We start from the raw sequence: 243,793 nt of genomic DNA, 5'->3' as shown, positions 1-243,793 counted from the left end.
GACTGCGTATCAGCAGCACGTGCTGGACTCGTCGTGTGTGTGCTCGCCTAGGTCCACTCAGCTTTAAATGAGTACCTGGTGGTGTGTATGGGTACAGATCTCAGCATTGGGGAGACAAATTACGGTCGGTCGTGGTGCTGACCACCCACCCCCTCGTGCGCCTTTGTTGCCCTTTTATAGGTGCTGTACTACTCGCTAACAGCACTTGCCCCAACAGTCTGTTGGCCCTTTATAGGTGTTGTACTATTCGCTAACAGCACTTGCCCCAACAGTCTGTTGGTCCTTTATAGGTGCTGTACTACTCGCTAACATCACTTGCCCCAACAGTCTGTTGGCCCTTTATAGGTGCTGTACTACTCGCTTACAGCACTTGCCCCAAGTCTTTTGGCGGCTATCCGGGGGATCTGCGTCTTGACTCTTCCCGTGTGAATGGCGCCTCTCGCGGAGAGGATGGAGGCAGCAGCTGGGTCCCGGGTTCGGGCGATTTGAATTCAACGCAAGAGTCGGCATAGTCTCTCTGTCGTCTATCTGCCCCTACGTTGTACCATTGGGACGCGCTCAAATGTAAAGGGTTATTACTAAAAATATATATAAAGAGTAATTCTTACAAAGTAACTATTGTCATCCGGCCATTGGTGTTATTTGACAGCGGCATTTGGGGGAGCCGGTGGCTGTGGCGTTTATCGAGGTGAAACGCAGCGAAATAATGTCACCTCCCACCACCTCCAACACCTGTGATGCCGCCGCCACGAAGCCGTTCGGCAGGCGCCCCATCCCCGACCTCGCCACCACCAAGCAACGGAGCCAACCCCTCGTCCCCCTCACCTCACCTCACATGAACACACCCGCACGCATTTCCCCCCCCCCCCCATAGAGCTGGAAGGGAAGGTCACCTGATCGACCGGTTTTTATCCGAGAAACCCTTATCGGGATTAACTCTCACGGTTTCCGGCGATCAGGGAATTGGACGGCCTCCCCCGACGCTACGTTGCACCGCGGCGCTGCGACCTGCCTTAAGATGGTATGGCTGCGGCGAGGGGCATTCGGCCACCGCGGTTGAAGCGCATCCCCCACACACACCACCCACGTGTCGACGGGGCAAGCAGGGGAGGGACGGGACAGCATGAGTAGCGGGACCGCAGGGGCTCTTGCGCATAGTCACGGATGGTTGGGATAATTACGCTTGAGCGCGCAGGCACCATTGTTAGGGAGGGAAAGGGATTAATTAGAATTTACGCCGCGCAACGCCGCACATTGATTAGCATATCACAGGCGCCCGGAACCGCGGTGCGCGTGCCAGAGGGGCGCGAGCCCATTGTTCAGAGCCACATCCCTTTGAGGTAGGGAGGATAAATAGTGGGCGCAAAGGGGAAATTGGGCTCTCTCTTGACTCCAGCGCCAGAGGACCAGCAGCAGCTCCAGCCAGCGACCCGGACGTCCGTGCGACGCACCGAGGTACGCTGTTAGCACAAGGATCAGCGGACCGCCGTGGACACTTGACGGGGAGTAAGGAGGTAAAAGTAGGATCATAGCCGATAAATAGAGAATAGATTCAGGGGTGGTAGAATAGGCCAGCCTCGTCGACTCAAACTGATTTAACATCAATTACCAGGTAGCAGATAATAAATCATTAATAGCGAAGCGTGGCCTCGCGTGATCTTGTCGAGCAGTGTGAGCGTGTGGGTGCGCGTGTGTACACAGTGGTTCGCCACGTGAGTGAGCGATGCGCGGAGCTGAGCGCGTGGGTGAGCGTGTGTACACAGTGGTTCTGTAGCGCTGCGGCTCGCCTCGGGGGAGCGCTGCGCAGAGCGGTGCGAGAGTGGGTGTCGCGTGTGTTCACTCCGTGTGTGATACAGGTGCGCGATCATAACGCGAGTATTCAGTGGTGAGTGAGTGCCGCGGAAAGCTGTGTGCATGAGTGCGCATACGTTCGTTACGTTTCGGATATGGATGCGCATTGGTAACGTGGTTATTCGACGTGGAGGCGAGTGCCGCACAGGGCTATAGACGGGCACACGCTCGCAGTGTGCGAGAGCTGTACGTAGCGGTGTAAAGAGGGGGAGTGTGGCGTTTGATTGATGATGCTGTGCGCACGTATGCTCGCAGCGTGGGAGCGCGGCGCGAGGCTGCAACAGTAGGGGCGTCGCGTTAGAATGCCGGCGAAACCCTAGCGGGTATTAGGGAGGTGGGGTAACATAAGCGGAATAGGGGATGATGGCGGGGGGGAACCCGGGGGCCAACGGCCCCCACATATTGGTGTCAGAAGTGGGATTCGAACCCACGCCTCCAAGGGAGAGAGGCCCCCTAACCCAAGTTAAAGTAAAATGAACATTTACGGGCAAAGGAATTCCATCATGGAAATCGTTTGCCCGCAGCATCAGGGGGGCTAAAAAGGTTAATGGGTGGTCAGATGAGGAGGCGTTGCAGCAGTTAGAGCTACATTTAGATGGGCGGGCAGCTGACTTTGTGGAAGCTTTGCCCGCAAGCGCACAACTCAGTGGGAAGAATTAATGTGCGAACTCGAACGACGCTTCGGCGCCTATGACGAGGAGGAGGCGCAGGCAGCATTAGAGGCACGCCGTCGCCAACCCGGCGAGGATTTGCGAGATTACGCTGAGGACGTGCGCACGCTGACCCAGCTCGCGTACCCGGAGTACGAGTCAAAAATAATTGAGGGCCTCGCCGCCGGGAAGGTCCAGCGATATTTGGCACAAACCCCGTGGTGGCAGCCAAATGTCGACGGTGCACGCCTCTCCTTTAACACCCTCGTCGAGCGGGCGCGCAAATGCGAGAAACTCTCGGGTGAGCGCGCGCAGCCTCGAGGGAGGGGACGAGAGTGCGCCGTAGCGAGCCTACTCTCCGACGAGGAGGAAGAGCTCGACATCGCAGGAAGGGGACGGGAAAGGGAGCCCCAGAGACCCAGCGAGACAACCCCGGGTTGGGTAGCCGGGCTAGAGACCGGCATAGGAGATATACGCGAGGAAGCGAATAGAAATGTGAAGACCATCCAGTCTGAGATGGGTGAGCTACACTCCACAGTAGGGGGGCTGGCCGGGAAGGTATCCCAATTAGAGTCCGAGTTGGAACAACTGCGTACAGGGAGAGGGAGCGAGCAGGGGACCCACTACGGAGCCGCCACCCCTCCCCGGACGTGTTATGTTTGCGATCGGCGAGGGCATCTCAGGAGGGACTGTCCGCAGGTCGCCCGAGCTAGACAAGAGCTAAGGTCAAACACTAAGGCCCCCCTAGAGAGGGGACCACCGGGGGGTGAAATCGACGTAGCCCTGACACGAACAAGCTGTAGTGATAATGGCGAGCGAGTGATCTCCACACAGGTTCCAGCAACAACGCCCCCGGAAACGGTGACTCCTGGCGACTGGCTACGGGAGCTGGTGGCGGGGATCACGGGGGCCACGTCGCTGGTGGAAGGGGAGGTAAATGGAGTGCGTACCCGAATCCTGCTGGACACGGGGGCGGTGGCCTCGCTCGTGAGTGCAGCGCACTGCAGCGCGATCGGGGTCGACGTGCGTCACCTGCAGGCCCCGGACCGCGCGCTGCACACGGCGAGCGGAGCCGGAATGGGGTTGCTGGGGAGAGCAACCCTAGAGGTCCGCATAGGCAGTCAGGTGTGCACCCAGGAGTTCTACGTGTCGAGTGCGTTGTGTCACGAGTGTATCGCAGGTACCGACCTCTTAGAACAACTGGGACTCAACGTGCAACCCCGCCAGCGATGCGCCACCATGGAGAGCAACGGCGAGCGGATACCGTTCCTGGGACGAGAACCAACGCGCCCCCGCTTCGCACCTGTGGCCGCTATCCTGGCGACGGCAGTCACCATCGGCCCGCTCACCGAGATGCTGGTGCTGGTGGCAACATCTCCCACCGACCCCGCGCTGCGACCATCAGGGGAGGTAATGCTAACTCCTCACCCGGAGTTGGCAAAACGGTATGGGGTCGTGGGATCTGCCACGTTGGTAAACGCAGATGGGGACCGATTGTTTATGCGGATGTTTAACCCCCACAATACCCCAGCGATACTGCGACGGCGCACCCCGATAGCCACCGTACACCCCCTGCACGCACGCCACTCTAACGACTCGGTGTTCGCACTCTGGGCTGAAGACCCCGGTCGTCCTGAGGGTGACCAGGACCTGGCCTGGCGAGTCGGCCCGACTCCCCGAGCCGAGGTCGTTCCCCTGCTCGACGCGTTACATGTACCATGGGCGGATTTACCTAAGGGAGAGGCCGATCGGCTGCGCGAGTTACTGCGGGAGTATGCCGACGTGTTCAGCGAACATGACTCGGACGTGGGTCGGACCGACCTTGTTAAGCACCAAATTGACACCGGTGCAGCCCGACCCATCAAACTCCCTGCGTACCGAGTGGGCGCACCCGAACGCACCCAGATCAAAGAGGCGGTTGGGGACATGCTTCGCGATAACATAATTCAGCCCTCGGCGAGCCCCTGGTCAGCCCCGGTGGTACTAGTAACGAAAAAGGATGGGTCAACCCGGTTCTGCGTCGATTACCGTAAATTGAACGCAGTCACGCTCGGCGACGCCTTCCCCATACCTCGCATCGACGACACTTTTGACAGCCTCGCCGGAGCGTGATATTTTTCTACCCTCGATCTCGCGTCCGGGTACTGGCAGGTGGAGATGGCGGAGGAGGATCGGCCGAAAACCGCATTCACCACCCCGATGGGACTATTCGAGTTTCGAGTACTCCCGTTCGGACTCACCAATGCGCCCGCGACGTTCCAGCGGCTGATGGAGTTGGTGATGCGGGGTTTGCAATGGGAACAGTGCCTGATTTACTTGGACGATGTGATCGTGTTCAGTAGATCTTTGTCTGAGCATTGGTCCAGGCTACAAGAGGTGTTCCAGCGACTGCGAGCGGCTCATCTCAAGCTCAAGCCATGTAAGTGTTACATCGCACAACGCGAGGTGGGGTACCTCAGGCATCGCGTCAGCGAGGCAGGCGTGCGTACCGATCCGGAGAAGGTACGCGCCGTAGTGGAGTGGCCATGGCCAAGGAATCTGACGGAGATCAGATCATTTTTGGGGCTCGCCACCTATTATCGTCGATTTGTAAAGGGATTCAGCGAGATTGCACGCCCCCTCACCCAACTCACCTCCCCTAAGCACCCCTATCAGTGGACGGGGGCCTGCCAGACGGCCTTCACCACTCTCAAAGACCACCTCACCCACGCCCCCACCCTCGCTTTCCCCGATTTTACCACCGATTTTATTTTGGACACCGACGCCTGCAGCAGCGGGCTGGGCGCGGTGTTGTCATAGGTACAGGATGGAACGGAACGAGTCATCGCGTACGCCAGCCGGACCTTGAGTGGGGCCGAGCTGAACTATTGCGTGACCCGCCAAGAGTTGTACGCCGTGATTTTCGCATGTAAGCAGTTCCGGCCGTATTTGTACGGCAGGAAATGTCGCGTACGCACTGACCATTATGCTCTGCAGTTCCTTCTTACATTCAAGGAGCCGCGGGGGCAGATGGCCCGGTGGTTGGCGCAGTTGCAGGAGTACAACCTGCAAATCGAGTATCGGGCTGGCCGGACGCATGCAAACGCGGACGCCTTGTCGAGGCGGCCCACGGTGTACGCCGAGACAAGGGCGGAGGAGGCCTGCCCGTGTTTCACGGGGGGACGCTGCCGGCAGCGAGAGAGAGTGCAGTGTGCGCCACAGAGACCCTCACAGGTGGCACCAAGGATCCCGTCGACCGCCCGGCAAGCGCGGGACCCGCGGCTCGGGACCCGATCGGACGGATCCAGGAGGACGTCGGCTGCGCCTTCCCGGGCCTGAACGACGAGCAGCTGAGACAGACCCAGCAGCGAGATCCCGATCTGGCGGCAGTGGAGGCGGCACTGCGGGAGGAAAAGAGCGCCCTACCAGGACCCTGGAGCGGTTTGTATGCCCGGTTGTGTGTGCAGAACGGAGTAGTACGGGAGTTAACCGAGGCCGGCCAGCCGGGGTGCATCTGTGTTCCTGCCCAGGTTCGACCCCAGCTGCTACGGCTGGTGCATGACCACCCACTCGGGGGCCACGATGGGGAACGACGCACTCGAGAGACCCTGCGTCGCCAGTATCTCTGGCCCAAATTGGCACAAGACGTGGCGGCCTGGGTACAGGGCTGCCGCGCCTGTCAGCAGTGCGGGCCGAAACCGGCACGATACCAGGTACCCCTAAGGCCGTTCCGCGTCAGCCGCACGAATCAGCTGGTCGGGATCGATCTACAGGGGCCATTCCCGCGATCCCATCGAGGCAACCGGTATATCCTAGTCGCAGTAGAGTATTTCACCCGCTACCCCGTGGCAGTGGCCATCCCTGATAAAACGGCCTTGGTGGTGGCCCGGGCATTCGTGGAACATTACGTACTCAAGCACGGGATCCCAGAACGAGTCCTCACCGACCAGGGTAGCGAGTTCGAGGCCGAGCTGTTCCAGGCACTGTGCCGAGAATTCGGAATCCAGAAGGACCGAACCACAGCGTACCACCCCCAAGCGAACGGTATGGTAGAGCGCATGAATCAGACCCTAGCGGGGAAACTCAAACGTATGGCGGCCGCAAATCAACGGGATTGGGACGAACACCTCCCATACGCCCTTTTCGCCTACGCCACCACCGTACACACGTCGACGGGACAAACCCCGTTTTTAATGATGTTCGGCCGTGAGTCTCGTTTACCCGCAGATCTGCTATTCGGCGTCCATTCCCCCCAGCCGGAGGAGGGAAGCCGCCCCGTGGAACACCTGTTGGAGACCCTGCGAGAAGCCCGAGGCCGAGCATACCCGCAAGGGGAAGCCACGCATCGGCGGCAGGAACAGGGCACCCGACCCCGCATGGAACCCCCCTTATTCCTGACAGGCGCTAAGGTGTGGCTACACACCCCTCGCGTCGGGGCCGGGCAGGTGGGGAAACTGACGACCTACTGGCGGGGACCCTGGACCGTGGTGCGGCAGATCTCCCCCTGGACGGTACTAATTTATGGCGGGGAGAGGGGTCGAGAGACGGTGGTCAACGTCCGCCGCTTAAAACCGTGGAAAGCGGCCCCGGCGAGAGAGAACCCCGTCACCCGAAGGCCCAGAAATCCCGGAGTACCCGCACCCCTCGTGTTGGGGGGCCTCGCACACTACATGGGCCCCGCCGCGCCCCCGAGACGCCCCGATCCAGTCCGGAGACGGCGCGGACGACGGCCCCTAAACCCTTCCGCTGCTGAGTTTGTGCCCCAGCCCACAGGTGCCGGAGGACGGGGAGAGCCGCTGGAGTGGAGGAGGAGGCCGCTGCAGGAGCAACAGAGGACGGAACCACCCGCCCCGAGACCAGCCACCAGGTCCGGACGGATCCCCCGGACCCCGCAACGTTTCCTCGTGGGCGCGGCCCAAGCGAGGTGCTCCAGTCAACCCGGGACGGGGACTGGCACCTCGGGGGGCTATGTGATGCCGCCGCCACGAAGCCGTTCGGCAGACGCCCCATCCCCGACCTCGCCACCACCAAGCAACGGAGCCAACCCCTCGTCCCCCTCACCTCACCTCACATGAACACACCCGCACGCATTTCCCCCCCCCCCCCCATAGAGCTGGAAGGGAAGGTCACTTGATCGACCGGTTTTTATCCGAGAAACCCTTATCGGGATTAACTCTTACGGTTTCCGGCGATCAGGGAATTGGACGGCCTCCCCCGACGCTACGTTGCACCGCGGCGCTGCGACCTGCTTTAAGATGGTATGGCCGCGGCGAGGGGCATTCGGCCACCGCGGTTGAAGCGCATCCCCCACACACACCACCCACGTGTCGACGGGCGCAAGCAGGGGAGGGACGGGACAGCATGAGTAGCGGGACCGCAGGGGCTTTTGCGCATAGTCACGGATGGTTGGGATAATTACGCTTGAGCGCGCAGGCACCATTGTTAGGGAAGGAAAGGGATTAATTAGAATTTACGCCGCGCAACGCCGCACATTGATTAGCATATCACAGGCGCCCGGAACCGCGGTGCGCATGCCAGAGGGGCACGAGCCCATTGTTCAGAGCCACATCCCTTTGAGGTAGGGAGGATAAATAGTGGGCGCAAAGGGGAAATCGGGCTCTCTCTTGACTCCAGCGCCAGAGGACCAGCAGCAGCTCCAGCCAGCGACCCGGACGTCCGTGCGACGCACCGAGGTACGCTGTTAGCACAAGGATCAGCGGACCGCCGTGGACACTTGACGGGGAGTAAGGAGGTAAAAGTAGGATCATAGCCGATAAATAGAGAATAGATTAAGGGGTGGTAGAATAGGCCAGCCTCGTCGACTCAAACTGATTTAACATCAATTACCAGGTAGCAGATAATAAATCATTAATAGCGAAGCGTGGCCTCGCGTGATCTTGTCGAGCAGTGTGAGCGTGTGGGTGCGCGTGTGTACACAGTGGTTCGCCACGTGAGTGAGCGATGCGCGGAGCTGAGCGCGTGGGTGAGCGTGTGTACACAGTGGTTCTGTAGCGCTGCGGCTCGCCTCGGGGGAGCGCTGCACAGAGCGGTGCGAGAGTGGGTGTCGCATGTGTTCACTCCGTGTGTGATACAGGTGCGCGATCATAACGCGAGTATTCAGTGGTGAGTGAGTGCCGCGGAAAGCTGTGTGCGTGAGTGCGCATACGTTCGTTACGTTTCGGATACGGATGCGCATTGGTAACGTGGTTATTCGACGTGGAGGCGAGTGCCGCACAGGGCTATAGACGGGCACACGCTCGCAGTGTGCGAGAGCTGTACGTAGCGGTGTAAAGAGGGGGAGTGTGGCGTTTGATTGATGATGCTGTGCGCACGTATGCTCGCAGCGTGGGAGCGCGGCGCGAGGCTGCAACAGTAGGGGCGTCGCGTTAGAATGCCGGCGAAACCCTAGCGGGTATTAGGGAGGTGGGGTAACATAAGCGGAATAGGGGATGATGGCGGGGGGGAACCCGGGGGCCAACGGCCCCCACACACCCACCACCCACAATGTGCCCCAAGGCCGCTTGATCCGGGGGTTGAAATCCCCCTCGGCTAATCCCCTCGCTCGGCTCACCAGCCCCCCCCCCCCCCCGCTGCTGCCGCTGCTGCTGCGGCAGGGCCACGCGGCGTGGTGGTGTTGGTGGTGGCGGCGTGGTGGTGGTGTGGTGGTGGCGGTGTGGTGGTGGTGTCGACAGCCCGGGCATTCATTCCTCACACGGGGCCCCCCCCTCTCACAGAGTGGCGAAGGAACGAAATTAATCGGCAGACACGCACCGCCTCCTTCCCCGTTGTGCGACCTTCCACATTGAAATCGACGGCGATTTGTCCTGTTGGGTGATCGGAGTCGCCCCGTCAAAGGGACGAGGCACGATCAACCGCTGGCCCGGGACTGGAAAACGCGTGAGGGCACCGCCTCTTCGATGCTTTAGGGGCCGTCCATAAATGACGTCACGCGATTTTGGACGATTTTTGACCCCCCCCCCCCATCGTCACACGGCGTCACAAAAAGTCAGACCCCCCTCAAATATGACATCACAAAGCTTTGCCCCCCCCCAAATAAAACATGCTTCAAATCTCTTTAAACTATTGTCATTATAGTGCGTATTTAACGTGGCGCTGCACTCTGATGTTGTAGGAGAAAACATTTATATAAAAAAAGTATATTTAATTAAGTAGAACGTGTTTTCTATATTTATTTAAAGTTGGGCATTTTGATGTGACGTCAAATTTCTCATAGCCCCCCCCCCCCTCATCACACATAGTCACAAATGTCTGACACCCCCCCCCCTAGGTGCGTGACGTCATTTATGGAAGGCCCCTTATTTGAACAACGCAATCGCTCGTTCCTTTGACGTAAATATACACGAGTTTTCTTTATTGTCCTTTACACATCCACCCGAGTGTGTACATAACGAAGCGTTGCTTCAACAAAGCTGACTCTGGGCCGATTTCGTCCTGCAGAGGAGTCTCATTTTTAGCGCTTAAATAAATCAGTCGACAATTAAGGTGGCTGATATAATCATTCATAAGTAGTAGTAGCAACATCGCCGAGCGGGAGCGTGATTCCCGCTTGCTGCAGAGGTTAAGGGTTCGATTGCAGCGACCGCCCTAAGTGATGATGATTGTGTGCGTAGGAGTCGTGACGACGCAGTGCTGCCACGTGGCCTCCACAGCGGCTCTTCAAGGCCCTCCTCCTCGCCTCAATGCGGTCCACATTTGCCAAATTCGAAACTCGCCCACAATAGAGGTTTGTGTCGGGTTAGATCGCCTCAATGTGTGTCGTTAAGCCCGCCACCAGCCGACACAGCCAATTTGTAAGGTGTGTCAACGTAAGCGGAACGTGCCAATTCGTTACGAGGACAGCACGCCAGTGTGTTGGTGAGCAAATCCGCGACGTTTACAATCTTGAGTCCGACGTTTCGCCAGTAATTACAACTAGCTTCATCAGGTGGACAGCCAGATTTGTGAAAATCACCTTGGCAAGCATCGCCACATGCTGACAGACGAATTCAGGCGGGTAAACCTTGGTGCCCACAGGGACAGCTGCCACTGGGGATGCCCCTTCACGGTCTGAGATGAGATACCGTGCGCTCTATATAGGAGGGAGCTCTCTCATGATGTTTGTTAAGGGGCCGTCCATAAATGACGTCACACACCTAGGGGGGGGGAGTCAGACATCTGTGACGATGTGTGACGAGGGGGGGGTGAGAAATGTGACGTCACATAAAAATGCGCAACTTTAAATAAATATAGACAACACGTTCTACTTAATTAAATAGACTTTTGAATAAATGTTTTCTCCTACAACATCAGATTGCAGCGTCACATTAAATATGCACTACAATGACAATAGTTTAAAGCGATTTAAAGCATGTTTTATATTTTTTAGGGGGGGGCAGAGCTTTGTGATGTCATATTTGAGGGGGGGTCTGACTTTTTGTGACGCCGTGTGACGAGGGGGCGGGGGGGTCAAAAATCGTCCCAAATCGCGTGGCGTCATTTATGGACGTTCCCCTAAATCAGTCGCACACCGAACTTGTGACCCAGCGGTCGCCGGTTTCATTCGATCTCCCGGAGCGGCAGTGGACATGTGAAGAATGTCTGACATCGTCCCGGCTTGTGTTAACCCAAGCGTGTATATAAGTGCACCAGTTTGCTTATTAGCATTCACGTGTGGTGGAGGTAAAGTGTAAGTGCCATGTCCACCTCTATCACCACGCCTGGTCAGTGTGGAAGAGGAGATCAAATGCCCTCCAGAGATGCCTCTGGCGGGTGCCCTTCTGCTGTATGATTGAGTGCGAGACAAACCTGTATCACCTCTTAGGGCCGTATACGGTGTAACCTCCGTTGGAACACACGTCTGTTTATATTACACGTTTCAGGTAAAATACGCTGAAATTAAATGGAATGCCACTTTAAATACAAATTGCTGTATTCCGGTAATGATGATATATATCGACGGATTTTGCCTTCTTACTCGGTCCTGTGGGTGTGAAGTCTCCAACTCCTATTATCCATTATCGCTCTGGCTTCTTTATTCTTGTGCGGTGAAGCAGAGCCATTGCCCGAAACGTCGCTGAACATAAAGTATATATTTATATAGTTTCCTTTTAAGGCAGTGCTATTGACGTATGTGTGTTGATTCTGACAACGGTTACCGGTTCACGGCCATCGGTTATCGGTTCGTCGGTTATTAAGGCCGGCCCCATAGTCACCCTAATTCGAACTGGGGGGGGAAGGGCGACGAGGGGGGACGAGGGGGAGGGGGGACAAGGGGGGCGACGAGGGGGGGCGAGGGGGACGAGGGAGAGGGTGGGCGATGGGGGGGGTACGAGGGGGAGGGGAAACGAGCAGGGGGGGACGAGAGGGGGGGGCGTGAGGGGGGGAACGTGAGGGAGTTCGAGGGGGTGAGGGGGCGGAACGAGAGGGGGAGGGGGGGGACGAGGGGGGGGGCGAGAGGGGGGGAAGGGGGCGAGGGGGGGAAGGGGGCGGTACGAGGGAGGGAGGAGGCGGGACGAGGGGGGGGCTGTGGGCAGAGCGAACTCGCGACGCAAAATGACCGCTGCCCCTTGGTGAGCTCCGCCGCCGCCGCTGCCCCGGGACTCGCAGCAGCAGCAGCCGCCGCCGTGACGTCACGCGCCGCGCTGCGGAGCTCGCCGCAGCCGCCGCCGCCGCTGCAGCTGCTGCAGCAGCAGCAGGGGAAGATGATGATGGCCGCGGACGGGCAGATTCTCTTCAACCACAGCTTCCAGATCCGCGTGGGCATCCTCACGGGTGAGCGAGACGGCGCGTTCCTCATCATCATCCTCCTCCTCCTCGCCCCGGCTCCTCTCCCCCTCTCTCTCGGCAGCGGCGGCAGCGCTCTCATCCTTTAGCCGACACCGCTGCTGCTGCTGGATGGAGGAGGCGGAGGGGTGCGGGGATTATTTAATTCATCGGCGCCGCGCATTAACAGCGGGTGCACGGCCAGTCGGGCCGTGCGGTCCGGCACGGCCGGTGCGGCCAATGCAGCAGAGGCGGCGGTGGGGGGGGGATGAGGGGGTCCCCCCCCGCTTTCTCGAGGATGGACCCCGAGTTTGGAGCACGGCGCTCGCTGTGGCTGCAGCTGTAGGACACGAGGACAGACGTGTGTGGGGGGGGGGGTGATAGGCGGCTGCTGCTGCCGCTAATGATTTATGATGCTCAGCCTCCTTGCTGCTGGCTGCTGAGAGGGAGAGAGAGAAGCAGGCCCGTGGTGGAGAGCACACACGTACACTCACACACGCGCACACACGCGCACCCACACACCCACTCACTCACACGCACACTCACGCACACACACGCACACACACTCACACGCACACACACTCACACCCACTCATACGCACATACACGCACTCACACACACGCGCACACACGCACTCACACGCACACACACGCGCACACTCACGCGCACACTCACGCACACACACTCACCCACTCACACACACGCACTCACTCACACTCACACACACTCACACACGCACACATACGCACTCACACACGCACACACTCACGCGCACACACACTCACACACACGCACACACGCACGCGCACACACACTCACACACACACGCACTCATACTCACGCACACACACTCGCACACGCGCGCAGGGCGCATTGCGCGCACGTCCGCGCAGGTGCCGTGATCTGTAATCAGGTGAGGACCCCCCCCATCCCCAGCCTGGCGGCTGTGGGGGGCAGTGAGGCGAGCAGCGAGGAGGGAAGGGGGGAGACACGGGGGGGGGGGGGCTGTGAGGTCGCGATCGCCGCCTGCTCCCGGCACGAGAAGCCGCGGTGTGGAGGCCTATTTTGTGTGCGCATATTCAGAGACACCGTCGTGGTACCCGGCCGTAGGCAGATTTATTCTCTCCTCCACAACCCAACCCCTCTCATGTTACGTCGTTTCGCAAATACGCCGTCACTTTGATCAACACCGCCACGACCTCATTTGCGTTCGCCTCAACCCGCGCTTACGTCGCTGGCAGCATCGTCCCGACCTCTTCTCGTTATACGTCGCCTCTCACCCCCCTTCGCCACCACCACCACCACCGTCACCAACAACAACCCACGACTACCGCGACCCCGTAAACCGCTTGCCATTTACGTCGTTTCGATATACGCCGTCGCACCTTTCGGGAGTCTGGCTCCGGAGGGAGGGGGGGACATTTCGTGGGCACGGCGTGTGTCCAGGGGTGTCGATCGGCACGAACGCGGAGTAATCAATCAATCAAGTCTGTATTTCTATTTCACTATCTCGTGCAAAGGATGCCATTCATCATCTCGACGTTGTCCGTGTAGACAACGGGGACACCGCGTCAACCCGCACGGTTTAACTTCATATTCTTGTACAGGGAGATTGAGTGTGCAGGTCCACACGGCGTACAGCCGTTTCAATTCTGGCAAAAAAACATTGTTCTCGTCTGTGTTTCTCCCTTGTGATGGGACTTTGTGGGATGAACGTTGAGATTCATAAGGGGCACGGGGTGACCAGTAAGGTCTGAATTGGTCTGTCATGAGGTAGGGCACTGATAAGGTGCTGACAGCTGTGGTTACAGGAATCGCGGAGTGCAACCCGAGTCCGCCTCTTACCGCCTCTCCAGCGATGAGAATCGGACATCGCACCACCACCACCACCACGCATCGTGTTCACGACGAGGGCGTCTGTTGTCAAACGGGCGCGGGATCGGTGCAATTCCCAAAAGGCCTTGGCGAGAGGAGGACATTCCGCATGGCCGGGCCAGGTTCTCTGTGGGATCCCCGCTGTTGATTTTCCACTAAGTGGTAGCTGGTTTAACGACCCCGGCATGGTGATGGATTGGCAATCTTGAGACTGCGAGTGGTGTTGCCCCAGCACAGCGCCACCGGCAACGCAGTCCGGTACAACACGTACTCTCACACTGCACACACACACACACGTGCCTGCTCAACACGTACCCTCACACTGCACACCAGTGACGTGCGGTGAGGTCAATGGCTGGGGAGGCACTGGCTAGTGTCAGAGCCAGATTCGCACACGGAGGGGGGCGTGGCCTCACTGAGAGGGCGTGGCCTCACTGAGGGGGGCGTGTTAGACACGCCCCCCTCAGTGAGGCAGATGTGATAGCTGCCTCCCCTGGTGCTTTTTCATTGCAGTTTCATGACGAGACCAGCGAGTATAAAATATATTTATACACATACAGTATGTGAAATTAGTTACTTGGAGTATGGAAATGAGGACATGAAATGCAGGGGTCTACAAACATTACATTGGTGACATACTGAGATAGTAACAGGCACGCGCTTATTGCCCGCGCTCCATCCAGTTCCTGAGGGGAGGCTGAGCTCGTTGCTGCCTCACCTCTCATCTCTTCCTGTATTTGCAGCGGAGCTCTGCAAATTTGGCGATTTTGACTATAAAAATGATTGGAATCGTACAGAAATTACATTTATAAAACAGATCAGTGGAAAATCTTAATATTTATTTTATTTGATTATTCTTTTTTTTACTTTTCGTTACAGATATTTTCATTGGAGTATGACAGGTGAGGCTCTGCCTCCCCTGCCTCACCTGCCTCCCCTGACCACACGTCCCTACACGTGCCTGCACAACACGTACCCTCACGCTGCACACATACACGTGCCTGCACAGGATCGTGTTAAATCGGTGCATGTTACCCACTCTGAGACATACACAAAATAATCTTTATCTTTTCACCAGCATCGGTTCAAGCAAGCCCAACTTCTGACAAGACACTGCGTGTTGAAACCGGTCTAGAGTTTGCTTGCGTTTAACCAATGATGCTGAATTTAGGCACTCAGCAAAAGAAGGCCGTGAGGCTGACGGGATTTGTCGACACACACTTTGTCTTTTTACGAGGACGTACAGATTTGCCAAGGAGGGGATTTGTCTGCTCTTCTGGATGAATGTGTGAGAACTGGATTTTTTTTACTTTTGTTTGGAACGTGGTTTTTTGTTCCCGATGCTTTTCAGGTTGTTTTTCCCTCGAGTTCTAATTGGCCTAATCGTCGTACGCTGTCGTGATGTCGTCGTTGCTGCTATCGTTATGGTGCTGACGCAGGTCATTCTTGCAAATTGGACTCTCCTGGTCTCTTGAGCTCTCCCCTGGTTCAAGTAAACGCACTTGGGGTTTGGACATTTCAAGTGAAAATGCTTTTGCTTGTTTTGATGAGGTTGGACAGTTGCGCGAAGGAGACATTGTCTGCTTACCTATCTTGTTGCTTGCCATATGGATCATTGGTTGATGAGACATTGGTTGATGAGGCTGGTTGTTGTAATTACCGGCGAAACGTCGTACTCGAATTATAAATATTGTGGAATCGCACGGAAGAGCAACGCGTGCATTAGAGAACACGCGCACGTTAAAGACATATTTACCGTTCATGAATTGGGCTCGGGCAGGACGCGTCACTGGTTGGGAAGATGCTCGGTGGTGGAGATGGAGCGGTGAATTTGTGCGCAGCAGCCCGATAGATGTCTGCATCATCGCGAGACCGTGAGAGATGACGAGGGAGGCCTTCTTCTCTGCATACGATTGCCAGTCATTCATCCTCCTGAGCTCGAATGAACGGTGACAGCCAATTAAGCACACTGAAATGTTTAAAGTGTTTCGGTTTGTAAATCTCATGAAGGCAGCAGTAACGCCAAATTGACAATCGCTGCAATGGTTGCAGAGCAGTCTGACGATGTTTATATCTTTACTCGAACATGAAAGTTCATATAACTTTAGCACAACTTGATTTAAATTACTTAAAGAAAATTGACATGAATGGAACAAGCTAGACTAAGATGGCATAAAGAAACAAAATTCACATCACAAGAGAAGTCATGCAAGGATTTATGCTTTAAACCAAGTCATTCACAGGCATATTAGAAGACATTTTCAGAAAATTAATATAAAGCCACGAATATAAATGCAGATATTAATAAAATAACATATCAGATGTTTCACTGTGCAAACCATTGGGAATGAGGTACTGGAAGATAAATGCGAGCAGAGGAAAAAGTCACGTGCACGTGAGCGCTGAACGTGAGCAACTGTGCTGAGAGACGACCGGAGAACACCACCAGGGTTTGTCTGCTGCGACAATTGGTTAACATCGCGCCGCGGTGGCTAGGAGATGTTAACTACCTCGCCTGGTATACAGGAGGTTGTGGGTTCGATCTCGACCCTGACGCCTGCTGCTGAATATTTGGAATTTGCGTGTTCTCTCTCACGGTGGTCGTGTGGATTTTTCTATGGGTCATCCGTTTTTTCCCCACACATTTAGAAACATGTTTTTAAAGCATATGGCTGCTTTAAATGTGCACATGATAAGCCACTTCATTTGAGCTATCATTTGTAGCTAAGTCGCCTCTGAAAAAGAGCTCTATAGCACAGTCGGGTTTACCTGGTAAAATAAAAAAATGTTAAGTTTTGATTGAAGGTGACGCTAAATCAAAATGTTGATATAAAGAGGTGGATGAGAGTGGGTTCGAGCGCTTTTCGAAATCTGAACTTGAGTTTGAGAGTAACACGGCAATGCACCTCGTGGAGACCGTTTTCAATCACACGACTTGCCATGACGTGGATCCAAAGCAACGTGGTCACTGTCAAATGGAATGGAGCACAAGCCGAGTAATGTAGAGACGCACAGAAAGGCTCATGCTGCGGTGACGCTGAGAGAAAGAGGAACACTCGGTTCGGGCACAGACGCAGTGCCCCTACTGAGGATGGGTTGAAACCCATTCGAGATGTTTTGTTTGTGTTTTTTTTTTAACATTATCGGTTTAAGCAGAAATGCTGAACAAATGAGTGAGACACAGGGACCTGAGTAGAAAGGCAATTGCAGCATCATCGCAGTGGACCTACTTGTGTCTGCATCTCTATCCCTCTGTGGCTCTATCCATCTCTTCCTCAATCTCTCCGTGTCTCCTTGTCTCAATGCGTCTCTCCACAGTCTCTCACTTTATTACTTGCTGTGTCTGTGTCTCTCTTTCTATGCTGCCACGGTGGCGAGATGTTAACTACCTCGCCTAAAATACAGGAGGTTGTGGGTTCGATCCCGACCCTAACGCCTGTTGTATATTTGAAGTTTGCATGTTCTCCCTGTGGTTGCGTGGATTTATCTCTGGGTCCTCCGGTTTTTCCCTCCACATTAAGAAACAAGCGTTTAGAGTATTTGGCTGCTGTAAATGTCCACATGATAAGCCACTTCGTTGAGGGCTATCATTTGTGGCCAAGTCACTTCTGAGAAAAGAGCTATACATCACAGTGTATCTTACCTGGTAAAATAAAATATAGAGTTTGCTATCGACATTCACATATCGTTATCATCGCCCATCATCATCCAGGAGGACTTCACTGAGATTCTCTTTCAGAAGGCTCTTTAAAATTGGATATTCAGCCTGGGAGGGAACACACATACCTGTAGGAAAGAAAACACGGAGAAGAGAGAATAACTCCCAGCGGCCCACACAGGCGGACGAGTTCACGAGCCCAGTTGCCCGACTGCCTTCTCCTGGCCACTTCACAGCCCATCAGGGGTTGGAGTTTCAAAAATCTCTATGATCCATTAACCCTCACTCTCCACTAACAACTTTCAGTCACTCCCATACCTGCACTCACTCTCCCATGCCTACTCTCACTCTCCTATTATCAGGAGAAGCACGCAGAGCAGATGGAGACGCTAACAGTAAGAGACAGAGCAAGGCGTTTCTTTTGAAGGCCAATAAAGTACATGGTGAGAGTGTCTCTGGGCGAGGGCCTTGAGGGATAGCAGGGGGGCAGGCAAGCGGGAGGAGGAGTGGCTGCGTTCCAGCATGAGCTTGTGTGGGTGTCTTTTATTTAGTATTTTTTTACACATCCCAAAAGTCACACGACCTTCTTGGAGCGATTAAGCAAGTCTGATTCGACTGATGCGATGTTGAATATCTGAATTCACTCACCAAAAGGGAATGGTGGCTGATGGAATGTGTAAAAAAAAAACGAAGTTTAATGTGCAGGGATAGATATGTGAAGGAGGCAAATTGTCTCCTCTTTTCTTTATTTTGTGACTCGTGTTCTCCGCAACACCTGCCAATGGTAGTCATTTAGTGTGATGCGGGAGGGAAATGAGAGATACACCAGGGTGTGTGTGGGGATGGTGGTAGTGGAGAGACGCCACGCAGAACGGTGGCACGCACAGTCACGAGGGTGTCTCGCAGTGCCCCTGGGTGAAGAGAGCAGGACGTTCACAGTCACAGCACCTCCCGTGCCTCATCACCATTCCCGACGCGTGCAGCGTAACTCGGTGTGTGATGTCACACCACGTGTGCATGACATCAAGCCGTGTGCGTGCGACGTCACAACGTGTGCGTGCTGTCATAAATAATAACCCTCGTAAAAGAAAAAAAATACCGTGTAATATGAAAAATATTTGATCTAATTAAATTTTTTTTTTGCAAAGCGCAATATACATGTATTTATTGAACTGTTTTAAATTGGTAACTACATCTCAAATTTGTATACGGTCATTCCGGATAAAAAAAAATCGTTTCAGTTTGGGAAAAATGAACGCTTCAAACCTTTTTTTTGGTTAGAGGTTTTTGTTTGGTTCGACTGCCTGGTTTACACAAGCACAGAATATTTTTTTATATGGCAGCGCTTAGAGGATTTCCCGTGACCCCCTGGTCGACGGCTCGTCCCTCTGCAGGAGCACCCTTTATCGTTTGCTGAAAACCTAAATAAATTGTGATGCATACAACCCAGAGCTCTTCTCTCACCCGTGCAGCTGATCGTGTAAATCCTCTGGGGGTCGTTAAATACATTGGAACCTCGCCCAAGCGCAGGCTCGCCGGTGGTTGGACGACGCTGGGTAGGCAGCGTTGGAGACCTTGCCGTTGCTCCAGACTTTGCTCACATCCTGCTGTAGACTTGACACATTTGCCGTCGGTGATGGGGGTTGCGCGATGCCTTAAGAATATTGAGGAAAATAGTTTGAAAGATGGTTTGTTATGCAGGAAAAAGTGTCCCTTAGGAAATACCGTTCTTAATACAATAACCAGGCCTTGCACAGTCGCAACAACAATGTAGCTGGTCTCAAGTGAGTGATGTACAATGTATGATGCTCCAGGGGGGCTCGAGAGCTGCATTTTGGTATAAAGAGTCGACTTGATGCCTAACTGTAAACGTGCGCATCATTATTGAGCACTTTGAAATGAGGTGCAAAATTGATACACTTGTTGTTTTTGAAGCTAGGCCGAGGAGTTGATTGATTCATTGCAAAAGGAATCAATTGATTCCTTGCAAAATGTTTATATCTGGTGTTTTAACATCTTAACACCTGTTTTATTGCCAGAAAGGGTGAAACCTATTCTTACTTTGCAAGGCTTATCAGTGTTTGTTTTCAGGCATGGAATACAAATATGATATGACATTATTAATCAAGCATTTTTGGTTACTTTTGGAAGAGTGCGATACTAACGCAGCGCAGTCTTCCAAGTAAATGCATCGGCAGTCACTTGTCTGGTGGAGGAAATGATCGGTGTGTATGCAAAGTACTAAAAAACGAATGAATATGCCTTCATTATGCACTCATGGCATATCATCTTATTAATAACGTGCATGGATGTAAAATAAAGTTGCGTGCAGTTACTTCTTTACGTAGCTTCATGTGTTATCCAGTTTTGGTCAGAGACCAGACTAAGAGGTTTCTACAGCATGTCCATCGCACAGTGGGCACAGAGAAACCACACGCAATTGGTGACATCAATGCCCTGAAATGTTTCTATATGAATTCTGCTCCGTTTAAAAAAAAAATTTACTTGACAGGCACGTCCTGGGGTTCTGACTTGCACTATAAGTTCTATAAGATACATGCATATATTCTGGTATTACGATTTTAAAATGCGTGCATCCTTTCATCAGAAGCCAACAACATCTTTCAAGATGTGCTTTTATTTACTTACTCTGTAGCAGGGGTATCAAACATGTGGCCCTCGGCCACGGCAAGCTCGTGGGGCCCTGTGAGAGAAGAGCACGGGCGAGCACAAAGGCACTGTGCGTAGCCCATGTTGGGGAGGTTGCGGGTGCAAGTCGTGACCCGCGTGCAGTTTCAAGTCAAGAGTCAAAGTGATTTCCTCGATTGCGAGCCACTCGCCGTACCACTGCGCCACGTGGACAAGCCATCGGGTGATGCGTTGGGCATGCTTTGTGCCGAACAGAGCCTCATTAAAGCTGCCAGCAATTCCCACTGCTGTGAAACCTTCACGTGGTGACAGTTGCGATGTCAGCAAGTTTGAATACAACAGCGATCCTTAATGATGTCCCAAAGGAGGACGGGACACACAAGTAAACCGCTGTTGGTCTTCTTGGTTGTGCCTAGGCCGTGCATTCTGAACTGCTGATGCGACTCTAAAGCGTCACGACTTAGAAGAAACGAATTTAAAATCATAGTCACACTCTGCTTGGTGCTTCACATCTCCTATAATATCAAAGTGCCCAGCCAAGGTGGCTCATTGGTAGAGGGAGCAGCTCGCAAGCGGAAGGTTGTGAGTTCAAATCCTGATTTTGGGGGTTGACTTGTCCCGTCATTCATTAAATGAGTACAACTTTGTGGGCTTGTCAGCAGTGGTTGTCCTATGGATAAAGTCGCCCCCCACCATAGGATTGTGGGATTTCCACCTCTGGCTTGGGGCTGTGAACCACGGGATGAGTGCCACATCAATGCTTATATCAGCAGGAAATCACTTTGACTCTGGCTATTGAAACTATTCTTCTTATTGGAGTGGCCCGAGGTGCCACCGTGGCCTGCTCTGGCAGAGTGGAAGTGTGGCACACCGTCGCTGTGAAGGCTCCCTTAGTCTCAACGATGTTGGTTAGTATCATTACATTGAATGCAATCCATGAGTTTTAAAATCGCCCTCATTATTAGCAAAGTCATGATCAAGTTAATCGTCACAATCGGCGTAATTTTCATTCACATTGCCACAATCACCACACTAAAAAAAAACTATGATTGGAACACATTTTAGTTGTACTGGCACTTCAAGCCTCCCTTGGAAAAAGAGATAATTAATCTCAATTAGCTGTCATTGGGTTAAATAACAGACGGAATTATAAGGAGATGACCCTAATGGGATCTAACCTGGTTAATTGATGTCAATCACAACATGCAAAAAACATTGTCTAACAAAGAGTGCTGAGCGGTGGGTGCCTTATTGTGGCTCTGACTCAGCTTAGAGTCGTCACCTGTCCAGGCTTGAACCTGGGCTTCACTTGGGCTTCACCCAGGCCGTCTGGGAATTGGGTGGCAGGAATTGATTTTGTTCCAAGATCTGGCGCTGTTGAACTTTAATGCACTTGACTACACAGTTCCAATAGATGATGGTTGACTGAGAAATGTGCCCGGGTTTGGTCTGTGGAAAATGTGGTGACCCTGAGCCACTGAACCTTGAACAAAAAAAAATATACTTAATGTTTTTTGACTTGGTGAGACATATGTGTGTCGGCGATGTTAATATCTGCTGATTTATTTTGGTACTATATTTTCCACAGTGACGCTAACGATTGTGCCGTGTAATTGGTGCTTGTGGTGTGGTGTTGTTGCAGTGAGTGACAGTTGCTTTAAGAACCTGGTTGAGGACAGAACGGGACTGAATCTGAAGGATCTGGTGGAAGATGAGTCAAGGTGGGTCCCTACCCTTTTGTCATGAATTGTCGTAACTGTAGCCTAGGCCATTATTATTACGCGGCGCTTGTGGCTGTTCTGCTCATGATCCAGGACTGTGGAGGCCAGGTTTGGTGGATCACATTTGTGAAACGCCCTTCCTACCCGAGTTTGTCGAGGTCGCCATCTCCTCGCTTGCCAGAGTGTGTCAGTACAGCGAGTGGGTTGATTTCTGTCTGGAATCCATCTGTATGGGGATTGAGTATTACCTCTCCCCTGACACGCGCATGTTTTCTCCGGGTGCTCCGGTTTTCCTCCAACATTATTACAAACGAATGGAGTTGGCAAAACATCACAATTTAGGACCACAGAGCTGAGGGCAATTGTTGGTGCGGATTCTGGCTGCCTTCTTTGCTGCCTGCCTGTGGTTTCTCGCGCCTCCGTGCATAACATCCGTGCACGTTGCACGTTCCAGTAATTTAAACTTGCAGTGCGCTCCCCGCGAACAGTTATTCGCTCACCCTCGCAGAGCGAGAACGACTGGAGGTGCAGGGAACCACAGACGATCCATAATAATACAGAAGGCAGCACCCACACGGTGAGTCAGAACCAACCCCCCCTCCAAGCTCTGGAGTCCTGTCTATATTCTTTTTCAGCTGATTCATGTTTACGCATGCAGTAGGAAACCTGAGCACCGGAAGCAAACCCACGCAAGCGAGAGGGGCAACACTCTATTTCATATACAGACAGAGCAGGTGAAATTATTGAGCATGTTTGCTGTACCGCCTTCTCCTGGCAGGCTGTGATGTATGCCATGTGGTGACGTCTATCTTCTAGATACGGTAATCTATCTTCGAGCCTCCTCACCAACTTCAACACACCTGGGGGGGGGGGATTATACAGATGGCCCGAGCTCCCTTTTGGCATAAAGTCAGACCCATATTAGACGTGCAGCTTCTACTCCCGAGAGACCCAGTCCACATGGCACCATTGCCCAGAGACAAGCATTGGACGTGGAGAATAGTGGCAGGGCAGCATGATTCTCCAAGGTCCTATGTCAAGGGCACGTGACGAACAAAAGTTTTTAGCCCGAAATAGACAGACGGGGCGTGCCCATTATCCACTGACAAGGCTCACAAGTTCTTAAATTTGTGCCACTGGCTTCCTGGGTAGCACTAAGCTCCCATGTGACTGCACCTGACAGCAACGCCTGCACCAAACCCCATCAGTGCAACTGAAGGCATGGTAGAGGACACTGGTCCCCTCATTGCAAGCCCAGGGAAGTGTTTACTGCGACGGGCGTCCTTGCAAGGCAGGCCCGGTCCTGTTGGTCAGCAGCTGTCCAGCACTTTAGCAGAGGTGATGCCAGCAGGAATGCCTCGGCCACACACCAATGAGGCACCCATAACCAGCACGAGAGCTGGGTGGCCGGTGAATGGACTGTGCCTCCTTGATAAGTATGGGGGCATCTCAAAGTACCATCAGCATTAGAGCGAGGGTAGTTCCACCCCTGTTCTGTTACAGTGCCATTCGCGTGGTGCTTACACCATACATTCACACTCCCTCAAGCACTCGATTATTCCTGTGAATGTGTTTAAGTTTTAAATATAAAGTTACATTTAATAAATGAAAGCACTGCGATGGTGCTCCCTCATATTACTTAGTTACTTAGGGTTGCTTATATTTAACGTTGATGTTTTTTATGATTATGTATGTATGGTGAACTTCTGTCAGATCGTACGGAGCCAATCGTGCTAATTGGAGTTGCGGAGGAAGGATAACAAACTAAACACAAAAAACTATTATAAAATAAAGAGTTTGTCAATCTAGATTTGAAAGTGCATAGCTCCCGTAGCTTCCTAATATCAGAAGGAAGAGTGTTCCAGATGGCTGTAGAAGCGCATCTGAAAGCGCACGATGCAGTGACCGTTGTTGTTTGATGTCAAAAAGAGAGATGTAATGAATGTCATGCAACAACGTGACGACGAGGGAGTGGAGTCAGACGGGAGAGCAGAGCATGGGAGAGGTATCAGTAGAGTTTGGAACCAATGAGTTGTGTGTGCCTTTATTCCTCAAGCTTCGTTTAACACGTAGCCTTTTGCGACCAATATTATCCATAAGAGGTTTTTGGGTTAGATTGCGTAAATATAAATGTGTCGTTAAACCTGTCACCACCCGACACAGCCAATTCGTTACTAGTATAGTGGTATAGTGCTGGCTGCTGGCGAAAAAGGTGAACTGCAGTGTACGGCAGTATTGAAGTCAGCAGGCCACGATAGACACGAGAGGGGGACATCTCGGGGAAAGGTCACAGAGGGGGGCCCATTGGGATGCCTTGGGAACTCTAGTATGTTCCAGAAAGGGGGCGTGGCCAGGGCGGAGCGGGGCCATGCTGAGAGTATAAGAATGGCCCCTGTGAGGGACCTCGTGGCTGTTGCAGGAGTGGGATGCCCGTCGTGCTGTTCAAGATCGTCGCCATCGTCGCTGTCGGCTCGTCGCCATCGTCGCTGTCGTCTCCACTCGATATTGCGCTGCTAGATCGTTGTTGGCTGTCTCGGTTCAGCGCCGTCAGTGTTAGGGGGTTAGTGTTGTGTATAGGCTAGCAACCCACGTAGAGTTGTGTATAGGCGAGTGACTGTAGTGTCTGTACCCACATAGGCTGTGTATAATCCGATGGTGCTCGTTAAATAAAAGAATTGCCTCAAAGTCTTATCGTCTCCGAGTTAGTTACTACACTAGTGTAATAAAAGACTCCGTCAGGCACTGCTGGTCTCTGCTTGTCTTTTATTTAGGTTCTTCTCCGCACCCCCCACTGGCCTCCTCTTGGACCAGTGTCGTCTCGCGCGCGCCCCGCGCACACTCCCTCTCGCGTGCCACGCACGCTCTCTCCCTCTCTCTCGCGTGCTCTGCACGCTCCTCCGTTAGCTCCTCTATTCCCGCACTCCGCACACCGCTGGCCGACGGCGTGCTGAGGTCCTTCGGCTACTTGGCCGATGGTGCAGATCTTTCCTCACCACACAACGTGGCTCAGCCTCTTAACTTCCCCGACTGGCCTGATCTCTTCCGGGCTCCCACTTATATACATTCCCCCCATGTGACCCTGACTCCTCCCTTTCCGGATCCTCAGATCCGGCCTTCCCATACTACCCCGCTGGCTCCGCCCCCATTCACCTCGCCTCCCATTGGAGCCGAGGTGAACGGTGGCCCCTCCCACACACCCCGCAGACCAGGCTCCGCCCCCCAATACCCCGGGCCGTGTGATTGGACCCGAGCCCAGCAACAACCCCATTTACGCTCGCATTACACTAGTACAGTACACCGGTGTATTGGAGAGTAAACTCACAACAGTTATAATTTTGTAAATGTTGTGGGTTTACTCTCCAACTGGTGTGCTGTACGAGTAATGAATTGGCATGTTTTGTTTATGTGACAAACCATACGTTACTTAAACTAAACTACACAATGTGTATTTTAGCAGGTAAGGCCCACCAAGCTATATAGCTCTTTTCCAGAAGTGACCTGGCCACAAATGATAGCTCAAGGAAGTGGCTTATCGCATGGAAATTTATAGGAGCCAAATACTCCGAATGCACGTTGATTCTAAATATGGAGGAATGACCCTGAAAAAAATCCACGCGACCACGGGGACAGAGACATGCAAACTCCAAATATACAAAAGGCGTCAGGGTTGGGATTGAACCCACGACCTCCTGTATAACAGGCGAGGTAGTTAACATCTTCTAGAAACCGTGGCGCCCGTTTACAGCCACGGGAAAGGAGTTTCACAGCATTCGTGCAATGATCCCCAACCCACGCTGTCTCCACGGTGCTGCATTACAGGCTGCGGCGCCACCACTGCAACGATTGTGAGATAAAATATGCACAAATAACCACGTAAAAATAAAACATGATCACGTAACACGTAACACAAGGATTCCATTGCCATACACATTAATTATTCATGATAATTCATACTTGTAAAATATGTGCGTTTATCTTTAGCATAGACTATATGAAAAAATACAAACATACGTTTGTAATTGGTATTTAACATGGCATTTTGGAAAGATATTAAAAACAAATTACGAATGAGCCACCTCATTAGGTGTTGTCAATGTGGTACCTGCTGGCAGTGACAGGTCACTGTAGATAGGCTTCAATCGACCTTGGTTACCAGCGTGACTTTGTGACTTCCAAATTGGGCAGCAATGCTATGAGTAATTTTCCTTCAACTGGAAACCCACAGGACCTGATTCATCACAAAATAAACATAAAATTGCGTGCACACGTGTCCCTGACTTGTTTGCTATGCGTGCATCAACCCGCATCCACTGCACCTCTTGCATACAACACGTTCCCTCTCAAGGGATTTTCCAGGTGAAATATTTTAATAAGTTAAATTTAATCAACGCGCACCTTGGCTGGTGGATGACAGTTTACATTCTCACAGAGAATATTACTTTGTTTCTGCCTTACTGCAATGCGTACGCAAGTCATCTGAAAGGTAGATTACACGAGGCTGATGCATGCGATCCCAGTGCACTCTGTGAATAAATTAGTAATTATGCATCGTGTTTCTTCACGTCAGAATGCAAATTGTGTCCAATAATGTTGTTGAGTGAAGGGTATTCAATAACGACATCGGAGGGATTGTGTGGGATGCAATCTCAAACTGTCATGTGTTCCATCCCTCTCTATGCGCTATGAGGAATGGCCTTTTCTTAAAACATCACCTGTACACCCAGTATATGTGTAATAACAGCTATAGTGGGTTCACGTGGGGGATTGGCTTGCCGGTCCTGCTTGTAGCCAATAAGGGTCGAGATAGGGAGCGTGGGGCCGGCGTGATCACGGCATGTCATCAGGGGTGATTGGCCCAGCCATTGGGGCCCCAGCTAATGGGGATCCGGATAAGAGGCGTGGTCCCGGGAGTGACAGGGAACCATCGAGAACGGTCGAGATTGCCCATGGAGGATTGGCTGGGGGGACCACGTGACGAAGGGATTAAGAGGGAGGAGAGAGGGATGATCGAGAGGAGACGGGGAACTGAACGGGGTGAGAGCCACGCGCGAACGGGGCTCCGGGTGCCACGTGCACGGTGGGAGTTGTGGGAGTCTGCCGCTCTCCGTTGTCTGCCAGCAACGGAGCGTGTGGGAACAAGTGTACCGTGAAGTGAAAATAAAGAAGACCGATTCCGAATCCGTCTCCGGAGAATTATTACATTGGTGTCAGAAGTACTTCTGCGACTGTTTGGACGATCGTCAAGATGTCCAAGCACCCCAGAAAAAAGAACCTACAGCCCCTATGCCGCCTGCTGAAAATGTACTTCTCGACGTCTCTCAGCGTCGACCGACGGAAGATGCGACCGCTGCAGGAACAAAAGGCGAGTGGCGGCTGATGGCGGAGCATTACGCGCCATTCTGCTTAGTCTGGTGACCGCGGTGGCATCCTCACCAGCCGCGGGCCGCCAGATTGCCGATCAACTGGACGCCGCGGGAAGGAGTCCGGTGAAATAAAACCTGCGTCCGCCATTCCTTCTGCTACGCGGGAGGACGCCGTCATTCTGGGTGGAGCGGCTGCGCCGGAGCCGTCGGCCGCCATTTTGGGCGCGCCTACCGCCACGCGGCCGCCGGCCGCCATTTTGCCTGATACGGGTGGAGAGCGGGAACGTCAGTCGGAGACGCCCGCGGCGCGCGCTTGCCACCGCGGGCATCGCCTTCCACAAATCAAAGAATTCATCGCCGGGGGTGATTGGAGTGCTTTCACATGGCGCTTTGAATCGGCTTTTAGATCCGTCAATTGGACGGAGGATGAAGCGCTGGGAGCGCTACCTACACTGCTCGACGATGTTTCTCTGGGGGTCTTCCGTTCCATCCCGGCGGCCAAGAAGAAGACACTGCGGGACGCGTTCGCGGAGATGGCGGAATTCTATGACCCACCGACGTCGGCCACCATAAAATTTATGTTACGTCGCCGAGCATCGGAGGAATCGCCGTTGGCCTATCGTGGGGCGTTGATGGCGCTGGCCATGGCTGCCTACCCCGACGCGACGGCCGACCATTTGGATCCTCTCATCCTCTCCCGTATGCTGGAGTTGGCTCAGGAACTCAAGATTTCGCTGCCAGTTTGCGGCCACGAACCACTTACATCGCGATGGGTGGCGCGCTGCCTGGATGCAAAATTTAATATCAGGCGTTGGGACCAGATGGCGGCGTGGACGGGGAAACCAGAGATCGACGGGCCACCTTTGGGGTGGTCTCCACGACTGGTGGTCCACTGCTCCGACGACTCGGGCGACGACGACATGCTGGCTGCTGCTGTTTCGCACGGGATTCCGGGACGGCGGCTGCGCGACCAGCGTGGCAACTACATGGGCCGTCCGCGTGCAAGGGCCGGGTCGTCCGACCGCCGGCCGACGTCGGCGGCGTGCTTCAAGTGCGGCAGACGGGGCCATTTCGCCCGTGACTGCCGCTGTCGACCTCTACTGTCGCCTCCTCCGACGAGGGGACCTCCATCTCCTCCACCTACTGCGGAGTCGCAACAACCTCGGGCGAGTCGGCACACATCGGACACCCGGCAGGTCCTGTCACATCACCCATCCATTCGCACTCATTCTCACACTCCTCAGGAAAAATTTACTTCCCCCGCTACAGTTACGCGCTCTGCTACGCAGTGGAAAAAATTGGCTCGCAGGGTTGTAGCTGCGGCTTCGGGCTCGTCGACGGTACGCGGTACCATCGACGGCGTTGATGTGCGCATCTTGGTGGACACGGGCGCGTCGGCCACCATCATTTCTGATGTTATTTTTCATTTGTTGTCCATCCCTGCGTCGCAGATACGTAAGGTTAATGATGCGTGTGTCGCCGCGAATGGGGGAAGCATGGGTATCTGTGGCCAGACAGATGTGAGCATCACTATCGGGAATATTACCGCCGCAGGACCTGTATTGATCTCTCGCTCGCTAGCTGTTCCATGCTTACTCGGTACTGATTTCCTGCGTCGGATGCCGCTGAAAATACGAGTCGACCAGGACTGTTTGGAAATGCCGGGGGGTCGTCGAATGGCGTTCCTGCCTTCCTTGCTGGCCAGCGCGCCTGCAAGTGACGCAGTTACTGCCGTTGTTGCTGCTACGGTAGAAGTACCACCGGGAGCACAGATGCTAATACCGTTGCGTTATCGTAAACCCCTTCGAATGGGGAAGGGTGCAGAAGGCGTGCTGCTATCCCCATCGAATTCGGCATCTAAATCCTTTTCTTTAGCGGCGGCACAAACGATCGTGCGACCGGGTCAAGCACCTTTTATACAGGTGTTAAATGGGGGACCTGACCACGTTATTGTTCCGGAGGGGTCGGTGTTGGCTCACGCCACTACCGACTTCGCCTCTTGCAATGCAGCCCCCACACGATCGCTCTCAAGAACGTTGGATCGCTGATTTGTGCGGAGAAAATTCTTCCTTGTCGAACGAACAAAGGAACGCCCTGCGTTCATTATTGATACAGTACACTGATGTTTTCAGTAAAAATGATTTGGACCTCGGCCGCACGTCGCTTTTGTCGCACCATATTGACACCGGTGCGACGCCTCCCATCTGTATGCACCCTCATCGCATGAGCCCGGCGGAAAGGGATCACGTGCGCGGAGCGGTAAATGAATTGTTGGCGGCGGACATCATTTCGCCGTCCAACAGCCCTTGGGCCGCGCCCGTCGTTCTGGTAAAGAAGAAAGATGGTGGTACAAGATTTTCTGTTGATTTCCGCCGGTTAAACAAAGTTTCGGTGGCAGATGCATACCCCTTACCGAGGATGGATGATTCGTTGGACGCTTTATCGGGTGCTAAGTTTTTTTCCACCCTTGACCTGTCCTCGGGGTTCTGGCAGCTTCCCCTCGACGATGAGTCGAAGGCGAAAACGGCGTTCCGCACGCCGCAAGGTCTCTTTGAATTTAATCGGTTGCCTATGGGCTTGAATGCGGCACCGGCGACGTTTCAGCGGCTCATGGAATTGGTGTTGACGGGACTGCAGTGGGAAACGTGCCTCATATATCTTGACGATATAATTGTTTTCAGCCGCACGTTCGAAGAACACCTCCAACGTCTAGAGGCGGTTTTTCAAAGAATGCGTACGGCTGACCTTAAATTTAAACCTAAAAAATGCCACCTTCTGCAACACTCTGTCCGTTACTTGGGTCATATTGTCAGTTCGGACGGCGTATCCACTGACCCTCTGAAAACGAAATGTGTACGAGAGTGGCCCACACCCACTTCGGTGGGAGATGTTCGGCGGTTTATTGGGTTCGCTTCCTATTATCGCCGCTTCGTTAAAAATGTTGCGACGTTGGCAAAGCCATTACACGTTTTGACTGGCAAAAATCAAAGGTTTAAATGGGGAGCGGAAGAGGAAAAATCTTTTATGGCACTTCGGGACCACCTCGCCACGGCGCCAACGCTGGATTACCCAGATTTCTCACAGCCGTTCATCCTCGATACGGATGCTAGTGATATCGGCATTGGGGCCGTTTTGTCGCAACGTAAGGACGGGGTAGAGCGAGTAGTGGCGTACGGCAGCCGGGTTTTGTCCCCTGCGGAAACACGCTATTGTGTGACAAGACGGGAACTTTTGGCAATTGTTCACTTTGTCCGATTGTACCGGCCGTACCTGTATGGACGGAAATTCCTAGTTCGCTCAGATCATGCGGCTTTACAATACTCCTTGAAATTAGATCAACCGTCAGGCCAATTGGCTAGGTGGTTGGAATCGCTACAGGAATTTTCCTTTGATATTACATACAGGAAGGGGACCCGTCACACGAACGCTGACGCGCTCTCACGGCTGCCGCCCCTTCCTCAGTGCACTTGCCTGACGGGCACGCACCGCTGTGCGGCACCAGCCACCTCGCCTTGTCCGGTTATGGGGGCGATAGCGGATGAGGATGCAGGGGCGAAAGCGAAGGAGGACGACCAGCAAGGGTCGGTGGACACGGATGATATCTTACGGCTACCACACGCGGTCTGGCTATGTGAGCAGGAGGCTGATGCCTCGCTGTCTCCGCTACGGAAATTGATAGGGAAACAAAAATCTCAATTGGCGGGTTGGAAATGGCAGATGTTCCGAGGCAAGTCGGGATTGTTAATGTGTACTGACGGGTTGTCTGACCGACCACGCTTGGTGGTGCCTACTTCGCTTCGCTACGACCTGCTTCGTGCTCTGCACGCTGATAAGTTGATGCACCTCGGTGTCCAAAAGACTTTGGCCGCGCTGCAGAAGGATTTCTTTTGGGCCGGTATGACGGCAGACGTCAAGGACTTTATTCGCTCATGCCAGGACTGTGCAAAGAGGAAGCCGCCTCGGAACCCCTATGTACCACCGTTACGTTCCATTGAGGTGTCCCGCATTAACGAATTGGTTGCTCTCGATATTCTGGGCCCGTTTCCCCCGTCGGCGAGGGGCAATAAATACCTTCTCGTCGGGGTGGAATATTTTTCTCGATGGCCGATGGCCTGGCCTCTGCCCGACCAGACGGCAGCATCCATTACCGACGCTTTCTTGAACGGGTATGTCATGGATAAGGGGGCACCTGAGAGGCTGCTCACAGATCAAGGGCGGAATTTCTCTTCCAAATTGCTTAAGGAAGTTTGTGACGCGTTGGGTACGAAGAAAATTCGCACTTCTCCTTACCACCCACAAACAGATGGTATGGTGGAACGATTCAACCGCACCCTCTCGGCTATGCTTTGTCACACGGTCAGTGAAAAGCAAACCGATTGGGACCTGCACATACCAGGCGTCTTAGCGGCTTACCGCATGGTTCCACACACGTCCACGGGATACTCGCCATTCTTTTTGATGTATGGCCGTGAAAATGTTCCACCCATCGATGTGCAATTGGGTGAGCCGAGTAAGTGACCGTCCCGTTCCTTGCCTGACCACGTGCGTGACTCGCTTGAACGAGTGACGGAGGCGCGAGAGGCTGCCCGGTGTGCGACGGCCCGTGCTCAGGCAAGGAACGAACGTTATGCGCGTCAATCGCATACTCACATGTCTTGGTCAGTGGGGGACCGGGCGTGGCTCCACTGCCCCCAGGTACCGGCGGGCACATCCCCCAAGCTGCACAGGCCGTGGCGAGGGCCTGTGACACTAGTGGATGTTCGGAACTTGCAGAGTATCCGTGTTCAGTACGAAAATCGGCGGTGGTATGTCCACTCCTCACGGCTTAAACCCTATGTTGACGCGCGTGTCGGCCCTTCATCCCCACTAGTTGACCTGCCGGGTTCCGTCGAGCCGACCACGCCGATTGTCACATCCATTGATCCCAAGGGGGACTGTGTTGTGCCTCCTGCAGATGAACAGGTTCTGTTCATCTGCAGCCGCCCCCCCTCCAATGAGACCTGCCCTGGACGTGACCGAGCATCAACAACCTACTTCTTCTTCGAGCCTACCACCTCCTGTCCATCCGGAAGCAAGGGGATCATGCGCTGGAAGCGGAGGGGGTCCCGCGTCGCGTACGCGGTCGAAATCTCTTCCGTTTCGTTAACGTTTGATCGTTCGTTTATTTCCCTGTTGTTACTGCGCTGCAGGGGCGCCCTAATGTATGTGGTGATTCTTGTTGTATGGGTGACTTTTTTAAATGTTGTTGGGCGCAGGGACGCCGGTTCACCCTCGTATCGTTAAATGCACCTTGGTGCCCTAATAATGTGTTCGGAATTGGTTTATCACCCTTTCCCAGCCGAGACGGCTACTTTTTTTCACCGGGGGGGGGGTGATGTAATAACAGCTATAGTGGGTTCACGTGGGGGATTGGCTTGCCGGTCCTGCTTGTAGCCAATAAGAGTCGAGATAGGGAGCGTGGGGCCGGCGTGATCACGGCATGTCATCAGGGGTGATTGGCCCAGCCATTGGGGCCCCAGCTAATGGGGATCCGGATAAGAGGCGTGGTCCCGGGAGTGACAGGGAACCATCGAGAACGGTCGAGATTGCCCATGGAGGATTGGCTGGGGGGACCACGTGACGAAGGGATTAAGAGGGAGGAGAGAGGGATGATCGAGAGGAGACGGGGAACTGAACGGGGTGAGAGCCACGCGCGAACGGGGCTCCGGGTGCCACGTGCGCGGTGGGAGTTGTGGGAGTCTGCCGCTCTCCGTTGTCTGCCAGCAACGGAGCGTGTGGGAACAAGTGTACCGTGAAGTGAAAATAAAGAAGACCGATTCCGAATCCGTCTCCGGAGAATTATTACATATGGATGCACTGGCGGTACACAGGTGCAGCATCACAACACAACGGTCCTCAAAAACCAGTCTGACGATGTCGCTTTGTTGCCCTCGAGTGAGCTGCAGACTCTCCCTCAGAAGTTGCCCTGAGATGCAGCAGCCGCTTTCCCATTCAAATGTGCGGTGGTGGTGACACCACGACGAGTCGTTATCTTTTGATGCCACCGTCCGCCAAGAAACGATTCAGAAAATGAATCGAGGAATCGTCCGACCAAGTCTGGGCATGAGGAGTCAAATCTTGCTGCCTTTGCAACACGGAGCCAGCCAATTATCAGGCTGGGTGCCGCTGTAGTGACATAAGAGGGGAGGGGCTGCTGGGGGCTCTGGGACCCTAGGCAACCCAGACGCTTAAGCCCCTTGGCGCCAGGCGCTAGGTTCCCAGGCAACCCAGACGCTTAAGCCCCTTGGCGCCACCATCGGGGGGGGGGCTGTGTGTGCTCTGTGGCATATCTGGGGGCGCACACAACCCCACCCCTCGTTGGGGACGAGGCATAAAAGGGCAGCTCCCTGGACGATCGGGGCCAGTTGTAGCTCAAGACCCAAGACCAGCCATCTCAGGACCCTGGGACGATGTGAGGGCCAGTGGTGGGACTCTGGAACTCCCGGCTTTACGACCTTGTGAGGGCGAGTTCCAGAGCGTAGCCAGAGTAGTGTATCTAGGCTGTGTACCTAGGCTGTGTACCTAGGCTGTAACAGAGTATCAGGACTGTTGGAGTGTTGGATTATAATAAAGAAGTTACCTCTACAAGTGTCTCCGGAACCCATTACACCGCTATACGCTAACAGACTGTGCAGCTTCGTTTTCAGCTGCTCCTGTAACGTTCGTATTCTGACCGCTTCGGCATCACGAGAACTGATTTTGACGCACCAGCAAGATTTTTTTACTGGGGCTGAAAATCACGGAAAATAAATAATTATCGCGAACATTTAAATGTTTTGTACTGCGCACCACCGGTGTACCAACCATACGTTGATATATTCTCTTTAAGGTCACAGTGTTCATGTTGGTGAATGAATTGAGTCTTTGTCACGTCGGGACAGAGGCAGATGTTCGTCGTCGTGGCAGTTCGAGTACCGAGCTGCGAGTAGCTGTGTGGGCACGCGCCCGGTGTGCTGGTGCTTGTGTTCACTCTTCCTCACGTTCACTCTTTCTCGCGTTCACTCATCCTCGTGTTCACACGTGCTCGTGTTCATGCGTACGTGTGTTCGCCGCAGGCTCGGGGGAATTGTGTCGGCCTACAAGATTGTTCCTGAGGAGATGGAGGACATCAAGGTGAGGGTTCACATTTGCCCCGTCACTCCGAAACCGCTCCCACTGTGCTACACCGTTGCGATGTTGTGAGTGAATGCTAATGCTGTCATTGCGCTTGTTCACCCAGGAAAGCCTCACTGAGTCTCAAGACCTCTTTTCCAGGAGGATTTTGGCAGGTTTTTGCAACAGAGAGCGACGATTGCGTTGCGACATTTTTTTTAATGTTACAAATTTGGACCGTGGCATCTGGGGATTTTTAATGTCCACTTTGAAGCAGATGGTGCATTGGTGTAGGCCAGGGGTCGGCAACCTACGGCTCCGGAGCCGCATGCGGCTCTTTACGGGCTGCTTCTTGACAATATGTACGTATGTACAGTATGTACTCAGATGCATTGCGGCTCTTGAAATACTGAATTTTGTACCGAATTGGAAAGAAATGGCTCTTCTTGTTATTTTGGTTGCCGACCCCTGGTGTAGGCAATGGATTTTCAGGTAGGGGGGGCAACCCCTCCAGCAATGAAAATGATAGCAGTTGTTCGTAAGGACTTGTCCCTTGCTTTTTATTCGACGCGTGTGCGGCGATGGCACAGCCATCGATCGAGGGTCGAATTCGAACCGTATGAGATTGGCATCGCGCTCGCTGAAGGTATGCCTTCAGGGAAGTCGTGTACTGTATACGCAACTGCGCACAATTCTGTGAGTCACCTATAACTGCCAATTATAGACTCAGACTATTGTCCTATCATCTCATAGAGTCCCCGGATCATTGGGGGGGGCACGTACCACCCCCCCCCCAATCAGTTTCAAAGACAATATATTATTATCAGAGCATGTTTGTTTGGAGTGTTTTGCCACAAGTATGTGTGGGTATCTGTTTGGTGTGTTTTATTGCCAGGAAGGGTAAAGCCAATTATTTTTATTTTTTCATCATTTTTATACTGGCAAAATGGTGTCATAGATAGATGGCACACACATTACGGTTGTTACACCACCGAAGTATTAACCGGAGAAGCCTGCCGATTTCACACCGCGAACCTCTGCAACAAGCGGCAAACGCACTACCGCTGGGCCGTATCACCGCCCCGCAAACGGCTTATATTTGTAAACGTCCACGCTGCTGCTCGGTGAACTCGACAACAATTAAAATAATATCAAAAGAATTGTAGAACTGGCGCACCGACTAACGCGAGCGATCGAGTTTGCCGGTGGGCGGGCACTGTGGCTCCGGGCCGAGTGACCGCTCTCTCTCCGTCGTGAGCTGTGGCCGGATAGCTCTCTCCTTCCTCTCCCTTCCCCCTCTCTCCATCTCGCCTGGTGCTGCAGGAGAGCCTGCTGGAGTGGTGCGACGACAAGGAGCTCAACCTCGTGCTCACGTCCGGAGGCACGGGGTTCGCTCCCCGCGACGTCACGCCAGAGGTGACGCCTCCATTCCACTTCGCCGGTGCTGCACATGCCCCGAGAGGCCGCGGAGGCTACACAGGGATCTTTTCTTTTTGTATGTTTCCCCCGCACAGGCAACAAGGGACGTGATAGAACGGGAGGCCCCGGGAATGGCCTTGGCGATGCTGATGGGATCTCTCAATGTCACCCCGCTGGCAATGCTCTCACGGTAACGCATGCCTGAGATGCATTCTCGTTGTCATCGCTGCTGAGATTGACGGAGGAAAATTCTCGAATTGTGCAGTAAATTAAACATTGAGACTTTCGTAAACAAGATATTTTTCGCAAAAATATGTGTCCATTCGAAGCACGTGTCATGTTTTTTGCACTGCAAACCTCTTAAACTTGCTGGCGAGTATGGACAAGAGGATTCAAAAAGATCAATCCTTAATATTAAGCGTTTTTAATTATGAACTTAACGTGTAGGTCTTCACAGTGATATGATTCACAGTTGATGTTTTGGGTAAGGCCACTTTGATCTGGCAAATTCTGGGTTGTCAGACCCCTCCGACCTGGTGTAGGCAAACAAATAAAAATGTGCCGCTTGTGCAATCGCTCAGCCCCACACGACTTTCATTGCTTCAGCTCACTGCTGAGTTGCAGGGCAAATGTCACAATCAAAGTCAGCAATCAGATCCGACGTTTCGTTTGGAACTGTGCCAAGTATCTTAAGAACAACATCCATGAAGTCCAAATAAAAGTTAGAATAACCGTGTCACCTGACTCAGCTTTTGTTTAATTATTAATCAGTATAAGGAATGAAGCAACAACGTTATACCTCACAGACTGTTCATGTGCGTACTATGCATTGGGTTGGCTTATTTTTGAAATATTCCTGTGTTTTTTTTACATTTTAGCCCTGTTTGTGGAATTCGAGGAAAGACCTTGATTATTAACCTGCCAGGAAGCAAGAAAGGGTCTCAGGTGAGCCGTCTTTATTTTGGCAGAGTTCACGTGGACCTGGCGACGGGTTCATTCTGCTCACATGAAGTGGCGATTCACACGAGCGCTCGGGCTGTGCACATTTATAATGGTGGACCCAACCCATACTGCGTTACCATCGATGTGGAGCGTATTTCGATGAGGCTCGTCGTGCGATCACTGTGCGTGTGTCAATCGAAGTCCCGGAGCACCATGCTTGCAAACGAGATGTTCCATCTCGAGGCGTTTTCTAGGTTAAATAAATTAATGGCTAAAAATAGAAAAATAAACATTTGAACAATGATGGTCACCAATATAAATGCATCACCCATTGCAATGTAGCACCCACAACACACTCACAGTTATGATCGGTATTGTTTTTGGGTGTCAAGCCACTCAGTAGCTTTACGACATTTACCGCTTCAAGTGTACGCAAATGTTTAATGAATAATAGAGGTACATGGCCAAGATGTTAATAAGCAAACTACCAAACATTTACAACTATATATATAATATATGGTTAATTAATGCTGCCAAGAGAAGACTCACAAAATAAATTACATATCAAGGATGACAGGTGCCTCTCTGATGTAAACACTGGGAGAGAGTGTAAACCGTGAACCGGGGAGGTGAAGGGTTTAAATTATGAGGGCAGCTGAATCGAACCAGCAACTGCCCCGTTGTGCAAAGATTTATGAGAGAGGACAGGGAGCTGGACTCCTCCTTTGGGCAGATAAATTATGAAGGTGGATATGGGGACATTAAGGTCAGATTAGTGGGCGCGGGTTAGGTGGTAGCGAGGAACGTGGTCAGATCACACGTGGACACATCTGAAATTGCACATGGGCGTGATGAAATCGTACGTGGGCATGGTGAAATCGCATGTGGGTACGGTGAAACACTGAAATCGCACATGGGCGCGGTGAAATTGCACATGGGCACGTTGCGCATCGCATCGGTCGGCCGCACGATTTGTTCAGTCAGCTTTTGTCGTTGGAAATGGATTTAATATCAATAATGTTTGTGCATTTTTTTTTTTTGGAACACGTTTTTTTACTGTAATTTCTAATGTACTCGATTGTTTTTTTTGCTCTGATTTCTGTGTTTGTTTCGTTTCTGTGTTTACATCATTTGATTTTGTCGTTTTGGTAAGCCAGGCCACTCTTGAAAATGGGAATATCTTTGTCTCTTGAGTTCTCACCTGGTTAAACTAAATACATTTCACTCTTGAACTTTAATATTTTTGGCTGCATGAAAGCCCCACAAGAAGGGGTGCTGGGTACACAGGTGCCCTGATGTGTAGCGTGGGCTGAAAAGATAAAACATGGATATTTTATGAGCGTGATGCTGACGCTGATGAAAGGCAGGCAAACCCCGATGAGAATGCCAGTTGGATCCGAGCTCCACCGTCGGCTCTGCCCAGTGCCCCCACCTCTGAAGAGCCCTCTGAATGCCGATTGAGTTGTGAAAAGATTGATTTGAGCAGCGTTTTCACCGGAATAATTTGTCCCCACAAATTCAATCCACACCGTGAGTGGGGCGGACCCCTCAGGTGATGAGCTGGTCTGTGACGGAAGCATTGATTGACAAGTTGCTCAAGGTTTTTTCGCTTTGACACTTCCATTTTCTCAAACCCGCTACACCACAGGCAGCCACGTACGATTTGAGAATATGTTGCATACAGTAGAACATTTGAATTGCTTAAACATGGAACACTCTCCCAGACTTAACTTATTCCCATCTTTAGTTTAGACTTGCACAACATTTGCAACCACTACAGCGAGGGAACATTCTATATTTACCGTTGGTGTGTATCATCTAATTATGTATTAATTAATGTTTTTGGGTGTGGTTTTCGTTACATTATATCACTCGTATATTACTTCTAGGCATCTGTGAAAGGAGATTTGAAGCTCACCGGCCTTCTCCAGGATAAATAAAGATTCTGATTCTGTACGAATGCACACCATATGAGGGAGATGTAATGCACGTAAACGTGTCGTGACGCGTTTGCAATGTGCGTGTCTATCGGCACCCTGGACTCCCTTGCAAATGAGATGCGTCCATCTCGAGGGATTGTCCGGTGGAATTTTTTATTTATTAAATAAAAACAGCTGGTCATGTCTTTCAAAATAATACAAATAAAACTCAAAATGAGACCTTTTGAAACTAACCACAAAACCACAAAATGGCAAGACGCATTTTCCTCATCGTCGTATGAATACAATTTTTACTTGGCGTGTGATGTGACCCTTTCCTGTTCTGAGACGAGTTTCAGGGTGGGTGTCCCGTTCACCTCTGGAACGAGCAAGTGGCTCGGCGTAAATTTTATCTGGAGAGGCGTAGCGCCGTTGTTTTTATAAGACATTGTACTCACCGCAAAGAACTGTGGCGACACGACCGCACTCTAAGATAGCTGGTGCAAAACTGTGCCACACTCCCTCCCCGCATGGCCTTGTGGGAGCCTCAGTACCGATACAATTATTTTATTTTTTCTTCTGATTTTATTCTGATGACGGACGCATACACAGACGTCATCGGAAAGGAACCGGAAGAAAAACTGATGCCCTAAACGTGCGTTATCGGAACGGGAAACGGGTTAACGGTGGTTGTTTGAGCCGTGCGATTTACTCGCCGGATGTGCCCCCCCCCCCCCGTGATGTTGTTCGACGACGCGCTCGACAGGAGTGCTTCCAGTTCATCCTGCCGGCTCTGCCGCACGCCGTCGACCTGCTGCGCGACGCGATGGTGAAGGGCAAGGGGTCGCATCCCGAGCTGGACAACCTGCCGTCACCGCCTCCTCCTCCCACCCCACCTCCCGGCCTCCCCGGCCAGCGCTTCACCGTGGACCGGGGCATCCAGTGCGAGGACGAGGAGGAGGGGAAGAAGGACAGCGGTGTCTCCTCGACCGAGGACAGCTCTTCCTCGCAGAACACCTCGTCAGTCATCACCGGCAAGGTTCGCTCCGTGCGATCGTACAATGCACGTGTTTTGAACTTCTTCCGCGCCGTACGGAGCCAACCGTGCGAATCAGTGGTGCGGAGGAAGGACAACAAACTGAACACAAAAAGCAGTTCTGAAGAAATTAGTTTTCGATATAGATTTAAAAGTGCATGTTTCCAGTGGCTTCCTAACATAGGATGGAAGAGCGTTCCAGATGGCTGCAGAAGCGCATCTGAAATCGCGCAATGCGGTGGCCGTCTTTATTCGACAGCCAGCCAAAAGCTGCCAGAGTTCACGTGATGGTTTGTGCTCCTTAACGAGATCAGCAAGCTGTTTGCTTCATTTGTGGCGAGCACTTGTCATGTATTCGTTCGGAAACACGAACACCGATTGTGAAGAGGCTGGGTGGCACGTGAGCGGGGTGGGTGAGGGCCAATTTTGTCAAACGACGAGCATCGGAGCGGTCTTCACGAGTGCGGAGACCAAGGGAAAGGCCAAACGAGTAGATGGCGGGAGACTATCGGGGCATATCTTGGAGATGGCGGCGTGTCTCCCGTGCGGCAGCCGCAGTGTCTTGCAGAGGGTATAAAGCCTTGGTGAGGTGATGGTGGCGTTATGATGACATCATGATCTTGAGATCTTGGCCATCCAGAGCTCAAAAGGACGTACAAACAATGGTTTTGATCTTACAATGCCAAAATAGTTCAACTCTTCTTGGGGCACATTAAATATGCTCCTTAGTGTGTGGATAAAAAAAGTCATTTGAAAGGGGGGCTTCGAAGTAGTTCTGTGATATCTACTTCCATTGAGCTGTTCTCTAACACACGCGGTGATGCAGTGCTCCGCGAGAGTTCTAAATGGCCGCTATCTAGTGACAAGATGTCAAGAGCCCAATCGGAATAAAATAAAAAACACAGCGCGAAAGAAAAAGCGACCCTAAGCGTATAAACAAACAGGTGGCTTCGGGGTCTACTGCCGTGTTTGGGTGCTCAACCATCACTGCTGAGTGGTGCCAGGGTCCAGCGGAGAAGGTCTGTGGTATGGTGCAGGGCTGCAGCGATCCAACACCACAATTAATCAAGAATGGAATCTTTTTCGTTTCATCTGTTTTGTATAGTTTTGTCACGTGTAGTTTTATTGCCTTCCCTTAGCCTAACGGCACTCCAGGTGAGCGTGTGTGCTCGCCTCTTCCCTGCTGCAGTAGGTGGGTGATAAGCCGCATAATGAATCTACAGCGGTGAGATGTACGACTCACTGTGAGGTGAATATACAGAATTTGCTGTGGTAAGGACCTGTAGAATCTGCTGTGGTTTGAATATGTAGATTTAGCGGCATGCGTCGATTGGAATCCAGTAAGTTAAAATCAGAAAATTAATTGTGGTGTGAAGCTGTGTAATTTTTTTAATTGGTGTGAATATATAGATTCTAACGCACACTCATGAAATGCGTCATTGTGGAGAATATAAGTAACAAATTAAATGAGCAGACCATCCACCTCCTTTACATATCTGATATTATGTGCCCCCAGGATCCTTGGAGAGATAGATATGGAAAGAATGCGTATTGCTTGCATACTTAATTCGTTAATCACCAGCAGTCTTGACAAACCTTTACTGTCATATAAAACTGCCTGCTTCAAATGTGAGAAATGATATCACTCATATTACAGCATAACTGCGACCTCTCCATTTGTTAGCGTGTTTACTTGACCCTGACGGTGAGTAGGTTGGGTAGAACGTGGATATTTCTTGTCGATGTGTTCAGTGTCCCATTGGTGTTTTACCCGGTGTCCTCTTCTGCCCATTTCCCCCTAATGCTCTGAAGGTCCCCCTGAAGGCGCGGAGTGACGTTGCCCCGTTCTTCTGGGGCGTCGAACAGCCGTCGGGTTGTGCCGTCCGCAAACAGGTCCACGTCGTTCGTTAAAAACATCATTCCTCAGCCAAAGCAACGCGAGCACTGACGACGCAACTACAGTACAAAACTCCTCCACGCAGTGTACACGTCATATTTAAGATATCTCGGTCAACTATATAGTCACCAGATCTCGGCACAAATCGATTTCTGCCACCAAAACGCAGATGTCAGTTCCCGGACTTGAACGGGTCAAAGCCGGACGGGTGGTAAACGGGAGCTCGGTGGCGCGGGGAGGTCAGGGTCTGCGCGTCTCTCTGTGCGGTTCCCTTGGAGTTGCCCAGCGGTCGAGTTTAGCGGAGGGGTTGTGCGTGACGGGGAAGCGGCGAAGATTGCGGTGCGCTGCTCACCGTGCCGTGCGATACGCGCAGTCTGCTCGTAAGGGGCATTAATTTTGCAGGGAATGTCGGCAGCGGGACGGGACGCCATCTCAAACCAGCCAAACGGCTTAGCAAGCAGAGCGAGCAGCTCGAAATCAGAAAGGCTGCGAGTTCAAATCCTGGTTGATGATTCACTCAGCCCCTCATCCCTCCAGTGTCGATAAAATCAGTACCGATTTGTGGGGAAGTCAAAAGTGGTTGTCCGTTGGATAGACTCGCCCCTGCCACTGCAATCAGGAATTTCCCCCACCTATTGGATCGAAGCTATGATTTCCTCATTAGAGTACCTTGCTTGTTGCTTAACAACAACAGTCATTGGCGCCTTGAAGGCTTTTACTCATGACAATTTAATTTGTTTGGCTATTTCGGATGGTGGAGGGATTTACGACAAAGGAGATTGTGCCCATGTCACTATGTGGCCTAACCAGAAAAAAAATCTATTACGAATGATATTGGACGCTAAAACTCCCTGTTAAAGGAGATGGATTTTCTTCAGTTTGTCTTTGATAGTGACCATTTCTGTGTGTGGCGCCGTGCACAGATCCCCGAGTCCATCATCTCAAGAGGGGTCCAGGTGTTTCCCAGGGACAGTGCGTCGCTGAGCACAACCCCGTCTGAGTCCCCGCGCGCTCACTCCACCTCGCGCCTCTCCACCGCTTCCTGTCCCACCCCCAAAGTAAGCCTGGTAATGTCCATTACTCTTCATTTCCGCATGCAGCATACACGACGGTGGAATTTGTCCCTGTAGCGGTGCGGTATCGCCACCTCGTAGTGCTGCAGCGGAGACCCATGCTCACCGCCGCGTCCTATCTACGGAACGAGCGTCACTTTGAGCTTCTGACGTCCCGGGGAGTGGCGCCGGTTTGTGCGCGAGTGGGGAGTGTTGGGAGACGAGCCGGCACGGTGTACCGTCGTGCGTCGGCACATTTAAAATTTATGGGAAATCAGGAGATGACTTAAGCGGAAACTAAGGGCCAGTGCACGTGTCTCTGCATTGACACCGAGATCTTGGCGATAGATGGATGGGGAGTGACTTGCATTGCTAAATGCAGAGCTGAGTTTAACACCAGGTGCTGCAGCCTGTGAAAAGGTGTTTGTACGGTGTCCACGGTGCATCGTAGCGCTCCCTCATCCCTCCTCACACGCTCACCGCGACACGTCGCCACTCTCTCCACAATGTATGTCCCCCCTGCTTCCAAACGGTATCTTGAGATATGTTCGCAGTTTGATATTTTATAGGTTGGAATATCATGTTGTACGTGCTGGCGAATACCACTTACATGTGTGTACACATCGGGTAATATATCAACGTGCGCGGATGTACGTATTGTGCGTACATGCATGTATGTTGTGTGTACATGTTCTCATGTGTGTGCAATATAAGTGTCGTCTGTAACGGAGGCATTGGAATTGCATCTCAGAACGCTGTAGAATTTGTAACGCGCGCAGTTTACGCGCGGAGGTGCGGGTAACCTGGAGGCAGATGGGACGTAGGGCAGACGCCGAAGATCTGCGGTCCTATATCGGGCTTGTTTGGCCAACTCCGCGAATCAGTATTTATACATGTGGGGAGAAAACCGGAGTACCCAGAGAAAACCATGTGTGGTGGGAGGGATGTGGGAGGTGGAGGTAATATTCAACCCACGTACAGATGGAAATTAACCCACTTGCTGTACTGCCTTAACCCGGAAATCCAGTAGATGGCGACCTTGACACGCGTGGGTAGTTTTTACAAACGTACGTGACCCACCAACCCTCGGCTCCACAGTGCTGGATCACAGCCGTGGAGCACAGCAATGAGCGCACGAGATGGGGCAAGGCACCTCCCTGCCACACGCAGCACCAAGCAGAGCGCTCCTCTTAACTTGGCCATAAAGCAGAGCAGACAGGGATTAGAGCGCGAGTGGTGGAAGCATTAATTATTGAAGTCAAAGTGAGCAACGTGTGCACTTTTTAGTTTTAAGTGTTTGGTTATTTTGGGGTTCTTCCGTGGTTTTAGTTCGTGGTCAGGTGCGCTTGGCTAGGGACCTTTTGGCTTCCAGTTGCATGCAGCAGAGCCAAGATGCAGTGCAGATGTCCAGATGCTGTTGCTTCCATGGCCAAGTTAAACCTCTTCCTCATGTCCATCACCCGTTTTTAACAGATTATTATTTGGAATTCACGAAAAAAATGAAAGCCATTAAAATCCATAAAACTTATTATGGGTAAGGAAAGATCTCACCAAAGGGATGCTTCTCCTGCCCTCGGGAGGAGGATCTAAAATAGCTCTAGAGTCACGCAATCAGACAGCAGGGAAGAGAGTGAGGGGTCGGGGAAAGCGGTTCAACCCCTGCAAGCAGGCTCGCTCTCTGTGCAGAACAGGTCAGCGTGGGCATCGTTGGGGCCTCCTGAGCAGCTAACCCAGGGGTCGGTGGCAAGCAGAATAACAAGAAGAGGCATTTATTTTCGAATTCAGTAAAACAAAAAGACTCAATACTTCAAAAGCCGCAGTGCGTGTAAATAAGAGACGCTGGGTCCGTAATAAATAACTGTCACGAAGCAGTCGTTTTAAAGAGCTGCTTAGCGGCTCCGGTGCCGCAGGGTGCCGTCCCCCTGGGTCTAACCCAAGGGAACTGGCACGTGGACCTGGCAGCGACTTAGAAGGCCTCAGGATTTGCCGTCGAAATGCCCGGAGGTGAAATCACTGGTTGGAGAGGCATCACCTTGGCGAGATCTTTCTTTACCCATAATTGTTTCGTTATTGAGTCTAAATGCCAACTCCCGCAGTGAGTGTTTTTTTAAAGGAAGGGTGTTGCAGAATAATATAGAAGGGAATTCATGGCTTGCTTTTTTTTTTAAAAACCTGAGGTAACAGCTTCTGATGCTGTTATGAACAACGTTGATTCAAGCATTTCTCTCTGCTTGACCCCTTCTAAAAAGAAAACCCGGGAACTATCAAAATAAAAATGTAGGTTGCATTTCCTTATTCTGTATGATTTTTTTTTTGTAAAAGGATTGCGGACGTATTCTCCGCTTTGATCAAAGAAAATCATTCAAATTTTTCATATTATGTACAGTGCTTTTTTAACACTTGAGCATCTCAAAGCGCCCTTTCATCACCATCTCATCTCACACGTTCGATGGGCACCCCCGCGGCAGCCGTCCCTGTGCATCATAAAGTGACTCGGCACAAGTCTGCAAGGATGGGGCAAATGATTACGAGGTGTCATTCCAGGTGAGTTAATTAAGAAGCGACGTTCGTCGAGTGAAGATGTCAAACCTGCCGCCATTGTTGCTGCACAGCTGCCGTTCTCCTGTCGTGTCTCTGCAGGTCTAATGGAAGCGTTCCCTACGTAGCTCTCCCCTTGCTGGCTCTTCACCATGTGTCCGATGATCAACCCACTCCATCCTCCATGATGCCCAGCGCACAGGGCGTGTTTCCAAGTGTGTCTTCCCCTTCTCGTGTGCTCTCGCTTCTTGTTGTTGTTCATCCGCCTGTTGGGGACGGTGTAATTGTTTCCATTCCCCAGGTCATCGTGTAACATTTTCCACAGCCATCCCCTCTATCGCCTTCATCACCTTCGTGTGCAGACAGTGGTTGAAATAGATAGGTAGAAGTGCCAGAATGGAATCCATTCGTCCGGCTGTCCGGGTTCACCGCCGTTTCCCCTCCGTGGAAACGTCGTAGTGAAGGAATCGGAACCATTATCAGAAGTGTGGGGTGTGTGGAGAAGTGCCGGTGTCGTGTACCCTTGTATTGTATACTGGGACATTTACACCACTCTGTACGGTAAAACCTCTAAGTTGGACTCATTGAGGGGACACCCTTTCTGATTATAGGCGATATCCGGCATATTGCAAATCATACGATAAAATTTGTTTTAATGAAGCTGTTTTTTTTGTATTCGTTTGTGTTTATGTTGAATGTTTATATTATGATGGTGACAATAGCAATGTACTGGAAATATAAAACATTTCTACTAAAAATGCTACATTCGAAACAATGCAACCTCTTCAACCCTGTTCAGTCCGTACCTTGCCCACCTGTGAGTCCTTGCAACCTCTGCAACTCAGCTCAGTCTGTACCTTGCCCACCTGTGAGTCCTTGCAACCTCTGCAACTCGGCTCCGTCTCTGTCCGAGTCCCCGTAAGCCCTGCGAATGTCTGAAACTTTGCCTGGTCCGTGCCTGCTGGTGACCTTGTGAGCTCTGCAACCTCTGCGACGTTGCTCGGCAGCGTGTCCGAGATCATTCACTCGGGTGACCAGAGCAATTGCGCTCGGCACCGTGTCCAATGTCTGCGAGCCTGTGTTCCAGATCACGGATCGGCGAACTGTAGACTTTCTTTCACTTCTCTTGACCTGGTTGGTCGATGGCCAGTGGTAGGAAACCCTATGATAAAAAATAAGAATAGGTTTTCGCCTTTCTTGCAATGAAACAGGTCTTAATATGTTCAAACACCAAATAGATCCATCTTGCAAGGAATCAAGTCTGCATTAACCACACGTACTTGTGGTGAACATGCAAACAAGCATGCTCTGATAAATAATATATGGGCATTGTCTTTGAAGCAGCTTGGCCTACACCAGAGACAGCCTTCGTGCCATGGCCTGGTCTCACCACCAGTGTCAGAGCAGAGAACGCCAAGAGGCAACAAGTATAAAGGTCCCATGATATGTCGGAAACCCGATTGCTCTTATTTTCCTTCTATTAATCTTTTATTCCTGAGACTCGTTTGACCAATAAACTCATAGTCCCATTGTTTCCTCTAGCTTTAGACTGTGGCCAGGGTTAACTGAAACTAAGTATTGGAATTTATCAGAAGGGCCTATCCGTTGTTTAGATTGATCCTTTGAATTTGCCCTGAATGTTTAACTCTGTGCTATGGATCTCATTTAATTTAAATTTATGTTGATGACTCCGAATAGGCGTGTTGATCTGGTTAAACCTTAAATAAAAATGCTTTAGACTGCATCTAGCCTGGAGTTTGCCTATTTGACCTCTGCTTCTAGTAGTTTAAGGATCTTAAGAACCACTTCTCTTTGCGTTGCTTTGTGAACTCAAGCGTTGCGTTGCCTTGTTCCTTCTCGTGCACCTTTTCTTGGGAACCTAAATATTTTAATACATCTGTTACCCCTGAACAAATTCCGTCTAGACTTTGCGAAATTGCTTATATTTTAATCATCGTGGTGGCAATTTATGATTTGAAGTTGGAACTTTAAACATAAGACAAGGTGTCTTATGTATGTTTGTATGTATGTTGAACTTCCTTCACACCGTAGGTAGCCAACCGTGCTAATCGGAGGTGCAGATTCTTAGGTGTAGAGATGCCCACGTGTCTGTCAGCACCCGTGGAACCCCTGTCAGGGAAATTTGAGTTTGGGCCTTTCGGAGGCTCTCCCAAGAGTGCCTTGAAGAGGCGTTAGCCTGAACCAACCCTCACTTATACAAACATTACTTCTCAGTGATTTTATTTATTAATATCGAATGCATATTTACTTTTGTAAAACCGCGGCAATGGTTTATAATGTAATCGTGCGTTTAGAGGTTGTGCATTAAGATGCGCGTTGTCAATTGAGATTTGTAAATAAATATGGTTAGGACTATGACGTATTCCCTTAACTATTTACCATTATTGTTCCTATCGTAAACTCGGCACTATAAAAGCGTGCAAAATAAATCACCTGAATGTTAAACCCCTCATGGTATTTAAAGACAGTTCAAATAAACTGCCTGAATTTTCAGTCACTTTTAGAAAACGATGAACTAGAATTTGCCTTGGCATTTCTCTACTCATCAGGCAACACGATGGCAATGACCACCAGGATGACCAGGGGCAATCACAGTCTTCTCTCTCAGTGTGGGGCGAGTTTATTAGAACCTCCTTGAACAGTAGCGTCAGCAAAATAATAAGTGTATGACGGCCGTCACAGTGAGGAGTTATTCCCTATCCAGAACGTGGACACTCCTCGTAGTTTGTTGTCCACCCAGCCTCCAGGCCTGCTGAATACTCCACCACTCGTCCTCTCCACCACTCGGCGACTCAAATCTCCTTTCTCTTCCCGTGCTCTCTATCCCACGCTCAGTCCCGCCAACCTCCCCCTCCTCTCTCCTTGCCGGCACTCTCTCTGCACGCCGTGGTCGCGGTGGCCTCGCGTCGCTCCCCCCGGGACCCCCACCTCCCGCCTGCGGTCGCTTCTGCCCTTGACCCTGCCGTCTCCTGCGTGACCCCACCCGTCGTTATCCAACCCGCGTTGACCATTGGTCCATTATGCCATACGCCACATGGGCTATCCAGTGCCCTCCCTCTCCATCTCCTGTCAACCATGGCTCATTGCCATGCCAACTTATAAGGTTGCGCTCATTACACACAAAGTGCTCACCACAAACGAACCACAATTACTTGCTGATCTCGTCAAGGAGCATAAAACATCGCCCAAACTTCGGTCATCCTCGCAGCAGCCGCTTTTTGGCTAACTATCGAACAAAGATGGTCACCGCATCGCCGTGCTTTCAGAAGTCCTTCTGCAGCCGTCTGGAATACTCTTCCTTCTAATACCACTGGAGCTATGCACTTTTAACTCGTCTAGATTGACAAAGTCATTTCTTTAGAACTGCTTGTTGTGTTTTAGTTTGTTGTCCTCCTCCCACACGGTTGGCTACGTACGGTGCGAAAGAAGTTCAACGTACGTACATCTCCTGCCAGTTCACCCCTGGCCCGCCTATTCTACCTCTGCCTCCCCGCCCGCCCACGGCTGTCTACAAGGCTGTCCGACTGCTTTGGGTCCTGACTATGCCAATTCATAACACTCCCTGCCCAAACTGAAACGTTAGAATTTAGTAAGATATTTTCCCATTCATACTCAAATGTTAGCAAGGGGCAATTGAAATATTTTGGAAGAGATGTGATCGTGACCCAATACACTTTACAATTCATTGTTAAATGTACTTTAAAAATATGAATTGGTAGCTTAAGTTTTGGAAAATTCACCAATATATTTTCCCACTGCATTTACCCTTTAATCAACTAATGTACGTTTGACTTCTCATCACAGGCATTGTAAATCTATTTTTCATTACTATTGTAATGCTGTGAGAACTGGGTTTTGAGATATTGTAGAAATTTGACATCGTATTAATAATTATATTTTGTGTGTATGTTGAGTTAAACACACGTATGCAATACGATCTACAATCACAGATCAGTGCAAAGTAACATCACAGTCACCAGTGCACCGACAGACACTATTAACTGGATAATGCCTCGAGTAGCCACGAGGCTACTACCGGTACAGGCATTGGTTATTAACACTTTTTTAACACGATCTTGTTTATTGTTTCACAAAAAAAATCCATTTGAATAGGTTTTCATGAACCTTTCAGATATTTCAGTGTAGGGAACATTATGCTGTGTCGTGACAAGGTCAGTTTAGACGTTGGATATGAATGCATTTTAATGAAACGTCACCAATATTTAGCTGTGTTCCGTTTCAGGTCCAGTCACGTTGCAGCAGCAAGGAAAATATTCTGAGGTCAAGTAAGTGTATGTATACTCTCTCTTTCTGGCTTTGCATGATACACAGCCGTAACAATTTCACGTGGCATAAAGGCGACGTGTGTTGAGATTGTGTAATGAAATCGCTTAACACAGCACGGCGTTGACGTGTATCATGTGGAGATTGCTACGCGAGGTATTTATACGTAGTGTTCTATGCTGTGTGAGGTAGGCAGTGTTGTACAATGTGGAGATTGTTGTGTGGGGTAGAGGCAGTGTTGTACAACGTGGAGATTGTTGTGGGGTAGGCAGTGTTGTAGAATGTGGAGATTGTTGTGTGGGCTAGGCAGTGTTGTACAACGTGGAGATTGTTGTGTGGGCTAGGCAGTGTTGTACAACGTGGAGATTGTTGTGTGGGCTAGGCAGTGTTGTACAACGTGGAGATTGTTGTGTGGGCTAGGCAGTGTTGTACAACGTGGAGATTGTTGTGTGAGGGGTAGGCAATGTTGTACAACGTAGAGATTGCTGTGTGGTAGGCAGTGTTGTACAACGTGGAGATTGTTGTGGGGTAGGCAGTGTTGTACAACGTGGAGATTGTTGTGTGAGGGGTAGGCAGTGTTGTACAACGTGGAGATTGTTGTGGGGTAGGCAGTGTTGTACAACGTGGAGATTGTTGTGGGGTAGGCAGTGTTGTACAACGTGGAGATTGCTACATGAGGTATTTATACATAGTGTTCTATGCTGTGTGAGGTAGGCAGTGTTGTAGAATGTGGAGATTGCTATGTGAGGTAGGCAGTGTTGTACAACGTGGAGATTGCTACATGAGGTATTTATACATAGTGTTATATGCTGTGTGAGGTAGGCAGTGTTGTAGAATGTGGAGATTGCTATGTGAGGTAGGCAGTGTTGTACAACGTGGAGATTGCTACGTGAGGTATTTTTACATGGTGTTCTATGCTGTGTGAGGTAGGCAGTGTTGTAGAATGTGGAGATTGTTGTGGGGGGTAGGCAGTGTTGTACAACGTGGAGATTGCTACATGAGGTATTTATACATAGTGTTCTATGTTGTGTGAGGTAGGCAGTGTTGTAAAATGTGGAGATTGCTATGTGAGGTAGGCAGTGTTGTGTGCTGTGCGCAGGCCATAGCGCAGTGGACATCACAAAGATGTCTCGAAGGTCTCGATCGTCCTCCTTCCCACTCACCTCGATGGACAAGGCCTTCATAACCGTGCTGGAGATGACTCCCGTTCTGGGCACTGAGATTGTCAACTACCGAGGTACATCCATCGCTCGCCCTTATAACAGTAGTCATTAAATACACATACACTGTGTACATTGGAGAGAATTTTCCAGCACATGGGTAGAGACTTTAACAGGGTTTTATTAAAGACACGATTCACCACAGAAAATTGAAGCAAAAGTTCAATTTGCTCATCCCGTATATACCCCAGCTGCCACTGTCACCCTTGTTGCCATGTGCCAAGAGCCATTTTAAAACTGCCGCTCATAAAATAGCCAATTAGTGACCGCTTTACAAACACCCAATTAGAGTCTCGCTCCGCACCCAATAAAACATCCACTTCCTCTGTCACGTGCTCAGAATTTGGCTGATGGGAGACTCCACACGCTAATATCGAATGGTAGAGTCACTATCCACTCATGCCCGATGCTAACCAACAGGAGGCTCTGCGCACGACAGCCAAAGGGCTGAACCGCTACGCCTCCCACTTGTCCAGTGCTCAACCAATGGGGACCAGGATGGGCCCGTGGACACTAGCCCGGCCTTGCACCCGGAACTTGAAGCACGGGAAACTCTGGGTCGCGATGAGAACCTCGACGAAGAAGACTGGCCCCCGGGGGACCTCTGGGACGTAGGGGGTGACAAGCCACCCAAAGCTGGAGGTGGAAGAGGTTACAACCATAGCCGGGGGAGACCAATGGAGATGTCGAGGCCGAGAAATCATTGGGAGGACCTGGGGGACTTGACAATCTTCCCGAGGAGATGTCAGATGGGAAGACATCCCCTACCTACGGAGAACAGAAAAAAAACCCTTGGACTCCGCCAGTAATGGCGGAAACTGGAGAGTATCATGCCTGGGGATTTCCTTGCCCTACCAGAACAATGGCCCCATTGAAGGAAACCCAGGGTGGACTACAAGACGCTCGTCAAATTAGGGAGGGGCGACCGCCACAATGTCAGGGCTCCGATGGACGAGACAGGGTCAGCAGACCTGGATGCTTGTGAGGGGTACTATATATGTATGTGTGTGTGGAACTTCTTTCTCACCATACGCAGCCAACCGTGCTAATGAAAAGTTCAGGGGAAGGACAGCAAATGGTGATGTGAGGGTGCTATAGGATTTTGGATTAAGTGGGGTAGGGCGGTCCACTCTGAGTGGCCGCCTGGGCCTCAGGAGATACAGGGACATGGTGACACACAGAGAGACAGAGGGAGACACGAAGGCACGCAGGAAGATACAGGGGTACACAGAGACATACACAGAGACATAGGGAGACAGGGTGACAGTGATCTGGAGAATGATATACAAGCGGTCCCCGACTTACGAACTCCCGACTTCCGAAAACTCGCACTTACGAACCAGCTCCCATTAAATAGATTTTTTTCAACATTGACCTAAAATGCGAACTCGCACTTGTAAACTGAACCGCGGAACTATTTTGTTCAGCGGAGGAATCCTCTAGGAGTGAGTGTTGGTGCGTGTGTGCACGCGCGTCTGTGTGAAAGTAGTGTAGTGGTTAGCACTCTGCGCTACAAACCCGGCGACCCGAGTTCGATTCCCGCTCACGGCTAACACCAGTGACGGTTATCTGAACTGGTCTTGCGCCTCCCCTAGATCGACTCAGCCTCAAATGAGTACCTGGTGCGGTGTGTAAACATCACCACTGGGGAGACAAAGGCGACCAGATGTGGTGTTGGCCAACCACCCCCTTCGTGTGCCGTGCCGGCCTTCATAGGTGATCGCTAACAGCACAGTTTGTGAAGGTTATATGGGGGATCGTTGTCGTTGGTGTGTGTCTGTGTGTGTGTGCCCCCGTGTGTTTGTGTGTGGGGAGCGGTAGTGCAATGGGTAGTGCGCCAGTCAAAAGTGCTGCTGCGCACTCACCTCCTCGTGTGCCGTCCCGGCGACCTTCAGAGGTGCTGCTTGCTAAAAGCACAGTCTGTCACGGCTATGTGTGTGCGTGCGCATGTGCACGCACACACACGGGGGATCTTTGTCTTTGTGTCTCTGTGTGTGTGTGTGTGCGCGCGTGTGCTGTGTTTGTGTGTTATTGTGGTGACTCATTACGCCTCTTCCGACAAGCAAGCCAGCAGCAGGACACAAGGTAGGTGAAAATACAACTAATTTGTTTTCTATTTATGCTACTTTATTTTATTTAAATTACAATACAGTATGTATTATAATGGTGCATGAAAATGTACAATATTTATTTTTATTCATGAGTTTAACAATGATTACCTTTTTGTTGAACCGTAACACATTTCATAACACCGACCGTATGGCATTTAATATAGTACATTGTGTTCTGACTTACGAACCATTCGACTTACAAACGGGTCTTAGGAACTAATTGTGTTCGTAAGTCGAGGACTGCCAGTACTGGTATAACCAAAACAGATAAAAAGAAAGATCCCCCATATAGCCTTAACAGACTGTTGGGGCAAATGCTGTTAGCAAGCACCTATGAAGGCTGGAAACGGTACACGAGGGGGTGGGTGACCAGCATCATGCCCAACCGCCTTTGTCTCCCTAGTAGCGATGTTTACTACACACCGCACTAGGTACTCATTTGAGGCTGAGTCGACCTAGGGGAGGCCCAGGAACTGTTCAAATAATCGTCAGTGGCGTTGGCCATGAGCGGGAATTGAACTCGGGTCGTCAGGTTCATAGCGCAGCGCGCTAACCACTACACTGCCGCTCTCCATAAATGGTATAACAGATACAGGTGGAACAGACATAAAGTTGTAACAGAGAACAGTGACCAATGAGCCGCAGGATTACAAGTCGGACTCGACTTACCTTGTGACAGCGATCCAGAGGACCAGTGAAGAAGTGAGTCACAGGATTATACATCGAACTAGATTTAACTGAATTTTTATTTAAATCTGTTGTGACTGCAGGGATTCATATTCTTGGCTCTTTCGGTAAAAAGAACCAAGAATATAGATTTAACTGGTGACAGTAATCCCGAGCCACAACTCCGATTAGCACGGTTGACTACGTACAGAACAAAATAAGTTCAACATACGTTCATATAGTGAATCCTAGGATTATCAGTCTAACTCTGCGTACCTTGCAACCGTGGTCTAGTGCGACAGAGAGTGGTGAATTCCAGGAATATAAATACAAAGCCATCTATCTCTTGGTTATATTTCAGGCGTAATGGTAGACCCGATGCTGGGATATCTGGTTGTCAGGTGCTCTTCGCTACTGCATGCTTCCGGCGGCACTCCAGGGTCTGTTCTGCATGAGCCGTGCCCTTGCGCCCCAGGCGTCTTCTACTTGTCCTGTGCCCTGGCAACTCGTTATTCTCCAGAGCGAGCAACCACCAGGATCGGAGACTGGAACTCTTGAGGACTACTGGCACAGCGGGTGCACACGACGGTGCGGGCGTGTTGTTAGTGGAATATTGTTTTGTGATTGGTTTACACTGCTGCCCTGGCACTGACGCTCAACAAATGTAGCCGCGGTGTCTTTGGCGTTGTTAAAGAGAGGAACTTCCTGCAGCGGAGCTTCATCTCCGTAATTTCGTCCGGAGCAAGTGCCGGGAAGATCGTGCAGGTGGATGTGGCGGAATTGTACGGGGGGGGGGGTGGGGGCCGGAGGATCTACACCTCCCTCACACTTAACACGCTCGTGTCGTGAAAGCTACTGCAGTTACTTCGCACCTTGCACTACAAAAAAAGCATAGGAGAGGTTATTTGTGATGGGCTGTATACGCGGCTCACTCTAGACCGACTGTGGGATGTAGGAGGCTACTGAGCCCGTTGTAATTTTCCTTCACGCTATCCTTGCCCACAGCCTATGCAAGGATATGTTCATCTTAAAATGTTCCTCTTTAAAAAAAAAAATACTTCATATTTGTCCCAGATGTAATTTTAACGCCACACATATTTCAGTTGTTTCCATTGGGGATGTTTCAGCAGATGGCTTCGGGCGAGTTTTGGCTCAAGACGTCTTTGCCAAGGACAACCTTCCTCCGTTTCCAGCGTCCATGAAGGACGGCTATGCCGTGAGAGGTTTGTGCGCCTCTGTGGCAATGATTGTGACATTTAAGTTGTGAAGAAAATGTTCTGAGAATAAACGTTTAAAAGAAATCCCCTAAAATGTATCTTAAAAGAACATTTAATTTAACATTTTTTTTGGATGAGTGTTACAATTGTGGCAACCCAAGGTTTCCTCGGATGTTGTAGCAAATGGAAATGAGTGAGTACACACCGATTAGCTCACTTTGAGGTAACGGTGTACATTTTTTTGCTGTCCGTGTCCCTTTTTAGCAGCGGATGGGCCAGGTGACCGCTTTGTTATTGGGGAATCGCATGCCGGTGAGCCGGTAAGCCCTCCACACTCACTACTCGTGTCAAAATACGGCGTCATTGATGATCGCATGGTGTGAGACAATAGTGGCCGCTCTATTGTCTAATGAGCATGTACAGTTGTTCAAAAGTTTAATGAGCATTTTAATTTGAATAGTGACAATCTCATGCAAATATCTGAGTAGGTTATAACAATGTTACCGGATTGTTTCTATATTTTGGCCCTTTAAAATACAGGAGACACATTTATATGGAGGGTGCAAAGGTGGTACTTTATTTGGCAATATTCCAGCTCTGAGGATTCATTATTTTGGTTAAATTGTTGCAGACTTTGCAGAACATTTAAAAGGTGGTGCCCTCTTTTGTAGATGGGCAAAGTGGCCCGTTGAAGTGACCTTGGAAGTAATTCTGCGCGTTCATCTTCCAAATGGCCCGGCACTACAAATTAAGCGGTCCTGTTGACAGTGTGTCCGCGTGTGTGTGTCATGCACCCTGGGCAGCCGAGCCAGACGGTGATGCCGGGGCAAGTGATGCGCGTGACGGTGGGGGCGCCCATCCCGTGCGGCGCCGACGCGGTGGTGCCCGTGGAGAACACGGAGCTCCTTAAGGAATCGGACGACGTGAGTGTTGTGAAGCACGCTCAGTCCACGGCTGGATGAAGGTCTCTGCGGGCCATCGCCACCTCCATGGTCTCGCGACGCAACAATCCGGCCAGTGGCCCCGCACGAAGCGACTTTCATCTCTCCGACTCGTAGGCGGACGTCCTCTCGGACGTGTGTTCCATTCCTTGGCTTGCACTGCGTTTTTATCATTCTTATTATTTACCATCATCCCTCCAGAGCATGATGTGTCTAAGGGCACTTTTCCTAATAGTTTGGATGATGTCATTAGCAGCATGTGTTCTCTCGCTGATCCAAGTGCTCCTCTTTTTGTCTCTCAATGTAATTCCAAGCATGATCATCTCCATGCTTCTTTGTGTACCTAACAATATTTGTTTTATAATGCAGCAATAATACAACACGTAATAATAAATGACAAAAATAAAATCCACACCCACTTTGGATGTGATATCTGAAGTTGGTTAGTGTTTATATTTGTATGATGTATAGAACTGTCACACTGTGCTGTTAATTACAGCAGTGTTGTTAATTACAGCACAGTGTCAACAGTGGCGAGATGTTAACTACCTCGCCTGGTATACAGGAGGTTGTGGGTTCGACCCTGGCACCTGTTGTATATTTGAAGTTTGCGGCGAATTGTAATGCAGCACCGTAATCCGAGTTAAGCTTGTTTAAGCGTCTTGACGAAGCAACCCGATATACTACATTGCAGTAGTCAAATAATGTAATGATTGGCGCTTCGGTAATCTGCCTACGAATTTAAATTGGAAGGCATTGCTTGTTTTTGTACAAGAAGATAACCTTACATATAATTGTTTTGATGACTTGATGAATATGCATATTAAAGGATAAGGCAGCATCAGTAATAAACCCTATGTATGTATATACAGTATTAATTCAATGTTTCTGTACATAAAACTTTGTTTTCCCAGTTGAATAGACATAATATACCAGTACCTTTATTTTAAAACATAACTACTTATACAGTGGGAGGAATCAAATTTGCCTATTCTGTTTTGTGTGTGTATATATATAGGTAATTGATTCTGAAACGTTTAGGTCCATTGAAAGAAAAGGCAAACCACTCCATCCTCTAGGATAAAAAATGGTCAAATTGTTGTTAATCTGAACCAATTGGCTAAATGACAGTCATGAGAATTAAAGGATCGGTTTGACTGTCGTGTGCCAATCTCACTCTCATGTGCAGAGCGAGTGGGAAAGTGCTGGACCGGTGTTCACTTGAAGGGATCTCGAAAGTAGCTCTGCAATATCCACTTCTGTGGGCCGATTTCTAAGGCCAAGGGGTTGCACTGCTCTCTTTGAGAGTTCCGAAACGGTACTTTGACTCGTGACGTCACTCCGGTAGCACAATTGGGATAAAATTGTGGAATGACGTAATTATTTATTTTTTAACTGAATCATGACCTTGAATCATGATACTTCATTGAATGGTGGATGGGTTTGGGGGGGGGATAATAATAATAAATGTATATCCACCATGCAGCGGTGTGCCTATGTATCTGATAAGCAGGGCACGGAGGAACTGGAGGTTCGGATATTAATTCAAGCCAGGCCAGGCCAAGATATCCGGTAAGTGAACTTACATTTAGAATTGAGATCGTTCTCCCTACATCTCTACAGCGTTGCTCACTACGATTGTGCACAGCAGAGTTAAACTAAACACTTCTGCCTTCACCCTGTGCGTGAACTGTAAAATTGTATTTGTCTCAGCTTCATCATCATCAGCAGTGGTTATCAGTCGATGCCAGATGAATGCCCCCCAAGCTGTCGCCGTCCCTTAGGGTCCTCGGATGCAACAATTTATTTAGCTCCGGCACATGATCCGATGTCATCGTTTCATCTCCTCGGTCGACGTAACCTCGGGCGTGTTCTCCCCCTTCGCTGCCGCTCTATTATTAGTCTCGACCGCTGGCCATCACCCCGTCTCGCGACGTGTCCAGCCCCAAGCTCTCTTACTTTATCAAACATTTTTATTTGCGTTAGTTTGTGAGTTGCTTACCTAGCGCTGTACTTTGCACTCCTATCGTGTTTGTTTGTACTGTTTGTTGTTGTAACGTTCTGACACTCCCCGACTGGACATCTGTGAAAAAGAGCTTCATAGCTCATCGGATTCCTCCGGCGTAAATAAATATTCTGATAAAATTTGATGTCATTCAACTCGCATGAACTGCCTACGCCAGTAAAATTCCAAGCGTGCACCTCTCCATACCTGCTCGTGCACTTTTCAGCTCTTGCCGTTACATTTTTTGTCCACGTTTTCTGATCCATATGTCTTGTCATGCGAAGGAGGTCCCCCATGCACATGTGTCCGTGCGTGATAAACGATCGACGCGCACACATGTGCAATGCGTGTGTCTCGCACTGCGTCGTAATGCGTAGGTCGATAGGCCACGATATCAAGCGTGGGGAGTGCGTGCTGGCCAAGGGGACCCACATGGGCCCCTCGGAGATCGGACTCCTGGCCACCATGGGCATCACAGAGGTGGAGGTGCACAAGTTCCCCATCGTCGCTGTCATGTCTACGGGAAATGAGGTCACCTGCATTCTCAAATCTTTCTTTTTTGCAAAATATATATTTCAAAAATTATGAATAGTTCCTCTTTGGTTCTTTCGGTAAAGTCACATATAAAGAGAAAATAATAAATAATTTTTTTTATTTTAAATAAGAAATTTAATTTATTATTTTCTCTTTATACGTGACTTTACCGAAATAACCAAAGAGTAATTCCTGTAGTCACGAAAGCTCCAAATTAAGTTTGAATATTAATAGTACCATCTAGCTCTCATTCAAAATGAAGAACAGGCGAGGTTACGGCTCATGAGCAGGCGCAACGTATATGATCGGTATTATAGCCAGCAGCTCCCAGCTCCACCAGAAATCACTTGACTTCACGTTTAAGGAACAGCGGGTCCGAAGAATTAAACTATGAACCTTGAAAATATTTTTTATTTTACAAGGTAAAACCCTCTGGGCTATAGAGCTCTTTTTCAGATGTGACCTGGTCACAAATGATAGTTCAATGAAGTAGCTTATGATGTGGAAACTTATAGCAACCAAATACTCTAATTGCCGGGTATGAACAGGACTCTTACATTTGGCAATCACTATTATACAACAACACGACATTATCCCTTCGGATCAGACCTTTGTAGAATTAGAAGCAGAATTGGTAAAAAATAAAGTGGGACATCGGTGGACTTCGTAAGGTGTGGAGAAAAATAAATAACAATACAGTCTGCTCTCCGAAAACGTGGTAGTTGCATTCCTGAAGAACACCGTATTATGGAAAAATCGCGTTTATAATAAATAATATAGGGTAAAGTGCAGTCTTCAATAACACGTGAGATGCGTATTAAGGCTGAACACGTGGGCAGCATCTAGAAGCATCCAGCAGTATCCTAATGCCTTGTGTGGTGACGCTACGCCGAGGCAGCCGTACGACTGCTTATTCTTACTCGCGCGACGTAGTTTTGATCACTCGATCGCATTATGTCCAATTTGCGTTATGAAAATACGTTATAGGGGAAAGAACTGTACATTTAAATTGTGGGAAAGCAGAGGGAAATCACAGAGGAGTGGGTTTCTCGTCTCAAAGGGCTGCACATGCAGTTGGCGTAATGTGAACAGTAGCTTGAGTAAAACTATTATCACACTACTGCGTCCCACAGACTTGATAATGACACAACTATTTCCTGGTGCTGTTCTCCAAGGGCACGAGTGTAAACTTGCGTCACTGCTGGGTGCCCTTGTGGGTGTGCACAGCTGCTGAATCCGGAAGACAACCTCCTCCCTGGGAAGGTGCGGGACAGCAACCGCTCCACGTTGCTGGCCGTCATCCAGGAGCACGGCTACCCGACCATCGACCTGGGCATCATTGGGGACAAGTGGGTACCGCGCCCGCACTCAACGCCGTGTTCAGCCATCGCTGATAAACTCCCATTGCCATCGTTACTGCGTGCCTCGTCTCTCCCAGTAGGGTTTACCTGTAAAACTAAACTAGTACAACTTTTTTTTATTTTACCAGGTAAGGCCCACTGAGCTGTGAAGCTCTTTTTTCTAGAAGTGACCTGAACGTGGCTTATCGTGGATTATTGTGTGGAAATTGATAGCAGCAAAAAAGAACAGTGGAACAAAAAAATGTTGTCCATGGGTAGTAAGTGTTATTTTCGAATTGCTTATGTCTCAAAGTACAGAAAATGGCTATTATTCCCCACAAACTTTGCTTTTGTGACCAGGATAGTGATATTTTTAAATTTACCTATTTTCAATGAGAATTCCAGATAGATTCAGTGCTGAGTAAACTTGGAGTAACTTCTAGAACATTCCAGAACGTTCAGTTAATATAGTCGTATAAATACAGGGGCCTTAAGCCCACCAGTTCAGTTTAGTTCCAGCTGCCTAAGTGGATACATATCTGCATTTTTCTGAGATGGCATCAAGAGGCTGCAAGCATCCGGCAGATGCATTTTGCTATGTCTGCGGCCAATTTGTTAAGACAAGAGCGAAATAGTACTCTGTGGAAGAATCTGCTAAGATGTGTGAGGCCTACAAGGCATATTTCGGCATGCCTGTTGGGGATCAAGACAAACCCTGGGGACCTCATTTCACCTGCGAGCAATGCAAAAACAACTCTGGAAGGTAAGCTGTCTGAGGCAAAGGTCAAAGCCGGTGTCTTCGTCAGATCACAGATAAAGAAAATCCTGGAGTCCAATTAATTTCCCAAGAAGCTCATTAGTAAGGAAAAAGTGGCTTGGAACAGCTTTGTGGCAGTGGTTTGAGGCTTCCTGGGCAATCACAAGGCCGAAAACTATGTGGAGCTGGTTGACACTGGTGAAGAACTACGGCACAATTGGCTGTAGAATGTCCCTCAAAGTCCATATCTTTGATACTCATCTTGATAATTTCAAGGAGAACATTGGAGCATACTCATAAGAGCAGGGCGAGCGCTTCCACCAGGATATACTGGACTTTGAACGCCGCTACCATGGACAGTATAACGAGAACATGATGGTAGACTACATTTGGTGGCTGATTCGTGAAAGTGTTTTACAGTATCATTGTAAATCTCCAATAATTACTCACTTCTAAATCTTTTGTATTTTTTTTATTACTTTAGTATAAATACATGTTAATTTCGATTAATATGTTGTTTTTTTCTGACTTTATGTGAACGAAAAGACACAAATTCGCCCGTTTTCTCATTGAAAATAGGTACATTTCAAAATGTCACTGTCCTGGTGACAAAAGCAAGGTTTTTGAGGAATAATAGCCAATAAATAATAGCCATTGTCTATACTTTTTAGGCATAAGCAATTAAAAAATAACACTTACTACCCAGGGACAAAAATCGTGTTACAAGTGTAATCACAATAATGTAAACGGTCGGCTCAAGTGAAGCCCGCAGCCACGAGGGGCGCTTTGTTTACCACAACAGCAGAAAAAACAACCCCACCTCAAATCGTGACCAGTCAGTGTAACGCGACGAGCCGACTGCGTAATGGGCCGAGCGGCAGAATACCAAATAATACAAAGGCACGTTGCTAAATGTGGAGGGGAAAAAAACAGAGGACCCGGAGAAAATTCCATGCGACCACGGGGAGAACATGCGAACTCCAAATATACAAGCGTCATGGTCGGGATCAAACCCATGGCCTCCTGCATACCGGGCAAAGGAGATAACATCTCGCCACCCAATGCGGCGCCCAAACGTGCGTGGTGAAGTCTGCTCACACAACCTCGATGACTGGCAACAGCGTGGGGTATAGTCTTTATCCAGCAGAAAATTGGCAAAGGGCTGTAATGTAGTATTTTATTATAATTATTATTGTACAATTGAACCTTATGGCGGGACCCCAGGGTCCCGAATAAACGGAAGTCAAAATCGTCGTAAATTAGTTTTTTTAGACCTACCTGGTGCAGATCATTCTGATGTCATGTAGTCCAAGTGCAGCGAGGACAAATGCGCAGAAGAAACAAAATTTGGAAACTTTGATTAGTGCATCGTGTAGAGCTCATCGAGAGGAATAGATTGCCGTATCGTTCGCTTTCAACAGACATAAAATGACATTGCAACGCAGTTTATGCGAGAGCCGGGGCTTATGGGACCCTGGGGTCCCGCCATAAGGTTCAATTGAACATATGTGCACGTCTGGTAACACTTTTACTGGCGGTGTTGGTCAACTGATTGGTGCAACTACATGACTTTTCAACATGGTTTTTTTTTCTTCCAGTCCTGATGATCTACTGACGGCTCTCAATGAAGGCATCACCCATGCAGACGTCATCATAGCCTCTGGAGGCGTCTCCATGGGCGATAAGGTACGCAGGCCACGGGGTCACCACATCTGACTGTTTATGATTTCTATCGGACATTATGTTCTTGTCTGTTTACATAAAAGTGCAATAATCACCAGAAATCCATATTGATGGTTCTCTATACTCTTTGGTTCTTTCGGTAAATGGTTCTCACTACGAACGTTTTTTTAAAAGTTATTTGCCTGATCGAACTTTTGTTGGAGGAAATGTTAATTGACGTAATCTATTTATTCTGTGATGCGGGGGGGGGGGGGGGCGTTGTCTTTTTTGACATCATTGCTTTTGCCATTGTAGTGAACCAGCAACATGATGCTATCCTTGTCTCCCCACTTGGTTAAACAAAATAAACTTGAATCTTGACGCTGAATTTAATGTACAACTGTAATGTTTTTTTTGTCCGTGCATACTTGCGAGGCAGTCGCCTTGATTGGCTATGTAGAATATTGGCTATATAGTGTGCCGACTCAAGTGATTTCATGAATGTATTATAGATCAATAGTGGGAAGTACCCGGCGTTACCCGGGTGAAAAAGACACAAACACATCGACTTACACACACACACATGGACTAAAACACATCGACTCGCACACACATCGACTCGCACACACATCGACTCGCACACAGACATCGACTCACACACAGATATCGACTTACACGCACACATTTGAACTTTTCTATTTACTTACTCAGTTTGTTAAGATTAGTTTTCTATGTACGTAATGTTAAGGAAAGAACCAATGAAGAGGGAAAATGCAAACAATTGTTAATGCACCTTTGAGGATCAGCACTGTAATCAAAGGTGAAGGTCATACTTAGTTTGTATGATATGCCTTTGTCTTGTATTGAATGCAATGAGTCATGGTGCCTATGTATTATTTTCGAAATATTGCATTGTAGGCAGGCACTGTGATAATATGGCAGAGGAACAAATATTTTTAGATAAATAAAATAATATGATTTTGAAATAAAGTTGTCAAATAAATGTCAGTATCATAAATATGTAAGGAATGCAGTTTAATATGTGAATGCTTAAAAATAGAAAAAAAGAGGAAATGTGCTCGCTCCTTCAGGTGAATGTTGAACGAAAAGCTGCAGTACGCCAAATGTAAAATGGGTGATTTTCCCAACAATGTAACAAAATGATAGACGAAATGTAATGAGCTGTATAGCAAAGAAAGTCCAACGTATTTAGCAGTATAACATAGAAACCAGCATCGGCAGTACTCCATATAAGTGAATAGCGTGACGTGAGCAAACGAAACAATAGAAATGCATTGAAGAAAGAAGCTAGAATAAGTGTATATTATAGAGCAGCAGTACCCACACTTCAGAAGCCGGCGACAGTCTGGATTATAGACTCCCAGTACGCTGACTCAATTACATAAGCATTGTTGCAGTCGACATAATAAGTTGCAAATAGGGTCAGCAGCTTAAAACGCAGGCTACAGTCTACATGAATGACTGTCAGTACACTGATCGTGATTAAAATAAATATTTAGTGTCTAGATAATAGGCTGGCAGTGCACTGACTTTTAATTAATAAGCAGGCAACAGTCTACATAAGAGACTGCCAGTACAACGAGTGCGATCAAGAAGCAGGCTGTAGTGTAGATAAGTGAAAGTGTTGTACTTTAAAAGTGTCATAGTATTTGTATTTATTTAGTAGTAACATAAAATATTTCATGGCAATTGGTCTATGTACGTGACAGTAACGAAAAATGCAATGTGCGTGACGTTAGGGAAAGTTGGAAATAAGAAGTTAAATGAATGCGTTAAAAAAGTGAATTAATAAAGTACGTTGACGACGTTGTTGCTGGCATGTTGGTTTGTAATTTGTCCAGCGAATGCGAAATGGAGATAGTTATTGAAATAATGGTGATGCATTGCAATATAATTTGCAGAAGCGGTAATAAACACTGTGTAAAGAATACATCCATTTGAGTCCCCCGGTGGCGATGTTTGCTGCACATCGCAGCAGGTTATCATTTGAAGCTGAGCCGATCTAGAGGAGGCTCACGACCCTTCAGATAATGGAAAGTTTGTGAGGCTAAAGAGACAATGGCTGTCCTTTGTTGCCCTAGCGAACTTAAATAGAGCAGTTAGTATGCAGGGGAAGAAAGCGTGTTACATAGTGTATATCTTCTGTAATGAAGCATCTTGTTTGAACAATTAGCGGCGAGCGAAAGTGAAAAATAAATGTAAAGAAAGTAATAATACTGTAGTTCGTGACTGAAAGTCGTGCTCACAACAGGAAAGTTTGTGGGCAAAAATACACATTGGCTGGACTGTGTTGTCTTAAGGGAATGACATTTAACTGCTATTAGCCAGGGGGAAAAGCGTGTTACATCGTGTAAATTTACTGTCATGAAACATTGGTTAATGTGTACGCTGTATTATGAAAACACAGTAATATAAATGAGAGAAATAAGATAGATGTATGTTTGAAGGGAGCTCTAAATTAGTGAGTATTACCTCGCTCAGTGTCCACACGAAGGCGTGTGACTTGGTAGGGGCCGCCCCCCCCCACTCCACCGAACGCGCGTGAGTTGGTATGATCGAGCGGACGCTTAGTAATAAGTAATTATACTAAAACAGCTAATTAAACTACTTTAAAGTTGACGGACGGGAAAACAAAATGGCGCTGGCTCATCACGGGGCTTACGGCGTGGCACCTGGCAAAAATTGTTTTTTACGTCAACCCCGCGGTTTGGGAGCCAAATCCTTCGCAAAAGTTTGGGCTGCACACACAGACAAACAATGACATTTCTAGGTTAGAGAAATGTCTCTAATGTGCAATGCTCTGGGGATTGAACACAGTTAAAGCTACCAAACATCCTGGTTTGGCCTGTCAGTTAAATTATCCGTTAATTATAAACTTCATGAAATAATTCTAGATTTGAAGCTTTCGTGACTGCAATGATTCATATTCTCAGGTTTTTTCGGTAAAGTCACGTAGGTAAAAACATTAAAATTAATGAAAGTAAAATAAAACAAAACAAAAATAACATTCACGACGTTTCGGAGGCAACACAAGTCTCCGTCATCAGGTGGGACCGTCACAGCCGAATTAGCTGCATCAAGTGAAGCAATGATTCAAGATGTAATCCCTTATAAGCAAGTTGAAGGGAGGTGGAGAGGGGGAGGGGAGAGCTTATCAGGCTGTGGTAGCCAATGAATGGAAACGTATCGGGAGGGAGGAGGAGCGGTGATCAAAGACTGCACGCAGTGCTCAACACAATGAATGGAGACGTGTCGGGACGGAGGGCGAGCGGCGATCAAAGACTGCACGCAGTGCTCAACACAATGAATGGAGACGCGCCGGGACGGAGGGCGAGCGGTGATCAAAGACATCACGTAGTGCTCAACACAATGAATGGAAACGTGGCGAGCGGTGATCAAAGAACAATGAAGAGATTACTGTTAAACACTGTGGATGTTAACACTCGGTGAAGTAAATTAAAATAGTGCCTGTCAGATAAGATGGTCCAAAAAGTGTAATTAAGTCTTTTTTGCGTGGTTAATAACATCTTTCCAGTGATTACTGAGTTTGTACCCATCATCACGGTTGAAATTATGTCTGTGTTTGTATATTTGTATGGCTTCGTGTACAAACCTTTGATGGTAGCCCGGAGGTTTGCAGAGAACCTTGGTCTCGGAAAAGACAATTTCATGAGAGCCCGCCGAGTTGTAGCAATGATCGGCAACGGCCGAAGAATCAGTTCTGCCGTGTTTCAGATCTGACTTGTGCTCGCGGACACGATCAGCAACATGACGTTTTGTTTCTCCAATGTAGCAATCACCACAAATGCAACTCAATTTGTAGACTCCAGGATACTGTAAGTCAGGAACGACATCCTTCACAGATGGAATCAGATCACGGATTTTATGCACTGTACTGAATCGGACTTGGATCTTATGTTTGTTTAGAATTTTGGAGATCTTTTTGGTCACGCCTGCTATGTATGGTAACGTGATAGTTTTGGTCGGAGTTTCATGTGGTTGTGTCTGTGTGGTGGGAGAGACAGCTTGGCGGATAGTGCGGTCAGAGTATCCGTTCATCCTGAGGGCCCGATGTACATGTCTTAATTCATCAGTCAGGTGGTGTTGGTCAGAAATGCCATGGGCTCTGTGGTATAGCGTTTTTATGAGAGAATTCTTTTGAGATGGGTGGTGGTGGGAATCCGGTTTCAAGTAGGAATTTGTGTGGGTGGCTTTCCTGTAGACAGAATGTCCCAAGGATCCGTCAAGCCTCCTCTTAAACAGAATATCCAAGAATGGTAGTTTACGTCTTTCTCCACTTCCATGGTGAATCTGATAGATGGGTGTCTAGAATTGATGTGGTCCAAGAAGTGGTTCAATGCTGGGAGGCCATGTGGCCAGATGACGAAAGTGTCATCCACATATCTCTTCCACAGGGAAGGACGCAGGGTGGATGTCCGGATGGCGTCTGATTCAAACTTTTCCATGAACATGTTGGCTATAACTGGTGACAAGGGGGAGCCCATAGGGGTACCCTCATTCTGTTTGTAGAAGGTGCCATTCCAGGTAAAATAGGTGTTGGTGAGGCAATGCCTAACCAGCGCAGGTACATCAGAATTCAATCCATGTTGGACTAAGTCCTCAATTATTGTTAGGGTGTCCGGTACTGGGACTTTGGTAAACAAAGATACTACATCAAAGCTGACGAGGATGTCATCAGGAGATAGTACCATGTCCTTAACCATAGAGACTAATTGGGTTGAGTTGAGTACTGCCGAAGAGGTCTTGCCTGTGAAGGGGAGCAGAGTATCTGATAGAAAACGGGCTAGTTTGTACGTCGGAGAGTTTATCGTCGACACGATGGGTCGTAGCGGGGTGCCTTCTTTATGGATTTTGGGAAGACCATAGAGTCTGGGAGGTCTTGCCGCCGATGGTTTTAGAGAGGGACGTTTGCTTGGTTCGATTAGGGAAGTCGAACTCGTGATGATACTGTTGGTTTTTGTCGTTAGGCTTTTAGTGGGATCGTTTTTAATTTTGGAGTAACTCCCATCATTAAGCAGGTCCAGGATTTTGTTGTTGTATGAATCTTTATCCATGATGACCGTGGCATTGCCCTTGTCTGCCGAGAGGATGACTATATCATCTCTCTTTTTTAAATTCGCGAGTTCAGAGCGTTCGTTTTTGCTGATGTTACTAGTGGGTTTCTTAGCATTCTTAAGAATAGTAGCTATTTCAGCTCTTGCTACATCCGCATGGATGTGTCCTATGCCTCTGAGGGCTACATCAATCTGAGAAATCATATCCTCTACTGGTATATATTTAGGGTTGACGGCGAAATTTAGTCCTTTGGCCAGTACCGTTTTTAGATTGTCAGAAATTGGAATGTTACTCTGATTAATCACGGTCTTGTTAACATCCAGCTTTGCGATGTGTGGCTCTGGTTTCTTTTTAGATAGGAGGTTGAATTTAGAAATCAGGTTAGCTTGGCATTTGGCTGACATTGAGTCAGCAGAAGTAGAAGTCATATTATCAACGTGGTTCCAATCAGAAGGTGACATTTTTTGTCTTAACAAACACATCTAATGTTAACACAAAACATGTCACCTTCTGATTGGAACCACGTTGATAACATGACTTCTACTTCTGCTGACTCAATGTCAGCCAAATGCAAAGCTAACCTGATTTCTAAATTCAACCTCCTATCTAAAAAGAAACCAGAGCCACACATCGCAAAGCTGGATGTTAACAAGACCGTGATTAATCAGAGTAACATTCCAATTTCTGACAATCTAAAAACGGTACTGGCCAAAGGACTAAATTTCGCCGTCACCCCTAAATATATACCAGTAGAGGATATGATTTCTCAGATTGATGTAGCCCTCAGAGGCATAGGACACATCCATGCGGATGTAGCAAGAGCTGAAATAGCTACTATTCTTAAGAATGCTAAGAAACCCACTAGTAACATCAGCAAAAACGAACGCTCTGAACTCGCGAATTTAAAAAAGAGAGATGATATAGTCATCCTCTCGGCAGACAAGGGCAATGCCACGGTCATCATGGATAAAGATTCATACAACAACAAAATCCTGGACCTGCTTAATGATGGGAGTTACTCCAAAATTAAAAACGATCCCACTAAAAGCCTAACGACAAAAACCAACAGTATCATCACGAGTTCGTCTTCCCTAATCGAACCAAGCAAACGTCCCTCTCTAAAACCATCGGCGGCAAGACCTCCCAGACTCTATGGTCTTCCCAAAATCCATAAAGAAGGCACCCCGCTACGACCCATCGTGTCGACGATAAACTCTCCGACGTACAAACTAGCCCGTTTTCTATCAGATACTCTGCTCCCCTTCAGAGGCAAGACCTCTTCGGCAGTACTCAACTCAACCCAATTAGTCTCTATGGTTAAGGACATGGTACTATCTCCTGATGACATCCTCGTCAGCTTTGATGTAGTATCTTTGTTTACCAAAGTCCCAGTACCGGACACCCTAACAATAATTGAGGACTTAGTCCAACATGGATTGAATTCTGATGTACCTGCGCTGGTTAGGCATTGCCTCACCAACACCTATTTTACCTGGAATGGCACCTTCTACAAACAGAATGAGGGTACCCCTATGGGCTCCCCCTTGTCACCAGTTATAGCCAACATGTTCATGGAAAAGTTTGAATCAGACGCCATCCAGACATCCACCCTGCGTCCTTCCCTGTGGAAGAGATATGTGGATGACACTTTCGTCATCTGGCCACATGGCCTCCCAGCATTGAACCACTTCTTGGACCACATCAATTCTAGACACCCATCTATCAGATTCACCATGGAAGTGGAGAAAGACGGTAAACTACCATTCTTGGATATTCTGTTTAAGAGGAGGCTTGACGGATCCTTGGGACATTCTGTCTACAGGAAAGCCACCCACACAAATTCCTACTTGAAACCGGATTCCCACCACCACCCATCTCAAAAGAATTCTCTCATCAAAACGCTATACCACAGAGCCCATGGCATTTCTGACCAACACCACCTGACTGATGAATTAAGACATGTACATCGGGCCCTCAGGATGAACGGATACTCTGACCGCACTATCCGCCAAGCTGTCTCTCCCACCACACAGAAACAACCACATGAAACTCCGACCAAAACTATCACGTTACCATACATAGCAGGCGTGACCAAAAAGATCTCCAAAATTCTAAACAAACATAAGATCCAAGTCCGATTCAGTACAGTGCATAAAATCCGTGATCTGATTCCATCTGTGAAGGATGTCGTTCCTGACTTACAGTATCCTGGAGTCTACAAATTGAGTTGCATTTGTGGTGATTGCTACATTGGAGAAACAAAACGTCATGTTGCTGATCGTGTCCGCGAGCACAAGTCAGATCTGAAACACGGCAGAACTGATTCTTCGGCCGTTGCCGATCATTGCTACAACTCGGCGGGCTCTCATGAAATTGTCTTTTCCGAGACCAAGGTTCTCTGCAAACCTCCGGGCTACCATCAAAGGTTTGTACACGAAGCCATACAAATATACAAACACAGACATAATTTCAACCGTGATGATGGGTACAAACTCAGTAATCACTGGAAAGATGTTATTAACCACGCAAAAAAGACTTAATTACACTTTTTGGACCATCTTATCTGACAGGCACTATTTTAATTTACTTCACCGAGTGTTAACATCCACAGTGTTTAACAGTAATCTCTTCATTGTTCTTTGATCACCGCTCGCCACGTTTCCATTCATTGTGTTGAGCACTACGTGATGTCTTTGATCACCGCTCGCCCTCCGTCCCGGCGCGTCTCCATTCATTGTGTTGAGCACTGCGTGCAGTCTTTGATCGCCGCTCGCCCTCCGTCCCGACACGTCTCCATTCATTGTGTTGAGCACTGCGTGCAGTCTTTGATCACCGCTCCTCCTCCCTCCCGATACGTTTCCATTCATTGGCTACCACAGCCTGATAAGCTCTCCCCTCCCCCTCTCCACCTCCCTTCAACTTGCTTATAAGGGATTACATCTTGAATCATTGCTTCACTTGATGCAGCTAATTCGGCTGTGACGGTCCCACCTGATGACGGAGACTTGTGTTGCCTCCGAAACGTCGTGAATTTTATTTTTGTTTTGTTTTATTTTACTTTCATTATTTTAATGTTTTTACCTTCATGAAATAATCCTGAAAATTATTTAAGGATAAATTATACTGTATTTATGTAACAATACTTTTCAAAGTAAAAAAAAATAGTCTGATCAATTATATATATTTTTTATTCGACGTTGTATCCTGTAACATCATCCAAAAATGTTTTAAATGCAATTTCTGTCTACGTACATGCTTGGTAATTAAGTTTCTCAAACATTCTTCCCGTTAGCCAGCTTGCTCATCGGTAGAGCGAGGGGCTCGCAATCGGAAAGTTCACGAGTTCAACTCCCGGTTGGGGTTTGGCTCAGGCTCTCATCCCTCCACGGTCGTGGGGAAGTCAACAGTGGCTTGTCCTATGGATATACTTGCCCCGACCAGATGAATGTGGAATGAGGGCCGTAAACGGGAGATGAGCACAGCTTCGATGTTCATATGAGCAGGAACTCGCTTAATGACTTTTCCTTGAATTTCCCTTCCCTTTAGGATTATTTCAAACAGGTACTGGACATTGACCTCAATGCCCAGATCCACTTTGGAAGAGTCTTCATGAAGCCAGGGTGAGGAACAATTACATCAGTGCCCTGTGCTCAGTGGTGACACGTTCCAGGGGATGTACACTCGTATATGGTTTGGGAGTAATGTTAGGTATCTGCAGCTGTCTGCTCGATGTGACTCCTGGTCACAAGTTATGCTCGCATATCGTTCCCCAAATTGGAGTGCAGCGTGAAATACATGCCGGTTATGTTTCCTGCCATTCAGCACAGTGATTTTCTATAGCAATATGTTCAAGAGCTGAATGCCACATTCAAGGTCTGATAGCGACGAGGGGGCTTCAAGAGAGAGTTCGTGTATTTTTATATTCTTTAAATGAAGGAGCCCAGACCACAGTGATTTACTGTACAGTTGATCATCGATTATATCCGGCGTGCGATATTATCCTGCTTCCAATATTATCCGGCGGTCCCAGACCGATGCGACGAAACCGGCAAAACCACTGCAAAGGCTGCATCAGTCAGGCGATCTTCAAACACATGTCATTGAAACAAGCGCATAGTACGTACATCACCCCATGCAGAGTCTTCAAGATTGGAGTGGTAAGTACGGTACAATAAATACAGTACCTTTTTACAGTAGGATATTTATTATTGTCTATATGTATGTTTATTTATGCCAAGTTGATATAGTAAACAAATATGAACACAAAAAAACGTTCAAAATAAGCTATTTTAAATATTGATTAGCGATCAATTATCCGGCGTTTTTGAAAATCTGGTGCCCCCTTAACCCCGGAGCCGCTGGATAATCGATGATCTGCTCTATGGTCCCTAGTTTTGATTGCATGGCCACAAGTGCACTCCTGTGTGGCTTGTGTCTTTAATTTTACATTCACGAAGGAGATGTGTGCATCAAGCCTGTCGGTGTTCTGATGCGGTTGATGATGGTTACACACGTGTCTTCTGGGAGGAATGTCGAAGCCAGGAGGTTGTTTTGGGTCTTGAACAAGGTGTTTAATCCGAACGTCCGCGTTGCTCGTCCAGATCTGGGCGGGAATCTAGGATGGTGACGGGATGATACTAGAAGGGGGCATTGGGACTTGAGTCGGTGGTGTGGTGAGGTACATTTTTGAGGTGTTGGTTGGCAAGATATCTCGTAAACTCCCTTACAGTTTGCATGTCTCGGCAGATATTTGGTTGCAGAATGTGTGCGAGAACAGGGAGCGAGGGGATTGGTGTCAGTTTCAGTGGTCTGGTTGCGATGCACATTGCATCATTTAATTGTGCATCTAGCAGTTTTGCGTATGAGCTGCCGGACCAGGCTGGAGCACAAGCGCTTGTGGTGGTTTCTGAGCATCGTGTCGATTGGGTGTACGGTAGAATGACATCTGACGATGTTGACTGACTTCAGCAGTAGGCCATGATGCCAAACAGCGTCATTGATCATTGCCGTGCCACTTTTTTGTTGACACTGGAAACCAGCCTCGGTGATGGTGGCGAAGGCAGCAGCTATGATCAGTTTGAAATCCGGCTCAATCGGGTGGTAGTTGGGGATCAATAATGGGGTGTGTGTCTGCAAGCTCGGCACATCCCATCAGCTTGGGGGTGGAGGACAAGGAGGGACGTTGGCCGGTAGCTGGAGGACGAGTCTTGCGGCTTTGCCGGGTCCAGAATGGCGACGACTCTGGCTTGCCGTCGGGATGTTGGCCATCCTGTGTATGACGGTGAAGAGGTTTTCAAGCCTTTGTTTGTATAGTGCCGTTTTTTTTTAGGAACTCACGACACAGGCAATAATATCCCTGTGCCTCGCTGTACGGTCTCGTTATATCTGTTGCTTGTGGTAGCTGACTTACGGTGATGGCGGTGTTGTTTTCCGACAGCTTACTTGGTGAACTTGTCAATTGGTGCCTTTTGATTGCGACAATGTGTGGGAAGCCACGGCATTCACTGTGGTTGTTGGTGGTCTGTGCTGTGTTGCTTTTGAGGTACTTCGGTTGTGGAGGAACCAAGTCTGCAGTGACATCTTCCCAACGTTTTCAGACTTTGAGCTGCAGGTTCTTCAATTGGGCTTCGGTTTCTTATTCACAGCCAGGCCACTTGGCCTTCCGAGAGTTCCAACGTGGGTGGCCGTGGTTTGGAGGTTAACGGTATCTATAAACCCGATGTGTGTGACAGCCGGTCTGTTTTAGGTGTTTTAAAATTTGCCGAAAATTGTTCGTGGTAATTCGTAGCTGTCTGCTATTGTCCTTTCAAATGAACCATTAGTCGAGGTTGTAGTTTTTTGTTTTCATGTGGCCGAGTGTAACGTGCCCAGCTGTTTGGGGTCGTATGCAAGGGAGGTGTCTCGTGTCGACTACCATTTCTCGAGCTTCGTCATTGTCTGAGTAGCCCCATCATCGTGTGTGGTGGCTGTTGAAGTCACCCACGTCTATAGCCGTGCAAGCGGGTGCTGTCACAGGCGGTGATGGCTATGGCTATTTGGGGTTTATACGCAGTGATGACCATCACGTGGCCAATTGTGATGGTTATTGTCGATGTGCTGTCAATTGTGGCGGTGGACTTAAAATCAGCAGAGACCCTTAGTTTGGCCTTGCCTGATGAAGGCGGTGAGAAGGGCATTGTTACTAACACCTGTTGAGGTTTCGTTAATTGCGGTCCGTATAAGAGGTCTCGGCAGTATTTCTGTGATATCTGCTTGCCCCAGCTGTTGGTGCCGGCGTGCACCGCTGTTATCATTTTCACATTAATTTGCTTTGAGAGGTACAAAATACGCAACATTGTAACGTTACTCTTAACTAAAATTTAAAAAAGTGAATAATTGTTTCTACAGCATGAACCTTAGGGAGTACAAGACCTTGACTCTGATTGTGCTTTGAATTTATTAAAAAATGGTGGTTACTGATTTTCTGACGTTATATGAAGCAGTTAAAGCAGCTGCATTGGTATTGTCGTGTGCCGTTTATTTCTGGCACGGCGATGTTTCTCTTTGCAGATTGCCCACAACGTTTGGTACACTGGACATCCACGGCATGCGCAAACTAATCTTCGCACTACCCGGTAATGTGGTGCGCACAGACATCCACTTGTGTGTGTGTGTGTGCATTACAGTCGTGTAATCAAATTATGGGTAGGCCTGGGTACCCAATTATTTTAAGCTAAATTGGGTCGTACGATGAACACATCGTGAGCTATCCACGTGAAGATTAGATCAGCCTTGGGCGTGTTCAGTCTCCTTACTCAGAAACGTTTGTTGTGCACGTTAATACTTACATGTTAATACATAGTTGTACACATTAATACGTACACGTTAATATGTACAGGGGGTCCCATAAGTCTAGAATCTAGGAAAAATTATACAAAAAAGGCAATTCGAACGTTTTTATTCTACACTTCTGCTAAAATGAGCGAGGATGGCAGTGGCTGTGTGATCATTGTTGGATCTCGTCGAAGCTCCACTGCGTGGGTTAAGTTGTATGGATCCTATTCCCATTAACTTTGCAACAAGTTTGCTAACACTGCTCTGTGTTATGCAGTCTGTTCAATTCAACGGCGACCTCCCTCTGACTCCGATTTCCTACGAGTGGAATTATCTGGACTCGTTCTTCTTTACTACTCAGATAGCTCTTGGGCCTGCACAAACAAAAAAAATACATGAATTCGTTATTTTCCCCTATGATTCCAGACTTGTTGACCACCCTGTAGTTGTACAGTACACGTTGATAATTGTTGTACACTTTAATAATTGTTGTACACGTTAATACAGCGTTTGTTGTACTCCTTTATATGGAGTGTGAACTATGACACGTGTGTCTGCATTTTAATTGTGAATTCCATGTTTTGAAAGTGGATTCAAATTGAATGTATTGTTTAAAGGCACTTTCAAACATGATGATAATGAAAAGTGGATGGAAAGGAGAAGGGAAACCAATGACTGTAACAACGCGAGAGATAAACTTACTATATATTTATCCAGAATATAGAGTGTTCCATCTCGCCATTATTGCCGAATCGGAATAATATAGTGATAATATTCTGTTTTTGTTTTATTTCAAATTTGAAAAAGATTTACCTCACGCATTCCAATTGGCAAGCCATAGCCAGGTACGATTCCACAATAGTCTGTGTGTCTGTTGCCCATAAGTGCGGCCCTCTCATTACAGGAAATCCGGTGTCTGCCATCATCACAAGCAACCTCTTCGTCATCCCGGCGCTGCGTAAGATGCAAGGGATCATTGATCCGCGTCCCACGATCCTCAAAGCAAGGGTAAGGGGGGGGGGCGTGTGATTGAAGTGTGATATCAGCAAAGGTGCACTCCAGTAGTGGGCCAAGGCTCTCGAGACATCTGTTTCACACGCTCAAGTTTTAATTGTTGTGCAATATTTGCCTCTCTCGCAGTTTGTACATCTGTGAGAAGAAATTGTGAAAATGCGGTTATCAATAACTGTGCAAGGGAAGTATTTATATTTAACAGGCGATGTTTTTGGTAACGGCCCTTCCTCATAGCGCTTTGTGTTTTTGTTATTTGTGCTTATTAGAATCAGAATATTTATTTATACTGGAGGAGGAATCCGATGAGCTATAAAGCTCTTTTTCACAGATTCCCAGTAAGCGGGCGGGTCAGAACGTTACAACAACAAACAGTACAAAAAAACACGATAGGAGTGTAAAGTATAGGAAAGGTAAACAAGTCACACAAATCTTGACTTAAAGCTTTCGTGACTACAGGAATTCATATTCTTTGTGTCTTTCGGTAAAGTCACGTAGGTAGCTTCAAGGAAAATCACGAAAAACTACGACGTTCCGATCGCAACACAAGCGGTCGTCATCCTGATGAAGTGACTTTACCGAAAGACCCGAAGAATACGTTACAAAAAATAAAACAAAAAATGTTTATTTTTCCAGGTAAAGCCCACTTAACTATTAGCTTCCTTTTCAGAAAAAATCCTGGCCACAAATGAAAGCTCAACCAAGCGGCGTATCACGCGCTGTTGTCAGCTCGGTATCACTAAAATAAATAGTACAAAAATTTGAGGTTGATTCAGTAGAGTAAATATAACAAGTATCTAAGTTATGCCAAGAGAAGTTCATTAAAAATAGCTAAGAGCATGCTGCTCGTGCACCGTCTCATTCCCAGACTCTCACCAGGCGCAGACGTGTCACATGATCAAGGGTGGGGCAGTGGGCACCTTGCATAACTGCTCCTTAAAAGAGTGACCAGCTGTTATTGTTTATTTTGTGAAGTGAAATTTATGGAAGAAGGAACCTGGAATGTGTTGACAACTGACTTGCGGCAATGTTTAGAAATGGCTGCAATAAGGAAATGCGCATGTTTTATGACGATTATGGAAACAGTCGGCTCAGCTTAATGCTCAATCACTTATTGTCAAGAGGACGATTTCGTATGACAGGTGCATATCAGCAGTCATAGGGATAAGGTAGGAAGAGTACATTTTGTATCTTTTTAACTACTCGTTGTGTGACAGCACAAGGCTTATTGTGGTGCTACTCGTGATGTTCACAGTTGGCTTGTGATGTGAAGTTGGATCCTCGTCCAGAGTACCACCGCTGCATCCTGACCTGGCACCACCAAGAGCCACTACCCTGGGCCCAGAGCACAGGTACATTCGCAACGCATGTCCAGCACAACATACAGTTTATTTAGTAAACTGCGTACTTTTGGGCACTTTAAAGATTTTACACTTGAGGTCACTTATGGTATTTTATTGCAAGATCTGACCATGTCCGTCCAGTGCTCGCTGAGTTGCATTGGCTTCCAGTTGCTGAACGAATATATTATAAGGTCACACTCATTACACACAAAGTGCTTGCCACAAATGAACCACGATTCCTCGCTGATTTCGTCAAGGAGCATAAACCATCACGCGAACTCTGGCCATCCTCGCAGAGGCTTTTGGCTCGTCGTCGAACGAAGATGGTCACCGCATAGCTCGCTTTCAGATCTGCTTCTGTGGCCGACTGGAACGCTCTTCCTTCCGATATTAGGAACCCACTGGAGCTATGCACTTTTAAATATAGATTGAAAACTGTTTTTAAAATTGTTTTTGTGTTTAGTGTATTGTCCTTCCTCCGCTCCTCCGATTAACACGGTTGGCTACGTACGGTGTGAAAGAAGTTCAACATATGTACATACGTACCAGGATTTTAGCAAGACGAATGTTAAAAAGTATGGCCACGGCCTGAACTCTCCACCTGCTTATTTGTTTTCGAACAGCATTGACGTGTGGCGGCCTTGAATGTCCCTGCAGGTAACCAGATGAACTGCCACGTGCTGAGCATGCGGAGCGCCAACGGGCTGCTGATGCTGCCACCCAAGACTGAGCAGTACCTGGAACTGCATAAGGGGGAGGTGGTTGATGTGATGGTCATCGGAAGGTTGTGATCACCCCCCTCCCTGCCTCCTCATCCCCAGCCAGCGCGCTGTGCATGCACTGCATGTCCACCATGTATCTGCAAATACTACATGCTGTACTTTAATTATTTATTACTGTATATCCTTTACTATATAGTTAGTTAGCAACCCCTTGCTTTAAATAATCAGGTAGAAAACAATGAATGTTTCATAGATATATTTACACTTATTACGCTATTATAATCCAAAATAGGTCAATGTTACTAAATTTGGGGTTCCCTATGAAATGTCTGACACGTTCGACAGGGATTATTCATTTAACACATTTAGTTTTCAAGTCAAATAATGAACCTGCGTGAACATGTTAGCGTAGAGAGCTGTTTGTCCCTTGATTAGCGCACACCCAGAGCCGCTTGAATTGGTTTGATGCCTCTAAACGCCTCCAGGGTGCTGATGCGTTCTAACTGATGGAGCCAATCACATGCTCATCGACAGCTTTAGCTCATTTATGCAATGTTTAGGTAAAGGATAATTTTAGCATATATACAGTATATAAATAGAGTACATATTATACTAATCTAGTGTGTGGTAGATCTTTCTCAAGAAGTATGTTCAGAGGAATTTAAATTAAATGATTAGCTTGATTGTACATCATCATCATCATCTGCTGCTGCTGCTGCAGGATTCGTTACCTTTACGGAGTGTAAGTGCATGGCTCTTGGGCCCTCTCAAACTCCGTCTGCATACAGAGTGCTACATCGATGCTCAGCATTATCTGCAGATACTCATATTTTTGTCAAGGGAGTAATATATATGATATAACACGGGGCAACACAAGGACACGATGTTTATGCTGTTTAAATAGTGTTCACTTGAATTTATATATTTATGGTATATGAAATATAATTATTGTACACATATAACTTATAATTAACTTGTACTGAGAGGTTACAAATCTTGTGAATTACTGTAACAGCAAAGGCAATGTGCCGGTTTGTAAGTACACATGCACGCACGTGGATTTTAGTGCAGTATAGTACAACATTGGTGCAGTTTAATTTTGACCCCTCCCACAATGATGATAGTGATCCTGTCAACGCAGAAACCCGACCGTTTTATTGGGGGATTTTCTACATGAACTGAATTCCTGATTTACAAACCTACTACTGCACAAGTACTGCTTCGTAAGGATGTACATTTCCTCATTGCGCAATAGCGACCTCCTCGATCGGCAGCGGTCCCCGTGGCAACCTGTGTTCAGTAGATGCCTGCACAGTGGTCCACTCACCCAGCAGCTCACTGGTTACGTTAGACATGTGTGTGTGTGTGCGCGCGCGTGCGTGTTTATTTGTGGGGGGCCGGTGGCGCAGCGGTTAGCGTGCTGCGCTACGAACCCGGCGACCCGAGTTCGATTCCCGCTCATGGCCACCAACACCAGTGACGATTATCTGAATCGGTCCTGGGCCTCCCCTAGGTCAACTCAGCCTCAAATGAGTGGTGCGACATGTAAACATCGCCACTAGGGAGACAAAGGCGGCCGGGCGTGGTGCTGGCCACCCACCCCTTTGTGTGTCGTGCCGGCCTTCATAGGTGTTCACTAACAGCACTTGCCCCAACTGTCTGTTCAGGCTACACGGGGGGATCTTTGTTCTGTTTATTTAAATATTTATGAATTCCTTTACTTTTGATTTAAAGATGTTGCATTCAATGTTGTACATTTCAAAAACAGCAAAGATTAAATCCCAAACAAGTGAAGATAGTAATGGCTGCATACAATGATGCTGTGTTATATAGCAAGTGCAACTCTTTCAGTGTTGGCCATCAATCACGCAGCGTAAATGTACACATTTCACGGTAACATCTGTAAATGACGACACCATTAAACACATTTATGATCCATACTTGTTTTGAGTACAAGACTGGTTTTACAAATATTGGCTGAGAATGTATTTCAAGCCTATAATTGTCTGCATTGTTCTCTTGTTCGTCTCCATGATTTAGTTTGAACATGTGTCCCTTCATCTCTCAGACGTTTAACAACTCAAGAAAGCCGACTTAACGAAATTGCCAGTTTGTGAATGTTTACATTTTTATTGACATTTAAGCATATATCTATTTGAAAATGATGGTGCTAGCTTAACAAGAAGGGGATCTCATTTTCAGAGAAACTAGTTGTGATCTTGGAGCTGAAATAGTAACATTTACACAGACTCAAAACCTATTTGTGAGGTAAAATTGGTACAGTATTTTTTTGGGGGGGGGGTTATTTTGTGCTTTTCAATTAAAATGGGATTCACGAAGCTTGCCCAAATCATGTACATCTCAGAGGTTCTGCACTGCCCGCGTGTGATAGCCTGCAACACAGTACAAATAGGGGACATAGATTACTCTACACGCGCCATGGATTTAAAAAAAATGGTTCCGTGAAATTGTTCCATCAACATTTTCATTGGGTCCCGTCATATTTGACATTCAGGTATCTTTCAAAGCTCAAGGATTACCCACATGTTGTTGGTTTCAAACACGTCCTGCGCAAAGGACCAATGGAGGATTGCTATTGACTTGTGAAAGGCATCCACAGTCTTTGACCAAAGTTGATTATTTGATTTAGACCCATTCTCAAATCTGTCCCTGTACGATAGACACAAGATCGCAACACAGCGACACTGAACCAGGAGGAAAAGTCACGCGGAAATGTGTTTGTATTTAATGAGCAATGTAACGTGTTACGTTCCAGGCCCCACGAGGAGAGGACGTCGTATGTAGTGACGTCACGAGGGAAGCGTGATGCGCCATGTCGTGGAATGACATCACAATGACGGCATCGCTAACCCCAAAGGCAAATTCTTAAGAGTGGAGGACTCGTGATCGCGCACTCACACTTAGCTGCACGTGTGATTGCAAGTCACTAAATTGTCTGAATGTCAGGATATTTCTGTCAGTGATAAATATATATTTGAAGGCCTGGAATTTCTGAATGTGTATAGATCTGGCCTGAATCACCCAGCACTTAACATTGTGACGTGAGAAATATTTTCCAGCGATCGCTTTTCTGAGGCCGATCACTTTAATTGCTTTTGCAGCATTATACCAGCTTCCGTAATACTGCAATGACTCAAATTAAGCATGTTACTGTGCTATTTTGGGGTAAATGTTAGTGAACAATGCAAAGTTTACATAGTGCTGTATTTATAATAGGTTTTTGGGGGGTTATATCGCATAAGTATAACGTCAAATGACGTGGTATATCCTCCTCCACCCGACAAAGCCAAACATCAAGTTTTTACATGACCATAATACGTCCCATTTGGCATTATTTTCAGCAAATCCGGTCTGTAGAAAGGCAATCACACCAGAGTTTGACTTCGCAATGACACTACGCTGGAAAGATACGTAATTATGAATCGTATTGGTCGTCAGTGTCACACTTCCAGTAGCAGTCCGAATGTTTTTTTTTTCATTTAAGAAACTTAAGCAAATATTGTTGGAAAGGCTCTGGAGACCAAATGAAAATGCCTTCAGTATAAGTTGCAATAAGTTGATATTTTTATTTGTAAGTGTTGTTGACCAATAACAGTATAGCATGCAGCTTTGAAGCTCCAGGTGAAAATGCGTAATCATTAGGTCAATATAAGATAAATCTTCCAGTGTTCCTGGTATTCTTTAGGAAAACCAAAACATAGAAACACTAAATGTACAGATTTGGCAATGTCATATTAAGTTTAATTGCATTCCTTATTGAAACTGCATTATTTGTTGTTCATAATGAAGACATACATGTTATAGTGTACCAGTATTTTAAATTACGTATATATTGTTTAATTTCTACAAACTTATTTTTATACTCCAGTTCTGGTGTGTTACCCACTGTATGAGTTGAACATGTTGTTCTTGTGATTTTCGGAGTGATGCTTGCCCAGTGAAAATTAGCTGAACTCTGAGCCAAACCCGGTAAACTCAGCAAGGTCCTCACTCAGTACGAGATAAACACGAAGTTTGGTTCTGGCATTACAGATGCCATTGAGAGCAAGATTTGGCATCTGGTCTAAATCGGGATAAACCGTGCCCATGCCCTGCGTAAATAACAGTAATGGGTACCATTTCTGTTTTCCTTGAGTAACTTCAACTTATTACACACCGCTTACAAATTAACACTGTATGTGTAATTATATATCAGAGTGCTTTTCTCATTTGAAATAATTAACAGAGTAAACATGGTTTTTGAACTCGGGGTGATTTGTCTTGTAGTGCCACGTTAATGTTTATGGCAGACTATCACGGCGTTACGATGTGTCCCCCTTCCACGTGCATCGTTATCTTCCCCCTGTACAGACCTCAGTGCTACAGGGAAATACGGGTCCACAAGAGTTATCGGGACTTGACGGTTTGCTTTTTGTTGTTCCCGAACTCTTCGTCTCGTCAGCGCCGTGATCACAACCCTGCTTCTTCCCTCGCACCTGCCCCACGGCAGGACTTCCATCGTCTCTTTTCCTTAGCTCGTTATGACATCGCTCAATTCAATAAACGTGTACAACTCCCTACCGTTACAACATTTCATGGAGCTGCTGCTGGTTTGCTGGCCGCTTGACATTTTGGGGCTTCGTGCGCCTCTGCTCAGCAAGTGTGTTTTAAAAAGTATTTGCGTTCAACATGAATGAGTTACTGTCGATGCATTAACACAATGGATTTTCTAAGTTTGTATTGCACCCACATGTAACACAATATTTCTACTGCACTGGCGTCAACCCGATAAGGTTGCTCCTGTGAATGTAGCATAATATTGTATCCACCGTTGTCATGTCAGTTCACTCAACATTGGTGATGCGTTATTTGCATGGTAGCTGGGTGGCTGTAGTTGCTACGAGGCAGCAGACCCTTTCCCAAGTATCGGTTGATCACGCAGTGCCATAATTTGGAAGCTGCCAGACGAAGCCAAGACTCCCCCCTCACCAACCCCGCGTGTGTGGAGTTTTGCCTCGACACCGCTGGCACTCGCGGAGCAAAAACCTCTCCACCTTGCCACCTTGCGTTCATGCGCAGGGACTTCATGGCGTGCCATGGCAGGGATAGCCGGCACCTGAAGTTGAGGAGGCGGGGGGGGACCAGGCGGCCACGCACCGAAGAGGCACGGGGCTACCAGCCCTGGACCGCAGCTTATCTCTGCGACTACCTCGAGTTGAAGGCGCTAGAGCCTACCAGGGATGGAGCCTTGCTCCTGAATGTAATGTCACGACCACGAAGCTGCTCATCCTCTACCACACGCGGGCGTAAGGCCACAGTTGGCACTCGATGGGCCAGCGCTTCCCTCCCTGAAAGTGTTCATCCTCGGCAGCCTAGCCGGCAAACCTTTTCCCAGGTGAGAGAGAGACATGGGGATGTTCCGTGTGACACGGCCCTCGGGCCCTGTAAGGAAAGCGGAGCTCGACCTGAAACCGCCTTCAGATAAATGAACTTCGATTCTGAGTTACGGACCGCGGTGCCGTAAGAACCGTTCGGTGAACAAAGACCCAGCCCCGCGAGGTAACTTACTACCGAAGGTGAATCTGAACTCTTCCGTAACTCAAGGTGCAAAAGCAAACAAACCCCTCCCCACCCGCCTCAGCCTGTGGGGTGCGGAGAGAGATGAACCCATCTCGGGATTACCAGCAGTGCACGGCTGGGGTACACAAGGGCCGGGTACACGACGAGCAGAGGCCATGCTGTCTCTACTGCTGGACTGCGGTGTTGAAAGCCAACCCCGTTGTTCCTGTCCAAGTGATACTGCTAATAATTATAGCTTATGTAGCGCTTTTCAGATTAGTTGAAAACTAATTTCTTTAGAACTGCTTGTTGTGTTTAGTTTGTCCTTCCCCCCGCACCTCAGATTAGCACGGATAGCTACTGTGTACGGTGCGAAAGAAGTTTAACATGCATACGTACAATTACAATGGAGGGGTGTGTGGTTAAGACGTGGTTCTGAGTTAAAATAGGAAAAGATGCCTTCTGAAAGAAGTTTTTTAGGCAGGACTTGAAATACAGGAGCCACGGAGGCCGAAGACCCAGATGATCGACCCTTGGACTGAGCCCTCCCTTTCTGGGGATGCAGAAGAACCTCGCTCAGAGTTCTTGCTGGGCCGTAGGGCGCAGAAATCTCTCAACTACACGGAGGTGCGAGATCATTTAGGGCCCTTGGATGTGAAGAAAAATAGGGATCTTGAATTCAATACGGAATGTCACTGCAAACAGTGAAGTGATGCTAGAACTGGGGTTCTAGTATCTCCTTCAGGGGGTGATGTGTTCTCAAAGATTCAATTTGCGGTGTCTGTAAAAGTTGAGTGTCATCGGCATAACAGTGATAATTGAGATCTAATTGATGAATGGTCATGCATATGCAGAACCCCAGGGCCCTAGGGGACACAAATGGAACTGTTATTTGCGGACTTCAGAGCTGCCCAAGCTATTACATTGCTTGCTATTTAATCTATATGTTATTATCCAGCATAGTGCGGTACCATTCACCCCTATACATTATTTTCTCCAAGCATTCAAGGAAGAACAACGTGGTCGATAGTATCAAAATCAGCACTCGGTTCCCATCAGAACTTGAACCAGTAAATCTAGCTGTAACTGTCCCACCTAATGACGGAGACTTGTGTTGCCTCCGAAACGTCGTGATTTATTGTTTTATTTCTCAATTGGAACCTCATTTGCCAGTAAAAATATGATAATTGGTTTTTTACCCTTCTATCTGGCAACAAAACTGACACCTTTTTACAAGGAGTCATGTTTGCATAGACCACAATACCTGCAGTCATAATGCAAACAAAAAACACAACTCTGATAATGTGCACTGACCTTGAAGTTGATTGGTCCACACCCGAGACAGCTTTCCTTAGAGCCTAGTCTCACATGGGTTGGACCAGATGACGCCAAAAGGCCGCACAACTCAAATACAATGCACCATCAGAGTATGAGAGCTCGGGTAAGAATTTACACCATTGGAACCTCATTTGCCAGTAAAAATATGATAATTGGTTTTTTACCCTTCTATCTGGCAACAAAACTGACACCTTTTTACAAGGAGTCATGTTTGCATAGACCACAATACCTGCAGTCATAATGCAAACAAAAAACACAACTCTGATAATGTGCACTGACCTTGAAGTTGATTGGTCCACACCCGAGACAGCTTTCCTTAGAGCCTAGTCTCACATGGGTTGGACCAGATGACGTCAAAAGGCCGCACAACTCAAAGACAATGCACCATCAGAGTATGAGAGCTCGGGTAAGAATTTACACCATTGGAACCTCATTTGCCAGTAAAAATATGATAATTGGTTTTTTACCCTTCTATCTGGCAACAAAACTGACACCTTTTTACAAGGAGTCATGTTTGCATAGACCACAATACCTGCAGTCATAATGCAAACAAAAAACACAACTCTGATAATGTGCACTGACCTTGAAGTTGATTGGTCCACACCCGAGACAGCTTTCCTTAGAGCCTAGTCTCACATGGGTTGGACCAGATGACACCGAAAAACCTAAGAGTAAGAATGCTGGGTGAGCCCATTGTCAGTGGCAGTCAATACATCATTAAGTATCTTCACCAAGGCCGTCTCAGTGCTGTGCCCAGGCCGAAAACCAGATTGGAAAGGTTCCTGGAAATCGGTAGATCGTTTTGGAAAGGGCGATAGTTGTTAGGTCGTTCAAAATCAAGCCCTGGTTTCTTGACGAGAGGGGTGCCAACAGCGTGTTTGAAGAGAGGGGACTGAGCGAGAGCAGAGTGGTATGTTCAAGAGGTGGGTAACAAATAGACAGAACATGGTGAAATTACAACGAAGTAGTTTGGCTGGAAAAGGGTCCAGAGAGCAGAAGGTGGGTCGAGATTTGGCATCCAGAGCTGTAACATCGGATGTATTGAAGCAAGCCAGGATAGTGCCCTGCAAGGGAGGGCAGAATTGGTGGCGGCTCTGTTTAAGGATAACACACGCAGATTATGACGGGTGGCTTTAATTGTGTCGAGGAATAACTACCCAAGCAGTGTGTTACATTGTTCGATGGAGACAATTGTATTTGCTTGTGGAGGGTGTTTTAACATCTGAGTAATGGTAGAAAAAAAGTATCCTGGATTGTTGGGGCGACTGGGAATGAGTTAAGAAAAACAACTGAGCTGGCTTGAGCCAGGGCATGTCGGTAGCCAGTTTGTTGCGCTCCAAAAGTGCGCCGATCAACACAGCAAGGCCTGATTTTCTCCAAGTGTTGCTCAGCTTTACGCACTGTTGTCCTGATTGAGGGCCATTCGAAATCTTATTTGTTTAAGGGGAGGAGGCCAAGGAATCCAGAATATCACAAAGGGTTGGATTGTACAACCGAGTGAGATCATCCAATAAAATACAAAGATAGCTTGTTGACTAACGCAGGGAATGGAGTAAATTATCAGACACGAGTGTTAGAGTATTGTCCTTTATGTTATGAAATTGATGGAATTATGCAAAGCAGAGATGGCAGGGGTAAAATAAAAATAGAAAAATACAGCAACATGATCTGATAGGCCAGGGTCCGCTATCAGTTGTTATATTACAACACTATTCGTCTTCAGATGTAAATGCTTTAATTGAGATGTAATTCGATGCTTTCTGAATGAAAAGTTACTTTTTTTCCTTCAGAAATCTACTGCAAGGAAGTGAGATAGGTTCGGTGTGTCTGAAACAAAACGTGTGATACATGTCAGACAATCCAAGCTCCAAGTTTATTTTTTTTATCATGTGAGAAGGCAAAATAGTAAGGTCGTCTTATTTGCATGAGGGACCTGGGTAGCACCTTAGGGTCGTGGGTCATGGAAAGGACAAAAGCAAGTACAACAATGAATCAAATAGAAATCAGTGCAAAAACAACCATGGTCGAGAATAAATTAAACCTTACCGCATGAGTTCACAAACCAATATTAAAGTACATTTCTTGGAATTAAAATTAACTTGGACAAATTACTTTTTAAAAACGTGTAATCGTAAAAAAAAGTTAAAGAAACATTAAAATAGATTTGAGTTATTATTGTACTATGATGTAAACAGACAAGGATATGTGCCAAATACAATCACAAGTGAAGTCATGCAGAATCAACAGTTTAGCATCAAGTTGTGATTTAAATAGGAGAATACCCAAGACTATTTGCGAAGTTATGCGATTCCTGGTGTTCGGGTATTTAGCAGAGCATAAATGAGAACCATGTGAGGTTTTTTTGGTCTTTGGTACCAATCAATTTACTTTGTGTGTCTAAGATTTTAGGGGGTTGGTCCTGAATATTAGCTTGGTAAAGGGCTTGAGCGGTGCATTAGATATTAATTTGGCCCAACGAGTCTCCCTCTGGTCTCGGAGTAAAGATCAGTCATTATTGGAGTGGTTTCTAAGACAGAGTAAGGCAGAAAATTTACGATAGGACTTCACTACCATTTATAAAGACTAGAATTCGGGGGGCATTGAGGAGTGGAAAACCCCAACCAACTTGCCTCTACTATCTATGCTCACTAACACTTATTCTTCAACATTTGTTCTGCCTCGCTTGAAAGAGAATGTGGTGCCACGACCGCGAAGCCACTCCGCAAGCGCTGCAACCCCGAACGCACACACACGCTGGGCACACGCACACACGTAGGGTCCCGGTGGGGGATCGCTTGGCACCATGGGTTTTCACCCGAAGAGCCCCTAGCGGAGATGTCCAACGGTTTCCCGGTGCCAGGAGATTGGCCGACCCCCCCCCCCCCAGGCCAAATTACATTGCGGCCCCCCTTAAATTGGCTTAACCTTATCTGGGCGTACATAAGTTCACTGGGCTAACCGCAGTGAAACGCTCACAGCACGGGGGAGTGGCCAGGGTAAAATGTTACGCAGGCAGCGCAGACGAGGAGGTGGGAGAGAAATCCCCGTGGACACCGCGGGTGTCTATTGAGCCGGGCGGCCGCTCAGGGTTTACCGGCTGAGTTCAGGGGTGAGGAATGCGGGTGCGGAGACAATGGACGGGGGGGGGGGGTAGCGTGACGTAATGCCCTAGGTAACGGCTGCGAAACGTTAGAAAATCGAAAGGTAGGTGCCCGATTGGCTGCGCAGGATGACGTGCATTTAAAAGGTGCATTTAAAAAATGTTGATACTCTTACTGATGCTCCTGCTGTTGTGAAGTGACTCATGCAGCCAGCTATGGCTACAGGGTTTGGTAGTACATGTTGTTTATGTCGTTTATTGTGAAATTTCGGTCACAGTTCCTATGATCACTGTTACATTGCTTATGGCTTTATTTTGGTGATTTCGAAAAGTGTTTTGGTTTGGCCATGTTTGTTTGTTGTAGTATGGAGTTAGAATGATGGCTTTAATCTAAGTTGTCTTGTAGTTGTTGTTGTTTGACTCACATCCCACTGGGATTTTTGCACAGCGTTGGTGTACGGTGCTTTTTTTTCTGGAAGACTTTGCAGTTTTTTCCTGGATTTTTCTGTTTGCGCATAGTTACTTTAAGATGTTTTCTTATTCATGTTTTTGTTTGTTGCGGTTGCACCCGATTCAAGAGCCGAATGGCTCACAGGGCTATACCAAATAAATGAAACTGAAACGTCACGTAACCCTACATTTTCGGAATCCCAGGGCATAAAAGGGGGGAGCGGGAAACGGTAAAGGGACTTCTCCAGCCATTCAGCCGTCCGGACCGACTGCCAGCCGTTCACAGTGTCCGTGAGACGCGAGAAAGTGTCGCTACGAGTCGACCCTAGGCAGAGCCCTCTCTGATCGCCGTCCCTCCGACTCCCACCACGTCCGTGCGACACCGTGAGTGCGTCTGTGAGGTAAGTAATAGAGTGGGGGTGCATCTTAGGGATTGGGTAGTAATAGGTTCGGCGCTGCTCGGAGAATATTTGCTGCTAGGCTGCCGAGGATGAACACTTTCAGGGAGAGAAACGCTGGCCCATCAAGTCCCAACTGTGGCCTTATGCCCGCGTGTGCGTGTGGTAGAGGATGAGGCTGCCCTGCTCCTCCGGGCAGCTTCGTGGTCGTGGCATTACACTCAGGAGCAAGGCTCCATCCCTGGCAGGCTCTAGCACCTTCAACTCGTGGTAGTCGCAGAGATGAGCTGCGGTCCAGGGCTGGTAGCCCCGTGCCTCTTCGGTTCGTGGCCCCTGGTCCCCCCGCCTCCTCCACTCCAGGTGCCGGCTATCCCTGCCATGGCGCGCCACAAAGTCCCTGCCATGAACGCAAGGTGGAGAGGTTTTTGCTCCGCGAGTGCCAGCGGTGTCGAGGCTAAACTCCACACACGCGGGGTTGGTGACGGGGGAGTTGAGTCTTGGCTTCTTCTGGCAGCTTCCCGATTGTGGCACTGCGCGATCAACCGTTACTTGGAAAAGGGCTCTGCTGCCTCGTAGCAACTACAGCCACCCAGCTACCATGCAAATAATGCATCACCAATGTTGAGTGAACTGACATGACAACAGTGGATAGAATATTATGTTACATTCACAGGAGCGACCTTATCGGGTTGACCACAGTGCAGTACAAATATTGTGTTAAATGTGGGTGCAATACAGACTTTCTTTAAACGCGCTGTTAATAAACATTAGTACAGAGTATTGGTGGAGTGTGATTTGTGTGTGTGTGGGTGTTGGTAATTTGAGGGTGTGGACGAGGCGCGCGTGTATTAAACCATAAACTGCCGCCGACGCTCACGCGTCCGTGCAGTTTCGCCGCTCGAATATTAGGGCGGGAAGGGGTGAGTGAAACCCGCTCGCCGACGCTCTGTGCGTGTTTGCGCCGCAACAATAGCATTAACGGCGAGGCGCGCGCGCAAATTCGCGCAGCCCTTTAGCGCTCGCCTTTGTGTGAAACAAGCGCCTGCAGGGGCGCGCGCGTGCACGCAGCCGCCTTCGTATTCGTGGTGGTGTACGTGGGCGTGCGCGAGATAACCCCGGGCGGTGGTGAGCCAGCCAATTAGCTTTGTCGCTCAGAGAGTACGCTAGCGCGGGGGGGGGGGGGCTATCACCCGATCGGCGGGGGCCCGGCGAGAGGCGGCCGACGAGGAGGAGGGGGGAGTGGAGGGGGGACGTCGCGCCCCGCCCACTCACAGGGAGCGGGGAGGCGAACGTGTCGTGGCCAGGCTATGCGGTGTGTTCTGGTACGCAAGTGTGGTCGTTGTGGTCATCGTGTACACCCAAATTTGCCCATCCAGGGGTGGGGGGGTTACGTTATTAAAAGTATCCGCAAGTGGCAAATCCGCGATTCGCAAAACTCAAAAGGCAGATGGTAAAACCAGAGGGTTTGGTCCACGGTTCGGAATACGACAAAACCCACCCCTCATTGTGTTTATGTTACCCTACATCAGGGGTCGGCAACCAAAATAACAAGAAGAGCCATTTCTTTCCAATTCGGTACAAAATTCAGTATTTCAAGAGCCGCAATGCATCTATGTACATACGTACATATCGTCAAGTAGCAGCCCGTAAAGAGCCGCATGCGGCTCCGGAGCCGTAGGTTGCCGACCCCTGCCCTACATCAACCCAAACGTGAAACAGAAAGTATTTTTTAAAACGTAAACTATGATTAATATTTTCTACTGTTTTGACTAAAACGCGTATCGTAAATGTATAGAATGCATGTAGTGTAACACTACAATACAGTACTATAGTGTAACACTAAAGTACTGGACACGTGCACGTTAAGAAAATAAGCCTGCAACTTCCACTGGATGCTGAGAGCGCGTGAATTGTTGGGGGGGCGGGGCCGCGATGTTGCTGAGTCGTGGGAGACGAGTGGGGGGGCCCGCGCCATCGGCGAGCTGTAACCTCGGCAAATTCGCGACGAGAAACCCCGCGATGGGCAAAGCTTTGGTGCAGGCTCAGGAGAAGCATGCAGCACCGGGTTCGTGCCATGGCAAGTGCGCAAAGGGGAAATCTGACTTCGGGGTGGGGGGGGGGAGACGTTGTGAGCTTTGTGTAATCAGACGTAGGCAGATTCGCTCGAGTGCGTGCGACTGAAGCGAGGCGTCCGTATTGCATGCTCAAAGTCCTTGTGCCGAATCTCCCAAAACGACGTCTTGCGAGTCCGGACACCCTGCACGGCCCCCTTGATCTTGCGCCAGCCCAGGTGGTTGAGCTCTGCGAGGTTGAGCACCAAGCACAAGCCGCTGACGCCGAACATGAAGAGCAGAAAGACCGTCTTCTCGGTGGGCCGTGACACGTAGCACTCCACCTGCCTGATGCATGGGTGACGCTCGCACGCCACCACGGATGGTACGTAGAGGCCGTACAAGAAGTACTGCCCGATGAGAAATGCGATCTCCAACACGTTGCGCAGGACAACCTGCAGGATGTAAAAGCGAGAGATGCTCTCCTGTCTGTAGAATCTGCCGTATTTCTCCCTCGTGACCACCGACGGAGGATTCGTTTCCCGCGACAGGCCACCACCACCACCGTCGCCTCCTCCTCCTCCGTGTCCACGGCTCTCCGAGCGGCAGCCGAAGACGGCCCTCATCCTCGTTCTGAACGTCCTGCTGTAGTCGCGTTTCTTGGGTCGATAGCGCCGCTCGGCCTCGCCGAGTGCGTGAGGGCGAAGCACGGAGAAGGGCTGCCCAGCCCGCGGCTCCTGCCCCCCCTCCAGGGTCTGGTGCAGCGTGGAGGAGACGCGCCTCTCGCGCGCATCGCTCAGGGGCGGGTTGAGGATCGAGAATCGGTCCCGCTGCTTGGTGGACTGGTGCACCGAGTAGGTGATGAAGCAGAGGCTCGGCGTGCAGACCATGATGATTTGAAACACCCAGTAGCGGAGGTGGGAGATGGGGAAGGTTTTGTCGTAGCAGACCTGGTTGCAGCCGGGTTGCAGAGTGTTACACACGAACATGGTCTGCTCGTCACCGTAGACGGTTTCTCCGACAATGGCCACGATCAAGATGCGGAAAATGACCACCACGGTCAGTAGGATCCTGCAATGAAAGACGGCAGCGGCGTCGAGACGGAACGCTCCACCGTGCCCGCTGCCACGCTTACAGATTTGCCCAACGCGCTTTGCCAAACGGGCTCGACGCAGTGGCAATTACTTTGCTAATCTCACACCGCCCTTCAGTTCAATTAAACCCCATTCATTGGAAGTGACAGTTTCGAATAGAATATTTCATGTTGTACGGAGTTTATTTTATTTGTCTAATGTTGCTGGTGAAAGCACGTCTCCTTGTGTGACTCTCATTATCATTTGAATTTGTTTTTTAATGCAATCTCAAATGTGTATACTCTACATCTGTGTTTCAGTTTGGCCAGTGAGTCAAATGCGTTTGCGTGATCGACAAAGGCTACGCACAATGGTATCTCTTCTTCACTGTTTTTTCCAGACAATTGAAATCATACAATTAAGTTGCACACACATAACAATTGCACATTTGCCGATGACAGAGTCCATGTTAATAACCCTCAGGAATGAACAGGAAATATGATAAATACGCTAAATTAATGAAGCTGAAAAGTTGGGCCCCAAGATGAATATCAAAGCAAATGTCACGTAGAAAAAGTTGACTGAATTATTTACCTAAATTGGTGTGAAGATCATGCTCGGAGTGCACTGAGAGGAGGGAAACGGCGATAAGGCAGAGGAGACACTAAAACCGCTAGAGCTGTTAAGAGGAAGGAGCGAGTGCCGGGGGAAACTGAAGGATAACTATAGAGATTACTATATATGACTATATCGTTCTGAACGATGTTACATCTTGCGGAGGCCGCGTGAAAAGTTTACTTCACGTTTGTGTTCAAATCATGGAATGCTGCCGCCGCTCAAGAGTGCCACCGACTGAGGCAGCCAGCGAACACGATGACCATTTCTTTAGGTGGGCGTCCAAGAACGTATTTATCCGCAACTAACATCATCTGGGTTTCCCACCTTCCAATAATGCGAACAATATGATCACGTACGTTGCAGAGGTTATATCAGTCACCACCAGCTGAGCCTTACCTCCCTATCATCGTCGCGTGTTGTTGAACGGCTGCAGCGAGCAGTCGCTCCAGAATCGTCCACTCCCCCATGGCCGCCTTTGTCTCTCGTCCAGTGATGCGGCCAGCACGGTGCTGCTGTTGTTGCTGCTGTTAGGATCGTAGGAAGCTGGATACTTCACGCGACCCTCATCGTTGCCGTTGTTCAATGTCCATCGTGGTGATGATGATCTGCTGCTGCTCAGCCTCAGTTTATTACAGTGTGCGCCACTCTCTGCTACCCAGATTATCCTAAGCTTGGCTATATATAGCATTGGAATCTGACAAATCGTAGAATGCAATTTAAAAGAGAAATACATGTGTGCGAATGAAAGAAAACGTTATATGTATTTAACACTATCAAATCCGTCTATTTCTGTACAAGGAAATTATTTGTTTACATTTTACAGGAAATGTTCCATTTATAATTGTCATATTCAGCAGAACTGTATCCGATGGACACATTCCCAACCGAAGCCGTTTCTGTCCAAAGCAACGGACGACAGCGAACCATTCTCCCCACACAGGATGAGAGGCATCCAGAGCGCCACGCTCTCCCAAACACTACACGGATCTCAAGCTCACGTCCTCTCCAGCCGATGACAACATTTACAAACGTCCACATCAGCTGTTGTACACATCCACCGCTCTCATTCATGTCCACCGTTCACACACAGACACTCTTTGTTGGTGGAGGTCAAGAGGTCACCACGTCCTGTGGTGACAATGCCACCACACACTTGGCTATTGATTCCTTCCTTCTGTTGGATGCTGCAGGTTGTGAGGTGGACGCCTGCCTTGTGTTGGGCCCAGTCTTGTGGATCCTCTCACTGAACGTCTGATATTGGGGTCAGTACTTCGTACCTGTTGATAGAAATCATCAGCTTGCTAAGCCCCAAGACTTGCACCCCGTTGCTCACGTGAAGAGGAATCACCCACGGGTGACGGTGCGAGGTATAATTGTGGCAAGTCGAGCAAAACCGTTATCAAATAAACCCAAGACTTTGTTGGTAGGTAATCGTGTACAAACAAGCAGAGGCATATTTAACTTGGCGATAGCGTTTCGATGTGCTACTATGTTTGCCATGAAGTGCCAGGGTCACACTGTGTTACGACTTTCCAGAGGTGGGACAAAGTCATTGTTATGCAAGTCCAAGTCGAGTCGCAAGTCATCAAATTCATGACTCGAGTCTGACTCGAGTCCAAGTCACATGACTCGAGTCCACATCTCATAGGTGGGACAAAGTCATTGTTATGCAAGTCCAAGTCGAGTCGCAAGTCATCAAATTCATGACTCGAGTCTGACTCGAGTCCAAGTCACATGACTCGAGTCCACACCTCTGCGACTTTCAAACTTCAACATTATCAAAATCAATTGAGTGTCCTCGTTGGCACGCGTGTTCTGCTACTGCTGATAGTGCAACTGATAATGTGAAGTTTTGTGCAAAACTAGCTACTGCTGGCCAAGACTAATTAGATAATCTAGCGAAATTGGAAGATATCAAAATAACTTTAACCGTTCGGATAGCTACCGTCTTAGTGCTGCGTGGAAGCGAATAATCAAATAATACATTATTCAAATACATGCCTACAAAGGGCAGCGTACTTCAATAGTGATTACCATTGGTAGGGCTATTTTAATAAACACAATAGACAGGAAGAAAAAGTTCAAAGGGCTCGCATAATGTACATGCATAATGTAAGTTGCCTCAGTAATCCCTTCCCCCCCCACATTGTGCAAGAGTGCAGAAGGGTGGTCACCATATCTACGCCTTTATATCAGGAACGAAACAGTAAGATTTTAATATTTGTAATTATTTTATTATTTTTATATCTACGTGGCTTTACCAAAAGACCCAAAGAATATATACACAGTAAGACTTAAATTTCGATTTAAAGCTTTCGTGAATGCAGGGATTCATCTTCTTGGTTCTTTTGGTAAAGTCACGTAGAATGGAAAAAAAAAACATAATAAAGTAATTCTCACGATGTTTCGGCCACAACGCAAGCAGCCGTCCTCAGGTGAAGAACAGGTCTGTCGGGAAGAGTCTGAATGAAACACCCCAGGCTTGGAGCGTATATTTAAGCTGGATTGGAGGGTGAAGAGCGCCTTGACAAAATAATTTGCATATCAAGAGGAATTTAGCATATTTATGGGAAATGCAGATATGGGATTAGTACTACTTGTGAAATGCGTAGGAGGTGGGCGGGGGGTTTTCAAAGTCATATTATGCCCGTGCATTATGCACGATTAGCAGCATCAAAGGGAGGGGATAGGGGTAGCATTAATAAAGGGAAGAAATGTTAATAGTATGTAGCTGCAGTAACTGAACCACCACGTAAAAAACTAAAGTATAAACTACATAGTATCATCAGTATACTAAATATACTCTCCAATAAGCTGAGCTACTAACAGTAAGTAATACATTACAATTCTATGTCGCAAAATATATAATATGCTTCCAGCTAAACTTTATTCTCTTACATCACACGGGTCTACCCCGTACTATATACTGCCATAGACAAACCCAACATTAAATTATATACTGTATTACTATACACCACCCTATACCTTCGACTATACATTGTAATATTACACTATGTATTATTCTACCCACCCTACTGTATATCACACTGCTGTATATTCACTATACAATTACGATACTATATATTACCTTATACATTGTATTAAACATTACAATTGTATACTATTTATTATTATACAATCAGCCTATACACTATACCATTGACCGTCGCGTGAAAGATACTAAGAGGAAGCAACAAACTATGTCAATGGGGGAGTGGTTGTAGGAGACTTGCAGCGGAGCAAAGAATCCATTACCTGCTCTAGACCAATTCCTTGTCCTGTTCTTCACCTGAGGACGGCTGCTTGCGTTGTGGCCGAAACGTCGTGAGAATTACTTTGTAATGTTTTATTTTTTATTATTTTATTATTTCCATTCTACGTGACTTTACCAAAAGAACCAAGAAGACAGTAAGACTTCACAAATCTGGCTGTCACCTGATGAAGCTAGTTGTAATTACTGGCGAAACGTCGTACTCAGTTTGTAAATGTTGTGGCTTGGCTCTCCAACACACCGGTGCGCTGTACTAGTGACGAATTGGCACGTTCTGTTTACGTGACAACCCTGACTAGTTGGCTGTGTCGGGTGGTGGCGGGTTTTGATGACACAGTCATATATTTACGCGATCTAACCCAAAAACCTCTATTATGGATGATATTGGTCGCGAAAGCCTGCTACGTGTTAAAGTGTCATGAGGGGTTGGATAACCCGTGGTTATTACAAAACAGCTTGTAAATTACAATATTTACAAACTGTTTCTTTGATGTCTTGTGACCCACAATCTATTTATGTTCAAATCCGCTGGGGTGAAGCTTCACTTCACGATGGTCGCTCCGTCTCTGCTGCTGCTGGCGTTGTCTGGGATTCCCTCTGCCTGGCCGTCCGTACCGCAGATTCGTTCCGCGTTCACGTTGAGGTTAAAAAGCGTCCCCTTCTCCGCCTTAGATTACATTTATATTTTACCGCAACTCTCATTTTGCTCTTTGCATGAACGAATTCGGTTCCTTCGCTCTCCAGAACAAAAGTCCCCTTTCTTCAAATTCTCTTGATGCGCATGTCCCGAATTTGCACAACATCTCTACATGCAGCTGCACTAGACATTGATGATAAGCTGCGACAATTATAATAAAGTGCTGTGCTTTCAAAAATTGAATAACAATATCCTTGCAGCGGCGGAAGTGGCGGCACAGTGGATAGCGCGTTGTCCTATGAAAACAGCAGACCCCTGTTTGATTCCCGACGTTGGCTCACATCAGTGGCGATTGAGATCTGATTCATGCCCCTGGGTCCCACTGTCAGTCATTCATCGACCTGCATTGACCAGCCACTGACATGGCCTGAGAGGCCTTCATCCAGCAGTGAATTAACACAGGGCTTTACACGTTATAGTATTATTCTAAGATCCTTGCTAAATGGGTATGCAAGATTTTGACAGATGTCCACAATCTTAACAGTAAAGCAATTATCAACACAGTCGAACCAAGTTTTACTATTTGCAAGTTTTTAAATGTGGAATGTGAAAATTGCATTTTAGTTCACTATGGTTGGCACTGAGCAATTATGATTGGTGTTTGCATTTTGACATTCTTTGCATTTCCAGGCGTCCCTTGTGTAATGTGTCCCCCCCACCCCACAGCGCAAATTCGCAGTTGCGCAGTTCATCTTTCAGGGATGCGCTTCACACTTACGCGGTGCATTTCAGTCACGCGCTCAAGCAAAAGACAAAAACACTAACATTTAGTTAAAAAACTAAAACATTTCAATGATATATCATGGGACCTCCTTTGCCAGTACCAAAATATGATAATAGGGGTTTCCCCTTTATTCTGGCAACAAAACAGGTGTTAAGATGATGATTGGTTTTTTACCCTTCTATCTGGCAACAAAATTGACACCTTTTTACAAGGAGTCATGTTTGCATAGACCGCAATACCTGCAGTCATAATACAAACAAAAGACATAACTCTGATAATGTGCACTGTCCTTGAAGTTGATTGGTCCACACCCGAGACAGCTTTCCTTAGAGCCTAGTCTCACATGGGTTGGACCAGATGACAGTGCACATTATCAGAGTTATGTCTTTTGTTTGTATTATGACTGCAGGTATTGCGGTCTATGCAAACATGACTCCTTGTAAAAAGGTGTCAGTTTTGTTGCCAGATAGAAGGGTAAAAAACCAATTATCATATTTTTACTGGCAAATGAGGTTTCCATAGGTGTTAAGATGTTAAAACACCAAACTGAAACCTTTTACAAGGAATCATGTCTGCAAACACATTCCTGCGGAGGGAGCTGGTAGGAACGTTTGGTTGCTCGGTCAATGGCCAGGGTCAACGGCGGCGTGGTGTATTCCGCAAATATGGCCGACTGTGAGGGCGGGCACAAGCCGGCGTGAGTAGGTTAAACGTTGAGTTTTATAAGGGCACCACGGGGTGACCAGCCCCTCCCCACCCAGCCCCACCCCTCCCACCCATCCTCCCCACCCAGCCCCTCCCCACCCAGCCCCTCCCCACCCTCCCCTCTCCACCCAGCCCCACCCCTCCCATTTTTGGATGCACGACGGACGGACACAATAATCCCCTGTGGGCTGGTATAACCAGGTTCCTAACAATATAACCACAATGCTTGTGGTCAGAATGCAAACAAAAAAGATACTCTAATAATATATGCATCGTCATAATTTTTGGAGCTTTCGTGACTGCAGGAATTATTCTTTGTTTTTTTCGGTAAAGTCACGTATATACGTGACTTTACCGAAAAAACCAAAGAATATGCATTGTCCTTGAAACTGATTGGTCCACACCAGAGACAGATTTCTTTTGAGCCTCTTCTCAAACGGTGTTAGACCAGAGGACGCCAAAAGCTCTGGTGTGGACCAATCAGTTTTAAGGACAATGCATACATTTTGATTTGAAGCTTCCGTGACTGCAGGAATCCATACTCTTTGGTTCTGTCGGTAAAGTCACGTAGATAGAAAATTAATAGATCACGTTTCGATCGCAACACAAGCGACCGTCTTCAGGTGAGAGAGAGAAAGCTACTTAAACAAGGTCTTATATAGGCCTGAGATGGGTCTGGATGGCTTCATGAACAAATCTCTGATGATAGCCAGTGGGTTTTCAGAGTACCTTCGTCTTGGAAAAATCAATTTCGTGTGTGCCCACAGCGTTAAAACAATGATCAGAAACAGCAGAGGTATTGGTCCTACCGTGCTGCAGATCTGCCTTGTGTTCGCGAACACGGTCCCGAGATATGTCGTTTCGTTTCCCCAATGTAACTGCTGCCGCAGCCACAACTTAGTTTGTAGACACCAGGATATTGCATGTCAGGAATCACATCCTTTACAGATGGGATTAAATCACAGATTTTGTGTACTGTGTTTAAACGAATCTAGATCTTGTGTTTAAGATTTTAGCAATAATTTTGGGAACCCCTGCTATGTATGGCAAGGTGATGGTTTTGATTGGGTCCTCAGATGGTTGTCTCCCCATGGCTGGGGAGACAGCTTTGCGGATTGTACGGTCAGAATATCCATTCATCCTGAGGGCTTGGTGTACGTGCTCCAGCTCACTGGCTAGGTGGTGCTGGTCGGAGATGGTCGCTTGTGTTGCGATCGAAACGTCGTGATCTATTTATTTTCTATCTACGTGACTTTACCGAAAGAACCAAAGAATGCATATATTATCAGAGTATGTTTTTTGTCTGCATTCTGACCACAAGCATTGTGGTTATTGCAGACATGATTCCTTGTAAAAGGTTTCAATTTGGTGTTTTAACATGTTAACACCTGTTTTGTTGCCAGAAAAAAAGGGAGAAAACCTATTATAATTTCAATGATACAGAAAATAAAAATTCTGACGCCGTCGCCGCGTCACCACGTGCCACGCCCTGGACATAGCCCATGGAATCATTCACTAAGTCCTGAAGTTAATCCTTTTGAAGTAGTAATATTTTTAAAAATCTTAATTATTATTCGTTATTAAACCCATTAAATATTTTTGTAATGTTAATAACATTATTATGAAGTATAACATTTATACGTGTTTGTAAATCCAGGGCTAAAATAATGATTTTAAACGATATATTTTCTTCGGTAACGCAACCCCTCCTTATCTTGTGTCTATGGGAAAAGATGTTTCATAGAACGCGTTACTGCGAGGAACGCCCATATTACATCTTATGAATGCGTAAAAAATTTAACACGTTTCTTATTCATATCTGAAGCACTCATTTCTGAATAACACAAAAGAATGCAAATTTAAAATTATTGGCTTTTATTTTGGTGACATACCACACAAATATTTGTTAGTCTATAGTATTTACTTGCATTTTAATCGACAGTTGATATCATGTAAAAAAACATGTTGTGTTGGATCTATTGCTAACTTACAGCATGTGCTTATAATTATCGGATGTGGGCAGAATTAAAAATTGCCAAAAGAGGTTTTGAGTGTGATGGAAGGAGCTGATGGGGTCGTAACTCTCGACTCCCTCACTGACATCTTTGACTTCACACTGGCCTGGTTCGCTTTAATAGCGGCCTCCAACCTTGCCTTCAACTCGGCTGAAGCGCCCATCACAAGCTTGAATGCACTTGGATACAGTGGACCAATATGCATGAGGTTCTGCAGAGCAAATTCGTGAAGCTGGCAGGAGACCAGTGGAGTCACGGAAAGGGCGTTCTCATCCACAAGATAACGGATCAGGATGGGCACCAGAAGGGCCAGCAGCTGAACTCCTGCGGTGATAGGCAGAAACAACTGTCAGAAATGGTACACCAGCAACATTATATACGTTAATACAGCGTAAACAAGAAACATGAATCGGAGTTATCAGATGAGGGATGTAGTCAAAGTGTGCATGATTTTTCTGCGAATGCTCAAATGTCACCATCAGCTGCTCCCATTGATCTGTAAATAAATAAAAATGAATAATCGGAGCTTGTCCAATATTGTTACGTTTAAAAGATGAAGTGTCCAAGTGTAGGACAGGTTGCCCTTGAAGTACTGCATACGCATCAATGCGCAAATTTCAATCGTGTATTTTATCCAACAAGCAGCACACACTGCATATTGTGATGAGCTGGCAATCATAGGTTTTTATATAAGGTCATACAAAGGTCAAGTTGACTCCCAAAGACCTCTGGATTCATACCGTTACAATGAGCCTCTCCTGGACCATGTGTGATGAAATGTACTCACTTGCAGAGACAGACTGACAACAACAATACCTCCAAGACAATTTTTGTTGAATACGAAGGCAAAAAAAGTTGAACGTACGTTTCTGGTCCTCGGCGACCGCCACCAACGTAGCGAGGACATGCACGCCTTCCTGAACAGCCTGAAACTCGGCTGTAGTCTCTGGCTTGTTGTGTTCCACCTTTTGGAGTTGTTCAACCAGCAGCGGTGCAATTGCGTGGATGTACGGCACTGCTAGTGCCCGATTCTGGTGCTGAAACACTGACACTAGTATTTGGCAGCACTTAAATTGCACCTGATTAAAAGAGAAAATTATTATTAGTAGGACTTCGTTAATAATACTTTCAATTTTAATCAAGGAAAGATTTTGTTGTTGCACTGTATGAATAGTATTTTCAAGATTAATAATTAACCAATTATACCAGAAAACAATTAATGTAAAACTAAATATATAAAAACGTTGATATTCATGACAAGTGCTAGTACAGTCCCAATGTCATTTAGTAAACATAGCAGACACGTTTAGGTAATGACTGATTCTGTGTGTGCAAAGAAAACTGTCACTTTTTATTTTGTGACTATGCCAGAAATGTCTCTCTGTGATTTGGCGCAACATGCATTCATTATAAGTGGCATGGTAATAATAATGAGACGCAAGAATATTGTGGGCATGTTCATAAATGCATTCATATTCAAATCTGTTAAAAAATGGGCCACACATTCGATAGATATGCAAAATAAAAAATGGTTTGCTCTTTTTATATTGCTGTTTTATAATTTTTAATGAAATACAATTTGATAGCATGTGTTTGAACGTGTATAATCACTATAATCTTCAATTTGTATAATTGCCATATGTAACGTTTGAATGTAATTTGGATTATCTTGGAATGGTGCATTTTATAGAAATTATCTCAACAAAATTTAATGAGACTTCCAATAAAACCTAAAAATCACGAAAAATGTGACCAACGTAGCTAAGAGTGTTCATTTTTTACTTTAAGCAGGGGAGAACTGGAGAGGCAAGCATCGTCTCCTTTGCAAGAGTGGCCCGGGTCATTTACCTTGGGGTCCTTAGATTTGACAGCTGCTACGAATCGTTCGATGCACGGTAGCTGTAGGCTGCGCACAGCAAGGACGTCGGGGCTTGCCGACAGCAGGAAGACGGCGAGGGCCGCGAGCACGCTCACCTCATCCACATTTGCACCTGCGCAGCGATAAGTTGCGGTCGAATATCAAAACAGAATTGCAGAGCAATAAACAAATTTGGTTACATCTGGAAGCCAAGGCGACGGAGCGTGTGAGTGGAGAATAAACACTGCAGGCGGTCCTCCGCTTTTACGGTCATTGCAATGCGTTCCTGAAAACCCCGTCATCCGAAATCAAACCCCATTTTTCCATAGACGGTAGACACAGTGGAAGCTTCGCTTTGCGATGTTTTTTTTCCTTTCATCAGCCATAGTTAACCGGCTTTAATAGTACACATCCACAAACACACCTGAGAATAACAAAAGCTCCACGCCACATAACGGACACCAGACTGACTGTTGAAATGTCGGAAGATGTCGGAAATAAAGTTTCTGCAAAGTAAATCGTTATCCATGGTGGTATTATGTAAACGTCGTAAATGTGGATTCATGTAAATCGGACCGTCGTAAATCGGAGACCGCCTGCACTATTAAAAAGAACAGGAAACAAACCGTTTAATATCTCAGGAAAAGCAAATTTAGTATTCAATTGGGATATTTAGTTAATTTCTTAGTGTATTCCCCACAAAATTACATGTCTCATCTACCAATCCTGCCTTCAAAGGGCTGGAATACAAACATGTGACTGAGTGAATGACACCGAGTGATTGACAACAAAAACATGTCTCAATCTATAGCCAAAAAACATTTTTCAGAAGCATTTTTGAGGTGGCCTTATTCAAATAATGATTTTAAATGTTTTCTTACTTTTGACACCATATACAAGCTTGTAAAAAAGAAAAACAATTTTCACGTGAGATCTTTTTTACTTGTTAGGGTCGTGATCACCTCATAAAAATAATTACATTTTGAAATTTGACCCCACATTCATGGTCATAACGTTCCAAGTAAAATATAACATTTGTATTATTATCCAAAAAAAACAATGGTTTTTGGAGGTGACCAAGTAAAAAATATTGCTTTGAATTTTGACCGCAAATTATTTCCTAAAATACTCCAACACCAAATTTAAACCACAATTGTGAACAGTGATATCATGTGCTTTTAGTGCTTATTGACCCAGCAAAAATAGCAGTGCTGCACGCAACTTCAGTTCGTGCAGTTTTGCTATTCCTCTTCCATTAAATGAACGCAAAGTAGTGGTTTACTGTGCGGTCCATACATTGGATTACATGTCCACATTAGCACTGTGGTTTGTGTCTTTAATTTTCCATTCATGAAGGAGATGTGCACATCAGCTTGTTTATGTTCTGACGTAGTTGATGGCTACAGCAGTGTTTTCAAGGTATATCAAAGTGTGTAATTGAATGGACATGTTAAAATGAAAGCGTATCACGTAAATTGCCGACAGACCTGGTTTCGAAAAATCGAGGACTGTTGCCAGAGCACTACGCAAAAGTTTGGTCCACTGAAGGTTGGTCTTCTCCATCTGAGAAAGTGGAGACGTGATGAGCGCTCGCAGTGCCTGCAGAGTTGCACCGACTGGAAGGGAAATCTGTCCATCTGCTGTGCTGTACGCGGTCTCCTGGAGAACTCCGGTGATCAGGAACAGCAGCGTGGGCAACACCGACACACTTCCTGTAACACAAACGAGCCAGTCACACCTGTGTTATGCAGTTACACTTCGCAACTACTCGGAGACCGGGTAATTCCTTAAGTGGCCAGCGCCGGGAACACATCACAACCATTAACATTACCAAACAACAAAAATGCACTTGAATCTTAAACTAACTACCCAACTCAAGAATGTGTGGGGGGTGCCACAATTATACATTATGCACGTCATATATATAACCTGCATGATATCATTTTGTAAAATGTACGATTCACCACACATTACATGCAGCAAACCTTTTCCCATTATGTGTCTGGTTACATTCTTGAAAATAGCTACAATCGGCAAATCCACAATCCACAAACTCAAAGGCAGATGGTAAAATTAGGGTTTGGTTCACGATTCGTAATAAAACACCCACCCACCACCCTCCTTTTGTTTTAAATGTTTTCCCTACGTTGATCCAAACATTAAACAGAAAGTATTTTGAACATAAAATATTAATAATATCTAGCATTAAATATAACTTGTACGGTAAATGAATCGAATGAAAACATTACTGTACATGTATCCGTGTACAGTAATGTACACTACAGAAAGAAAATCGTGTGGCGGAACATCATTGCCTCCTCACTGGAGGCTGGGAACACCGCGTGGTGGCCTGGGTCCCACGATAGGCCGCTTGGCAGACAAGATGCAGGATAAGACAGCGCCGCGTATGTTCTTCCGAGGTAGCAGCATCGTCGCGAGCAGTGCAGTTACGATGCGTACAGGAATCTCGCGATCAATTGCAAATGGTCGAGCCATCTCCTCAGGGAGTGGTGGAGAGGGGGCGCAATTGGCAAACTGGACCTCAATAAATTTCACGCAAAAGTGAAACCCGCGAGTGGGAAGGGTTCGCCGCTTGATTATCAATAACGTTACGGGACATCAATGTCACACTGCATGCATACGATGCATCATAACCAATATGGTGATGGATTATGGTAGCATTGTCCAATTTATAATTCAAGCATTCAGTTAAATCTTTTCATAGTTATAAAATATGATGTAATATAATTGTACCTGCTGGGGAACACAATAATGGAAGCTCTGCTAAGATGTGCAATGCTGCAGACACAAGCTTTGCTCCATGTTGAGACAAGAGTTGGGGCTTGATGACAGCCTCGTTAGTTGCAAGCAGGAGCTTCGGGTTTAGCCTCGGGAGCTGCCGCACCAGAATGCACAAGCACAACTCTAGTGCGGCAAAAACCAACGACTTCCCGGGGACAAGCTCCCCGGTCTCCTCTCCCTCTCCAAACTCTGGGAGGGTCTCCTTCTCTGCGGCTCCATCATCGACTGTAAAACAACAACACCCACCCGACAACGTTAAGAACAAATATATACTTTACTGTTGCACCAACCTCAAATCTATTCCTGAACGCCATCGGCTATCCAAATGTTCTGTCTTAATATCACTTCGTACAACTACTACTACTGGTTTATGTTTAGTTCCACTCAGACACAATGGGATTGCTCTTATCCACATTTATATGGGGCATGCTAATCACGGACTCTGTCTGCGTTTACCAGGAAACAACTCCATTTGCAATGTGACTCATTATTATTATCATCATCATCAAACCATCACCATTAAGTGAAAGGCAACAAATGGCAAACAACATACATTATTGCCAATATAAGAATGCAGTTACTGATGCTATTTAAACTGAAAAAAAAATTCCCGCCAGATTATTTCTTTAAAAACACAGGACAATGTAAATTAACATAATCCACATTTACTTCAATGAGTTCTTTAAAATAAAAACAAACATACACACAGCTCACCTTCAGCACTTCTTCGTTTTTCCTTGATATGCTCAAGGGTGGCGCGGATTGTTTGCGTGACAACGTCAACTACAGCCAACTGCACCACCGGCACGTCGCGTGTGAGCAGTAGTCTGTGCAGCACATTCAGCAGCTCCACAGCCAGCATCTGAATAAAAACAAAAACCCAACACGGTGGGCACAACACGAAGGTTGAGGTGGCAGGGGATTAATGGCCTCATCACCACCACCACCACTACATATCACCTTGGCCCTGCGCTGCGTCTATACAGATCAGATGCCTTGTATCTGACAGTTAACTTTATAGATCAGATAAATGGATTACTTATTTAGGCACTGCAATGATGTTTTGCAAAACTAATTTTTTTTTATAGGAGACCTACATTAATAAGAGATTACCAAACTATTATGGAAGCAATACATTGATTTTGTAAGCTTTGACTGGACCATGAAGGGCAAGTTGTGATGATGCAGGTTTCCAGTGTAGGTTAATATCAGCCTCATTCACGTCTAATGATTTTTGAGAGTGCAGAATGGACTGGGTCAACAATGAGCAGACTGTAACAATTTAATTATGGTGGCAATAGCCAGCAGACCTGTTTCAAACGTTTGCCTGCATGTATATGCCTCTCATCATCATCATCAGCCCTTATCTATCCAATGCCCCAACACTGAAGCCATCCCTTGTCTACGGAAAATCATTACACACAACTTGGTTAAATGAAGAACTCAGCACATTCGTCAATAGCACCACGTTGCGTTTTTTTAAAAATTGTGCTTGTGCATTATTGTCAATGCAGCAGCAGCATCACCAAACAATTTGGTTCAATAAGGGGGGTGGGGGCTATCTGGAATTTAGTCCAGGATCTCAGCGGTGCCAAACTCATTCCTTGGACACAGTATTATCCCGAACCACTTGGTTACAAAGTCAGCCATGTGTAAGAAAACGATCCGATGGCATAGTTGTATGAGAAGATATTACGGGGTGCTACAACATTTATAAGTTCTGAACTAAATTATATAAAACCACCCTCACTGATAAATTACAGTATATTTCATACCCTTTCACTCGGAGGCCAAATTATCTATGAAGAGGCAGTATTCCCAGTGAAAAAGTTGTATTTGATGTAATGACTTTATTGTGCAGACACACTTTTAACACCGCAATTACCTGATCATTGCCAATTTTAGTTCGTGGCCAAGGTGAGTCCAGCAAAGTTTTGAGAGCTTCCAAACATTCTGTGACACATTCAATTGGTTCTTCCACTCTTGGTGAACACAGAAATTCTATGCTTATACCTGAAAAAAGCAGCAATAAAATTAAACTGAAACAATTTTATGATCAGGAATGATTGTAAGAAATGTATTACAATGGATAGGGTTATACAGTCTTTCGTACAATAAACACAAATTTTGCACATCGCGGGTCTGGTTACGTCCACGATTCGCAAACTCAAAGGCACATGGGAAAAATGGACGTATTGGCAGTACACCAGTGTTGCATAACACCCTGGTCCCTCATAAAAAATCTCTTAATAAAAAAAATGTAACTGCCATTCGTCTTCTGACTGCCTCAACATCACGAGACCTTATGTTGACGCACCCACCAAGATTTTAAATGACCGGGGTTGCAGGTAAAATACATTCTTTTACGAAAATTTAGTTTTTTTTATACTGTGCACTGCCAATACGTTCATATATGGTTTGGTTCATTAATCCAAAAATTAAACAGGAAGTATTTTAACATAAAATATATTTAATATTTTCTCTAGTGTTAAACATAACTTGTACGGTAAATGTATAGCATGACAGAAATGTAAGTGGTGTACAGTATCGTACACGTAAAAGTAACCATGAAAATAAAGATAAGGTGAATGGCATATGTACAGTAAATATTATGCAGTGTACAAAAAAATGACTTTTACTATACGTGTGTGTTCTTCCACAGCAGCATCAAAGCGAGCGGTGCGGTTATAGAGTAAAGCACTAGGCACCAGTCTCCCCCAGGCCCTCTGGCGCAGAAGCTTAATTTAGCTATTTTTTAAATTTTGTTTGGCAAATAAATTAATGGTGGAGGGGTTTCCAGCCCCTCACACCCATCCAGAGACCCCCATTGATAAGTGTGGTGGATGTGAGCATGCCATCAGGCTAATGTGCTCCATTAGCCCTCAGCGTCTTAAGGACACTGCTCACAACACACCCGTGTTTGCCACCTGCCAGAGAGGTTACGTTTGTTTTTCCAGATTACATGACCATTAGTTAAAAGGTACATCGACTCGCTGAGACACGCAAAAAAGAGGCATAGAGAGGAGTATAAAAAGAGAGATGAACAAAAGACGAAAATCGAGATAGCATTTTTCCAAGTTGCTGTTCCACATTCCTGGACTCATCCTTGCTACTCCGACAGCCTGGTTTCCTTCCTTCACTCCCCTGCTTTATGTCCCTATTAAGCCACAAACAGAGTGAGCTTACATATGCACCTCACTTTTTCTGGCACCTCTTGCTCTCATAGTGTTTGCAGCTTTTTTTCAATTCTTGTGCATTATGCTTACGACCATTACATACCTTGTTTGTTTGTTGTACAATATGACCATGTATGTATGTAGACCTTCTTACGAACCGTACAATATTGATATCTGTCTCTTATTTGTGTTGCTGCTATGCTCACGCACCACGGATCTCCCTTGTAAAGTAACTCGGAAACTGGCTATACAGCGGGGACATCCGTGCGACAAATAAATTAAACGCAAATTCACAGTTAACAAACGTGAAAATTCCTATCTCCTTTACGGGAAGAGATAACATTACCGATGATGAGGTGAAAGCGATCTGTGTTGAGGTCTTCAGGGGAGCAAACTGGAACCTCAGGGCCTGATGACAGTTCTGTGCCAGGCAGTGCAACTGGAAAATCTTCCAGCTCGCCGACTGCAAAGCCACTGCTGTGAAGCCACAGACACACTGCGCGCAGGATCGTCGCCCATGCTGCCCGGTAGTGCATTCGAGCCGCATCTATAGTCTCCGGGGTATAGAATGCGCCACCTGATAAAAAAAAAATACGCATGGCACAACATGTACGCAACAATAGTTTTTTTGTATACCTGTTATACATATGGCACAAGCTTGCATGCGTTGCGTTTTTACTTTAGCCAGACCGTGTTTCCCAATGTAATTGAGGAAATCTAAACATTAACAGGACATGCCTTTGAACGTCCTTTTTAAGTTAAATTTGAGTGTGTTACAATTTGTATCAGCTTTCGTGGCTGCAGGAATTCATATTGTTTGGGTCTTTCGGTAAAGTCAGTAGATAGGTTCAAATGCATAAAAATTGAATAAACAAAAAACTACGACGTTTCGATCGCAACACAAGCGGTCGTCATCAGGCCTGATGATGGTTCAAATTAATAAATTAATAAAAAGTAAAATTAATTAATAAAAAATCAAATGTGTTGATATAAATAAAATTAAAACTACGACGTTTCGATCGCAACACAAGCGGTCGTCATAATTTTTTTTATTTGCACCTATCTATGTGACTTTACTGAAAGACCCAAAGAATTTGTATCAACGAATGAATGAATCCAGTAATGTTTTTTACAATTACAGTAAAACCTTGGATTGCAAGCATAATTTGTTCCGGAAACGTGCTTGTAATCCTAAGCACTCGTATATCAAAGCGAATTTCCCCATAAGAAATAATGGAAACTCAGATGATTAGTTCCACAACCCAAAAATATTAATATAAAAATTAGTAATACAAAAAAACCTTTGTATATTTTTATTAATTAAATTTAATATAAAGTAATCAAATTTATTAATTACATTTAATTGCGGCTGGTGTGAGGGAGACAAGAGAGGAGAGGAGGATTATTGTGTAGGACGACTTTCACTGTCACTAACGGAATCCCTGCCATCTGTTGGCTCACTGGAATATTTTTCTTTTTGTGCGACTTTAACAAGGAACCTATCCAATGACACTTGCTTTTGCCTCCTTTTGAGGAGGCAAAAAGCATTGTTGCAGTACAGTTACTAAAGAACAGTCACTACACTTGGACACAAAATTAAAAAAATGCTTTACGCACACACACGTGGTCACAACACTGTAGTAAACAGTATACGCTCGCACGGATGTTGACTATATGAGTGAGGCACGTCGCCTGAGACCAAGCATGGGAGACAATTACCCACAATCCCGCAGCGAGAGAGAGAGAAGAACCATTGGCTCAGTTGTGATCACGTGACGCTCGGCAGACAAAGCGTATACTGTACGTACTACTCGTATTGCAAGACCTCGCTCGTTTATCAAGTTGAAATTTATTTTAAAAAAATTGCTCGTCTTGCAAAACACTCGCAGGCCAAGTTACTCGCAATCCAAGGTTTTACTGTATACTCTTTGGTTCTTTCGGTAAAGTCACGTAGGTATAAAATAAAATAAATCACGATGTTTCGATCGCAACACAAGCGACCATCATCAGGTGGAACAGATACAGCAGGAGAACTGCTGACATAGGAGAAAGAGCTGCTGCAACAAGAGTCTATATAGGATGAATTCCTGCAGTCACGAAAGCTTCAAATCAAGATTTTTTTACAATTGTAATAAAAGACTCGGATGCTTCTCTCTGTCCTGTGTCCTTTATTTGGGTTTGATCTCTTTTCCCTCACGGCACTCCCCTATATACTCTCTGCTCTGCAGCCCCAGGCTGCTGTCGCTCACGTAGCCCAACTCCCTCCTAGCAGACCCGCTGCTGTCTCGTCGTGCAGACCCCTGCTGCCCAACTCCTCCCTTGCAGACCCGCTGCTCTCTGCAGCCTCCTCGCTGCTCCTGCTGCCCGGGGGTCGGTCACCGTTGGCCGACGGTGCCGATCCTCGTGGCCCGGGTGTGTGGCGATTTCGCCACTCTCTCTCTCACCCTTCGCCCTGCGTGGCCTCACACTTTCCCAGTCTCCGATCACTCCCGACTGCTTCCGGTTACCCCCCTTATAGACCTCTACCCTCTCCCCCACGTGACGTAACTCCTCCCCCCATGACGTCACTTCCGGGAGGTCGTTTACGCCCGCATTACACAATTGTTAATATTCCAATAGCACAACTTAAAACTTTAATGAAAACACTTGATGGGAAATAACATCAATAAATCATATCTATTAAAATGTTTTTCTGCTCCTATTACCCTCCGCAGGAAGTTGGCTGGAGAACTCCAGCGGTAGAGTGAGCAGTGCGTGGTCCTGCAGGGCTGCTTGCCACAGGCGGCTCAGGGTTGGGATCTCTGGTTGCACCAAGTTGAGCAGAGAATCTGCAGAAAGTTGCTCGGCCTCTCTGCTCCCTTCCTCCTCCTCCTCCGTATCTCTTGATACTTTAGCTGTGGCATCTTGCTGAGTTTTCATTGCGACAATATAAACCTGAGATAAAAAAAAAATAGCAGCGACACATTGGAAAAAAAACGTATTCCACATGCAAACATGAGATGTTAACTACCTCTCCTGGTATACAGGAGGTCGTGGGTTTGATCCCAACTCTGATGCCTGTATATTTGGGATTTGCATGTTCTCCCTGTGGTGGCGTGGAAATTTCTCCGGGTCCTCAGATTTTTCCCTCCACATTTAAAAACACACACTTAAGAGTATTTGGCTGCTAGAAATCTCCACACGATAAGCTACTTTGTTGAGCTATCAATTGTACTTAGGCCACTTCTGCATAACAGCTCAGTGGGCGTTACCTGGTAAAAATATATTTGTTGAAGTTTTTTTTACATTAACATGCTCACAAAATATACTTCCCATAGTATTCCTATAATAAAATGCAAATGTGAATGTAGTCTCACAATACTGTCAGAGTATGTGAAAACCAAAAGGGCTCATCAATATTGTTGCAAATGCTGCCTGTCACACAACTATGCAGTTTTCCCATATCTCCTATCCAGTGTCCTGCACCTCCAATTAGCACGGTTGGCTACGTACGGTGCGAAAAAAGTTCAACATACATATACAAATATGAAGTTTGTTTAAAGGTTGTGTTATCAGGGAGGTGTCTATTTATACATTAAGCAAATATGATGATGATGATTATTATTATTACTACTATGCGTGCTTACCCAGGAAAGTCTCAAGACACTTTTCAGGAGTGTTCTGCCATGTTTTTGCAGCAGGGAGCAAAGTTGCCATCCCTAATCCCAACGGAGTAATTTGCAGGTCATGTTTCAGCATTGGGATGTTTGGCCAAAACCAGTTAACATTGTGTACATTCTAGCTATGGAAGGAATCCGGAGAACCAAGATGAAACCCATGCAAGGACATGGGAAGAACATACAAACTTCACACACAAAGGCACGCCCAAGGCGAGAATCGAATGCAGGACCTTCCAACTGCGAGGCATGAGTGTTATGACTGCGGCCACCCAGTTTAAAGTATTAAGATGAGAGCAGTTCAGAGCATACCTTTGCCCAGGCCTTCAGCACAGCGAGTCTCTCCATGGTTCCAGAGCTCTCGCTGTACAGCTGGCATGCGCCACCCTTGCCAGCCAACACCTTGCTCAGCGAGGACACCAGCAGCGAGTGGACCCTTTGCAGCCCATTCGAGTCATTCACCACTCCACTGCAGATCCAGGAACTACACACCTAAGAAAAAAACAAAACGACGGGCATACAGCAACGTTTCCTCCACGTTAACGCATCACCTACAGCACAACTCCACCAATCTGTGATTCCCCGTAATTTGAGGATTATTGGCGGATTGCAACCCCCGTAATCCGCAGCGCACGGCGGTCGGTTGGAAAACGCTTCGCGGACCGCAAATCGCGACCCATGGATGTCGGCGGGTTATCATGGAACTGCAGGAGCGGAGCTGCAGGGAAACACGGAGGGGGAAGTTTTTTTTTTATTGATCAGAGCGTGGGCAATTGTTGTTGCCGATCCGAGCTGCTGCCTTCCCGCTGCCGGCCTGCGGTTTCCCACCTCTCCACGTGCAGGCTGTGACAGATTCTATGGCATTGAGATTAATTTTGCATGACGCCTTTCCACAGAAATATTACTGGAATATAACCAATGGAAACAGCAGCTCTATTACATTAATTACACCAATATTACTAACAGCATATTATAACTAAGATTTCTGAGTAATTTTTTACACACATTTTTTGCAAAAGGGTTCTCATTTTGTAAAACAAATCCTCTCGTACTAAAGAATACAACAGCAGCTTGGGCATATCATGCACTGGAATTATACGGAGTAACACTTGCACTCATATTGCATCCATAATCTTAACAAAAGAAATCAGAGCACAATATTTTTTTTTAGCTGAGGGAACCCCATGCCTTCAAAGCCCCAGATGACAATGGTGCATCGCTGTGTCAGGCATGCTGCACCCTTCTTAATTATAATACATACTACATTAAGTTCTCATGACATACATGTCACTGCGGCCACAATGAATTAACATATACGGCTATGCAGGTGTGTACATGCCTGTATATATGTGAATGCATCAATACTTGTGTGTACCCTTGCAAGCTATACATGTAGTGTGAAGTGTGTACATTTGCAAACGACACCAAGCTTACCTGACAAGCTTTGGCGGTTATGTCGGAAGGTGTGTCAGCTGAAAATGCTGGTCTTAGGGCTGCACCAACCTACAAAATGCACAGAAATATTTCAGAAACTCATATTACAAGTGCCATTTCTGGGTTAGGCTGTGTGTTGAGCATTTCTTATCTTATTGTTTAATGGTTACATATTAATTGATATAGTAAACCACACTTTTTATATGCATAATTTGTATTTATAATAAGCAACTTAGTTCACAGTGATTAATCAGCAACTTACATTCGCTTGATATTGCTCAAGTATGACATGGCCTGGGAACTCTGGTTCGTCTACTGCTGCAAACTTCTTGATGATGTCTTCCAGAGCTTGCAGGCCAACCATGCGTAGCTGGTTGCTGTGGTCAGTAGCAGCCATAAAAGCCATACGTATGAGGTCCGAAAGGTACAACACCAAATAATCACCTGCAATGAAAAATGCATTCTCTATTTGTCTTTGTGATGCAAAACCATGTCCGTATTGAGACAAATCAGGAGGTTTCAGTCATGTGGAGTGTATGTTAAACCTACAGCCTGTCACTTTCACCTGCGCTGACAGCAATACATCACAAAGCCAGCAGGGGCAATGTTACCCAAGCATGAACAAGCAGGAGAGGACCCAACATCAACACAACCGATGAATAACACCAATAAACGAAACATCTGCAAACTGCATAAAACCTCAGCTAAAACAAGGACCTCCTTTAAGTATGCTGAGGAATCCTCACCAGCACACCCACCGACTCTCCACAAACTGTACAGACTAGAGCTGACATCAACCAGCTGGCAGCTCAAGTGATCCCTCTTGACGCCAAATCTCCTGCACTGCTATTACCATCGCTGGGCAAACCTGGAGACAATGGTGTCAAGTTACCTTTGGCATCCTTAAGCTTCTTGTCTCTTGCTTTGCCCAAGTCAAAATGGGCAGGGTCCCCACTCTCACACTGTGCGATGATCCGACAGAGGCAGTCTGCAGCGAAGACCCGTGTGGCCCAACGAGGGGCGATCTGCGGCCGGGATTTTTCCTCTGTGTGCGAGGACTTGAACATGGTATCATCGTCCATACCATCCCCCTTCTCTCCCTCTTCTTGCTGAGTCGAATCAACTTTAGACCCACCGCCTATTTCTGAAACGCAATTAAAAGTCACATTGAGAGAATTTGGTTATTCAAGGCAAGCGAGAGCTTATTAAGACCGTAATCATTTTGCAGAGGCCTGGAAAAATAAGATTGTAAGCTGACAACACAAGCTAAATACAATGTGATGTGTTTTATATAGCACTCATAATGCAGAGTATTGCAGGGTGCGTTGTGCAAAAAAACTGAGAAAACCATTAATCAATAAACTAACTCAAACACATTTGTTTAAATTTGATAAAATAAAAAAGATTATGCCAGCAGGAATCTGATATGACTTAGCATAAAGTTCTCATTTTAGACGACCTCTAGAAAATACAAAAAGTTCAGCATTCACGGATGTCAGGTGCGACTAGGAACATCACGTGCCAACAGTTAAGGCCCATGAAGGATTGTACAGGGAGTAAGCGTAATTTAAAAATAAATCCTGATGTTAACAGAAAGTCAATACAGTGATTTAAGAACCTGAGTGATGTGCGTGAGTAAGCACTTTAGCTGCAGCAGTTTTAATCAGTGGGAGCAGACGTAATTTAGAACCAAGGAGGCTAGCGAACAACACGTTACAGTGATCTAACAAAAGCATGCACCAACATTTCCACACCTTTAGTAGACAAAACGTATCTCGATTAAGACATATTATTTTTATGAAAAAAATAAGACCTTTCTAATGGAGCAAATTTAAGTATCCAAAGCACTGTGAAATCAGTAATAATTCCCTAGTTAAAATATAACCAGAAAACTAGGACATTCATAAAACATGCAACAAACATATGTCAAATGTTTTCCCCCCAAAAAAATGGATTACAGCTGCATCTCAGATTGTGCGGATTTGCCTGTGGATTAATCAAAATTATTTAAATAACATGCAGATTAAGCGATAATCCACGTGTGCTTGCCTACAAATGACAAACACTGCTATTGCATATCCTAAGGGCAAAATCATAGCCATATGAAAAAATTGAATGCTGAGCACACCATATTCATAGTATGGGAAAGGACATTGCAAACACATTTTTACCAAGTGTATTAATTAGCTCTAGGTTTATAAACTTAGATTATCTACTATTATCCATAAGTGGTTATTTTTTGGTTAGATCGCGTAATTATGAATGTGTCCTTAAAACTGCGACCACCCGACACAGGCAATTAGTAAGGTTTGTCACGTAAAAAAAATCCAATTCGTTATTGTTCAGCATACTGGTGTGTTGGAGAGTAATACAACAAAATGTATCTCTTATGGATATTGTTCGCGAAAGCCTACCTACTATCATGTTGATCGAAAATTTATTATTTTTTGTGGTGTTACCATATTGCACAAATCCACTATATAATTGCCAGCTGTGGCTGGACTGACTGTACCTGTAGATGCTGCAAGCACATCCTTGCAGAGTTTCAGCCAGTGAGAGAGATCCTCGACCGCAAGCGATGACAACATGTGTCCCAAAGTATCACGGATGTCACAGCAGAGCTTACGATCAGTTTCACGGTCCAACATTCCAAACAAAACACCTTCCAGACCGGTCTCACTAATGGCAATATCTGGAAAATGGAGAAAATGTATAATATTTTTGAAATATCCATACCATCAAAACACTGAACAATGCACACACACATTATCACTGATATCAATTTCAGAAGTTAAGTAGTCGTAATGTAGAAACTAATGTGCTGGAGATTCAATTATTTGAAATAAGAAAACTCATGGATATGCAAATGTACGGTAATTCCAACGTGCAATTTGTCATCCAAATAATTCAATGAGTGATAATGATGGGTTCACACCAGATAAACAGGAAGCAGTAGGCCGCGATGACACAATCGAGTCGTGATCACAAACGATGTTTAATAGTTCCAAACATGCATGACAACATGCACAGTCAATTATAAATTAAAAGAAACACGTGGCAATTATAACATACAAAATCTGTTTTCATAAATTCGGTTCGATATTATCAAATGGGACAGAACATGTGAATAACTGGAGACTTACTGTATGCACCAGCTTGGGCTTCCGTGTCCCTGGCCAGGCGGAGGGCGTACTCACAGACTTCCGAAGCCTCCCTCTGAGCCAGTTGGCGTAAGCAAGCGACAGCGGCACGACGCAGCAGCAGGTGTGGACTGCCTAAATTCACCTGCGCAAAGAACATACGTAAAAACATGAATGGCATTCGAACATGAACGGCTTGTTCTAAGTAATACTGTTTATCTTTATATATTTTTTTTCCCACAAGAGGGAGCGGGAGAGTGTCAGCCCAGGGACAGGGTTGCCCCGGGCCATGGCACTCTGGATGACCCCATAGACACGTGATCCGGAGTATCCACAGAGAGGCCCCCAGGTGGGGGGGGCTAGGGGGTGATCACGTGTTCCGGGAGCGCTCTCGAGAGGGATCTAGAACGCTCGCGAAGGCGGGCGGGGCCTTGGGCGGAGCGGCCCCGACCAGGGAGAATATAAGGTGGGTCTCTGAGAGGGACCGGGATCGCTTCGTTCTATAAGCTGAAGCTCAACATCTACAAGCTGGAAGCTCCACGTCTACAAGCTGGAAGCTCTACGTCTGAAGAGGCACCAACACGTGGCCAGGGACCCGAGTGAGGGTCCGACCCTTTCGTAGCTGTAACTCCTACGTATAGAGTAGTTAGCTGGGTGGTCACCACCCGAGGCTGTATCTGGTAAAGGGGAAGTTACCCCTTTGTGTATTACGTGTTGATATAATAGATGTGTTGCCTCTATAGAATAACGTCTGCGACTCAGTTGGACTCACTACACCATTAAAAACGATAGTCCCATATAAGTGTTAACATTTTTTGAAGCACCCTGTATTTTAAATGCATGTTTTTTTTAAAGCTACATTTAAAGTAAGCAGACAATACCCATACTTCCCACATCACTCCCCCTCACATAACATATAAAATACTTTGTACACATCAATCAGCCACACGGCCTTCTGAGAGTGCACTTAACCTTAAGCATTCCTTTGGGTCGAAACTTCATATATTTAACAATTGTAACGTTTTAAAATCTCAGCTGTTGAGCACAGGCCTTAAAGACCTATAGCACAAAGCGGCGAGAAATGAAGAATAATATTAGTGAATACACTAGTGAATGAGGGACAATCTACAAAGGAGGTCGTGGGAACTATTATTTTTCTAATATGGCTTTACTGCACCCAACACGAGCCCGGTACAATACGCTGATCAACATTGAAGGGGAGGGGGGGGAACAGAAAATCCACGATAATTCTGATTTGGCGCGACAGGACTGTACGTAAGGCTGGGGGGGATGTTGGGCCTGTTAGCCCAGCCAAGCGGGGTTTTCCGCGTAGTGCGGGGGGGGGGGTGAACATTTATAATGGGGGAGGGGGGTGGGGGGAAGAAGGGGGATGGGAGAGGAAAGACAACATACTGAGGGAGGACCAAGGACAGAGGGAAGGGGGAGGGGAAGAGGGGGCTAAAGGAAAACCCTACAGCTTATGGGCTGATGCACTAACCTCGCACCGCCGGTAGATCCCGCTCTCGCTCGTTCCCAAGCCGTCGTGGGAACTGTTTGACCATACTTCACCGCGCTAGCCAGTGTGGGTTGGTGAAGTTGAAGATAGATACTGTATTGCCCTCTCCTGCCCAACACAGAGGCCCACAGCCTACAACAACCTATTGCGCATGGCTGTCACCCATACAAGCACTCTTTATAAACCGTCGTACCTTGTGTTAAGAGAGCTTGAATAAGAAAAGAAAATTAAGGATAGGATGTCATCTGCTTGAATGAAAAGGCTACTTACACAGAGATTGGGTACCAGGCTGGAGAGATTGACATGACGTGGGGCAAACATGTGGAGCTGCTGCAGACACGATATGGCCTGGGCCTGCACCAGTGAGTCCGAGTGGTCCTGCATGATCGCGCATCCCACCAAGCAGGAGGACCGCGCCGTGGAAATCAGAAGCCCTGCACCTACAACACACGCAAGTCGCACACAAGTCTTACAAACTGTTCCATTACGCATTGTTATTAAACTGCATCTGGTGCAGCACACTAATTTCTTCTAAATGTCATCCTCTATGCTACAACAATGTGCATCACTGTAAGAATATCGAAGTACGAGCAGGACCCCGCGGAACTTCCATGGTAAAATCATGGCGAATGTGTAGAGATACTGATCATTTCATTAACTGATGATTTCACAAATATAGATTTTTCATAAAAAATTTCCGAAAAGAAATTACTATTATTTACCCCCTCTCATCCGAATCTCATGTGACGTTATCAACCCAGTGTCCTCACCACTCCTGCATCTCTTCCCGTCATCACTCCCTCTTCTTCACATCACCCGTGTGGCGTGACATCATCAACCACTCTCCTCAGCAACCCCTGCGTCGCGTGACGTCACCTCCTCTCCTCACCAACTAACCCCAGTCTTGCGTGACGTCATCACCCGTCCGCTCCAACTCACCAGTGTCGCGTGACATCATCAGTCCTCCCCTCTCCTCAGCACCTTCTACGACTTGTGACATCATCAACCCCTCATCACCCCAATCTTGCATGACGTCATCATCCTCTCCTCGACCTCACTAGTGTCATGACCCCTCTCACCTCCCCAGTGTCGCGTGACGTCATCATACCTCTCCCTCACCTCCCCAGTATCTCGTGACGTCATCACCCCTCTCTCCTCCACCTCACCCCACCACAGGTCTCGTAACGCCATCACCCACTCTTCTCACAACCTCATGCCAATATCTCTCGTGATGTCGACACAGTACTCCTGTACCCAACATCCCAGCGTCTTTTACGTCACCAACTCCTACCCTCCACCTCACCCCAATCTCGCATGACCTCATTCCGGTACGTTACAGACGCACGCACACACAAACACGCGTGTAATGATGGTATATCTGCCACAATGGGGTTAGAGCGCTGTTGCCACCCACATGGGTACGGCACACGAACGGCCCTAGGGAGCGTGTTTTGGGCAGTCAAGGGAGCTGGCCTTCTGGGAGGTGCCAGAAGGAGGGCGTAGCCAGAGGGCGGGGCAAGGCCACGCTGAACAGAATAAAAGGGAAGCGCCGAGATCGTCGAAGGTCGATTCAGTGGGTAACGTTCGGTGGGTCCGGTCACGTCGTCGGGTCGTGGATCTTCAATATCCTTGTGTGTAATGGGTTACCTAGTGATAGATACGTCTACACCAATTATAGAACCAGTTCCGTAAAAGTCCCGATATAAAGAAGTGTTAATAAACGGGTTGCCTCCAACCACGTAGCGTGTCTCCATTTATCAGCACTACAAGCATTTAATATAATGCAGACCAATAAAAAAAAGAACTAGATCAACCCTAACCCTTTTGATTGGGAATGTTAGGTAGGCTAATGATTTGTCAAATGCTGATCACTCTGAGGAGTTGGAGGATTTACTGTCAAACCTGGAAAATTCCACTAAGAAATGGGGCCTTACCATCAGCCCCACCAAAACAAAGCACATTCCTTGGTATTTTATGTCATCAAATACTCCAACCTCTCAACTCCCCATGAGTGACAGGGCAGTGGAAAGAGTGGAGGAGTTTCCATACCTGGGCAGAGTACGAGTGGCATTATTATTTCATAATCTGCATAAGGATGTGTGTGGAAGCTACCTGGCCTATCACTGCATACGAAGCTCCGGGTCTTCTTGGCCACAGTTATGCTCTCATAGCTCATCGGATTCCTCCAATATAGACAAAAAATAATCCAATTATGAAAAGCACAGGCCAACCAAACTGGTTCATTACCTTACCTTGCAATTCTGGTCCAAGTGTAGTGATAAGAGCTCCCAGACAACGTCCCAGGCATTGATGAACCTCTACGTGGGAGGGTGGCACTGTGAGCAGCAGTGTGAGGGCTAGGGAGAGGGTCGGCTCAACATAGCTCCGGTACATGGGTCCACTCGAGTCTACAATCAGCGCTAGAGAGTGGAGGGCCCAGGTCTGTGGAAAGCAAACAAACAATTGTAAATGCAGCCCCATCAACATTGCTTTGGGTCATATTTATCGCCACATTTGTGTTGGTTTTTAATATTATAAACTGTACATGAATACAAGTAACTTCTTACACAATCAAAATTGTGCCCATTCCTTACACATTCCACTTACGTAAATATTTTGCTTGGCTTTGTAAAGGAGCAGTCGCATAGAGAATTTGACAGAACAAATACTGCAATTATTTATCAGCACAGTGCATGGTGGGAAAGAGACATCGTTGATAATTGTTTGTTTTACTTGAAGGAACATAAGATAACATTACAAACACCAAGGTTTATATTGCATGGTGTTGAATACCACCATTGTCTTTTCCTACATTAACATTAGCTGCCCCACCCATGCTGATGACACACTTAAGACTACTCCGCTGGCAGCTCAACTCGTACGTTCATGCGACTCCACGGCTCATGTCCCCCACTCCTTCTGACAGTTGGGCTACGTCCATTTTAAAACTTTATAAACAGTTGCATTTAGAGGCTTACTCCCCTTTTCTCTCCGCCTGATGACGACGGCTTGTGTTGTGATCGAAACGTCGTGAGTATTTTTATTATTATATATTTTTTTCGACGTGACTTTACCGAAAGAACCAAAGAATACTCTTATTATCTGCTATTATTTCAGTAAAGAGGGGTTACCCAGAAGTGGTGCCATGAGCGTTAAAATAATCCCACCGTCAGTTTCATTTGTCTTTACCCCATGAATAATACCGAAGGACAATAATCTCACCTGCACTTCTGGAGAAGTGTTGTCTTGTGCTAGAGCAAGCAGGATGCTCACACTCGTCTTGATATGCTGCCCAGATCCAATTCCACCAACGTAACGATGTAAGCAGCCCAGAGCTAAAGAATGGCCAGTACGTGACACAACATCCCGAGCTGCTTTCAACCTGCACAGTAGAAAAATGCAAGTTAGAAATATACTGCCTTTTGTCTATATTTGCAGTTGAACTCTACATGTTGTAACTGACAGTGTACGGTTAAATGAATCAATATTAGGCACACACGGTGACAAAAATGTATTTTGCATAACATTTAATAACCTCGCTACACATTTTCTTACCAATGTAATTGTGTTACTCTACAGTGATTTATATAATTATCTCTCGAGCAAAGTTTACCTGGGAAGTAGTTGTTCAGTTGCAATCCAACTGAACTAGAGGAGATGGCATAATTTGACAATGCTGACTACATGGCCTTCCTGTCTTCGCCTTCGCTTCCCCCGACAGATACAAAAAACTGGCTTCCTGTCGACTGTCGCCGTCTGTTTACATTTCTCACTCTGGTCTACACATTCTTCTTTGGTTTTGCCCCGCATTATCTTGCTCGTGTCATCTCTTACTATTCTGTCCCATCCCATCCTCTATGCTCCCCGTCTCTACTCTCCCTCTCTCTGCCTCCCTCGCCCTGCGTCGTCTCGCTCTCGTTCCTTTTCCCTTCTTGATCCCCCTTCACTGGAGCAAACTCCCACTGCAGCACATAAAGCAATCATCATCACTAACCTGCTTCCGTGCTTCCCTTAAAAAAACCCCCATCTCTTCTCCCTAGCCCATCCTGCGACTGCTACTCCCTGCTCCCGCTCCCGCTACGACCAGGCCTAGCCCAACCCCTATCACTACCTTAACGCCTATCACTACACCCTACTCCTATCACTATCCCATCACTACCCCAACCCTAATCACTAGCACTAGTGCTACTCCCTACACCTGCCCCCCAGCTATGACCAGGCCTACCCTAACCCTAACACTTACCCCAACCCCTTCTTAACCACTCCCACCTGTTCTCCTGTCACTAAAACTGCACCACCACTTTTAATAACCCCACTATGTATTTCAATCACTATTATCATCTTAGGTACAATTTTATAATTGTTGTAAAGCGCCTTGGAATAAGGCGTCATATATGTCTATATAAAATAATAGACTGGTTAAGCTATCGTACACTGGCTTGTTGACAAGCACACAAGTTGTTAGGTTAGTCATCCCACTGCTGTCCAATATGGCAATTATCAATATAAATGGCAAATATAAAAATATGGACATGAAAACGACAACGTTTGTGACATTTGTGCTGCGTACTTGTCAAAGCTGTTCTGAGCCATCTTGGCGATGAAGCTGGCTTCTCCCACAACCTGCGCCATCCTGCCCAGGGCCTCGCCAGCGGCACAGCGCAGAATCAGGTTCGGATTGTCCAGAGCTCCCAGCACGAGTGCAAGGGCAGATCGTTTTACCTCCTCGAGGCCCAGAGAGCTCTTGTTTTCTGCAAGGCCCTGCAAAGTAACATGTTCGCATACCGATAATACACAAGTTGTATTACCTTTCCGGAAAAAACGTTATCAGAACTGACTGCTAGCCAAGACTCTGATAAGCAATGCATACATGTGTAGTGGTGATACGCGCTGGGTGTATACGTCGTGTGCCAGCGCGTATGTACGGGTGTGTGTGTGGTGACGCGCGCTGACGGGGAGGAGCAGGCGTCAGTGCGCGGGTGGGGGTAGTGCTGCTGATTGGCTGTGTGCCGGTGACGCGCCCAGAGGGAGCGATCGGGTAGCAGCGCGGTGTGATTGGTCAGGGAGTGGAAACACGCGCTGAGCGGAACCGGATCGTAGAGATAGCGCGTGGGGATTGGGTAACTGAGGAGCGGTGCCGACGTTGAGGTCCGCATCCGCTCCGTCTCCCGGGAAGAAGAGGTATATAAGGTGATGCACAGAGGAGCAGGGGGCAGAAGTGGAACCATCTAAGAATGAAGACGAAGGTGCAGAGATAGAGCCCGGAGAGGAGAGTAATGGAGAGTAGAGGAGAGTAAGGTATAAGTGTGTAGCCAGAGAGAGAGAACGGTCTACACGAGCTGAGTAATGTATAGTGTGTAGCCAGAGAGAGAGAACGGTCTACACGAGCTGAGTAATGTATAGTGTGTAGCCAGAGAGAGAGAACGGTCTACACGAGCTGAGTAATGTATAGTGTGTAGCCAGAGAGAGAGAACGGTCTACACGAGCTGAGTAATGTATAGTGTGTAGCCAGAGAGAGAGAACGGTCTACACGAGCTGAGTGATGTATAGTGTGTAGCCAGAGAGAGAGAAAGGTCTACACGAGCCGAGTATGCATACGGTGTAGCCAGAGAGAGAGAAAGGTCTACACGAGCCGAGTATGCATACGGTGTAGCCAGAGAGAGAGATGCAAAGTCTACACGAGGCGAGTGGAGAGTGTAGCAGAGGCGCAGAGTCTACACGAGACGAGAGAAGAGTGTAGCCGAGGCGCGGAGTCTACACGAGGCACAGAGAGCCAGCAGCACAGAATCTAAGAGAGTCAAGAGAAGCGTAGGGTAGAGAGAAGAGGTCACGAGTTGTACCGTTGTATGGTGACCGCATTGTGAAGAAGAGAGGCCACGCGTTGTATCGTTACAAGTCAAGATTTAATAAAAGAAGTGTGTTCCCGTCAAGGAGTTTCCTGCCGTCATTTTCCAATACTTCACATGTTTATTGCAGAATGGTTGCTATGCAGCCTAACATTTGTATGTTTTTAGTTGAAATGAGTCATACACTTGTGCTGCACAAGATAGTGCTATCTTTGCATATTTATGTAATTCGTACTGTTTTTGTCTTGCAGTAATTTGCCACTGGTTCAACTGTTCCATTGTAATTTCGACAGGTCTCCCTTGCACAAGGACAGGGAACAATTGACAAGAACATTGGGACTGGAATGTAATAAAAAGGAGTTTTCTGAATGTCCCTAAGGCTAATACCTAAATCAGTGTAAGCCAAAATAATCATATAAAATAATGTGAATTGCCAAAATTAATTAAAACTAAAGCAACGTGAGCTCCAAAGTGTATTTGCATGTTCATCGTTTGATATCTGTGGAATATATTATTCTGAGATTGTCTCCTCTCCATGTCGAAATGTAGTGCCACGAGAGTGTTGCATCCATTGGAAAGGTGTGAATTAATCGACTGTGAGAACGATTTATTTACCATGTATGTTCTTGTGTGATTGCATGTTTTTTGTGCGTATAATAATGTAGCACTGAACACGCACAACGGTATGTTCGCATATTGCCGCACGCATCGAGTCGTCCATTCGTTGAGGACTCGAGTCATAAAGATGCCTAGATGGTGAATCATTAACGTTCAAGTCAGGGGCGAGCGTCGGGCGTGAGTGCAGCAGTACGGAAAATAATAATGGGGACGGGGGCTTATTGTTGAGGTGAAATTAAAAAATAAAGAGTGTAGACACACACAAGACATTGAGAGCAACTCACCATCATTTAGTACAATAACAAGAGAGGAAATTGTGCAGAACGCAACCCTGTTTTCCCCCTAAGGCCTATTATTTGTCAAACACGTTTTTTCCCAACACGGCATTTTCCAGGAATGTAACCCCCCACGCGTTCTAATAGATCTGCCTGCACACTTATAATGCAAAATGTGCATTTTTATAACTTTGTGTTTAAAATTTGAGAATGAGGTAGTTATTAGTCATTTAAAAGCATAACTCGGTCCATCAGAAAATGTCTCGGCTGAGCGGTGTTTCTGTGTGACTGCTCCACTCATCTGGAACTCTCTCTCCCGGTCCACATACAAAGCATTAAAACTCCCTCTGCCTTCAGGAGTCAGCTAAAGGCACCGCACTTGTTCAAGCATACAAGGTAACACGAGGCTGTGCCCCACGCATTCCAGTTTGCGGTCAGACAATGGCTCGTCTGTTTTGTCAAATATGTACACTCGACAAGTTGTCGTAATATCGTAAATGTAGTACCTTAAGGGCGCTGAGCACAGCTGTGAATATATTTAGTTGTACTGCTTGTTGTCTGATGCCCTTGGCTTGTTTGATGCACTCAGCAAAGTGTTCCAACATTTGCAGCCTGAAACGGAACGGCATTAATGCGTTAATGATTCCAACATCACTGCAGTAATACAAACCCCAAAATGTGACGGCAAGGGTACATCCATAGTAATTGAGAACTGTAGCGTCAATGGCACACAACCAAACACCACATGATTGTGTAATCTGCTAGTTACAACAAGTTATAAAACTTACATGAATCTTTCATCCAGAGACAGCTGTCTCTGGTGTGGACCAATCAGTTTAAAAGACAATGCATATATTATCAGTATGTTTTTTTTGCATTCTGACCACAAGTATTGTGGTTAATGCAGACATGATTCCTTGTAAAAGGTTTCAGTTTGGTGTTTTAATATCTTAACACCTGTTTTGTTGCCAGAAAAAAGGGAAAAACCTATACTCACAGAGCATCTATATTCACAAATTCTACTTTCGTGCAGATTTTCAAGAACCTAACCCACGCGGATGTTGAGGCCTGACCATACATTTTATTTTGAATATAAACAAAACTCTTTAAACCTAAGAAATTTTCGAATTTTACAGGTAAGGCCCACTGAGCTATACAGCTCTTTTTCAGAAGCGACCTGGCCACAAATGATAGCTCAACAAAGTGGCTTATGTGGAAATTTATAACAGCCAGATATTCTTAACGCATGATTATAAATGTGGAAGGAAAAAGCGGAGGATCCGGAGAAAAATCCACACCACCACAGAGAGAGACACACCACAAACTCCGACTATAGAGCAGGCATCAGGGTTGGGATCGAACCAACGACCTGTATACCAGGCGAGGCAGTTAACATCTCACCACCGTGGCGCCCCCTCATCAGCCCTGGCCAGCAAAACTTTTATTCAAATATAGTACGATGCATTGAAGGGTTAAGAGAGAAGGCAGTATACCGGTGCTTGAAGGAAACATGTGGAAAGACGACCCCAAAGAGAGCGACCGAGGCATCGATCACCGACACGCCAAGCGGCAGCGGCCCGGGCACGGCCTCCCCCTCCGCCGCCCGCAGGTAAATGGATGAGGGGTCATGCTCCAACGCACCACTGCCAGAGGCACTGTTTGGCTGCAACTTAACAGAATAAAATTAACAGTATAAATTAAAATACACAACAGATATATAGATACATATTTTATATATATTTACAATATTCATACAATCAGACGTCAAAGTGATTCCAAATCAAATGAGCAGAGGCAGTTATCATCTCCTGTTGTGGAAATTCCTCATTCCGATGGCAGGTTGAGTCTCTCCATAGGATAACTGCTGTAAAAATACCCACAATATGAAACTTCATCTATTAACCTTGGTGGGATGATGGGCTGAGTCAATCCAAAGTAGAATTGAGCTCGCAACCTTCTGATTGCAATCCACTCACTCAACCGCTGAGCCACCTGGCCAGATTAATTGAGCCGAGTTAAAATTGTTAACACTCTGAGCTTGAAACATTCAGTGAAGCAGAAGAAAATGCAAACATCATCAATCAACAAGATTATCCCATGTAAGTACATCATAATAGTTAAACATTAAATATAGTATTATCCAATGTGCTAATGTGTGCTTGTTATATCAAGATACAAACATTTGATATAGTTGTCAAACAACACGGGATAATAAAAACATTATTGCTGATGAGAAAGCGAGTATAGTGAGAGCATTGATGAGCAATAAAGGCACAAATAAGTTAAAATGAATTGAGGGAAGTTATTGGGACATGGAAGAAAGATAAGAGCATGCTCAAAACATGCACGGCTATGACATGTAGATCAGCATTTGTTGCGCATTGTTGTATAAAAGAATGGCATTATTAAAAGCCTTCATAATAATGCCATTTATAACGTGGCACATTTTGCAGACAAAGTCAACAACTCAACGGCATGGAGCCAAGCTCAGGGCTGCTGGAAAGCCTGACCAAACAGATAGGCCTTTAGATGTTTCTTCAAAGTCAGAGTGCGTTTCATGTTGCAGATGTGCAAATGGATACAGTTCCACACTGAGGCGACGACAGCGGAGAACCGACATGAGACTGTAACAGTTTAGTGTAGTGTATAGTATTGTATAGTGTAGTGTATAGTCGTGCAGTGTAGAGTGACGTGAGGCTATAACAGTTCGAGACCCCCTTGGTGTCCAAAGCAGATTTTGAGCGACGCTACTGCTGCTGCGTAGGGTTCTACCGTGAGCCTCAGTGCAAGGGTAGAGTCGTGAGGCTAGGTGTGGTGGTGGGGAACTGGTGAAGGCGCGATGACAAAGGCGATCGGTACTGCCCTCTATGTATTCCTTTACCTGATCCTCAATGAGCTTGTGGTCAGTTTCCTGCAGCCAAGATCCCAGCAGCACACTGTCGTCACAGTGGCAGAGGGAGCGTAGGAGTGATGTCGTTGTGTTGGCAGCATTATCGGTTAGAGTAAACTCTGCTACAAGCTCACGCAGCAAGGCGCTGAAGCTCCCTGCAACAAGAAGATGTTACGTGTAGATTGCACGCTACTGCATTATTTTCAGAGGAGCACGTTCCAAAAATGTCCGCACCTCACGCTCTTGTCGGCTGTAATCGTGCAATTTTTCGTTTGTATGGTCATATACAGCAAATTCTCTGTTATTCGGCTTCCATGGGGAATGGAGGGTGTCGGTTAATCAAATATGCCGGTTATACAAGTTATACTTATGGTTCACCAAATTTTCCAAGTGAATAAAACTATTCAAGAAAGAAACGAAGCCTATATTGTAACTATAAGAAATTACGTACTCTTTTACAGAGGTACTTACCAGCCAGTTGTAGAGCATTCTAAGTTAATTGCAGAGAAGCAGTGGGGCTGTTAGAGTACAGGATACAGTAGTACAGTACTGTATGTACAGACTGCCACTAGCGCCACAACTCGGCAGCATCCTGAAGCTTCCGCAAACAAGAGATCTATAATAAGTGCATGGCAAGATGCTGGATGGCTGTCGGAATTTTTCCAGATTTGTGAGGGAAGATTTGTATTGCCGTCTATGACAGATGCCGGCAAAGAGAGAATTTCGGATGGTCAAGTGCCAGATACCAGAGCTTTTGCGGTAAACAAGTCTATTTACCTTCGTATGTTTTTGGTGGGAGGAGAGCCAGTATATCATACAGCCTGAGCCTGACCATGGCTGCACTGGCCTTGAGGTGTGCACCATGTGTCTTGATGACAGATGGGATGCTGAAAAAAAAGCAGGAAGATAATTTAGCCACGCTGCCGGTACATATATGTTCAGGGACAGCTTTAAATAAAGTTAGTGTCAATATCTTATCAACTAAATGCATTGTCATTAAAATTCTACAAACACAATCATTGTTAAATTTGAGTCGGCACAATATTCATTATGAAGCTGATATTTAAACACCCCATACCAATGTTGGTCATTGCTATAAAATAACTATTATAATCATAGTTGAATTAAAATAAATTTTGCATCCATAACATAAAAACATGTTTCAAAGCGCATAATTTTAGCATAGGGGACCCCCTAATGGAAGCTTAACTCGGTGGACCACGAGACTTGGCACCAGCCTGCAAGTGGGCATGAGTTTGCCAGGAGGGTGAAATATTTGCTGTAACCGCAATTGAATGTCAAATATGGAACATGGCGTTAAGAAATACCAATCTGATATAACCACTCATGCAAAAGACATTCTAAGATGTTACAGCAACAGTCCTAAGACACATTTTAACCGAATCAAAATCTATCTGTCACTTACTGCGTCATCATGAGCATGGCACACTCTATCGGGTTGAGTAGTCTCCTGATGACATCTTCAGTTAGCAGCTCCCCACAATGTGCAACGAAGCTACGCATGGCTGAGAGAGTAAACATCAACAACTTTCAACAATAAATGGTCGAATGTTAATCATAATGTTTAGTTTAATTTAATTTAGTGTTGATCATGCAAATTGCAGTCAAAATTGCTGAGGAACAACAGACAAGCTGGAAGGCACCGAGCCAGCACCAAGCTCTGTGGTCCTCTTCATATGAAGATGTTTCAGCTGATTAATGAGTGTTTATATGTGTGTGCGAGGAAACCGGACCAGGGACAAATCCTGAGCGTGTGAGGCTATCCCACAGAGAAGGAACAAATTAAATTCGTCCAAACTTTTCTGTACTGCCTTCTCCTGGCAAGCCAACATGAATATGCAAAACTGGTATTACGATTCAACATGCTGAGAGATAAAAACAAGTCTAGCGTTTGAATAAATACTGACAAAAAACATTCTTCCGGAGGGCGCATCGGACGTATTATTGAATTAAAATAATAATCTAAAGGACACCCGAAACAAGATCCATTACTTAATATACATTTGGGCTTGCATTAATTAATGAAAGTTAATTGCTAGATGTTATAAACAAGGATGTTCTCTTTAAGATATGGGTCAGAGTTCAAAACAAAACAATGTAATACTTACATAACTCAGAAAATCATTCGTGTCTTTGTGAAGAATATAAATAACATAAGCAGGACATGTCTCATTCATATATTTATAACTCTACATACAAAATGTAAGTATATTTTACACAATTTTCCATGATGCTAATGATTAATTCAAGTCATGCATAACATAATTTTGCAATGCACGAGGATGCATATCTTAAAAGAGGGTCCTTGCTTTTAACATTCAGCAGTTCACCAGCAATGCTTAGAGCAAGCCAGACTCTAATAATGAGACACTATGTTGAAACCGGTCTCGAGATTGCTTGTAGTGAATCAATACTGCTGACATTAACTCCAGGCCATGGGGCTGTTGGTTTGTGTAAAAAATACTTTTCCGTGAGAGGGACAAATGTATTGAGAAATATTGTCCACTCGTCTAATTTTATACACATTTGTTGGCAAATGTGTCGTGGCTTAATATTTTGATATAGTTAGTTAAAATTAGGTTACATATTATCACAAATACTGCAATGAGTTGTTTTCTAGATATACAGGGTAAATATATATATTCACTGAAGGACATGTGACATTTTTTTATCGGCCTCTAAACACAACATATTTGTGTTTCAACCGCCTCTACGGGGAGGGTTTCCACTTACCTATAAGATCTTTTACCCTGATGACGATTGCTTGTGTTGTGATCGAAAAGTCGTAGTTTACCTATCTACGTGACTTTACCGAAAGACCCAAAGAATATGAATTCCTGCAGTCACGAAAGCTCAAAGTGAAGATATTTGCGTTTGTTCGATGTGAGCAATTAGAAAATATTTCCACGTAAATATGGTAAATATTCCCCCTACAGGTTTAAACGAATTTTGAACGGTAAAATGAGACAGAATACAACGCACTATAGCACACGACTGGCCATGTGATTCGTACCACACAGTGCTCCTGCACGGCCTTCTAGGGTGACCTGCCAAGTGAAGGAATCCCCTCTGGTCTTCTCTGCCTCCATCTCTTTTGGAGATCTCGGAAAGACATTGCGCCACAAGAGCAGCATCTTCGGGAGGTGATACCTCACAACTGACGGCCCTGCAAAAGTACATGCATGTTATTTAACAAAATGTAATTGGGACAGCGAACAATCTTAGACGGCAAGGAGTGGTTAGTTCATCAAAGAAAATTACGGAACCACAAATGCAATTTGGAGTTTGGGTAAAATATTGCACTGGTTGAGTGTATACCAGTGGGGAAAACGTATCGCCAAAATTCACACTCAATTTTTATGCCATTCTGCTGAGGAAAACGAACACAGCCGGCATTGGCTACACGAAGGGCTGCCAAATCCCATGTCGGGCGGAGACCAAGGTACATCGGGAGTCTGGTCCTCCCAATGAGAAATGGATAACTGCTTTAGCCACTCATATGATTTTATATCAATGGCAGCTGTTCCATATTTGCAAACAATTTGAATAAAAATTATCAATGTAGAAAGGGCCGTGGCGTGCGTTCAGACCTTGCTTTATTGCAGAAGCCAAGAACAAGACTCTAACACACACTTTACCATCCCTCCTTAGTTTGGCCTATCCACCCTCATCCTAACCCAACTCCTATGTTCCATCCAACCTCCACCCACCAAACAATGAACAGAAAATGATGTTTTAATAATTACCAGGTAACACGTACAATAGTGATGTGCAAATGTGTGCTGCTGATCGATTACCCAATGTCATGAGGGCGCCCAGGAGAAGCCACCCTGCCTGGGTTCTCTGCAGAGACAAGCGGCTGTTCTGCGTTGCTGTGCGAAGCAAATCCTCTGCTATGCTCATTACCATCTGCAAAACACAGAGGTAGGACTTAAACGTTGAAAGCTGACGTAAATGTACAAATATATCTGTGAACAGACAATACATGCTTACATCTCTATGCACACTAACATGAATGCCCTTTATCCAGGAATGTTTGCTTAGTCGCAAGCCTTCAATAAGACTCCTGTACTGGGACTTCATTGTTGAGTGTTTTCGAGACATGTTTCATTTTTATATTTATATTGCTCATAATCTTGAGAAGTGATCACATTCAGAATCTGTAAGACTCTAGTTATAAATGAAAATAATGTTTTCTATATAAAATTTACATACTTGTCTGATGTGTGATCATTATATCTATAAATCCTGTTACAGACAAGGACATGGGATCTGTAATATTGATGTCTAGTTCCCTAATTAACTCTTCTTGTTCATTGATTTACCTCTCCGTTTAGCATATAACAATGCCCTGTAGAACAAATCGTGTCCTATTTCCATAGCACACATGCAAACATGCCAGTAAGAAATTGTCATTTCTTAAACCTGAAAATGTGCAATATGAAGAGTGGAAAAACTAAGTAAAGCTTGCTCACTCTACTAGTTTGCAGGTTTGTTGATTTGACATTAGCCTAAAATGCACCCAATCTCATCAGACCTTGTAAACCTACAAACCAACCACAATAAGACAGCTTTTCCACAGCCAAAAACATAGTAATAGGTTTTACCCTTTCAACTGGTACAAAACTGACACCTTTATACAAGGCATCATGTTTGCAATAACCACAACAAAAGCAGTCAAAATGCAAACAAAAAGAAACAACTCTGATGATGAAACATGATGCCTTGTATAAAGGTGTCAAGTTTTGTACCAGTTGAAAGGGTTAAAACCTATTACTATATTTTGCCACTGGTAAAGGTCTCATAGCCAAAAACATTTTAAACATGTCCTATCTGCCTTGCTAATTATGATTATAAAATGTGATAATTATTGATAATTATCAAATGTTACCAAAATGTTTTATCTGTCTGGCTCAGGTAGACAAGCAGTAAGAGCCAAGTGAGTTGGCCGCATGCTTTGGAAGCAAGGGTTGGCTCACGTAGCTTTGTAGAACTCCCAAGGTATCCAGGAGCTGACAGTACTGCATGTGGGTTGCTCTACCATTCGTGTGAACCACTGTTATTCCCCTCATATGCACAGGTTTTCCAACGTACTCTGAACAGTCCTTAATGAAACTGTCCAAAAAAAACCCCACAATATTATGGGACTGTTGGACAAGAACATCTGTATTCACCAATTTTCAGAGAATATGGAGATATTTAAAATCTTAAAACTTTTAGAATGAATGACATTATTAATATTACAAAAGTGTTACCTTTCCCTTTGTGTGAGGAACTCCCAAAGGACAATGTTGCACACTGCCCAGTAGGGCTGCAATGGAAAAGCTGTATCCTGTAACAGCATCTGGAGAGTTCTTTAAGCTGTTCATAAATTCTGTGCATCGCTCAAGCAGAGGAGTCAGCTGAGATGGTAATGCGATGGACACAGAGCGGAGACACCAGGCTGCTGACAAGCGTGCTGATATACTTGGATGGAGCAGGACAGAAATTACTGTATCCACAACACCTGGAATTGGACAAGGGTTAATTAGATATAGATTTCTTCAAGATATGCCATCAAAAGAACAAGAGAAACGGATTTTAGGTACAATAATCGCACCTCCGATTAGCACGGTTGGCTGCGTATGGTGCAAAAGAAATTCAACATACATAAATATTTCTTTAACATTTTTATGGTAGAGATCAAATATGGTAATATGCTGAATAATGTTGCCTCATTCACTATTCTACTTTACGTAGAGTAATAATAAAAACTGGAAATCCAGGACCATGATTCAAGTTGAGTGAAATTAATTGAAAAAAATTGCCTCTTAAACATGCAAAGTTATTGCATGCACTGTGAGCTTAAGAATAAATATTCTATGAATCACTATTATTTCACCTGGAACTCTGAAATTGCATAAACTTGCCCATAAAACATAGCTAAAGCATGGGATTATCTGCTATGTGATTATTCTTTTTATATTTAATTTCCGACAATATATTTAACTAACGTATTGAATATATTCTAGATTTGAAGTTTTCGTGACTGCAAGGATCCATACTCTTTGGTTTTTTCGGTAAAGTCACGTACGTACGTAAAAATAAAATTAATTAAAAATGAAAACAACTACATTTACTTGTTTTCATTTTTTATTTATTTTATCTTTACCTACGTGACTTTACCGAAAAAAACAAAGAGTATTGAATATATCCTCAATTATCGGCAACATACACACTCGCCAACCAGAATTGAACATGTAAAATAGCTGCGTGTTTTATATTGTCAATTAAATTGGCACCAACAGTAGTTTATCGACAACATATTGCAATGCAGCATAATCATGCTTGATAATTGAACATGTCTAATACCTCTTGATTTGATAATTTAATGTTGTCAATAATGCAGGATACGTTAAATATGTTACTGAATAATTGTCGATAACTGATACTCAATAATTGTGTAGTGGCATTACGGGGCGATGCCACTGCTCCCCGAGTGCAATGCCAGCCCCCAGTCAACAGGGTGCAGAAGAGTGCCCGGAGCAGGCCGGGCCATGGTACTCCGGTTGAACCCAAGGGGGCTTATGGGATGTCGTACGGCCAGCCCAGGACCTTCTCGAAGGATCTAGAAGGTGGGCGTGGCCAGGGGCGGGAACACCGGGAACGGATATAAAAACCGGACCCCTGAACGGGTCCGGAGGCTGTTGAGCATTTGAAGACCTGGAGCTGCCCACTGAAGACCCGAAGACTTGCCCTGAGAAGAGCCAGAGGACCGGACCCGAACCCCTGGCTAGGGTCGGGCTGAAGCTTAACCAGTGTAGGATTGAAACTTAACCAGTGTGAGGGCACGATAGTCCGGAGGAGATACCTCCGTAGTGTATCGGGTGGAAGTGGCCGTTACCCCTTTGTGTTAGGGTCTGTTAACGTTATAAATAAACGTGTTGCCTCCAGTAAGTCTCGCTCTCCTGATTACCCACTACAATTGTATTAAATAGATTTCCGAAAATCAAACATAAATAAAACATAACAAACACAGCAACAGATATCGTACAATATATTTAGCTCCACGTCTCTTCACGAGTTTCCCACATTTAAAAATGCATATTACCTGTGTGTGTCTCCTGCACCAAGGGAGCAGCTGTGGCACTGAGGCCCAGAATGAGGCTGCCCAGCTCTTGCAGTGCACACACGAGCATGTGCTGGGAGGCACACATGTCCACGGAGCCTGCCTTGTTGTCTGTGTTGCTGTCACTCGCCGCTGCATCTTAAAAAAAAACAAAAAGGTCAAAGGTCGAATACGGTTAAACCCTTAATAATCGCGGGTTGTACAATCGCGCTTTTGCGTATTCCACGACAAATTTATTGCGCAGTCGTTGTGATTAGAAATTCGTGGTTGTATTTTAAATATTCGCGGCCAACAAGTAGTAGTGCTCGCGTGAGAGCGGCGAGAGCGCGAACGTTGCCCCCCACCACTCTCCATCAGTCGGTCTTTGTCCGCCGCACTGATTAACAATGCAAGTGCTTTCCTTGTTACAATTTTTGCAATTACATACTCTAATATAATATTGATTTACTAATGTCTTTGTTGATATTAGCACTTTGAAATATGTTTATGATCATTATAATACAAGTACGTAAAATCATATGTATTAATTAATATATACGTACAGTTTATATCTTTAAAAGTAATTCAATACGTTAGTGCCTCCTGACACTATTTTCCTTGTATTAATATTCGCGGATTTAAAATTTGTGCCGTTCTCCACAAACAAATCCCCGTGAATACCAAGGGTTACTGGGAAAAAGTGTACTGCCTGTGTTTTGTTTCACTTGTACGTTAATTACATTTCAGATTCAAGTGGACTTCAAATGGCAGCTTGGGAATTAGTGGGAGATGAGACACGATCAAATGCTTTAGAAATATTCAGGATTATGGTAATTTATTCTCGAAAAATGTTGAAGGCTTGCACTCCAAACACAAGTCACATGAGCTAGCTTTCAGCGATTCCATCGGACAAAGACGGTGACCGCATCGCGCCATTTCAGATGCGCTTCTGTGGCCGTCTGGAACACTCTCCCTTCTGATATTCGGATGCCACTGAAGCTATGTACTTTTAAATCTAGATATAAAACTCATTTCTTTAAAACTGCATTTTGTGTTTAGTTTGTTGTCCTTCTCCCACACCTCCAATGAGCACGGTTGGTTATGTACGACGTGAAAGAAGTTCAACATACATACATACATACTTGTAGACCGTGCTTGACAGAAGCCATTCTGATGACAACTAAGAAATAACTCCAAGTGATTGAGGATCAGATTGTTGAGGATAGATTAAATCACTAAAATGCTAATGAAGTAGACAATAGGCCTCTTCAAAAAGATATACCACTTCAACAAGGTTACCCATAATGCAATGTGCAAGCAAAATTGTATGTTGCTTTGAATACAAATAATTGTGCGTGAATACATTTCTTATTTTGTGAGTGTGTTACTCAATATATCAATTCTAGATTTGAAGCGTTCGTGACTGCAAGGATTCATATTCTTAGGTTTTTTCGGTAAAGTCACATATGTGACTTTACCGAAAAAACCTAAGAATATCAATATATCAATACAGGCAACTATTCATATGCCAATTAAAACTGTTTTAAATTGTTATTCTTATCAGAGCCCCATTGTGTAGATTGCAGTCTCAAATATTATCTACTCTATCTCTGGTCTGTGCTATCTGTGTGCTATAAAGAAGGGACAATACCAAAAACGTTACCTATTATATATTTCCTTTTTATGTAGTGCTATGCACAAATGTGTTAAGTTTTAATGAAGTCAAGGCAAATGATAAAAAGAAAAACATTGTACGGGATTTTAAGAAGCGTATCAGAATGCTCCACAACTACCTACCCAGTGCTTTCATTTGCTTTGTAATGGCCTGGCAGATATCCTTGGCTGCCGCCACCTGAGCCTTTTCTCCGAGGAGGGTCCCCACAGTGGAGCGCAGAATGAAGGACACACAGCGGCGGGAGTAGACGGCCTCCACATGGTTCTGAGTTGCCCTCGGATTGGCCACGAGCCCCAGGATGTGCATCAGAAATGTGGGGAAGCTTCTTTCCAGCCACGGTCCTCCCATCGTCGAGACAAACACAACGTATGCCTGTGAAAACAAAATTAACTTTTTTTGTTTTACTCAATTACGTAAAATCAACCACGTTATTGTAAAGTCTACATCACAAGCATTACACAAGCACTTTAGTGTACATTTATCACGCAATACATTGAAATATCATTGTACCATTACTACCAAGGATGATGTGCAAAAAAGTCATTTAGTTGAATTTAAAATGAGAAACAAGTTAAATAAAACCGTTGAAAAATAGGTTTATTTCCAATATCACATGTCTGATTTTTATTTGAAGTTTTCGTGACTGCAGGAATCCATACTCTTTGGTTCTTTCGGTAAAGTCATGTAGGTATAAAATAAAACAAATCACGACGTGAAATGAGTGTAGCCCAAGGGTCATAAAGAAGTGGCCGGGGCTAGTGATGTTAACTCAACTCTGCTTGAATATAGTTAACTATCCTTTTGCCCGTCCAGGGACGGGTGTATTTCAGTAAATCTGAAACTTAATCTAAAGCAAAAAGCAGACCGCGATGTGATATTCATTGCATCAATTTGTGTGCAATTTGTAAGACCGTGGTGACAGACTTATTTCATTTAAAGGTTATAATCCCTTGTTTATCATGACGTCCTTTTTGTCTCAAGAGTGTTACGGAGATCACGTGACGTGAGGGTTCTGCCTTTGTAGTGAGGGTTGTGGAGTGACGTCACCTACTAATTATTATTATTAATGGCGGGGGGGGGGGGTCCATTTGAAAGACGTCATCTTTTCATGATTATTAATGAAGGGGACTGTTCGATGTGGAGTGACGTCACCTGCTCATGATTATTAATGAGGGGGGGGTGCTACATGTGGAGGACGTCACCTGTTAATGATTATTAATGAGGGGGGGGGGGGTCCATGTGGAGTACGTCATCTGTTCATGATTATTAATGAGGGGGGCTGGCCGACATAGAGTGATGTCACGCGCTGGACACACAGACATTCTTGGCTCATTATAAATGCCACCATCCTGCCCATATTTGATTACTGTAACACCATCTACTGCCTGGCTTACCACATCTACCCTGAAACGTGCTGTTCCGCTACACCACTTTGCTCTCCATTTTGCCCTCGATGCACCCCATTAAACTCATTATTCAAACCCGTACATCAACTGAAATCTGTCTTCCCTGGATATCCAGAGACGGCATCACCGACTGGGCTCTCTTCATCCAAAAGGTCCCCGAAACAAATCCACCAAATACCTAAAAGAACCACCAAGATCCTCCAACTCCCTCCAATAGCCTCATAAGTTTTAGCACTTAAAAATGGTTATGATCATTATTAAAGGTAAGTAAAATCACATGTATAAATTAATATATATATACAGTTTATATGTTTAAAAACATAATTAGATACGTTTATGCCCCCTAACACTATTTTCCTCGGAAGCTTTAAGTATTAATATTCGTGGATTAAATATCTGCGCCGATCTCGAAGGACGTATCCCCACGAACACCAAGGGTTTACTTGTACGTTAATTACATTTCAGATTCGACTTCAAATGGCAGCCTGGAAATTAGTGGCAGATGAGACACAATAAAATACTTGAGAAATGTCCAGGGCTATGGTCATTCACTCTCGAAAAATGTTGAAGGCTCGCAGAAGTGCGCCCCCCCCCGCCCCTGTTTTAAGAGTTACATCATTCATCAATTGTCCAAGTTGAAGTCCCAGCACTAGAACGGTGTTCGTTTGTGTATCGTCAGAGCGCGTTGGTGGCCAACTATGAAAACCGGCATTTACTAAAACCGCTTTTTGTTGCCGCCGTGCTCACGCACCACGCATCTCCTCCTTGTAAAATAGCCGGGCAAAGTGGCTCAACGGATTCATCTGTGTAACAAATCAAATTTAACCACGGTAATCCAGTAGCACACCTGGGTGACACCAACTCGGACTTCTCGAGGGATGGAGCCTCCACCCTTGAGCATCTCTCCGCCACTTCTCAGGAAGCCAGAGCCCCCACGCAAAAACCCCGTGGCCAGGAGTTCAAACACCTCCTCCAGGGTTGCTTTGCGTACATTTTGCCTCATCACTGCAAATGAGAAAAAAAAATTTCAGGTCAAATATACATATTATCCTCATGCAATATCGCATCCTTTGCCACTGCATCACCATTACAAGTAAACTATTAAATCTTGACTTAAAGCTTTTGTGACTGCAGTAATTCATATTCTTTGGGTCTTTTGGTAAAGTCACGTAGATCAGTTCAAAGAAAAATAACAAAAATAACAAAAATCTACGACGTTTCGATCGCAACACAAGCCGTCGTCATAAGGCAAAAAAAAAGAGAGGAAAGCTGTTGAGGCAGACTGGTTTGAAATGGGTGTAGCCCAAGGGTCAAACGAAGCAGGCAGGGCTATTTATGTTAATGTAAGTAGATTGAAGGACGACCTCCACGACGAGCGCGCGGAGGTGGCTATGTTAACGTGAGAGACGTTAGCATGTAATGTAAGATCGCAGAGCCGCAGCCACGTCGGCGCACGAGGTGGCTGAGAAATTTTACCTGTTCATGTAAAATCAGAGCCACAAATAACTAACATCGGTAGGCAAGATGGAAACATCACAGCCAGTTATGACTTAAACTGGTTAATAACGTCCTTCCAATGATTGCTCAGTTTGTACCCATCTTCTCGGTTGAAATTGTGTCTGTGTCTATAAATATGGATGGCTTCATGAACGAATCTTTGTTGATAGCCTGTGGGTTTGCAGAGTACCTTCGTCTTGGAGAAATCAATTTCATGTGAGCCCACTGCATTAAAACAATGATCAGCCACGGCCGAGGTGTTTGGTCCTACCGTGTTTCAGAACTGCCTCATGTTCACGAACACGGTTCGAGACATGTCGCTTAGTTTCCCCAATGTAACTACTGCCGCAGACACAACTTAGCCACCTCCGCGCACAGCTTAGCCACCTCCGCGCGCTCGTCATGGAGGTCATCCTCCGATGTAACATTAACATGCTCATTTCTTACATTAACATCAATAACCCCGCCCACTTCGTTTATGACCCTTGGGCTACACCAATTTCAAACCTTTAAAACAGTCTGCCTCAGCAGCTTTCCTCTCTTTTCTCAGCCTGATGACGACTGCTTGCGTTCCGATCGAAACGTCAGTTTTTTGTAATTTTTCTTTGAACCTATCTACGTGACTTTACCGAAAGACCCAAAGATTAAGTAAACTATTGTGCAACATTTTTTGTGTGGACACAATTAAAAGTGTCATTCTGGTTTGTGTGCCTCCTTCTGCTTCAATCTTCCATCTACTTCTTCACAGCCCCTTTCATTCTTCCTCCCGATTCATTCAAATGTAAATAATTTTATATTTAAAACATTTGTTTATTGCATTGTTCTGATAAACCAGCAGTGGTGGATACATGGATAGTGATCCAAGTATTTTTCGTGGATCTCAGGACAAATCAAAACACCAACTTAAGCAACCAACTATTTTTGTGATGGCTAATTGCAAATAAAATCCCTAAATATCATACTCTAGTAGAAAAACTTTTCTGGCTGACTTCCTACTTAGATTCCTGACTGCCAGCTCCTGTCTTATCTATGCAACAACTAAGTGATGACCTGAACCTATACTGTTTGAGAACCTGTACAACCTAGTCTTGGAGATGCCCTGTGCTAGTCTTTAGTTCTTGTTATAATATAATATATCAGCTTATCATCGAACCATTTGTGATTAAGATATTTTGCCAACAGAGCTATTGGAAATATTAATTCTACCCGGCAAAATTTACCCAACCATCAACAGCCAATATCTTCTGGGAGTCCCAAAATAGATCATATTTGGAATCAATAAATGAAACAATTCACTCAGATGGATACAAGTTGAATGTAGTAACAAGGAACACACATCATGTGCATGGATGTTATAAAGCTTTCCAACGTGTTGTTCTCTGCAGTATTTATTTAGTGATAATAGAGACTGATTTTAAACATCACCATCGTCAATAAGACGTGAAAACAAAATTCCAAAAATCCAGCGGTGGGTTAACAAAGGGTCCTAAAGTGTTTAAGTAGCAAACATGGAAACGCCTACAGTTGTAAGTATTAAGCAAAAAAAGCTTCCTTACCTGCCGCATGCTTGGGTAAAACAGCCGTGGCCAAGACGGTGCCAAGGAGTGTAGACACAGCTACTCGGACATCATAATTGGATCCTTCTAACGCTTTGAAGCATATTGTCGCCATGTTCTCAAGTTCACTGCTCCAAAGAAACACCGCTTCATTTTGGAGCTCCAGGAGACACTGCAGATGCAATTCATTATTTGGCGATGCTGCGTTGGCAGTGGTGCACAGGCACAATATGCAATAAAATATCTCACACTTGTAAGCTACACTGCTGAAAACAAAAACATATATAATTGTTGAAGTTTCAGGCAATGACCCCTTGTTGATGTGCTATGAAGGGCCATTGCCAAAAAACGCCACAGATTATATTTTTGTTCCTTTAAGGTAGTGCTGACAACTGCGTTGTTTATTTGCTGACAATGGTAATCATAACACGTGGAAATAAATGCTTATAAAGACTCGGTTACCTGCTACACATTCACATAGAGTACATACCTTTGCAGCTGCACACCGAACCGCCATTGAGCGATCAGTCAAGCAAACACGAGCCGACTTGTAAATGTCCCTGTGACACGAAGCTGCTGCTCCACCAAGACCACTCAGAATCTTCTGCAAGCTGATCATAATCTCACTTCGACCCTGCGACTGATAATACAACAAAACATTGACGACACGCACCTCAATTAAATGAGCAAAGAAGGAATTCATAATGTCCCTTTAAACCACTTTTTTCCTCAAAAATTCTGCCATTCTGATTGCCACATTAAGCAGTGGTGTCACCTGGGCCACCAAATGGCCTCAATATAATAAAAATTGTGTGTATACAGTAGTCCTCCGGTTAACGTTTTTTAATCCGTCCCTCGAAAACTACTGTTTACCCGAAATAACTGTTAATCGAAGAGAGAGCTGTTTCCACTGCTAAAACAGAACACGTAATGTAAACAAAGACAGTCAAGGTATAAACGCTCATATATGGACGTCGCCGATTGGCTGAGGGCATGGTTCAGCCCAATTACGAGCGCTCTGATTGGTCGAAATTGGCGCCTGCGTGCATAACATAAACGTATGGTTAATCAATATTTTTACGATTTGTCGAAACCATGGGGGTCCTATGGGAGGGCGCAATGTTAACCGAAAAACATTAACCGATGTCACTGTTAACCAAGGGTCTACTATTGAAATGATAAACAAACTCAATGTTTGACACGGCTGTGGCATATAATACATCCGATTACAATTGCAATTCAGTACTTCCACGATATAGTACAAGTAAAATAACATTTGTATTACAAGCCGTGACTTCAGGAATCGGTCTTGGAACCTGCATTCTGAGTCTTGTTTTAGCCTTGCATGTGCTTGGTAGTGGTTTTAAAGAGGTATCGTATGTCTCTAATTTATAAAACATGCGCAGCTGAGAAACCTGCCAGCAAAGAGTGGCATGCCTCTAAACAGATTGGCTATGCACACAAATGCAGGGCAAGAGATGTGTAGCAGTGGCAGCATTGTGAGGGGAACCATGACCACGGTGTTATCTTACTCTACCAAGCCACAGTTAGAGACTACAATAAAAAAAAACATGAATTGGACATTTCGATTTAAAGCTTTCGTGACTGCAGGGATTCATCTTCTTGGTTCTTTCGGTAAAGTCACGTAGAAGGGAAGTAATAAAACAATTAATTAAATAAAATAATACATTATTTTATTATGTTTTATTTGTATTATTTTATTACTTCCCTTCTACGTGACTTTACCGAAAGAACCAAGATGAATTGGACACTTCACATACCTATCAAATTTCAGTGACGGTATGAATAGCATATTAATCATGTGATACAAAAACAATAGCATTCAAACAATAGCCATTAAAGCATAGATAATGCTGACAAGATATCTGTGACGTGTGCAATTTAAAGTCACTGTTAATATTGCACCTCTGCGCTCTTAACAGCTTTGATGAGGTTCCCAATCGTGTCTGGGAAAGAGCTCCCCAACATGCGGCCCAGCTTCTCGTACAAGGCTCCAATGCAGGCAACAGCAGATCTAAAAAGGAACACATCGTTCATAATAAAACGACAACATTGTAAAAATAATCGTGGCAGATATTGCATTAGTCAAACATGTAAACATTAAACTAGCTAAGATGAACAGTATTCCTCTGAAATCTTGACTTAAAGCTTTCGTAAAAAAGGGGGTGGGGGAAGAGGGCCCCTTTTCCTGAAGACGACTGCTTGTGTTGCGATCGAAACGTCATCGTTTTTGTTTTTTGTTATTTTCTTTAAACCTATCTACGTGACTTTACCAGTATTCCTCTGCTTTAAGGGAGACCTGTGGTGACCGGTCAATATCAGTGCCTACATTTTACACTTACTGTCACCTTGCAAGATTCAGGAAAGCCCAAAGAGAGCTTCGAACTACTGCTCAGAAACAATATTCATTATGCTTAGGAATGGGAGGTAACTAACAGAAACCAACCCTTTATATAAAACAAACACAATGTCATATAATAAACAAATGTAAATTGTGGCAATATACAATAATAGCAGCAGAGAGGGAGCCAAGTTACCTGTACCAATATGTTTAAAACAGGAACATACCGAGAAAATTACCCAATTGATGCCTAGAAACCAGGAAGTCAAATTAACTGAAAACAAGAGTTATACGATATTTTTCATCAACCAAAACTAAATTGAAGTTGTTACTCTGAAACTAAACAAAAAAATATACATTCCTGGTTTTAACCAGTAACGAAACATATAACGCTCTGTAGTTGAGGTAATCAAAGTGAAATTGACTATGAACCCTGGGCCAGTTCATTGTTATTCTGCTAGAGATGCATCACATCTGCCGTGATCCCTCATTGACTGACACTTGCATTGAGCTTGGCACCGGGGCTAAGAGTGTATGGTGACATATGCGAGGTAAGGAATGGCAGGGTGTGTGGTGAGAGCTGTGGTAAAGGGAGTGTGTGGTGACAGGCTGTATATGTAAAATGTGTGCCGAGGTGTGGGTTGGGGGTGGAGCTGAATGGTTTGGTCCACAAAAAATCTATCCAGGTTTAAAATTTCAACGTAACTGAAGACATAATTCTTCATTATTTTAGGTATTTATTATTTGATCATTATGGCTGTAGCCCAGGGTACCAAATAATGCAAAATGGCCAAGACAATTAAATATTTTTTTCTGAGACACTATTTTTTCAAGGGATGTACTTAACTCCGCGACTCGGGTACCAATCAATCCAAAATGAGTGCTACTCCTCGATGTGAAAACGCAAAACATTAGCATAAAAAATACGTCATCGAAAAATTAAACTTTGAATAGCGCATCGTGTACAGCTCGTCCAGATGAGTAAGATTGCCGCATCGCCGACCATCAACAGACTAACAGTGACTGCATCACGGACATTATGCGAAAGCCGGGGTGTACTATGGCACCCCGGGGTACCACCATGAGGTTAATTTAACAGGATTATAAAATGCACACCAAAACAGTGCAACAATATATATTTTTTTCAAATCAACGACTTACAGTTTTGTTGGCAGATAACTGGGCGAGTCATCTTTGCTGCGTATAATTTCATTGCATTTATCAATGGTCTGGAAGACTGAAAACGTGTCGCCAATGCTGTAGAGGGTGGACAGAGATTTAGCGATGAGTCTACGAGTTGGTGGCCCAGGGGCCTCGCTCATCAAGTTGGTGAGTTGCTCCACCAGCCGGTTCTGGTTCTGCCTTGTGTCTATCTGTGAATACAAAAATATTAAAATTTTCAGTAAGTGATGGAACATTTCCTTTAACTCAGTATCAGTTGTACTTTCTCCAAAAAATATGAAGCAAGATAGAACCTTCATGGTTGATGGATTTATATATTATGCTCACAATTCAGGCATAAATTAACTTCCATTATGTCCTAAAATCAATCGCTCTTTTATATATATTAAAATGTAATATTTCGTCAGTAGTTTATCTTTGTCAAATCTAATATTGACATTCTCTCTCATGATAATTGCATCACTCGTTTTGTTCAACTCTTTGAGTGAGGTATGTTGCACAGACTTAACTTATTAATATTGATTTAAATGTTCATTGTTCTTAATACATGGGTTTCTATTTTTACATTGTTCAATATCATTGCAGCGTTTAAAAAGAATATATTTGTTGGTGACCATTATTCCGATCCAAATGTAAATGGTTAAAATGTGCAAAAACTGCACAATATGCACGTAACATATAATTGTAATCTAAATGGAACATATGTCGGTCATAAAAATATAACTTAAATGTTGGGATGAACAGAATAACAGGTTTATGTTTTATTCAAGAATTTCACCTGCCAAATACCAGATAACTGAATTATGGATCTTGTTGAATCTGAATTTTAACATCGTACAGTTAAGATCGATACATTAACATAGATAGAATCATCCATCTACCACCTGCAGTACACACCCTCGCGAATACCCATCTACCACACACCATTCAGCATAAGCCACCAAGCACACACCATCCAGCACAGCACAGTTGTAATGACCACATACAAAGACCCACCCCGTAAAGCCTTAACAGAAGGTTGGGGCAAGTACTGTTAGCGAGCACTTTTGAGACTGGAACGGTACACGAAGGGGTGGGTGGCCTGCTCCATGCCCGGCCGACATTGTCTCCCCAGTGACGATGTTTACACGTCGCACCACTCATTTGAGGCTGAGTCAACCTAGGGGAGGCCCAGGACAGATTCAGATAATCGTCACTCGTGTTGGCCGTGAGCTGGAATCAAACTCGGGTCGCCGGGTTCGTAGCATGGCGCGCTAACCGCTGCACTACCACTTACCACACACACCTACAGGCACAAACACTATACAAGACAAATGATTCGCCTTTATAGCCTCATAACGAATATTCGAGCAAATGCTGTCAGCAAGCACCGATTTAAGACCTGTCACAGTGCGCAGAGGCGTGGCGTGGCCAGAACCACCACAGCTGCATGTCCTATACAGTACTTGTACCCGTTCACATCGGAGTTGGCCTCGCAGACCCATGACTAGATTTAGATACCACTCATCACTGACGTTATCTATGGCAGGGAATCAAACTCAGATTGAAATCAAATACTTGCTGTAAACGAAAAAAACCATCACAACAGGCAAATGTGTGCAGGCTGGAAAGAAATACTGATGACGACACAAAAATGTGCTCAAAAACTGCAGGAAGTTCAGAGATGGTGCAAATTAAATTACATTTCCAAATGCATAATTTGGAGTGTAAATACAATTTCAACGCTTAGCAACTCCCACGATGTTTTAATGTTGCAAACGTTCAAAGCCATATATATAATTATCGCATACACTCAATTACACACCGGTCTTGAACAACAACACTATAATAACACCCCGTTTGAGAATGTTACCCGATACGTACCTTGTTAGCGGTGGCAAGATAAATGTCGAGGAACCTGAGCCATTCAAAAACAAATATGGGCTTCTTGGCATCGGTCACTTGTGCCAGGGCTTCCTCGTTGAGCAACAGACTGTGAGCCAGCTCCATCGTTTTGTTACGGAACCCGAAGGCGAGATGGAAGAAGTGCCACTTGCTCCAAAACTCTTCAAAACCAAATCACGACATTCCGCTCCAGCCGCGTTGGAAACTGACGGAAGACAACATTATTGGCGAGGCATGGAACAAAACATTTAAATAGAATCAGGCTCGCAAAACTAACACGTTATCTTTAACACAGTTACAACGTATATGTCTGTCTGACACGCATCAGAAAGTGTCAAGTTAAGAATCTTTATACTGGAAGAATTCGACGAGCTCTAAAGCTCTTTTTCCACAGACGCCCAGGAGGTTTGTGGAGGGCCCCGACACGTGTCCAGCGGCCGCCAGGTGAGCCAGGTGCCTTCGTTTGATAACAGGCCGCAATCCTGCGGATGTGGCACAGAAGAGTCGAGACCGCTGCAGTGATCTTGGTGTAAAACGATGCCGGAAAACGCCGGCCCCAGGCCTCCTGGCGCGATTCCCGCACAAGACGTGCAGACTCAGTGACGCTGCGCCACGAAGTTGGGCGCATACCCCCGTCACCCCCATAACGTCACCCCCATCACTCCTCAACATCACCCCTCAACGTCACCCCTAAACGTCACCCTCAACGTCACCCCTCAACGTCACCGCCATAACGTCACCCCCATCACCCCTCAACGTCACCCCTCAACATCACCCCCATAACGTCACCCCTCAACGTCACCCCCATCACCCCTCAACGTCACCCCCATCACCCCTCAACGTCACCCCTCAACGTCACCCCCCACTCCCCCCAGTCCCGGTGTCTCAGCCCGGCCCCCACCCCCCCGCCGGTCTTTAGGCCCGAGAGTCCCAGGGTCCCGGTGTCTCAAGGCCCCCGGTGTCTCAAGGCCCCCGGTGTCTAAGTGGCTCACGCGGGTGGACGGGGGAGCCGGGGGGGCTCTCGGCTCCCCCCGGGCCGCGCGGGAGACGTCCGCCTCCTCGCTCGCCTCACCGCGCCGCCCGCTCAGCTGCCATCGAGGCGGCCAAGAGACGGGGCGGGTGGCCTCGTACCGTGAATCCGCGACACGCGAAGAGCGCGCGTCGTAGTCTCGGTCCCTCTTCCTCCTGCTGCTGCTGCGGGGAGAGCCTCTCTCTGCTCGGCGGCCACGACGCCCGAGGCTGCGGCTTCGTCCTCCTTCGGCGCGGGGTGGGGGCGACACAAACACTCCTCGCGTGACGTCACGCGCGCGGGTGACGTCACGTTAGGCCGGCCCCTGGATCCGCGTCATCGGCTGCCCTCCCCCCACCCCACCGCAATTGCGGTGGGGGATGACGTCGCCGTGAGCCACGCTGCGACTTGTGCCTCGTGACGTTGCGGATGACGTCGGCACACTTGGGGGCAACGCGCACGTGGTGGTGATGGGTGGTGGTGATGGATGGTGGTGTTGGGTGGTGGTGATGGGGTAAAGTGTGGGTACGGCCAACCCTTCCAGATGTCATCTCCCTCGAGATCGTGAGTTCGATCCCGACCCTGACGACGCCTGTATATTTGGAATTTGCGTATCTCTCAAGGTCCTCCGGGTTTTCCCATCAACATTTAGAATTAACGTCGCGTGATTAGAGTATTTAGCTGCTGTTATAAATATCCACACGATAAGCCACTTCTTTGAACTACGGGGCCGTCCATAAACGACGTCACGCACCTAGGGGGGGGGGAGTCAGACATTTGTGACGATGTGTGACGAGGAGGGGGGGGGGGGTTGAGAAATGTGACGTCACATCAAAATGCGCAACTTTAAATAAATATAAACACGTTCTAGTTAATTAAATAGACTTTTTAATAAATGTTTTCTCCTACAACATCAGAGTGCAGCGGCACATTAAATACGCACTACAATGACAATAGTTTTAAGCGATTTGAAGCATGTTTTATTTTTTGAGGGGGGGGGGGCAGAGCTTTGTGACGTCATATTTGAGGGGGGGGGGGTCTGACTTTTTGTGACGCCATGTAACGATGGGGGGCGGGGGGGGGGTCAAAAATCGTCCAAAATCGAGTCACGTCATTTATGGACGGCCCCTAACATTTACGATAGCCAGGTCTCTTCTGAAATAGAGCTATGTATAGCTCAGTGGGCCTTACCTGGTAAAATAAAAATTTGTTTCAACACACCTGGCTAGCGTGAATGACATACCTATCACCAGTGCCTCCCTTATTACAGACCAATTCAGACCTTATTGGTCACCCCGTGCCCTTATGAATCAGTGCTCGTCCTACAAAATCCCATAAAAAGGGAGAAACGCAAATAGACAAAACAAATTGCCCGTATTGAAACGGCTGTACGCCATATGGACCTGAAAACTCTATTTCCCTGCACAAGAATATGGAGTAAACCGTATGGGTTGACAGGTACGGAATGAGTAGTAGAGGCATTTCCACCAGCAGCGAGTGACGTGAGCAGGACATTGCAGGAATTGCACCTTTTACCGGTAATAGATTATGAAAGCAGTTTATCGGTTATAGTTCTTATCACTCACCGGTGAGCTGTAGCTATAAACCCCCGACTACAAGTACCAGACAAAAAAAACTCCCCTTTGTCAATAACAGGTGTGTAGTGACATAGAATCGGTCACGTATAGCAGCATAGCGCTGGCTGCTGGCAGGGAAGGGGATCTGTAGCTTACAGCAGCCCTGACTGACAGCAGGCCACGTGATAGACCAGAGAGGGATCGAGGAGAAAGGTCACGGAAGGGGCACATCGAGAACCCGCTAGGAGGTTCCACAAGGGGGCGTGGCTGGGGGCGGAGCCAGGCCACACTGACAGTATAAGAGGGGCCCCGGGAGGGGACCTCGAGGCTGTCGTATGGAGTGGGATCCCGTCGTGCTGCTGGAGTCTTCACCGTCGTCTTCACCATCTCGGCGTCGCCAGTCAGGCAGTCTACCAGCTGTCCTGACTGGGAACTGTAGTTACTAAGTGTTACTGTCAGGCCGTGTTAATAAACAGTGCCTCCTACTCTTCATGTCTCTGAGTCAGTCACTACACATGTATAGAATGGGAGGGGGGATGGCCCTTCTTGATAGTACCATTACCCGCTATTCGCCACTAAGTGATGGTGAACAGCTCCTGTGGCAGGCTAGTTGCACTTTGAGGCCATGTGAAGTGTCGAAGGCTCGCTGAAAGGTCACAGGACAGACCCAGGTGCAATGTGTTGGCTGAGATGACTGGCAGATGCAACGGCTGTAACCCCTACTGTGCCAACTTGATGCATTCAGCCGCCCGGTGCTCCGCACGTTGTTGTGAGCGTCGCTTCTCTGCTCTCCGTTGTTGCTGGAGGGTGACTGCCTCTAACTGCCCAGTAGTGTCCTTCACGAGCCTCCTCCACAGAAGCCGATCTTGACCCCGTTGGTACTAGTCTTCGGCAAGTACACTCAGCTCCACATCCTCCCATATCGCATCAGCTCAATCTCTTATCCAGCCCGTGTCATGCTAGTTTAGCCCCCTCTATCAGGCCAAACAGAAGCTGCTTGGGCATGCGGTGGCTGGGCATACGGGCGACATGACCCAGCCAACGCAGTCTTAATAGCACACAAAGTCAAAGACTCCCCCGCTCCCCCCATATAGCCTTGACAGACTGTTGGTGCAAGTGCTGTAAGCGAGCACCTATGAAGGCCAGGAAAGGGGGATTTTGATGCCAGGTACTTCGTGGACGCTTTTTGTGCTTGCACGATGATTGCTTTGTTGGAAATGGGCAACACAATTTGGAGAAGTGTGCTCTGGAAATCACCTTGTGTCCATTTTCTTATTACGAGTATAAAATGTGTATATATATAAAAAACAGCCATAATAGTTTTTTGGGTTAGATCAATTTAAATGTGTCGTTAAACCCATCAACACCCGGCATTGCCAATTAGTAAGGTTTGTCACGTAAACAGAACATGCCAATTCGTTACTAATACAGCACACAGGTGTGTTGTTACAAATTCTACTAATTGACTGTGTCGGGTAGTGGCGGGTTTAACGACACATTTATATTTACGCGATCTAACCCAAGAAACCTATATTATGGATGATATTGGTCGCAAAAGCCTTCGTGTTAAAGTATATAAAATAGCTCCGTCAATGGACTTCTGAATAAAGCCACCTTATACTGTCAGTCAATGTTGAAGGGTTCTATGATCGATGACATCCCGCATGACTCGTCAATACGGTGTAATGGTTGGGAATGAGGTTAAATACTGTGCCACCATACGGGTAATAAGCATCAGAAAACATTGACGCAATGCAGTTCAAAGAAGAAGAATAAATACCAAGCAATATGTTTTCTAATATTTAATATACTTATTACCAGTCCACACTACTTTCTTTTCAACATAGAGTAAAATTGTGTTTACACACGACCTATCAGTTTTAACTTACAATATACGGGTTACAAGTCTAAAACATCTCTGCAAGATGTGACATTCCTGTGCACATACACTACTTAAAAAATAGTTCACCACTGTAAGCTGGTCACAATAACTGTGCATTATTGAATTAAACTTATGAAATGAACTTTCCAATCACATCAATACCCACATTACACCAATTGACCTGCACGTATACATACACATGTGCATTGATACATTACCACTGTGAAACTGAACTCAAAGCAACAAAGTCACGCCAGTATAAGGAACTCAGCTGAGAACTTAGCACCAACTACAGCCGCACGAATTGTTCCATATTAATGAACTTCTGCTTATATTATTACAGTAACTTTAGGTAATAATAATATTCATTTATTACTGTTAATTTGCTTTCCGAATAAAATTTTTTCTAATTGTCATTGACTGTCACTCAAATGGAAAACAATCATGAATGATGAACCGAACAGTATTTTCTATTTAAAATATGCTTGTGACATTTTGTCCGTGTGTGTAAATTTTTTGTTCATAATATATTTATATTAAAGGTATACCCGTACTAGCTGTTAACTTTATTTAAAAAAATATTTTAAACAAAATATCGAGCTTATCAAGTCAAGTTCATTTGCGTAACCAGGTGAGAGCTCATGAGACCAGGATGAGTCTCACAGCAGTGACCCGTGTCACCAACATTAAAAACGCAAAATAATTTAAAGTAAAACAACGAAGCAAATATAAATCATTGCAAAAACAATTGTCGAATTTTTTTTTGTCGAAAATATTGCGCGAACATAAATTAATGTCAAATCATTAAATAATTGCGGCGTCAGCTCAAGCGGATTAGTTTTAGACTGATCAAATTACAATCGAGATTAAGTTACAGAAACAATAGACATATGATGACTATTGCACTGATCGAAACAATATCACGCAGGCCATACCCAGCAGTATTACCCCTCCAAAACAATTTAAAATCGACTGCTTGATCAAAGGCATCTCTTTATTAATGCTGTCGATTTTAACCCGAGTTATGTGCAACCCGATACACCCATATGTAACAACATGGCTTAATCTCCCCACCAGCCATATCCTCATGTGGGTCTCATCCTGAGACCGTCATCATCGCATGCTGTGTTCTCTTCTGATCGTGCCAAGTACTGGTGGTTTTAATTAGGACAACTGTGGAGTGTTAGATTTGTGTTTGCAATGAAATCCCTAGAGGTGGTATTTTAAACATTCATACTTTCATCCTCCCCAGGTGATCAGATTTTCTATCATTTGCCATTGACTATTTCATTGCATATGCATTGATAGGCACTGTGCCATACCAGTAAATCATTGACGAAAAGAGAAAAGGCTTCTGTCAACAATACAGGTGTTAAGAAGTTCAAACACCTAACAGACACCACACTTACTTTTGCTAATACAAATACGGTATGCTCTGACAATGTGTGGCCAATCAATTTCAAGGACAGTGTTTTCATTATGAAAACAATTATTTGCATGTTTTACCACAAGCATGCGTGGTTAAAGCAGACTTGATACCCTTTAAATAGGTGTCTGATTGGTGTTTCCACATATTAACACCTCCTGTATTTTTGCTAGAAAGCTTAAAGCCTTTTTTTTCTTTTTTCATCATCTTGATACTGCCAAAAAGTATCCCATAGATTTTAAAGAATTGATGTGACAATATAGTTTTTCATTGTTTTATAACCATTTTCTCAAAAGCACTCAATTTAGTTTTATTATTTAACCAGTATTACCGTCTGTCTGTATTATTCCATTTCCTGGCTGCGACTCTTCACCAATCACTTTATAGATGGCATGAACACAAATTGCCAATTTGTCTTGAATTATCATGAAGCATAGCCTTGATCTTAAATTATATCACATTTGTTTTGCAGTATTTCAATTAATCCCACTACACAGAAATGGTACCACAATATCGTACGTGCAGAGAAAAACCTACTGCATTAAATCCATGTAAACACAAACATTTTCACGAATTGGCCCTGTACTGACAACGAAGGCCTCAAAGACGATTCAACAGAAGAGTAAAAAAAACACATGAAAACCCTGGTAACTTAAAACTAAAAATCCTATACCAGACACACTGAAAGTATTAAACAACCTGAAACATACGGTTTATTTCTGTATTTACAGTACAGTATACATGTGTAGTGACGTATATTAAGTCACTACGGCGCTTAGCGCCAGCTATTGAGAATAGAGAGGAACTACGTGTGTTCGAGCCTCTCGCTGGTTCCGGTAACGGGCAGAGAGAGGGCACGCCAGGACATGATACTCTGGGTGAACCTGAGAGGGCACGTGACCAGGACAGGGTAACGAGGGGGGCCCGAGGGGGGCCCGAGGGGGGCGAGTGGGACACATGACATGCAGCCTAGAACCTTCTGGTAGGATCCAGAAGGGGGTGTGGCCGTGGGCGGAGCCAGGCCACGCTGAGGCGCATATAAGGGAGGTCCCGAGAGCCGATCAGGGCTATTGTCTGGAATCAACCCGCCATGCTACGTCGCTTCGGTCTTCGATCGTTACGCTCGGCTCGTGGGTCAGGCAGTACGTTACTAACCTGGTTATGTAGATACCTCGTTGTAGTGTAGTTACCCCGTTGTGGTCTTAGTTACACGTGGTACTCACCACATTTATGCAGTTACCCTGTCAGGGTGTAGCAATAAACGTGTTGCCTCCAAGTTCAAGTGTGTGTTTCCGTGGACCCCACTACACATGTATATAACACAGTGTTTAGTTATTTGCTTCAATGTGCGTGCTCTTCGATGGTGGTAACCATTTTGGTGTTTGATCATTTTATCAGACAGGTTTTATCTGTGACGCATGGTGTGTGTATAAGTATAACAATATTTAGGAGGTATAACTACAGAATGATAAGACACTAACTCCATAATCGTGAACACGTTCTACCTTATAACTATGAAAACCATGCTAAGGTGTTGGGCAATGGCTCTTCTATCGTGTAGACAGCAGAATTGTGTGGCAGTGAGAATTGTGACTTGTTAGTTGGTGATAACGTTTGCAGTTTGGTGTCTAAAAATACTGTACAATAAAAAAAAATCTGTTGGAATATAGCTTTCGAAGTAGAGAAATGATAATGAAACGTGTAAAATACAAATGAATCCAAGACACGAATGTGTGCAAGAAACTTTAACACTGAAACTATGAATGTAAATTTTCAATTAACTTTCTATTACAAACGGGAGCTACGGTATTTCTATTGTGAATGCATTACACGAACATTTTATTGTAGATTTAAAGTTTGATTGGTACTGTATCTTCAAGGAAATTCACATCTAATCCATAGGCTATCCAGGACAATGTTTCCCAGCAGTACGTGTATAATCAAGGCAATTTGTTGGGGGGTGTTTAGTTTTTGGGCCACATGAGCTTTTGTGGATGACACTCACACTCACCGATAGTGTCGCGTTCCTCGGCCACATTCATTTCGCAGGAATTCCCTGGTGAAAGTTTGGTAAACTGAAACAAATGCATTGCTTGCTTGATTTTATATTGGCCACAATCTAGCAAGGCAGTGCATCGTCATTTAGAACTTTATTGCGCATTCATATTCAGGTAGATGTTCATAATTTCTGTATTTAAACACCTGCTGCTTAATATTTCAAATTTCTTGCTCACACCACTGCTGGTGGAAGGGCCTCCTCTAGAGCGAACTCCAGAGGGCGTCTGTTCTTCTCTTGCACGCTGACCACATGTGTTATCAGAATATCAGAATCAGATTTATTTATACTGGAGGAATCTGATGCGCTATAAAGTTCTTTTTCACAGATCTCCAGTCGGGGCGGGTAAGAACGTTACACCAACAAACAGTACAAAAGCATGAAAGGAGTGCAAAGCACAAATAGGTAAAAAAATCACCCAAACACATAAACCTAAACCATCCCCATCCTACCAAACAAAGCCCACGGACGTATTAACTTATTGTTGAAAAGCGACCTGGCAACAAATGATAGCTCAACAAAGTAGCTTATCATTTGGACATTTATAGCAGAGAAATAATCTAAATAGTGGGCGTACTCACGCTTTATTCCAACACACACGTGACCTTCCGATCGACTCGCGGTGGCGAGATGTTAACTACCTCACCTGGTATAGAATAGGTCGTGAGTTCAATCCCGACCCTGACGCCTCCTGTATGTTTGCAGCTTACATGTTATTCCTTTGGTCGAGCAGATTTTTTTTCCAGGTCCTCCGCTATAAATTTCCACACAATAAGCCACTTCATTGAGCTATCATTTGTGGCCAGGTCGCTTCTGAAAAAGAGCTACGTAGCTCAGTGGGCCTAACGTAGTAAAATTAAATAATAGTTTGCAGTTTAGACTCACTGGTGTACCCATTTACCCTGCTGGGTGCAGAGGCAGTGGGGGAATGTTAGAAAATTGCACCCTTTTTGCAGTGTCACGCCGGGAGATGTAATTCAACCAAGCGACCTGTGGATGGAAAATCCATTGTGCTAACGATTGCACTCCGACATTTCCCATGTTTAATATGCAAAATGATGTAAACACGATTTTGTTCATTACCTCTTCTGTGGTACCAGAAAAATTGGGGACCCCCTCTACCAGGTCACGCACGCTGTCTCACCTCAAATTTGGCTCCTGTTACAAAAATCCCCTTGTGGTTCACTTCAGGGTTTTAACACTTTTTCACGAAGCGCATACATTCAATTTCATATTCTTGGCTCACATGCATACTTTGTCTTGGTGACTTAATTTTATACCGTGAAAATACTTCTAAGAAGCATTTAAACAAATTAGGATTTTAACTTGCTACAACAATCACACGTTTAGGCTTATACTCGTTTACCTTTGTTATTATTACCTTCTTACAACCCTGTCTACGCATAATGGCATCCCTTGTAAAGTGACTACACATGTGCTCTTGTCTGGCATAAATATATTATTTTTCGGTAAAGCTGGCTGTCTGTAATTGTGGAATAGGACTCACTGTACATATCCTGAGAACATTTATGTTTGACTGTTCCACTGAACAAGCAGCCCTCAGTAAAAAAAAAATGTGGCATTTCACTAACCAGCATACCCCGAGGTTGGAATTCGTGCACCTCGCGTTACTGAGGCTGCATATTGAGTTGTTGGTAAATGCACGGTTAAATACTCAACTTTAATTTCTTGCTTGATTAATCATCAGGTTGTAAAGGGCTGTTCAAAAACCCTCAGTATTCTGACAATAAAAGCAACCAGTCTAAGACGTAGGCTTTCACGACCAATATTATCCATAAAAGTTTTTTTTTGGGTTAGATCGCTTAAATATGAATGTGTCGTTAAACCCGCCACCACACAGCCAATTAGTAAGGTTTGTCACATAAACAAAAGATGCCAATTAGTTACTAGTTCAGCACACCGGCTGTCGCCTGACAAGCCTGGTTGTGACTATCGACAAAACGTCACAGTACTCGAATTGTAAATGTTGTGGGTTTACTCTCCAACACACAACCGGTGTGCTTAACTAGTAACTAATTGGCATGTTTTGTTTATGTGTCAAACCTTCCTAATTGGCCGTGTCGGGTGGTGGCGAGTTTAATAACACATTTATATTTATACGATCTAACCCAAAAGACCTCTTATGAATAGCAGCCAACTCATTTAAAATCAAAAGACACAAGCAGACAAATTGTCCCATTCACATGTCTTTCTTTACACATAAACGGAAAAGTCATTCTTAAACTGCCCATCGGCGAAACGGCCTTCTAAAAGTGCACAATTTCAGCAACATTGATTCAGCACAACAAACTCTGGAGTGGTTTCGACGTGCAGTGTCTCGTTAGCAGTCAGGCTTTGCTTGGATCAATGTTGGGGAATTTCCATATTTTAAAGACGAGTATCCTCTCTTTAAGATGGGATTAGATGGCGGTGCTTGTACAGGCTTGTGGTGTTTGGATTTGTGCTTGTTTACATTTTCAGCGTATACTATATACATGTGCATATGTGTCCCAGACTCTGCGTGTGTGTGCAGAGTTTTGGTCAAATTTACCAGTTTAAAATTAATCCGCCTCCGATTTGAAAGAAATGCGATCTCATATTTGGTGACTACAAAATAACATAATCTGATTAATAGATTGTTTGTGCTTCCTTTCATAACATGAAAATGGATTAGGTTGCTTTGAGCCTTGAAATAATGGCACAATTGTGTACTTATGTGGAACACTTGTGTTTGGTCATGAAACATCTCAGATTTAGAAACACAGGAGAGAGACATGAGAAAGACACATAAGCTAAAACTAAACACTTTTTTTATTTGATCAGGTAAGGCCAACTGAGCTATATAGCTCTTTTTCAAAAGTGACCTGGCCACAAATGATAGCTCAATGAAGTGGCTTATCACGTGGAAATGTCTTGCAGCCAAATACTTTAAGCGTATGTTTCTAAATGTGGAGGAAAAAACTGGAGAACCCGGAGAAAAATCCACGTCACCACAGGGAGAACATGCAAACTCCAAATATACAGGTGTCAGGGTCGAGATCGAACCTATGAACTCCTGCATACCAGGCGAGGGAGATAACACCTCACAGCCACCGTGGCAGAAGTTAGGAAGAAACCGAGAGAGGCATATGCAAATACAGAAATGCAAACCACAGTGGTACAGAAATATTGTACAAGCAGTGACAGAGTGAGATACTAGAAATGGAGCCATTCGCAAAAAAGAGGGAGAAACACAATGAGACAGCGTTACGCAACAAGGCAGATATAGAGAAAACATCAGCGAAAGTGAGAAACATGGAAAAACAGAAACAGATAGTCACAAATATCCCACGAATAGGCTCAATTGACTGTTGTGGAAAGTGCTGTATTCAAGCACCTATGAAGGCCAACGTATAAAATACACACACACAAATACATCAATACACAAAGACACTCTCAGGCAAACACAGAGAAAGATATAATTTCCATACAGATACAAGATACTCAAACATGGAGACATCTAGAAACAAGTGACATCTGAAGTCTTACTTGGTGCACTGGCTCCATATGAATGGATTAAAAACAAATAAAAAAGCAATTGAGTAATGCGCATTCGGTATTTAGAAGAGTGAAACTCCACTCATTTGCGACCATCACTTGCTCGACTCCTTTTGCTTTTCTCCATTGGTTCAAATAAAAAAAACTGCAAAGACCGCCACCAGCACTGCTTGATTCTACTGTTTAATTCACAATGTCACTGACGTCAGACAGAACTGGTCATGACGGGGACAGACAGAGCCTATTATCCGTGGGGTCTGCAGATGTCTGTGTAGAGTCAGGGAGAGAGGGCACAGTGGGGAGCGGCGATGTCGCGGTTAGCGCCGTGCACTACGAACCCGGCGATCCGAGTTCGATTCCCGCACACGGCCAACACCGGTGATGAATATCTGAACCGGTCCTGGACTTCCACTAGGTAGACTTAGCCTTAAATTCGAACCTCGTGCGATTTGTAAACATCGCCACTGGGCAGACAAAGGTGGTCGGGCGTGGTGTTGGCCACCCACCCCCTGGTGTGCCGTGTCGGCCTTCATAGGTGCTCGCTAACATCACATGCCTGAACAGTCTGTTAAGGCTACTTTCGAGAGGGCACAGTCCTGGTGGGAGGCTGTGATGCATGCACGTTGCTACCAACAAACACGGCAGATCAGAGCACCACACGTTTATCTCGGTCGCAGAGATCTGCGACCGAGATAGAAGAAGGTGCTACACTCATCATGCTGTCTGCAATTTCCCACAGGCAACAGCTTGAGTATGCAGATGAAATGTGAGCACTGTCAGAAGCTCTGCTCTATACCTAAAACATTGATATAGATGATAATGATGACGATGAAGATGATTATGAATGTGAATATAGTTTTTGTCTGCTACTGTTGTCACCAGTCACTGTTGATGCTGCAAGATACGGTGCACAACATGGCACTGCACCTTTACCCTGCACTCCAATGCATTGCACGACTGCACTGCACCTCTACATGACACTACACCACTGCACTCCACCACTATACTGCACCACTACACCGCTACACTACACCAAACACTACACCAAACTCCTGCTATACTGTGCGAATACACTGCACCACTACTACACAACACCACACTACTACACAACACTACGCCACTTTCACCATTCTACATTATCCATTATATATAATTTTTAGCCGATAAGAAGGTGTACACCAGCCTGTGTGTATGTTGCGGCAAATGTTACATTGGTCGAAAAGGTTGTAAAATTAGTACACGAATTAAAGAACATCAAATATTTTGACTTTAAACTTTCATGACTGCAGGAATTTATATTCTATGGTTCTTTCGGTAAAGTCATGTAGATAGAAAAATAATAACAATAAAATAATAAAAATGAAAATAAAGTGAATAAAAACAATATCACGACGTTTCGATCGCAACACAAGCGGTCGTCATCAGGAATAGGGAGGTTAGCCTCTGAGGGAAAGCTGTTTTTAAAGGTTTAGAGATGGGTAGTAGGTCTACATCAATCAAAGCATTGCACCTCGCTCCACACACCCACACTGCTGACGGTGGAGGTGGACAAAAAAACACAAATCAAGTTATGACCCAAAGTGGTTGATGACATCTTTACAATGATTGCTGAGTTTAAAACCGTCGTCTCAGTTGAAATTGTGTCTGGGTCTGTATATATGGATGGCTTCGTGAACGAATATTTGTTGATAGACAGTCGTCTTGCAAAGTACCATCATCTTAGAGAAATAAATTTCGCGTGAGCCAGCTGCATTAAAGTAATGATCAGCCACAGCAGAAGTATTGGTCCTGCCATGTTTCAGATCTGCCTTATGTTCACGAACATGGTCTGAGACATGCCGTTTGATTCCCAATGTAACTGCTGCCGCAGATACAGCTGAGTTTGTCGACGCCGGGATATTGCATATCAGGAATCTTGTCCTTCACAGATGGGATCAGGTCACGGATTTTATTCACTGTGTTAAATCGGACCTGGATTTGTGTTTATACAAGATTTTGGAAATATTTTTGGTTATCACTGCTATGTAAGGTAAGGTGATCGTTTTGATTGGATCATCAGATGGCTCGTTCCTCACAGTTGGGGTGATGGCTTTGCGGATTGTGTAGTCAGAATATCCATTCGCCTTGAGAGCCCGGTGTACATGTTTGAGTTCACTGGTCAGGTGTTCATGGTCAGAGATACATTGAGCTCTATGGTGTAGCATTTTGATGAGGGAATTCTTCTGGGATGGATGGTGGTGGGAATCAGGTTTTAGGTAGGCGTCAGTAAGGGTTACTTTCCTGTAGACAGTTGCTCATTGAGCCATCTGGTCTCTTTTTGATTCAGACATCTAAGAAGGGTAGCATGCCATCCTTTTCTACCTCAATGGTGAATTTGATAGCTGGGTGTATGGAATTGATGTGGTTGAGGAATTGTTCCAGAGCCAGTCGGCCATGTGGCCAGATGACAAACGTGTCATCCACATACCTCCTCCACAAGGACGGGCGTAGAGTGGATGCCTGGATGGTGTTCATCTTAAATTTTTCCATGAAAATGTTGGCCACAACCGGAGATAAGGGAGAACCCATTCTTTTATTTCATTGTTATTATTTTTCTATCTATGTGACTTTACCGAAAGAACCATAGAATATCAAATATTAAATATTCACAGACGCAGATGTCTGCGGTTGAACACGCATGTCAGGAAGGGCACACAATTTACGCTGGTGAGATTAAAGTTCCGTGTAAAATGTATTATTATTGGCAAACAATAATAAGGGAAATTAAATTGAAAAAAGGAAAAACAACGTGAAGAGGGTGACTTGTTATAAACCAAGTGCTGCCCTAAAACGAATTAAGAACAAATTATCATTATGATGCTGAATTAAGTAATCCTATGAAGATAATGCTTAAATAGATTCATAACATCAATGAACTCTGCCTTTTTAAGTTAAAATAAAACATTATCATAATTACAATAATGTGAAAAACTAATAATCTCTTAAATTCACCTTACCTGCATATTCCAATCACAAAAAAAACAATCACCAAAAAGACAGATAAATTACACCTTACGATATAACCCTAGGGGATTTTGTAAACAATGAAGCTTTAATGTAACTAATATCAATCATGACTAATACAACACACTTCAACATAACCGATTGATATTTTCACCAACGATGAATCAGTTTCACCTTGTTACACTATTTAACCCTGTCACTAACAACCGGTCAATCTGCATTCAATTCTTTTGATCAAATCCGGTTCTCCTGCGTTGCTGATCTGATGGTGGCATAGCACCTACTCCAGGAGCCAGATCAGGAAGTGCATTCACTTGATATGATCTCTTGCTATCGCCTGATGACGCTGGTTTGTACTCGCCGTTGAAATGTCACACGAAAAATTGTTAAATGTTGCTCGCTTTTCAACGTAACCAGTTGCTGAAGAACAAAACCAACGGGCACATATGTCCAACTTGACTCACGGTGGACATTACACCTCCACGATCTAACCCAGACGTTACACCTCCACAATCTAACTCAGACGTTACACAATCTAACCAAGACATCACACCTACACAATCGAACCCAGACATCACACCTGCACAATCTATCCCAGACATCACACCTACACGATCTAACCCAGAATAAACTATGAATCGGGAGGATCATGGTGTGCAAGGATAACTACGTACAATAGCTGCTGGTGTGCTTGCATTAACCCAGGTTACAAATATAATCAATTCCTCAATGTATTTTTTTTTTATATATTTTAGAATTATAAAAATGAATCAGTGCTGTAAGTTATCATAATATGGTGACCCACTGAATGTGGAGTACTAACACAAATTTACCATCACCTGCCTTTGGGCATGGGACTGCAGTAAGGTGTATCTCCAATGTCCTCGCGTTCGACTCAGAGCGCAGACTCCTGGGCGGGCGACGTGGGGGTGAGAGACACGACGTGGTTGTGCCGGATCAGCGGCGATGCCTCACTGCCCGAGCGCCCGTTTATCGGCGTTTCCATCTTGATTTCGGCCAGTTCCTCCACGGCCGGTGCGGCTGCCTCCTCTCGCTCCGTGTTGGTGTAATGCAGAATCCCAGCGCCGATGGCGTCACCTTCAACATTGAGCACGGTGCAGGTGCGGTCCCTGGCAATGGAAACGCAAGTGCAAGCTCATCATCATCATTATTATTAATTCAGGAGGGTCCTGCACAGGTTCACAGTGAGGAGGGCAATGGTTGCGACTGTGTATTCCCGAATGGGTAACTTGCGAGCGATTGTCAATAATTGCGATGTTTAAGCAATGCCGGTTACGTTGTATGTTTTATTAGCTGTGGCAGAAAACCAATTCAGAACAAGGGGAGAACACACAAAGTCCACACAGAAAGACGCCTGGCCGACTTCTGAAATCAGGTCTACCTTGGTGTAACTCAATCCCAGAAGAACCATCGACCATAAGCCGTAGTAAGTTAATAAAAGTATATGCAAATATGGCAACCTACCCTCCTCCATTATCTATACCTGTCCCTCCCATCACAATTTATGTTTATCAAATATTTCACCTGGATAATCCCTTGAGATGGAACATCTCATTTGCAAGGGCATCTCAACCGTGTTTCAAATCCAAAACATTCAATCACGAGCAAAAGCATCCAGCTCACTGACCCACCCTGTAGCTCATGAAGTATTACATGAGGGTGTAATTGCTTATTAGGTACTCATTACAATCTGATCACAATAATCCGAGCTAGTATCAGGTCTGATCTGACTTTTATCTGATACTTGCTCGGGTTAGGTCATACCCAAACTGTGCACCCCGAGTATAAACTATAAAAACAAATTTTTAAAAGTAAACAATTGATTTATTTGACCAGTTAAGGCTCACTGAGTTATATAGCTCTTTTTCAGAAGCGAACTGGCCACAAATGATAGCTCAACGAAATGGCTTATAATGTGGAAATTTATAGCAGCCAAATACTCTAAACGTACATTTGTAATGTAGCTCTCAGAGACGCCATCTTGTCTTCTGTATATTTATTAAGAACGAGCTTTACTACCAGGCTTTGCCCGGGACTTGGATTCTTGTCTTGGATTAATACATGGCCTACGCGGAGGGTTGGGGGGGGTGCGTGACGTCAGCAGGCACACTGCGTAACGCTGCTGCATGCGGGTGACATCACAGATGTGACGTCACCGCTCACTTGCCGTGCAATATATTACATGCATTATTGCGCCCCACCCCCACCAAAATACAAAAGTCTATTTTTTAACTTTTTGCATTGTGTACAGTCTGGAAGCTACCCACATACCAAATTTTAAGTTTGTTGCATGTTGGGAAGTATGCTAAACATTTCGAACAGACACACATTCACAAATTTCCCTTTTATATACATAAAGTCCATATATTTCGATTTAAAGCTTTCGTGACTGCAGGGATTCATCTTCTTGGTTCTTTCGGTAAAGTCACGTAGAAGGGAAGTAATAAAATAATAAAAATAAAACATAATAAAATAATTCTCACGACGTTTCGGCCACTTCCCTTCTACGTGACTTTACTGAAAGAACCAAGAAGAAAAAGTCCATATATTTATTAAGAATAAAGTACAATAACTCAAAACGTAACACGAGTGACTCCATACACTCGGGTGATGAGACACAACCCTAATCGGAGACAATCTAGCTTCCAAGCTCCAGACAACTTGCAGACGATGGAGACGCCCCGATCCCAGGTGACAACGATGGCAGTTCCCCACAACAAGCAGCCCCAAGCCTCCGCTCACGCTGCTATTTATGCTCGCCCGCTCTGGCCACACGCTAAGCCTCAATCCTCCTCACCGCACCTGGCCTTGCTGCTCACGTCCTCCCCCATTGGATCCCGTCTCATGAATCCTCATTAACTCGTCCATTAGTAATACTTCCCCGCCATTGGCTCCCGTCTCATTAATAGCTCGTCCATTAGTAACCATGGTCCCGGGGAGTTACACTGTCCCACTATCGCTCCGCACTGTCATTACACATTGATTTTAAATGTGGAGGGAAAAACCGGAGGACCAAGAGAAAAATCCACGCGACCACAGGAAAAGAGACGCGCAATCTTCAAATATCCAACAGGCGTTCAGTCAGGATCGAACCCACGACCTCCTTCATACCAGGCGAGGTAGTTGACATCTCCTAGCCACCGTGGCGCCCAAAGCAATTCATACCGACAGGCTGCTCCAACATCGAAATGGAATTCACAAAACGAGGGGACACTCACACGAACCAGTCGACCGCCAGAACCAGAGACAGGTCTTTGGTGGGGACGCCGACCGCCTCCAGGATGATGGCAAGCGTCAGGATGCCGCCTGCTGGGATCCCAGCTGCTCCCACGCTTGATGCTGTTGCCGTGACGCTGCACAAATGAAAACAGTCACGTTAAAAACCCACTCTCGTGTACAAATATATACCAGACACCATAACAATTGTAATTTGTCATCCATTCTTACATTGCAATTTGATGTCGTGTGATGCGCTTCAGCCGGTCCGTGAATGTGGGTTAGTATATTTATGTTGTTAATGTTGAGTATAATCATTATACATTTTATTTATACTATTAATCAGTGTATACATTTTGTTGATTATATTACTAATTATAGGTTGACCTTTTTTTACCTTGACAACCGCTCGTAATGAACTTCTCTATCTGCTTGTTAAGGACTTGGTCTACCAGACTCACTGTTTTGTAGCATCCACACTGTTCAACCATCACAATGCAGGTCACCACAACACACTCACTCACTTACTCACCCATTCATTCACTCACCACACTGTATGTCACCACAACACACTCACTCACTTACCCACCCACTCATTCACTCACCACACTCCATGTCACCACAACACACTCACTCACTTACTCACCCACTCATTCACTCACCACACTGCATGTCACCACAACACACTCACTCACTTACTCACCCACTCATTCACTCACCACACTGCATGTCACCAAAACAGTCACTTACTCACCCAATCACTTACCCGCTTATCACACTGCAGGTCACCACAACACAGTCACTTACTCACCCACTCACTCACCAGACTGCAGGTCACCACAACACACTCACTCACCTACTCACCCACTCACTCCCCTACTCACCCATTCACTACTCTGCAGGTCACTACAACTTCTCTTTCTGTTTATTGCCTCTGCACTGCTCCACTTTGGAATTCTGTCACATTTTCACTTTTTCCAAGTCTTCCAACCTTGGTCAATTAAAGAAACACATTTATATTCCTATAAATCTACTTGGTGTTTGTGGCCTTTGGGCCTGAACTCATCAACTGTGAATCGGAAAATAAGATATGGAGTCTTCATCAACAACGACAATTAGCACCTGACTGTAAATAATATAGTGGACAGAGCTCAACGCCATAATTATAATGTCATCCACATAAGACACTACTAACTCTTCCACAAAGGTCATCAGTTTATATTCAGTGCATAAAATATAGGTCACGCGATGCACCCGAGTGTGGTGATGTAATCAGAGCATAAATGTCTGATATCTGTTTTGTTTACGATGACAATAATCAAATTTATACCATTTCTCCTGCAGTCAAATGTTTGGAAAACATCAAATGTCGCTGTGAATCACTTTGATCAAATCGTGTCTGTGTCACGAGCGATGAGCTACAATCGGCCGGAATGTGGAATTTCCACCACTGGCTCAGGGCTGCGAACAGGAGATGTGCAACGCCTCAATGCTCACGTGAGCAGGGAATCACTCTGCTCTTAATGCATATAGTCGTTGTTCCACTTTTTGGGTTTGGTGAACCGCAACATCGCGCTACTTATATTTACGATAACTTTCCATCACAAACCGTTGCCGTAAAAAATAATAATAAACTCACGACCGTAGAGAGCGCACCCGCAAGCTCACGTGTGACTCACAGGATCGTGAAGATCTGCCCCGCATCCAAATGTATGTCATTGAACTGAGCGATGAAGACGGTGGCCACACACTGGAACAGAGCGGCGCCATCCATATTCACGGTGGCGCCGATCGGCAGGATAAAGCGGCTGATGCGCTTGTCCACGCCGTTGTTCTCCTCCACGCACTTCATCATGAGGGGCAGCGTCGCCGAGCTGCAACACAAAAGGGTTCAACAAGAAGGGTCATGGTCGGGAAACGGCGGAGCCTGAAATGAGAAGATGCCGCCGGTGCCCTCGCTTCATTTGTTGCGCATGCGCTCCTTGCCGTTTTTTTCAACTCTGTCTCTTAGATTTTTATTTTTTATTCTTGAGTCCCTGTTGCAGATTAGAATTTATTTGGGAGTTTTTGAATGCGTTTTGTGTTGTTCTGGGTTTGATAGGTTTTGGTTTTGTTGTCGTGGATTTCCAGGGCCGCCAGTGATGCACTGCTGCTGTGGCGCCTGGCCTTGCCGAAGCTGCTGCACCCTGCTGCACCCTGGGTCTGTCTGATAAACTGCTGCACCCTGGGTCTGTCTGAGAAACAGCTGCACCCTGGTCCTGCCTGAGAAACTGTTGTACTCTGGTTCTGTCTGAGAAACTGCTGCACCCTGGTTCTGTCTGAGAAACTGTTGCACCCTGGTTCTGTCTGAGAAACAGCTGCACCCTGGGTCTGTCTGATAAACTGTTGCACCCTGGTTCTGTCTGAGAAACTGCTGCACCCTGGTTCTGTCTGAGAAACTGTTGCACCCTGGTTCTGTCTGAGAAACAGCTGCACCCTGGCTCTGTCTGAGAAACAGCTGCACCCTGGGTCTGCCTGAGAAACAGCTGCACCCTGGGTCTGCCTGAGAAACTTCTGCACCCTGGTTCTGTCTGAGAAACTGCTGCACCCTGGCTCTGTCTGAGAAACTGCTGCACCCTGGTTCTGTCTGAGAAACTGCTGCACCCTGGGTCTGCCTGAGAAACTTCTGCACCCTGGTTCTGTCTGAGAAACTGCTGCACCCTGGTTCTGTCTGAGAAACTGCTGCACCCTGGCTCTGTCTGAGAAACTTCTGCCTCCTGGGTCTGGGCCTGCTGCTTCCTGGGGCTGCCATTTTTTATGTTAATGTGGTTTGCGATGTTAAACGTTTTGAGATGAAAAATTGCATGAATGCTACTACATAAAATAAATTATTATTCATTCATCTTATTATCCTGATTTCAGTAGGAACAAAAACCGTGAAATATAGCGATATAAAGTTAAATCTTAACACTTGTATATGAAGCATGCAGCACGAAATCACAAAGAAGGGTAAACATGGCACCATTTTACTACGGAGGAACCATTACAGTAGTGGTTCTCAACCGGGGATACGAAAACCCTTGGGGGTACGCATTGCAATGTCCCAGAGGGTACATGAGGTGATTTATAAATGTGTGCAATTATATCACACATGAGAGTCATTGGTGAGTAATCATGTATGAATCTGCCAATATAAATAGCCGACGATAAAATGTAAATCCATACAGTGACCGAGAAGGATATAAATTACCTTTCTAAACTCAACATAAGCAATGTGGTTTACAAGAGTAACCAGCAAGCGGGAACAAATTATGTCACCCATGCAGAGCGTCCGTTGAATATTAATTTTGTCAAATTCGCTTGCAGTTACTTGGCTCTAGGATATACCTCACACAATCGACAATTGGTTAAAATATTGATGTTCATGATTCATTACATTTATTTCTCAGAACCACGCTTGCATCAGCCAAGGGGGTTTACTCGCTTGAAACTAAACTCAAAAAGGGGGGGGGATTACACAGTAGTCAACGAAGGCTGAGAACCACTGGGCTAGATAATGCATTTTGCACGGTGGTGTAAATGCAATATGCTGGTACACCAAACTGGCATTTCTCAAATCAGTGTAAGCTCAAGCATGAATTGTTTTTTTAAGGGTAAATGGAAAAGGACATGGACTGCAGGGTGAATATTTTTGACACCAGACTTTGAAATTTCCATTTTAACCACAGATTACATACGATCGTGTTGGAAAACGATTTAAGTAATATACAGTATAAAAACATATCCTTGTCACAAATGCTCTCCTAGACGTGTTTACACGGTGCTCTGTAAATGTTAAACGTAAGGAAAATTTGTTGCCTTGAAGAGGTGCCGAAGGCGGTGGTGAGGGCTGTGAGGATACCAAGCAGGAACGTGTACGGATTCCTCCTCGTGAACGCAAAGAAGATCGCTGGCAGCACAATGAGGCCGTGAATGAGCTGCCCCACGACGCAGCACATGATGTATTTGCCCAGGCTAGTGATCAGCAGAACCACGTTCTGCATCTCCACAATCTTGCTGGCCACCAGGAACATGATTCCAATTGGGGCATACCTGCACGCAGCAGCAAACGTGCAACGTAGTTGAAGCAAATCTTATCAATGTGTTTTACATTTTGTACAACATTTATAAAGACTCTGCCAAGTCAAGCGGCTCAGGGATAATCATACTTCATACTCAATTAGAAGGGGAAAAAACATCTGGCTGGCTTCCTGCCTGGATTCCTGTCTGCCTAGCTCTCTGGTGCGCAGGTGCACATGTGAAGCAGTGACGTCCCCACGCACTTTCACGTGGTGACGTCACCCGCATCCCACGGCGTTGAGCTGCGTTCGTGCTGACGTCACGCCTCCCCACCCTCCACTATGGCCGTGGATCGATATAAGTGGGAGATAGAGGAGGGAGGTGAGGAATGAGACAGAGGGACGTGAGGAATGAGATAGTGGGAGGTGAGGAATGAGATAGAGGGAGGTGAGGAATGAGATAGAGGGAGGTGAGGAATGAGATAGAGGGAGGTGGGAATGAGATAGAGAGAGGTGATGAATGACATTGAGGGAGGTGGGGAATGTGATAGAGGGAGGTGAGGAATGAGATAGAGGGAGGTGAGAAATGAGATAGAGGGAGGTGGGGAATGAGATAGAGGGAGGTGAGGAATGAGATAGAGTGAGGTGAGGAATGAGATAGAGGGAGGTGAGGAATGAGATAGAGGGAGGTGGGGAATGAGATAGAGGGAGGTGGGAATGAGATAGAGGGAGGTGAGGAATGAGATAGAGGGAGGTGGGAATGAGATAGAGGGAGGTGGAAGAGACAGGAACACAGAGGAGAGGGGTGGGGAGAGAGTGAAAGGGCATTCAACGGAGAGGAAAAGAGAGCAAAACGGAAAGAGGAAAGCAACAAGCAGTGGGAGTGAGCCTCAAGGAGAGGCAAGATATTGTAATGGGAAAGGTGGAAATGAGGAGTGCAAGTGAGATAAATAGGGGGGAAGGAAGTGGTGAGATGCAAGTGGAGGGACGAGAGGAATACAGAGGGAGGGAGAGGTAGAAAAGAGAACAGAGGAACAGAGAAACAGAGACAAAGTGATAAAGATAGATTGATATATACAGGACAGAGAAGGATGCAGAGACACAGTGATCTATCATGGGACCTCATTTGCCAGTACCAAAATATGAGAATAGGTTTTCCACTTTTTTATGGCAACAAAACAGGTGTTAAGATGTTAAAACACCAAATTGGAACATTTTACAAGGAATCATGTCTGCATTAACCACAATACTTGTAGTCAGAATGCAACACAAAACATACTCTGACAATATATGCATTGTCTTCAAAACTGATTGGTCCACACCAGAGACAGCTTTCTTTGGAGCCTCGTCTCAAATGGTGTTAGACCCCAAAAGCTGTCTCTAGTGTGGACCAATCAGTTTCAAAGACAATGCATATATTATTATAGTATGTTTTTGTTTGCATTCTGACCACAAGTATTGTGGTTAATGCAGGCATGATTCCTTGTAAAAGGTTTCAGTTTGGTGTTTTAACGTCTTAACACCTGTTTTGTTGCCAGAAAAAAGGGGAAAAACCTATCATCAATAGGGCACATCTTTAGTCTATTTTTTGTATTGGGACATTGTATGATGAAGTTGATATTTATAAGGGCACGGGGTGACCAATAAAGTCTGAATTGGTCTAATAAGGTAGACACTGATAAGGGGTTGACAGCTATGATGTACACTTCTCTTTTGTGTTCACAAGACAATTACCCACACAGGTTGTCAGCTCACCACATGATCCAGGACACGAGCACCATGGTCCCTTCGTTAAACACGTTGAACACGCGAATGAGGACCTCTCCCTCTGTCCCAAGTTGCCGCAGAGCAATCCCAAAGGCAATGGCAAACACCACCAGACCCAGAATATTCATTCCGTCCGCATCCGAACCAACTGGGATCTGGAAACACGTGCATACGCGCACAATATTTACAGGCATTCACACACGCAGGTGCAGCGAGGGTCACTGATGAACGCCTATAATAGACAAACCAAAAGTGTGAGAGTGGGAAGGCTGGTAGGAACGGAACGTGGGATTGACCGAGGGGTTGAAGTAGGGGAAAAGGCGGAAAAATGAGATGACGAGGTGAAAGACGTTTAGAGGTGGATGAGGATGAAAGAAGAGGATTGGTGAAGAAGAGGAGGAGAAGGAGGAGAGAGAACCTCCTCAAAGGTTCTAGAAGAAACAGGGAGAGAGAGGATGCAAATGGAGGCATGGCAAGATCGTGAGGTCTTTCTGTTTGGGGAGAATAAAGTGCCTTACTGAAGAGGCAACTCGTGTGGACTGCCTTTCTTCCGGTGGCAGCGATAGCCTACAAGATGCCTCGCTTGAGTAGAAGATGCCCACGCGGAGAGTCCACGGAAGCGAAATAGGAGGGGAGTGAGGGAGAAAAGTCCACAAATACGGATGGCCCAACTCCAGAGACCCCCTCTTCTCCTGGCCGCCTCTCGAGGAAAAGATAGACCGGCTGTCAGAGATGTTCACTCATACTGCCGCTGAAGCCGATGGAAGGAGGAAGAGCGGCTCTCCACAGCCATCGTCAAGTCCGTCGCCATCGCCGACCGCGCGGGACGTCATTGCCATTCCGTCGAACGCCATGAGCGGCTTCCCGCAGCCATCGCCACTGCTGTTACTGTCCCTCCTGGACCAGCTGGGCAACCCGAAGCATGCAGCCCAGTGCCACGGAGAGAGGGATAGCGTTTCCACAGCTGTCGCCGTCGTCGCTGCTGCTACCGCTACCATTCGTCAGAACTCATTTTGGTTTAGTCCGAAGGAAAAGGACTACATTCATCAGGCGGTTGACGAGATGTTGGCCGCCAATATAATCTCCCCGTCAACCAGTCCTTGGGGTGCTCCCATTGTCCTGGTTAAAAAGGATGGGAGTTTGCGGTTCTGTGTGGACTTTCGGAAATTATATAAGTCTTTGTGGCGGACGCGTATCCACTCCCACGGATGGACATTCGTTGGATGCCCTGTCGGGGGCACGGTTTTTCTCCACCCTGGATCTATTGTCATGGTTTTTGCAGTTGCCCCTGGATGAAAGCTAAAAACCCAAAACCGTGTTCCGGACACTGCAAGGACTGTATCAATTTAACGTGCTGCCGATGGGCTTCACTCAGCTCCGGCCACATTCCAGCGACTTATGGAGTTGGTACTGTCGGGGCTCCAATGGGAGTCATGTCTGATCTATTTGGATGATGTGATTGTCTTTGGCCGCACGTTCCAGGAACATCTGCAGTGGTTGCGTGCGGTATTTGTTAAAATGCGGGCGGCTAATTGAAATTCAAGCCACGGAAATGTTACCTCTTACAAAAATCGGTTCGATACCTGGGGCACGTTGTTAGCGAGTCCAGGGTCGACACGGACCCTGAGAAGACTGCGTGCGTGCGTAAGTGGCTGACCCCCACGTCGGTGGGTGAGGTCCGCACTTTGTGGGGTTCGTGTCGTATTACCGCCGCTTCGTGCCTGGGTTTGAGTCAATCGTGAAGTCACTCCACGCTCTCATGGCAAAGAGCCAGAGGTTTCGGTGGGGGACGGAGGAGGAGGCCGCATTTTTTGCGCTGTGCAATGGCCTCATGAACGCACCCCCCCTTCGATACCCCGATTTCTCCTTGCCGTTTACGTTGGATACAGATGCCAGTGATACCGGAATCAGCGTCGTGTTGTTGCAGGTGGAGAACGGGGTGGAGAGCGTGGTCGCTTACGTTAGCCGGGTGCTGTCCCCCGCAGAGCAGCACTATTGTGTTAGGTGCCGCGAGTTGTTGGCTATCGTGCACTTTGTACAACAGTACTGCCCGTACCTCTACGGAAGGCAGTTCATGGTACGCACATATCACGCGGCTTTGCAATACGCGCTACGCATTGATCAGCCGTCCGCACCACTCTCACGATGGTTGGAAATCTTGCAAGATTATTAATTCGAAGTCACCTATAGGAAGGGGTTGTGTCACTGCAACGTGGACGCTCTGTCACGGTTATCGCCGAAGAGCCAGTGCGTATGTTTGATGGGCGCCGGCTGTTGTAAGCAGGTGGATGCGGGGCAGCCGGGTGCCGTGGTAGAATTGGTGGATGCTCCGCCACCTGTACGGGGGGTGGTGTGCGATAATACTATTGGTCTTGCACAAGAGGAATGGAGGCACCTCCAAGCAGAGGACGCCTCCTTACTAAAGTTACAGCACCGTGTTGATGCACCAAGCGATAGGGAGGGTCCAGAGGGTATGTCCCCCGTAGTCCTCCGAGATGGGCTACTTATGCGCTGGGATATGGAGGTACAGCGGTACTGTATCGTGGTGCCAACTGCTCTGCGGGGTAGAGTAACGAGAGCTGCCCATGTGTGATTGATTCACCTAAGTGTGCAGAAAACGTTGTTTACGTTCTTATGGCCGGGGATGGCAGGGGACGTTCATAACGTGCTCAAGGGATATTTATAATGTGCCCGCCGGAAGCCCCCGTCGAGACTGACCTGACCACCACTGCAGCCCATTGGGGTGTCCCGTGTAAATGAGCTCGATGCCCTCGACATCCTCGGGCCATTTCCTACCACTCTGAGGGGAAATAAATTCTTGCTGGTAGGAGTAGAGTACCTGTCACGGTGGCCGGTGCCATGGCCCCTACCGGATCAGTCGGCGAAGTCCATTACGGATGCGTTCCTGCATGGTTATGCATTGGATAAGGGGGCCCCGGAACATCTCCTTAAGGACCAGAGCTGAAATATTTCTTCAAAATTGTTGCAAGAGGTATGTGATTTGTTGGGTATGAAGAAAATTCGAACCTCACCCTACCATCCCCAGACTGACGGGATGGTGGAACGTTTACATAGGACACTTATGTCCCTGTTGTGCCAACAAGTCAACGAGGCACAGTCCGATTGGGACCTATACGTTCTGGGAGTTCTTGCGGCCTATAGAATGGCCCCTCATGCCTCTACCGGATTTTCCCTATTTTTTTACGTACGGGAGAGAATGTGATCCCCCCCATGGAAGCCCAGTTAAATATTGAGCCAAGCAAAAAGAGAGTCGCTGTGCCGGGACTGATGAGCCTCACCCTAAAGTACTTGATGGAAGCATGGGAGGCGTCCTGGAGAAATTCGGCCAAACGGCAGGCTGCAAATGAAAAACTGGCTGGGCTTAAGGAATCGGAAAAATCGTAGAAATATGGGGAGAGGGCATGGCTGCATTGCCCCCAGGTGCCTGTGGGCACATCTCCTAAATTACATAGGCCATGGCAGGGCCCGGTGGAGTTCATTGAGGTTAGGAGGCCGCAGTGTGTACGGATCCAGGTTGGTCGCAGGCGTTGGTATGTGCACCCATCACGACTGAAACCATATTTTCCACCTTATGAGGGAATTTCATCTCCGCCATCTGATGGCCGGGTGTGTGATGTGTCCAACGGGGACGGACGTAGATTTACGGAAGTTGCGCATCTGCGAGACTCTGTTCCTCCATCCGCAGGATCCCAGGGCTTGACGCGCATGGAACCGCCGGCGGTGCCACCCACAGGCGGACCGGGGTGGACGGTACGACCGCCACCCATTTCTTCCTCTCCTCCATCTTCATCCCGGGGGAAACCGTGCCCGTTGGGCCAGCTGCGAGTCACCTCCAGGGTCCCTGGGGGACCCAAACCGGGCCCATACGAGGGACAAGCTAAAAGGACGCATTCCTAGACGGTTGGGTTCAGATGACCGCCACTACTCAGCATTGGGTTGCTGTTATTTTAGGGGCAGGATTGTTGCTATGCATTTCAAATGTTGCATGGATGTTGTTGTGTTCGTCGGCTTTTGGTGTTATACCAGGGGACGCCAAAAGACGACTTTTGGCGTCCTCTGGTCTAACACCGTTTGAGACTAGGCTCAAAAGAAAGCTGTCTCTGATATGGACCAATCAGTTTCAAAGACAATGCATATATTATCAGAGGATGTTTTTTGTTTGCATTCTGACCACAAGTATTGTGGTTAATGCAGACATGATTCCTTGTAAAAGGTTTCAGTTTGGTGTTTTAACATCTTAACACCTGTTTTGTTGCCAGAAGGGGAAAACCTATTCTCAGTGTATGAGACTGCGGTATGTTCTCTGTGTGCGTGTGTTGAGTGGCGCAGGAATGGTAGACCAGTGTTGCGGGGGTTTAGGCAGCACGCTGTAAAATTTTCCCTGCGTTAGGTGGCCAACGCAGCCAGGGGAGACACTCTGTAACCTTGCTCCCGCTGATCGTGTGGTGTGCAGGGGCAGAAGAAGTGGGGAGCTTGTGTATGTATTGGCAAGACACCGGTGCAGCATAACACAGCGGTCCCCATAAAATAATTTGAAATAAAAATTAGAATCGGCAAATCTGTTTATCAGTCTTTAACTGGCCCTGTCGCCAAGTTTGACGCAATTCGAAGGTCTATTCAGTCTACTGAGACTTGCTAAAAAGGTCAATATTGACTGATGATTTGGTTCTGGGGCATGCAATTTTCTTTTGGGCCGACCAAGAGGGTGAGCGCCTGAAGCAGCAGCAGCAGCGGCTTTCTTTCATTGCTTTCTCTCCTTGCCTTACGAGCCTGAGGTGGGACTGGAGCATCATAATCTCTGTCGTCTTAAACCGCCGATGGATAGTACAGCAAGATGAGCGTTGGGATCGTGTCGTACTTCTTCTGAATACTTTAGAGTTTGGAATCGTCCGAACAAGTCTATGACACGAGTCAAAACACGAAGTCAATCGTCATCAGGATGGGTGCTGCTATATGGCTACAGACTGCAAAGCTTCGTGCTCAGCCGCTCATAACGTTCTTCGTCTGACTGCGTCGACATCACGAGAACTGATTTTAACACACCACCCCACAAGATTGTCTCACCGGGGTTGGCGAATTGCAGGAAAATAAGTAATTGCGAAAAATGCGATTTCTATTTTTTGGGATACCGCGCACCACTGGTGTACCGCCAACACGTTCACAATGCTCGAGACCGAGTGCTGTGGTCGGGGGCATTACCGCGAACCATGGGAGTGAGTGGTCAGTACGACGATGTGCCAGGACAAACGGTAGGAGGTTGTTGTTGTTGACGTGGTTTGTATAGTCCAAACAAACGACCCTGCAAATGTATGCAAATTAACTTTACATGAAGGTTGACTTAAAGCTTTCATGACTGATAATTGTTTTAATGCTGTGGGCACACACGAAATTGATTTTTCCAAGATGAAGGTAGTCTGCAAACCCATTGGCTATCAGCAAAGATTAGTTCATGAAGCCATCCAGATATATAAACACAGACACAATTTCAACCGAGAAGATGGGTACAAACTGAGCAGTCATTGGAAGGACGTTATTAACCAGGTTAAGTCATAACTGGCTGTGATGTTTAGTAGTTATTTTCGAATCTCTGGTGTTACATTAACAGGTTAAATGTCTTTACATTAACAGGTTAAATGTCTAACACAGCCACTGTTGCTCGTTTTCCTTGATGTGGCGGTGGCTCTACGATCTTACATTGACATGCTCTCACAATACAATGGCCACCTCCGCAGCCTCGTTGTCGTGGAGGTAACTCAGCTCTCCGATCTTACGTTTACATGCAAATTTCTTCACTAGCCCCGCCCACTTCGCTTATAACCCTTGGGCTACACCCATCTCAAACCTTTATAACATCCTGCCTCAGCAGCTCTCTCGCTATTTTTTTCACCTGATGACGATTGCTTGTGTTGCGATCGAAATGTCGTGATATTTGTATAATTTTTTATATCTATGTGGATTTACCAAAAGACCCAAAGAATATTGACATGAAGGTCTAATTAATTTGCATATGTACAGTGAGGGAAAAAAGTATTTGATCCCCTGCTGATTTTGTACGTTTGCCCACTGACAAAGAAATGATCAGTCTATAATTTTAATGGTAGGTTTATTTGAACAGTGAGAGACAGAATAACAACAAAATCCAGAAAAACGCATGTCAAAATTTTTATGAATTGATTTGCGTTTTAATGAGGGAAATAAGTATTTGACCCCTCTGCAAAACATGACTTAGTACTTGGTGGCAAAACCCTTGTTGGCAATCACAGAGGTCAGACGTTTCTTGTAGTTGGCTACCAGGTTTGCACACATCTCAGGAGGGATTTTGTCCCACTCCTCTTTGCAGATCTTCAAGTCATTATGGTTTCGAGGCTGACGATTGGCAACTCGAACCTTCAGCTCCCTCCACAGATTTTCTATGGGATTAAGGTCTGGAGACTGGCTAGGCCACTCCAGGACCTTAATGTGCTTCTTCTTGAGCCACTCCTTTGTTGCCTTGGTCGTGTGTTTTGGGTCGTCATGCTGGAATACCCATCCACGACCCATTTTCAATGCCCTGGCTGAGGGAAGGAGGTTCTCACCCAAGATTTGATGGTACATGGCCCCGTCCATCATCCATTTCATGCGGTGAAGTTGTCCTGTCCCCTTAGCAGAAAAACACCCCCAAAGCATAATGTTTCCACCTCCATGTTTGACGGTGGGGATGATGTTCTTGGGGTTCTAGGCAGCATTCCTCCTCCTCCAAACACGGCGAGTTGAGTTGATGCCAAAGAGCTCCATTATGGTCTCATCTGACCACAACACTTTCACCCAGTTGTCCTCTGAATCATTCAGATGTTCATTGGCAAACTTCAGACGGGCTTTCTTGAGCAGGGGGACCTTGCGGGCGCTGCAGGATTTCAGTCCTTCACGGCGTAGTGTGTTACCAACTGTTTTCTTGGTGACTATAGTCCCAGCTGCCTTGAGATCATTGACAAGATCCTCCCGTGTAGTTCTGGGCTGATTCCTCACCGTTCTCATGATCATTGCAACTCCACGAGGTGAGATCTTGCATGGAGCCCCAGGCCGAGGGAGATTGACAGTTCTTTTGTGTTTCTTCCATTTGCGAATAATCACACCAGCTGTTGTCACCTTCTCACCAAGCTGCTTGGCGATGGTCTTGTAGCCCATTCCAGCCTTGTGTAGGTCTACAATCTTGTCCCTGACATCCTTGGAGAGCTCTTTGGTCTTGGCCATGGTGGAAAGTTTGGAATATGATTGATTGATTTCTTCTGTGAACAAGTGTCTTTTATACAGGTAACAAGATGAGATTAGAAGCACTCCCTTTAAGAGTGTGCTCCTAATCTCAGCTCGTTACCTGTATAAAAGACACCTGGGAGCCAGAAATCTTTCTGATTGAGAGGGGGTCAAATACTTATTTCCCTCATTAAAATGCAAATCAACTTATAACATTTTGGACATGCGTTTTTCTGGATTTTGTTTCTGTTATTCTGTCTCTCACTGTTCAAATAAACCTACCATTAAAATTGTAGACTGATCATTTCCTCGTCAGTGGGCAAACGTACAAAATCAGCAGGGGATCAAATACTTTTTCCCTCACTGTAGGTGAAGATGGAGATATATTAGGGGACTTGAACAGAAATGCAGTGGTGTTTAATGTACAATCAATGCCTTTAAAGTGTCCGCGGGTCAAAATGTCAGTAGAAATGTAAAACGACATAAATACGCACATACCTTTTCAATCGTGACATTCTGCAAGGTTGTGTTGTCGACTGTGACATTTGTTGTCACGGAAATATAATTGTAGACGGTAGCATACTGCAGAGAAGATCAGACACAACACTGTTTACAATGAATATTCATAGATTAGTTGTCTTTGTTTCAAATGTCCCGTTTGCTTTGTGTAGCCAGGTGAGAACTCAAGGCTTGGGTCACAAATATGATGAACCAAAATAAATAACGTTACAGCACTGAAGCACAAACAGGAATGAATGTTAAATTATACATTCCCTGTAGTGTAAATATAATCTCCGCAGTTAAACACGTAGGCTTTCGTGACCAACATTATCCATAATAGAGGGGTTTTTTTTGGGTTAGATCGCGTAAATATAAATGTGTCGTTAAACCTGCCACCACCACCCGACATAGCCAATTAGTAAGGTTTGTCATGAAAATAAAACATGCGAATTTGTTACTACGTAAAAACACCGGTGTGTTGGAGAGTGGGTTTACGATCCATGTTAGTAAGGTTTGTCACGTAAACAAAACATGGAAAGTAAACCCACTCTCCAACACACCAGTGTGTTGAAGTAGTAACGAAATTTCGATTTAAAGTTTTCGTGACTGCAGGGATTCATCTTCTTGGTTATTTCGGTAAAGTCACGTAGAAGGGAAATAATAAAATAATAAAACATAATACAATACAATTCTCACGACGTTTCAGCCACAATGCAAGCAGCCGTCCTCAGGTGAAGAACAGGTCTATCGGAAAGACAGCATCTGAATGAGACGCTGTCTTGAAGAACAGGTCTGTCGGAAAGACAGCGTCTGAATGAGACGCTGTCTTTCCGACAGACCTGTTCTTCACCTGAGGACGGCTGCTTGCGTTGTGGCCGAAACGTCGTGAGAATTGTATTTTATTATGTTTAATTTTTATTATTTAATTATTTCCCTTCTACGTGACTTTACCGAAAGAACCAAGAAGATAGTAACGAAATGGCATGTTTTATTTACGTGACAAACCTTACTAATTGCCTGTGTCAGGTGGTGGCAGTTTCAACGACACATTTATATTTATGCGATCTAACCCAAAAAACCTCTATTATGGAGATTACATTTAGACTGGGTCTAATACAATGACAAACTTAATTTACAGAAACATTAAACAGATATAAGGTGGCTAGAGTATTGTACTAATATCTAAACAGACGAGGATTCATGTAAAATACAACTGTAATTGCAGGAAGTTATCGTGGAAGTTTTTAGGCAGAATATCACAAGAAAACTAACAAACACAATAATCACAATGATATTTAAATGCAACTCTACCTGGTGAATATGGCAGCGAGAGGTTTACCCATGATGCACTGTGAGCCTAAATATTACACAATAATACACCCAACCATGGCAGGGGCCATGAGCAGGGACCTTTGCCAAATGATTGTGGTTCGGAGCTGGTCAACTAATGGACTAGGTTAGAATACAAGCACGGGCATTATATGCCATTTAATTTATTGTTATCTTTCTGCATTGTGTATTAAAAGACAAACGTGTATAGCAAGCAACTGCAATATAAACAATACAAGTAACTCACCGATTGAAAAGCAGCAGCCACAAGATTGGCAGGGAAGAGGTTTCTGGGGAAGACAATGTTAAGAGGTTAGTGACATAGACTACCCACTATCAAGTTCCTGTACACTCACCACCCCCTTGTTAAAATTAGCATTTACAATTTATTATCGTTCACCTGTCTCGTAATACATCATAATCAGCCATGCTCTATCCACTGTTGGATGACGGCCTCACCACATCATCGTAATTTCCCATGAACCTGAGATGCCAGAAAAGCTAGCCTCATCGCACGGAACATACATTTACTTGGTGAAATATTATTTTATCGCTATAATGATCCGAATAGAATTCCTCCACTTTTATGATTCTGTCTCAATTCATGCAGTATGGTTGATATATTTTTTAAGTACTACAATTTGTGAATTGAGAATAGGTTTTTCCCCTTTTTTCTGGCAACAAAAAAACACCTTTTACAAGGAATCATGTCTGCATTAACCACAATACTTGTGGTCAAAATGCAAACCAAAAACATACTTTGATAATATATGCATTGTCTTTGAAACTGATTGGTCCACACCAGAGACAGGTTTCTTTTGAGCCTAGTCTTAAAACGGTGTTAGACCAGAAGAGTATGTTTTTTGTTTGCATTCTGACCACAAGTGTTGTGGTTAATGCAGACATGATTCCTTGTAAAAGGTTTCAGTTTGGTGTTTTAACATCTTAACACCTGTTTTGTTGCCAGAAAAAAATGGGAAAACCTATTCTCATCTATTTTTCTTCTTCCCTTTCAGATGACATTTCAAAATGGAAAGAAAGTTGACTGACGACGAACGAGTTAAATTCGTTTTTATGTGTAGTGAGTTGCAGGGAGACGGACGACGGAGTTGAGGCACACTGCTTTTATTAACTCAGGGACAGACACAATAGTTGAAGGGGTAACGGCCCCTTCACCCGTACTAGCTGGGAAACCACCCTAGTACTAAGTCCCCTGTCCTGTTCCCCAGTCCTCCTCTAATAGGCTACGGGAGGCTGTCTGATCTGGCCCTGGTAAGCACAGATCCCGGCACCAGCTAAGCCGGCCTTGCCTTTACAAGGGCAGAGGTCCGGAAGCTCTTGGGCCGCGCCGCTGGCTTACCCAGCTCGGCCCTGACAAGGGCAGCGAGACAGGGGAGTCCCAGGGCCTAATCTGCAGGTCTTCAGACTTCACTGGTCAGCTTCGTGTCAACTGGCCCCTGGCTCCCCGCCTTTTATAGAGATCCCCTCGGAGGGGCGGGGTTATGGGGGATCACAGGGCCCCCATGGCCCCCCAGTGGTTAACGGATGCGGACGTTGGTGTAGCCACCCGTGTGTGTGTGGGTGCAGACACCCCTGTGTTTCTCGTCCGCCTTTTCTCCCATAATAACCCCTACATCACCCCCCCCTGTACAGCTCGCAGCCGTCCCGGCTGCAACAATCCCTCAAAACCCAAGAATAAAGACTTAACACAGTCAACACGTGTGTGCCTCGTAACAATAACAAGTGTAACAACAACCGACGGTCCGCTATAAATACCCACCGCCCCCAAACGCAACATATGTACAGAACGTGGTTCCCCTTCCCCACCCACAAAAAAAATAAAAAGAAGTGAGCGAGTCCTCCAGCAGCGGAACACGCGCAGAAAGCAACTCATAACAACCGGCGCGTCTTGGCGCGTGTCCGTGCAGCGGGCCCGTCACGAGGGCCCGACCCGGTAGGGTCGGCGGCGGGTGTTGAATTTTCAGGTGCACGGTCCTCCGGCTTCCTGGATGAGCCAGCGCCAACCCCCTCGGGGGAGGCTGGCGGCCGAGAGGGCGTCAGTCCTTGGGCCCCTGAAGACGGAACAGTTAGCAGCGGATCAGAGGCTGGCGGCGACCCCGCCCTCCAGGAGTCAGTGGACCCCCCACATGTTCGGCCATAGTCATGAGAGGAAGCATGTGGAGCAAAGAACGGCTTCAACCGTGAAGGGTGCACGAACCACCGACGCTTCCCCCATTTAATGCGAACACATTGAGGCCGCATAACCTGCACAATTTCCACGGGGCCCCTCCATGGTCGCAACAACTTAGACGAGGTGGCCAATGGCACCTGGGGGCAGTGCAGCCATGCTCTGTCGCCCGGGTGCCATTCGTGCGTGTGTGACCGGCGCGATCGCAACCTTTCATTCTGCTTCTGGCGAGAGTCAGAGTTTTGCATGGCCGCCTCGCGTGCCTCAGTCAACCGTAGGATGTTAAACTTAACATGGTCCGCCAGCTTGGATTTAGCGTGTGGTGCGGCAATTGTCAGCTGAGTCGCGACAGACGGGTCAACTTCGCGGCCATACATTTAAAAAAACGGCGAGAATCCGGTCGCCGCGTGAGGAGCCATCCTGTATGCTGCCAGGACTTCCGGGATCTGAAGGTCCCAATCGGTTTGGGACTCAGATACCTGGTGGGATAGCATGGACGTAAGAGTCCTATGCAGGCGTTCTACCATCCCATCCGTTTGTGGGTGGTAAGGCGAAGTACAAATTTTTTTCGTACCCAGAAGCTCACACACCTCGTGTAAAAGGGCACTAGTGAAATTCTTTCCCTGATCGGTCAACAACCGTTCCGGAGCGCCCTTGTCGAGGACATAGCCCTGAACAAAAGCCTCCGCAACGGCTGCTGCAGACTGGTTGGCGAGGGGCCACGCCATAGGCCATCGCGTGAAATATTCCACGCCAACTAGCAGGTACTTATTACCCCTCGGCGTGGAAGGAAACGACCCAAAATATCAAGGGCGACAAGCTCATTAACCCGGGTGACCGAAATAGACTGGAGCGGTGGGCTGGCTCCCTTCGCTGGCGGTTTCCGTTGTGCACACTGGGTACAAGACTGCAACAGATCGTCCACATCCCTTGCCATGCCCGGCCAAAATAAATTTAGCTGGAGCATGGCAAGGGTTTTGAGGGTGCCCAGGTGCAGGAGCCGCTCATGAGCGGCCCATACAGCCCTACCCCTCAACGCGGAAGGCACCACCAGCCTGTGGCGGCGGATCGTTCTGTCCCAATGCATGAGGAGGCCCTGGCACAACCCCCATGAGTCAACGCCCGACTTCCCCTGACCGGATCCTTCCGCGCGACGCCGTAGCGCCAGGAGGGAAGTATCCTCCATTTGGAGGCGCCCCCACTCCGCACCTGACAAGCCCAGTAGGGAATCCTTCCCTCCCACAGCAATAGGGTCAACGTCTGAAGGGGCCTCAACGGCGGCCGCAAGGACCCAATCCTGGCCGTCGCTCGCCGATTTGCAATGCCCCGAGCCCAAGAAACAAGTGCAATCAGAAGCGACCGGCAGGCGTGACAGGGCATCGGCATTGGTGTGGCGAATCCCCTTGTGATAAGTTGTTTCGAAAACAAAATCCTGAATGATCTCCAGCCATTGGGACAACTGCCCCGATGGCTGGTGAATACGCAGGGCATACTGCAATGCCGCATGATCTGTACGGACGGTGAAATGCCGGCCATACAGATATGGCCGGTACTGTTGAATAAAGAAAACAATAGCCAACAGTTCACGGCGGGTGACGCAGTATCGCTGCTCGGCCGGAGACAAGACTCTACTACCATAAGCCACAACGCGCTCCACGCCACCCACAACTTGGGAAAGCATGCCCCCAATCCACGTGTTGCTCGCGTCCGTGTCGAGCACGAAAGGTAGAGAAAAATCGGGGTAACTCAACGGCGGGGCCCCCACCATGGCGTTACGAAGAGAGTTAAAGGCGACCTCCTCCTCCGGCCCCCAATGAAATTTCACCCCCTTGGCCGTTAAGGCATGTAATGGCTTAGCGATGGAAGCGAACTCCGCGACAAACCGGCGGTAATATGAAGCGAAACCGATGAAGCTTCTAACCTCCCCCACCGAGGTGGGAGTCGGCCAGGAGCTGACACAACGCGTTTTGGCGGGATCGGTTGAGATACCTGACCGGCCGACGATGTGACCCAAATATCTTACAGATTCACGTAGCAAATGGCACTTTTGTGGTTTGAATTTCAAATTAGCTGCGCGCATTTTGAGAAAGACGGCCCGAAGCCTATCAAGATGTTCCTCGAACGTCTTACTGAATACGATAACGTGGTCTAGGTAAATCAAACACACCTCCCATTGCAAGCCAGCGAGAACCAATTCCATCAGGCGCTGGAACCTTGCGGGAGCGGAGTGGAGCCCCATAGGTAACCGATTGAATTGGAAGAGGCTGTGCGGCGTTCGGAAAACCGTTTTGGGCTTCGATTCGTCGTCCAAGGGAAGTTGCCAAAACCCTGAGAGCAAATCCAAGGTGGAGAAAAATCGTGATCCTGCTAGGGCATCCAGAGATTCGTCCATTCGAGGAAGCGGGTAAGCATCGGCCACCGAGATCTTATTTAACCGCCGGAAATCGACGCAGAACCTTAGGGACCCATCGTGCTTTTTAACCAATACTATGGGTGCACCCCAAGGGCTGGTCGAGGGAGAAATAATGTCAGAAGCCAACATGTCATCTACAGCCGATTTGACATGATCCTTTTCGGCGGGACTTAACCGAAAAGGATTTTGGCGGATAGGAGCGTTGTCACCGGTGTCAATATGGTGGCGCAGCAAATTGGTACATCCGATATCGTATTTGTGCTTACTAAAGACGTCGGAAAAATCTCGCAAAAGGGTGCGCAATTTAGCACGTTGTGAGTCGGACAGGTCAGGTGACTCAGCACACAGCGCCTCCAGCCAACCCTCGTCAATGTCTGAGGGCAGTCGCGACTGAGAATCGGTGGCCACCTGGCCAATGATCGGCGTTTCCGCAGGTACCGGAATCGCATGTGCGAACACGGTTCCCTGCGAAACCACCGCCGTCCGTGTCCCGACATTGAGGACCGCGATAAACGGGTCCTCATCCCCTTTAACAATAGTCTGGGCCGTCACCAAATCTGGCCCATTCACCCCGGCCCTAGACGGCCCCAGCATAATGCCCCGGTCTGAGACCCCTTTAGCGAACGGTCGACACAACCGCAGGGGCACAAGCATCTGTGCCCCCGGGGGTACGCGCACCGTTCGAGCAACGAGCGCCTGTACCGTTGCACAGGCAGTACGCAAGGCAGGGGTGGAAGGCAGGAACGTTATACGTCGGCCCGATGGAAGCTCGATGCATCCCTGGTCAATCAAAATTTTGATAGGCAATTTGCCCAAAAAGTCTGTCCCCAACAGGCACGGAATTGCCAGCGAGGAGGAGACCAACACCGGGCCAGATAGTTTAATGTCCCCGATAGAAATTTGCGCTCGAATTTGGCCGATGATACCTAACGAGCCCCCGTTTGCAGCGTAACACGGTATGTCGACGGGGAGCAACGGGCGACTCTGAACGGGCAGGATATTATAAATCAAATCGGAAATGATAGTCGCCGAAGCTCCCGTATCGATCAGTACCCGCACCTCCACCCCATCAATGTGCCCCGTGACAACGGACGACCCCGCCGACGCAGCCACAACCCGGTGAGCCAACTCGGACCATTGGTCCGGTTGGAGCGCCCTCCCCATCAAGCCGCGACCCGACGCACCAGCATCCAAACCCCGAGAATCGTGTGTGGGACCATGTGAGAGGGAGGTGGGTGTGCGTGCAGGCCGAACATGTGGGGTGCCACGACTTGCCGGAGGATGTTGTGGAGGCTTTTGAAGAGGGCCGTCCTCAGCCGCAGTTCTTGTTCCGCGTTGTCGAGGAGCCGGGCATCCCGAAGCCATGTGGCCCCGGAGGCCACAGTTGTAGCACACGACGAGCGCTCCAGAAGACTTGGGCTGCTCTCGGTGGCTCGGTACGTCCCGAGCCGGTCGCCCGCCAGACCGCCATCCCGCAGAACGGCCCGCAGCGAAGCTCCTCTCAGATTCGGAGGTGGTCGCCGCCACGGTGTGTCCCGCAGCTGCCTTGTTAGCCTTCCTCCGCTGGGAAATCAGATTGATTCTAGGTTTGAAGCTTTCGTGACTGCAAGGAATCATCTTCTTAGGTTTTTTCGGTAAAGTCACGTAGAAAGTAAAATAAAATAAAAACAAAAATCACGACGTTTCGGAGGCAACACAAGTCTCCGTCATCAGGTGGGACCGTCACAGCCAGATTAGCTGTATCAAGTGAGGCAATGATTCAAGATGTAATCCCTTAAAAGCGAGTTGAGGGGGGAGGGAGAGGGAGGGGGGAGCTCATCAGACTATGGTAGCCAATGAAAGGAACGTATCGGGAGGGAGGGGGGGCGAGGCCAAAAGGGTGGGCGATGGACGTGGAAGCGCTTGTGCGCAAGCGGCCAATTACTGCACACGCCAACACAATGGAGCGATTGTGCGCAAGCGGCCAGCCACTGCACCCGCCAACACAATGGGCAGAGAGGAGGAGGAGAGGTCTAATACACATGATAGACAAAAGAACGAAAATGATGATGGGTACAAACTTAGGGGGAGCTCATCAGACTATGGTAACCAATGAATGGAACGTATCGGGAGGGAGGGGGGGGGCGGGGGGGGGGCGAGGCCAAAAGGGTGGGCGACGGACGTGGAAGCGCTTGTGCGCAAGCGGCCAATTACTGCACACGCCAACACAATGGAGAGAGAGGGGGAGGGGGGTCTGATACACATAATAGACAAAAGAACGAAAATGCCCATGTTTATACCAATGCTGGCTGAACAATGAAGAGAGTACTGTTAAAATAACTGGGGATGTTAACACTCGGTAAAGTACAGTAAAATAGTGCCTGTCAGATAAGATGGTCCAAAAAATTTGTGATTAAGTCTTTTTTGCGTGGTTGATAACATCTTTCCAATGATTATTAAGTTTGTACCCATCATCACGGTTGAAATTATGTCTGTGTTTGTATATTTGTATGGCTTCGTGTACAAACCTTTGATGGTAGCCGGGAGGTTTGCAGAGAACCTTGGTCTCGGAAAAGACAATTTCATGAGAGCCCACCGAGTTGTAGCAATGATCGGCCACGGCAGAAGAATCAGTTCTGCCGTGTTTCAGATCTGACTTGTGCTCGCGGACACGATCAGAAACATGACGTTTCGTTTCTCCAATGTAGCAATCACCACAAATGCAACTCAATTTGTAGACTCCAGGATACTGTAAGTCAGGAACGACATCCTTCACAGATGGAATCAGATCACGGATTTTATGCACTGTACTGAATCGGACTTGGATCTTATGTTTGTTTAGAATTTTGGAGATCTTTTTGGTCACGCCAGCTATGTATGGTAACGTGATGGTTTTGGTCGGAGTTTCATGTGGCTGTTTCTGTGTGGTGGGAGAGACAGCTTGGCGGATAGTACGGTCAGAGTATCCGTTCATCCTGAGGGCCCGATGTACATGTCTTAATTCACCGGTCAGGTGGTGTTTGTCAGAAATGCCATGTGCTCTGTGGTATAGCGTTTTGATGAGAGAGTTCTTTTGAGATGGGTGGTGGTGGGAATCCGGTTTCAAGTAGGAGTCTGTGTGGGTGGCTTTTCTGTAGACAGAATATCCCAAGGAACCGTCAGGACTCCTCTCAAACAGAATATCCAAGAATGGTAGTTTACCGTCTTTCTCCACTTCCATGGTGAATCTGATGGATGGGTGTCTAGAATTGATGTGGTCCAAGAAGTGGTTCAATGCTGGGAGGCCATGTGGCCAGATGACGAAAGTGTCATCCACATATCTCTTCCACAGGGAAGGACGCAGGGTGGATGTCTGGATGGCGTCTGATTCAAACTTTTCCATGAATATGTTGGCTATAACTGGTGACAAAGGGGAGCCCATAGGGGTACCCTCATTCTGTTTGTACGTACAAACTAGCCCGTTTTCTATCAGATACTCTGCTCCCTTTCACAGGCAAGACCTCTTCAGCAGTACTCAACTCAACCCAATTAGTCTCTATGGTTAAGGACATGGTACTATCTCCTGATGACATCCTCGTCAGCTTTGATGTAGTATCTTTGTTTACCAAAGTCCCAGTACCGGACACCCTAACAATAATTGAGGACTTAGTCCAACATGGATTGAATTCTGATGCACCTGCGCTGGTTAGGCATTGCCTCACCAACACCTATTTTACCTGGAATGGCACCTTCTACAAACAGAATGAGGGTACCCCTATGGGCTCCCCTTTGTCACCAGTTATAGCCAACATATTCATGGAAAAGTTTGAATCAGACGCCATCCAGACATCCACCCTGCGTCCTTCCCTGTGGAAGAGATATGTGGATGACACTTTCGTCATCTGGCCACATGGCCTCCCAGCATTGAACCACTTCTTGGACCACATCAATTCTAGACACCCATCCATCAGATTCACCATGGAAGTGGAGAAAGACGGTAAACTACCATTCTTGGATATTCTGTTTGAGAGGAGTCCTGACGGTTCCTTGGGACATTCTGTCTACAGAAAAGCCACCCACACAGACTCCTACTTGAAACCGGATTCCCACCACCACCCATCTCAAAAGAACTCTCTCATCAAAACGCTATACCACAGAGCACATGGCATTTCTGACAAACACCACCTGACCGGTGAATTAAGACATGTACATCGGGCCCTCAGGATGAACGGATACTCTGACCGTACTATCCGCCAAGCTGTCTCTCCCACCACACAGAAACAGCCACATGAAACTCCGACCAAAACCATCACGTTACCATACATAGCTGGCGTGACCAAAAAGATCTCCAAAATTCTAAACAAACATAAGATCCAAGTCCGATTCAGTACAGTGCATAAAATCCGTGATCTGATTCCATCTGTGAAGGATGTCGTTCCTGACTTACAGTATCCTGGAGTCTACAAATTGAGTTGCATTTGTGGTGATTGCTACATTGGAGAAACGAAACGTCATGTTTCTGATCGTGTCCGCGAGCACAAGTCAGATCTGAAACACGGCAGAACTGATTCTTCTGCCGTGGCCGATCATTGCTACAACTCGGTGGGCTCTCATGAAATTGTCTTTTCCGAGACCAAGGTTCTCTGCAAACCTCCCGGCTACCATCAAAGGTTTGTACACGAAGCCATACAAATATACAAACACAGACATAATTTCAACCGTGATGATGGGTACAAACTTAGTAATCATTGGAAAGATGTTATCAACCACGCAAAAAAGACTTAATCACAAATTTTTTGGACCATCTTATCTGACAGGCACTATATTACTGTACTTTACCGAGTGTTAACATCCCCAGTTATTTTAACAGTACTCTCTTCATTGTTCAGCCAGCATTGGTATAAACATGGGCATTTTCGTTCTTTTGTCTATTATGTGTATCAGACCCCCCCTCCCCCTCTCTCTCCATTGTGTTGGCGTGTGCAGTAATTGGCCGCTTGCGCACAAGTGCTTCCACGTCCGTCGCCCACCCTTTTGGCCTCGCCCCCCCCCCCCGCCCCCCCCCTCCCTCCCGATACGTTCCATTCATTGGCTACCATAGTCTGATGAGCTCCCCCTAAGTTTGTACCCATCATCATTTTCGTTCTTTTGTCTATCATGTGTATTAGACCTCCCCTCCTCCTCTCTGCCCATTGTGTTGGCGGGTGCAGTGGCTGGCCGCTTGCGCACAATCGCTCCATTGTGTTGGCGTGTGCAGTAATTGGCCGCTTGCGCACAAGCACTTCCACGTCCATCGCCCACCCTTTTGGCCTCGCCCCCCCTCCCTCCCGATACGTTCCTTTCATTGGCTACCATAGTCTGATGAGCTCCCCCCTCCCTCTCCCTCCCCCCTCAACTCGCTTTTAAGGGATTACATCTTGAATCATTGCCTCACTTGATACAGCTAATCTGGCTGTGACGGTCCCACCTGATGACAGAGACTTGTGTTGCCTCCGAAACGTCGTGATTTTTGTTTTTATTTTATTTTACTTTCTACGTGACTTTACCGAAAAAACCTAAGAAGATGAAATCAGATTGGCATGAATATGCCTTGCAGCCCGTAATGACGACATATCCGCATCATCCTGTGCCAGGATGACGAAGTTCAAGTCGTCGGCCAGCAGCAAAATTTTCTCGGCCACCATCGCATCGATCCCCTCCTCGTCCATGCGCGGGAAGGCCGCCTTCGCCAATGACAGCAGGGCCGTGCGGTACGCAAGTGGTGACTCCTTGTTGCCCTTCTGCCGCTCGTAGAAAAGCTGGCGACAATCGGAAGGCGGCCCATAAACCGTGGGCCAGCACCTGCAGCGCCGACTGAAGCGTGGAGCGTGCCGACTTGGGTGCAGCGGTGAGGGTGCCAAGGGCGTCGCCATCCAGCATCGCCGGAAGAGCACACAGCGCCTCGTTGTCTGTCCACCCAGCCATTTCTTGGTGGGCGAGGAAACGGCGCTGGAACCCACCCCAATCGCCGCCGCTCGATATGAACACCTGCAGGGCCGGCAGGCGTTGCTGAAATGTCGGCTCCGTGTCTAATAATCTCCCAGCACTCGTACCGTGTCCATGGACAGTATGTGGAGCAATGGCGGACCCTAATGGAGGTCGCGCCGTCGGTGACTCGCTGGTTCCAGCTTGGTCGGTGCTGTCGTCCGCTGGTGATGACCTGGCGACCACTGATAGGCAGCCACTGCGACCCGCCCCCGCCGATGACGTGGCGCTCGCTGATTGGGCCCCGCCGCCCGCGTGACGAGCTGGGGCCCCTCCCTCGGCTCCTACTGTACCCGTGGCGGGAATTTCAAACCTCGGGCCCATCGCAAAGGCGGGAGTTTCTGGCGGGCGCTGTCCATCTTCCTGCCGCGCCGCTCCCCCCGGCCCCAGGCGAGTTATCTGCTCCAGCATGGCGGCCGCTGCATATAGGAGCTCCGCCAGTCGGGAGTGGGCTAACGCCAACTCATCAGCCGACGTCCCGACCCTCTCTGACTGTCCCGGCGGTGTTGGAGCCGGCAGCGGTTGTGCAGGTACGTCGGCGGCGATGTCTTGCACCGCCTCTCCCTCGTCGTCGTCCCCTCCGGGGTCTTGTGCACGAGTCGTCCGTCTCGTATCCATGCTTTGGACCACTCCTGACACCAGAAGTAGTGAGTTGCAGGGAGACGGACGACGGAGTTGAGGCACACTGCTTTTATTAACTCAGGGACAGACACAATAGTTGAAGGGGTAACGGCCCCTTCACCCGTACTAGCTGGGAAACCACCCTAGTACTAAGTCCCCTGTCCTGTTCCCCAGTCCTCCTCTAATAGGCTACGGGAGGCTGTCTGATCTGGCCCTGGTAAGCACAGATCCCGGCACCAGCTAAGCCGGCCTTGCCCTTACAAGGGCAGAGGTCCGGGAGCTCTTGGGCCGCGCCGCTGGCTTACCCAGCTCGGCCCTGACAAGGGCAGCGAGACAGGGGAGTCCCAGGGCCTAATCTGCAGGTCTTCAGACTTCACTGGTCAGCTTCGTATCAACTGGCCCCGAGCTCTCTGGCTCCCCGCCTTTTATAGAGATCCCCTCGGAGGGGCGGGGTTATGGGGGATCACAGGGCCCCCATGGCCCCCCAGTGGTTAACGGATGCGGACGTTGGTGTAGCCACCCGTGTGTGTGGGTGCAGATACCCCTGTGTTTCTCGTCCGCCTTTTCTCCCATAATAACCCCTACATATGTATGCTAAATAAGGCAGCTGTAATCTAAAAAACAACCTCAATTAAATTAAAGAAAATGCATGCGTTTGGAAGTTAGCTCTGGACATTTATTAAAATATTTTAAATAACCCTTTGTAATTTGTTCAAATAAATATAATAACCCCATGTGTCCTGACTTTTGGGCCACCCTATGCCATTGGAGAAGCGTTCTCATGGGCAAAAAATAGGCCCCAAGATGTAATAAAATCACACTTAAGAATGCAACAAACCATTTTTAAGCACCAGTTTTATGGAATATCGATGTTTTTTTTATAATATAATAATATTCCAAATTAGTCCTGAAATAAAACTTACTGTACGGCACTTACACCCAAAACAATTGGATGACGGTCTCTTTTTGAACTTGTGCTATCAATTGCATTTCATCGCCTCGTTCCAGACATCTTGACTGACTGACCGACCAACTGAAGTAATAAATGTAAAAAAAGGGTGAAATCCCCACAGTACAGAACCAGGTGTGAGCAACGCAATGGGGCCCGAACCAACGGGACCCGAACCAACGGGACCCCAACCAACGAGACCCCAAGCAAAAGCAGATGAGCGTGGGCAGCATGGCGAGCCGGAGAGACCGGTTTCTGTGACGGGGGGGGGGGGGTGAAGAGCAAATCACCCAGAGCAGCACGCCAGCACGTGAGGACAAACGAAATTGTTAAATCCCCCCTCCCCCACCTAATAAAATTTTTGTTTATAGATTAAAAAATCCATAAATGCGAAAACAACGTAAACTATATATTAAACTATATCTTATTCGGAGAGCATATTTTTTATCCCAACTCTTACACAGAGAGAATGTTTTTTTTCTTCTTACGGTCGTACAGCAAGAAGCACATGAAGAGAGTAGACATTCGCTTACGGTGGCAGCGATTGTTTTCTTCCCACCCCCCTCACCACCACCTCGTTAGTTTTTTCATTGTTGTACATTTTATAGAAAGCGACCCATCGGAACCAAGGCTGGGTTCCGCGCCAGCGCTCCGCCCTCGTTACCGCTGGCCGCTCCCCGCAGTGTCGACGTGACAGCTCCTTCCAAGCCTGCAACTCAATTTCTGGAGACCCACTCGGCCTGGCCTCATTGGTGTCCCGACTCCGGACTCTCGAAAGGCAAAAATAAAATGTCATGTTTTCCTTTCTTATGCTACACACTATTATACTCACTGTAAATGTGAGTGTAATGCAGCGAGGGGAGGTTCTGTCTCACGTACGCTTATTTAGCCCTTGCTCGACAAGGATGCCGTCAGTCTGCCTTGGAACATTTTTCCTCCGCAATGCTGCTGCGTTTTCATCGTCACTTCAGCATGATGTGAACTATTTTTGCAACACACTTTCATTTTGATGTTATTGGGGGTGGCAGACGTTTGCGTGTGTGACTTCGAGTCAAACAGCTCAAAACCCACGTCATCTTCGGATTCATCAGACACCTCTTTTTTTTCTTCCTTTTTCACTTCAGCAGCAGTGGCTGGAGCCCCAATAGTACCTAGCACGGCTGGAGCCACCAGCCACGCCGACAGACACAGCCACACCCCCCAGGCGCGGACGAGACGTTGGCTAAGCCAGCAGAGATTGCTTCTTTTGCATTCCTGCCCTTCGCCTCACTGACGACCTTCTCGCTGAGCTTGGGGTCATCCCGCCTCAATGCCAACAACCGATTGGGATCCTTATTGCTGTCACTGGCATTGGGCTGCTTCGTTGCCATCACAGTGTGGCGATGGATGGGTTAGCGGCCACCCAATGCATGATGACGATTGCTTGTGTTGCAATTGAATCGTCGTAGTTTTTTGTTATTTTCTTTTAACCTATCTACGTGACTTTACCGAAAGACCCAAGAATATGCTCCTAAATCCCCAAAAAACAAAAATCATGCTCTTTTCCTCAAACAAAAATCCAGTTTCATTCTCGTCACCTGTTACGAAAATCAGAAACAACATGATTGAACAATCGGATTGCTTCAAATACTTGGGTTTACTGATTGGTTCGAAACATATTCAAACTATATATTAATGACATTTCAAAGATAATCAATAAAAAATTGAGTTTGTATACAGAAATAAACATTTTTTTCCCATTCGACTGCACCTGGAAATTGTTGAAGCTACCATTCTACAACATTGACGATGTGACGCTGCTTGCAGATCAGCTACTAATAAAACACTAAATAGACTAAACCCGCTTTATTATTCTGCTCTTCGATTTACATGATATGTACCATACATTTCGATTTAAAGCTTCCGTGACTGCAGGGATTCATCTTCTTGGTTCTTTCGGTAAAGTCACGTAGAAGGGAAGTAATAAAATAATACAAATTATATTATTATATTATATTATTATATTATTTTATTATGTTTTATTTTTATTATTTTATTACTTCCCTTCTACGTGACTTTACCGAAAGAACCAAAAAGATGTACCATACAGTAGAGGTCACCATTGTCACCATTGTGACCTCTCCTTGTAATCCAACCTCACATCACCTGATGCAAGAATACATCTACATTGGGCCCTGTTTATCCATACAATCCTTAACTGGCAAATCTGCATTATACTTAGCTCATTCATTAACCCCATTGTCAAACACCAAGAAACCTAAAACATCCATCTAATTGCCTTTTAACTCTCCCTAGAACAAGAACCTTAATCGGTGACAAAGCCTTTGCCGTTGCAGCACCACCGACGTTTTGAAACAACAACCTTGTTTCCTCTCTTTACATCGTAAATCTTCCTTAAAAAATATCCTGAGGCAAAAGATTGGTGCTGAACGCAATCACATTTGCACATGCGATTTCTAACCTTGATTCTTACTCCTGTATCGATAGTTCAATGTTAAGGTAAAATTTGATTGAGGAATGACTGCTGTTGTCTTGATGTGTGGTCTGGGACTGTTTTTGCTGGCGTTTTGCTGCTTGCTCATATACTTATTTCTTTTCGTGACTTTACCTTTTCTCTATTTTGCACTTCTAATGATTTTTTCATTGTTTGTTGTAACCCGCTGACCCGCCCCTACTGCACATCTGTGAAAACGAGCTTCATAGCTCATCGGATTCCTCCTGCAGTCTAAATAAAGAGTCTGGTTCTGCAATCCACGAAGGTGATTTCAATAACCACTTCACCCTCGTGAGGGTGCAAACAAAATCATTCAGCAGGAGAGTAGCTGACATTGTGGACATCAGCCGAAAACTAACATCTGCTGAACAATGTCAAATAGCCTGGGAGGTTGAGGACACCCCAATGGAGGTGACACACCCCAGGTCTCTCCTTCGTATCGCAGGGTATGCACGGCCTCCCATTGACATCTTTGAGGTGAGTCCAAGACAGATGTTTTTGTCAAAGAACCAGCATTACCCTGTTGCGGTCCCACCAATACCTCGACCCTTTTGTCATCTGAACAGAGCCCTGCCACCCAGTGGCACGATGACGTGGGAAAACAGCAGTGTACCAGACAAGAATCTGACTGAAGAGCAGGCGAAGTGGCAGCCTGGTTTATCTCCACTACCCTGACGGGCGTCGATCACTGTCAACCGTGTCCGAACAACACATGGAAGGTGTGGATATTTCGTCCATAAATGGAAGACCGAGGACTCGCCAAACGGTGAATGTGCACCGCTGATGACTGCCCAACGCAACGCGCGCATACTCTGGTGGGACAAGCAAAATACGCTCAGCTACCCCGGATGCTGTCGTGAAATGGCTTACAAAATAAAATATATAGACAATTATACATAAGAGGTTTTTTTGGATTAGATCGCGTAAATATATAAATGTGTCGTTAAACCCGCCACTACCCGACAGCCAATTAGTAAGGTTTGTCACGTAAACATAACATGCCAATTCGTCACTAGTACAGCACACCGGTGTGTTGGAGAGCCAAACCACAACGCTTACAATCTGAGTACGACGTTTTGCCAGTAATTACAACTAGTTTCATAAGGCGACAGCCAGATTTGTGAAGTCCTCCTGTTTCGTTCCTTAAGCCTACGTGTTAAATTATTCAAATATAGCCTGTTGCTTTTTGCAAACTCCATATGGAAGAAGAGGTGCACTGTCCAATTAAAATGTTAGAAATCTTAAATTTTTAAGTGGTAACATCAATTTCATAATTTTGCTTCTAAAGAGTTTTGAAGTTGTTATCTTCATATATCTACGAATCCAAGCCTTTGCCTACCCACGTTTCCCCTACAGTACAAACCCTGTGTTAAGAGACACACACCTCGAGTTACGTGACACATGTACCACAACATCGTTGATGTTAGTCAAGGTTGGGAGGCAAGCGTAGGTTTATTGGTTAACAGCAAAATGCTCCCTTGGGCAGATGCAGTGAGCGGAGTAATGGTATATTCAATCGTGCTTTTTGGCATTTTAAAATCCGAATAACTGAATTTGTTCCAGAAATAATCAACGCACCCACCATCGAAGCAGCTAGCATTATTTCTAGAAATCATGCCCACCGCTGTTGCAAGAAAGCAATCCTCCATTTTCACGGAATCCTAACAACGTTGTCAGACGCAACGGGACCTCCGCTGCCCTGATGTTATAATTCGCACGAGGCTGGTGGATGCTGCTCGGCATGGGCAAAGCGATGCATTTAGAATGTCAACGTGTCCTGTTCACAATGTAAACGATGTTCACCGAGGCATTTGTGTGTGCTTGGGAGACATGCGACAGGTGCGATGTTTAAACAAATAACGCGGAGACGTTCAATATAGAACCGTTAATATCTAGCACGAGATTAATCTAGAAATTCTGAGTTTATATGCCAGAATTCAAGTCCCGCTTCCAATCGTGTTTGAATAATACAAATGCAGATAAAAAATGACAGGCGGAACTGTTTTTTAGATGATAAGATATTGTATTGACAATATCACGTTCTTCAGCGTGATAACCATTGCGCACAACTGCAGTCTCCATAGAGCAGAGATACGCATCTAAAAACTGACATCTGGAATAAATAATAACGTATTAAAATATATGTAGTGTATCAGGGAGAAAAGCGCTGTTGATAACGGATTAAGCGGTCAAACATCCAATGTTGTCGCTGACAATAATTGGTTGTTTATTGACGTCTAAACGAAAGGCAATTAGTTTCTCATTGAGAGGCACGGGCAGTAACCGTGTTCGCCTCTTCTGTGTGGTTGTTATTAGCGCAAACCTGGGGGGGGGGGGGGTCTCATTCACCGCTCTGGCGGTGCCACCCAGGGAGAGAAGAGACGCGCATCTGGGAGCTGCGTGGAGAGAGCTGCCCAGTCGGGCACGCGGTTAGCTCCCTGATGTTGCTGCTGCTACTACTGTCATCTCCTTAGTTTGTAAAATATTTGTAACTAACAGAGAGGGTATACACATCTGACAATACACCAGCATTGGTTCATGCAAGCCTGATTATCCTAGTTGACGATGCACTGAATGTCGAAACCGGTTCAGAGTTTGCTTGTGTGGAACCATGCTAAAATTATGAACTCCCAGAAGGGCGTGTGGCTGATGACATGTTTGTATTTTGTGTGGAGGGTCAGATTTGTGAAGGAGTATAACTGTCTGCTTATGTATGTAGTCACATTGTTGGCGTATACACTATTTAAAAAAGGACGCGTTTTTATGATCTAGTTAGGAAATAAAATATCGTCAAAAGAGCGTGTCCATGCTGGAGTGAATGAGTCGATGTGGTCTGCGTGTTCTCGTGTTTACTGAGACACCCACTGACCAGCGTGCCCTGGGCAATGTGTGAACGGCACGCACCTGGTCAAGTCCAGGAACGAGTCCACGGCCTCCCGCGCAGGAGGCATTGGGCTGCCGCTGTCGCCCAGGTTGGGTTTCGCGTCCGAGCCGCCAGCCCCGGGCTTGATCAACAGGGCGAGGGCCACGCCAATGGCCGAGGCAATGAGCGTGGTGACGAGGAAGTAGAGGATGGCGCGACCCCCGAGGCGGCCGAGGGTGCGCGTGTCCAGGCTGGCCGCGCCCGACACCAAGCTGCACACCACCAGCGGTATGATGATCATCTTCAGCATGCGCAGCAGCATCTCGCCCGGGAAGGCGAAGTAGGCCGCGCCGGTCCGCGAGAGGCCGACCCGCCGCACGGCCATGCCGAGCGCCACGCCCGTGAGCACGGCGCCCACGGTGAGCAGCACCAGGGCATTGGCGCGCACGCAGCGCGACGCCTTGCGCAGCCGCCCGTTCGCCTCGGGACCCCCCGCGGGCTCCGCCGTCGCCGCCGCCGCGTTGCCGCCGCTCTCGGGGACGGAGCCGCTTCCCTGGGCCGTGTCCTCGACCTCGCAGACACCGTTACTCGCTGACTTCTCCATTGGCGCTGCTGCTCCGAGCTGCTGCTGATGGGATCTGGCGGCCCGGGAGCAGCAGCAGCGATGCTGCCACGCCTCGGCAGTGAGCCAATGGGAGGCGACAACGCGTTGCCAGGGTACCTGTAGCCATGGCGACCGCGGAGACGTTGATGCGCGCGAGCTCTGCCGCGGTGGCGCGCGTGAGATGCCCCCTCCCCTCCCCCATGGAGGGGTCAGGGTTCAGGAGGGCGCGTGTCAAGGTGGTTGCTGCCCTTTGTAAACACGACCCTCTCTATATTCTTGGGTCTTTCGGTAAAGTCAAAGAAAATAACAAAAATAACAATAAACTACGACGGTTTTTTTTCTCTTGATGACGATTGCTTGTGTTGCGATCGAAACGTCCTAGTTTTTTGTTATTTTTGTTATTTTCTATGAACCTATCTACGTGACTTTACCGAAAAACCCAAGAATATGCTCCTAAATCCCCAAAAAAACTAAAATCATTCTCTTTTCCTCAAACAAAAATCCAGTTTCATTCTCGTCACCTGTTACGAAAATCAGAAACAACATGATTGAACAATCGGAGTGCTTCAAATACTTGGGTTTACTGATTGGTTTGAAACATATTGAAACTATATATTCATCACATTTCAAAGATAATCAATAAAAATAGAGTTTGTATACAGAAACAATTTTTTTTCCCATTCGACTGCACCTGGAAATTGTTGAAGCTACCATTCTACAACTTTGACGATGTGACGCTGCTTGCAGATCAGCTACTAATAAAACACCAAATAGACTAAACCCGTTTTATTATTCTGCTCATCGATTAACATTATATGTACCATACAGTAGAGGTCACCATTGTGACCTCTACTTGTTTTTTGTTATTTTTGTTATTTTCTATGAATCTATCTATGTGACTTTCCGAAAGACCCAAGAATATGAATTCCTGCAGTCACGAAAGCTTTAAGTCACGATCCTCTCTCTCGATTGTGCACCACTCCGCCCACCCGCCTACCGCCTGGTGCCACCGAGTAACCACATCACGATTTGGTTGTCTATTTTATTTTTAAATCGCATTGACAGAGACACATGGTGGGAAGAGAGTGGGATGTGTCCCATCGTGGGTTTTGTGCACGCACAATGCACTGGTTGCAGTTTCTATCACCCGCATACAACAACATCCAGTTTATAAATAGAGCCTCGAACGTGCAACCTGATCCACGTATCGTGAGCATAATCGATTTTAACCAATGAAGGGATGCTCTCGTATCGATGAGATGCAACTGTCAAGTAGCCATTCTAAAGCTCGTTTGGTTTTACATTCTTATTTTCTTTACGTTCGTTGACCCAGGGAAGTCTCACTGAGGCTCAGTTCCCTCCCTTTCAGGAGGGTCCTGCCAAGTTGTTGCGATGTTGCAGCTGCTGCGTAATCCCAATTGACTGATTGCCAGCATTGAGATATTTGGCCCAATACCAGTTGCATTGTGTTGTTTTTCTCTTAGCTTTGGGAGGAAATTGGAAAATCCAGAAGAAACCCACGCAGCACAGGGGGTAACATACACACTCCACAAAAAGTGTCGCCCGAGTCGAGGATCGAACCCAGCCTCTTCTCGCTGTGAGGCACGAGTGTTCATCACTGCGCGCACGTTGTTTGGTCGTGTGGGAGGAGGGGGCCTCGTGGTGGCACTGTAATGGGTGGCTTTGTGTGGGGAGCGGTGCTGTAGCAGTTCGCGTGCGCCGCTACAAACCCGGCGATCCGAGTTCGATTCTCGCTCACGGCCAAAAGATCAGTGACGATTATCTGAACCGGTTATGGGCCTCCCCTAGGTCGACTCGGCCTCAAATGAGTGCCTGGTGCGGTGTGTGAACATTGCCACTGGGGAGACAAAGACGGTCGGGCGTGGTGCTAGCCACCCACCCCCTCGTGTACCGTTCCAGCCATCATAGGTGCTCGCTAACAGCAGTTGGCGCAACAGTCGCTTGAGGCTATAGGGGGGATCTTTGTCTGTCTTGTGTACGTGAGTGAGGAGCTGCCTATCTTTTCTTGAGGTGATATCCTTGTAGTGGATATGCATAGTGAGGTGACTCTGATGCACCACACTCACGTCCTACACACACCACAAATCAGCTCCGGCAGGTGACAGAAGGATTCAGAAAGAGTGCGGTGTACGGAACAGCATGCGTTTTCAGTGTGCAGGGAGAGTGAACAAATTTAGAGTAGGGATGGCCACACAGAAGGCACTTGATTTAACCGAGGCTTGAGCTGATTAATTAGTTTATAAATAACAATGTTTATTGTACAAAAAGCCCGCTCCGTGTACAAATAATATTGACACGATAATAAATAAATGATTTCAACACAGTTTAACACGTAGGCTTTCGCGACCAATATTATTCATAATAAAGGTATTTTGGGTAAGATCGCGTAAATATAAATGTGCCATTAACCTACCACCACCCAACACAGCCAATTAGTAAGGTGTGTTACGTAAAAAAATGTCAATTAGTTACTTCAGCACAACGGTGTGTTTGAGAGTAAACCCACAACATTTACAATTGGAGTACGACGTTTTGCTGGAGTGTACAACCAGCATCTTCAGGTGATTTGCAATAATTGTCAATAAGTCTTCCAGTTTTCAGTCTTAAATAGAGCAAGGTGATGTCATCACTGTGAGCCTATCAGGTGCGAAAATCAAATTGTAAATGTTGTGGGTTTACTCTCCAACACACCGGCGTGCTGAACTAGTGACTAATTGGCACGTTTTGTTTACGTGACGAAGTCCTCTGTAAGTCTTCATCGTATCTCACGGTTCTGAAATGCGACAATCCGCTGAGCACCTACACACGAGTCGACTCCATCGCTCCACCTCCTCGGTGGACGTCCTCTCAGATGCGTTCCATTTCCCGGCCGCCACTCCGTTACTATTCTCGACCGCCGGACCATCATCTCTTGTAGCCGTCAACAATAGAAGACTTACCCGTTTTGTCTCTTGACGAGTTTTTTGACGCGTGGCGACCGCGAAGTTATACCCATGGCAGGCACCTCGTGGTGATGCGATCCTCTCTGACCCCCCCCCCTCCATCGCAACTGTCACGGTGCGCAGTGCACGGGGCTACAGGTTCAAAGAGGAGGAGATCGAGATTGCGAGTGTCCGTCGCATTAACAAGCTGCTGAGGCCCTCCACCAACAGGTGGAGAGGTGGGCGCCGTCACTCGCCGCCCGTCGCCTTTCCTCCAGCGGCGGTGGCGGCGGCCGGGCACCCAGCGAGGTGTCGGCTTTTGCCACGGCTCGGCAAGTGCGTTTGCCCGGGTCGCCCGGGGTAGCCGGCACTTTATTCTGCTTGTCCTGTCGCCGTCTCTTTGCTGCTGACTTGCAGGACGTGCAGATGTGGCTGAAGCAATATCGACGGCGACTGGGGGTGGTGGTTGTAGCGACGCGTGTCGTGATGCGTGCTTGCAAGCGAACGAGCGATCGCTGGGGCCCCTCTGGGGCCGTCCATAAATGACGTCACGCGATTTTGGACGATTTTTGACACCCCCCCCAATCGTCACACAACGTCACAAAAAGTCAGACCCACCCCTCAAATATGACGTCACAAAGCTCTGCCCCCCCCCCAAAATAAAACATACTTCAAATCGCTTTAAACTATTTTCATTGTAGTGCGTATTTAATGTGCCGCTGCACTCTGATGTTGTAGGAGAAAACATTTATTAAAAAGTCTATTTAATTAAGTAGAACGTGTTGTCTATATTTATTTAAAGTTGCGCATTTTTATGTGACGTCACACTTCTCAAACCCCCCCCCCCTCGTCACACATCGTCACAAATGTCTGATCCCCCCCCCCAGGTGCGTGACGTCATTTATGGACGGCCCCTCTGTGCACGCGATGCCTTTCTGCAGACCAAGGAGGACCTCCTGGACGACGTTCTCAGCGGGGAGATGGCGCGACGGCGTCTGCCAAGATCGCCTCCAGGATGACCTCAGGTGTGTACCGACGACGCCCTCCGTCATCGTCGCAACACAAACCTGGACGGGCGCGACGGCGTCGTGCGCCGGTGGTGTACAGTGCACGTGCCGGGGCAATGTCGGTGCGCCAGGCAACAGGGGTATCATGGTGCCGCTGTGTGTGTCGAGATGGTCATGAGGAATTAATCTTTCATCGTAATTACTGTTAAATGTAAAAACATAAGGAATCGGGAAAAATATTTACTTTTACATACTGATTCCCGGTGATCTGATTACAGCAGCGTGTACGGCTGTATTTACATGATTACAGCACGTGATGCGCTAATCTGATTACACTGACCATTACAGTAGCGTGTCCCTGGTCGGTGGTGGTGACGCACGTAGCCTGTACTCCAGAACGTTGGAGGCAGCGAGGGGTGGTGGATCAGAGGGAAAATGTCATGAAAATCCCTTCCTGTGGGCATCGATGAGGAGCCGTACACTGGCTTGCCAGGAGAAGGGCAGTGTACAGCAAGATTAGACTTCACCTGTTCTATCTGTATGGGATGGAGCACTTCACCCTCCCATGCTTGGATCTTTTACGGATCCTCCATTTTTCTCCCACATGTAAGCACTAATTTATTTACCGATACCACCTTAATGTATAAAGGATCGCAGAGCTTGGGGTGGAATTTGGCGCCAGCTGACCGGATGGCTGCTGCCTTCCCGCTCATCTGTGGATCCTTGCACCTCTCAGTTGTCCTCTCTCTACGAGAGTGAGCGAATACTGTGCGATGCCACATTCCAAGTTTACATGATTATTATGTTATTATTATTACTTCCAACACACCTGCCCCACTTCTGTTTGGAGCAGAGGTCACTGAAATTGATATCTGAGGTAGCTCCGTGCCACCTACTTCTGTGGCCTATGCTGTTCTAACATGAAGGGGTCCGCACCGCTCTGCGAGATGCGTTGTGGATTCCTCGTATTGTGAGGACATGTGCCGGTAGCAGTCGGGGATGACCCTGGCTGGGCGGTGCGCATTTAAAACCGGGCGTCGCCGCTCCACTCTGTGTCCACTAGACGCGAAGTTCCACATCGCGCTGCCGTCCATCGCCAAGTCGTTTGACTTCATGAAGGAGCTGCAGAAGGAGATCCGGGAGACATGAGTACCCGAGTTATTCCTCCGTGCTCTCTGCCTGCGTTTGTGATTCTTTCCGACGCTTAAGATTGACCTCGGTGCTCAAAATCGAGTGTTGGGGGGTGGGGGGATTAGGGGTCATGGTAACTCTTGTAAAGACATTCAAAACGTAAATAATCCAAATTAAATTTCAATACAAAGTTATGTCGGTCGTTGCCCGCGGCGCTGTGCCTTGACTAGCGATGCTTTGTGATGTCGCACACACCATGGCGGTCTTCCCCTCTATTAGCATTGGGCAGCCATAAATTACCGAGTGACATCCACTTCAGTGCTCACAACACGAGCCTCGAGTCTCGTGCGTTATTTGTTTGCACATTGTTTGCAAATTTTAAATGCAATGTTTAGGCCGGTGGACCGAACGAGGCTGTGCCAATGAGTCGGCGGGTGTGTGTCGGCACACGGCTTATGGTCCACTCGGGGTGCGTGCCTGTCGGGCTCCGTCCACAGCTGGAGTAGCTGTCGAGTCGACACGCTGGCAGCTCACACTGGCTGCGGCACCCACATTGGCAGGGTTCAATGGGTCAGGCTCAGTCTGCCGCAGTGTGCATGGAGGCCACGTCGCCAGATAGCGCTCGCAGCTCGTCCGCTGGGTGGCAGCACGTCACCCCATTTGGCACCAGGCACGGTTGTTCGTGCATCATGCTCGACCCACGCTGGAGGGTGCTCGGGGCTGCCGAGTCAGCACGCTCGTGGTTAGCTCTTAGCTGCTGAGCTGCACGTTCGCAGATTATCTGCACTTCCGGGTCGATCAGCAGTCAAAATAGTCTGTGGCCACGTTGCTCCTCATTGCTTGTCAGCAGTAGCTTGCTTCGCGCGAGCACCCTTGGTGCCCCTCCCTCCCACAGGAGGGCTCCTGCTGTGCGCCGCCCAGCACTGCTCCTCGCTCACTATCCAAAACTCATAAAAACTTTTATCATCAGAATATCAGTCACTTGGACAACGTAACTTTTCCAGCCTATAGCTTGGACAAATTTTCATGCATTCCCGATATTAGTGTATCACAGTATTATGTGAAAATGTATTCGCACACCTATTAGCTTCTCACAACTCTTACAGTGAGGGAAAAAAGTATTTGATCCCCTGCTGATTTTGTACGTTTGCCCACTGACAAAGAAATGATCAGTCTATAATTTTAATGGTAGGTTTATTTGAACAGTGAGAGACAGAATAACAACAAAATCCAGAAAAACGCATGTCAAAATTTTTATGAATTTAATGAAAATGTTATAAATTGATTTGCATTTTAATGAGGGAAATAAGTATTTGACCCCTCTGCAAAACATGACTTAGTACTTGGTGACAAAACCCTTGTTGGCAATCACAGAGGTCAGACCTTTATTGTAGTTGGCCACCATGTTTGCACACATCTCAGGAGGGATTTTGTCCCACTCCTCTTTGCAGATCTTCTCCAAGTCATTAAGGTTTTGAGGCTGACGTTTGGCAACTCGAACCTTCAGCTCCCTCCACAGATTTTCTATGGGATTAAGGTCTGGAGACTGGCTAGGCCACTACAGGACCTTAATGTGCTTCTTCTTGAGCCACTCCTTTGTTGCCTTGGCCGTGTGTTTTGGGTCATTGTCATGCTGGAATACCCACCCACGACCCATTTTCAATGCCCTGGCTGAGGGAAGGAGGTTCTCACCCAAGATTTGACGGTACATGGCCCCGTCCATCGTTCCTTTGATGCGGTGAAGTTGTCCTGTCCCCTTAGCAGAAAAACACCCCCAAAGCATAATGTTTCCACCTCCATGTTTGACGGTGGAGATGGTGTTCTTGGGGTCATAGGAAGCATTCCTCCTCCTCCAAACACGGCGAGTTGAGTTGATGCCAAAGAGCTCCATTTTGGTCTCATCTGACCACAATACTTTCACCCAGTTGTCCTCTGAATCATTCAGATGTTCATTGGCAAACTTCAGACGGGCATGTATATGTGCTTTCTTGAGCAGGGGGACCTTGCGGGCGCTGCAGGATTTCAGTCCTTCACGGCGTAGTGTGTTACCAACTGTTTTCTTGGTGACTATGGTCCCAGCTGCCTTGAGATCATTGACAAGATCCTCCCGTGTAGTTCTGGGCTGATTCATCACCGTTCTCATGATCATTGCAACTCCACGAGGTGAGATCTTGCATAGAGCCCCAACTGTTGTCACCTTCTCACCAAGCTGCTTGGCGATGGTCTTGTAGCCCATTCCAGCCTTGTGTAGGTCTACAATCTTGTCCCTGACATCCTTGGAGAGTTCTTTGGTCTTGGCCATGGTGGAGAGTTTGTAATCTGATTGATTGATTGCTTCTGTGAACAGATGTCTTTTATACAGGTAACAAGCTGAGATTAGTAGCACTCCCTTTAAAAGTGTGCTCCTAATCTCAGCTCGTTACCTGTATAAAAGACACCTGGGAGCCAGAAATCTTTCTGATTGAGAGGGGTTCAAATACTTATTTCCCTCATTAAAATGCAAATCAATTTATAACACTTTTTGACATGCGTTTTTCTGGATTTTGTTGTTGTTATTCTGTCTCTCACTGTTCAAATAAACCTACCATTAAAATTATAGACTGATCATTTCTTTGTCAGTGGACAAACGTACAAAATCAGCAGGGGATCAAATACTTTTTTCCCTCACTGTAGGTGCTCTATGGTGTAGTTGAGGACTCCTAGGGTAACTGTGACCTCCTCGCTCTGTGACACCAAAGACCTTGAGTTGGTTTTCTCGGCTCTCGGCATCAAGTTGAATGCATCCTCTAGCTCACATATGTCAAACACAAGACCCGCGGGCCGAATCCGGCCTGCCAGGCCGTTTTATGTGGCCCTCGCAGAGGTGCTGGCTGGGGAGATCAAAAGATCTCTCTGCACCACCAGCAGCTCTCTCTATACCCACAAACAAGCAAGTAGCGCGCCTCTTGCGCTACCTGCAGTTAGGGGCATCGGGGTTTACGTCTACAGGGCGCCCGTCGATCACCGTTTGAAAAATAAACAGTGAAGTCCCGCCGCTCCTCCTCCTGCCCTCCTCTTTTCCGGCCCTCCTCTCTTCAGAGCCGGCTCCTAGAATGTTTTTTTACCGCGCTGAGTGCCGGGTCTCACGTGACAACCCGGCACTCAAAGTGAAACCATCGCGGAACACAGCGAAATTTTTTTGCTGATTTATGTGGGTCGTGCCTTCACCATATTCACACAGAAAAACGTTTGGCTTCATCTGCTACCAAAACACTGGTATGTTTAAGAAGCTGCATTGTCTATCAATATTCTGTAAATATTGTGTGTTGTGTATGAGTGTGTGTCTGTGAGTGTTTGTGTGTCTGTGAGTGAAAGGCTACTTCGGATGGCCACCTGGAATGTTCGAACGCTCACTGCAGAGGAGAGGCTGCCACTCCTTTGTCGAGAACTGGACCGGTACCGCCTGGATCGCTGTGGCATTCAGGAGGTCCGGTGAACCGGTTCTGACTCCTGCCACCATGAGGGGTGGACAGTCCTCTACTCGGGGCAGGAGACTGCCAAACAACAGGGCGTGGGTCTTCTTCTCAACAAAATAATGAAGGGGGCGTGGGAGCGTGACGGTGAGGTGTGGGAAGCTGTAAGCCCCAGGATACTTTGGGCTCGCCTTCCCATCAACCGGAGGCGAGGAGTGGTGGTCGTGGTTACTTATGCCCCCACCAAAGACAAACATCCGTGGAAGGATGCAGGCAAAGCCGATGAGTCAGATGCCTTCTATGACCTCCTGTCACAGGTGCTGGCTAAAGTGGCCACTCGGGACAGAATCATCTTGTTGGGTGACTTCAATGCCCGAGTTGGTCATGATGTTGGCACCTGGTCTGGAGTGATTGAAGGGCATGGGCCAGATCAGCTCAATAACAACGGTCGGAGGCTGATAGATTTTTGTGCAGCCCATGGGCTTGTAATTACCAACACGCTCTTCCGGCATCGGTGCATCCACACAACATCAGCGATGCATGCCGGGTAAAAGCAAGAACATCTGCTGGACTACATAGTGACGGACCAGCGGATGCGAGCCCATGTCCTTGACACCAGTACCTTCCGTGGAGCTGATCTGCCCTCTGACCATCGACTAGTCATCTGTAAGATGCGCCTGCCATTCTTACACTCCGGTGGTGGGTGTACACCCAGGACCCCATTGCAACCTAAAGTGGCCTGGTCTCAGTTAGCTGATGAAAGTTGCAAGCGAGAATTTCATCATCGCTTGCAGCTGGGGTTGGCATCGTCCCCCACTCCTCCTGATGTCGAGGGTAAATGGGCGAGGTTTAGGACTGTGACTCATGCAGCTGCAATGGCTGCTTTGGGTACGCGGTCCAGACCTCCCTAGAGACCCTGGCTGACAGAGGAGGTGTTCAGGATAGTTGAGAAAAAGCGACAGGCCCACTCTCATCGGCTACAGCATCCCACGTCAGAGAATGAGGAGGCTTACCGCAGCCTTCGCTCGGAGGTTTGGAAAGCCGTAAGGCACTGCAAGGATGGGTGGTGGTCGAAGGTTGCTGAGGAGATGGAGTCTGCCTCAGTGGCACGCAATCACAAATCACTATTTAACTCCATCAAAAAAGTAACCTGCAGCGCCACACCAATTACCATCATTAGAGGAAAAAACGGTGATCCAATCTCTGACCCCCAGGAACAGGTTTGCAGATTTGCTGAGCATTTTTGTGAGGTCCTGGGGGAAGGGAAATCCCTCAGCCAGGAAAACATCATGGCACAAAGTGGGGATGACCCTGCTGAGGCAGCAGTGCCTCAAATATTGGAAGAAGTCACCCCCTGTGAGTGGCTGGATGAGGTGCCATCTGTTGAGGAAGTACTGAAGGCGATCCGGAGTCTGAGACCAGGAAAGGCACCGGGCAGAGATGATCTCCCAAGCGAAATGCTGAGGGAGGGTGGCGTTTGTGCACAGACTGCCCTATATGACATCATAACAACAGTCTGGACCACTGGACGGGTTCTGCAGGATTGGAAGGATGCCCTGGTAGTCCCCCTCTTTAAGAACGGGAACCGCACAGACTGTAACAACTACAGGGGCATCTCACTTCTCAGTGTGCCGGGAAAGGTCCTGGCAAGGATTATTCAACATCGCCTTGCTAGGCACGCTGAAGAGAGGCTTGCGGAGCCCCAATGCGGTTGCAGGAAAGGACGGTCCTACACAGATGCCATATTTTCTATCTGTCTGCTACAGCAGAGGTGTAGGGAATTCCAACAAGACCTACATCTCTGCTTTATTGACCTGGTCAAGGCCTATGATACCATCAGTAGGCCTGGGCTCTGGGTTGTTCTTCGTGCTTTCGGAGTCCCTGACCCTCTGCTCACGACCATTAAGGACCTTCATGATGGTGAGCGGGCCCGGGTAAAACTACGTGGCCGGGAGTCAGAGCCATTCCCTGTACACCTTGGGGTGCGACAGGGATGTCCTCTGGCTCTCACATTATTTAACATCTATTTTGACCACGTAGTTCGTGAAGCCTTCAATAGCTGTACCTGGGGAATTTCCATTTGGTACAGATATACTGTAATGGGAGGCTGATCGATGCCCGGGTGCAATCAAGGGATGGCTCCCTATTGGTCAACCACTTTATGTATGCCGATGATTTGGTAATAGCTGCTCATTCAGAGGAGGAGTTGGAGACGCTGCTGCTGAGACTGGAGCGTGCCACTAAGAGGTGGGGCCTTACCATCAGCCCCACCAAAACTAAGCACCTGCCTGGGTATTTTGTACCATTGGACACTCCACCCACACAACTCCCAATCGGTGATTGGGCAGTTGTGGAGAGAGTAGAGAGTTTCCCATACCTGGGCAGTGTGCTTATGACCGGCTACAGTTTAACAGCAGAGGTCTCACTCCGAATCAGTCGAGTGGCAATATATTTTCATCGGTTGCGTAACTCTGTGCGGAAGCTACCAGGTCTGTCGCTCCGCACGAAGCTTCAGGTCTTTTCGGCCATGGTCATTCCCTCCCTTCTCTATGCTTGCAAAACGTGGACCCCCCTAATGGAGCATATTCGCCGGTTACAAACATTTAGGCTGGCTTGCCTACGATTCATCCTGGGTTTAACCAGGCTGGATTGTGTGAGGAGCTCACAAATCCTTGAAAGATCTGGGCAAAGCCCCATCGGTGAGCTCCTCCGGCAGGCAACGCTGCGTTGGCTGGGTCATGTAGCCCACATGGCAAGCCACCGCATGCCTAAAAAGCTTTTATTCGGCCGGATCGAGGGGACTAAACGGGCACAGCATGGACTAGAGAAGAGATGGAGTGATGTGGTACAGGAGGACGTAGAGCTGAGTGGACTTGCCGATGACTGGTACCAGCGGTGTCAAGATCGGCCTCTGGGGAGGAGGCTCGTGAAAGACGCTACTGGGCAGTTGGAGGCAGCCGCCCTCCAACAACAACGGAGGGTGGAGGAGCGACTCTTACAACAACGAGCGGAGCGCCGGGTGACTAAAGCACAGCAAGTTGGCACAGTAGGGGGCACAGGTGGTGCATCAGTCAGTCATCTCGGTCATCTCAGTCAGTCTACCTGTGGCAACTGGGTCTGCCCCGTGACATCCTGCCAGCGGGCGTTCGACACTTCACGTGGCCTCAAGGTGCACATGGCCTGGCACAAGGGTCATGGTGACATCACCGCTACTTAGTGGCGAATGGCGGTTGTTGTTGTTGTATCAGTCACTAACACACAAACTCACACTAATACACGCTCACTAATACATACACAACAAACACACACTCACATAACGCTCACTCATACACATTCACTAATACACACATACAGTGGCGTAACTACCATGGTTGCGACTGGTGCTGTGGATGTATGGCATGTGGTAGTTTCACGTGGTTGCCTGGTAGTTTAGGGGGGCCCACTGGTGTCTCGTTACACCTCTGGTCACGTCACGTGACCTCCCGGCGCTCAGGTCCCGTGACATGCGCGGTAACACGGGGAGCATAGCTGCACGAAATAGAGAGTCTGAGAGGAGCCCTGTCCTGCCCTGACTAGGAGAAGACATCAGGAGATGGTGGATGAAGTACAAATAAAGCATAGAAAAAGTAAGTGCTGCTGCGTATTGGTAAGTCTGGTGGTCAGATTGGCAAGTCTGAGGGTTAGATTGGCAAGTCTGGGAATGCATTGGCAAGTCTGAGGGTCAAATTGATAAGTCTGGGAATGCATTGGCAAATCTGGGAATGCATTGGCAAGTCTGAGGGTCAAATTGATAAGTCTGGGAATGCATTGGCAAGTCTTGGAAGGCATTCGCAAGGTATAACACTGTGATGCTCACAGGGCTATACCTAATACATATGTAGGACTTGAAATGACACGCGTTTGGTTGCGCTAATTAAGGGGTGAGGTCGTTAAGAGACGCCGCAGGTGTTACGGGCAACTGAGGACGCAGGCCGGTGATTGGTCGAGAGGGTGAGTGGTTGTTGACTGGCGCCGGGCTGACTACGATAACAGGATCACGCGAGGCTGGGGGCCTGGAGGCGAGTGGCAAAGCGGGGGATGAGATAATTAATTGGGGCTGATTGGTTCGGGTATAAAGGCAGAGCGTAGCGAAGAGACGGGAGTCTTGGTGAGTGTTGGAGTCGGAGCTGGAGACGGTGCCTGGGACAGAGACGGAGCAACAGAGATTATAGTATAAGGTAGCAGTGAAACAGAGAAGTATAGGGTAGCAGTGAAACAGAGAGTATGGTATAAGGTAGCAGTGAATAAGAGAGTATAGTATAGGGTAGCAGTGGATAAGAGCGTCTAATATAAGATAGCAGGGGACAAAGAGAATACAGTATACGGTAGCAGTGGATATAGAGAGCACGGACAGAGTAGCAAGGACGGAGCGAGTACAGCGTAGCGAGCAGCAGAGTATCAGACCTGAGTGGAGGGAGAGAGAGCGAGCGAAGCGGCGAAGCGGAGCGAACGAACGGAGGAACATTGAACGATGCTGTCGGCGATGTGAACTATACGCGGAATAAAAGGAACGAGAAAGACAAAGAAGTTGTCGCGTCAGTAGCAGTCCTACAAATATAACTGAAAACTGAAATGAAAAAATTAATATCTGCTTGCTATTATTTTTCCTAGACTTCTGCTTTCAGAGTTAGTTATTACTAAAACCAGTAATAATCGAATGCAGAGGCAATTATTTAATATGATAAAGAGTAGATACATTTTATTGGTTCTTTCGGTAAAGTCACGTAGAAGGGAAGTAATAAAATAATAAAAATAAAACATAATACAATTATTCTCACGACGTTTCGGCCACAACGCAAGTATCCGTCCTCAGGTGAAAACCAGGTCTGTCGAGGCGACAGCGTCTCATTCAGATGCTGTCGCCTCGACAGACCTGGTTTTCGTCGTAAGAATAATTTTATTATGTTTTATTTTTATTATTTTATTACTTCCCTTCTACGTGACTTTACTGAACGAACCAAGAAGATGAATACCTGCAGTCACGAAAGCTTTAAATCGAAAAGTAGATACATTTATATAGTCTGATAGATACAACCGACCCTTTGAGGGCACCCATAATGACGATGCGGCCCAAGATGAAATTGAGTTCGACATCCCTGCTCTAGCTCATTGAGTTTGGCGTTATTTGTTTTGCTGAACTCCCCCTGTTCTTCGAGTGCCACCTGGAAAGATGTCATCATAGAATCTTATTTCTCCACTCTCTCGCTGATGCCACTTAACTTTTTATTGAGGACTCGGAATAGGTTGGTATTTTCCTCCGTAAGTTGACTAATCTTCCGAGTATATTGTGGAAAGTTTATTGACTTTTTTGAGAAGAGCTTGTAGCATCCCACGAGTTCCTCCATGAGGGGTTTCAGGTCTTTCCGTAAATGGGGAGGTGAGTGGAGAAGAGGCCTTAGATATTTTTTGCGCGGGGCTCTTTCCGCGATTGAGCACGTGGAGTGTGGAGCAGACTAGCACAGGCCTCGGCTTTAGTTTCACGAAGCAGGCCCGAATCCAGACGTGCAGGTTTCTGTGCAGAGGGGAAGGCATGTTTAAAGTTTAAAGTCCGGGTTGCCCCTCTGGTGCTGTGAGGCTAAAGAATAGAGGAAGTGAAAAAGCAAACCAAAAACCCGTTTGTAACCTAATACAGGGTGTTTAAAAGGATGGACTCAATTTCAAAGCAGTATATTTCACGATGGCAACATGTTACAATTATACAAAAAGTTACAAACGGTTTAATGAGTTATCAGGTTTTACTAACCATTTCATAAATGTTCTATGTGCCCTCCACCTGCTGTACGGACAACATCAAGACGGTAGTTTAATTCGTCCCAAACGCCTCGCTTCTCACGTTTTCCTCTGAGGTACGTGGTCGCCCTGTGCTCTTCCCCTTACATAAGCAGGCTGTTTCCTCAAATTGTCGGTACCAACGACGAATGCTCTTTGACATTAGCGGATCAATGCCAAAACGCCGTTGAAACGCACGCTGCACCGCAATTACGGATTCAGTCTTGCTGAACTGCAGAACGCAAAACGCCTTGTGTTGCGGGGTCACCATCTTGCGAATGACTGAGGCTAGGGGCTGTTTATGCGCTGAGAGAGGCATCTATCGGCAATCTTTTGAAACTCTATGCCCCGCCCTTTCAAGTGGTAAGAGTTTCATTCATGGGCGGTTCGTGGTTGCAGAGATATAGCGATTTCAAATCAGGTCAATCAATTTAAAACACCCTGTATATTGAGTCGAATAGGTCTGTTTGAGCGCTTCTCATTCACAAAAATACGTTAAAGGCTACATGGGGATCTTTGTTATTTGTCTTTCACTTGCATCAAACAGGACAAAAGGGAGAAGAGGATCAAGACGTAGAACTTGTTTGATGTGTTTGAGGACATCAGCCTCATGATGCTGGACAGCATCATGAAGTGTGCCTTTAGCTACCGCAGCAGCTGCCAGACGGACAGGTGACCCGGCGGGGCACGCGGAGGCCATGCAGAGCTGGAAGCACTGCGGCATGGGGCAAGGACTGGCAGCTGGCAGGCCTCGACATTGGCATTCAGCTCCTGGACACGTGGCTGTTGCCATCGTGCATTACAATAGAGCGCCAATTTGAAAAGCACTTGTGCAATCAAGACACTTCTCACACCTGCAGCACGCAAATATGCTGAAACTGTAATGCCCAGCTAGACCTGGCTACGTCCTGTATAACTCCCAGTTAACCATCATCACCAGCTCGACGTCTCAGGTGCAAATGGCCCAATGTGAGTTTCATTCCCTATGCCTCTGCCCAGTCCATAAGCATAGTGATTGCATAATGCAGAATGACCTTGGCAAAGTGTGATGCATGACCTTACGCTAAACCATTAAGATGTTTCTACTCACTGCACAGGCATCTACACGCCCCAGTCTCATGATCCAGGTTCTTAAATTACCTACAAATGTAATAGCAACCTGCGATTTTCCATATCGATTCTCTTCAACCGAATCATATGTTTGCATAAAGTACAAAACATATGTCCAGCGGTCCTCCCCATATTACCAGCCGTCTGTCACGTGCGCTAATAGCCACTGAGCGGCGTCTTGTAACTGGCGTGACCTCTCTTGCCCGTGCCCCGCTCTGGGTGGCCAGTGACAACTCCTATGTGTCGGCGGTGTTTGATCTGACAGAAATGGTGCGCCGTCGGAGCCGGCTCTTCCCGTACCACTTTGATGTCAACCTCAACCTGAGTCCACTGGAATTCCGCTTTCGCAAGATGTGCAACATCGCACACATCCAAACACGCGTATGGTGGGTGCACATGCATGCCGACTATCACATGCACAGACTAAGATACCCCGTTTAGCATAATATGAGAGGGTGAGGGTCACAGTGCAGTGTGCCAAAAGCCGTGTCTCCGCTCTACTGATAGACAGCTTAAAAATAAAACCCTTGCCTTTATCTGCCAGAAAATAGGAACCCCGTAAACATAGAGGGTGACCAGTAAAGTGCAGGTCACAACCCTGCGAATAACATGAGTCACAGAAGTCTAAGGCTAAATGTAGAATATTCTTATTGTACATGTGCATGTGTGTTCTGCTAATTAGATAAAGTGATCAAAGAACGCAAGGAGGCCTTGCGTGCGGAAGAGGAACTGGAGAATATCAAAGCAAGGCGGTACCTTGACTTCCTCGACATCTTGCTCAGTGTACGGATGAGCGTCCGATCGTGAAGAGCATAGATGGCATGGACATTGTGGCCTCTCGATTGCACGTAGGGTCACAATAGGTATGAATAATAATAATCTGCAACGACCGGCTACCCCACTTGTCAGGATGACAAGGAAAATGTGCTGACCGAGGAGGACATACAGGCTGAGGTGGATACCTTCGTGTTTGCTGGCCATGACACTCCAGCCAGTGACCTGGCCTGGGCCCTACATGCCATGGCTCACAACCCTCACCACCAGGATGCCGGCCATGCCGAGGTCGCAAGCCTGCTTGCAGGCCGAACCTTCCTCACCTGGTGAGAGGTTTGGTTTGCGACATGGAAAGCACTTTGCACGCTCTCAACTTAAGAGAACACAAGGTTTATTTCTGGAGATGACTCCTGAAACTCTCCAGGAGAATGGTTTTAAAGCTGATTTTGTCAATCAGTTGGACTTATTTTCTCTCAACCCATAAATTTCTCCTTCTTGTTAGAGGCTGATGGCAAAACAATATTTGCAGTAGCAGAATCTGTTTTACTGGGTCAATGTCAACCGACCGCCTGGACTAAATATTTACTTGGATTGCTTCATTTAGAGCAAAAGTTATAAACTTTGTTGGCGTGGTGCCCCAAATCAATACCACTGTTAATAAGGCACTTATTTAATGCTTTGTCTCTGGAGTTTTGTGTTCGTGAGTCATGTGATTCATGTTGTGCATGAGTTAATTTGCCACCACAACAGGATACTGACATTCCCTGTGCACGTTCGAAATAGTTCCTGCACTTTTCTTGCATGGTATCCATGCCACAGCGTGTGCCACCCCAGGGGAGCACGACCCACAGGTTTGAGAACCACAGATATGGAGAAACATTTCAGAAATATACTTTTGTCTACACGAAGGACCTTTTATCAAGACGTCTGGCCATCGTGAGAGAGAAGGCCTGGGAGTGCACTCTAGAGCAGCCTCTTCTTCCTTTCACTGGCAAGTCCACCTCAGCTGTACTTAACTCAGCTCACTTGGTTTCTCTAATCAAGGACATCTCACTGTCTCCGGATGATTTGCTTCTCAGTTTCGATGTAGTCTCTCTGATCACCAATGTACCTGTACTTGACACCATTGCAATCATTGAAGACTTAGTCCAACAAGGACTGAATCCAGATGTACCAACTTTGGTAAGGCACTGTCTTACCAACAAATACTTCACCTGGAATGGTACATTCTACAGACAAAATGAGGGTTCCATAATGGGTTCTCCCTTATCGCCAGTGGTAGCAAATGTTTTCATGGAAAAATATGAGACAGATGCCATCCAGACATCCACCTTACATCCTTCCTTCTGGAAGAGATACTTAGATGGCACGTTTCTCATCTGGCCACATGGCCTGCCAGCATTGAACCAATTTCTCAACCACATCAATTCCATACACCCGTCTATCAAATTGACCATGGAAGTGGAAAAGGATGGAAAGCTACTATTCCTGGATGTTTTGATCGAGAAGAGACCTGATGGCTCGTTGGGACATTTGGTCTACAGGAAAGCCACCCACACGGATGCCTATCTAAATCCTGACTCCCACCACCATCCAGCCCAGAAGAATTCCCTCATCAAAACACTTACACCATAGGGCCCGTTGCATCTCCGACCAGCACCACCTAGCCAGTGAGTTGGAGCACGTACACCAAGCTCTCAGAATGAATGGATACTCGGACCGTACAATCCGCAAAGCTGTCTCCCCAGCCATGCGGAGACAACCTTCTAAGGTTCCAACCAAAACCCTCACTTTACCGTACATAGCAGGGGTTACCAAAATTTTTCCTAAATCCTAAACAAACACAAGATCCAGGTCTGTTTCAATACAGTATACAACCTCCGTGATTTAATCCCATCTGTAATAGATGTGATTCCTGACATGCAATACCCTGGTGTCTACAAACTGAGCTGTGGTTGCGGCAGCAGTTATATTGGGGAAACGAAACGACGTGTCGGACCACGTCCGTCAACACAAGGCGGATCTGAAACACGGCTAGGACCAATACCTCTGCCATTGCCGATCATTGTTTTAACGCTGTGGGCTCACGCGAAATTGACTTTTCCAAACCTACCGGCTACGTTCAGAGATTTGTTCATGAAGCCATCCAGATATATAAACACAGACACAACTTCAACCGAGAGGATGGGTACAAACTGAGCAATCATTAGAAGGATGTTATTAACCAGGTAAAGTCTTAACTGACTGTGATGTTTCCATCCAACCTGCATATGTCAACTGTTATTTCGACTATCTATGTCTCTCTCTCTATGCCTATCTCTTAGATCTATCATGCTCACATGTCCGTTGCATTGCACTCTTATGCCTTTGGATTGCACTCTCATGCTCACATGTCTTTTGGATTGTACTCTCATACTCACATACCCTTCGGATTACACCCGTTGGGTTGCACTCCCTCGTCGAGGAGGTCACTCTTCTTCTCCTTTTCTACAGTTACATGCTAATTTCTCACATTAACATCATGCTAATCTCTCACATTAACATAGCCACTTCCGTGCCCTATAATTTCTGACATTAACATCATGCTAATCCCTCACATTAACATAGACACTTTCGTGCCCTCGTCGAGCAGGCCGCTCTATCTTACAGTTACATGCTAATTTATATCCCTTGAGCTACATCCATTTCAAACCCTTTTAAAACAGTCTGCTTCAGCAGCAGACCATGCTTTCCCACCTGATGATGGACGCTTGTGTTGCGCCCGAAACGTCGTGAGTTATTTTATTTTATACCTACGTGACTTTACCACGAAGGAACCTTCATCAAGACGTATGGCCATTGTGATAGAGAAGGCCTGGAAGAGCTCTCTAGAGCGTATGAACTGCACTCACCTGGCCTCTGCATTTGACCTGCACGTGCAGATTCAAAACATTCGTAGCCCCTACATGTGTTCACATTCCTTCCAGGCTGAAACAAATATAGGCAGAGCATGACAATTTTAGGATATTTTCATGATTTTGAATAACAAATACAATGCAATTGTGACGATTTGAAACTTAAGCTCCACTTGCAGAGTTATTGAAAATAAGATGAATATTGACTTTGAAGGAAGTAGGTTTGGGCTTGAAAAATGTATTGCCCGATTAATGAGACTGGTGATGGAATTACAGCCAAAGGAGAGAACGTAGTGATGCAGCTCAGCGGTAGTGCGTTTGCCGCTTGTTGCATAAGTTATTTTTGTGTTTGTTTGTTATCCTTCCCCGGACGTCCGATTAGCACGGTTGACTATGTACGGTAAGAAAGAAGTTGAACATACATTAATCGTACATAGATTGGAGGTGCGGGGGAAGGACAACAAACTAAACACAAGAAACTGTCCTCAAAGAATACATTTCAATCTAGTTTTAAAAGGAAGAGCGTTCCAGACGGCCGCAGAAGCGCATTTGAATGCGTGTTATGCAGTGGATATACAAAAGCCACTGCGAGGATGACCAGAGTTTGCATGATGGTTTATGCTCCTTGACGAGATCAACAAGATATTGTGGTTAATTTGTAGCAAGCACTTTGTGTGTAATGAGTGCGATCTTATATGTATTTGTTCAGCAACCGGAAGCCAATGCAGCCCAGCGAGCACCGGACCAACATTGTTGGATTTTACAGTGCCTGTCACGACACATGCCAAATAATTTTGTATACGTAGCTTGCTAATGTTTTTGTCAGACATCCCGTAGAGTAGTGAGTTGCGAAATAAAGCCTTGTCAATACTATGTGTAACGATTCAGAATAGCAGGGTTTATGGGGAGTGTGATTCCGTGGGGAGGGATGTAAGACACCAGGCGGGTTGGTCGTTTTGCCACTCTTTTTTCGGTGATACTTTCATGCACACTTATAGGCAGAACCCCACAAGTATTGTCTGAATTGTGTGCTCTATATGGAACTTAATAAAGAAAAGGAACCCGTCTTTACACGCAATGCACCCGAACGACTCCATCACCCTTATACACCTACAAGCACGCCCGTTTATAGGGTCTCACGGTCCTGTGTGTCCCAGTCGGCCTGCAGCAATATGCGAAGCTTTTCGTGCCTTCTTTGGGGAGGTGTCTCCACAGTCCAACAGTAGGTAGAGCACTGGTGGCTCCCTTGGTGTGGTGTGTCCACACTGCACCTATAGACAGAGCAGGTGGCTCCCTTGGTGTGATGTCTCCACATCAACAGTATGTAGAGCAGGTGGCTTCCTTTGGGAGTGGTGTCTCCCCACCAACAGCACGCAGAGCCCTGCTGCCTCCCCTTGGTGTGATGCCTCCACACTCCCGCGGTGGGTAGAGGCTTCCAGCTCCTGGCTGCTGCTGCTATTTTCTGGCCCCACTCCCTTCTGCTCACGTCAAGTGCCTCCAAACCCCTTATTTTTCCCCTTTTATGGCAGGTAAATTTGCATAATTGGGCTTCCCCACACTCATACTCCTAAAATCGGTCTCACCAGCTTTATAACTGCCACAGAGGGAAGCCATGAGTGTGACCATCAACTTTCGCCTCGTCACACTATGCTACACGCCACCGTGTCGGCGATGTCACGACTAAATATTGGCTGAATGTGTCATAGAACCCTGATATGAAAATTATTGGACCTGACTAGATTTTGCACATGGTGATCAAAGGACATAATCTGGTAGAGTATGATGCAGAGGCTCATTAGTTGAGTAGACAACTGAATCCTGGAGTCTGCGACCACCACCCCTGGTCGTCTCACAATTGTTTTCACCTGAGCCCGAGTGCCAACCAGCAGAACCTCCGAGTTTCCTGGATTAAGCATCATTTCATTTTGTGCAAACACATGTGCACTGCTCGCGTGTATTTTTAGAGGTTATCGATGCACTCCATGTCTAACTTTAACTTAAATGTCGAGTCGGCAATCGTTGATCAGATAGTGGATCAATGCAGTCTTGTTGACTAGGGAGCGTGCATTTACAAATCCAAAGTTGAGCTCTGGTCCATGGTTTGGCTCGATACCTGACATCAGCAGCAATATGGCGATGAAGGCACTCTTTCTGGATCGTGTGGATGTAGGGTGGAAGAACTGACCAGATCTGCAGCATAATAATGTAGGATGCATTGCAACAAGTGACGAACACGGTCAAATAGGGGTCTCCATTTCCACAACAGATCGTAGCACAGTGGGTGCAGAACTCGAGTCGTTTGACTTGGAAAGTCGACCAATAAGCACTCCCTTCTGTTGGTGAGTGCCACCGCAGTACTGGAGACATTTGGGTGAGACAGAATTAGTTTGTCGATCCAAGCAAAGAGAAGTTCTCGGCATGGTCCCCCATTCTCCAGGGACTACATAGTGACGGACCAGCGGATGCGAGCCCATGTCCTTGACACCAGTACCTTCCGTGGAGCTGATCTGCCCTCTGACCATCGACTAGTCATCTGTAAGATGCGCCTGCCATTTTTACACTCCGGTGGTGGGTGTACACCCAGGACCCCATTGCAACTTAAAGTGGCCTGGTTTCAGTTAGCTGATGAAAGTTGCAAGCGAGAATTTCATCATCGCTTGCAGCTGGGGTTGGCATCGTCCCCCACTCCTCCTGATGTCGAGGGTAAATGGGCGAGGTTTAGGACTGTGACTCATGCAGCTGCAATGGCTGCTTTGGGTACGCGGTCCAGACCTCCCTAGAGACCCTGGTTGACAGAGGAGGTGTTCAGGATAGTTGAGAAAAAGCGACAGGCCCACTCTCATCGGCTACAGCATCCCACGTCAGAGAATGAGGAGGCTTACCGCAGCCTTCGCTCGGAGGTTTGGAAAGCCGTAAGGCACTGCAAGGATGGGTGGTGGTCGAAGGTTGCTGAGGAGATGGAGTCTGCCTCAGTGGCACGCAATCACAAATCACTATTTAACTCCATCAAAAAAGTAACCTGCAGCGCCACACCAGTTACCATCATTAGAGGAAAAAACGGTGATCCAATCTCTGACCCCCAGGAACAGGTTTGCAGATTTGCTGAGCATTTTTGTGAGGTCCTGGAGGAAGGGAAATCCCTCAGCCAGGAAAACATCATGGCACAAAGTGGGGATGACCCTGCTGAGGCTGCAGTGCCTCAAATATTGGAAGAAGTCACCCCCTGTGAGTGGCTGGATGAGGTGCCATCTGTTGAGGAAGTACTGAAGGCGATCCGGAGTCTGAGACCAGGAAAGGCACCGGGCAGAGATGATCTCCCAAGCGAAATGCTGAGGGAGGGTGGCGTTTGTGCACAGACTGCCCTATATGACATCATAACAACAGTCTGGACCACTGGACGGGTTCTGCAGGATTGGAAGGATGCCCTGGTAGTCCCCCTCTTTAAGAACGGGAACCGCACAGACTGTAACAACTACAGGGGCATCTCACTTCTCAGTGTGCCGGGAAAGGTCCTGGCAAGGATTATTCAACATCGCCTTGCTAGGCACGCTGAAGAGAGGCTTGCGGAGCCCCAATGCGGTTGCAGGAAAGGACGGTCCTACACAGATGCCATATTTTCTATCTGTCTGCTACAGCAGAGGTGTAGGGAATTCCAACAAGACCTACATCTCTGCTTTATTGACCTGGTCAAGGCCTATGATACCATCAGTAGGCCTGGGCTCTGGGTTGTTCTTCGTGCTTTCGGAGTCCCTGACCCTCTGCTCACGACCATTAAGGACCTTCATGATGGTGAGCGGGCCCGGGTAAAACTACGTGGCCGGGAGTCAGAGCCATTCCCTGTACACCTTGGGGTGCGACAGGGATGTCCTCTGGCTCTCACATTATTTAACATCTATTTTGACCACGTAGTTCGTGAAGCCTTCAATAGCTGTACCTGGGGAATTTCCATTTGGTACAGATATACTGTAATGGGAGGCTGATCGATGCCCGGGTGCAATCAAGGGATGGCTCCCTATTGGTCAACCACTTTATGTATGCCGATGATTTGGTAATAGCTGCTCATTCAGAGGAGGAGTTGGAGACGCTGCTGCTGAGACTGGAGCGTGCCACTAAGAGGTGGGGCCTTACCATCAGCCCCACCAAAACTAAGCACCTGCCTGGGTATTTTGTACCATTGGACACTCCACCCACACAACTCCCAATCGGTGATTGGGCAGTTGTGGAGAGAGTAGAGAGTTTCCCATACCTGGGCAGTGTGCTTATGACCGGCTACAGTTTAACAGCAGAGGTCTCACTCCGAATCAGTCGAGTGGCAATATCTTTTCATCGGTTGCGTAACTCTGTGCGGAAGCTACCAGGTCTGTCGCTCCGCACGAAGCTTCAGGTCTTTTCGGCCAAGGTCATTCCCTCTCTTCTCTACGCTTGCAAAACGTGGACCCCCCTAATGGAGCATATTCGCCGGTTACAAACATTTAGGCTGGCTTGCCTACGATTCATCCTGGGTTTAACCAGGCTGGATTGTGTGAGGAGCTCACAAATCCTTGAAAGATCTGGGCAAAGCCCCATCGGTGAGCTCCTCCGGCAGGCAACGCTGCGTTGGCTGGGTCATGTAGCCCACATGGCAAGCCACCGCATGCCTAAACAGCTTTTATTCGGCCGGATCGAGGGGATTAAACGGGCACAGCATGGACTAGAGAAGAGATGGAGTGATGTGGTACAGGAGGACGTAGAGCTGAGTGGACTTGCCGATGACTGGTACCAGCGGTGTCAAGATCGGCCTCTGGGGAGGAGGCTCGTGAAAGACGCTACTGGGCAGTTGGAGGCAGCCGTCCTCCAACAACAACGGAGGGCGGAGGAGCGACTCTTACAACAACGAGCGGAGCGCCGGGTGACTAAAGCACAGCAAGTTGGCACAGTAGGGGGCACAGGTGGTGCATCAGTCAGTCATCTCGGTCATCTCAGTCAGTCTACCTGTGGCACCTGGGTCTGCCCCGTGACGACCTGCCAGCGGGCGTTCGACACTTCACGTGGCCTCAAGGTGCACATGGCCTGGCACAAGGGTCATGGTGACATCACCGCTACTTAGTGGCGAATGGCGGTTGTTGTTGTTGTATCAGTCACTAACACACAAGCTCACACTAATACACGCTCACTAATACATACACAACAAACACACACTCACATAACGCTCACTCATACACATTCACTAATACACACATACAGTGGCGTAACTACCATGGTTGCAACTGGTGCTGTGGATGTATGGCATGTGGTAGTTTCACGTGGTTGCCTGGTAGTTTAGGGGAGCCCACTGGTGTCTCGTTACACCTCTGGTCACGTCACGTGACCTCCCGGCGCTCAGGTCCCGTGACATGCGCGGTAACACGGGGAGCTGTTGTATATGTTGGTTATGAAAATTTTGATATGTTGTATGCGTGCGTGGGTGAAATTATTATGTTGTATGTGTGGGTTATGAATATTCAGTGAAAATAATAATAATCAATTGAAATTTGGCCAAATGTGTAATTATCCGGAAATATATTAATTTATGTAATTATGCACATTTAATTATGCCAATTCGAGAGGTAATCGTAGTAATTATGCGAGTGGGTGTAATTATGATAATGCAAGTCGTTATGATAACCAGACCCCGCCTCGGTGACGAGGGTGGGTTATCGATCGGAATAAGGCAATTAATCGTATGCAGTTATGCAGGTGTGGTGTAAGTATACAAGATTAACTTAGATTAACTCGGCATCGTTGTCTAGGTTCGTCTTATTCTCGCTTATTTTAGGTCCCCGGTTCGCCCCGTTATCGCTTTAACATTTACTGAGTATGTGTTAGTGTGTTTATTAAGGTCACCAAGTTCAGATCTCAACGCAGAAGCAGATCTTATGCATAGTTCAGGAAAGAATCACACAACCACTTCTGTATTAATCAATTTATTACTAATTCAACCTCAACTATGATATAGTATGCGAACTCTCAATCCCGGAACGTCAACACGGCATCAATACAGTATCATCAATGATTGTCTGATTTCACTTGACAACGGCACATGGATCCCGCGTAACGCGATGGTTGTTAGTGAGAGAGAGAGTCGTTAAAACATGCAAATACTATGCTAAGAAAACCTTAACGTTAATGAATGAAAGATGCTTGAAAGATTATACGGCGATAAAACACAATCAAAACAGTTATTATTCTTAAAGGCACCAATCTCAACAGATACATCGCAGGTTATCTGACAACAGAGTGGCTCGGCGGAAGGAGGTGCCAAGAATCAATTCGTATTGATGGATCTGTTGGGAATTTATGCGATTAAGAGTACAGTCCACTAAATATTAAAGATAATACTCTTATAAATGACGGATGGCCATCACTCGGTCTCGAGTTTTTCTTCACAGCCACGGATGGCTTATGGGTTCGAGTGGGTTTGAGTGGTAAGAGTTGTCTTCAATAGTCAGTGTTCGGAGTCGGTTCTTTATGTCAAACAAACGCCTGGTGGTCGTGTGGTGAGGGGGCGGTGCGCGTCATACGTATTAGTCGCTCCTCTGTCGCCGTGGGGAATTGGTTGGATGCCTGTTGATACGCTGTCGTAGTTCGGAACCCGGTCGGTAGGTGGCGCCCGCAGCTCGCTCGCAGCACACAGTCGTCCTCTCGTCTCCAAACCTCGACCCTGGCTGCCAGCAGGGGCCTCTGACGCGGCAGGTTGAGCTGTCAAGCGGGTCTTGCCCGCCTGCAGAGGAGACGGGGAGCTGCTTGAGTCGAGCCCCGAGAGCCGGCTGAACTCGGCTGAGTCCCAGAAGCTGAAGAGTCGAGCCGACCCGTTAGTCGCAGCTCGCCCTTGAGTTCGACCCTCTTGGTCGAACTCGGCTGATGAGTCGAGCCGACCCTTCCGGTCGAGCTCGCTCATGAGTCGACCCGTTGGTCGCCCTCGTGATGAGTTGACTCTCCTGGTCCAACTGGTTTCCAATGCTCAGGGTCCTTTCTTTTATGCCGAAAAATCCCTTTGGGTCCTGCCCACAAGGCGGGGTTTTCTTTTGATTTACTGTGTCAGGATCTGTCCGTGTGTAGGTGTGTTCATGTGTGTGTCCGTACGTCCGTGTGCTTGTGTGCATCACCCACGGCATTTTCCGTTGTCATACTCCCTCCATAAAATCCATGAGCAAACAATCAGATGTTACAAATTGCCTCGAAGTCGTCTCTCTGTCTGGCCTCCTTCATGAACCAAAACACAGACGTTACAAATCGTCTCATAGGCACCTCTGTTCGTGTTGCACGACCTGGAGGGAGGGGCACACTCCCTCCGATCCTCACAGCACACAAAGACATGGTTAAAAAGTTTTAAATTAACATTTGTCCCTTACCATTTCCCAGTTATGATTCTGTATGTAACCTCAGGTGTGTCGTTTCCCATCGTGGTGCTTGACTCAAGTGGAGGTGCCTCCCCGAGCACATACACACTCCCATCCCGCGCTGCGGGGATACAAAGACGGCCGGGATCTCCCTTTCTCTCCGACCCTGGGTTTAACATCGCTCTTTTATTATGTATTTTATTTCGACCTAGTGGTGATTTATCCCGCTATCCTGGCTTTTCATAAGTTTTACTTTTGTCTTTCATGCATAGGCTTGTTATTATTAATTTATTTCCGATATCTTAGGTTAAGGGGTAAGTTTCTTGATCCTAGGAATTCGTATTCCTTGGTGTCTGCATGGTTATATAAGCGGAATATAGTTGACGGTGAATAGCGTTAACATTGATGTTATGTACGATATTATGTATTGTGATGTCATTAACTTAACTTGTTGGTCAGGCTTCACTGACATGAAGTTGCAATTTCATAGCCTCGCAGGTTTTTGCCTCACTCTGTCTCTGCTCGCCGGTTGTTGTTGCTGTCCAGCTGACGCCGTTAACTCAAGGCCTCATTAATTTCCGTCACTCCTTGTAGGTGAGGGCGGTTGAACCTTGGAGTCAGTTCTGGTTTTTGTCTGCTTGCTTTTTCTGATGTCCCCTGACCCCGAGAGTTATTATTTCTACTTTTATGGCCTGTCGAAGCCCGACTCGCTGTTGCTGGCTGGTGTCGCTGGGTTGGTGTCGTTCCCGGCTTTTGCTTACGTTTGCAGTTCGCCGCGCTCTTATTGTTCATACCCTCTTCAACCTTATATCGACTATTCGCTCCTGTCTGGGTGCGATTCAATTTTGACTTAGGAAGGTTCTGATTGTCATATGCTTTGGGTCGAGTTGTATATTAAGGTATGGAAATAACATTTCATATTGACTTAATGATGGTGATGGTTCAGTAGGCGTAACTTGTGGCCTGGTTTAATTGGAGTGGGTGTGAATATCAATAACTTTAGCCTACCCTGTTGTTAAATTCTGATTTTAACGTTGCTTTAATAGCAATACAGAATAATTGAGCTTTTCGACTTAACTAGGCGAACACGAACTTTTGGTGACCTCCGCAGCCTTGTTATTCAGCTGAGTCTGCATCCTTGATATACAACGCTCTTATTCGTCTCACTGTGGTCATCCAACCTTCTGCTCTGGGAGTGTTATTCTTAATTTCAGGTCAAAGGCCCCCTCACGTTCAGACGCGCAGGGTTGTTAATCAGCTCCCTCCCCTGTGCACACAGCGTTGCTGACCCACTTCATTTGACCACTCACCCTGGATTTAATAATTTAATTCCTTAAAACCATGCAGGATGGTTGGCTTTTTGCCTTAATTATGTCTGGCTGACTCTCCCACTGTCTCTGCCGCCTGCACGGGTGACATATGCCCGTTCATCAGGCCCCCTCCTTCCTTGAAGCAAGGTTGCAAATTCTGTCATCCTAGCCCTCCTCCAGTTCATTACTTAACAACACCTGGTTTTTGCAGCCTGCTGCGCTTTGGGGTGTTTTCATTCATTATATATCAAGTAAAACAAATAATATATAAAAATATCAAGTTTGGAAGAAGGGTTAGGATACAACAGAGCATAGCTGCACGAAATAGAGAGTCTGAGAGAAGCCCTGTCCTGCCCTGACTCGGAGAAGACATCAGGAGATGGTGGATGAAGTACAAATAAAGCATAGAAAAAGTAAGTGCTGCTGCGTATTGGTAAGTCTGGTGGTCAGATTGGCAAGTCTGAGGGTTAGATTGGCAAGTCTGGGAATGCATTGGCAAGTCTGAGGGTCAAATTGATAAGTCTGGGAATGCATTGGCAAATCTGGGAATGCATTAGCAAGTCTGAGGGTCAAATTGATAAGTCTGGGAATGCATTGGCAAGTCTGGGAATGCATTCGCAAGGTATAACACTGTGATGCTCACAGGGCTATACCTAATACATATGTAGGACTTGAAATGACACGCGTTTGGTTGCGCTAATTAAGGGGTGAGGTCGTTAAGAGACGCCGCAGGTGTTACGGGCAACTGAGGACGCAGGCCGGTGATTGGTCGAGAGGGTGAGTGGTTGTTGACTGGCGCCGGGCTGACTACGATAACAGGATCACGCGAGGCTGGGGGCCTGGAGGCGAGTAGCAAAGCGGGGGAAGAGATAATTAATTGGGGCTGATTGGTTCGGGTATAAAGGCAGAGCGTAGCGAAGAGACGGGAGTCTTGGTGAGTGTTGGAGTCGGAGCTGGAGACGGTGCCTGGGACAGAGACGGAGCAACAGAGAGTATAGTATAAGGTAGCAGTGAAACAGAGAAGTATAGGGTAGCAGTGAAACAGAGAGTATGGTATAAGGTAGCAGTGAATAAGAGAGTATAGTATAGGGTAGCAGTGGATAAGAGCGTCTAGTATAAGATAGCAGGGGACAAAGAGAATACAGTATACGGTAGCAGTGGATATAGAGAGCACGGACAGAGTAGCAAGGACGGAGCGAGTACAGCGTAGCGAGCAGCAGAGTATCAGACCTGAGTGGAGGGAGAGAGAGCGAGCGAAGCGGCGAAGCGGAGCGAACGAACGGAGGAACATTGAACGATGCTGTCGGCGATGTGAACTATACGCAGAATAAAAGGAACGAGAAAGACAAAGAAGTTGTCGCGTCAGTAGCAGTCCTACAAATATAACTGAAAACTGAAATGAAAAAAATTAATATCTGCTTGCTATAATTTTTCCTAGACTTCTACTTTCAGAGTTAGTCATTACTTAAGTTATTACTAAAACCAGTAATAATCGAATGCAGAGGCAATTATTTAATATGATAAAGAGTAGATACATTTTATTGGTTCTTTCGGTAAAGTCACGTAGAAGGGAAGTAATAAAATAATAAAAATAAAACATAATAAAATTATTCTCACGACGTTTCGGCCACAACGCAAGTATCCGTCCTCAGGTGAAAACCAGGTCTGTCGAGGCGACAGCATCTGAATGAGACGCTGTCGCCTCGACAGACCTGGTTTTCGTCGTAAGAATAATTTTGTTATGTTTTATTTTTATTATTTTATTACTTCCCTTCTACGTGACTTTACTGAACGAACCAAGAAGATGAATACCTGCAGTCACGAAAGCTTTAAATCGAAAAGTAGATACATGTATATAGTCTTATAGATACAACCGACCCTTTAAGGGCACCCATAATGACGATGCGGCCCAAGATGAAATTGAGTTCGACACCCCTGCTCTAGCTCATTGAGTTTGGCGTTATTTGTTTTGCTGAACTCCCCCTGTTCTTCTAGTGCCACCTGGAAAGATGTCATCATAGAATCTGGTTTCTCCACTCTCTCGCTGATGCCACTTAACTTTTTATTGAGGACTCGGAATAGGTTGGTATTTTCCTCCGTAAGTTGACTAATCTTCCGAGTATATTGGGGAAAGTTTATTGACTTTTTTGAGAAGAGCTTGTAGCATCCCACGAGTTCCTCCATGAGGGGTTTCAGGTCTTTCCGTAAATGGGGAGGTGAGTGGAGAAGAGGCCTTATATATTTTTTGCGCGGGGCTCTTTCCGCCATTGAGCACGTGGAGTGTGGAGCAGACTAGCACAGGCCTCGGCTTTAGTTTAAAGTTTAAAGTCCGGATTGTCCCTCTGGTGCTGTGAGGCTAAAGAATAGAGGAAGTGAAAAAGCAAACCAAAAACCCGTTTGTAACCTAATACAGGGTGTTTAAAAGGATGGACTCAATTTCAAAGCAGTATATTTCACGATGGCAACATGTTACAATTATACAAAAAGTTACAAACGGTTTAATGAGTTATCAGGTTTTACTAATCATTTCATAAATGTTCTATGTGCCCTCCACCTGCTGTACGGACAACATCAAGACGGTAGTTTAATTCGTCCCAAACGCCTCGCTTCTCACGTTTTCCTCTGAGGTACGTGGTCGCCCTGTGCTCTTCCCCTTACATAAGCAGGCTGTTTCCTCAAATTGTCGGTACCAACGACGAATGCTCTTTGACATTAGCGGATCAATGCCAAAACGCCGTTGAAACGCACGCTGCACCGCAATTACGGATTCAGTCTTGCTGAACTGCAGAACGCAAAACGCCTTGTGTTGCGGGGTCACCATTTTGCGAATGACTGAGGCTAGGGGCTGTTTATGCGCTGAGAGAGGCATCTATCGGCAATCTTTTGAAACTCTATGCCCCGCCCTTTCAAGTGGTAAGAGTTTCATTCATGGGCGGTTCGTGGTTGCAGAGATATAGCGATTTCAAATCGGGTCAATCAATTTAAAACACCCTGTATATTGAGTCGAATAGGTCTGTTTGAGCGCTTCTCATTCACAAAAATACGTTAAAGGCTACATGGGGATCTTTGTTATTTGTCTTTCACTTGCATCAACAGGACAAAAGGGAGAAGAGGATCAAGACGTAGAACTTGTTTGATGTGTTTGAGGACATCAGCCTCATGATGCTGTCCAGCATCATGAAGTGTGCCTTTAGCTACCGCAGCAGCTGCCAGACGGACAGGTGACCCGGCGGGTCACGCGGAGGCCATGCAGAGCTGGAAGCACTGCGGCATGGGGCAGGGACTCGCAGACTTCGACATTGGCATTCAGCTCCTGGACACGTGGCTGTTGCCATCGTGCATTACAATAGAGCGCCAATTTGAAAAGCACTTGTGCAATCAAGACACTTCTCACACCTGCAGCACGCAAATATGCTGAAACTGTAATGCCCAGCTAGACCTGGCTACGTCCTGTATAACTCCCAGTTAACCATCATCACCGGCTCGACGTCTCAGGTGCAAATGGCCCACTGTGAGTTTCATTCCCTATGCCTCTGCCCAGTCCATAAGCATAGTGATTGCATAATGCAGAATGACCTTGGCAAAGTGTGATGCATGACCTTACGCTAAACCATTAAGATGTTTCTACTCACTGCACAGGCATCTACACGCCCCAGTCTCATGATCCAGGTTCTTAAATTACCTACAAATGTAATAGCAACCTGCGATTTTCCATATCGATTCTCTTCAACCGAATCATATGTTTGCATAAAGTACAAAACATATGTCCAGCGGTCCTCCCCATATTACCAGCCGTCTGTCACGTGCGCTAATAGCCACTGAGCGGCGTTTTGTAACTGGCGTGACCTCTCTCGCCCGTGCCCCGCTCTGGGTGGCCAGTGACAACTCCTATGTGTCGGCGGTGTTTGATCTGACAGAAATGGTGCGCCGTCGGAGCCGGCTCTTCCCGTACCACTTTGATGTCAACCTCAACCTGAGTCCACTGGAATTCCGCTTTCGCAAGATGTGCAACATCGCACACATCCAAACACGCGTATGGTGGGTGCACATGCATGCCGACTATCACATGCACAGACTAAGATACCCCGCTTAGCATAATATGAGAGGGTGAGGGTCACAGTGCAGTGTGCCAAAAGCCGTGTCTCCGCTCTACTGATAGACAGCTTAAAAATAAAACCCTTGCCTTTATCTGCCAGAAAATAGGAACCCCGTAAACATAGAGGGTGACCAGTAAAGTGCAGGTCACAACCCTGCGAATAACATGAGTCACAGAAGTCTAAGGCTAAATGTAGAATATTCTTCTTGTACATGTGCATGTGTGTTCTGCTAATTAGATAAAGTGATCAAAGAACGCAAGGAGGCCTTGCGTGCGGAAGAGGAACTGGAGAATATCAAAGCAAGGCGGTACCTTGACTTCCTTGACATCTTGCTCAGTGTACGGATGAGCGTCCGATCGTGAAGAGCATAGATGGCATGGACATTGTGGCCTCTCGATTGCACGTAGGGTCACAATAGGTATGAATAATAATAATCTGCAACGACCGGCTTCCCCACTTGTCAGGATGACAAGGAAAATGTGCTGACCGAGGAGGACATACAGGCTGAGGTGGATACCTTCGTGTTTGCTGGCCATGACACTCCAGCCAGTGACCTGGCCTGGGCCCTACATGCCATGGCTCACAACCCTCACCACCAGGATGCCGGCCATGCCGAGGTCGCAAGCCTGCTTGCAGGCCGAACCTTCCTCACCTGGTGAGAGGTTTGGTTTGCGACATGGAAAGCACTTTGCACGCTCTCAACTTAAGAGAACACAAGGTTTATTTCTGGAGATGACTCCTGAAACTCTCCAGGAGAATGGTTTTAAAGCTGATTTTGTCAATCAGTTGGACTTATTTCACTGTGTTTCTCTCAACCCATAAATTTCTCCTTCTTGTTAGAGGCTGATGGCAAAACAATATTTGCAGTAGCAGAATCTGTTTTACTGGGTCAATGTCAACCGACCGCCTGGACTAAATATTTACTTGGATTGCTTCATTTAGAGCAAAAGTTATAAACTTTGTTGGCGTGGTGCCCCAAATCAATACCACTGTTAATAAGGCACTTATTTCATGCTTTGTCTCTGGAGTTTTGTGTTCGTGAGTCATGTGATTCATGTTGTGCATGAGTTAATTTGCCACCACAACAGGGTACTGACATTCCCTGTGCACGTTCGAAATAGTTCCTGCACTTTTCTTGCATGGTATCCATGCCACAGCGTGTGCCACCCCAGGGGAGCACGACCCACAGGTTTGAGAACCACAGATATGGAGAAACATTTCAGAAATATACTTTTGTCTACACGAAGGAACTTTTATCAAGACGTCTGGCCATCGTGAGAGAGAAGGCCTGGGAGTGCACTCTAGAGCAGCCTCTTCTTCCTTTCACTGGCAAGTCCACCTCAGCTGTACTTAACTCAGCTCACTTGGTTTCTCTAATCAAGGACATCTCACGGTCTCCGGATGATTTGCTTCTCAGTTTCGATGTAGTCTCTCTGATCACCAATGTACCTGTACTTGACACCATTGCAATCATTGAAGACTTAGTCCAACAAGGACTGAATCCAGATGTACCAACTTTGGTAAGGCACTGTCTTACCAACAAATACTTCACCTGGAATGGTACATTCTACAGACAAAATGAGGGTTCCATAATGGGTTCTCCCTTATCGCCAGTGGTAGCAAATGTGTTCATGGAAAAATATGAGACAGATGCCATCCAGACATCCACCTTACATCCTTCCTTCTGGAAGAGATACTTAGATGACACGTTTCTCATCTGGCCACATGGCCTGCCAGCATTGAACCAATTTCTCAACCACATCAATTCCATACACCCGTCTATCAAATTGACCATGGAAGTGGAAAAGGATGGAAAGCTACTATTCCTGGATGTTTTGATCGAGAAGAGACCTGATGGCTCGTTGGGACATTTGGTCTACAGGAAAGCCACCCACACGGATGCCTATCTAAAGCCTGACTCCCACCACCATCCAGCCCAGAAGAATTCCCTCATCAAAACACTTACACCATAGGGCCCGTTGCATCTCCGACCAGCACCACCTAGCCAGTGAGTTGGAGCACGTACACCAAGCTCTCAGAATGAATGGATACTCGGACCATACAATCCGCAAAGCTGTCTCCCCAGCCATGCGGAGACAACCTTCTAAGGTTCCAACCAAAACCCTCACTTTACCGTACATAGCAGGGGTTACCAAAATTTTTCCTAAATCCTAAACAAACACAAGATCCAGGTCTGTTTCAATACAGTATACAACCTCCGTGATTTAATCCCATCTGTAATAGATGTGATTCCTGACATGCAATACCCTGGTGTCTACAAACTGAGCTGTGGTTGCGGCAGCAGTTATATTGGGGAAACGAAACGACATGTGTCGGACCACGTCCGTCAACACAAGGCGGATCTGAAACACGGCTAGGACCAATACCTCTGCCATTGCCGATCATTGTTTTAACGCTGTGGGCTCACGCGAAATTGATTTTTCCAAACCTACCGGCTACGTTCAGAGATTTGTTCATGAAGCCATCCAGATATATAAACACAGACACAACTTCAACCGAGAGGATGGGTACAAACTGAGCAATCATTAGAAGGATGTTATTAACCAGGTAAAGTCTTAACTGACTGTGATGTTTCCATCCAACCTGCATATGTCAACTGTTATTTCGACTATCTATGTCTCTCTCTCTATGCCTATCTCTTAGATCTATCATGCTCACATGTCCGTTGCATTGCACTCTTATGCCTTTGGATTGCACTCTCATGCTCACATGTCTTTTGGATTGTACTCTCATACTCACATACCCTTCGGATTACACCCGTTGGGTTGCACTCCCTCGTCGAGGAGGCCACTCTTCTTCTCCTTTTCTACAGTTACATGCTAATTTCTCACATTAACATCATGCTAATCTCTCACATTAACATAGCCACTTCCGTGCCCTATAATTTCTGACATTAACATCATGCTAATCCCTCACATTAACATAGACACTTTCGTGCCCTCGTCGAGCAGGCCGCTCTATCTTACAGTTACATGCTAATTTATATCCCTTGAGCTACATCCATTTCAAACCCTTTTAAAACAGTCTGCTTCAGCAGCAGACCATGCTTTCCCACCTGATGATGGACGCTTGTGTTGCGCCCGAAACGTCGTGAGTTATTTTATTTTATACCTACGTGACTTTACCACGAAGGAACCTTCATCAAGACGTATGGCCATTGTGATAGAGAAGGCCTGGAAGAGCTCTCTAGAGCGTATGAACTGCACTCACCTGGCCTCTGCATTTGACCTGCACGTGCAGATTCAATACATTCGTAGCCCCTACATGTGTTCACATTCCTTCCAGGCTGAAACAAATATAGGCAGAGCATGACAATTTTAGGATATTTTCATGATTTTGAATAACAAATACAATGCAATTGTGACGATTTGAAACTTAAGCTCCACTTGCAGAGTTATTGAAAATAAGATGAATATTGACTTTGAAGGAAGTAGGTTTGGGCTTGAAAAATGTATTGCCCGATTAATGAGACTGGTGATGGAATTACAGCCAAAGGAGAGAACGTAGTGATGCAGCTGAGCGGTAGTGCGTTTGCCGCTTGTTGCATAAGTTATTTTTGTGTTTGTTTGTTATCCTTCCCCGGACGTCCGATTAGCACGGTTGACTATGTACGGTAAGAAAGAAGTTGAACATACATTAATCGTACATAGATTGGAGGTGCGGGGGAAGGACAACAAACTAAACACAAGAAACTGTCCTCAAAGAATACATTTCAATCTAGTTTTAAAAGGAAGAGCGTTCCAGACGGCCGCAGAAGCGCATTTGAATGCGTGTTATGCAGTGGATATACAAAAGCCACTGCGAGGATGACCAGAGTTTGCATGATGGTTTATGCTCCTTGACGAGATCAACAAGATATTGTGGTTAATTTGTAGCAAGCACTTTGTGTGTAATGAGTGCGATCTTATATGTATTTGTTCAGCAACCGGAAGCCAATGCAGCCCAGCGAGCACCGGACCAACATTGTTGGATTTTACAGTGCCTGTCACGACACATGCCAAATAATTTTGTATACGTAGCTTGCTAATGTTTTTGTCAGACATCCCGTAGAGTAGTGAGTTGCGAAATAAAGCCTTGTCAATACTATGTGTAACGATTCAGAATAGCAGGGTTTATGGGGAGTGTGATTCCGTGGGGAGGGATGTAAGACACCAGGCGGGTTGGTCGTTTTGCCACTCTTTTTTCGGTGATACTTTCATGCACACTTATAGGCAGAACCCCACAAGTATTGTCTGAATTGTGTGCTCTATATGGAACTTAATAAAGAAAAGGAACCCGTCTTTACACGCAATGCACCCGAACGACTCCATCACCCTTATACACCTACAAGCACGCCCGTTTATAGGGTCTCACGGTCCTGTGTGTCCCAGTCGGCCTGCAGCAATATGCGAAGCTTTTCGTGCCTTTTTTGGGGAGGTGTCTCCACAGTCCAACAGTAGGTAGAGCACTGGTGGCTCCCTTGGTGTGGTGTGTCCACACTGCACCTATAGACAGAGCAGGTGGCTCCCTTGGTGTGATGTCTCCACATCAACAGTATGTAGAGCAGGTGGCTTCCTTTGGGAGTGGTGTCTCCCCACCAACAGCACGCAGAGCCCTGCTGCCTCCCCTTGGTGTGATGCCTCCACACTCCCGCGGTGGGTAGAGGCTTCCAGCTCCTGGCTGCTGCTGCTATTTTCTGGCCCCACTCCCTTCTGCTCACGTCAAGTGCCTCCAAACCCCTTATTTTTCCCCTTTTATGGCAGGTAAATTTGCATAATTGGGCTTCCCCACACTCATACTCCTAAAATCGGTCTCACCAGCTTTATAACTGCCACAGAGGGAAGCCATGAGTGTGACCATCAACTTTCGCCTCGTCACACTATGCTACACGCCACCGTGTCGGCGATGTCACGACTAAATATTGGCTGAATGTGTCATAGAACCCTGATATGAAAATTATTGGACCTTACTAGATTTTGCACATGGTGATCAAAGGACATAATCTGGTAGAGTATGATGCAGAGGCTCATTAGTTGAGTAGACAACTGAATCCTGGAGTCTGCGACCACCACCCCTGGTCGTCTCACAATTGTTTTCACCTGAGCCCGAGTGCCAACCAGCAGAACCTCCGAGTTTCCTGGATTAAGCATCATTTCATTTTTTGCAAACACATGTGCACTGCTCGCGTGTATTTTTAGAGGTTATCGATGCACTCCATGTCTAACTTTAACTTAAATGTCGAGTCGGCAATCGTTGATCAGATAGTGGATCAATGCAGTCTTGTTGACTAGGGAGCGTGCATTTACAAATCCAAAGTTGAGCTCTGGTCCATGGTTTGGCTCGATACCTGACATCAGCAGCAATATGGCGATGAAGGCACTCTTTCTGGATCGTGTGGATGTAGGGTGGAAGAACTGACCAGATCTGCAGCATAATAATGTAGGATGCATTGCAACAAGTGACGAACACGGTCAAATAGGGGTCTCCATTTCCACAACAGATCGTAGCACAGTGGGTGCAGAACTCGAGTCGTTTGACTTGGAAAGTCGACCAATAAGCACTCCCTTCTGTTGGTGAGTGCCACCGCAGTACTGGAGACATTTGGGTGAGACAGAATTAGTTTGTCGATCCAAGCAAAGAGAAGTTCTCGGCATGGTCCCCCATTCTCCAGGGACTACATAGTGACGGACCAGCGGATGCGAGCCCATGTCCTTGACACCAGTACCTTCCGTGGAGCTGATCTGCCCTCTGACCATCGACTAGTCATCTGTAAGATGCGCCTGCCATTCTTACACTCCGGTGGTGGGTGTACACCCAGGACCCCATTGCAACCTAAAGTGGCCTGGTCTCAGCTGATGAAAGTTGCAAGCGAGAATTTCATCATCGCTTGCAGCTGGGGTTGGCATCGTCCCCCACTCCTCCTGATGTCGAGGGTAAATGGGCGAGGTTTAGGACTGTGACTCATGCAGCTGCAATGGCTGCTTTGGGTACGCGGTCCAGACCTCCCTAGAGACCCTGGCTGACAGAGGAGGTGTTCAGGATAGTTGAGAAAAAGCGACAGGCCCACTCTCATCGGCTACAGCATCCCACGTCAGAGAATGAGGAGGCTTACCGCAGCCTTCGCTCGGAGGTTTGGAAAGCCGTAAGGCACTGCAAGGATGGGTGGTGGTCGAAGGTTGCTGAGGAGATGGAGTCTGCCTCAGTGGCACGCAATCACAAATCACTATTTAACTCCATCAAAAAAGTAACCTGCAGCGCCACACCAATTACCATCATTAGAGGAAAAAACGGTGATCCAATCTCTGACCCCCAGGAACAGGTTTGCAGATTTGCTGAGCATTTTTGTGAGGTCCTGGGGGAAGGGAAATCCCTCAGCCAGGAAAACATCATGGCACAAAGTGGGGATGACCCTGCTGAGGCTGCAGTGCCTCAAATATTGGAAGAAGTCACCCCCTGTGAGTGGCTGGATGAGGTGCCATCTGTTGAGGAAGTACTGAAGGCGATCCGGAGTCTGAGACCAGGAAAGGCACCGGGCAGAGATGATCTCCCAAGCGAAATGCTGAGGGAGGGTGGCGTTTGTGCACAGACTGCCCTATATGACATCATAACAACAGTCTGGACCACTGGACGGGTTCTGCAGGATTGGAAGGATGCCCTGGTAGTCCCCCTCTTTAAGAACGGGAACCGCACAGACTGTAACAACTACAGGGGCATCTCACTTCTCAGTGTGCCGGGAAAGGTCCTGGCAAGGATTATTCAACATCGCCTTGCTAGGCACGCTGAAGAGAGGCTTGCGGAGCCCCAATGCGGTTGCAGGAAAGGACGGTCCTACACAGATGCCATATTTTCTATCTGTCTGCTACAGCAGAGGTGTAGGGAATTCCAACAAGACCTACATCTCTGCTTTATTGACCTGGTCAAGGCCTATGATACCATCAGTAGGCCTGGGCTCTGGGTTGTTCTTCGTGCTTTCGGAGTCCCTGACCCTCTGCTCACGACCATTAAGGACCTTCATGATGGTGAGCGGGCCCGGGTAAAACTACGTGGCCGGGAGTCAGAGCCATTCCCTGTACACCTTGGGGTGCGACAGGGATGTCCTCTGGCTCTCACATTATTTAACATCTATTTTGACCACGTAGTTCGTGAAGCCTTCAATAGCTGTACCTGGGGAATTTCCATTTGGTACAGATATACTGTAATGGGAGGCTGATCGATGCCCGGGTGCAATCAAGGGATGGCTCCCTATTGGTCAACCACTTTATGTATGCCGATGATTTGGTAATAGCTGCTCATTCAGAGGAGGAGTTGGAGACGCTGCTGCTGAGACTGGAGCGTGCCACTAAGAGGTGGGGCCTTACCATCAGCCCCACCAAAACTAAGCACCTGCCTGGGTATTTTGTACCATTGGACACTCCACCCACACAACTCCCAATCGGTGATTGGGCAGTTGTGGAGAGAGTAGAGAGTTTCCCATACCTGGGCAGTGTGCTTATGACCGGCTACAGTTTAACAGCAGAGGTCTCACTCCGAATCAGTCGAGTGGCAATATATTTTCATCGGTTGCGTAACTCTGTGCGGAAGCTACCAGGTCTGTCGCTCCGCACGAAGCTTCAGGTCTTTTCGGCCATGGTCATTCCCTCCCTTCTCTATGCTTGCAAAACGTGGACCCCCCTAATGGAGCATATTCGCCGGTTACAAACATTTAGGCTGGCTTGCCTACGATTCATCCTGGGTTTAACCAGGCTGGATTGTGTGAGGAGCTCACAAATCCTTGAAAGATCTGGGCAAAGCCCCATCGGTGAGCTCCTCCGGCAGGCAACGCTGCGTTGGCTGGGTCATGTAGCCCACATGGCAAGCCACCGCATGCCTAAAAAGCTTTTATTCGGCCGGATCGAGGGGACTAAACGGGCACAGCATGGACTAGAGAAGAGATGGAGTGATGTGGTACAGGAGGACGTAGAGCTGAGTGGACTTGCCGATGACTGGTACCAGCGGTGTCAAGATCGGCCTCTGGGGAGGAGGCTCGTGAAAGACGCTACTGGGCAGTTGGAGGCAGCCGTCCTCCAACAACAACGGAGGGCGGAGGAGCGACTCTTACAACAACGAGCGGAGCGCCGGGTGACTAAAGCACAGCAAGTTGGCACAGTAGGGGGCACAGGTGGTGCATCAGTCAGTCATCTCGGTCTTCTCAGTCAGTCTACCTGTGGCACCTGGGTCTGCCCCGTGACCTCCTGCCAGCGGGCGTTCGACACTTCACGTGGCCTCAAGGTGCACATGGCCTGGCACAAGGGTCATGGTGACATCACCGCTACTTAGTGGCGAATGGCGGTTGTTGTTGTTGTATCAGTCACTAACACACAAGCTCACACTAATACACGCTCACTAATACATACACAACAAACACACACTCACATAACGCTCACTCATACACATTCACTAATACACACATACAGTGGCGTAACTACCATGGTTGCAACTGGTGCTGTGGATGTATGGCATGTGGTAGTTTCACGTGGTTGCCTGGTAGTTTAGGGGGGCCCACTGGTGTCTCGTTACACCTCTGGTCACGTCACGTGACCTCCCGGCGCTCAGGTCCCGTGACATGCGCGGTAACACGGGGAGCATAGCTGCACGAAATAGAGAGTCTGAGAGAAGCCCTGTCCTGCCCTGACTCGGAGAAGACATCAGGAGATGGTGGATGAAGTACAAATAAAGCATAGAAAAAGTAAGTGCTGCTGCGTATTGGTAAGTCTGTTGGTCAGATTGGCAAGTCTGAGGGTTAGATTGGCAAGTCTGGGAATGCATTGGCAAGTCTGAGGGTCAAATTGATAAGTCTGGGAATGCATTGGCAAGTCTGGGAATGCATTCGCAAGGTATAACACTGTGATGCTCACAGGGCTATACCTAATACATATGTAGGACTTGAAATGACACGCGTTTGGTTGCGCTAATTAAGGGGTGAGGTCGTTAAGAGACGCCGCAGGTGTTACGGGCAACTGAGGACGCAGGCCGGTGATTGGTCGAGAGGGTGAGTGGTTGTTGACTGGCGCCGGGCTGACTACGATAACAGGATCACGCGAGGCTGGGGGCCTGGAGGCGAGTAGCAAAGCGGGGGAAGAGATAATTAATTGGGGCTGATTGGTTCGGGTATAAAGGCAGAGCGTAGCGAAGAGACGGGAGTCTTGGTGAGTGTTGGAGTCGGAGCTGGAGACGGTGCCTGGGACAGAGACGGAGCAACAGAGAGTATAGTATAAGGTAGCAGTGAAACAGAGAAGTATAGGGTAGCAGTGAAACAGAGAGTATGGTATAAGGTAGCAGTGAATAAGAGAGTATAGTATAGGGTAGCAGTGGATAAGAGCGTCTAGTATAAGATAGCAGGGGACAAAGAGAATACAGTATACGGTAGCAGTGGATATAGAGAGCACGGACAGAGTAGCAAGGACGGAGCGAGTACAGCGTAGCGAGCAGCAGAGTATCAGACCTGAGTGGAGGGAGAGAGAGCGAGCGAAGCGGCGAAGCGGAGCGAACGAACGGAGGAACATTGAACGATGCTGTCGGCGATGTGAACTATACGCAGAATAAAAGGAACGAGAAAGACAAAGAAGTTGTCGCGTCAGTAGCAGTCCTACAAATATAACTGAAAACTGAAATGAAAAAAATTAATATCTGCTTGCTATAATTTTTCCTAGACTTCTACTTTCAGAGTTAGTCATTACTTAAGTTATTACTAAAACCAGTAATAATCGAATGCAGAGGCAATTATTTAATATGATAAAGAGTAGATACATTTTATTGGTTCTTTCGGTAAAGTCACGTAGAAGGGAAGTAATAAAATAATAAAAATAAAACATAATAAAATTATTCTCACGACGTTTCGGCCACAACGCAAGTATCCGTCCTCAGGTGAAAACCAGGTCTGTCGAGGCGACAGCATCTGAATGAGACGCTGTCGCCTCGACAGACCTGGTTTTCGTCGTAAGAATAATTTTGTTATGTTTTATTTTTATTATTTTATTACTTCCCTTCTACGTGACTTTACTGAAAGAACCAAGAAGATGAATACCTGCAGTCACGAAAGCTTTAAATCGAAAAGTAGATACATGTATATAGTCTTATAGATACAACCGACCCTTTGAGGGCACCCATAATGACGATGCGGCCCAAGATGAAATTGAGTTCGACACCCCTGCTCTAGCTCATTGAGTTTGGCGTTATTTGTTTTGCTGAACTCCCCCTGTTCTTCTAGTGCCACCTGGAAAGATGTCATCATAGAATCTGGTTTCTCCACTCTCTCGCTGATGCCACTTAACTTTTTATTGAGGACTCGGAATAGGTTGGTATTTTCCTCCGTAAGTTGACTAATCTTCCGAGTATATTGGGGAAAGTTTATTGACTTTTTTGAGAAGAGCTTGTAGCATCCCACGAGTTCCTCCATGAGGGGTTTCAGGTCTTTCCGTAAATGGGGAGGTGAGTGGAGAAGAGGCCTTATATATTTTTTGCGCGGGGCTCTTTCCGCCATTGAGCACGTGGAGTGTGGAGCAGACTAGCACAGGCCTCGGCTTTAGTTTAAAGTTTAAAGTCCGGATTGTCCCTCTGGTGCTGTGAGGCTAAAGAATAGAGGAAGTGAAAAAGCAAACCAAAAACCCGTTTGTAACCTAATACAGGGTGTTTAAAAGGATGGACTCAATTTCAAAGCAGTATATTTCACGATGGCAACATGTTACAATTATACAAAAAGTTACAAACGGTTTAATGAGTTATCAGGTTTTACTAACCATTTCATAAATGTTCTATGTGCCCTTCACCTGCTGTACGGACAACATCAAGACGGTAGTTTAATTCGTCCCAAACGCCTCGCTTCTCACGTTTTCCTCTGAGGTACGTGGTCGCCCTGTGCTCTTCCCCTTACATAAGCAGGCTGTTTCCTCAAATTGTCGGTACCAACGACGAATGCTCTTTGACATTAGCGGATCAATGCCAAAACGCCGTTGAAACGCACGCTGCACCGCAATTACGGATTCAGTCTTGCTGAACTGCAGAACGCAAAACGCCTTGTGTTGCGGGGTCACCATCTTGCGAATGACTGAGGCTAGGGGCTGTTTATGCGCTGAGAGAGGCATCTATCGGCAATCTTTTGAAACTCTATGCCCCGCCCTTTCAAGTGGTAAGAGTTTCATTCATGGGCGGTTCGTGGTTGCAGAGATATAGCGATTTCAAATCGGGTCAATCAATTTAAAACACCCTGTATATTGAGTCGAATAGGTCTGTTTGAGCGCTTCTCATTCACAAAAATACGTTAAAGGCTACATGGGGATCTTTGTTATTTGTCTTTCACTTGCATCAACAGGACAAAAGGGAGAAGAGGATCAAGACGTAGAACTTGTTTGATGTGTTTGAGGACATCAGCCTCATGATGCTGGACAGCATCATGAAGTGTGCCTTTAGCTACCGCAGCAGCTGCCAGACGGACAGGTGACCCGGCGGGTCACGCGGAGGCCATGCAGAGCTGGAAGCACTGCGGCATGGGGCAGGGACTCGCAGACTTCGACATTGGCATTCAGCTCCTGGACACGTGGCTGTTGCCATCGTGCATTACAATAGAGCGCCAATTTGAAAAGCACTTGTGCAATCAAGACACTTCTCACACCTGCAGCACGCAAATATGCTGAAACTGTAATGCCCAGCTAGACCTGGCTACGTCCTGTATAACTCCCAGTTAACCATCATCACCGGCTCGACGTCTCAGGTGCAAATGGCCCACTGTGAGTTTCATTCCCTATGCCTCTGCCCAGTCCATAAGCATAGTGATTGCATAATGCAGAATGACCTTGGCAAAGTGTGATGCATGACCTTACGCTAAACCATTAAGATGTTTCTACTCACTGCACAGGCATCTACACGCCCCAGTCTCATGATCCAGGTTCTTAAATTACCTACAAATGTAATAGCAACCTGCGATTTTCCATATCGATTCTCTTCAACCGAATCATATGTTTGCATAAAGTACAAAACATATGTCCAGCGGTCCTCCCCATATTACCAGCCGTCTGTCACGTGCGCTAATAGCCACTGAGCGGCGTTTTGTAACTGGCGTGACCTCTCTCGCCCGTGCCCCGCTCTGGGTGGCCAGTGACAACTCCTATGTGTCGGCGGTGTTTGATCTGACAGAAATGGTGCGCCGTCGGAGCCGGCTCTTCCCGTACCACTTTGATGTCAACCTCAACCTGAGTCCACTGGAATTCCGCTTTCGCAAGATGTGCAACATCGCACACATCCAAACACGCGTATGGTGGGTGCACATGCATGCCGACTATCACATGCACAGACTAAGATACCCCGCTTAGCATAATATGAGAGGGTGAGGGTCACAGTGCAGTGTGCCAAAAGCCGTGTCTCCGCTCTACTGATAGACAGCTTAAAAATAAAACCCTTGCCTTTATCTGCCAGAAAATAGGAACCCCGTAAACATAGAGGGTGACCAGTAAAGTGCAGGTCACAACCCTGCGAATAACATGAGTCACAGAAGTCTAAGGCTAAATGTAGAATATTCTTCTTGTACATGTGCATGTGTGTTCTGCTAATTAGATAAAGTGATCAAAGAACGCAAGGAGGCCTTGCGTGCGGAAGAGGAACTGGAGAATATCAAAGCAAGGCGGTACCTTGACTTCCTTGACATCTTGCTCAGTGTACGGATGAGCGTCCGATCGTGAAGAGCATAGATGGCATGGACATTGTGGCCTCTCGATTGCACGTAGGGTCACAATAGGTATGAATAATAATAATCTGCAACGACCGGCTTCCCCACTTGTCAGGATGACAAGGAAAATGTGCTGACCGAGGAGGACATACAGGCTGAGGTGGATACCTTCGTGTTTGCTGGCCATGACACTCCAGCCAGTGACCTGGCCTGGGCCCTACATGCCATGGCTCACAACCCTCACCACCAGGATGCCGGCCATGCCGAGGTCGCAAGCCTGCTTGCAGGCCGAACCTTCCTCACCTGGTGAGAGGTTTGGTATGCGACATGGAAAGCACTTTGCACGCTCTCAACTTAAGAGAACACAAGGTTTATTTCTGGAGATGACTCCTGAAACTCTCCAGGAGAATGGTTTTAAAGCTGATTTTGTCAATCAGTTGGACTTATTTCACTGTGTTTCTCTCAACCCATAAATTTCTCCTTCTTGTTAGAGGCTGATGGCAAAACAATATTTGCAGTAGCAGAATCTGTTTTACTGGGTCAATGTCAACCGACCGCCTGGACTAAATATTTACTTGGATTGCTTCATTTAGAGCAAAAGTTATAAACTTTTGTTGGCATGGTGCCCCAAATCAATACCACTGTTAATAAGGCACTTATTTAATGCTTTGTCTCTGGAGTTTTGTGTTCGTGAGTCATGTGATTCATGTTGTGCATGAGTTAATTTGCCACCACAACAGGGTACTGACATTCCCTGTGCACGTTCGAAATAGTTCCTGCACTTTTCTTGCATGGTATCCATGCCACAGCGTGTGCCACCCCAGGGGAGCACGACCCACAGGTTTGAGAACCACAGATATGGAGAAACATTTCAGAAATATACTTTTGTCTACACGAAGGAACTTTTATCAAGACGTCTGGCCATCGTGAGAGAGTAGGCCTGGGAGTGCACTCTAGAGCAGCCTCTTCTTCCTTTCACTGGCAAGTCCACCTCAGCTGTACTTAACTCAGCTCACTTGGTTTCTCTAATCAAGGACATCTCACTGTCTCCGGATGATTTGCTTCTCAGTTTCGATGTAGTCTCTCTGTTCACCAATGTACCTGTACTTGACACCATTGCAATCATTGAAGACTTAGTCCAACAAGGACTGAATCCAGATGTACCAACTTTGGTAAGGCACTGTCTTACCAACAAATACTTCACCTGGAATGGTACATTCTACAGACAAAATGAGGGTTCCATAATGGGTTCTCCCTTATCGCCAGTGGTAGCAAATGTTTTCATGGAAAAATATGAGACAGATGCCATCCAGACATCCACCTTACATCCTTCCTTCTGGAAGAGATACTTAGATGACACGTTTCTCATCTGGCCACATGGCCTGCCAGCATTGAACCAATTTCTCAACCACATCAATTCCATACACCCGTCTATCAAATTGACCATGGAAGTGGAAAAGGATGGAAAGCTACTATTCCTGGATGTTTTGATCGAGAAGAGACCTGATGGCTCGTTGGGACATTTGGTCTACAGGAAAGCCACCCACACGGATGCCTATCTAAAGCCTGACTCCCACCACCATCCAGCCCAGAAGAATTCCCTCATCAAAACACTTACACCATAGGGCCCGTTGCATCTCCGACCAGCACCACCTAGCCAGTGAGTTGGAGCACGTACACCAAGCTCTCAGAATGAATGGATACTCGGACCGTACAATCCGCAAAGCTGTCTCCCCAACCATGCGGAGACAACCTTCTAAGGTTCCAACCAAAACCCTCACTTTACCGTACATAGCAGGGGTTACCAAAATTTTTCCTAAATCCTAAACAAACACAAGATCTAGGTCTGTTTCAATACAGTATACAACCTCCGTGATTTAATCCCATCTGTAATATATGTGATTCCTGACATGCAATACCCTGGTGTCTACAAACTGAGCTGTGGTTGCGGCAGCAGTTATATTGGGGAAACGAAACGACATGTGTCGGACCACGTCCGTGAACACAAGGCGGATCTGAAACACGGTAGGACCAATACCTCTGCCATTGCCGATCATTGTTTTAACGCTGTGGGCTCACGCGAAATTGATTTTTCCAAACCTACCGGCTACCTTCAGAGATTTGTTCATGAAGCCATCCAGATATATAAACACAGACACAACTTCAACCGAGAGGATGGGTACAAACTGAGCAATCATTAGAAGGATGTTATTAACCAGGTAAAGTCTTAACTGACTGTGATGTTTCCATCCAACCTGCATGTCAGCTGTTATTTCGACTATCTATGTCTCTCTCTCTATGCCTATCTCTTAGATCTATCATGCTCACATGTCCGTTGCATTGCACTCTTATGCCTTTGGATTGCACTCTCATGCTCACATGTCTTTTGGATTGTACTCTCATACTCACATGCCCTTCGGATTACACCCGTTGTGTTGCACTCCCTCGTCGAGGAGGCCACTCTTCTTCTCCTTCTTTTCTACAATTACATGCTAATTTCTCACATTAACATCATGCTAATCTCTCACATTAACATAGCCACTTCCGTGCCCTATAATTTCTGACATTAACATCATGCTAATCCCTCACATTAACATAGACACTTCCGTGCCCTCGTCGAGCAGGCCGCTCTATCTTACAGTTACATGCTAATTTATATCCCTTGAGCTACATCCATTTCAAACCCTTTTAAAACAGTCTGCTTCAGCAGCAGACCATGCTTTCCCACCTGATGATGGACGCTTGTGTTGCGCCCGAAACGTCGTGAGTTATTTTATTTTATACCTACGTGACTTTACCACGAAGGAACCTTCATCAAGACGTATGGCCATTGTAATAGAGAAGGCCTGGAAGAGCTCTCTAGAGCGTATGAACTGCACTCACCTGGCCTCTGCATTTGACCTGCACGTGCAGATTCAATACATTCGTAGCCCCTACATGTGTTCACATTCCTTCCAGGCTGAAACAAATATAGGCAGAGCATGACAATTTTAGGATATTTGCATGATTTTGAATAACAAATACAATGCAATTGTGACGATTTGAAACTTAAGCTCCACTTGCAGAGTTATTGAAAATAAGATGAATATTGACTTTGAAGGAAGTAGGTTTGGGCTTGAAAAATGTATTGCCCGATTAATGAGACTGGTGATGGAATTACAGCCAAAGGAGAGAACGTAGTGATGCAGCTCAGCGGTAGTGCGTTTGCCGCTTGTTGCATAAGTTATTTTTGTGTTTGTTTGTTATCCTTCCCCGGACGTCCGATTAGCACGGTTGACTATGTACGGTAAGAAAGAAGTTGAACATACATTAATCGTACATAGATTGGAGGTGCGGGGGAAGGACAACAAACTAAACACAAGAAACTGTCCTCAAAAAGAATACATTTCAATCTAGTTTTAAAAGGAAGAGCGTTCCAGA

At 46.8% G+C, this 243,793-nt stretch overlaps 4 protein-coding genes across 7 annotated transcripts; 1 reads left to right on the top strand and 3 right to left on the bottom strand.

The window, feature by feature from the left end:
* Window positions 1-12,034: 12,034 nt before the first annotated feature.
* LOC144728983 (gephyrin-like) lies at window positions 12,035-81,765 on the top strand. Of its 3 annotated transcripts, none has more exons than XM_078608790.1 (24): window positions 12,035-12,251; window positions 22,068-22,146; window positions 34,604-34,661; window positions 35,964-36,056; window positions 36,155-36,249; window positions 36,938-37,004; window positions 39,687-39,959; window positions 41,769-41,849; window positions 42,777-42,911; window positions 49,708-49,756; window positions 50,848-50,985; window positions 53,036-53,053; window positions 54,873-54,968; window positions 55,227-55,282; window positions 55,766-55,885; window positions 57,417-57,475; window positions 58,286-58,439; window positions 59,670-59,791; window positions 62,138-62,225; window positions 70,845-70,918; window positions 73,848-73,912; window positions 75,016-75,119; window positions 76,378-76,474; window positions 77,123-81,765. In XM_078608790.1, exons 1-24 carry the CDS (start codon window positions 12,182-12,184, stop codon window positions 77,254-77,256), a joined length of 2,325 nt encoding a protein of 774 aa, XP_078464916.1. In that variant the 5' UTR covers window positions 12,035-12,181; the 3' UTR covers window positions 77,257-81,765. The 3 variants fall into 3 exon arrangements, with proteins under 3 accessions (XP_078464916.1, XP_078464918.1, XP_078464917.1); XM_078608791.1 differs by lacking the exon at window positions 12,035-12,251 and adding an exon at window positions 12,853-13,156; XM_078608792.1 differs by lacking the exon at window positions 53,036-53,053 and having other exon boundaries at window positions 12,036-12,251; window positions 49,708-49,750; window positions 54,876-54,968.
* An 8,410-nt stretch (window positions 81,766-90,175) lies between these two features.
* Window positions 90,176-92,241, bottom strand: LOC144728723 (gap junction delta-2 protein-like). Its single transcript, XM_078608330.1, has 2 exons — window positions 92,171-92,241; window positions 90,176-91,154 (listed from the first exon to the last, which is right to left on the bottom strand). The coding sequence occupies exons 1-2, from the start codon at window positions 92,239-92,241 to the stop codon at window positions 90,176-90,178; spliced, it is 1,050 nt and encodes a 349-aa protein (XP_078464456.1).
* A 6,788-nt stretch (window positions 92,242-99,029) lies between these two features.
* On the bottom strand, window positions 99,030-146,372 carry LOC144728982 (HEAT repeat-containing protein 5B-like). 2 transcript variants are annotated; one of them, XM_078608789.1, is made up of 36 exons: window positions 146,199-146,372; window positions 145,047-145,272; window positions 143,163-143,374; window positions 141,566-141,674; window positions 140,130-140,279; window positions 139,640-139,811; window positions 137,434-137,591; window positions 135,303-135,552; window positions 133,509-133,658; window positions 131,674-131,924; window positions 130,216-130,327; window positions 129,432-129,584; window positions 127,824-127,923; window positions 127,175-127,284; window positions 126,389-126,552; window positions 125,001-125,176; window positions 124,014-124,119; window positions 121,339-121,529; window positions 119,991-120,150; window positions 119,021-119,210; window positions 117,039-117,208; window positions 115,256-115,397; window positions 114,625-114,804; window positions 113,005-113,256; window positions 112,375-112,556; window positions 112,113-112,181; window positions 110,991-111,170; window positions 109,728-109,956; window positions 107,369-107,599; window positions 105,732-105,859; window positions 104,561-104,708; window positions 103,799-104,071; window positions 102,532-102,756; window positions 101,035-101,177; window positions 100,052-100,265; window positions 99,030-99,510 (listed from the first exon to the last, which is right to left on the bottom strand). In XM_078608789.1, the coding sequence occupies exons 2-36, from the start codon at window positions 145,170-145,172 to the stop codon at window positions 99,197-99,199; spliced, it is 6,120 nt and encodes a 2,039-aa protein (XP_078464915.1). In that variant the 5' UTR covers window positions 145,173-145,272; window positions 146,199-146,372; the 3' UTR covers window positions 99,030-99,196. The 2 variants fall into 2 exon arrangements, with proteins under 2 accessions (XP_078464915.1, XP_078464914.1); XM_078608788.1 differs by having other exon boundaries at window positions 133,509-133,664; window positions 146,199-146,371.
* Window positions 146,373-149,454: 3,082 nt separating this feature from the next.
* Window positions 149,455-195,832, bottom strand: LOC144728981 (neutral amino acid transporter A-like). Its single transcript, XM_078608787.1, has 8 exons — window positions 195,231-195,832; window positions 177,927-177,969; window positions 176,348-176,431; window positions 168,587-168,753; window positions 166,632-166,865; window positions 164,474-164,668; window positions 162,797-162,931; window positions 149,455-160,687 (listed from the first exon to the last, which is right to left on the bottom strand). The coding sequence occupies exons 1-8, from the start codon at window positions 195,791-195,793 to the stop codon at window positions 160,453-160,455; spliced, it is 1,656 nt and encodes a 551-aa protein (XP_078464913.1). The 5' UTR covers window positions 195,794-195,832; the 3' UTR covers window positions 149,455-160,452.
* Window positions 195,833-243,793: the final 47,961 nt, after the last annotated feature.

This window comes from Lampetra planeri, chromosome 30 (genome assembly GCF_965212315.1).
Source record: "Lampetra planeri chromosome 30, kcLamPlan1.2.h2, whole genome shotgun sequence".
Classification (NCBI taxonomy): Eukaryota; Metazoa; Chordata; class Hyperoartia; order Petromyzontiformes; family Petromyzontidae; genus Lampetra; species Lampetra planeri.
The sequence above is the reverse complement of the archived record's forward strand: the minus strand, read 5'-3'. Positions and strand labels throughout refer to the sequence as shown.

What these genes read in the sequence shown, in the direction of transcription:
- LOC144728983 (XM_078608790.1), top strand. Translation starts at nt 12,182, where the DNA reads ATGATGATGGCCGCGGACGGGCAGATTCTCTTCAACCACAGCTTCCAG. An exon ending in CCGCGTGGGCATCCTCACGG is followed by an intron (nt 12,252 to 22,067) that starts GTGAGCGAGACG and finishes GTGTTGTTGCAG; the next exon opens with TGAGTGACAGTTGCTTTAAG. An exon ending in TCCTTAAGGAATCGGACGAC is followed by an intron (nt 55,886 to 57,416) that starts GTGAGTGTTGTG and finishes TCTGATAAGCAG; the next exon opens with GGCACGGAGGAACTGGAGGT.
- LOC144728723 (XM_078608330.1), bottom strand. Translation starts at nt 92,241, where the DNA reads ATGGGGGAGTGGACGATTCTGGAGCGACTGCTCGCTGCAGCCGTTCAA. An exon ending in CACGCGACGATGATAGGGAG is followed by an intron (nt 91,155 to 92,170) that starts GTAAGGCTCAGC and finishes CTTTCATTGCAG; the next exon opens with GATCCTACTGACCGTGGTGG.
- LOC144728982 (XM_078608788.1), bottom strand. Translation starts at nt 145,172, where the DNA reads ATGGAGCTGGCTCACAGTCTGTTGCTCAACGAGGAAGCCCTGGCACAA. An exon ending in AGTTATCTGCCAACAAAACT is followed by an intron (nt 141,675 to 143,162) that starts GTAAGTCGTTGA and finishes GTTCCTTTTTAG; the next exon opens with ATCTGCTGTTGCCTGCATTG. An exon ending in GCCATGCTCATGATGACGCA is followed by an intron (nt 127,285 to 127,823) that starts GTAAGTGACAGA and finishes CTTTTTTTTCAG; the next exon opens with CATCCCATCTGTCATCAAGA.
- LOC144728981 (XM_078608787.1), bottom strand. Translation starts at nt 195,793, where the DNA reads ATGGAGAAGTCAGCGAGTAACGGTGTCTGCGAGGTCGAGGACACGGCC. An exon ending in CTCGTGTCCTGGATCATGTG is followed by an intron (nt 166,866 to 168,586) that starts GTGAGCTGACAA and finishes TGCTGCGTGCAG; the next exon opens with GTATGCCCCAATTGGAATCA. An exon ending in GGGCAGATCTTCACGATCCT is followed by an intron (nt 162,932 to 164,473) that starts GTGAGTCACACG and finishes TCATTTGTGCAG; the next exon opens with CGTCACGGCAACAGCATCAA.